This window comes from Anas acuta, chromosome 22, assembly GCF_963932015.1.
Source record: "Anas acuta chromosome 22, bAnaAcu1.1, whole genome shotgun sequence".
In the NCBI taxonomy this organism is placed as follows: domain Eukaryota; kingdom Metazoa; phylum Chordata; class Aves; order Anseriformes; family Anatidae; genus Anas; species Anas acuta.
Window position 1 is genome coordinate 4234721 of NC_089000.1, and position 284949 is coordinate 4519669.

At 45.8% G+C, this 284949-nt stretch overlaps 6 protein-coding genes and 3 long non-coding RNA genes across 23 annotated transcripts; 3 read left to right on the top strand and 6 right to left on the bottom strand.

Annotated features, from left to right (window-relative positions):
• Positions 1-1092: 1092 nt before the first annotated feature.
• Positions 1093-40136, top strand: CLSTN1 (calsyntenin 1). 4 transcript variants are annotated; one of them, XM_068658590.1, is made up of 19 exons: positions 1107-1379; positions 10518-10640; positions 17351-17380; positions 18830-19025; positions 21466-21674; positions 22738-22887; positions 22990-23175; positions 24335-24583; positions 26317-26438; positions 27252-27414; positions 29466-29516; positions 31229-31386; positions 32041-32189; positions 32673-32899; positions 33304-33474; positions 34072-34217; positions 35743-35878; positions 36592-36776; positions 37501-40136. In XM_068658590.1, exons 1-19 carry the CDS (start codon positions 1310-1312, stop codon positions 37693-37695), a joined length of 2916 nt encoding a protein of 971 aa, XP_068514691.1. In that variant the 5' UTR covers positions 1107-1309; the 3' UTR covers positions 37696-40136. The 4 variants fall into 4 exon arrangements, with proteins under 4 accessions (XP_068514688.1, XP_068514687.1, XP_068514690.1 ...); XM_068658587.1 differs by lacking the exon at positions 29466-29516 and having other exon boundaries at positions 1093-1379; XM_068658586.1 differs by lacking the exon at positions 17351-17380 and having other exon boundaries at positions 1094-1379.
• Positions 40137-40276: 140 nt separating this feature from the next.
• Positions 40277-85301, bottom strand: PIK3CD (phosphatidylinositol-4,5-bisphosphate 3-kinase catalytic subunit delta). 6 transcript variants are annotated; one of them, XM_068658583.1, is made up of 26 exons: positions 84978-85301; positions 83343-83547; positions 72960-73075; positions 65184-65257; positions 64693-64856; positions 63101-63329; positions 62431-62660; positions 61420-61599; positions 60622-60771; positions 60216-60305; positions 58750-58971; positions 55513-55609; positions 54967-55097; positions 54007-54066; positions 53681-53848; positions 52833-52954; positions 52530-52673; positions 51774-51873; positions 50724-50902; positions 50402-50511; positions 49718-49796; positions 48704-48871; positions 47804-47927; positions 45972-46117; positions 45227-45359; positions 40277-44640 (listed from the first exon to the last, which is right to left on the bottom strand). In XM_068658583.1, the coding sequence occupies exons 5-26, from the start codon at positions 64831-64833 to the stop codon at positions 44503-44505; spliced, it is 3141 nt and encodes a 1046-aa protein (XP_068514684.1). In that variant the 5' UTR covers positions 64834-64856; positions 65184-65257; positions 72960-73075; positions 83343-83547; positions 84978-85301; the 3' UTR covers positions 40277-44502. The 6 variants fall into 6 exon arrangements, 5 of the variants coding, with proteins under 5 accessions (XP_068514684.1, XP_068514685.1, XP_068514683.1 ...); XM_068658584.1 differs by lacking the exon at positions 65184-65257; XR_011089479.1 differs by lacking the exons at positions 65184-65257; positions 72960-73075; positions 83343-83547; positions 84978-85301 and adding an exon at positions 71958-72106 and having other exon boundaries at positions 40277-43106; positions 44247-44640.
• An 8949-nt stretch (positions 85302-94250) lies between these two features.
• On the bottom strand, positions 94251-122519 carry TMEM201 (transmembrane protein 201). 4 transcript variants are annotated; one of them, XR_011089481.1, is made up of 12 exons: positions 122059-122519; positions 116163-116283; positions 115472-115666; positions 114468-114644; positions 113501-113889; positions 112819-113022; positions 102251-102468; positions 100744-100815; positions 99610-99900; positions 98979-99110; positions 96322-98533; positions 94251-96224 (listed from the first exon to the last, which is right to left on the bottom strand). XR_011089481.1 is itself a non-coding variant. In XM_068658591.1 (11 exons), exons 1-11 carry the CDS (start codon positions 122160-122162, stop codon positions 98436-98438), a joined length of 2001 nt encoding a protein of 666 aa, XP_068514692.1. In that variant the 5' UTR covers positions 122163-122519; the 3' UTR covers positions 94251-98435. The 4 variants fall into 4 exon arrangements, 2 of the variants coding, with proteins under 2 accessions (XP_068514692.1, XP_068514693.1); XR_011089480.1 differs by having other exon boundaries at positions 94251-94613; positions 94647-98533; XM_068658591.1 differs by having other exon boundaries at positions 94251-98533.
• Positions 122520-126649: 4130 nt separating this feature from the next.
• SLC25A33 (solute carrier family 25 member 33) lies at positions 126650-146491 on the bottom strand. The gene is made up of 7 exons (XM_068658597.1): positions 146136-146491; positions 137083-137262; positions 133352-133429; positions 131827-131927; positions 129510-129576; positions 127829-128112; positions 126650-127209 (listed from the first exon to the last, which is right to left on the bottom strand). Exons 1-7 carry the CDS (start codon positions 146183-146185, stop codon positions 127007-127009), a joined length of 963 nt encoding a protein of 320 aa, XP_068514698.1. The 5' UTR covers positions 146186-146491; the 3' UTR covers positions 126650-127006.
• Positions 146492-152701: 6210 nt separating this feature from the next.
• Positions 152702-159176, bottom strand: LOC137843391 (uncharacterized). The gene is made up of 5 exons (XR_011089482.1): positions 158387-159176; positions 157838-158087; positions 157117-157249; positions 155174-155277; positions 152702-154642 (listed from the first exon to the last, which is right to left on the bottom strand). It is a non-coding gene; the product is annotated as an uncharacterized lncRNA (long non-coding RNA).
• A 37817-nt stretch (positions 159177-196993) lies between these two features.
• Positions 196994-235369, bottom strand: SPSB1 (splA/ryanodine receptor domain and SOCS box containing 1). Of its 3 annotated transcripts, none has more exons than XM_068658980.1 (3): positions 235214-235369; positions 203379-204207; positions 196994-199122 (listed from the first exon to the last, which is right to left on the bottom strand). In XM_068658980.1, the coding sequence occupies exons 2-3, from the start codon at positions 204070-204072 to the stop codon at positions 198995-198997; spliced, it is 822 nt and encodes a 273-aa protein (XP_068515081.1). In that variant the 5' UTR covers positions 204073-204207; positions 235214-235369; the 3' UTR covers positions 196994-198994. The 3 variants fall into 3 exon arrangements, with proteins under 3 accessions (XP_068515081.1, XP_068515083.1, XP_068515082.1); XM_068658982.1 differs by lacking the exon at positions 235214-235369 and adding an exon at positions 205357-205757; XM_068658981.1 differs by lacking the exon at positions 235214-235369 and adding an exon at positions 205274-205756.
• An 8843-nt stretch (positions 235370-244212) lies between these two features.
• On the bottom strand, positions 244213-256274 carry H6PD (hexose-6-phosphate dehydrogenase/glucose 1-dehydrogenase). Of its 2 annotated transcripts, none has more exons than XM_068658979.1 (6): positions 256146-256274; positions 254151-254329; positions 252359-253015; positions 251083-251200; positions 249614-249883; positions 244213-248945 (listed from the first exon to the last, which is right to left on the bottom strand). In XM_068658979.1, the coding sequence occupies exons 3-6, from the start codon at positions 252983-252985 to the stop codon at positions 247588-247590; spliced, it is 2373 nt and encodes a 790-aa protein (XP_068515080.1). In that variant the 5' UTR covers positions 252986-253015; positions 254151-254329; positions 256146-256274; the 3' UTR covers positions 244213-247587. The 2 variants fall into 2 exon arrangements, with proteins under 2 accessions (XP_068515080.1, XP_068515079.1); XM_068658978.1 differs by lacking the exon at positions 256146-256274 and adding an exon at positions 254953-255107.
• A 2758-nt stretch (positions 256275-259032) lies between these two features.
• LOC137843513 (uncharacterized) lies at positions 259033-261672 on the top strand. Its single transcript, XR_011089561.1, has 2 exons — positions 259033-261109; positions 261189-261672. It is a non-coding gene; the product is annotated as an uncharacterized lncRNA (long non-coding RNA).
• A 1268-nt stretch (positions 261673-262940) lies between these two features.
• LOC137843512 (uncharacterized) lies at positions 262941-264483 on the top strand. The gene is made up of 4 exons (XR_011089560.1): positions 262941-263574; positions 263660-263849; positions 264044-264199; positions 264288-264483. It is a non-coding gene; the product is annotated as an uncharacterized lncRNA (long non-coding RNA).
• Positions 264484-284949: the final 20466 nt, after the last annotated feature.

Genomic DNA, 284949 nt, shown 5'->3' on the forward strand with positions numbered 1-284949 from the left:
TCTGGATTTTATTTTTACTTCACTGTGGGAGTGGAATGGCTAATAGGTACAAAACATGAGTAGTCATATCTAATTATAAAATAAGTTGGTTGCATTTTAGCTGTCAAAACTCTAATCGTGGTAAGGCATTTCTTCTTCTTTTGAAGCATTTTCAAATTGAAATTTTTGACTAGAGAGCAAATAACTTTTCTGTTACAGGAGAGGTTGTGTAATTTAATTGTTCCTATGAAATGTCTCGATTTAGATAGATCTTGTAAATGTTTCCAGCTAGAATTAACAGACCTCTGCACTGTTAAAACTCAGTAAAACTATGGCAAAAAAAAAAAATGTTTCTCAGTCTGCAGAGGGTTCACCCAAACTGCGAGCGCTGCCCTCGCTCCATTTGCGCAGGGCTCGCGCTACGTCACGGGCCCGTCATTCCCTGCAGCGTGTGTGCAGTGGGGATGAGCACCAAGGAAAACCTCGCAACGTCAGTCCCCAGCTCTAAAAATGAGCACTCGGAGAGGCGTGCAGTGGTGCACTGAGGTGTGTATGTGGTTGAAAGAGACAGATCTCTGCAGGACTGCAGTTTTACGGCCAAGAAACCAGAGCAAGGTGTGTGCGTGTGGCACCAGGTGCTGGCTTGCTCCCTGCCTCCAGGTGTGGAGGGTTTGTGCATCCTGCCTGAGGCAACACTGGTCACTTAGCAGAAGGAAAAATAAACAGCTTTTTCCTGATTTTTTTGGTAAAAAGATCTGTGTAAAAAAGATCTGTAAAAGAATTTAAATGGCTCTGTGAGGGTTTTAACTCTTCCTGGAGTGTTGGGGTTTTTAATCAGCGCTCAACTCCGCTGTGCATCTTCAGCGGGGCACCAGCCCCTTTCCCTTAGGTAAAGTTCAGCTGTACAAACACACCCCCAAACCAAAAATAAACCAATAACCCCCCAAAAAAACGCTCCCCCGGGGCAGGGCCGAGCTCCTTTCTGCCCCCCCGGCCGCCCCTCACATGGGCTCTCCCGTATCCCCTCCCCGGCTCCGTTGGTTCGCTCCCTCCCCCGCTTGGTAACGGGCTCGGGAGGGGGGGGGGGGGGCGGCCGCCATTTTAGGTGCCGCTCGCGGGGCGCCGCGGCAGCGAGGCGGGGGAGGGAGGGAGGGAGGGGAGGAGAGAGCCGGCGAGCGGAGCGGGGCAGCGCAGCGCTTCTCCTCCCTCCCCTTCCTCCTCCTCCTCCTCCTCCTCGGGGCCGAGCCCTCCGCACAGCGGAGCCCGGACCAGCGGGGGCGCCACAGCCGCCCCGCCAGCCGGGGGTGCCCCAGCACCGCTCGGCGCTGCCATGCCGGCCCCCGCCCGCTGCCTGCTGCTGCTGGCCGCGCTGCTCTGCGGAGGAGCCGGGGCCGCTCGAGGTAAAAAAAAAAAAATTAAAAAATTAAAAAAAACAGAGCCTGGGGGGAAGGAAGGAAGGGGCACGGTGTCCTTGATCCCCTCGGTGTTGCGGGAGGGGATGCTTTGGGGGGGGGCTCGTTCTGCACCTGCGGCGGTGTGCATGGGGGTATCGGGGCGAGCATCGCCCTCCGCGCTCACCTTCACGGTTCCCTCAGCGCTTTTTCCCCCCTCGAAGGTCAGCCGGGGGCCGTTATGTAACCGTAACGGCCGCCCCCGGCCCCGTGGGGGTCACTTGTTGCCGTGGGGGGGAGGTTTTGGAGCTGTGAAAATGCGGCGGGGCCGCCGGCCTGCCCTGTCCCGGCGGGGTGTGCCACAGCCCCCGCGGGGTTTGGGCTCCTCGGGGAGAGCCCCGGTGGCCGAGCGAGTGGGAAAAGGGGGAATAAAACACCTCAGGGAGCCCCCCCCGGGGAGCCTCACCTTCAGGGTTACATAAAGAAGGCTTGTTTGGTGGCTGGGGATAACCGTGTCGCTGCGCTGAGCCCTCGGCGGTACGGCGTTGGGAAAACGCTGGCCTTGTGGCTATTGATTGATCTCGGGGAGTAAAAGCATACGCATTGCAGGTCTCCCGAGCAGATTTCAGTGAGAGGCTTGCAAACGCTGCCTACCTGAAGGTTATCCCTGGCATCCAGAGTGCCATTTCTGCAAGATTCAGCTGATCATCTGACGAGGTTTGGGATCCGGCATGTAATTTGAATGCAGATTAGAACTGGGGCTTTAAAATGGCTTGCGGATAGATTGAAGGGAAGTTCCTGATCTTAAAAACAACTCATTAAGGATGCATCTTGCTGCAATTTCCCTACAGAGGATCAAGAAACTGCTCCTGTAATAAAGGGCTCTGCCAGGTGTTTAAACGTGACCATAATTTACCTGTACGAGATCTCTTGAGTGCAATCTATTCACTGCTGTTCTTGGAAACAAATTTTTTTACTGCACCAGCACAGAAACACAACCTCATTGAATTGATGGGCTTTTCTCCATTAGAAAGAATGAATAAAATAAAGAGCAAAAAACATTTTCAAAGAAAGCTAATGCACATACCTGGAAACGGGTGGCAAGTTTAGATGGCATTTTACTGGGCAGCTCTGTAAGTCAGCTCTCGTGCACTTTGTTAGAGGCTGCGCTTGTTTTCAGTCTGACATGCAGAGCTGCTGACTGCAAGTCCTGTTTTGTTAAACTTCATCGCACATAGTTAAACTTCATCACGCATACCTGAGTTAACATACGAGCCTGGGTTTGGCTTGGTTCTCATGATATTTTGGCTGCTCTGGGTTGGCCTCTTAAGAATGTTATGTGAAGCTGTATCTAATGACAAATAAACTGTGGAGAATACAGGAATACCTGGACTAGGGCAGGCTGCAAGGGGTATTCACTTTCATTTCTGTGTTAGGAGAAACTTTTTTGGAAGTGTGTATGGTAAACTTCCAGTTTTGTGCTGTATTGTCAGTTCCATCTCTTTCAAGCACAGCTTCTCTTTTTTATTTAGAAATAAAAAAAATCTGTGACTTTAAATGTCCTTGGTACTAAGGTCATTGAGCTTTATTTTACACTGTGAAAACTGAATTGCACTTGGTTCAGAAATGTGCAGAAATGGAGTAGAAGGACTAGACCAGAGTGGTGAGTTTCACTCTTCAGTCCTGCATATTCCTGGGTTAGAACAACCAGTTTATTTTGTGATGAAGGAAGGAAACAGAAATAGCTTTTGGTGACTGTGTTCTTGCACAAAAGTTAGGTGTGAGCCTACCATCTCCTCTGTAGTTAATTTAAGGGATACAAATGGTGGTATTAGGTTTTGAAGAAGCATATTCCTGTCCAGTTCGTGCAAAATGCTTAATTTAACTGAATTTATCTTATAATTAGTCAGGTTGACCCAAATACTTCAAAACTTGTTTGACTAATATTGCAATGGGAAAGCAGTAGTTAGGAATGCATTGAAATATTTATTTTTATCAAAGTGAATTAATTGGGTATTTATCAACAGAGCTAAGTGGGAGGTGGAACGGAGTGACTTGCCAGAGGAGAAGGCAGTGCCTCTAATGGCTCCTTTTTCCATAGTTACTGACCAGGTCAAGCATTATAGCCCTGTGTTGCCTTGGACCCTATCTGATTTACTGTCATTTAGGTAGAGAGAGCATTGATCAAAAAAAAAAAAAAAAAGTACTCTGATTTGTGATTATTTCAGGAAGTTATCTGGTAATATAAATGTCTTAAATCCAAACCACAAACCACTTTGTCACTACCACTGTTTTACTGCAGATATTTGTTTGACATAGGAACAGCCTTTATAGTATATGGCTGGTGGTTAGGTTTCTTTCTCTTTTTTAGTGGGAGAGAAGTTTTAAGAATACCTTTAAGCATTATGAAGAGACAGTTTGGTGGTGGTTGTTTTATTTCCCCTAAGGATTTATGAAAGTAAGAGACCACTGAGAGGAGGCAAAAGTAACCAATGCTAGAAATTTCTGTGATGCATAATGCTTAGGAAAGCACAATTTAGAGTCATCTGCTCAGATCAAATAACTAGCAGATTTTTTTCATCTGTTTTTTTATTTATATTGTGTATAAACTAACACTGCTGTGGAAATCGAAATGGAGGAGTGGTGGTCTGAGCTAGCATCCTTTGCTGTGTGGTTAGGATGCTGTCATTGCCAGTTGCCATTTCCCAGGTTGTTAGACTGCAGGTTGTGCTGTCTGTGCCAAGTTAGCAGGAAAATTTATCAATAGAAACTTTCTAGACTCTTACTTGTATCTTTGGTTTGAGAAATTAATGTTTTTATAGACTTGAAATCAGAAGTTTCAGATCACTGGAAAGATTTTTTTTGAGGTCAGAAGCTAGGCTCCAGGACTTCCATTTCTGGTGGAAGATGGAAGGCTTGAAGTTAAACCCAGGTCAGGCCTCAGGACAAAATAACATGAACATCTTGTCCCAAACGGATTAAGTTAGTCTGGTATTCTGGGTAAAACAGCATTTTCTGCTGTGGAAATGTAAATACTTGATAACTTGCTGGCTCATAGCTATGAAACTGTTTTAGAGAGTGGAAAAAAAATTACGTAGTCATTGACTTTTTCTGAACAAAAGCCCTTTCATCATTTTTCTGAGCCTTATCTCTCATTCTGTTTCATTGTGTTTAGAGCATTCTCTATGAAATTTTGTTTATGATATTAAGGGGCATCCATCTTGTTGCATTATCGTTATCGTCAGAGACAGAAGTGATGCTTCAAAACATGGGAGAGTTCAGTAAGTCAGAAGCTTTGGTCTTAAATCTTGTTTTGCACTCTAATTTATTTGATTCATGCTGGTTGACTCCCATTGGCTTCACTAGGAACTAAACCTCCTTAGGAGCCTTAAGAAAGGATTATTAGAAAACCTCAGTGCCTTGGAAGAACTGTCTTTCTGGCCTTTGTTTATGGCATTAGGTCTCATCTCACTTGCTTTGTACTCAGATTGAAAACAAGTTGCTGCTACTACTCCCAGTTGGTTTCCCTGTTTTTAAAAGGAGTCAACAAGTACAGCCAGAAGCGCTGGCTATACTGAGATGATATTTGCTCTATTTGTAAATTAGATTCCCTTTCAAGGAGTCAAGTTTATAAATATGACAACAGTTAGAAAGTGATTTCAGCTTCTGCACTATAACTAGCAACATTTAAGAGAATATGTATTAAATTTATGTTTACAGTTAAAGGCTTATGTTTTCTATTTTGGTGTTTGCATTTAGTTTAAAACATTTTGAATTTCATTTAAAAAATGAAGGCTTTTTTTTTGCCTCAATCCTATTTAGGCTATTTTGTGCTGGGATATTTTTTATTTTGCTGTTTTCCTTGCGAGGCTTTTATCCAAATTGGAATTTGGTCACTATATCTTCATTTTAAGATATTTGGTGCTCTGAATATTTCTTCTGCTGTAGCTGTGGGTAATAAAAATAAATAAGCAACTCGTTTCTCATCTGTCATTTACATGTTCTATCGTTTCAGGCTTTTAGCAAAATCTCCATGTGTCTTTGCCCAAATAAAATTGGATTTAAGCAACTGGTTCCATGTAGAACAGGAAACCCACTGCAAGTGGTGATAAACCAGAGAATTTTCTCTAGGCAGAATATATTTTAATAAACCTGTTGAATTCCTACAGCCGTTAGTCTGAATGTAGTGTTTGGAGAATTAGTGCTAATTGTCCAAGCTTAAGCTATAAGCACTGATAGCTTAATTTACAAACATTACCTTGTGCTCCTGATATATGACAGTTGAGCTCCGAGAACATAAATTACAAGGGCTCCTTAACTGTGGTAGAGAATCTGAGATAGCAATCTGGAACTGTGGAATGAATTTCAACCACCTGCATTTCCTGCATCTAAGCACCTTAGAGGTTAATGTTGGTGTATGCCCTTGCCCCTTACCCAGTCCCTCTCCTACTGCAGATTTATCCCTCTATATTTTGTTACAGCCTATAGTTTTTACGTCCCAGTAATAGAAATTGTAGTTCATCTTTAAAACCCATGCTATAGATTATAAAAAAATCCATAATATCAAGAAATTCAGTGTTTTAGCAGAACTTATGTTCAGTTTTATCTCATTGTTTGTAGCCGGTTACAAGATGACGATTTTTGGTAAAATCCTAGGTATGAGACCTACTTAAATAAACAAAGAAAATAGATCTTTTCATTATCACTGATGTATTTCAAGTTGTTTATATGCAAGGTTAATCCTTACCCTTTTCTAACAGAAAATAGAGGCACGGCTCTGAATTGTCGGCTGGTGAGTGTAGGGCAGGAAGAGAACACACATAATCACACCATGCTACACCCTTTCTTATTAAACTTTGCTTTCAGGGTGGAGAAAGTATGTTTTACTGTGTACATCCTTTATTTCTTGGCTGAGCTATATTTTTCTCTGGTTATCTACCACATAAACTTTTTCTCATACTGATGTTGCTTGAAATTTCATCAGATCGGTGCTAACTTACAAATATTCAAGCTTTAGTGTTTTTATTGTCTCACCGAAAGGCATGTGTGTATTCTCTTACACCAAGAGGAAGACAGTCACACAGAAGAGGTACACTAATCAACATTTTGTCAGACCTTTAGGGCAGGAAAGAAGGACAATTTACTTAGGTCGCTGAGTGCAATTTGTTCAAATTGTCAGAGAGTATCTTCGTGCATTTCTGGATTGTTCATGAAGTCTCAAAGGTGAATTTTAAAAGTGAATATTTTATCTACTGTCATTTAAGCATCTAGCTATCAAAGTGCCTAATACCTCTTACTGAGTTCATTCAATCTGTTTTATCTGTTAATTCTTACAAATTTGTTTTGATATACATCATCTTGATCTAAAAACATGTCGCACAGCTGAACAACACCATGTATTTGAAGTTGATATCCAGAAGAAAAAACTGTTGTCAGTGACAGCCCTTTCAGGTTGAGATGTCTCTAAATCTGCAGTTACGTAGGTGCCAGATCCCATTTAAGTCAAATGAACTTCTGACCACTTGTAAGAAGATAACTGAAGTCCTCAGAAGGGACTGCGTTAAGTATATTTAACTTTAATGTGTTCACATCCAAATACCAGCACTGAGTTCAGTTGGATTAAAACTGTAGCTTTTTATTAAAGTCTAGCCCTGAACCCCAGTGTCCTGTCCAACACGTGCATTTACATTTATTAATTCTTTAAAGCAGCAGGAAAGGATTGCTGCTGGTTGATCTGATGGATTGCATTCTGCAGCATCAGCCCTTGCTCTTGGGGAAGCATCCTTTCTTTAGGATATATTCTCTTTTTGCAGAACAGTCGGCAGTTGTTTGAGTTGGTATTAATAAAAGCTGTTCTGTTCAGTTTCATGGGAAACTGAGCATACCCACCTAGAGTGGATGGTATTTTAAAAACCTGTGTTCAAAGCACACATACTTTGTCTTTCCTCCCACAGCTTAGCAGCAATTATCTTTAGATAAACCAGGTTGAGTTGAACAGGTGGCTGTGCTCACCTCGCAGATGCACGTTCGGTCATTGCCCAGTAGCAGTAAAGGCTCTAGCATGAGCTTTACAACTCCTTTTGCTACTAGGAAAAAGAGGTATGCCTAGCTGTTTATAAAAATTCTTGGCTGCTAAAAACTAAATGGAAGGACAGGTTGCTGAAGATTGCTAGGGAAGCTTCCTCCACTTGACTGCATTAAATGCTAGTTGGGATTTACAGCAGATTCCAGTTGAGGCTCTCCCAGATAGTGTGAATATTGTATTTCAAGGAAACCAGTGTAGTTTATCCTAGTTAAATGGCAAGAGATTAACAGCTCAGGACACTTTGTTAGTGTCAAGCTTGGAACAGGCTGACTGTTTCAGTTTGCAGTTAGCAGTGTAGCTTTGGAAAACTTTTTCTGCAGATTCCAGGTATTTTGTATCGTTTACAGGGGAAAAAATGTGAAAGAATAGGTTTCAGTCTAGCATTTAATAGTATTTAAGCCAGCTGATATTATCCACAGTTGGTTCAAGGGAAGCAGAAACGTACTGCTCCTAAGCTTGGCCTTGTATTTCACATAACAGATTGAGAATTTCGTACAGTAGGTGGTTATGCTAGAGTCTGGAGATCACAAGTCCGGATAACGGGCCTTTCCTGGATGCTCAGCAGTAAGTTTGGTTAGTGATTTAAAACCCAGTGATGTTTAGCCTTCATAAACACAAAGGGATTTCAGCTTTATGTTTTAAAATCCGGTGATGTTTTAGCCTTCCTAAACACAAAGGGTTTTAAGCTTTATGATTTTGTCTACGGCACAATAAAATGACATGACTTTGCTTTTAACTGGGCCTGTTGTTTGAAGGTTCACTAGACTTTGCAGACGCTTAGCATGCTCATCATAATTGTGTTCATATGTGGTTATGGTACTTTAAGCTTTTATAGAACTCCCTACCCTACTGTAATGGGATTTACCATAGCTTGCTAAATTAGGAGAGTTTTCTCAAAGCTTTAAAAAAAACAACCAACAACTACATTTAGAAGCATTAGAATGGAGAAGCTTTTTTTTTTTTTTTCTGGCAGAAATCTGTTCTTGTATTTCATACTAGATCTTGTAAAGACTAAGCTGAGCAGATGAAAGGCCTCTGAAATGTTCAGTCAAGGTATAACTGCCACAGGTACACCGACAAAAATACACAACTGCATCCTTCTTGTGCTTCTAACTGCTGTTGCTTTAGTAGTGATGCACTTACGGTTTAAACCAGATCCGAATTAGGAGACCTGTTTCAATTAGAGACACTTCTAACAGTTACTGGCGCCTTCCCTCAGAGGGAGGAATGATGTGTTGGTCCCTTTGAACGCGATGAAGTTTGTTTTAAAACACCAAGTTCCTTGGAGGGTGCTGCAGCTGTGTACTTCTCTGGGTAAATAGAACAATGTGGCTGACATTTAGCTGGCTATTCGGTATGCTGAATATTGAAAGCATGCCCATGTGAGTGTATTGAGGCAATAAAGATAGTGTTGCCATATTGAGTAAAACCACACGGCGGTAATTAAACACTCTGCATTAAAATAGTTCATTGCAAATTCTCTCTTGCTGAATCATGATGTATGAAGAGGTTATATCCTGTCTATCAGTTTGTTGCTGCTAACCAGTAAAAGATGGCAGATGAAGGCATATTGGGAGAATGTTATGGCTTCCCATATGAGTTCTCTCCATCTAGGTTTAATCACTGGTTTGAGTGTCATTTTATCACCTTTTTTTTCTTCTTTAATTTCCCAGGATAAGCATATGACAGACATCTTGAATGCATTTTAGCATGTTGGAGAGGCAGGATTCAAAACTTTAGGTTAGCCTTGCATCCCTGCCTCTTTTGACAGTCTGCTTGTATAATTCTGCAGCAGGGTGAAATAGCAGGACTCGTCTGCACAGGAGTGTGCTAGTTGTCACATAGGCTCTGTGCAACAGTTTTTGAGGCATCCGAGTGAATGTTTTCCAAAGGGTCTAAGCAGCTAGCTACATACAGCCTTCCAGAATTACATCTGAGCAATTAGTATTAATTCAATAAGCAAGAAGAGTACATGGTAGCCTAAGAGGTTTTAGGAAATGATAGATATACCTTGCCCCAAACAGTTTAGGTGGAACTGATGCATGTTAGGATCTCAGCATGAAGAGAGCTTAGACCAAGGGAAAAAATATTCAGCTGTCAAGAGAAAGTAGTTGTTACACCACATTTGCTGGCTCTATGGAATAAGAGCTGTATTTATCTTTAACAAGTATGCCATAAAGATAAATAACAACTAAGTCTTTCTCACATCGAATTGCCAAGTAGTAGATGGTAATCTAGTAGGTAACATATGATTTTGTCTTGCATCTTTCATGATGTTCTTGAAAAAACTATTTTGCAAGCTGACAGTGAAAGATACTGAGATTCTTTGCAGCAGAGGAAGACCAGTCATCTTAAACTTGCTCAGGCCATCAGAGGACTATAAGAGTCCTTTATGCAGAGTTGAAGAATGCTTTCATGGGTGCTGCTTTAGTGGAGCTTCCCCGTCTCCTAAAGCAACTACTGCATGGGTGGTATAAAAAGTAGTCTGTGTTTTACTTAGGTTTCAAGGCATTCTATTAGATATCAGAAAAGGCCTGTGTAAAAACTAGTTAAGTTTGATCTTTCTTCTATTTGTTCTCATAATATTTTTAAACACAAGAAAATCTGAAACTAGAGGAAGTGTTCCCTGGTAATACCTGTACTCTGAAGGATAACCTACCAACTGGAGAGAAGCAGAGCTTAAACAAACCCACGTGGTTCCTGTTGGCCGGTCTATTTTGGTCTGGTGCTGAATGTGTGTTTTCTAGTGTTGTGTTGGCACTGATGACAGCAGCTCCCCATCACTGTTAAAAGGTTTTTGAATTGCACTTCAGGGGCATCTTAAATCCCATCGTAGTTAAAAGAGACTAATTTAGATTTTCGGAGTTAGTTTTGGAAAGCCTACAGGGACACTGATTTTTTTCTTAGCCAGGATTTTGTCCCAGATTTTTGAATTTAGTCAAATGTTGATTCAGATTTAGAGGAAGAAAAAATGAAGTAGGTATTGCAATGCCTTTTTAAGAAGACCTTAGTTTAAAAATTCTTAATCTTGTATTTTTTTTATTATTTTTTTTTCCTTTTAGTTAACAAGCACAAACCATGGATTGAAACAACGTATCATGGTATAGTTACAGAAAATGACAACACAGTACTCTTGGACCCCCCCTTAATAGCTCTGGACAAGGATGCACCGCTGCGTTTTGCAGGTAAAGAATTCATCTGCTTTTTTTCTTTCTTTTTATTTCTTTATTTTTTTTTTTTAATAAGTGGAAATGCTTTCTTGATGGCAAATATTGTGTGTTACTATGTCTTCCCTAACAGCAGCATAATGTTTTTTAGTATTTAGACCCTAGAAATGTTTCTCCGTGGACCAGAGTTTTATTTGATATTTACAGCTATATCCAAATATTCGATCTGGACAGTATATTGCAGGTATTCCATGCTCCTTTCAATTTCATGTTATATGTTAATTTTTCTGGATTTCTTTGCATAATGTCTAGCCTTTTCTTCCATCCTCTGGATTCCACATTTCACAGCATTCAGTCTGGGAGTTCTAAAATAATAATTATTTTTTTTTATTATTATTCTGAATAGAGTTCTTAGTTTTCCTGGTGGTTTTGATTTATGTCTTAAAAGATTGAGAAAACAATGAAAACAGTAATTAATAGAATTAAGATTGCATTTCCTCTCTGCAGTATTTGGGCTGAGAATTTCTGTAGAAATCCAGACTTTCTGTGCTCAGTTTGTGAAGCAGTTTGGGGTGTTTTAAAAAATGGACACTCTTCTACTCAAAGAATCACAAGTAGTTTGTAGCTTAGTCTGTGTCACAGAGCAGAGATGGTATAGGGAATATTATTTTCAACACTTTTTTTCTCTGAGAAATGTGAAGCTTCACTTATTTAATAATGGAATATATTTTATAGTTGAGGTTTCTTTAGCTATGAGATAGCGTTAGAAATCTGATCTCTATTTAATTTCGGGAGGAACTGTGGAGGGAAGCTTGGCTCTTTTGAAGTCGTCCTCAGTATCAGCTAGGAACCGTCTGAAGTTCCTGCATCTGGGAAGAGTTTGAATGCTTCATGACTAGTAAACATGAGATAGTCTTGCTGGTGTACAGAGTATCTTCCCAGATAATGGAGTTTTTCACCAGTGTGCTAGCATAATGCTTACCAATTATGAGATTTAAAAGTAAGCTGACTATTTATAGTAGTCCTGCAATTTTCTGTTAGGTTAGTGGGGTACAGCTGAGGAGGTCTTCTAGGTGCTGTACAGCTTCATGAGCGGAGCATCTCAGAACCATGAGAATTGCAGCCTAAATAGATGAAATTGATAATATGCATTCTTTTGCTCTGTTTTTCTTTGTTTCAGATCAGAGAGCTAAAGCACAGATAACACTGCATTTTTATAAAAGTCAGTGATGAATTCAGGTTTTCTATCTCCCGTGTGCCTTAGTGTTTTGGCACTGGGACTGTCTTAAAGGCAGGTTCTCCTCAAACAAAGAATATAAAGAAGGATGCATAAGCCATTTGCAAAATGCAGACTTACTATTTCACTTCTAACATTGGACTAGCAGCTGACTGTTCTCTTATATTTTCTGCAATAGGTTCTGCAGAATCTGCAGGTATTTAAATTAGGTATAGCAGTTAACACGTGATTATGTTTTATACTTGCAGAAGCTTAGTTGGTTAAATACAATTTTAAAGGATTAGAATCCTAATAAAATGCCTAGAGGATGTGGCCTTAGCCATTTTTGGGAACATAGCTTAGATTAGCTTCAAGGAGGAAGCTACAGGAAAAGAGAGTGATTAAATTAAAAGCCATTTGAAATGTTCAGCATGCAAACTGCATTATGTGCTACAGTGGCATGGTAAGGTGGTCGCAGTTTCTTAAGGTGGCACTTGAAGTAACATTTTTGTTGCTTTATTTTAAGAATGTAATCATCTCCAAGCCCGCATTACAAATTCAGGAAGTTCAGACTTAATGGTAAACTTCTGAAATTTAAACTTTCACATGAGTTAGATAGACGTGGGTGATACTGTTAAATGATCCTAACTGGAAATAAAACTATTGTCTATGAAAAAATATTTCATCCCCAAATGAAGATGCTTGTGTTGGGATATCTCTCTTTTTACTTAAAAGATACTGTATAGAATCATTTGGATTGCATACCTGGTGATTGGGAGAATGTGAAACATTGAAACATCTCTTGCAGTTCAGTACTTTAAATGTAGGCACTAGTAGTTTGAAGTATTCAACAGATTGTGAAAGCAGCAATTTTATACGTCTTAGTGGATAGTGAAGTTTTCTTGAGTGTTGGATGTGATGAAGCTTTAAGAAAGTACTGGCAGAATATTCTCGAGTAGATTGTCAGATTTGCAGAGGAAAGACCCATGTCAAAGCATCACTTTAAATGAGACTGCTTTTCTATTGTGTTGAACTAAATTGTATAAACCTGCTTTCATTTAATGAACATTTTTACCAACTGGAAGCTGGCCTTTAATATGAAAGTTTGCATAAACACTATATATTTTGTCTCAAAAATCAACAATTCTTCAGTGGTAGCAGAACAATGGATTCAAAATAGTCATCTTAAATTCTGAATATTGGACCTAAAAATTGTGCAGCTATTTCCATCTTGGTATGACACTGGATCTGAAGTGTGAATGACAATGTGCTGTGGGAATCTGTAAAAGTAACTGTCTGCCATAAAATGGAACAATACTTGAATCCCTCTTTGAGGAGACCAAATGTGGGAGTGGTGTTGAATCAGCATTGCCAATTCTGGTTGGTGGTGCAGTAGCTGTGTCCTGGAATGGAGAATAGCATCGTTATTGTCCAGCAGCATCTATGTGGGTGTTTACGTGTGAGAAGCCCACTAGATTAGCGACAGAATGTTTTCACAGCAAAACAAAAAAACAAAGCGTTTTCAGGATTAAGTGGCTGTTTCAGCCCCAAGCAGTATATTCCTATTGCAAATCAAATATATTCTTGCTTCAGAAGGTTATCTGTTTTAATTAGCTGTGCCTCCTAGCTGAGCTGGAAACACTTCTGAACTGCCTGCAGTTAAAATATTTTAGATAGTCTTTTGCTTTCCTTCAGTTCTGAACGTGTCAAAACATCTTGAAAATAGTTCATTTAAGTGCTTTCAAGTACGTGAACTGTGGGGCAAGGAGAAGTGATGTTTTACTGCTTTGCTCCCTCTGCTGTGGGTAGGATCCTAAAATTCAAGTACGCAAAAATAAGTAAGGCTATATAGAGGTCTGTTTTTTGTATAACTTGTATGCTTTCACATCCAAAACAATACATTTTTAAAGACAGAATTTGAATGGAGTCATGTGAGGTTGCCTTGTGTATCTGAAACAGAGACCCTCTGGAATCAGTCTTTTGCGTCATGATTGTTATGGATCTGCTTGCAAACACAATGGCCATCCTAGTTCAAATGCAGTCATGCTGGAATTTGATCCAGCACGATCCATTTTTTGCTGAAAAATAAAACCACAACAACATTTTCTGTTGTACCTTAGGGTAATTTATGTCTAAAATCAGTTTAATTTTTAAAACTCTTCTTGTGGATTTTCCATTTACTATGCAAAAATGAATGAATTTTAATTGCTTTTGAAACAAAGTAGTATATCTGCATGTCTTCACATAGTTGAATGTATTGTTAAGAGAGTATAAAAGAGGGTCTTGCTAGCAAAAGGTTTGAAATGTTTCCTTTGTGGAAGGAAACTTTCTTTATTTTTTTGATGCATCTGCAATAGGTTTTTAATTCTCCTGCCCCCTAAGAGAAAAACACCCCTCAGCCACAATATGTTAGTTTCCTCTTACTAATCTGGGATGCAAGAAGTATTTTTGAGGGGGCTAGGAATTTTTGAATTTAGAGCATGAATATGCATAGAGCTTTGAAAATAATCTTGCAGAATCTCAAATTGTTCTTCAAAAAATAAAACAAAATAATCCATCAAGCCTTTTGTCAGCCTCTCCCTGGAGGTGTGTTCACATGTGCCAGTGGGTGAGGGCTGATGCCATGTCTCCATGCTGTACTGCCAACCCTTGTTTGTTTAGGACACGGAGCTGTGCTGACATCCTGTCTGCAGCAGGCTAGTGTGAATGCAGTGCTCAGCTGGATGGTGGCTGTAAGGAAATGATATGTAGAGAAGATGAATGCCACTGTGTAATCACTGGATTTTGATCTTGTCACATCCAAGGAGTGATTCAACAAATCAAGGAGTGTTACCACAAATGTGGTGTACAGCCATATCTGTAAAATGAGATGATTTTACAACAGTAAGTACAGCTGAGTCAGAGCACTTGGAAATAAAGTTCTATCCCAGATATGTGCTTCCAATATATCAAATAAAAAAACAACTTGCAGATCAATCTTCATTCTCTTTTAAGATTAGGAGAGGTAGAAATTTACTTCAGTAGTGAATCTTAACTTCAGGATTAAATGAGAAAAAGTGATGTATACACATATGACATAGCTTGAAACCTTAGGGAGTATATCTGCCACTAAATGCATTGTACGGGACTAAGCTTACTTAGTGGCAATGAAAAAAATTAACTGAAAAAAATATCTATTCTATTTCTCTGTAATATAAATATATGAATTTCTTAACTGAGATGAAAATGAATATCATCCATATATGGCAATATTCCTCTGTAAATTGTCCTATTTATCTTGAAGCAGCTCTATAACAGTCTAATATCTTTTGGAGAAAAGAGGAGGAGCTTTCATTTTTGAAATATTTTGTACTTCAGAGAACAAAACGACTCCTTTTTTGCTTTTTTTCATTGCAGAGATGTTTGAGGAAGGGAGCTTAAAAAGCCTGTTAGGTTTGTGTATTTACAGCACTTTTACCATAAGTAACGCTGTTAATAATAATGTGTGATAATAAAAGGGGCTTTTTGTTAATCTTGTTAGTATGAAGTGCAAAATACAATTGTATTGGGTCAGTTATTGTTCTGAGAAATACCTGGCAGGAATTGAGCTGTTGTACACCTTGAACAGAAGCTTTGCACTGTAAAAAGTGTCTGGAGACACATGGATTGGAGAGTTTATTTGATGTTTTATGCTTGGGAGCCAAAAATACAGTGCCTGGCAGCCAAAATAAAATCGGTGTTGGTGCCAGAGCTAAAGGTCACTTCGGATGGTTATGAAATGTCCAGTTTTCAGACAAGCTCCCCTTCTCCCAAATCGGTAATTGCTGCATTAACACACTCTTCCCTCTTCCTTCCTTTACCAGGCTTTCTGCTTTCATGTTCACTTGCATATATTTTTTTCAGTTGTCTTGGTGTTTCACACACGATGTGTGACTCTCAAGGTTAGAGTTACTGGAAAGGGGCAGGAGGTTCCTTGCAGCTGGATTGTCCTTTCTGACTGACCTGTGGTGTCAGCCATGGATTTAAGCAGTGTAAGATTTTCTTGAGTGATCCTATAGGCAAAACATATTCAAACACAGGGTTCTATTTATACCCTATGTAAAAATATACTGAAATAAATTACGTGGATGCCTCCAGAGGCAGTATATTTGGTGCATTAAAATAAAGAGCTGATTATAAATCCAGGGATTACCTGAAGTGGGTTTCAGGAAGCACTTAATGAGAGCTATTTCAGAAACCAGCTCTTTTTGAAATGAAGGACTGCAAATCATGATACATTAGAAGGTATTTTTCCTTAATGATATTTTTACTTCAATATTAAACTGGAAATTTCCATTTTATGAAAAATACTTGCTTGTAACTTCAGTGCCTCATCTCTTTCTGAGGCCACTCAGGAACAGGGAGTTGAGTAACTGTGCTACTGCAAGTTGTTGGAAAAATGTGAGAATTAACAAGAGATCTGTTTGAAGTGATTAAGCGTACAAGTCTGCTTTGTTATACTGCAATTAAGGTCAAAGATTACAGTAAACAGGAAAAATAAATGATACATCAGATGATACGTAAAAGGGAGTAGAATGGGGGTTTTAACAAAATTATCATTTATAGGGGAGTGAACATGGTCACCTGTATTTTCATTAAAACTGTGAAGCTTTTCCAGGTGCCTAACACAGTCATCTAATACCATTTTAAAACTCAGTTGTATCTGAAATCTTCTTGTAAGGGTGGAAAATCCAGGACACTGTGGAAGCCTTTACTTTTCTGCAGCATTCATTATTTCAGTACTACAGTATTCAGTATTTCAGCAATAGAGTAAAATAGAAGTTGTTGGTTACTTGTTTAACATGGGAAAGAAATCTGCTGCAAAGAAAATACGCAGATTCCTCCTAGCTGCCCAGATTTTCTTACAGCTTTTATCATCATTAGGATCACAGTTTAATGTGTGTATTTTTAATTCTGAATTATGACAATACCGTAAGTTTGATTTTGATGCAGAATTTAAACTTTCCAAATGCAAGGTGTTATACAACATGGACTGATAAAACATTAGTTGAAAGTGCAAAAATCCCACAACTGTTTAAGTTTTTGTTTTGTTTGTTTTCTGGAACTCAAAACAGGAATACAAATTATTTTTAATTTCAGAAACATAGTGATTTCAGTATAATAGTTAAAAGCTTGTTTAAATTATGTAGCTTGACCTCTTTAAATAGAAGAGTACCATTACATTCTGATGAAAATGCTGCTTTAAGGATAAATTTCCATCAACATGAAATTTTGAAAATTTCTTGTACCTACAATTTAACTACCTCACTTCAAATTTCTACAAATGACAACCTGGAGATAAAAGGTTAAATCATGTTTAACATAACTAAAACTCTAAAATTGTAACAGTTACAACAAATCACCATTGAATTTTTAAAATACAGTTTTTTTCCAAAGCTTTTCTGTGTAATGTGTGCATCTTTGCCTTTTCCTTATTTGCTCCCTTTCAGCCTTTCCTTTATTACTGACTTGGGTTTATCTTTTCTCCCTTTAGAGAGTTTTGAGGTGACAGTCACCAAAGAAGGTGATAAAGGGTTCTTTCTATCCCTTTTATTAATATTAACCCACTAACTTTGGTTATGAAATGGGGAATCAGCACTTAAACAGAAGATCCTGTCATGCTCTTTGTCCCATTTATTCTCCCAGTTTTTTTCTATGTTAAAATATTCCAATAAAAAATTGTTATGTAACCAAACCCTTGGTTAGAAATATCTGTAAATCAGACATCCATTTGAACCATTGGGGAATATTGTACGTTGTATGGACAATGAAGAAGTTGTTTGGGGGAAAATTAATATTTTCTGATGTTTTCACTGATAGCTTACTTCTTTGGGACATGTTAAGCTTTTTTCATATGCTTTGTAAAGTAATATATAGCTGCCAAAGCATCATAACACCTTCCCTGCAGTTTACTTCCTTCAGTACATATTTCAGTAGCTTAAAATCAGAATCAAATATATTTTTTAATAGTTTTAGACCTGCTACAAGTAGGAGTGCATTCTTGGTACTATGATACCACTGCAACTCTAATAGCAGCATGGTGTTTTATGTTGGTATAAGAAAATCACCTTCAAAACAAAACAAGTTCTATGACTAAAAACACAACGTAGCTGATCAGAGTCTTCAGTGAGTGGCTTTTGCTAGCACAGCCAGGTCAGCAAAGGCTCCGTTAAAGCTCTGCCTCCTTACATGCTGGCAGATTGACCAACCCGTGCCAGCAAAGATGTCTCGTAGTATACTCTTAGGCTTAGCCGTGTTTTAAAATACTGTACTAGGGGCTTCTTTTTCAAGTTTGTTAGGATGAAGAGTTGGAATAGAAAGGAAAGCCGACCAAATCTTTCTTCCTGAGAGCTTCCTTGACTAACATATTTGGTCTGTTAGTAGATAGCTGTTGAAATGGATGCCTGAGAAGTTGGTATTTCTACCTTTCTCATTCAGTAGTTTATTTTGATTCCCTAATTTTAGCCAGGTACATTGCACAGGAAGACTTTGTTCATTGATCTGTTGACAGAATTTCTGTAATTATGGTGCTGAACCTGTACTTAAAGCTTTTTCATCCCTCGACTTGTAACTGTGCATTTTAACCTTTTGCTCTGGTCAAAATAAACAAGCTGCCCAGCTATTCCCAGTAGCTTGGCATAGAAGATATTACCAGTGGCCTTGGCTGTTTGCTCTCATAATATCTACTCTTACCCTAGAGCTATCTCAAGTACTCCTGTGAAATGCCTGTCTACATTTCTCTTTTTCTCTTTTGTACTCCTGCATGAATGGATGCAAAGTAAACAAGTTGCTTGGAAGGCAGACGTATGCTTCTTTTTACTAAAGTTCCCAGAAATCACGCATCTTAAAGCACAGTGCTCTTGCTTTGTCCACAGACCCTCACAAACCCTTGGCTGCAAACTATTTGGTCGTTCATTTAAAAAATGTGTAATACTTTTGACCGGTTCTAACCTCTGTTACTTTGAATCTGTAGGTGAGATTTGTGGATTTAAAATTCATGGGCAAAATGTCCCCTTTGAAGCAGTGGTAGTGGATAAATCCACTGGCGAGGGAATTATACGCTCCAAAGAAAAACTTGACTGTGAACTACAGAAGGACTACACATTCACCATACAGGCCTATGACTGTGGGAAGGGACCAGATGGAGCAAATGCAAAAAAATCCCACAAGTAAGTAAATCTGCGGTTGGCTGAGGGGAAGTTTGGTTTCAAGTGGTCGCCTGCTCACGGTGATTTATGGTCTGTGTGTTTAGAGTAAATGCAAACCAAGTGTTAATACTGGAAGATTTTCATATAATGGCAATATAAATAGCAGCAAAATGGAAATGAACTGTTTTGACAGCTCTTTATATTCTGGATGGTACTGCTTCACCCTTGATATCTCTAAATTTACATTACAAAATAGTGTGGAGTTAGAAGCAGGAAGACTGAAATAGTTCAAATCTGGCTTGAATTGATAAACAGACTTCATATTTGACACCAAGCATGGACATTGTTTCAGAATTCAGTTTATAAAACAAAGATTCAATAAGTCATATGTATTAACCTTGATGAAATGGAAAAGAATACATGTTATTGTCATTTCTAGACAGCTTCAGCCTAAAAACCAAGATCAATAGCATATGGTTCATCTCTGCCTAGTTTAAAGAATGGAAACAAAGCAATCTTTATCTAAAGAAAAAACCACAATGTAAAATGCTTCCTAGAAAATAATTTGCAAATAACTGTAGCACCCTGGTGTAAACATCTGTAGAGCATGTGGAAGCTTACTGTTTGTGCTAAGCAAAGAAGGCCATGAGTAAGATGAGGACTAGTTTAACAGCAGTCATCTTGATGGCAAATGCAGTATTGTTACTCTATAGCTGTATGCTTCAAATAAGCAGCAGAAGGTTAACTTGTTATAGGTTACGCTCATGGAAAATAGGTATCCCTGTTAAATTTCTATTTGACATTCAATTTGACTTTTGAAGAAAGATCTCAAACAGAAAGATGGCAATAATAATTTTGGTTGGTTGGCTGGAATTATATTCTTTGCTCGGTTTGATACTGTGCAGTTCTTTCTCGTCACTGTAGAAATTAAATATATTGCTGTGCCTGTACAGGCTACTTGAGATACAAACTTTCCTCTGATTGATCCAGTAAAAAGTATATAAAAACGAAATACAAGTTGCGTAAACCAGAGGAAATGGTAACAAATGGAACTGGGAAAGTTCCTAATAAAAAGGCAGCTGTGAAATCTCTTCTGTATGTATTTAGAAACTCCTTATCTCAGACATCTGATGAAAGCGTGTGAATTCTGAAGAAAATTTTAAACAGTCTAGTGCACAGGTGGCTGATCTTTGGCCTTTCTTTCTTAACATTGTAAATACAGCTTCCATGGTAGATTTGTGATATGTATGTTTTCAAGTGGTGTAGTGTTATGGCTCCCGAAATTCCTCAGTATGTAATGAACCAGAACAGCAGAGGTTCATGAAACCATCATTATGATGTTCCTCTGCAATCCTGCACCATGTGCTGCAACTCTTCCCACTGCGGAGTAGGGGGTTTCCAAGACCTGCACCTACAAACCACTGTTGAAATTTCCTTGCCTCGTGGCTGTCTCCATTACATTTTTGTGGCTTTGAACCATTTTTTTTTTTGGAGTAGAGCCTTTAAAGTCAGGAATATAAGCTGTGTTTGGTACAGAAAGCTTTTTTTTTTGGTGAAATTTATTTGATACAAAGGCTAAAATAAAGCCCTAAAGATAGATAAAGATAGATAGATTTAACATAAGCATATTGTAAGTTTTTTTGCTCTTATGCTTGCATGATTGTAGTTATTTAATTCTTTATGAGTGTACGTTTCAAATACTTTTTCGTATTCACCTTTTCTTCTTGGTCACTGACAGCAAATATGTATTTTTCCCTGTTGTCTATATATCAGCCATCAATGTCAAGCATAAAAAGGAAAAATTCAAGACCCAATCTGTTTAGGGTTATATAGCGAGCTATGTGTTGTGTTGCAGTATAACACTGTGATTACTACTGTGATTCTTCCATTTAAATTGTCTGATCTCTCATTCCTACTTCCAGGAAAGAAGCCAGTTTTCACTGACTTACAGCACACAGTACTTTATTATGAAAATAGAGTTAATCAAATGCACTTGACTGAGCTCTTAGTCTAAGACCAGTCATAACTGTCATTCTTACTCACATGAAATAAGAATTGGATGTTTATATCAAATACTCTGACAGCAGAAAAGAACTGGAAGGATCGTACGGTTAACAGAGCTAACTGCCTATTTTGTCACAGTTGTACTTTGTTATATTTCTGTAAAATGGCAGTAACCTTGAAGTTGCAGCACAGGGGGTTGAATTTTAGCAAACAAACAGCAATAATAAAAAATGACTTGGAACTACATAGAAATACACAGCGACCCATAGAAAATATTCACTGCTTTCCCAGTTGGAGTACTTAAGGTTTTTAGTCCTGTTAGTCATTGGTTACCTCCTTCAGAGAGCTTAAATTCTGAAGGATAGCTTCATCTGTAAAAGGAGCTGTTCTGCCAGACTCCTTGTATGAATGGGACATCTGCAATATAAAGAAAACTGATTCTTCTGTTTATTTCCAGAGCAACAGTACATATTCAGGTGAATGATGTTAATGAGTATGCTCCCGTGTTCAAAGAGAAGTCATATAAGGCAACAGTTATCGAAGGGAAGAGGTATGATAACATCCTCAAAGTGGAAGCAGTGGATGCAGATTGTTCACCTCAGTTCAGCCAGATTTGCAGCTATGAAATAGTAACTCCGGATGTTCCTTTTGCTATTGACAAAGATGGTAAGAATATGATGCAAGACGGAGTGGGAATTGCTATCATTTCACTGCCTTAGGAATAGGGCTTCAAAGTAATTGGCATAAAATTAGAGCAACCCTGTTTTAACCCTTCCTAGGATGTAGTTAAATGAACATGTTCACTTAAGTAATTTGAATTTATAATGAAAAATTAGACATCTTTCAGTACCTATACCATGCACTATCTGCCAATGTAAGGAGCAGGTAGTCTGCTGCACGTTTTGTTTCTTGTACAATTTTTTTCAAAATAAAAAAATATACAGATAATAATTATATTACGGTTTAGACCATCTCTTAGTAAGTTTTCTTCCCCCTGTAGTTTTCTTTCCTGTGATAGGATAGCTTTTGCTAAACAGTTTTCAAAAACGTCATTCTGTGTATGTGCTTTTTTTTTTTTTTTTTTTTTTTTTAACATATGAGATGCTTATATGTGGCTATGGAGATTAGAGATTACAGTATTGTGGATACTGGGTTTGAAGTGTGATAATTCATTTAGGTTGTTTCCTTTCAGCTGGCGACCTGTGGACTAATTTTACTTCTAGGGGTCCAAGGAAGCTGACTAAACAAAGCAAGACTGTTTTTAGTGGGCTTTAGTTTGAGTTTTGGGGGGATCCACATTGACGTTGGTTAGTTTTCAGAGATCTGCAAACTAAAATAAAATAAATTGGAGAAACCTGGCATATGCCAACCTATTTACCAGTTACCACTTATGAACAGTTTCATTTGGAGTAATGCTATTAAATGTGATATTATATAACATACAATATATGTATATATAACATAATGTAATATAATGCACCATTAAGAGCATGATACGTATATACCTGTTGCTCTTGGTATTGTGCTTATCTCCTGGATTTATGTAATTTTTGAGTATCTGTGCCTGATGTCTAGCATTGAAAGCACAAGTAGTGACGGGCTAAGTCACTTCTGGTTTGTCTGTTAACATCTCGGTACCAGTATGAAGTACATAGCTAATACCTGTATGTAATTCATGCAGCAGTGACCCCGAAATACTCACTTCTGATTGTCACATTTTTTTTGTCAGGTTATATAAAAAACACAGAAAAGTTAAACTATGGCAAAGAGCATCAGTATAAACTGACAGTAACTGCGTATGACTGTGGGAAGAAGAGAGCTGCTGAAGATGTGTTGGTTAAAATTAGCATTAAGCCTACATGCAAGCCTGGCTGGCAAGGTTAGTTTGATCTCCTCCTTATCTGTTTTTAGCAGTTGCCAGTGCCTTACTTCAGTGAAACGTGAGAGATTTTTAATATTGTTTCTTTGGATGAATATACAGGTTGGAGCAAAAGAATAGAATATGAGCCTGGAACTGGTTCCTTAGCTCTCTTCCCAAGTATGCGTTTGGAGACGTGTGATGAGCCAATAACCTCAATTCAAGCAACGGTTGAACTAGAAACCAGCCATATTGGTAAAGGCTGTGATAGAGACACCTACTCTGAGAAATCCATTCACAGACTCTGTGGTAAGAATAGTTTTGGTATAATAAAGTGCTTACTAGTCTTACTTTGAATATCATGTTAAAATACAAATCAGTGAGTGAATACAGTCTTCATTTGCATGTAGTTTCCCCCAACTTTTTCCCTAGTAGGCAATAAAAATAAATTGCTTGAAGGTGATGTTTTAAAATATTTTTCATATGCAGCGAAGAATCTTTTTCTTCTGCCTCCCTGCTAGCTTATACAGAGTAGTAATTTCTCTCATGAGATTTGTATTCAACAGCTGAAAGGATTTTTTACATAATGTGGAAGGGAGTAGCCATCAAAACCTCTCTGTTTTTCTGTAGGCATTGATAGATGTAAAGGATGCCATGTGACAAATCCATGGTGATAAAGTAGATGAAAAATTCAAGAAAATGTGATTAGGAAAACACAGTTCACTTGAATCAGTCACATTTATGCTCTGTTTGCCCCAGGAATAAAGGGCCTTGGCATCCACGTATATTCTGCAGTTAAAGGTCTTATGAAAAGTTTATTGATGGTGGAAGAATTAAGATTACAGGACAAATTACCACTGGTGCTTAATCTCTTCATTTAAGTTCATTTAAGTTGGTGAAAAGTGTGTGTACCCACAGAGACAGACCTAGGTTATTCCCTGTTAATGTCACTGACATTGATAACGTAAGCTTGAAGAAGGGGAAAATCAGCAAGCTGAGCACCTACTGGGTATCATTGCTTCAGACTAAGGTTGTATTAGTGACCTGGGAGGGGATGCTTGGGTTCTGCATGATATTCTTATGCAGCTCTCTTCAATGGGATGGATACTATTCTTACAGCTAGTATAGGTGCAAGAGAAAGGCATCATGTTCATGGGCATGGGTATTAAGTGGGCATAAGTGATATTACTACATTTCTTGAGACAGCAGCAAAGTAAAATTCTACATCTGCAGGGATAGTAAGCAAAACATTTTTGGTAAGATGGGTGAACAACCCAGATGTTAAAGGTATAAAAGTTACCGTGTCTAATGTTAATGCCACATTATTCAAAGGGTGAACTGTTTGGTATGTGATGGTAGTGCCTAATGCTGACGGTGCTGAAAAATTAGTGCTCAGAAAATTAGATATGAAGCTACCTATGATGTTTCTAGTTTCTACCTGGTTTTCATTTGAGCATGTTTATTGTAGGTGCTGCTTCGGGTACAGCTGAACTACTTCCCCCTCCAAGTAGTGCGGCCAACTGGACGATAGGACTTCCTACTGACAATGGTCATGACAGTGACCAAGTCTTTGAGTTTAATGGCACGCAGGCTGTGAAGATTCCAGATGGTGTTGTCACCGTCAATCTAAAAGAACCCTTCATGATTTCAGTATGGATGAGGCATGGGCCTGGAACCAAAGAGAAGGAGACAATTCTGTGCAATTCAGACAAGACAGGTTCGTTGGTACATCAATTACAACCAGTCTAGTTGGGGGCTTGTTTTTATATACTGTGGCAGTATATGCGAGAACTTTGTCTTTTCTGTAGGTTTCTCTAGTTTTTTCTTGGAAGCAAAAGGAAGTGGACTGCAAAAATTGTTCTTTATTGTATTTACCTATAGAGGCATGCCCTAAGATTATATAGCTTTGAAATTGGGCAGACTTGTTTTTCTAACTCTATTTCAATTTATTTTATGCATTGCTTTTCATCATGGTAGACGAAGTATTCTGGCAAAGAAATCTCATTTTTGCATCTCTACAAACAGTTTTACTCTTTGTACTGCCAAAAATCCTTAAGATACATATATCAGGGTTAGCAATAGCATTTGCTACTATATTGTTTTTTTCTAGGAGGAGATAATTTCTCTCTCTAGTGGTGAAAATTTTTACATGCCGTGCATAGTTTCAGTCTCTGCGAATCCTGCAGACACTATCATTCTGAAGACGATATTAATAAGAAGAAAATCTGATAACCCTGTTTCCGTAATTGATGTCTAATGGGGGTAAAAGAGCTCTTTCCTTTGTAATCTGGAGCAGTGGATTTGTTCAGTGTATTAGGAAGATATTTTAGTTAAAATACTGCTAGGTTTTTCTAAAGAAACCAGGCTGAATGCAGACTGAATGCAGCAGCCTTCATATTTAAGTTATTTAAATCGTATTTGAAGATAAGAAAGCTTTAACAGTATCTGTAATATCCTAAAACTATTCCTTTTAACAGGAGAAAAGTCACTGTCATTCAGAACCAGGTGCAAATAATTCTCCTCTTTTCACTACCTTCACCCATTCTCATTAATCAAAACCCAAAACTTTGGATTAATGAAAAGGAGTGAACTGGAGAAAAAAGGCAAATTTAAATACAGTTTTTCGTGTTCTAACATACATGGGAAGTAGACCTTCAAAACAAGTTTTCTTGTTCCTCGGTGTGACCTAACCATGTAATAATTGCAACAGATAGTTTCTGGCATTAGAAATATGATCTGCCTTGATTTCAATGGTATATTATGCAGTACTGAAAGTCAAGAACTAGGTTTGTTGGAGAGAGATAATTCTGAACAAATTGCACTGGAACAATACAGTTAAGTTTAATGATGTCAGAGTGAAAGATTGGTATGGTTTTGGTACTTTTTCATTCCATTTCTTGACGTATCCATGCCATGGTATGGATGATGTAGCTAAAATGTTTCCTTTCCTTATTCTTACTTGATTTTCTAGCTTCTCACCTTTCTGTTTATTTTAAGTTTTACATTATATGCTTTACACTTAATAAAAAATCTGTTGAGCTGCCATCATGTATATGTGTTCCAAAACTGTAATTAGATGTGGTAGAAGATGCTTATTTGTAACAAAGTTTTTTCTGTTTGTAAATAGAGCTCTCTTTTTTTTTTGTTGTTTTCTTTTTTTTTCAGAGGGTTTATCCCTGTCAGTTTTCAGTCCTAGGCCTTGGTTCAGATTGGATTTCAAGATAGATGTCTGTTGTTTTTTCTGTGTGTTATTCTTGGTCTGTTCAAGAATGTTTCTCTGAACTACTGCTATAGATGTTTCTCATTCTTCTTAACATGTCTGATTTGCTTCTACGTTTGTTTTTCCTATCAACTACCGGGCATTTACGTATGGAATTTCAGAAGGGGTGAATTTTTTGGTGTTCCTGATGCTTACAGAAAAGAGTAATACAAATTGTACCTCTTGTGCAGATATGAACCGACACCACTACGCACTGTATGTACACAACTGCCGACTTGTTTTCCTCTTCCGCCAAGATCCTTCAGAGGGAAAAACGTACAAGCCTGCTGAATTTCATTGGAAACTGAACCAAGTAAGTTTGGAAGGGACAGTTGGTAATGTGTTAGAATGTGGTAAAAAACACTGGAGCCTAAACTCCTTGATAATATAATGATTATTAAATACTTTTTGCAATTCCGGACTCCTGATACCAAGCTTTATAGAACCCAATTTATGATTTTGAAGAATGAAACGGGAGGGACTAAATATTTTGTGTGCTTTTCCAGCATGTAAAAATTTGCATCTGGTCAGTTACCTGACCAGAGTTGCATTCTAACATAGCTCACTGTATCCTAGTATTTTGTATACATGGCAACATATACTGCTTTAGTGGTAAAATGTCCATATATATCTGTGGGGAAGGATTATTGCTTTCCAAAAAGTAACTGACTTTCAGTATAAATAATTATATTGTGGAAAGCTTTATTTTATTCAAAATGGTCACATTTTTCTGTAAACAATCCCCCTCAGCAAAAACAGATCATTTGACAAGTAATGTTGTATTATAACACTATTTATAAATGTGCTAACATGTGGATATGTATTTTATTTAATTTAAATACATGGTTAATATTTAGATCCTATAAAAATTGAAGGAATGGAAATACATGCAGCTTCCTATATTGGCTATAGAAGAGAAGAAACTATTTATAAACCTGTGGTTGCTTTGCTTTTTTCTGTTCCATATGTGTGAAACATGAAGTATGCCTATACAAGTTTATAGTTTGTCAATATGTCTACATATATATATATATATATATATATGCAAAACATGCGTCAGATCAAGTTATTCAAATACAATGTTTTTTTTAAAGATTAAAGCAATTTTTAAAACTTTTTCATTCAGGTGTGTGACAAAGAATGGCATCATTATGTCCTCAACGTTGAATTTCCTGCGGTAACTCTTTATGTAGATGGTGTTTCGTATGATCCTTTCCCAGTGACTGAAGATTATCCACTTCATCCTTCAAAAATAGAAACTCAGCTAGTAGTTGGAGCATGTTGGCAAGGTGACTATTTACAGTTGTTAAGACATTTATTTAACTTTTATTTTTTTAAACAAAATCTTTGTGGTTAGTCTAGTAGTACATAGCTAATCTTTTTAATGCATTAAAGATGACTTGTTATGTCTTATGCAGATTATTTTTGGTCCTAACTAATATCACATATTTCTTCTCTTAGCCATTTTTTCCATGATTTTTTTGCTTATTGGCTGCAGGTGTGTATGAAATACAGGGCCACTCACCAAGCAGTATTCCATCAAAGTGATTTTTGTGGTAACTGAGAATATAGATAGCTTAATTTTAATAACAGTTGTAAGAGTACATCTTATACTTCATATTACTATGTAAAACACTAATTTCAAGTAGGTTGAAAGTCCTATTTTAGAAAAAGAAAGTGTTTTCATAAATCGAAATACGGCCAGCAGACAATTTAGCTAAGCAGCACAGTGATGGTGTCTCAGGTATTTTCTGCTTACAAACGTAAGAAGCATCTGCTTTATTATACGAAGCCTATGGTTAAAACACAATATTCTGCAAGCTGTAAAGTGCTGTGTCATATTCTCTAATAATCATGAAACTATTCTTCAAAGCTTGTGGGGGAAAAAAAAAAGCATCTGAACATGGAACATTGGTGCCTAATCAGAGTACATTGATACCAGAGATTTCTGTAACAGAGCTCGTCCTGAACTCAAATGTTTTGCTCACTGATTTAATTACCTTCTAGGTGATAGAAAGCTGATCTTTTGGGTCACAGAGAGAACAGTGCTAAATCATTCGTGCTTTATTGTAGTTCAGAATGTGGACTGTAGTTGCAGTCTGCAATAATACATAGAATTAGCTTGTGAATGAATGACAAATGGGAAGTTTGGGGACATTTATGTCAACTTAACAGGTTTTTTCTCATGATGTCTCTTTTCTCTTTGAGTTTTAAGGCTTTGAAGTATGAATGAAGGTTAAATTATCAAAATATCCTCTCCATCAAACTTACTATTTTGTGGGAAGTTCACTGTCTTCCAGCATTTCTTAATTTAGTGTTAAAATTCATTCTGTTGTCCCTTTGAGTCAATTAATTATTTTCTCCATTATTCATCTCATATTCTGTTTGTGACTTTCCAGCTGTCTATTTTTGTTCAAATGGAAGATACACTGGCTGGTTTTCAAGAAACTACAGCTTAGAAACTCTGTTCCAGCTGAGCATATAGATGGTGTAATGGCTTCTGTACATGCACTGTATCCAAACAAAAGCATTTAGTCTACAAACTTTTGTGCTTTCATATTAGCAACATTATATGATTCTTTAATTTCTTGTGACATTAATTTACTTTTTAATAACAGCATACTGAAATAGGAGCATTAAAAGTCTGGAATACAAGAACTTGGTGCTACCTTTTTCAAGATTCTGCCAGTCTGATTTTTAGGCAATTAGAGCACAGAAGGAAAAACAGTTATGCCAAAGGAGGGAGAGATTCTGTGATTTTTGAAAAAAAAGATGTAAACTTCTTAAAAAAGATTAAAAGCTTTTTTTTTTTTCTTATTTAACACACTTCCATTTCACAAATTGATCACTTGATACATATGTTACTATTATTATGATAAGAAATTTGTGTCACTAATAGCTTCTTTTGATCAATCAACATTTAATACCATCGGATGGTCTACTTGTACAGGCTGGATCTTACCTTAATTTCTGCTTTAGGGAGAGGGGAAAAAATAAGCCAGCTGATAGACCTGCCTCTTATTACAAATAGTGGTTTGTGTGAGACTGGGTATTTGTAGTTAGTGTTCTCCAGTGTGACCGTTTTTACTGTGTCTTGTGTATGGGGCTCTTCAGATTTGTCATGTCATGAATGTTTGTTCTTGTAATAGCTTAGTAAAGCTTCTTCCCTGAATTGCAGTTTTCAGAGAACTCGTAATCCTTGAGAAGCTGGGTGGAGTATAAGCATGCTTTTGGGGGGAAGTAGTGGTATCTATTTTCTGTGACCTAAGAGAGAATTTGACAAATGGTAACGACCTGGTCCCTTCCCTATTGTCCTATTCTTTGTCTTGCTTTTCTACAGAATATACAGAAAATGAAAATGACAATGAAACTGTGCCCGAGACCTCTGCAGGTTGCTGGAGTTTTTTCCCTACTGTTTTCATTTTTAAGCCAAGACATTGCTTCATCTCACACGCAGCATGAAATGCAGGCATTGCATTCGGGCCATTGACCTTCACATAATCCTCTCCTAGGCTTGTTTCTTCATTGTGCCTTTATTTCCAGAGCTTCACCAACTGATTTATTTTTTTTTTTTTTGCACCCAATTGCACATCCATGTATAAATTTGCAACCATTGTGATTGCAGTGAAGTGGTGTAAAATAAGTTGCTGGTGCAAAATAAACTATGATCTCTTTCATCCAGTTTGGTTAAAACATAAAAATGCTTCATCCTATATGTGTGTATATATGCATATGTACATACATGTATGAAGGTGTGTGTATGCATAGCACAGAATTATTCAGTAGGTAGGAAAGGACCTCTGGATGGATGGTCCTGCTCCCCACTCCAAGGAGAAGTGATTCCATATTTAGAACAGGTTGCTCATATTTAGCTCCAAAACAGGCTGTAACTTACAGTGGGATGGATACTCGTTTGATGAAAAAAATGGTATAAAGTTCAAGTTAGTGAGTAGGCATAAAGGCTTTGGCTCCCAGGTATTCCTGGTTGGCTACAGGGTTTTATTTTCTCAAACATTTGTAGTTGATAGCTCAGTGGATTTTGTTCTTGAGTTGAGACAATGAAATAAGCATATATTTCTAAAAGTATATTCAGGTTACGTACTTGATATGTGTAGTTCAAGAATTTCTGAAATGATCTACATAAGATTGAAAGAGGTTTTGAGCTGTGCATTGTGTTTTAGTTTGTCAAGGATGTAACAGAATCCAGGGGCTAGATTCTGGAACTGTACAAGTCTAAATTGGAAATGATATCATTTATAACAGGACAATTAACTACTGAAAACTTGTATCGAGTTATGTCAGGGATCTTTCATCATGTAGAATCTTTAAAACAAGATTAGATACCTTTATTAGAATCTGTTAGCTTATCATGACCATGAAATACTAATTTCCACGTGGTGTTTTCTGGCCCCCATTAATAAGCTCACTAGGTGATCATTTGGTGTCATCTTCAAAAAATCTCTGGGTTGCAATTCATCAGGCTTAATTCAAGTGTCTAAAACACAAATTACTTGAGTTTAAAACTCCTCATTTCTGTCCATGCAGAGAAGTAGGAACTTTTAGAGGGGACCAGTTAACTTTTGGATGTCTTTTACAGGAAGAGCTGTATCACTTTGTGAAGTTTATTTCTCTCATTTGAGTGTAAAGAGGGCCTGAAACGATTGGCTTAGATTTAGGTAGCTAACGTCTAGATGATTGATGCTGTTGTCTTCTATCCTGATAGACTGCTGGTTTTGTAGAGAAGCTGTTAACTCATTGCGAGGATTCAGGATTCTGTTCATCTCACTGGTTTTGTCTTTCATATCTGAAGAACACCACCTCGCTGTATGGGCATAAGATACTTTTTTTATGGAAAAGTAGCCTTAGTTTCACAGTTCAGGATGGCCACACCTTCCTGTTTTGGAGGCCATGCATGGTGAACTGCTTAATTCTTTCTTTATGCTTGAACATAATCACAAGGTTAACACCCCGAATGGATGAAAACTAACCTGCATGTCTATAATACATTGTGGAGCCACAAAGCATCTTTGTTGTTTTACAAGAGAAAAAGGTAAAATAAATAAAATCAAGATGTTTAAGATTTTCCTTCCTTCCATTATGAAGGTGGTGAACTCCGCATGGCTCAGTTCTTCCGAGGCAATCTGGCAGGTTTGATGATTCGTTCTGGTAAACTGGAAAACAAGAAAGTGATAGATTGCCTATATACCTGCAAAGAAGGACTGGATTTGCAAATAGCTGATGGTATTGGCAAAGGCGTGAAGGTAAAGTTCCCTATGAATATATGCAAGCACGTATATTACTGTACTGATAAATAAATTCAAGTTTTGATTGTAGCTATTAGAGGTGTCCCAAATAAAACAAACTAATCTATTGTGACATTTTGCATTAAAATTACATGAAAAATAGCAAATCTTTCTAGTATGGGCATAGTGGAGTTTAAGAATATAAGTTACTGTGTTCTCTCCTTTGGAGGAAAAATTCCGTATTTGAAAGCCTCTCTGTTTTACCAGCTATACCAGATTGTCTTAATAAAAGATAGAGATTCTCAGTGAGCAGCTTAGTAGAATTAACCTAACTTCTGTGTTTTATTTTTTAGTAGCGTAGTTGTAAGAACAGATAAATTTCTCTTTTATATTAGCTGTTTCTTTTTCATGTTACTTCACATCAGAACTACAATAAGTGTCTAGATTTCTTTTTGAAGAACCAAATACTAAGCATATTTGACTTGAATAAGGAAGTGAATAGGGAAATTAAACTGTGAAGCACAAGGCCAGTAAATAATGGCCTCATTGCTTTGAATACAGATGTTATTATCCTAGCATTTACCTGGCTAAGCAGTGCTGAACTTGTGGTTTTGGTTACCTTATCGTGTTACTATTTATATTCTTTTTTATTATTTTTCCCTGTTATTTCAGATCCACATGAACCCAAGTCAGTCAACACTGACCTTAGAAGGGGATGATATAGACAGGGTTGATAAGGCCATGCAGCACATTTCCTATCTGAATTCTCGCCAATTCCCAACACCTGGAATCCGGAGGCTTAAAATCACCAGTGCTGTCAAGTACGTCCTCATGCTGAAATAATGTGTCTGTGTATTACGGTAGTGAAACCTGGAAAAATGTTCATGTATCTCAAGTTATGATACACAAAAGAGTATTGCTGTATGTAACCCTCACACATTAGAATATGGGCATCTGTTCTGAATTCTGTTTTCTTCCTGAGCCTGCAGTAAGGAACGTGTAAGGAAATTTATTGTTGCAAGGGTACACAGTGAGGAATCTTCGGTATCACAGGCTTCATTAAAGTTGTTATCTGTGGCTGTTAGTCATAGCAGAAAAAATGGGGCAAAATGTTAAATGTAAGTAAGAATTAATTGTAAGGTTGTTCCCTTGCTGGGAAGTTCTTCCAACGCAGTTGATGAATTTATCTAAGACTCTTGGGTCTGAGACAAAGCTTTTTTAATTTGTAAGGCAATTACTCTGCGTAATTGTGGCTCCCTCTCAAATAGCTACCTAGACTGCAAAACTGCTTCTGTGTCTCACAGATGTTTCAATGAAGAGGCCTGCGTCTCCATTCCGTCTGTGGAGGGATATGTGATGGTCTTGCAGCCAGAGGAACCAAAAATCAGCCTTAGTGGCATCAACCATTTTGCCCGGTCTGCTTCAGAGTTTGAAAGTTCTGAGGGTATTTCCCTCTTTCCTGAGCTTCGCATAATAAGCACCATTACACGGGAGGTGGAGCCCGAGGGAGATGGAGATGAAGATCCTACAGGTAACATAATTTCTGTTTAAGACTGTTGCCTACCCTTACTCCATTCAGTGATCACGTTGGAGGATCTTTCTTTTGCAAAGAAACATGGATTTCTCTCATGGTACAGAATCTAGTAGGGGAAACTAAGATGTATATCACTTGTGTAGTTACTTTGCTCTGGGCTAATAGAAATTTGTTTGGAAATGGTAGTAAGCCTAGGCCATTATCTTCATGTAAACAATCCCAAAAGCTTGTTTGTTTTATCGTTACATCTTGAATCCTTGGTCTCTGTACTTCAGACCCAGGTCTTAATATCTGATTTGAAAGAAGAGTTCTGTTTGCATGGGATATTTTATGGTTCTTGGGCTCTTGTCTACTTCACCTTTGTTTCTGCTTATCTCTTTGGACTTTTCTTTACTTCTTAGTTCAAGAGTCTTTGGTATCTGAAGAGATCATGCATAACCTGGATACATGTGAGGTGACAGTGATGGGAGAGGAACTAAATCAGGAACAAGAAAGCCTGGAGATTGACATGACACGATTACAGCAGAAGGGCATTGAGATGAGTAGTTCCAACCTTGGCATGATCATCACAGGTAGGACTTAGTACTTCTGCTCATGCAACTGGGTCTGAAGGGTCTGAAATCAGTGATAAGAGGAGCTATGTGCTTGATAGATGGTTTGTAACACCTTACTCCAAATATTTTGATTTTTGACTAGAATTTCAGGCTCTGAGGTGTTCCCACTATATTCTGTGGAAATCTGTGGTTCTAGGAAATAGGTCATTCTAGAACCTCCTTTCTATTCTCTTGTGTCCTAAATTGCAAGTCACTTTTCAACTGTGGAAATGAAGTACACTCTGCCCCCTAGAAGAGGCTTGCTTCTTGCACAGGTAACATGGTGCCTTGGAGCATGTGTCATTCCTTTCTATTTCATATTTAGAACAAATTACACATGCAGAAGAAAAGACACCTTTAAAGATAATGTGGGTCTAGGATTTTATCTCAAAGTAAACACAAAATTTTAGTAAAGCCACGTGTGCATGTCTGTCATAATGGTGTTATTTTTATTCTGCTGACTGAAAATGTATCAGCTGAGAAAACTTGCTTAAAGAAAAGGAGTGAAGTTTGTGGAGTATATGATGTTGCCCTAGCCTTTTGCAAAGTAATTGTTTTACTTGTTTCTCTCCACAGGGGTGGATACTATGGCTAGTTATGAGGAGGTTTTGCATTTGATACGCTACAGAAACTGGCATACAGTTTCTCTCTTTGACAGAAAGTTCAAATTAGTTTGTTCTGAGCTTAACGGGCGGTATGTCAGCAACGAATTTAAAGTGGAGGTATGTAAGCTATTCTGATCACTCCGGAAGGTTACCAAGTCTGGATATGCAGCTTGGTTAAAGCTGATGGATTACTGATCAATAATTAAATTAGTGTTTTTTTTCTGTAAATATTAGTGAACTTGCACATCTTAGGTGGTATTTTATTTTGTGTGTTCTTAATCCTGCATTTAAATAAGGCTGCTTAAATAAAGGTGAAACATGTGGTGTAGTAGAAATGATATGGTTAATGGAATCGTGAAGGTAAAAACATCGAATTAGAAAGCATATAAATTTAGGAAAAGAAAAAAAAAAATTGATTCAAGTACTAATAATGGTGCTGTACTGACCAGAGACTTGAGTAGCTTTCATGTATAACTTACAGGATTCTGCAAATGAACTTTCTGTGCCCTTTACTGTTTTGCTTGTGTGTTCCCTAAAACACTGACTTATACTAAGCACTGATGTGAAGGCCTAAACACGCTAAAATTGCACTTCTTCTGCAGTAGAATACGGGTTAATTATTACTCAGTATGCTTATATCAAATATATGGAAGTACAGCAGAATGTAACATAGTAGACACTAAAATCTCAGCTGCTGGAACATGGAGTTATTTTAATTGAGTGGAACTGTCATCAACACCTGCATCTTTTATCTATGAGTTTGAATTTCTACATTTTAAAGCTGATGAAAAGGGTGACAGTAAAGGTAACAGTTGTATTTACCACTAGCTGGGTGGATATTAGGGGCTGGGAAGGAAGGCTGCAGAGCCTCTCATGTTACAGAACAGAAATTTTCTTAACTAAGTAATGTGATTTTGTTTCCTGAGGAAATTCTGTGAGCTTGAGTTGGGATCTTACCAAACTATTAAAAGCAAATGCTTTCCTTTTTCTGTACTGAACTCGCTCCCTTCCTGTTGTGCAGCTGCTCAGGTAACCTATATCACAATGTTCTGCCACAGGAGAGGTATATTTAGCTCTGCTTGTTTGGCAAGGAAGCATGAAATACCCTTTGTGAGGGCGAGCTTGCAGTTGTACTTAAATGCCAGCTATGCTAAGCTTGGGTTAAACTGTAAAGAGCAATTTTTTCTTAACCTTTGTTCTGTAATATGGATTTTGTCTTTGCTGGTAGCTGAAGATAAACAGCAGAATAGAAGGGAATGAAGAAATGTAATTAATATGTCATACCTTTTTATATACTGTTTTGTCAGGATTAAAATGGCTAGCTACCAAATTTGATAATGAACTGGCTTTACCTGTTTTATTCTGAAATACTGGTGTCTGTACAAAAGCTCGCAAGGCTAACTTACATAGATTAGAGAGATGAAAAAAACGAAAGGTTATGTGACAAGAAACTATAACATAGGAGGAATTGCTGGCTGGGGTGATTGTCCCCAGAGACAAACCATTGCTATGCTGAATGAGAATGGGATGCTTACAATGGGAAATTGTTCTGTGTGTTTTTTTTTCTCCTTTTTTTCTTTCTGCCTCTTGAGAGGTAAACTCTTGTATTTCTGGGGGATTAACAATTTCCTGTTGTACCTAGGTGAACGTTATCCACACAGCTAACCCCATTGAACATGCCAATCACATAGCTGCGCAACCACAATTTGTTCATCCAGTGCATCACACGTTTGTTGATCTCTCTGGTCACAACCTAGCTAACCCTCATCCATTTTCAGGTAAGGATTCTCAGTCACTGAAGTTCAGATGATTTTTTTCTGTTGTTAAACTGTCACAGAGGCTTCTTGCTGCACCAAGATTTTTTTTTCGCAGTTAACCCAATGTGTTGGACTAACAAATTTAAGCAGCATCTTGATCCCATTCTGCTGTTGCCTGGACAAGGAGGAGCAGATTGCTACAGATCTATGAAATATCTTTTCCTGCCAGCAGGGAAACTTTCTGCTGGTGTGTGTGCATTGGAAAATGGGAGGTGTACTGTTCTTGGCAGGGACTATAAGACCTAGATAAAGGGCTGTGAGGAACTGGGACAATATTTCTTGTGAATGGCATAGGGAAAGAATTGCATTGTTATTCCCTTGATGAGTCGTGGTGTCTGCCCTTTTTATCTTAATTACATAAATTTGACATGGGGGTAGGATGTGAGAGGAAGGAAAGTGTATTAGAGAGGAGTCTGTGTGGTAGGATCTGCTTTCCATGTGTTGTCAGTCCTTCAGATTGATGTAATTATACTTAGGAACTAAGTTTTAGTTTTGGATCTCCCACTGACTTTTATAGTGGCCTTATACAAACTGCCTCTGTGTAGCTACCTACAATATTTGTATAATGCCATTTCCCTCTTGCAGGTGATAGGAACAGAGGATTAGTTACTAGCTTTACATAAAAGTTGTTTATCAGTATCATCTAAGAAACTCCTTTCATTTTCTTGTTGCAGTTGTTCCAAGCACAGCCACTGTTGTGATTGTAGTTTGTGTGAGTTTCCTGGTTTTTATGATTATTCTGGGAGTGTTCCGAATCCGAGCTGCACATCAGAGAACGATGCGTGACCAGGACACTGGAAAGGAAAATGAGATGGACTGGGATGACTCTGCTTTGACCATCACTGTGAACCCTATGGAGGTAAATCAGACTGGTGTCTCAGCATTTCACAAAAAATTCCTCTTTCAGCTGTAACCGGTATGACTGTACACAGACAGAGTAGTAGAGCAAAAACAACCATAGAACACAGAGAGAACAGACACTGAGTTTTTAATAGATGGCCAAAAGTGACAAATCCCAAGAGCGGTTACGTTTGGGATCTTGCGTGGGCTGTAGCTTTGTGATACGTAATTGGGCAAGAATCACTTGAATCAGGCTTTACAGTTCAGTGTTCAATGCTAGTGTTTATCATGCTGCACTCTACCTTAGTGACAATCAGCTTTTTTCCCAAAGTTGCAAAAAGTTATTGTTGAAACATTGTCTGTACTTAGGATGTTTCTGGCTACTGTGTTTAATGTCTGAAATTTTGGAAAATCAGAAACAAGAAAGATGTGCAACCTTAATGTTATTTGTGTTATCTTACTGAAAGGTCTTTCTCCAGTAGAATTTAGTAGAATAAGTACTGGATCATACTTATGAATTAGTTTGTTTGGAGTGACAGGATTGATAGAAATGTTACAAAACAAGAAGAGTTATTTTATTGAGAGTTTAAGCTTTGTTTTCTGGTTGCCTGATTACTGTTGAACTTCTAAAATCAGTAATAAATTAATAGCTCTTTCTCAGTAAGAGTACTCTGTGCCCAATCCAAAAGAATAAAGGGAATTTTGGCTAGTATGATATCAACAGCCAATTTCTATCTTAACAGACTTATGAGGACCAACACAGCAGTGAAGAAGAAGAGGAAGAGGAGGAAGAAGAAAGCGAAGATGGAGAAGAAGATGACATCACTAGTGCAGAGTCTGAAAGTAGTGAGGAAGAGGAAGGAGAGCAGGAGGAGGACCAACAGAATGTTAATAGACAGCAACAGCTGGAATGGGATGACTCTACCCTCAGTTATTGATTCTAGCTGTTCCCTTTGTCTTTGTTTCTGCTCTAGAAGACTCCAGTGTAATACACTCCATTGTTCCCAAGGATTCATGGTGTTAAAAAAAAAAATCATTCTGGCCAGTAGATTCAACCAACACACATCCCAGTGTTTGTGTTATGTCGGCTAGTTCCTGATGCTGTTTCTAGAATTGTAGTTAGCACCTCTTTTCCCTCAGCCATGCCTCAGTGACTGGATTTTTTTACACTATGTGAGGAACCACCTTGCACTTTCTCTTCATGTCATCTCAGCTAAGTGACTCTGCAGATCTGTAGCCATTGCACATGAATTTCTGAACTTTTTTTGCTCTGTGAAACAAATATGGCTTTGTTCCTTTTTGTCTTTCTGAAAGATACAAAGATTGCTTGTTGACAAAGGGTAAAGCTGATCATTTCAGCCTGTTGATTTCTTTTAATTTTTTTCCCAAATTAGTGCATGTGTAAAGTGGCAGAATGAGGTTAATATGTAGAAGATTAACAGACTTTTTAATATTTTGTAAATATATTGGAATTATGTAATTATGTCATTTGTGGTAGTGAAAACAGGGATTGGGGTATAAAACATGCTAAAGTAAAAAAAAATCATGAAGCATGAAGTAATACAAGTCTCATACTACTGCAGCAGGAGCACGGGCACAGTTTTCTAGTGTAGATGTTTCAGTAAAACAGTGTCATTGGCCTTGGCTGCCGTGTTCACTCATGCCCCACTCTGGTTTTTATTTTTCTTTTTTTTCCTCCAATCCTTTGTTTTTGCAGAGGGAACAGACAAGCTTATGAGAAACTGTAAAGGCTCTTTGGAACCTGTGCAGAGGTTCAACTGCCCAACTGCCCTGCCTAATACAGTTTGTTGGGTTTATTTTATTTTATTTTTTCTGGTAAAGTTTTAGCATAAGGGCTGTTTAAGTTATTGGGAGAAAAACACTACTTGGATGGTGGACAAACGAGTGTGCTGGTGCTGTGGTGTGCTGCCACAGCACCTACTAATTACAGTGAGGCTGCCTGTAGTACAATGATGGTCTGTTCATCTTGCTGGCAGGACAGATTGTTTGTTTAGTTGATTGTTACATTGGTAATTGAAGCTGGAAAGCCTGAGACCTGTGTACCTGCGCACCTTGGCTACCAGTCTACATAGATAGGTTTTTAGTTTATTTGACTGTTCATTTTTTTTGCATTTGGGAATGGGAGGGTTTGGGGCATAGCTGATACCATTTCTATTAACCACACTCCTGCTCATTCCCTGTAGCTCCTTGTACAGTAACTTGGACTGTTGGTGTATTAAGCCTTTGTTTACACTTAGTAATTGTGTTTTCCTGCTGGTGAAACTATAGCATAAATTATCCAACCAGAAAACCTTGGGAATCACATTAATATTATTCCAAGTCATGGCTGATTTTGGTTGTTTCCGATCAAAGTTCTAACTTGGAATTGCAAAGGACTTTTTTAAAGAACTGACTGAAAGGTACGAAAAGTAAGTTATGACCCCATGGTGGAGAGTGCTAGTTTTTTCGTAAGGCAGGTCTTATTCATTTAACTTTACTTGTCCTATGCAGAGCCTTGAATAATGAATATCTGCTTACTTGATTTTTTTATGTTTGGAGGTGGATTAAAGAGTAACTTGTTTTGCTTGTAACAGGAAACTAGGACTCCATTCACTCCTCAGCACGGTAAGCAAAGTTTCAGTTTTTGATCTTGTATGTAATCTGCCTGTGTTCTAGATGCACAGACCACACATGTCATAGCAGGCTAGTTAGTGGCCGACAGTACACAGCAGGGAAATGTTGCGCTGGATAAGCCTGCTAGAGGAGCAACAAGCAAGCCAAAAGGTGGGAAAGGAATGGGAGAAAAAGGGTCATCGTTTAAAAAAAGATAAAGATTGATCCAAACGTGTTCTATAGTTTTGATTTTCAGAGCAGACCTATTCTCACCTAGTGCACATCTTGCCTCCTGATGTATGTAATGGGATCTAATGGTGGGTTTTATCTGGTGGTAACACTTGACTCTGTGGAGTGCCTTTTACAATAATAGATGGACCTGGAAGCAGGGGAGAGAACCCACACAACTAGCTTACCGTTTTATTGTTTTTTTTTTTAAATGTAAAATTTTAGATTTCTAAAATGGGGAAATGGTTTTGACTACTTATGTGGTAATATAACTGCTAGTTTTAAGTAAACTGGGAAACTTTTAACTTATGTCTGACAGTTGTCCTGTGTTAATGTGTAGAAGACTTATCCTTCCATATACTGTCACTGTAGCTGCTGTATTTTAGACTAAAACTGATCATGACTTAATGGTAATACTGAAAGGTTGTAAACGTTCTGATGCAGTTTGTAGCCACTGTGGGTATAACTTTCAGATGTGTATATTGGTAACAGGTCAGTTTGGAAAGTCTATAAGCTACAATAAATTTCTGGTTCTAAAGGTTGTTTGCATTTATTTCTTACTGAATGGAATGAAGTTGGGTCAAGTTGTATTTAACTGTGTGTTAGTTTGCCTAGTAGTAGAGTCCAGTTTTATTTTCATTGATCTTTCAAGCACAGAAGGAGTGGGGCATCGTGGTGTACAATTTAATCTTTTTTTTATTACTTTTTGTTGTACAAAACATGTACCTAAAACAACTGAAAAGTTAAACATGTAAACATTCTCTTCTTACGGAACCACGTTTTGACTTAAAAAAATACTTTTTTCAAAGGCAACAGAATAAGCACAATCTGTTTTTACAGTTAAAAAAAATCACAAAAAACATCTCTAAATAAATAGAAGTAGAAAGGGGCATCACCTTGAGCATATTTATAAAATCAGAAGTTACTTATTTACAGTGAAATGTAACATTTTTCAAAGTAATTTAAGTTTTAATCTTCGGTACAATTCAACTTGCTGGGAAGTATCAGGTGAGCTGCTGTTTTGTCAATCAGAGACAGAAGCCTCTTTGCTGACCCAATACAGCCATCGGAATTTCATTAAAGATGCTATTCCAGTGGAGTACAAGGGAGGAAGTCCACTCGCTGACTCATGGACATTCTTACTTGTAGGTAAGTCAACTTTCTAGACTACAAAACCTACCTAAAACTGTGCTGAATTGAGAAACACTTTTGGAATTGCTCAGTTCTAGCAGTTTATGCTGATACAACTTTGTTTTATTGCACTTGTACAATTGAAGGACAGATGACATGAGCCACTGCTGCTTTGTACTTCTATAAAACCGGGTATGAACTGCTGCGAGCCTGCAAACAGATTACCTAAGAGTGACCAAGGAACCTGCTAGGTAAGACTGCCTTTCTACATTATGACAGAGGGGATCCTGGATTTTCAGTTGATGGCAGTGTAAGAGAATTGCATTTACATTTACAGATGTGTAGCATGTTCCCTCCTATTGTGATCACAGTGCATCTCACTGTGGATGTGGCCTAATGAAAAAAGTGCCTGTGAAAGCACAGGCTCGCTGTCAGTTGTGGCGGAGCAGCTGACACATGGTAATCTGCTCCCCTGTGGAAATGCTTGCGTTTGTCCAAGTCCTTACGGTACTGGAACTTTTTAATTGGGTGTAAGAGAGATGAGCATATCCCTACTGCTACTTTGTGACGCCCTTTTAGCCTGTGAAGCAACAGGCTATACAATCTGGCACTGAAAAGGAAAAGTATCCTTATAATACTTAAAATATTAGCTAAAAACATGTCAGATGGATTACTCTCATAATTTGTTAAACAGTTCAGCTTTGTAATACTATATTTACAAATAGAGATCCACTGCTTTAAGATTTAGTTTGAAACCTGAGACCAATAACTGCTGTTCAGTTCAAGAAAACAGTGAGGAGTATACTACACGTGGGAACCACATCAGTGAAAGCAATTTATACCGTATGGCAGTATTCCTTTCACAGAGGACAAGTCAAAGACCATTTGAAGCTTCTTTTAGTCTAATCTCCAGAAGCAGCAGCCATTCTAGAGTCCTGTCTCCAGTCAAGATAGGGTCAGTTTATACACATTTATCCAATGCTGATTTGCTAGTGTTATAAGTCAAATGCATAGCTATGGGCTGACACGAAGCCTGGCTTTAGGTTCTAGCTATCTAGGGTGTGTAACATAGGGAAAGTACAGCACAACAGTTGCTTTTTGTAGCTGCAAACAGGCTTTCAATATTACTTAATATGCTGACAAACTGTTAGAGAGGGTTGTGTAGTAAATAATATGGGTCAATTACAAAGGCACATACCATTCTATCTTGACATGTTCTGCCAAATCTCAGTCACATACAGTCATTTGAAAGGTGTAATGAAAGGGGATCAGTGAGGATTGTGTCAAGTTAAAGCAGTTGTCTGCTGTCTAACTGCTGCTTCTGGAAAGAGGTGCTGTATGAGAAGCAACCTGGTTTATACCACATATAGAGATAACAGTATAGAATAGACTTCATATCATGAAAAGAAACTATAAGTATGTAAAACAATTTAAATGAGCCACAATGTTACATTTAATCCATCATCTGGTATCATCTGTTTGTATATATAGACAATGAAGAAAGTTTTTTTTATTAAAGTTGTTTCATGCATACCAAACATCATTATATCTACTTGTACTTTCTACAGAGGTAGAAGTTACTTTAAGGCAGTATTAACTTAGTTATGCAGCTTATGAAAAATATGTTTGAACTTGTGCTTTTTAAAAACCAGTGGACTTAGCCAGTATTACCTGGAATCATTTTGTTTATTTTGAAGTACCAGGAGTACCTGGTTTTAAAAAGAGCTGAAAGTCAAGAATGAGTTGTACCTAGATGCTGGATGCAAAAACAATATCGAATCAAATTTACCCCATAACAGGGGTAAATCTACTAAGAATAAACAGTTCAGTTCAGCCTCTGTCCGAAACTGGCTGGTTTTGTGTAAGCTTTAGGCAAAAGTAATTCAAACCAGTTTATATGAGAGTAGACCATTGTTTGACAGTATTTGGATTTCTTGTAACTTAGGAAACATCATACAAAATGCCTGTATTTCACAGGATCACAGAATGTTAGGGACTGGAAGGGACCTTGAAAGATATCTAGCACTGTTCAATCTAGTTAAGGGCATACGATCAAAGATCTGATTCAGCTTTAGTGATGTCTTGAAAATTGAATGATTTTGTCATTCCTTAACATGTAGGAATGATAGCACCTTCATAGGAACATGATGTTGTAGAGAACACAGGGAAATGGAAAAAAAGCACCTCAGGGAACTGCTAAAGGAAGCAGATACTAACCAGACTACTTCACTTATCTTCCAGCATGACCCATAGGCTGCAGCCTGCTTGATGCACCTCACTGTGCTCACATGAGGCACAGAGGGACAGCAGTGGCTCTTGTTCATCTGTCCCTTTGCAACACCAGTGCTCAGAACTGCCCACCAGGTGAGGACGCTAGCTGGAAACAAAAATATGACACAGGAGTAGAAATATATGATTAACAACAGCACCTTGTGGGAGAGGAGGTTCCACCTGGGAAAAAGACGTAGGCAGCCGTGAGAGCAGAAGGCTGGAACAGTTTGTCCAGCTGTAGGTACCAGCACAGATGGCTGCACCTTGCTCTTTGGCTCCACCACCCCGTACAGACACAGAGTCTTTGCACCCCAGCTCTAATAACAGACAAAAAGTCATGTACCTTAGTTGAGAGCAGGATGTGTGTTGGAAAAGAACAGAGAACAAATTTGTAAGATGAATTGAGATGCAACTTCTTGCAAGTAATTTTTCAGTGTTAAACCCACTCATCTGGCACTCCTCTATCGTTACACAGGAAGGCAGACTGGCCAAATAACTTAAGCACAGAATGGTGCCATCTGTCCCAGCTGACACTGGATTACAGTGTTGTATCCTAGTGATTACGTAGGTGTAGGCCAGCGCCCTGCATGCGTGCAGTAGAGGGAAGCCAGGTGGCCAACGAGCTCTAATGTACCCCAACAGGAGGTACATGTAGCAACCAATTACTTGCCAATTTTCAAAATGCAATCTTAATGTTTTCAGGCTTATGAACAGAAAAAAAAAAATCCAGGAACGGCTTGAGGTGGAACTAAAGTCCGATTTAGGAAAGCAAACAAATGTACCTAACCCACATTAGGCTGACCCAAGCCTGTTCTTGTAGCATCAGCTTTTAGACAGCAATAGCTGGACTCCAGTTCCCTTTCAGAACATTTTGGCCTCTGAAGCAGAGAGATAGTAATACAATAGTATGGATATTTTTCCCTGTCACACTGCAGAGTAAAACAATTCACCCAAGTAGGTTTCAGAGGTGATTTAGACTGACCTACCTTGCTGCACACTGAAACAGGCTAGAAGGAGTGATCACGTAGTGAGTTAAAGCCTCTGAGCTGTAATGGTAGGGGCCTAGAAGAACAGCTATAGTATAAGAGCTATAGGATAGCTTTTCAGTGTTCAGCTGAATTGTCAAGAAAATAGACACATTAGCCCACTTAATATCTTCAAAGGATGTTACAACAGCCTAAACTCTTCCATTAGAAGATGTATTTGAAGCTTAACAAGTTCTTAAGGATACAGTACATCTACCTACCTTTCACTGTGCAGTAATTTTATTGCCTCATGCCTGCCCCTTGTCCCCCAAAGATCTAGAGCAGGCATGATTAGGCAGCTGACGACAGTCCAACAATCTTCAGTCATGCAGAAAAGTGTGACCTCCGGGAATGCAGGTGAGGGATCTTGAACACAGCAACATTCATCAGTCTTTATAGAACAGTCTACAATGGCTGGATTCAGTGCAAGTGGCATTACATTCTCTCGGAGCGAGTGTGCAGGCTGACTCAGTTGCTCTACTGTCTGTTATCTTTGGATACGTTGTGTGCTAGCCAGTTCACTTTGGTTTTCCAGCTCTCTCGCAGGGCTTCATTAAACTTTAGTCTGAAGTGCTTTAGTGCCTCCTCGTCCGTTTTACCAAGAGCTAGGGAATCCTGAAGGTAAGAGGCAGAAATCAGCGTAGCCTTACTGAAAGGGCAACTGAACAATTAATGGCTAAACTGCTAAAATATTTACTTGCTCAGAAATTACTCTACTGAAAGGAGCGCTGTGTAGGGAACAAGTACCCAAGTAATTGTTTTGAGTGGTTACTATAGCTGCACATTTTTGCATTCCAATAAATAGATGCATCCTACTCTTAGCTTGGAATTAGGGAAGCATTAGATTTTTTAGTAATCTTGTACAAAGCTACTCTCTTTCAAATGGACAAAGCTAGGTTGTTATAATGTAAGAAGCAAGTTGAGAACAGGAAGTGATACTCCACTAAAGAGTTCTCTGTCCTCTTAGCCTGCAAGCTGGTTCTATAAGGTACCTATTGCCTTTGTGCTGAAGAATCTGATGAAATTCTTCCCTGAGCACCAGTACCTTGCATTTCTGACACCTGCATAAGCATTGGATGTTTACTCACAGTTTTTGCAGCTCAGTTGCTTCAAGGAAACTTCCACTGTGACCTACTACTCCTCACAAAACTACATGATCAGGTGTTCAGTTTCAGCTGTATCCAGGCTCTGCTTTTCTTACCTTTAGATACTGAATGTCTTTAGAGCAGCTGAGTTCTGGCAGGCCAGCAGCTTTCATCAGTGCAAACAAGTGCAGGAAGAGAAGACCGTGGCGCCTCAGAATCATATAGGCTTTTTCACAATAACCTCTGAATCTATTCAGAAAGGAAGATGAGGCAAAGCATTGAAGACTTAGTGAATTGAAGAATAATGAATACACTATTTTATAAAGCAAGTCTGAGGCCTGCTGTCTGCATTGATGACTAGCATGTCATTTCACCTCATTTAAACCTAATTATTTATTTGCTTTACCTTGTTTGTATATAATCAAATGGACTAGCTAATGATTGTAAGTTCCTCAGCTCTCCATTTAGCAAGAGCTAGGAACATCTGATTGTATTGGATTATCTAGTCCAGGGATGCATCCCCACAGCCACAAACCTGAGTCCAAGAACATGGACAAGGGACCACAGACTACAGCAGCTATTTTATGCAATGAGATTTATGCAATTTTTTGAAACTATTTTATGCAATGAGATTTGACAGCTGCAAGGTAAGTGGCTGACTCCTCATATATTCCATCACTTTTAAAAGCCAGTTCAGAGCCATCTAATCTAGGCAAAGGTCAAGGGGTCATGCTTGAGCCTGTGTGTGCTCTGCCTGCATTGATGGATTTAACAGCTATAGGCTACATAACTCTGCTAAAAATATATTGTGGAAATTCAGAGCTTAAAAAGCTTAAGTCAAATTTAACTGCTAACACTTACCTTTCAAACTTCTCATTGTTGTTAGTTTTTCCTTGTTGGATGACATGCACAAAGTCATAGGTTAAGATGAAAGGAACTCGTTCTCTATTAATACCAAATTTGGTTTTGAAGTTCCCCAAAAAGTGACCAAAATCAATGTGGAACAGCTGGAAATAAGGAAAAAAATAATTGTTTTCAGAATTGTACTTCTTTTAGCCAACCTCTCTTCATGGTTACTGTATTCAAAAGATACTGACCATAGGATTTTGGAAGGGAAAAAACTGACCTGTCCATTGCACTCCTTTGGGGAAAGCAGCAATATTTACTTGCCAAGATAGCCCCCAGTGTAATTACAGGTGGGAGAGGACAGAAAAGGTACTTAGCTCTTTAGTACTTGGTGTAGCTGGCAATACATTTTAAAAGCCTTAGGGTGTCAATAGGAAAAGCAGAAAGAGAATTAAGATGGGCTGGTGTCTAACTCTACCAGTGCAGTCTGCAGTCCCAGACTGTGGAAGTAAGACGTCCTCTTGCTACAAAACATTTATTTATTCAGGTAAGGCTTTCCACCACAGCCACCTTTTTTTTTTTTTTAAATACAAAGTACAGTGAAGTTGTTTCATTACGGGTGCAATGACGGGAAGGAAGATCATGTGCCAAACCTTGTGCATTATGGCGATTTTACAGAGCTACTGTAAACCCCAGAGCATAAACAAAACCAGCGGCTGCATACCACAGGGCATCAGCTCCCCCAAGTGGACGAACTGCTAAGTGGCCCCTACTCTGCAGAAACAGCTTTGCAGGCTTCCTCTCCAACACTTTGTTTTTTATATGGTGAGAAGAAGCAATCCTAGATAACAGCTGCTGCTAATCACAGCCCAGGGAGAAAGGTTAGTGTCTAGTTAGTGAATGACGTGGTGGCTCTGTCCCTGAAATGATAAGAGAACAACGGCACTACTAGGTTTTTATGACCGTGACTGCTTGGATTTAGGGGAATAAGATGTAGAAGAGGGGGATGTTACACAGAAACAGTACAGGCAGGCAAACTGTTGCCAGGAGTCTCAAAACATCAGCAGCTAATTTCTTACTTTGAACCATTAGCTAGCTGACTTTGCTGGATCTGTAGGAGACGAAGCTTGCAGTGGCTAGCACAAGGTTGTTGAGGCATTGTAGAATTCACAATTAAACAAGAGACATAGTTTATACTTTCTCCTCTACCAGAATATTACTAATGTAATTTAGTCCGTACTCTACTAGAAAAAGTATTTTCTTTTTTTCTAGTTTTGTCCTTTATATTTCAAACAGTGTAAGAGAAGATAATATAAACCCTAATAACTATTCTTGTGTACTAGAGAAGTACAGGAATTGGTACAGGTGAAATTAAAACCACACTGATCATATGCAACCATTTAGAAAAAAAATCTAGGAGAAAGACTATAAAAATACCATCTTGGGCAAGTAACTGAGGATCTTAACTAGCAACTACAAGCGATTTGAAATTCTGCTGAAGCCAAGAAAGTCTTCAGACTGGTAAATACAGTGCTCAGGTTTGGATCTCTAGACAGTTTTATGTCTGAGAGGTATGAATTGTTACACTGTGATTTCAAAGTGGGTATTAACAGCAGCCTGATAAGATATTACACTGGCAGCTCATGACACTTACTTAGATAAGTGGTTTCAAATTATAAGACTGTATTTACCCTCTCAGTAATAGAAGCTATTGAGACCAGTTGACCAGTCTGCCTCTGCTGGAAGGGGAGGTACATTCCTTAGCAGTAGGGCTGCACTGGGATGATTCTGTCCATTGCTAAGTTGCCTTCATGCCCCTCTCCAGCAGCCGCAGCAAAGCCCCTTACCTGGCCGGTTTCCCGGATCATGATGTTATCGCTGTGCCGGTCGCCTATCCCCAGCACGTATGTTGCCACGCAGTACCCAGCACAGGAGAGAGTGAACTCCTCTATAGCTTGTTCTAATGCGTCACTAAAGAGGGTACGAAAAAGGTGGAAATGACATTTTACTTTGAATACCAGTGCTTCACAGCTGGGAAGGCTGTTGTTATAGCTTTCCCTATGCAGAAATGCAGGAGAAGGTAAGGGAATTATGTGCCTGAATTACACCTTCTTAGTGTACTCGAGTCAGTATTCCCATCCACACTTAAAAACCAGCTGCAATAAAAACTGTCCGTAATTGGAGAGGCCTGGGTGAGATTCTCTCCACACTCTCAACTAAAATGACTTGGTATTAACTCATTTCTAGGTCTCCACAGATCCCAAACATCACCTGGGGTTCTTGAATGATTCCTGCTAGCACCTTTGGAGTTTGAGCAGGGTAGGACTGATATTTTCTGCTTTCTATTTCTGTACCTGCTAAACCCCCCAAGCTGCACAGCTGCTTTGCTGTTTTCTTCTTTTACCTTCCAGTTTTGGCATTGCTCTTTCCACCCCTTTTCCAGCTGTTACCACACTGACTACCTACTCAAGAAAGTAACAGGACTGAGGGGAAGGCCAAGCTTTGGATCCAACCTGTGGCAAGTGCTATTGAAGGTTAAAAAAGCTTGCGGACAGTAACTCTGATGCCTCCAGTTCTGTTCCAAGATCCCTATAGCTCCACAAATGCCTTCTAGTGCGCTATGCTGTGGAGCAGGACAGCTTGGAAATAGTAACTGAAGGGAAAAAGCAAAAGAGCAAAGCACAAGACTTGTCTCTGGCTGTAAGAAAGCAGAAAAGCACCACTGAGTAAAGGACAAACCCACTTACCCTGGGTTCTTGGACTTTAGCCAGTTGAGCAGTGCGTCCTTGTTGAAGGCTGCGGTGGCCACCATGTTGCTCTTGTTCAGCTGGATGTTAGCGATGGTATCTGAGTGCATGACTACTTCTATCAGCCCAGTCTTGTCTCCTGTGGAGAGGCAGCCATAAGGGGTCATCCTGCAGAGATGAAAGAAACCCTTCCACTGAAATATTGCCACAATTGGGGTGTCTTGACTTTCAAGCTTTCCCTTGTCTCCTGTATCAAAAGCAAATTGGTAGAGGAAAGCCCAACAGTACTTTTTGCCTACATTTTATGTTTGGAATCAAGGGAAATCCCACAATTCTTCAAGGTGTTGAGCTGGCAGAAATATTCCTAAGGGCCTACCTACCTTCACCTCAGAGTGATTCAGGTGTGCTAAGGGCAGGTTGCAGTTTGGGTGCACAGAAGACACAGCATCTTCCAACAGGAGGGTGTCTAAGCCAACTACCAAGCACTGGTTTGGTACAGATAGCCTCCCAGGGCCACAGATGCAGCATAACTAAGGCTTAATGGAAAATTGGTGAAACAGCCTCATTTGAGCCCAATACCACTTGCATCCTAACTTAACAGCTGTGCAGTTGTTTCTAGCAGCAACCCCGAAATTCAGGTCCAGTAACAACATACATCATCAGCACCTGCTTGCTATCAGTGAATTTCCACAGCCTCTGCTCCTGGACTGTATTACAGTCCCCATGCTTCATCCTTCCCTAAACCTCGCTGTATGGGAACAGCTGCAGAGTGTTACTTAAAATAGAACTGCCTGAATCCCTTCTCCTTCACAGTTCATTTAGTTGGGAGTCTCTGATATCCCAGCTCTTTCTCCCACCTCTCATTGCATTTCTACCCTCAGCACCGTAAAACCTGACTGGCTGCTCACAGAATACTGGACAGACCTGGCAGAGACGAAACAAGATTGTAGGTAAAAACGTCTCACAACACCTCACCTACCACTGCAGCAGGCCAGCGGGGAGCATGTTACTCACCTCAGGTCCAGGCCCTCCTGCTTCCACAGAACATCCATCAGCTGGATCATCTGTAGAGTCAGCATGTCCTGACGAAGATCTACGCAGCATGACAAAGGAAGAAAGGGTTATGAGTACCTCCCATTTTTCCCTCTTGTTCTTTTGCAGTTGAACTTGTTCTGCCCCTGCAGCAGGTTGCTAGAGGGCCCTTGCCAGGTGTGTCACTTGCTAGCAAAGAACACCATCACCAGAGTAACATCTACTAGTGCAGGAACATTGCAAAGCCACCATACCAGTATAATCAGGTCTGAATTAAGGTATCTGATGGAGATAAATTCTACTTCACTTTGCCAAAGACAATGTAGCACTTAACTAGAAAACATCTCCCTGACACAACAGTGAGCAGGAGCAACTCTGACCCTACAAGGCTTGGACTGATGCACCATTTCCAGACCTCACATTTTACTTTGCAAGTGTATCCAGCTATAAATAAGTGGTACTACTTTGTTAAAGTTTTATGAAATACAGAGGAGAGTCTAGTACATCTCCAAATTACATCTCCAAATATTAACAAAATTAATTTTGTTAATAAGGCCTGATGGTCCTTATTAACAAAAAATATTAATGGTCCATTTTTCAGCCCATTTACCACAAAAAATATATAAGACTATAACACCTATGAAAGCACCTCCTTTAAAGACTTACCATCTCCATTTTTAAAAATGATCCCCACTCCACCGCCACTTGTCTCTTCATTATTAAAAACAATCCATAAAGGTTTCATTTTGGAGTCCATAAAGGTGCACTGATCCACACTAAGGGAAATAAAAATACTACCATCAGTCAGTGTTTCTACCTATTAAAAAAAAGCATCCATCTAAGCTGCAAATGCAACAACATCCAGCACTGTTAATGAACATGTGCTGCCCATGAGCAAAGACAGCATTAGAGTAACCAGAAACCTGGCCCTGCTTCTGAACAAAACCTGCAGCACAACAGGAGGAAGAGGTGCAGCTATCTTGCTTACCAAACTTCAGCGAGGATAATGCTGGGGTTTAGGGGAGACTGGAGGTGGGAAAGTGCTTCAAGATAAGTTTCCTGCTTCATGCACACATGCATCATCTCTTTGGTTTGAGGCTTGGTGGCCTTCTGAGAACTCACTTTAACAAAGTCATTCAGAGCTTTCATTTTGTTGAGTGCTTCTCCCTACAAAGAAATGGAGACATGGAATAGGGTTAACAAATAGGAAGTACCCGGAGCAAGGTTAAAAACTATAACAATCCAGTGTGCAATATAAACATTGCTTGTATTACTTACTTTTTCCCTCAACTTGTAGCGATTCACACATTACAACAAAATGAATTTCATACCATCTGCTGAAGGTACAAATCTATAATGCGTTACAGATATTCTGCTGGGCACAAATGTATCGCGAGGTCATGACTGCCATCCTAAATACCAGGGATGATGCATGACATCAAGCACCAGAGGAAGACATGAGGTGCACTGGCTAGAAGAGTCGAGGATGAGTCCTATAACCCCTGCCCTGTAAGGCTGTTTGGGAGTTCTGGTTATGCAAAAGCACCACTTCAGCTTGCAAACAGAAGAAGCACTGGTTTGTGGGCACATAGCTCTGATTGCCTGTATGCAGGAGTCCCTCACTTCTGAAGTGGTTACAGTGAGCCTTGACAAATAAAGTTTCAGAGAGTGGGCAATGACCAGGATTACCTCCACATGGCAGCTGAAGGAAAGACTGCATTGCTCCAAATCAGGCAGAGAATTTTGATCAACTCCTGCTAGATGACAATTCATTCAACTCCTCTACTAACAGCAGGCTGGACATTTCAAACCATTCCAGACACATCTTGTAGTTTGGGACGTGAGGGGGTGAGTAAGAGATGAGCAAAGTTGCATGTGATGGGGGAACTCCAAGCTCATAATAGGATATGCCAAAAACAATATAGCAGTTGCAAGGCTCTTTTTGTATTACTGATAACTTTAAGTTGAAAAAACTAACAGCTGAGAATAAGCTCCAAGCAAAAGGGATGTCAATCTTACGGCTAAAAGCAATTTTTACCTGTTTCATCAAAACTTTTATATGATGGGTGCTGCCTCTGCAATATGCTTCCAGGATCAAGCCAAACCTCAAGGCGACTGCAGGGACATGCATTTCTGACCTAGAGGAAGAAGGGAGGTTAAAGCAAAAATGACTCACCACAATGAGCGAGTAATTCTCCCATTCATGCCAGCAAAATTGTGGAGAGAGAAGAAAAAAAAAAAAAAAACCCTCCCCAGAAGGTGCTGTGGAAAAAGCATTGCTTGAAGTGGTGAGACATCTTTCTCAATGACTAAAAGGTTAACCACTCCTTTGAAAAGATTAACTGAGGAGTAAGGACAGGTCAGAGCCTATGGCTCAGAGCTGGCAGGTAGCCAGGGATGTCCAAAGTAAATTTCAACTCCAGGCATGTAGAAATAAATCGGGAAAACAGAGCCTAACCCAAACAAAACTCCTCCCCTCCCTGCCACCTTGGAAAACAAACAAGCAAAACAATCCCAAACCAACCAAAAAATTTCACATCCTCATTCAATAAACCTCATTCAGTCTCAAGTAAAAAGCAGCAGTTCCTGGGGATTTGTAAGCACAAGAAGAAAATCCCATTCATGCTCTAGTGAAAGACACTTAGGTAAAGGCCAGCCCATAGCCTTTACATAAATACCCTGGCGTCCACACATACAGACATCCTTGCTATTTCATTTCGCAGTGCAACGAGGAATCTGGTAAGTGCCAGTCTCACTTTATTACTGAGCAAAAGCCTAGAACATTTGTCCTTACCTGAGATGCCAGAAGAGGAAGTGGCCTATCTTACGGTTGGATAATGCCCTATCCAGCAGGAACTTGGTTAATTCACAGTCTAAGTAGGATTCATACTTGAGCACCTGGACAAGCTGCAGCAGGTACTGGAACAATTCGTTATCTCTGTGGACAGAAAGGCAAAATAAAAGACAACCTCATCTTTACTGCAATGTAGATACAAAAACAATATTGAAAAGACCATCAGCCATGTTCACAGTCCTTATTAGCAAACCTAAACATGTATAGAAAAGGGATCTACATGCCCTAGTGCTGAACACTTACGTCAGCTTCTTTAATGAGTTGATAGCAAAGGAGCCAACATAACGGTCAGGGAAGCTGAAATCCAGCAGCTCCAAGGCATTCAGGACAGGCAGCTCTGGCCAGGTCTGAAGCAGGGAAATCATCTGTAAGGGCAAAAAAAAGAGCAAAAAGGGAACAAGATTTTTAAGTTTTCCCAGGGGAAGGGAATAAGTTTTTTTATCTACTGATAGGAGAGCAGATCCTTTGTGGGGGCAAGGGTAACCCTATATCTCAGTCACTAAAGATATCTCAGAGTCAGCTTGCAGAAACTATGTCAAATACCATTAATCTTAGGGAAAAGCACTGTTCTGTAGCAGAACAATGTAGACTGAAAGGGGATCTTTAGAAGCTCCTATAAAAGCTCTTGAAGTGAGGAGGGATGAACAGCACAGACACCATCCCTCACTGACATCTGAAGTTCTCAGTGCAAGAGATTCACTGACACCTTGTAGCTTGTGACTGGTCTCTGACTATCAATTAAGAATATCCAATCCAAATCCCATTTCTGGCTGTGAAATAAATTATTTTTTCTTGCCTCCAGTTTCTTCCTTTCTAGAGGGAATAAGCACTACTTTGTTGGTCAGTAATGAGCCCAGGATAGCACACAGAGCCAAAGCTCAACTCATTTGGGTACCACTCAGCATACAGAGGTGCTCGCAGCAACTGGGACAGAACAGAACAGAAAATTTTGCTCAGCTGTAGCCAATCCTGCCTGCACAGGGGCACTGCCAAACATCCCTAGTTAAAGTGGTCTCTCAAACATAACAGAGGGATATGGACACTGAAAGATACATTAAATGTGTCCTTACTGCCAGCCCCAGCATCCTCACCTGGGCAACATCTTCATGCTTGTTCCATTTGGTGATGATAAGGAGCTTTGCCAAAGCTTGTGGGTACTGGTCACGGATATCATATCTCATCTTCCACACCAGGTCTTTCTCATGCTCATAGAGCTCAGTGTGGCTCCTCCGCTCCAGTATCTCCTTCAGTTGCAGCTTCTGCTCATGGGAATCACAGAAAAGCATACAGAGGGCTCAGCCTCAACCCAAACGGCTTGCTCAGCTCAGAGAAACCCCACAGGACCCATGACCCAGGTTGGTGAAAAAAGCTGGTTGTGGGCAAGATGGAAACACATGACTTGATCTAAGAAACTCACCTCCTCTGGATCTTCTGGTGCAGTGCGGGGTGGTTCTCCATTCCTGCCCAACTCCAGCAGCTGGAACACAAATACAGAATTCTCATTTCTTAACTCCACCTTGCCATCACTTCAGGCATTTATGCTGCGTTAGAGACCAGTCACTTGCTACCTTTGGAGAAGGGGATCACCCCTCACAGCCCAGGTGTAGGTAATGTACTCAGTGGAATCTCTGCTCAAAGGTTTAGCCCATGGTGCCCCTTCCCCAGTAGGGATGAGAATCGAGGGATGAATTTTTCCTCCAAGAACAGCACAACTGCACACCCACATGGTCCATGTATGGGGCGCTGGGTCACTGAACTCCAGGCTAACACAAGCCACTCCAGGTTCCTACAACTGGCACGTGCTTGCCAAAGAGACAGCACTGCCCAAAGCGCCTTGCATGCTGGCACAATCTGTTAAAGCTTCTGAGCCAGAACGTGCATCACGGATGAGCATCTGTAAATGTCCTTGGCAGAGCAGATCTCCTTCTTTCCTGCAATAGGCACATTTCTTCTTCCACTTTAAAAGTCTGGCCAGTTGCAGTGACAGATGGAAAATTCTCATACCACACAGTATGTTATCATTCAGTGCTGAAAGGGAGGGAGCCATCTCCTTTCACTCATTTCCCCTGATTTCTCTTCTTTCCTATAGAACCCAGTGCCGCCTGCAGTTTAAAGGCAGCTCAGTTAAACCCATTTGCAAACAAATGCTCACGAATGACAGTGTTGTACCTTAGTACTTCCTTTCAGTTTGGAAAACTATTCAACAGTCCAGTAAAGGTTAAGAGAAAAGGTCATTTTTTCAATTAACAATATCCATTCAATTAGTTTGTACCTGGCCTTTGTCAGCAGCCACCCAAGGGACAGTGATATTGCATGCTCCTGCACTAAAAAGCTAGAGCATTTCTGTGCCTCCCTAAAAAGCATCCATGTCCCCTACCTGCTCAAATGACGGGTAATACACAGGATGCGATGCAACGCTGGGGAAGCAGATGACCAAGGATGCTGCACTTTCCGTGTTGGGGTTGCACTGTACTGTGCCCATGGGGTTCAGAAGTTCGCCTTTCTCATCTGAAAAGCAAAGTACATAACCTATAAATCCTAATCTGCTGTAGCTTTGGTCCAGAAAGCAGAGCACAGAATTGCTTCCAGCTCTGTCAGTGGTCATTGCACGGCCCTGAGCAGGTCACTTCATTTTCCTGACCTCTCACGACCAAAATATACATGGTATCTGTAGGACAGCAGCAACCTTTTATGTCATGTGTGCAATGCCAGGTAAAACAAGGCCTTCATTTCAGCAGGGCTGTAGGTCCCATCACAGTACAGAGAAGTAACAGTACTGGGACTGCTAGCACAGAGCTCCTGCAGCATCAGTACATCCTTCCTACAACCCCTTGGAAAGCAATGGAGAATGCAGGGCAGGCCCCATTTCTGTGGTGGGGGCTAAAGACACAGAAAAACACGGTAGCTCTAGCTCCTGACATACCTGGAAAGGAGGACCACATGTGCAAGCAGCACTCCCCCGTTTTCAGCTGGTCCTTATAGTCGAAGAGCATGACATTCACCCAGGCGATGGGGCAGTCCTGGAAAGCAAAGAAAGAAACTTATCAGGGTGCTCTAATTGCAAAAGCTGAGGGAAGGGAAGAGCAGAACAAGAAAGAGATATCCCTATGCAAAGCAAATCCCTCACAACAGCCAGGGATAAAAAAATTACACCATCTCCTCAATTTCTTCCAAGTCTGCAAATTGCTGCACAGAATGCTGCAGGCAGGTAGTTTTCCATTGCAGAGTACACAGGCATCCCCTCAAAGAGCTGCTGGAAAGAATTCACCACCCCAAGTGGCGATGCCTGCTGCCTACCTTTTAAGTTCTCCTAAAATTAGAGGATAAGAGAGCATCAAATTCAGATATTTACTAAAACCTAGGGGTCTTTTTTGTTGTGCTGAATGGCACCAAAAGAAATGAAATGGCACCACAAATATGTCTAAAGCTTCATCACTCAATATTTTGCAGAGCCAAAGATTCTCTAAGTGTCCAGTAAGGCCTCACAACTCTAAACTCAATGATATTTGAAGGAGCTGACTTATACCCTTCCTATATTTCACAGCTTGAGGGGAGACCAAAGAGCCTCAATTTAGAAACAGGGAAGAGACGGTTAACACAACCTGGGAAAACGATGCAGAATGCTAAGTGTGTCTGATAATGGGAAGAAAAGGCTGAAACCCTTTGTACAGTAATGAATGCTGTCAGTCTATAGATGACAAACTTTACCTTATCAATCCCAACAACAGCAGCATCAAAAAAAATAATAAATCCCAAAAGCCTAAACTCAACCCAGTTACACAAGTCAGTCTCATTTCGAGGGTGAAGGATTCCAGCAAGTAAAGTGTCTGGGACATGGTCAGGAAAGAAAATCCATCTCCATGCTCCAACCCAGTTCCCCGCCACTAGAATGGACAGGCATATCCCATAAGTGACCTAAGATTTCCTGTGCTCGGGTTCCCCGAATGGAACAGTTGACTTCATTTAACAGTTTCAGCAAAACCAGTATTTCACCCAGCTGCTCAGAAAACAACAAGGTTTAAGTGAACACCGGCACAGAGACTGACTTACAAAGAGGCTGCAAGGCAAAATTCTGGTGAGATAACCCGCAAACTGCGTAATACTGAAAGGGATCCCCACCGAGGCATTTTCCTGTTCCACTGACACATTCTAGAGAATATCTCTCTAGATCTCTCCAGAAGAGACACTGAAAGGCTTGGTGGATGTAGCAAAGTCAGCATTTTTCCCTATTGCAGCTAAATGAATCACTTCCAAGTGGCCTCTCACAAACCTTGGTGTTGATTTGATTAGACTCAGCACCTTCAGGAAGATCTTATTTGAGACAGCAGCTTTCAGACCGGAGGGAAAAGCCAAACACAACATCACCACCAGCAATAACCTTTTCTAACAGACTAAATGACATCAAGTGCCTGCCAGAACCCTAGGCAAGACTTTTGGTGGATAAAGTCCAGCAGAGCAACGATTCAGCATCTCGAGGACAGAAATATCTCCTGCATGACTTACAGAAACACCAAAAGCCAACCAGTGACATTAACACTCTGAGTCATCCCAGCCAGGCTGCAGGCTCGCCTGTTTTTGTGGTCATAAATGATTTCGATCTGCTCTGGACAGTCCACACAGACAAACAACAAGCATGTAGCTAACCTCTGAGTACTGTGAGCAAAAAGGCAATTAATCTAATAAAAAATCAGGGTGCACTCTGAGTGGCACCTCCAGTTGCCAATCATTTCAAATGATTTTCAATCAGAGCTGCAGCCTGAACACGAGAACAACTCCCTTCCTACAAAGCTCAGCTCCAGCAAATACACATTAAAAGCTCACCTGAATGCAACCACTTTTCCTCATGACCAGAGCACACACGAACAACTCAGCTAACTGCACCGGTTTTGTTTTATCAGTCAGAACAGCAAAATTTCCTTCTGACTGCTTCAAAACTGAAAATTGTTCCTGTGTGACCACAAAAACACAGACTGTGGATGAATCAGATATTCTGTTCAAGAAAAGCCTCCAGCAAGAGTTGGAGTTCTGCAATTCTTAAGTAAAAAAAAAAACCAACAACAAACAATACAAAGGTTGGTCCCAGTCTTGGCCTCAAAATGTTTCCAGCCTAAAGTCTCCAACCTGAAAGCTGGTCCATTAGGACTCCTGGGTTGTCTGTTGCTCCCCAGATATTAATGCACTGTAACCCCAAGAGCCCTATTGATGTCAACTCGACAAAGCTCAGCAAACCTCCCAGCAGTGAAGAGGAGCTGGCAGAACTGAGACTTAATAAAATCTTCTGTGATCACATTTGTCAGTCCCTCATTTCTCTGTACTCTAGTCAAGGTGACATGACTAATTCTCCGTTTAAAGCATGGTGACAGTGCTTTTATGGCTGCAAAAAATCATTTACAGAGGAACAGATGCATTTTCTGCTCACAAAGAAAAGCCCTTGCATGCGAAGAGCTAGAGGCATCATGCTTACTTAAGTTAAAACACCGGGAAACCAATAATTCAATTACAGACTGCACTTAGATCTACTCCTAGTTACTGAATTATTGTTATTAATGGGTTAGAAGTTTTGAAATGGAGGCGAGGAAAATGACAAATATCACTACCTTTCTGATTCAGAAGCTCAAACCAAGAGCTTCCAAAGTGATTTGACACTTTCCATCCTCAATTTGCAGCATTTGAACAATAACCCCAAAGGACCTGCACTTTCATCTTATCTCACGTAGAGCTTTGCTACAACCAGTGTTTACATTCCTCATTTTCTTCCCTGTTCTTGGCTGTTACTTTGCTCCTTGGGCTTGCACAAAAGAGCTTACTAGAAAGAAGATGCAGCACAGAAGATGGTTTTAACCTCAACTATGAAACAAGGAAGTTGCGGAACAGCAAAACGGAGAAACTAACACAAATTATTCCTTTTGGTATGTGTTCAGATGCTGGGCATGTTTCTTAATAGTCTTTCTGGAGAAGAAATTACAGTTAAAACATCCTTTCCTTCCTACAGGCAGCCACTCCTCAGTTTCCTGTTCCTGTTGAGGAAGTTACTGGCGGTCATTCTCTAAGCTCATTTATTAACAAAGCCATCAGAAAGCAAAGGGCATTCGGCTCAGACTGGTGTCCCGTGCCCTCCAGCCCGGCAAGCCTGGCTCAGTCCTGTGCTGGCTTTACTTACAGCTTTCTTGGACTTCTTCTTGGTGGAGCGTGCCTTCTTCGCCTTCTCAATGACAGCATAGAGGGCAAAACAGAGCCGTGCCATGCGGGGAAGATCACAGATGTTGATATCAAAATCCAGCCTTTGCTTCCACACTGGCTCTGAGCACACGTTCACTTCAGAGCTTGACACCATTTTGCACAGCATCTCATTGCCGTGAAAGAGACCTGCCTGCACCACCAGCTGAGGGGAGAAGAAGTAAGAGAATACCGTGAGTCCACGGGGATTTGACCCGTTCACAAAAGACCCATGACTAGAAGAGGAACGGGACAGGGAGTCCAATCCTGTGAATAGGATGCCCTACTCCTTTCCTCTTGCATCCCCTAACCTCCAGCTTTACGCAGCTGCAGGAAGGGCACTGTTACCCTTTTACTTCATGCAGACTTGCAAGAGCTGCTTAATCATTGCAAAATGCTTGGGTAACCCATTGGCAAGGGTATTGCAGGTTCCATCCTGTGAAGCCACGCAATATAAATACTCACCAAACCTTGCCCACTGAGGTGCTACAAAACCTCAGCAACCTGTCACACTGAAAAAGCAGGGCAGACCCCGAGAGCTGAGCCAGTGCTTAGGCCAAAGAGGGAGCACATCAACATTGCAGGAGAGGGCACATGCAAACACTGGGTGCCAGAGCAGGCCTGCAGTGCAGTGCCAGCTGTGAGCTGTCTCTGGGTGCACATCTGTCTGCAAAACTGCTCTGCTCCTGCAGCCTGCCAGGTCACTGTACAGCTGGCAGGCCAAGCTCATGCCCAGCTTTACCTCGTTACAGCATTGCTGGCTAGTCTGAATCACAGGAGACTCCCCAGGAGAAGCTCCTTGCAAACGATGGGGCACTGGACAGAAGACATAACTATTTCATTGCCTGTTTCTTTATAAAGCTTTGCCCTGCAGAACATGTATACATGATATATTATTGCCCTGGTTCCTTCCTCTCCGAAAGGGTAGCCATTCCCCTTCACATTCACTTGCTCCCTCTTCACAGCAAGCACCTTGCAAATCCCAGGGCTTGGCTGCATCATGCTTTCTGTCTCAACTTTACCAGTCACCACATCTCCCATTGTTCTCTCTTCTCAGAGCTGAATTTCCCCTCCTCTGCCTTCTGCAGACTTCCCTGCCCCTCCACACCTCTGTCAAGCAGCATCACTGCAGGGGAGCAGCACTGCCTGCTACTCAGAAGCTCTTGTAGAGGAGTGTTTCTAAGAACGCCTTGCTCCGCTGCTGTGCTGCTGGTTAGCAAGTTGCCTTCCCCTTCCTGTTGTGCTGCAGCTCAGAAGCTGCCCCAGGGCTGAATGAAGCATGATGAGGATCACATGAGATCGAGCGATCAGCCCCTGCTTTCCTCACCACACACAAACAAGACCGATGCAACCAGGAAAGCAAGAAAGCCAAAACACAAAACCAAAACCCCAGACTGAGCCGGTACCTACCTTCATTCTCTCATCTGCATTGACCTTGCTGCCTTGCACCAGCTCAATGTAGAAAGGCTGCTCTAAGGACCAGAGAGAACCGTAGTTTGGCTAGAAAGAAGAAAGGGTTCAGATCAGAAATAGATGCAACAAAGACTTCTCAAGCTATGGCAAGATATCATCACTCATCACACACTTTTTGCCCCAAGAGAAAAGAGCGTGACGCTGCAGGTGGGCAGCATGAAGACTGTGACAACTCGGGCAGCTGTGGAGGGAGCTGGAAGGTTGATTGGAAACCCCCAGCTCATGGACCCTGGGGAATAACCTGCCCCAGGAGTGGCAGGAAAAACCAGCTGCTGTTCCAAGACCGTATCAGTATCTCCATGTGAGTTCAGGGTGAGCTGGTGGGGTCACTGTGCCCTTTTACCTTTTTCTTGGGGAGCGGGGGAGGCTTTGGAGACATCTTTGGGGTGTTGGCAATGCAGTTGATTTGCTCATCTCTCATAGCAATGATAGTGGACGAGTGTACCATGGTCAGGTGGGGTGTTAGGCCTCGGTGCAGGCAGCTGCGAATATACTGCAAAGATGGAAGAGTCAGCACAGATGAAACAGAGCCAGGCAGGCACGAGCAGTCAAGCAAATCAGAACTGCCCAAAGCAGAAACAGGTGGAAAGAAAATATGGAAAGGACACAGCAACAATCAAAAATTCAGTTTTATTTTATCTCCTGTTGCTTTTTAATCCAGCATCTCCCTGGACTCACACTGCCAGAGCCAAAAATGTGACATGCCTTATAACCAGCATTACAGCAACAGACTCATATGGCTGCATTAAGGGAAACTGCTGAGGAGGATTCAGCACTCCCAGCTCCAGTTTGCCCTGTCAGGATATGCAGGATAGGGGATTATACTTGCCCTAATTCCAGGAAGAAAACCTGCAGCCCACCGTGCAAGCAAGCAGACATTTCCAGAACTATAATCTATAAATGCATTTACACTGCACTTGCTACCCAGGGACAAGCTAGATCACCAGCCCCCAAAACCATAAGGACCTGTCAGGTTGCTAGAAGTACCCCGGGCCCCAAGCAGCACCTGGGTCCTGCCATCAACATGCTGCATTCCTGCAAGCAGCAACATCTCCTTGATGGAGGACATGTCTCAACCCTCTCTCCCAGCTAGAGGGCAAAGGGGAACAGACTCACTGATAAAGGAAGACAAAAGGCTCACCTGGAACTGGTACAGGGGGTAGTTTCCATACAGATATTCATACTTCCCGTTCACCTGCAGGGTATAGTCCTCCGGGCTCTCCATTGTCTCATGGCGGAAGACAGTAGCCTGCTTCTTGATAGCATAGCTCATTAACGTGATGGGGAACTCATCTGGGGCGATCTGGAAAGTGAAGCTCTCCTGCAATCCCAACAACATAGCACAGACTGTCAAATACCAGCGAGGGGCTGAAATCAGCACAAGAAGCAGCAAGAGCTCAGCAGGGAGGTAACAGCATTCCTGTTGCTGACAATGAAGGGAAGGATAGGGAGGCACCCTATCCCCCCCCACAAACACATTAGCAAATAAGTAGGGATGTTTGCCAAACTGGGCAGAAACGTGTTTCAGCAATGCAAGCACAGGGCTCGAAATGGAGAACTTCAAGTCCAGTGTAAGCACTATCACCAGCACATGTGGGTGCTGTGCTAGCCATTAAAAATCTCGGTACTGTCATCAAGGCAGATGGTGCCTGGGGTCGTCATGCTCAAACACACTGCTCCCAAAGGCCATTCTCCCCTGGGGGTGGCACAACATGCAAAACTCACGTTAATTAAGGGTAGCAGGCAAGAACAGGGGCCATGGGCAGCACAGATCAATGTCTGCGAGCAGCATATGCCGAGCATGAGCTGACCAGACTCTTGGGCTTCAAAAGGAAAGGCATACACTGGGGTCTGTGCTTCTCTCCCACCCATAAACAAAAAGCTTTCCACCACGTGTGCATGCAGCAACCTCAGCTACCAGCTAACCAGTACACCCAACGCATGGTCAGGAAGGGGAACAGCTCCTTGGTTGGAGGTGCAAGAATCCCTCCCAACCATCTCCACAGGCAATGGAATCTGGAGGATGAAGATGAACACTGAGCACATGGGAACACTGTGCACGTACACATTATTCCGTCTCCAAACACCCAAAGGTACCCAAAGGGAAAGCACAAACAAGCTAAACATCGTCACAGAAAAAATTGTGCTTTACCCCACCAGACTGAAACTTGACGTTGACAAAAATGTTCTTGGTGGGGGTGTGCAGGAGTCCAGTCCCAAAGCCTTTGGCCATGGGCTCCAGCTGCAAGGGAAAGTTGTACTCCATCCAAGCTGCCCAGCTGAGCTGCTGCCGCTTTGCTGCTCTCTCCTCACAGAACTGGCACATTTTGGTGCGGAAATCATTCACCTCTGGATCCTGCATGGAATCAAACTCATGCAAACCTACATGCAGAGGAAGAGAGAAAGATAAAATAAGCACCTGCACCCAACAGGGGCAATCACCCTTTGGTAATCAAGTGTCTGAGAAACAATCTTCCTAAACACATGTTCAATATTTGGCCAAAAGCAGAAGAGTTAGCCAAGCTACTAATAATTGCTTATTTCCTCTGCAGAATTGCATAGAGTAAATAAGTAATTACTATGGCAGAGTAACGATGCAATTACTATGCCCCTCTGCCAGCAGGGAAGATCACCCTTCTTCTTGGGTTCCCACATAGACTGTTCCCTTTCTGGATCCACTACAGACCAATGCTGCTTATTTCATCTACCATCTCAGCAGGTTCCACTGTTATTCCATGCTTAGGAACGCTGTCTGGGACGGAGGCACATATCACCAACAGCCCTACCACGCTCCTGGTGAGACCCATGGTGGGGGAACTGACCTTTCCCAATGAGCAGGCTGATTTGGGAGTTAATAAGCTTCTTGACTCTGTCGCCTTCTCGAGCCACGAGCCGCAGTACTGGTAGGAAGGGCTGGATGTCACAAAGCCGCCGCTGCTCATCCTCCAGCTCTTGCTGCTCGGCTGTCTGGTTGATGCACGTGAAGACGTAGGCCTCGGGGTCACTGAGCATGTGGTAGAGCGGCTCATACTGAGCGTGCTTCCACACCACCTGGGACAGAACGACAGCGGGGTGAAACTACTGCTGCTCCGCCAGAACCTCATCTTCCTCCTTCTGCCACCCCACAACCTCCCTCTCCCAAACCTCTCATAGCATTCCTGCACTCACAGGCTGCTTGTCAGCCAAGTGGGAGGGCTCCAAATCTTGCTGAACCGTGGGCAGATTTATTTGTAAGTGCCTTGAACTGGCCTCCTTTTTTTTGTGCTTGCTATGTGCTCCAGGCACAGTCAATCTCCTGACCTTGGTATTCAAATAACCCTCACCTGGATAACTCACAGCAAGTATCTGCTGACTGCTAGCCTGGTGAAATGAGAAATGACTCCCACTGGAAGGAAAAGTGGATTAAGTAAATTGCCCCCAGTAACATCAAATCTGTGACAGAGCCAAGCATTTCCCAAAGTCTTCTGAACTCTATCCAGTTCTCCAAGCCTCTTTGCTCCCAGCAGACAACACTTCCACGTGTCTGTTCATATTCCACTCCTTTACTCTCTTCCTAAGCACCTGCTAGTAGGACAAACAGCTCTGCAGTCAATGGGCCTCCAGTCTGACCCAGCATGCCTACTGGTTGTAAAACACAGACCTGGAACGTAGCAGCTGGAACCAATCGGCTCCACTCGCCCTTTTTTTAATTTGACCTGAAAACTGCAGTATGAGAAAGCTTGGAATAATCTGGCACTGTGCTTCTGTCCCTTGTGATCTGTGACTCATCTAGGCCAGGTTGCTGCTGCAGAGAAAACCTTTTCCATTCTGTTTTCCTTCACTCTCCCCTACCCCTCCTCCTGCCCAGGGAAACAAGAAAGTACCGTGCCTTTTACACACGGTTTCACTGCAGCATTTTATTTCTCAAGTGGAATTCTCTCTATCACTTCTCAACTTTCACTGTTCAGTTTCTGTCAGGCAAGAGATGGCTGTGCTGACATCCTGAACACTTGGAGTCAGTCCAGCATTTGTATTTGACTATTTGGGGTGACTTCTCCTTGCATCTGCATACATGAGAGCATTCATAATGAAAAAGCCAGTGTGGGGACTGGACGGCTCAGGGAAGCACTGATCGAACATGCAGACCACGAGCCCTGTGTCACCGCTGTGAATCTGCCCTCATTCCACAGTTACTCAAAAACTGATTCTTGTCTCAGGGTTGGAGAATTGCCCGGTGAATTAAGCCCAGCACCGCTGGCACCAGCACCAGCAGCCTCAGCAGCTAGACAAACATTTAGGATTGTGGAGACTGTCACAAGGAACAACAAGGAAGAAACCCAAGTCAGGCTGAGACCAAAAACATTTCCCCAGGTGTTCCCAAGAACAGACTCCTTGTTCCAGGAGACTGCAGACAGGACTGGAACAAGGCTGTTACCTGCTTGATGGTGCCCAAGCTGGCATTGCAGGACACAGAGAGGTTCAAGTATATGCCTGTGGGCAGCAGAAAGTCCACCTGGATGTTCTGGTTTTCCCCCTTGGACCAGAATTCCATAGGGCAGTAAATGCCCGGGGGCATCCTGCTCACTTCTTAGCTACAACCTGCAAGAAAAGAGAAAAATGTTGCTGTTCAGTACATAATATCTTCTAAGGGCACAACTCCAGTCTGTGCTGGGCTCTGTACAAATTTAGTGTGCAAAAGGACCTAAAGAAAGGAATATCTGCATAGCTCAGGAAAATTAGCACCTTAGTCAAATTTCCAGTCCAGTGCCTTTAAACCACAGGGATATTCTTGCTATATTATTGCTTCTATTTCAACACAACCCTTTCTTAATCTCTTTTAAACACCTCTGACAAAGAAACTGAAGAACTATCTTCCCAATAGCTCATTTTCCAACCAAACCATCAACAGAAACAATGAGTCCCTACCCCTGGCTTTGAAAGGTAATCCTCAGGCCACATGCTCCAAGCTCCATTTTGTTTTTCCAGAGCTCAGTTCCAGTCTGCAGAGGGAGAAAGAGGTGTTGCTCGTTCTGAGTACACACACATTTTTTAAACAAAAAATAACAATACTTCACTGCATAGTCCCCACCCTGGTAAAAGGAAAGGGAAAATGAAAGCTAAGGCTGAAGCACTCAGAATTAGTTAACTCCATTTGCATCCCTTCGCCTTGCATTTTCAGGTGTAAACACAGGATAAATGTGCACAAAACACCAAAAACAAGAGGCATTTAGCAGAGGGCCATCATATGGTTTCCTTCATAAAGACACAGTCTCAAAGTCAGAGAAACCCTCAAGCTTCATTCATTTGCCTATGAACAAAACACTGCAGCAGAATAAAATCCTAGCTTCCTCCAGAGGTGACAGGCAGCCAGTCTGACTCTGCTGGTTCTAAATTTGTCCCTGAACATGCCCTGAGCAATTCTGCCAGTGTCACTTATCCTCGGTCCATGATGCCAATACAAAATTTGCTTCACAACTTAAAACACAGCTCTGTAGCTGTCAGATGTGTACAAACTTAGAGAGAAATGGAGCAGCACGCTGCTGAAGATTTGGGTCTCCCGAATTACTGCTGGCAGCCCTGTGCTTCGCTACGACAAGAAGCCCAGCATCTTATCTGCAGTGCCTGGGAGCACAACACTTCCCCATCAGTAGTGAGGCAAGGATTCCCAGAAATATGAGCTATGTTTTATCTGTCCTGCTTCCTCAGTGCACATGCTGTATCACACACGGACCGGATACAGAGACCACAAAACCACCCATGTGCCTTAAGAGGGAGGGAAGTACAAGGGGGAGGAGGCAAGGTTTACAAGTTTGAATAAAGCAAAACAAGCTTGCCTGGTCCTCTGATCATTGACAATAATACCAGCAGGTTTCTAGAATACCTGCTCCTTCAGCCCTTCCCAAGGGGAACAAAAGCAGCAAACTGCCACGACCCTGCTGACGAGCTGAGATGGAAGACCCAATATTGGCCAAGCTGCTTCCTTCTGCTGAGGATTTCTACCTGACAGAAAGCTCCCATCAGCCACGAAGTACCATACCTAAGATATTAACACAACAATGCCAAGATCCAATTGCTCAAGACATTTCCAAAGACATCACACCCATTATCTCATGATGTACAGGGATGTTTTCCAACAGAAGGCAAGGTGGATAAGCCAAAGGAAGGATAACCTCTGGACTCGTGCTGCCTCTAATGCTTCTGTTACTAAATCTCTCCTCTTTTCACAGCTAAATTCAGAGCACTTTGCTAGCTGGACATTAGATCTGACCCAGTGTGACAACTGCTACATTGAGCAAACCCTGAACAGACTGGTATCTTGAACCACGCCAAGATAGACAAGGTGACTCCCCCACTTTCATCTCCCATTTCACCCTGGGAAATCAGAACAGAGTTGTCCAGGCTGTAACCTTGTTTGCACTATCCTGACCTCATGAGAAAGAGTAATCACAATTCCCTTTCCTCCAGGTCACTTTGCCATTTACAAGTAGCCAAATGCTGTGTGACTCCTTTTTATCAGGGTTTACACTACTGGTATCATTTGAAATACACTCTTCGACTTTCAGTGCTTCAGTCTTTTTTTTTTTTTTTTTTAATAAAAAAGCTGAAGATAGATTCTCCCTTGCAGCTACCAATTTCTAAAAGTCCCAGTTTCATCTCAATCTTTCATCCTGTTGAATATACAGATTACTGGATTATGGTAAGGTTACGACCTGTAGGCCTGGCAGCCTGAGGTTCAAGTTATTCAACCCACACTTGACAGGAATTACTTTACTGCACAGCCTGCACATCCCACAAAGCCAGGGCAAGCATGGGTGAGACAGAGGGCTGTATTTTTGTGGGACACAAACCCCACAGACCCCACCCCATGCGAGTACACATGCTACCCAAGGCTCCTGCTTATCTACACTGGCTGTAAACACCCATTTTCTACAGAAGAACCCCCCAAGCCTTGGCTTCCTACTGCGTACACCCCAGAACATCATCTTCTGGCTAGAATACTTCCACATTCCCCCACCTCCACCTCCCTACGACACTCAATCCTCCCCCAGCAGCCACATCTCCCACAGCTGTCCAGGATTTGTTTTAGGCCCAAAGCCTCAGCGGTTCAGGTCAGGGTGTGCGCAGCACCCCAGGGGTCAAGGAGCAGGGCAGACAAGCAGAATACCCAAATCTGGCCAATACACGACATCCGAGAGGGATATTTCAGGACTGGCCAGCCAGCCGATCTGTTTGGGTGGCCAGACGTGTACATCTGAAGTAAAGGCCTGGCCCTCACGCAGGACCAACATAACGGAGTCACACACAGAGCATGCGAGGAAAACACAGGACCTCAGACACCTCCTCATCCACCTCAGGGCCTGCTTATATACAAAACGGACTTAAAAACTGCCCCATGGCATGTATTTGCTTGGGCTGGATGCCTAAGATCATGCAAGGCCTGCGAGTGATGGGCTGCCCAGGAGCCCCTCAGGCAGACTGACCCCAGACAACATGAAAGCAAGATGCAGGTTGCTCAAAACATTATTCTGCTGTTTCCTGAGAGGGGCTGGACCCCTGCTGCCCTACAAAGCCACTCTTTGCGGCCTGCACGGAGGCAGTAATTGAAGTTTTTCTCTCACAGTAAGCAAGCGCGTGTGGTAGGAGCCCCGGGTGCTGCGAACGAGGTGCGGTGAGCGGCCAGCCACGACGCAGCTGGCAGGGCTCAGTGTTGCTTCGGACTTCTCAGAGCGTGTAAGAGGAAGAGAGACAAAAACTGTTGCACAACGCAGGCCCCAGAGCATCGAGCTGGCACCAACAGCTTTCCATGGGTCTAAGCAAGAAGCTGTTCCCCACCATTCTCACAGCAGCCGAGTGTAATCCCCTTTTCACACGTATTTTTGCACTGTGAAATATTTTCATAATTGAAAGTAAAAAGCTCGGTAGTTTCTCATGAAACTAGAAATAAAATACACATGGACACGCTCCGCACTGTCTCCTGCTCTGGTTCAGCCCGGTCCAACCAGCAGCAAAAATTAGTAGTAGTGGACACCTGCTCCTCAATCCCTCAGTAATTTTGGGATGTGGAGTCGGCCCATTTCCTAGGGGAGCAATCAGGAAAGGCTGCTGGTGCTAATCACCGCCTTGCTGAGAGCTGTATGGGCAACGAACCCATCTTACAATGCCCAGACCTCTCCATCCCTGGGCAGAAAAAGAGGCAGAGGAAAATAATTATGAGATGAAGTTCCAGGTGAGGATGAATGCTTCCCTCTCCCCCTTTGCCTCGACTGATTATTCTACAGGAAAGCTACAGATTGCTTTGCCCTCCTTAAGGTCTCACCTTGCAGTAATGTGAAGTTATTAAATGTGTATTTTTCCCAAAGAGGAAAGATGGCCAAGACAGAGCTGAGACGCAGATGGGATGAGTCCATCATAAAACCCTTCCTTTACTGGATGCCATGTAACACATGTAGGCATGATATCAGCAGTAGGAGGCAACACATGTTTTGAATTCGTAGCACACTGAGAAACGTGCAATGCACAGAAAGGCAAATCTATGCAGAATGTAGCAGGCACATTTGAAATTACCTGGGCGGTATTTAGTGAGCCAGCAGTCAACACAAGACACACTAACACACATCTCCTCCTATAAACTCATCAACCACAGCTCTGGTGTTTACAACACACAACTGCTATTGAGTGAAAAAAAAAAAAAAAAGCAGCGAGCTATCAAGATCACACGCGGAGTAGTGTTCCACAAACCTCTGCGAGGCTGCTGCGTTAGACAGACACGGAAGCTCTAACGCCTACAAACCGATTACAGAATTACTAAACCCCAAGACTACAAAAAACCTTTCAACTTTATAAGAAATGAGTGGCACGGAGCTCACAGGTGATGCATGCAGCGTGGGAGACTGCAGGAAGCCACTTTCATTGCAGGTATCAGCTCAGCTGGGGGAGGAGACCACGGGAATTTTTATGTACACATGTGCTTGGCACGTCTTTACCACACAAGCAACATGCTTAGCAGGTCTGAACCTAGTCTGTGCTCTCCCTGACACAGCACACCCATGTCAGGGAGTCTTCTGAAGCTGTGTTGAGCTCCAGCTTGCTGTTTTGGTGGTGGTCACGGGCTGAAAGAGGTCTGCTGTACACTACAGGCAAAAGCAAGTCATTTGAGCATCAGACTTTTGTAAAAGTAACCTGCAAATTCCCCTCAAAGAACAGACAGGGAAAACTCCCCGAGCACACAAGTGTGCCCCCAGAGACACGCAAGCAATTCCAACTGACTGCAGGTGGGAGCTTTGGGGAAGGCCCCTCAGCAGGGCTAGCTGGTTACGTGCACCAGGTGCCACTCATCAACTTAATTGCACATTAAAAACAGCTGAACCTGCCCGGCCTTGTGGCCTAACATAAGAACTCATGACCCAGGCCTCAGTACCAGGATGTGGATGCAACCAACAGAAGCTCGTAGCAGTGACCTTAGCAGCTCTGACAACGTATTTATTTGTTCCTCTAAAAATGAACACACGGTGGGGAAAGGTGCTAGAAGCACAGCCTGGGGGGCTGCTGGGTGCAGAGGTGCAAGTGTCTGCTGTGCCCTGGCCCCAGTGGATTAGGTGGGATGCTCCAGCCTGCTTACAGGACCCGGAGCTGCCTCTGAACACCATTCATTTTGGAAAAGGTGTTAATAGGATAGATTTGGCACACGAGAGCTCCTGTGCTCTCGCATGTCAAAAGTGTTTCCTGTACAGTTTCCATAAGTTCTCTGCAAAGTACAGGTCAGTGTCCCAGCTGTGCTACACCATCTGTGTTCCCTCTCCGTTCGTGGGACAGCACTGCACTTTCAGCACAGCCCTGAGTTGCACCACAGCTCTGCCTCTGGATCCTCCTCCAACACACCCCTAAGTGTAAGGCTTGGACCGTGAACCAGGCAGGAAAAACCCCTGAAAAGGTGGGGAGGAGCATTCAAACCCTTAACACCACCTGAAGTCAACGCTTTTGTATGCTCGGGGTTCATTTCCTCAAACCTGGGCTTTGAATGTGGTGATCTTTATTTGGTTTGCCATAGCCAGACTTCTACCTCTGCCAAATATAAAACTCAAATAAAGATTTTTGCATATTATCAGCTTCTGTTTTATAGATTGATCTTTTATATCCCGCCACACAACCCTGTGCACTGATTCGTTTGTTCTCACAATACTTTGTTGTTCCTTTGGCTCTACAGAGGGCACGTAGCTGCATTGTTTCCATGATGCCTTTCATGAGAGATCTCTAAGCCCATGACTAATCACCTTTCCTCATTACTTCGCTTACACAAACCATTAACTGAAGGAGATGTACAACGGGATCTGTTCAAGACAAGTGGACAAGGGATGAAAATGCACGCGCCCAACATTTCAGGCCTCTGCAACTCTGCAGAGCATCCCCTACCCTACCAGAGGGGCTGACACAAGGCAGTATTTACACAGAAATTGGCACCTTCAGCATCCTGAGACACTGACAGGGAGCAACGGGCCTTCCTTGCCCCAGGAGGTGTTCTAGCTGCAGGAAGACCACAGGGATCAGGCCTTGAACAACTGCTGGACCCAAAGAATCCCTTGGCTGGTGCTCCTCCCCTTCTGAAATAAGCACACCTTTCTTCTGAGCGTTCACACTGCTCCATGACCGCCTTACACATGCACACCCCCGTAAAATCCCAGTGAGGAGCAGTGGGAAGCAGAACTGCACTAATGCAATCTGAACCGGAGCTAACCTCGTTTGCGCGCCGGGCCGATGATGAACGGGGTTGTCAGCAGGGAAAGAGAGAGGAAAGCAGAATGCATGCAGGGCGATACCAGCAGGGCCACAGAGCTCCTCGGGCATGAGCACGGCACTGCTGCACCTCGTTTGGGTTCAGCAGGGCCTTGGGTATGGCCACAAGGGTCAGCCAGAGGGAAGGGAAGGGATGGGCAGCTCAGGTGAGGCACCTAAGAGCAGCAGAAGCAGGCAGCCGTACCTCCTTCTGGAAGCAAAACAGCATCACCAGAGAGAGGCAGAGGAACGTCAGGGGGTAGGAAAAGCATCAGGAGGACTCGAGAAACTTTCAAGCGGCCTTTTAGGCAAGTTCACAGCCACTCAGCCACGCTGCCAGCGCTGCGTGAGGAAGCATCAAGCGACAAATTGTGCACTGAGTGGTTAGAGCAGGAGCTCGCAAACCAGCAGCTCGCAAAGCTCCCTCCGCAGCCCCAACATGCATGTGATGTGGGACTTCAACCACCCGACCCCGCTGTGGTTTGGTCCCCTCGTGTGCCCGAGCCTCGCTCACGAAGGCGGCCGCTTTGGGAACTTTGCATGCCTGCTGCCAGGGTGGGCACGGCCCGGGAGCCTGACAAAACGGCATTAACAAAAGCACCTCGCCGAGGAGGTGGCTGAAATTGGTCTTTTTCCAACTGCTCCCATGGGCAGACGTCACCAGAAACCCAGATGCCAAGGTGAAAAAAAAAAAAAAAAAAAACCAAAAAGCCCTATATTGCCAAGGGCAGCCCAGAGCGCTCCACCTCGCCCAGCTTCCCTGCACCCGTTGAGGCATCGCGGGGCTCTGGGGGAGCCCCCACTCGCCCTGCCGGGGCAGCACCAAGCCTGGGCCCCCCCAGGGGCTCCCCACGAGCCCCAGCCGAGGCCGGGAGCCGCTGCAAGCCCCCCACGCCCCCCTCCCGTGCCCCCCGCCCGGTGCCCCCTCACCTGCTCCGCTCGCCCGTGCCCGCCGGGCTCCCGGCCCCGCTGCCGGAGGGGGGCGGCCCCGATCCGGCCCCGTTCCGCCCCGATCCGCCCCGCTCCGCCCCCGGTCCCAGCCCCCGGCCCAGCCCCGGACCCGCTACGGCCCCCCCCAGGGCTGCCCGGTGCCAGTGGGCACGGGTTTGGGGGGCCGGGGGGGTTGCGGTGCGGCCGGTGGTGCGACACTGCTGCGGGAAGGGTGCGGCTGCTGGGGGGGGTGGGGGGGCGTAAATCGTGCGTTTTTGTGTGCAAATTGTGTGTGTGTGCAGCATTGTGTGTGAGAATTGTGTGTGTGCAACGTCGTGCATGTGCAAATTGTGTGTGCAACACCTGTGCAGCACGCACGCAGCTGTGTGTGTGCAACTTCGTGTGCAACTTGTGCGTGTGCAACTCGTGTGCGCAGCTCGTGCATGCACATGTGCACCTCTGCACAAGTCGTGCACGCACAACTCATGCATCTGTGTGCACAATTCACACGTGCACAATTTATGCATCTGTGCACGACACATGCAGCTGCTTGTGCACATAACTTGTGTGCGCAACTTGAGTGTGTGCAATTTGTGCATCTGCCTGCATAACTCCCACGTGCACAACACGTGCATCTCTGTGCACAGCTTGTGTGTGCACAACTCGTGCATCTGTATGCACAAATCGTGAGTGCAACTCCTGTAAACAACTCATGCATCTGTGTGCACAAGGCATGCAGCTGCTTGTGTGCACGCACCTCTCTTGTGTCTGCGTGTGTGCACGACTTGTGCGTGCACAACGGGAGCTGCCACACGCCCAGCAGAAGTCAATGCTGGTGGCCAACGCGTGGTGTGGTGGCTACCAGCCCGACGCAGCTGCCATCATGCACGCAGTGCTGGTAACTGCGGGCAGTGGCTCATTGCTGCAGTGGTTCAAGGCCTAAATGCAGGACATGATGCCAAAGGTAGGCCGTGAATACACACGCACAGTAAAACTACTCACGGGGGAGACTGAAAATGCTTTGGGATTCACTCCTTCCTCGGGAGGTGCTCCTCAGCAGCCTCAGCCATGCCCCTGCTCTTTCTTCATCTGGAAATGTGTACAATAAGGCTGGAATCCTGCAGGAGAGGGAACAGAGCATACCTGTGTGCCGGGTACCAAGCACAGCCATGCAGGCTTTCCCCCGTCCTTTCCCTCCCCAGGCTGTCGCACAGGTCCCAGGGCAGCAGGGAACCCCCCCAGGCAGCACTGGGGCACCCACAAAATCCCCCCCTGCACCAGCACCCCCTGACCTGTAGGAAATCAGCTGCTCCCCAGGCAGCAGCAGCTGGGGATACAAAACGTTGCCCGTGCTCGCAGACAAATCCCTCTCCTCTGTCTCATTAAATTTTCAGCAGCAATTCGATACCCAAAGGCCACTCGCTCATCTGAAAAAACGCCTTCCTCTTTGCACTCCTGCTGCACTTGAACGGCGCCCGCCGTGCTTTGGAGCACGGATAATGAGAGATTCGGAACGTGGATCTGTGCTTTGGCCATTTTGCTCCCACCCCTGGAAACAAACAGCCTTTGGCCGTGACACGATCAGGGTTACACATTGCCCCGACCGGTCCTGCAATTTTACGAGTCCCAAACTCACCATTTTTCCTAAAGCTTCCACTGCCGGTGGCATGTGATTAAGGTATAAATTCAGTTATTTTTCCATGTTATAATCCAAGAAAAGCTCATTATTCTTGCAATCTGACTCATTTTTTTTCCCTGAACATTACTAGTTGGCAGCCCAGGCTATCTGAGCATCAGTACAAAATGTGACTGCTGAAACATTCGTTCTTCAGCTCCGCTCGGATCTACCAGCACGTCTCAACGTGACCTTCTAAAGCTCAGAAACTGCCTATTTCAAATCGGAGCCCCCGACATGTGTTGAAGATATTTTTAACAGACTGTTTACTGGAATTCTGGTTTCTGTTCCGCTTTTTTTTTTTCCTTCCCCAACAGCTTTTCTCTTCATGCTCTCCAAGTTTCACATATAGGGCTGCACTGAACGCTCACGGGACGTTTGCCTGCATGGGCTGTGAGAAATGGGACAACAACCTGTAGGGAAGGGAGAAGGGAACTGAAAGTCCAAAAATAGTTGCAGCCTGCTAGTGTAAGGATATGAGACCTCCAGGAAGAGCAGATGGGAAGTGTAAGCTGGTTGGGTTTCCTCTGGGTTATTGAGAAGCAGTGAAAGCGCTGGCCAGGAGGGCTGGTGGTAACCACATGGCACCTACAGCTCAGCCCCAAGCTAAGCAGCTCACAAAGAACAACAATTGGTGACTAAAAGTAGGGCAGACGTAGCTGCTGGAGAACACAAACTTTCATTTTAAAAATTAGTATTTACCATGCATAAATAAACACTAAAACCCAGCAGGGATATTGTCTTGGGCTGCATCATGAAGGACACGCACTGCGAGCTGTGGACAGTAGAAAGGCAAACAGACAAGAGGGAAGGATTTTCAGGCACACTGCATCACACCTGCAGGTTCTAGGTACAAGTTTCTATGGGATAAGGAGTGTCCAGAGCTCCCAGGAGAGAGGGCAGACTGCCGACAGAGGGGGATGAAAATATTAGGTTTGGCTGGGGCCGGGGCTGCTGCCCATTATAGGTTTACCAAAGCCAAACCCGAAGCACAATTTTCTGTTCATGTTTCGATGGTATCACAGTTACAACTGCTTCTCCTTACATCCTTTCTCCTCAACAAAGACTTTTTCAAGCCCTTAGTCTCAATTATCAGCCTTTCGTAGCTCTCCTCTTAGCGTTTGTCCTCGCATCTCTTTCTGGGTTGTTTCTTGTCTTTCCTGCTTCAGGTACCCCATTCCTGCACCTTTGCTCTTCTCAGCATCACTTTACAAACAAACATGGTTGGAAATATGAAATAGACAGCTCCTAAACAGCTCCCTGCCAAATCCCTTCTCTACACCAACGTGGTGCATGAGAATTCAGCCACCGTTTGCAGCCCAGATGAATTGGCTGGTCAGCTTTTAGAGGAAAAGGGGATGGAGAGAGAAAGAGGAGGAGGACAAAAACAAGCAGATAACGTGGCTGTGGCACCTTGTTTTTTACAGGATTGCCTGGCAAGACTGCTTTCAACTGCCAAGTGTGCACCTGGAGAGGAAAACACCACGCCTGCCCTCCTGAGTCATAAGCCACATAAATATAGGCAATTTTAGTAAATAATAACATTTCACTAAATAAATACATTCAAAATAAACAAATAAATATCACTAAATAAATAAAAGTAAATAATAACAGTTCACTGCCTCTGCAGGCAGAGTAATGATAAGCCTAGAAGTACCGTCTCTTATCCTCCACTTACTCAAAAAAAGAAAGAAAAAAAAAAAGAAAAAGCCACATTTAATTGCACCACAAAGCAAACAGGAAGCCAGAGCAGTTTTAGGAGAGTTGAAACTATTTGCTCCATGTGGTTAACACTACCAAACAGGCGGGCAACCGCGTTTTTGCATCAGCTATGCAGTTGGTCTGCAAATATGGCTGGTAACTTGCTCTTATTTAAAAGTCAAAAGAGCTTTTCTTGGCCACAAGGTCTGAAATAGGATCACAGCCACACGAAGTGTATGACAGTGATCCTCACGGGCTAGCAGAGGCGAGCAGCAGAGCTCGTCTGTACGAGCCACCAGATACATCCCTTGCTGAGAACCACCTGTGGCCAAACCAAGCAGGGCTCAAGGGTTGAGGATCACCGTTCCTTTTTGCATCTCACATGATGGGGCTCTGGGCTCTAGCACAGTGCTACAGGCTTTTTGTTTTGGGGGGATTTCTTTAAATACACATATATTTGGGGCACCTAGGCTCTCTTGCAAGCTAGCAGTGTGCATGTCGAAGCCGCAGGCTTCCACATGGCAACATATTGTGAGCCTTCCAGTCCTCCATCTTCATCACCCAGAGCCTCCACAGCCTCACTAATTATGATGAACTCCATACACAGCTTAACGCTGCTGCATTTTCCAGATATTTATTCAAGCAGGCCACAAACTAAGACAGGAGAGGAAGAAGAGACCTTCCTCACTTTGCAAATCTGTGCTAGCACTCTAGGGAAAGCACGGACTGATCTAAACCAACCGCAGATCCAAAACCTCCTAAACTTTGTTGGGAAAATTCTGATGTGAATTCATAACTTTAATCAAGCCCTATAGGATTATTCATATGGCAATGAGCTGCACTGCGCTAACGACAACACGCACAACCTGCTCAATTAGCCAGCAGCATTATCAGAGCAAACACTCATCCCAGGGAAACCAAGCTCTGACCTAGCACTGGGAGCGTGGCAGTGCCAACCTATTTTGACAAATCCCTGTTTGGTAGGAACACAGCACTACTAAAGACATCTACCTGTTATTATTAACACATTCAGAATACATACGCTCTTGCAGTTGTGCTGCTTAAAGAGCTCTTAAATGGTATTGCACTGTCAGCTCCGCACACCCAGGCTTTTCTTCTTCTGTCCTTAATGGAAGAAAAGCAAGACACAAAAATGAATTGCCCAAAAGTTACCTAAGGAAATGGGGGAAAAATCAGATTACGTCTGGTATCCTCACAAAAGGACATGTTTTATTAAGATAGCATAAATTTACTTGTAAAACATATATACATATAGATATATGTACATATTCAGAGAGTAGAAGAAAAAGAAAAGTGGAGAAAATGGTGACTATGAGAAACATGACTATGAGAAAATGGTAAATAATCAGGTACAGAATAATTCAAGCATGCTGGGAGGTGACTGGGTGAAGGGCAGTGCATGCATTGCTGGTGGAAATGTGGAGGGACAGACAGTGATTGCCCAGGAAAGGGAGCACCCGGAGAATTTCCCTGAGGAAGAAGAGCACCGTTAGGAGACACAGACTCACTGCAGCCAGAGGTGCAAGGACTGCAGGATGGTAGCCCCGCGTGTGGGTCTCTGGACAGAACAGAAACTAGCAAAAGGCTGTGTTGAATAAAACTGAGAGGAGAAATTCACCAGCACACCTTCTTAAAATGAGGACTAAAACCACCACCTCTCTCTTGAGGTCACTACCACATCTCAGGTTCTCCTTTCCCGCAGCTCAAGTCCCACCAAAACACCTTGTCCCCTGCTAGGGACAAAGCAGAGGACGAATACCAGGTGAGGACCCAGCTCCTTGCTGCCGTAGGCTGAACACCTCTGAAGGAAAAAGTGGCAGTAATTTCACAGCTTGGACTTTGGGTCAGCTGACTGCACAGTGGTTTTAATAGGAAATGATTGTGTGTTTTTTTTCAAGAACAAGGCCACAGCTTGCTTGTTGTTATTGTCACAAAAGAGCTATTTTGGAGCAGAAAGCCATGGCAGAGCCTTGGCACATTTTTTCTCTTTGTTTGATGGACATGCTCGCAAATGAAAAATCCATAAAGTGAAATCTTCCCATGAGCTGTACTAGGAGCTGATGGTGAATTGTTAGGGGTGGGATTCAAGGACCCAAGCAGCCTGTTTGTTCAAAGAGATTTTGAAAGAGTGTCAAAGCCTGGGACTGTCTGAATGACAGAGAGGGGGGAGAATGACGACAAAGATGCTCAGCTCACTTGCTGAAGGCCGGAATGGCATATTTAGGTGTCCTTGCCCAAATAAAAATACTGTTTGATTTGTGTGACTACGCATTTCAATGAAGGACATCGCGGACTTGAGAACAACGCATTCTTCCATGATTTCCCCATAAATATTTATGGAGGAAAATCAAGCAACAAGAACTGACCTGAGTAAGTTAAAGCAAGGAGCTGAGATTCTATCTTGATCATCAGCTAAAGCCCAGGACTTGTAAAGGAGAACAGCCCCCAGAGGCAGTTCTCCTTAGGAGGTTAGTGAAATGAACCGGGAGGCTTCGTCTGATACCTCCTTAGCTGTAACTTCAAAATTCTGATGAAGAAACAACATCTGAGCATGCCAAAGTATTGTGTTAAGGAAAAAGCAAATTTACTTAGTTTTTGGTGGTGCAAACAGTGCAAGATCCCAGGGAACAGAGGGGAAGGTATTAGTTAAATGCTAGACGGGAGGAGATGCTACTGACCCGGTTCTGTGAGATACAGGAGGCTCAGGCTACATTGAGGATACAGTTTGGGTTACTGACTGCAAAAATAAAGCACAACAGAACACAAAAGCAAACAAACTCCACTAAAACAACAACAAACAAAACGACACTCTACAAAATCCCAAGCCTTAACGTTTTCAAGGACAAGACCTGGCACTAAGCACTCACGTTCTACTCCTCACACTGGCACAGGTGCCGTGGCCTTTAATAAGTTTTCACCTGCTTCTCTGCCTGCAGAATACAGATAACTTTACTTCCGCGTTTCACAGGGCATTTGGTGAAGCTTTGTTGTTTGTACAAGTCATTTGAGGTCTTTAGCTGGTGGTGCTACAGAAGTTCAAAGCATCGGTGTCAACACAGAGTATTGTTTATTTCTTTATCGCTTCAAAACCTAATTGCATACATACACACAGCATTCCCTCCCCCCAAGGAGTACCTCTCAAAAACTCACTTCTATTGAAGATGTTTTTTGATACAAGACCAAAATAAGTCCAACAGAAATCTACAGAGGCCATGTCCCTTGTCTCACAATTCAGGAGTGACAAACAACTTTCCTCTTCTTGTTCTGCAACACAATTTCTTGGGAGTATTTCTTTTTTGCAGAAAGTAAGTGATCTATAAAACCACAAATTTCCATTATGAGTTATAACTGCCTGCTTAACTAAACCACGCTATTTAATCTTGAAATTACTGTTGGGGGATTCTAGATCCTTTTCTTTGCTATCAGAAGAAAAGCAGCACCCGGTCTTCCTACAAGCAGAAGTCCAATTTAAGTTCACAAGTGCTGGGTACTCAGAAATATAAATATAATACTGGACTTTGGTGATAAAGTCATAACATTAAAAACCTTCACCTTCCTAGTTTTGGAATTTTAGGGGTCTTTAATAACTGTTTCCCAGCAAGACCGGATCTTGCAGACCTCTGCGTGGGTGGCTGGCTGCACGCTGAAGGCAGATGCAGGTGCCTGCCTGCACTAAATATTTTGCACAAACTCATGACTTTGTTATGTTTGGGTGGTTTTTATTTGCTTGGTTTTATTTGATGTTTAAAGCGTGTATTCCAAATTAAGCAGCGTTCAGAAAGCAAATAAATTTGCTCCGTAATAAACAGAATATACGTATCGTGTTACAAAACGAGACGGATGCCAGTGAGAAATGCTTTAAGAATTTTAACAGCCACCTGAAAAATCACTTAAGCATCGGGACTAAGCAGCAAAGGGCACTGCATGAGTCATCAACGGCAACAAGGAGAAAAGGAATGTGAAGAGAGAGTTTTTTTCTTTTTCCTCCAAAAATGAGAGTTGGCTTTCGCTTAAAAAAAAAAAAAAAAGTCTTATTTTTACTGTTAGCAGATTAAAATTTCCATTTATGAATGGGGGAATTTCCACCTGAGGCAAATCGATGAAGAGTCATTTACATAGCCAGAGGTAAAACCACAGCTTTTACCCTGGGAACAGTGTCGAAGGAAAAACAGCCTCTTTCTGGTATGAGGAAAGTGCAAAATTTTTGTCCTCTAATTTTGATCCAAAAATAGATAATGTTTGTTTTTATTAAGTCTTTAAAAATACTTACAAAGAAGAGAAGATGTATTTCACAGAAGCAAACATTCCAGCCAGCCTAAACCAACTGGGACTGGGAAACTGTACCGGGTAAGCACTGCCTACATTAAGCTCTTACATTGTAACTACAAGGGCGAGCGTGCCTCTCAAAATAAAAAGCTTCACTGTTTATTATTACTGCTTCATCATTTAAAACGTGGCAGCAGCCAGTGTTTGAGTCAGGCTGGGAGCACCAGCAGGATGCATTTCTGCAGCTAAGTATGCTGCCTCGGAGGATCCTTGCAGGTCTCCCCCTGCCCTTTTCCACGCCACCGGCCGCGCTGCGAACTCGCTGCCTTTGTTTCCTTGTCGGGCTGGTAGGAAGAGCAGTGCTGAGCACTGGATCAGTTAAGAGATGAGTGTTTGAGATGTGCAAATTACAACATCTGATACCATACCGGACTGTTTTGTGTGATACTCTCACATCTTCTACCAGCGATGCACAGACTGATACTATGAACTTGGGCTGCTGAAAAACAACCATGGTAATATTTTCTAAGCAACCTGGGCAGCTTGTTACAATGGAATTTTATATTCTGCCTTTTTGCCCTCCTTGTTCAGTGCTGGTTTTCCCCTCCTCATTCACAAAATTCAGGCTCTAAAAGACCAAGCAACTCCCCAGCACAGGGCTGGACCATCCAATGCCAGCACATGATGGACACTGGGGTTCTCTAGAGCTTATGGGGTTTAAAAGAGCAACATTTGGGGATGCCTAACAGAAAATAAATAAATAAATAAATAAAACAGAAGAGTATATTTCCTGGTATTTTCTTAGTATAAACATTTTTTTGATGTCTTTGTTGCTGTTTTTCTGCCACCTCCATAGAAAAAGCAAAGAGTACTGCCAACTAGCAACATCCTCAAAATCAGTCACCTAAAACTGGAGTCTAGAGAACCTACTGGTGGGGAACGGCCATCACGAAAGGTCTTCACCAGCCCCAAACCAAAGCCATATGCCCCAGCATGGAGATAGCAATGCATCGCAGCCTGAAGGATGGTTTCTGCCAGCCCTTGTGAAGGGTCCCCTGGGACGTAGTTGGCTTTTGCTCCCCGTTCACCTTCTTGCTGAGCTCCACGAGACAACAGTTAGCATCACACTGCTGTGCTGGGTGGAAGAGCATGCACATGACGCCTGGCAAGCACAAACAAAGAGATGAACAGCATGCAAAACTGCAAAGCACGACACGCAGAAAGTGAATTTTACATAAGCATTGTGTCTAAGCTATTGACAAAAAACCCAACTCACTCCCACTCTCAGACCACATCCTTTCGGGTCATCGGGAATTTTTATCAGTAGTTGCAGAGTTTGCTGTTCTCTGGGACTTAATTGAGAAAAATAAGAGAAAAAGGGAGATTCTTCAGCAAAAATCGTGCGTCATTGTGTTTTGCAGGCTGTGTGCTGCACATACAAGACACATGGTCCTCGTCCCCACTGCGGCTTTTCAGAGCCCAAGCACTGCCCTTCTGGTTGTTTGCCTTCCCTCAGCACCCATGAAAAAGTTCAACAGATATTTTTTAAAAATCTATTTCCTTCAAGTTTCCTGGAAGGTCGTGCTGCACAATTATCAAGGCCTAAGACAAGGAAAATACTTGATAATTAAGAAAAAAAAGTTCCACCCATTTCACTGGTGTTTTAGCTGAATCTAGCACATTAAGTAAATAACCTGCTCCTAAACAGACAATACAATTGTCCATATTGGTCAGCAACACTGAATATGAATTCAATTATTAAATCAATTGAGTGATGGCAGTTTCCACATGCAGAAATTAATTCCTTGCGAAGAAAGGCTTGCAATCTATCCTCATATTTGTACTCTGTATAGATGTGAGTAGTGGGGCTTCCACTCTGCAATTTCTCCACTTTAACAGAAGAACAGCAACGTATCACAAATTACCCCTATTATATTATTACCTTAATATTAAATGATATGAAATGTCATTATTACTCCAATTATATTAAAGTACCCCAATGTTATTATTACTTATAAACCTTTTTATAGCCAACTACTCAGTTATTCGGCTGTAAAATTAAAAAGATCTTAGCCTGAATTTGATGCAATTTTATTCCAACCTGCTGCCTGATAGCCAGCTTCCGCTGACAAGCACAGAGCAGCTCACACCGCTGCCACCTATCCCTTTTGAACATGAACATTTCAAGATAAAATGTTCGTCTTATCGAGGTTGCCTGGAAATTCCCTTTCTAACTCATCTCTGCTGTAAGCCTGTTCTGCGCCACCTCAAAGACCTTAAATCCAGCTTTCCCCCAGCTCCAGGAGCAGCAAATCATCAGAGAGAAGCAACAAAACAGCACCCGCAGCCTGTGGTGCTGACAGGAGCTCAGCAAGATAATATTGCTTTGAGTTTCCTACTTTATTTCCTCGTTACCTGCAACAGGAAAAAACTCAACCTTTCATTTCCTTCCTCCTGCCCACTTGCTGTGTAATGTTTTGAGCGACTGAGATAAACTAGCTAGAGTCAGGAGCCAGATTTTCAATTTACTCTTTTTTTCCGAAAGCTCTGGGTAGAAAGACACAGGACAATGTCTCCTGGGTGAAACAAGAGGGTAGCAGGGATAAGAAGAGGACAGTAACAGGCACACACGGTTAGCAGAGCTCCCAAGCAGCAAGAGATGTGATGCTTGGCTGCCTACAGGAAAAAAACAGAGGCACAGCGTTGCCAAAATGGAGACAGGTTGTGCCACTAAGATCATCCACAACTGGGGCAAGGTGAGCCTTTCAGAATCAAGCTTGGAAATTGAATGGAAAAAATCGATTTCATTCATGCAGCCTCTTTCCCTGAGCACCAGCTCTGTGGGTACAAACATTCCATGTGCAGCACGGTAATATCACCAGAGCACGCTGCCACACCACACTGCTTTGCGTGACTTTGAGAATGAAATGATCCCACTGAATCAATGTTGCCACTGCAGACACTAGGCAATGTGGAAACCACATGAAAACACAGACCAAACACCATTTCCAGTGCCAAATTAAGGGATGTAGCTTCTTTCCCATGCCCTGAGCCTAAAACTCTACTTCTAGAAAGAAAAATTTTGAAAGAATTAGCAGTGAGGAACAAGGCACCACAAAAGGGAACTATTACATCTCCTTCAGTGTCAGCAAAGCAGAGTTTCTCCTTGTAGGAGCGCCCGTGCCTCTGGTTGTGGCTCTCTACTTGCCAGATGTGAGGCCCAGCAGGTCAGCAAACCTCAGCACGATGCCCCGAGGAACCCCTGGTGGTGGCATTTCCTGGCAGCTGCTGCTGTGAGTGCCCACCACCCACCTATTTGTCTGGCAGGTTCCTTTGGGACACCCTGGGGAGCCAAGATGCTCGCTCAACCCCCTAAAGTAAGGCTTGCAAAGAAAAGGGGCCTCGAGAGACGTTTCCTCCCCAGCCCCAAAAGCCCCCAACAAAAATACACCTAGCTACTGCACACGTGATCCCTTTTGTGGCAAAAGCAAAAGAAATTCACAAGCCCTTCGACACTAAAAATACATCCTTCCTCCTCCTCAGACTTCTCCTTTTGCAGAAACATTTCTCTTTCTGTGCCATTTCCCAGCCTGCTGCCCTCGTCTCGCGCCAGCTCCCAGCCCAGAGCCAGACGAACGCCCTTCCACAACACACAGCTCCCGATGAAGCCATATGGGCTTTTAATAAAGCACCATTACAGCCCCAGCACAGCACCCACTTACAGGCCATGCAGTGCTAGCAGGTCATGCCCCGACTGCTCCTCCACGTGCATTATTCATTCACCATCTCTCTCTTCCTCCGGTCTGTTATTGATCGCTGCCGCTTCTTCCCGTGCATGCTGCCTGTGATTTCTCCTTGTTGGGAGGCATGAGGAATGGAGGCTGCTTTCTGCTCCCAAAACATCAATCTTCTTCTCCCTGCATCTACCTAAAGAGCCGAGTGAAAAACTTAGATCAGCAAATGGAAAAATATATATGTAAAAATAAATAAAAAAAAGCAAACAACCCCTCAAAATCCACTCCTGATCTTGTTTTCCCACTGCTGAATCAGAGCCACAGAGACTTGCAATACACATTGCAAGAGGGGAGATGCACCAGTACCTGCATCTGGCTGCATTTCCCCGAGTGGCTGAGTTCTTACCCCCCCAGGCTCCTGTCTTCACCCAACCTTTGTCTTCCTTCCTCTCTCATAACAGACAGGAGTATGTTCAGTGGATGAGGGAGTACTCAGAGCTGGGAACTGCTCAGTCCAGAGCATTTCTCCCTGCTCCTCTTGCCTGAACCTCTTTCATGAGGTCCTGCTAGCCAAAGGAGGGAAGGCAGCTCCAAATCTACTTGGTTCACAGCTGACGACAAATAATGGCATCTGAAATCCTGCTATGCTGCAAGGAAGTAAAGATGAGAACACCTGAAAAGTTTGCACAGAAAAGAGCTCACAGGGCAAAGTCTTCCCCTTCAGGCACCTTAGAGAGAGCAAATGGCCACACATGGGACAGACAAACCTTGATTAATATTTTCATCACCTTCTTGATGGTCAGCATCTCCAGGTTGTCAACAGATGGTTGTACCTGCTGCCTTGGTCTGCTTTGGAGCCCTTGTAGCTACAAGCTCACATAGGCAAGCGTGTCCTGGCAGTTCTGCCCACACATGAATTAGCAAAGAGTGAGCAGAGCTCCCTGAACAATGCTTAAACCATCTGGTTTCAGGAGAAAATGGTCTTCCTGCATGCTGACAGCATCAGGAGAGACACTGAGTAGGAATTGTCTAGTGGTACTCCCTATTTACTCCCTTGGGATCTGTCTTATATCGGATAATTAAAGCTGTTCACACTGATTCTCTTATGTCACAGAAAAAAAATAATAGAGGAAGAGGACATGAAGAAAAAAAAAAAAAGCAAAAAAAATAAGCACAGCAGAACTGATTCTGAACATGATGTTTTTCTCTGCTGTGAATGAGGAGTCAGCAGCCCTGATTGCATGTGTGCAAATTCCCCCAAAGTTTCCCTGAAACTTTCCATTACAGAGAGGCAGCAGAGCTCTAGTAAAGATGGCCATCGATTTTATGCTGATACTTGTTTATTTACTTCAGTGAAGATACATCTGTTAGATCTTATCACCAGTGACTGAGTCACCCTCTGCTACATACGTGCAGTCGATTCTCCCTAAGGAAGGGAGCACATCAGCAGTTCTCCACGTTAGAAGTGCTCAGAAGTCATCTGGCTGCAACGGATCCTCAACCTACAGTGCTTTTCCACCCTTTCTAGCTGTTTCCCTACAATGTTCTCGTGGGAGAAGTGGGAATCGCCTGCTGATGGGCTGTTTCCTTTAAAGTACAAAACAGCTGCAGCTTTTACGTTACCTGCAAGCGTTGCACAGGCTTACAAAAAATCTGCTCAGGTTCTGTAGGAACAGATCTCTGCAGGAGGTTGTATAGAGCCAGGTGAGAGAGCAGACAGATGCAGCTCTTCAGGAGGAGGAGAGAGCTTCTGCTAAATCCTAGGCAGAGGTGCCTGGAAGATGTGGTGAGACACAAATGCAGGAAGATAACGGCTCCAGGAATTTATCTGAAAGACATGAATGGGCATCACCACGAAAGCTCCAGTGACAAAGTCACATTCAGCACAGTCTGCACTCAGCCTCTAGACTCCCTGCTAAATCTGATTAACTGCAGCCTTGTATCGCAGTAGACACCTCGGCCCACAAAGCACAGACCACAGCATTACAGTGCAAGAATCATTCATACGGCTGCTGGCGCCTCTGGAGGGAACTGTAAAAGAAGAGAAGAAAATTAAATCTTAATGGAAGCCTGTTCCTGTCAGTTGGGAACCAGCACAACCAGCAGGCTGGCCAGCTCCTTTACAGTCCAGATCAGATGCAGAAAAGCAGGCAACCCTTCTCTTGCTTAGCATTTGCACAAGCTGCTTCTGCTTCTTCTGCCTCTCCTTGGTTGGAGCAGGTACCAGCAGTAACAGCAGCTGAGAACAAGCCATGGAAATGGCATTTATCTGCAGGAGTCTGATGGGAGCCAAGAGTGGGCAACTTAAAGGTGATGTCCCTTTCAACCTTGCCCTGCTCTGATCTGCATGCAAAGCCCATATATTAATTTTTCACCTCTCTCCCTGATTAAAGGGGCATCTTATCCAATTCCCCTTCCTTTTCTAGCTCCAACTGAGTCCTATCTGTCCACGCTTTGGCAGCTGTTTTTCTCCTCCTCCCCGCCCATTTGCCTGCTGTTGTCTTGCTAATTATTTTTACAAGGCTCAGTAATTGATGCAATTTTCCTCATTTTTCATCTCCTTCCTCTAGTACTGTCTGGCAAAGGAGGAACTCCACAAGCAGCTGTGCTCAGTTGGCCGCCCATCTGCCTCCTGCGGAGGGTAACCATCGCCAGAACAAGCCTTTGAGACTCAGTCCTCTATTTACCTTCCTCTGGACTCTGCAGCCATCACCCACAGGAGCTGCTTTTAAAGTCACTTGTGAGCAAACCGAGGGGCTGATGTCACAAGTAAAAGCAGTGGCCCAGAAAAAACCGTAGGTATGTGCTGTGTGCCTTGAGCCAGTTATCTGCAGCCATCTAGCCCCGTACTTCACCATTTTTTAGCTTCTAAAGAATTTATCTTTTGACTCACTGCCAGACAAAGCAGCAACACTGATTTCACAAGAAAAATAGCCTCTCGTTCTACACCAATCACACTGACTTAAGTGCAGGACTGCTTGCGCCTTTCTCTAGGGCACGTGGCATTGAGTGAGAACGCAGATCTGATACCAAATGAACATGGTATTACTGGTACCACGCGGTACAGCAGCTTCCTCAGCCCTACAGGTTATTCATCTACTGAAGATGAATTATGGATTTCACCAGAGTAGGGACTTTAAATGTTAAATCTGTGGGAAACCAAAAAAAAAATATGTTTTCAAACAATGTTGGTAAGGAGCTCTGTTCAGGAAAGGACTCTGCTAAGGGCTGACTCAAGCAGGACACCTCATGGTGCAGTTCCTTCATCCAAGAGATGTCCTAGAAATACCTTTTTTTTTCACATTTTGCCTTCTTTGATGGTCCAACATACCATTTCCCCTTCAACAGTAGATAGAGGAATTACACCGATAGCAGAGTTCCTAATGCAACTTGTTGGTATTCTGTGAATACCAATCTGAAAACCACAAGTCGGGACTCACAATTTTCAGGTTTTTGTGAACTGTTAGGAATTGCTGCCTGGCTCACAGTTTGGGAATCCCTTCTCTAAGCAGTTTGCCATTGTCCAGCTTTTGTACATGTTGCTAACTGCCTGAGGTCACGGAAAGGTAAGGCAACCCGAAAATGTTCAAACAAGACACTTGTTCATTTTGCACACTGGGCTGCATTTTTTTTCTACCATAAGCACCCAAATGCTGCAGGATTCAGCACTGGTGGTTCATCTTTCAGTATTATTCTGACACTGACTACTTCTGACTATCCTAGGATGCCGAAGTATAGGGAAATTCTAGTTCCGTCCACCCAAGAGCAACTCAGGAAGACAACTGCCAAAGAGGAAAGTGCCCGGACGGTTCTGCTGCAGTCGCACCGAGCTGAGCAGTGAATTTCTGCAGAGCACGTGCGTACCACAGCATCACCTCCCTCAGAGCGCTGCTTCTCTGGTACACAGCAGCAGGATCTCACCCAGAGAAACACATAAGCACATGGTGCCTATTCCAGAGCCAGCTCCAGATCTCCTGCAAGCATCACCGGAGGCTTCTTCCAGCCTTCTAACCTCCACCCCGTCCTGCCTTGCAGCTTGTTGTTTCAAAGAGCAGTGGTGTGAAAAAACAGGAAGCCATGCAGAGAGAGAGAATACAGATTGAGGCATGAAACTGCAGCAGCAACAGCTCCCCCCCCTACACACACACACACACCCCACCCCCTCTTCCCTTCCCACCCCCTTACCACAGGCCACGCTTTGGGTGAGAAACGCCGTGCTTGCTCTTGACGGGAAACCGGTCACGGAGCCGCATGGCCGGAGAGCCACTGCGGGAGGGGAAATCCAGCAGCGTGGAGGGAAGTGCTTCTCTGCTCGGCAGGTCTCGAGGGAAGGAGGTGGGAGTGTAGCCGGTGTCAAGAGAGCCAGACAAAGCCATAGGTTGTGGGGTATCGGGGGCTCCTCATACGTCTGCTGCGCTGTGGGCACGAGTCCTAGCACCTGCTGTCCGCTCCTATGTGGCAGGATGGAGCATGAAGTGCTCCCACTTCTGCACTTTTCTCTTTGTGAGGTTTTGCTGTGGGGAGGCTGGAGCAGAAAACAGATTGCAGGGGGTGCAGGACACCCAGAGCATTGGGGCTGTGGGAGCTGTACCTTACCTCCCTCCAGACAAGGCACGACCCCACACATTTCCCTCCCAGAGCTCCCTTGCTGCCCTCATTCCCCTGGGAGCAGGGATTTTTGCCACAATTATGGAATCCAAAGAGGGCTTTTTGAAGGAATGGAGGTCTGAGACTCAACTGCTGCCCATCTGTCCCTTTTAGAGCTTCTGCAGTTGGCTACTCACAGCTTTTGAAAACCATCAATCTCTTCATAGTTTGGCTGGGGCTTTCTTGGTCCCCGGCTGGCTTTGGGAGGTAATGCAAACTCGTTCTTGCTCTGAAAGTCTCAGGGCCACAGAGTAAAAGGAACAGGTCAAAACTGACACAACCCCGCAGGCAGCTCTGCATGCATTTTAAGCTGTAAACTTCAAGGAAAAATACGTAATCCTCTAATTCCCAAGGTTTCAGTCTGGCAGCTTCACATATCTCCTGTGGACCACTCTACAATCTATTGACTTCAGCTATGACCTGCTGTACCCAAACAGCTCCCAGCGTCATTTTTATGCCCATAAAGCCTGATTGTTTAAGGAACAGCCTGCCCAAGTCACAGCTCCCTATTGAAGAGGTCACCTTGCCCGTGGCTCTCAGCACTCACAGCTCTCCCAACCCACCCTCTGTTGGCAGCTTCTGACAGAAGGTTCCTATTCTGCAGGAGCCTCCTGCTCACACCCTTATCTTTTCAGTCTTTTACACAAGGCTGAAAGATTAGAAGGGTGGGGATGAGGAAGCAACAGTTAGGGGCAAAAACATTGTAGCAAGGGACAAAAAAGCCAAGCAAACCCCTGATAAATGAGGGGACACTGCGACTTCAATTTCGTACGGGGTATTTCCAATGTTATCTACACACAACCACTTCTATTTTTACGTCAACCAATTATTGGGATAAAACAAAAGGAAAAGAATCAACGTCACAAGAATCCTGGTGATGCAACAAAGAAAAGAAAAAAAACACATGGTCAAAAGCCAGCTTTGGCCAGTGTTTCTGGAATTAGTTTGGATTTTGACAATTAAAAGACTTACATCTGTACTAATTCAGCACTGTCCATGAGTGAATTCTCCTTCTTTTCCACTGTTAATGACACACAAAGCCGCTGCTTCAGTTGCTAAACCCAATGAGGGAAATAAGCCAAGACAGATGTGAGACAACACAATGGAAAAGAATTTAGCAGCCTGATGTCTACTGGTGGGAAAGGGGAGCATATTATTTTCTTAGCCATTTTCAAAGACTCTGTATTGCTTGCAAAGGGATATGCTGTGCTGGGGTTTATTTATAAAACCTATAAGAATGTTGACCAAAGAAGAAAGTTGAAGAAAAATAAGCAGAGGTCAAATTTTCTAAATGCAGTCACAAAACCAAGAAAAAGAGGATCACCAGGAAAAGCCTCTGCTGCTGGAGGGATGCAAAACACAGGAGAGGCCCCGGTACTTCTGAGCTGCTAGAAAAGCCATGCAAACCCTGAACAATCTCCCTGGTCAAATGCAGCCAGCACTGCAGTTTTCTATTCCAGCCACAGCATGAGTGTGTGAGTGTCTGAGCAAGACTGAGGGGGATTCCCAGCACCTTTCTTTGCCGGCTGCAAGTCTTCCCAGGCTCTAAAGCTTCTTGGTTTGAATTTGTAAATAACCGATGAGAAGTGCTCCTATATAAAGTGATTCAGAGAAAGGACTTCATCTAAAAGCCCCAAAACATTCATTGGAAGAGACCACCTCTGCTGACAACTGAAGGAACCTCTGGAGGAACCAAGACATCCCTGCAAGAGACCTGAGTCTGTGCCAGTGGGACTGCGGCTGCTTCATCTGTGCTCACCTGTGTCCTACTGCTGGGACAGTGCAAACAGGAGAAAGCACTACAGTTGCAAAGGGCAGTTAACTCTCATTCCCATCTTCCTTTGACATTGCTCCTACACGTCCCCATTGCTTCATTGTCTAGAAGGGATGGAGATGCAATCCTTCACCAAAGACCAATTTCAGCCTTGCTAAAACGATCCCTCTAGATTTGCAATGCTGGTGCAAAGGCACCATCTAGTGGCGCACATGAATGGAAATGCCGTGGAACCAATAAAGTGCTGGCAAATACAACACTTACCGACTGAAACAGGGAACAAAGGACCAACACGACACATGCACCCACTGGGAAGAGAACACAAAGCTCTTATACTCTTCTGTACGTCCTCAGAAGCTTGAGATACCTGTTATTTGTAAGTGAGATGAAAATCAGGAGCTGAACCAATGTAAAATTCCTGCAACTGCCACATATAACTTGATAACATTCTGTGTTTCTTGATGCACAGAACTCCTGTGGCCTTTTACTCAAGATGCTAATCTTAAAATAGGGTTTAACTGGAAACTTCAAGCCGCTTTCTTATGCTCTACCTGATATATTGTATTTTGTTTCACAGCTTCTCCTGCCTGCAGTGACACTCAGCATTTCATGCTTCACACACAGCTTTTTACCCATTGCTCAAAGGCACTGGCACTCTGTGAATTTAGTTGTGAAGAAGCCTTAAGAAATGAAAGACTGAAGTGTGCTCATAGCAGCCCCTGTGGAACCAGAGCCTCAGCAAGACAATACTTACAGTATCTCCACCCTCATGAAATGGAAAGGATAATTTAATCAACATTATTTCTCTGTAGAAGTCTCAGGTGAAACTAGAACATACAGGTAGCAACACATACACATAATGTGTACGATTCATATGTCCACTGACCACAGGGGACGTAAAACTTCTCTAAACATATATATTTAAAATGAAAACCCTAGAAGTCTTTGTTTTGCATACATACAGACTTACCACCAGCTTCGAGATGCAACAACTCTTACATAGCTGCATTGCACTTCGGGCACTATATTTAGTTTATAGCCAAATAGAGCCTGCAAGTGGTTAAGTGTGGAAGGTTATTAGGAGCTACAAGAAAAATGAGACTAAAAGAAAACAAAAAATTACCTGCAAAATAATGAAACTGCAATATCTTTAATATGTTGGATTTCTGTAACAACAACCTTAATGCTGTTGCCCCAGATGACTTTAACAGTATTTCCAGCATTTTATTGACATTGTATCGTTAGAATTTAAAGACAATGTTCAGAGACTCTTCTTAAGTACAGGAAAATATAAAATACAAACTACAAAACTGGGTCTAAGTTGCACTCTTTTTTAAGGATGAGCAAAAACCTGTCAAATTACTTCAAGTACTTTCTGAAGCCATGAGCTCTTACAAAATAGTGCTTATTGAACAAGTCATAAAATACAACATATAACCAAGTGCTGCTCTGCAGCACTCATAACAGTATTTGAACTCTTTGTTAACAAACTTAAATACACAAATCTTATTAGAAGCATGCTTTGTCCCTGACGGTTATTTTGAGGGGAAAATACAGGAAGTACTCCTCTGAAATTAAGAGGAAAATACCTTTATAATTAGTGCATTATTTATAAGAAATGTGTCAAGAATAAATGTAAACATCTGTAACAAGAAACAGTATAAAATAACTCTTGACTGTATGTAAAACCTCATATAGCTCTGCTTTAAATACAAAATCATAAGATTCCCAGTGTTAAAGTTTCACAAAAATGAAAAATACACATCATTCCCAGTATTAAAGTCATTTTTTTCCCACAAAGAAGAAAAATACATTTTACGTATACATACATAAGAAAGAAAAGCTCAAAAATGAGTTTAAGGACACTTCAAAAAATGCTTTTTCTGCACATAACCAAATATAACAGTCCTACAAGGACTGGTGCTTCACGGCTCTTCGTGTATTTCCAGACTGAGGAAGATACCGCAACACCCCTTCAGGCTTGCAGGTTTGAACAACAAAATCATAAATTTTTTAAAAATAATAAGCCAAACTGAAAAATCACAACAAAACCATAAATAAATAAATAAAAATAATAATAATCCAGGCTGAAATCGCTTCAGGTAACGCAATTCCCTTCTCCCAACAGAGCACTGACACGAGGCACCCACACACACCTCAACAACCCCCCTCAGCACGAAGCCCCTTCCACCCTCATTCCCCCCTCACGCAGCCGAGGCACTTTTTTTATTCAAATCCCCTTTTATCTCCAACTTTCGGGGCTCGGAGGGGCGCTCAGGGCGGTCACAAAGCAGCAAGGGCCCAGCTCCGGCGGCGGCTGAGGCGGCGGCGGCCCCGGGCACCAAGCGGGGCTCCAGGCGGGCACAGGCGGCGGCGGCGGCGGCCCCGAGCCCCACAGCGGGGCCCAGGCGGGCAGAGCCGGGCAAGGGCAGGCGGGGAGCGGCGGAGGCCTGGGGGAGGCGGCGCTGCTCTGAGGCGGCTGGGGCCGGCGACGGCGGCGGCGGTAGTCGCCCCCCGGGAACATGTCGTGGAAAGAAGCCGGGTCCAGGGCCCATTCGCCGCCCCGGCGAGGAGCTGAGGGACCGTGGCGGGGAGGCAGGCGGAGGAAGCAGGGGTTGAGGCTGAGGTTGTGGCGGACGCTGTTCTGCCAGCCCTTGGGGCAGCAGCGGTAGTAAGGGAAGCGGCTGGAGATGTAGGCGTAGATGCCCCTCAGGGGTAGGCGCTGCTCAGGGCTGGCCCGGATGGCCATGGCGATGAGGGCCACGTAGGAATAAGGGGGTTTCTGCAGCTCCTCTGCCGGCCCCGGGCTGCCCGGGGATGGACGCGACTCCCCCGGCTGCGCTTCGCCCATGGTGCCCGCTGTGGTGGTGGTGGTGGCGGCCCCGCGGTGCCCCCTCTAAAAAAGCCGGTGTTTCTCCTTTCCCCGCCCCAAAAACGGCTGGTTTGGGGTCGTAGGAGGGTCAGGACGGCGGTTGGGTTCGAAAACCCAAACACTGGGGAGTGGGGGATAGGGGGCAGGGAGAGGGCGGCCCTGCCACCGTGACCCCGGGCACCTGGGGAGGGGAAGGAGCTGCAGGAAAATGAAGGGAATCACAGAATCCTAGGATCACTAGTTTGGAAAGACCTTCAAGTCCATCTGGTGCAACCATCCCCTACCAATATAGCCCACTAAGCCATGTCCCTAAGCACCACATCCAACCTTTCCTTGAACACCCCCAGGTTCGGTGACCGCACTACTTCCCTGGGCAACCCGTCCCAACGCCTGACTGCTCTTTCTGACAGAAATGTCTCCTCATTTCCAGCCTGAACCTCCCCTGGCATAACTTGAGGCCATTCCCTCTAGTCCTATTGCTAGTTATCTGTGAGAAGAGGCTGACCCCCAGCTCCCCACAGCTTCCTTTCAGGCAGTTGCAGAGCAATGAGGTCTCCCCTGAGTCTCCTCCAGACCAAACCCCAGTTCCCTCTCCTGCTCCTCACAATACATTGCCAGGTCTTAAAACAAATTAGCAGCACATTTTAATGAAATACAACACAAATCATTGAAGTGTAAATGGAGGAAAACTCCAACCTTCAAGCCTATGCTTAGAAAGTCTGTCTAAAAGCTTTTCACTCATCTCTTCCGCACCATCAATTTACATTGCAAAGTGAAAACAAATTTAAAATTAGAAAACAAACCCAAAAGCAAAACCTTGGAAAGACTCTCAGCCCCCATCTCACAGAGGAATAAATAAATAAATAAATAAATAAATAAATGACAAATGAACACAAATCATAAAGTGTGCGTTTAACTGGACTGTCCTGATGCTCTGTGCATGTGAACATCTTGGGATGAGTTCTGGGGTTTCCCTGAACATCCCTTACACGTGCCCAGTCCTTATCCATATAAATAATCCCCTCAGGTTTCTTACTGACATACGCATGTTTGGAGGATAGATCAGGAACAAAGCACCTGCATTCTCTATCTCCCTTACTCCACACCCTGCCCTCCAAAATACTGAGAATCCACGTGATACTGTGCTGGTGTTACCACGTCAGCTCTACCAGAGTTATCCAGGATCAGGGCTCTGAGGAAACAGGAACGTGCACAATGGTCCCTATCCTGCAGAAGCTCAAGACAGCAATGTCTTACAGGGCTACTGCCACATCTGGGGAGAAGTTAATGGCAGGAGATGACTTTCCTTTTAGCGGAAGGAAAGCCTTCATAGAATATCATGAGTAGGACACACAAGAATCTTTGAGTCCAACTTTGAGGCTTCAAAAGTGTAACAGTGTACTTCCCCTTCTACTCCAAATCACAGCCATGAGTTTCTCCTTGCTTTGGGGGAAACTCACACAGATGCGTTCTTCCTCTTAGTTCTCACTACCTTTACAAGAGTGAAGAAATCAGAGTTAATTTGACCAGACACACACACAAGCCCAAATACCATCTCCCTTTCCCCCCAACACATAGAGTTCCCCAAGAAAAAAAAACATAGTATGGTGAAAACTTTTCCATTTTATTTTTTAAAGAAAAATATTCCTCTTTAAACACAAAGCATGAACTAAAAACCTCCAAGGAACAGTTTCTCCCTCGGAGCACAATTTAACTAAACTGTACAGTGTTAGAGCTCCCCGAACAAGTACACACACATGACATACAGTATTTCTGTCACAGGAAATAAAGTTTAGGACTCAAAATTGTCCTCCACACCCTCTCTCCATACCCATTCCATTCATAACAGTGATGATCACTTCTGGTTGTGGCATATATATATATATATATAAAATAATAATATATATATATATATATATATGAACATTAAAATATAAATGTATTGGCCAAATTGGCCCTTTCTAGCCTTCTAACAAACGTCTGGGATAGAGGTTAAGACAATAGTTATTTCCAGGAATGGTACTTGGAAGAAAAAAAATATAGCAGCATCCACAGGCCACACAAGCCCTTAATTTCAGCTGCCCTGTTTTAAGGAACCCAGTCAGTTCAGCAGTGTTTTGTAGAAATTCCCATTGCTCAAGAAGAAGGAGTGGGAATAAAACATTCACAGGTCAAATTTGTTGCTTGAGCAGACAGGCAAAATTCCAGTGAATCTGGCCTATGGACCCCAGCAATAATTTTTTTCCCACGTTGCCACAGTGACCAATTTCATGTCTAAGCTTTTACGTAAAGTAATGACAACTTTCTGAAATCAGCAACTTGTTCTATCTTTCCCACCAAATAGATATGTGTATAATATTCATGGCATCTGCCATACTACCCAGACTACAGAACTGGAACCAGACTCTAAAATCCAAATTCTTTCTAATTCAGAACAGTAAAATCACCAAAAGTCTCCGCATGGTCTCATAACGTGCCTAACAAGTCCATAGCCCCCAAAAAAGTACCTGGGCATTTTCAGAGGAAGGCAGGGAATGGAAAAGGTCTGGAAATGGAGCTCATTTATGTCCCACACGATGATTAACCGTGGCTTTTATTAAGTAACACTCAAATCTTTATCAGACAGACCATTTCATAAAAATCTTTTCCATTCCATACACTCCAACAATTTTTACAGTAGGAAAAATATTAGAAAAATAAATTTCACCCCCGAACAACACTGTATGAAGATCAGCATCACCAGTCAAGAAGATCTTTACAGGGGGACCAGCTAATCTTTCATTTCCTCCAAACCAGCTTCATACAGAAAACAGCAGCGAGATAGACATGGTATCTAGGAGCTAGATTAAGGCCAACAATATAAAGACAAACGCGGGCTCAGATCTTTTGAAATGAAGAAACCCTCCAAATGTTTTTATACATATGCACGCACGCATACACATACACACACGTAACTCTTGGGTACTACTCAAGCAAAGGCTTCACATCTGTGAAAGCACCACTGGAGTGTATTCTAGCACCAGGATGAAAAGTTGGTTGTCTTCCCTCTTCAGCAATAAAATCCAAAGTCTTTATATTGCTTTGGACAAGGTCACCAAATGCTCATCCAAGAACAGTTTCAGCGAGCGGATTCAAACAGCTTAAAGAATTCCTGCTGCGGATTATGGGCAAGAAGAGGTGTGTTGAGAGGCTGCAGCTCCTTGGTTGCTGGAGAGGAGGGGAATTTCCATATTGCAATCTGGTAGAGACAGAGACCAAATTGGGCCCCGGGTGTGTGCGACAGTAAGTGAACTCGGTGCAGACGGGGTGAAAGTGGAAAACTTGCATACATGAAATCACAGTGCACATCTGTTGGCATAATAAAGACAAGCAAAACCACTATATTCTCTGGCAGGCTTGTCTCTGCATAGGCGGCCCCTGGCTATGCTGGAAGTCAGGACAAGGATCCGTGAATGGGATGTCACACACAGGACACCAGGACAACGTCAAACTCATACAGCACAGGTCTAAGGTAAAGCTTGTAAGTAGGTCTGCTAGCATCTTGCCTACACACATGCTCCAGTGAGTCTGCACAAGTCTAGAAAGGGGACAAAAGTCTTGTAACAGCAATGTTGTGGGGCAGGTTCAGCTACGAGTAACAATGCATGCAAGATACAAAAGAATTAACCATCAACCTGAGCACATCCAGCTCTTTCTGCTGTGGGTCTCTATCCTGGATCTAGGCCTTGCACAGGAGGTGCTGGCTGTGCAGCCCTTTGCCAACATTTTGAGCAACTTGAGAGAAAGATGCAGAGCCAGGAACAACATCTCCATGCTCTCTCAGTTAGCACGTGTGGCCAGAGGTCTGTCCTGTGCATGCACAGTAAGCAGGCAACAACCAGCCTCGCTACCAAGGGAGGATGGGGTGCCGTGGCTGGAAGTGAGCTGCTAAAACAGTGCTGGAAGAAATGGAAGAGACAGAGAGATTTAATTTTTCAGAGATTGAATCACCAGCAGTAAGTCCCACTTACTCTTATATTGCGTGCTGACTGCTGATTGCTCATGTGATCTGTTAAGTGAGGCTGTGGTAAGAACTCCATAAAAACATGCAAGAAAAGAAATGAAGTGAAAGGAAGGGTGATCATCACTCTTGTGAATTGTGAGGTGTGAACTTCAGGATAGAGAGTCATCAGCACAGATATGCTGTATCTCTGTGCACATGCAAGAGTGCAACAAAGGGAGCAGCAGCAGGACTGAGAGGAAGAGACACAGGAAGCGTAACACTGTAATTCAAGGTACAAACACTGGACAATAGGATGAGGGGAAAGGAAAGAGAAAAGATGTTTGAGGTAAAGGAGCTCGAAGGAAGAGACGATAGAAAAACTCTTTTAACAGTCAGTCCTGCTTCAGGAAATACGTAGCTAATGTCAGTTCTCTTTTCACCAGTGTCCTTGGCATGTTGGTAATTCTCCTCTCTGCATTCGGAACTTAAGAATAAAGACAAAGATCGTTATTTTTGTTTCCTAAGATACGCTAAATCACTTAGACCATTCAGCATGATACTCCAAATGGCCCCTGAATACTAAGCCATGCTGATGACTCACCTGAAAGTGGAAGCACTCAAATTATAAGCTGCTTTTTGAAAACCTAGGGCTGTTTTCTTTGGGTTAGAAAAGCTAACAGTGTGAAACCATTCAGAAGCAGGTCTGGCATCTCTCACTGAGAGCACATTGGCATCTAAGAAATACCTTCAACGGTTACTTGGCAAAGCCCAACATCAGACTGAGGAGCTACGTTTATGTAGAAATGTATACAATCAGACAGCTCCTCATACACCTCCTAACAGAATAGATTTGTGCGATTTACAGCAAGAACTATGGATGTGCCACTCCATGCTTCAGTGAAAACACCAGCAGTTGGAGTTGTGAGCTGAAGCCCTTTGACTATGGTGCAAATCATGTGGGGATCCTTTTACAACAGGATTAATGCCTCCTGGGCAAAGCAAAACATAGCTTTCCTTTTTCTACTGCAAACCACAAAAGATGTCTGTTTTAGGTTTGTGCATCCCTAGAGCAACAGTGCTGGCTGGAAGTATGCACAGAGAGCAGCTTCTGTCAACCAGTAAGACCAGAAAAGCAACTGGTGAGAGTGGCCTCAGGGCAGAGCCCAGGTGGAAGCACGTGGTCAGATAAGACAGATATGACAGAGCAGTCAGGTCACACGTGATCAGGCAAGATTAAGGCAACTAAAGAAAAGTTCATCAACTGTTGAGAGGAGAGTGCCAAAGGGAAGAGAAAAGGAACCACTGAGCAAAGAGGCTGGGAATGGTGTAGCCAAAGCCCAGCACCAACTACTAAGCCAAGCCTCTTCTCCAGCTCATTGTTCTAATGCTCATTTTACCAGCACCATCAGCATGAGGTTCATATGTCAGGAAGAAGAGCTGGGGGAAGTTCCTAAAAGTGTAGCTTGCACCTTTTCAGGCTCATGTCTCAGGTCAGTTCCTTTGAAAGAAAGCGCACGGGCCATTTGACCAGCATCTGGCTTTGAACTAGGGCCTTCTGGGAGTCCTGCTTCCCACCTCCAGGGACAGTCCTGTGATATGTTCTACCTGGAAGTGATGGCAGCAGCTACTTAGGTTCCTTGTCATGACAGCTGAGCATACAGTGGTTATATAAAAAAAAAAAAAGAAAAAAAGTAACAGCATGCACCAGTGGCACAGCCATTAGACATGAAGCCGTGGTTGAATTCTTCTTGTCAGAGTCTTCTCAGAAGCAGGTGGGGCCAGCAAGAAAGGAAGTGTTGGCATAAATCAGCGGAGGCTCCGGTAGACATAGGCTGATGTGAAGATAGCATTGAGAGTCAGACTCACGGCTAGCAGACCTCGGAGAGCGGAGTTACCAAAATGACCTTGGTGGAAGAGGAGAATACAAAGAGAGAAAGGGACAGTAGGAAGAGATGTTAAAGAACTGATGAGATAAATAACAGTGAACATATGTTGCGCTCTCTCTTTGCTTTCACTGTAAGCAGAAATTGCTGAAGCAGTTTCCCTGTCAGGAAAGATTCCACTACACTCCTTAGCTCTATTTTCATCTTTTCCCCCTTTGCAACATCCACGTCCCCACCCCTTTTCTTCTGTCTCAGTTTAGCACTCTAGCTGTCAGTACTCTTCAAAGAGAGCAAAAATCAGGAATAGCCTTATTAAGGGCTTCAAGTAGCAGAAAGAAGACCCATTTTGCTACTAGCAATTTGTTTGATCTTAAGATCAGATCACTACCACAGCACAGGAAAGATCTCAAGTGTCCTCACAGAAATGTTTGCACGCATATGAAGCGCCCACAGGACTTGCACTTACCTCTCCAGCCTGCCAAATCTTCCCCTTTGGTAGTTGTGTCTACCACACAGGTAGATGAGTGTGATGAATGATCCTCCTTTTTGATGGAATTATCGCTGCAAATACTCCCTCCTTCCACAGCAGATCTCATATCTGCAAAAAGAAAGAGACACAAAAATTCAGAAGGCATCTGTGGAAGTCAAAAGCAGCAGAATTTACCAATCAAAAGGTAGACATCAGTAATGAATGACTGCCTGGTAAAATCATGAAAGGATTGAGGATGCGAGCTGAAATAAAGGCCAAGTTTCACTGCTGTGCAGCAGAAGTTGCCTGTTTGCTTGTCTCAAGCATTATCCATATCAGCATCACCACAGCAGTAGTTAGAGGAGCTATCCAAGCAGGGGGAAGGGCAGTGACAGTAGTATCCCCTTGGCACCACTCAGTGAGAAAAGGACATCGGCTTTGGCTGAACAGAGCTTCTCCACGCCAGTGAATTCATGAGGCAGCTTTGGTAGCCTAACAGTCATTACCATCTGGGTCTTTCCTAAAGGATTCTCATCTGCTATATGGCCTTGATGATGCACGGATTTGCTTGCAAGTCAACTTCTTCCTACAAATGCATTTCCAAGAGTGCAGCAGGCTGCCTGCATACCATGCATTCCCCGCTCGCTGAGGTTCTTCTTCGGAAAAGAGGACAGCTCCGTGGCAAAGATGTTGCTGTCTGAGTGGCTGTGCTCGTCAGAGCTCGTTGGGGTGAGCAGGGCCTCATTCTGAGATGGGAAAAGCAGCAGCTTCTGTCCTTTCAGGTTCAGGCGGGCAGGGCTGATGAGCGGCCGGCGATATCGCAAGGAACCTGAGCTGGAAGTCACAGAGCCAGCCACTGATGGTGCTGGAGAGGGGATGCGGGAGGGAGCACAGCTGCCTGACAGCATGGAGAAGTGATCTGAAATAGAAACATACACAAAGAGAAAAGAGATTGTAACCCCAATATACAAGAGGCACAGTTTTCTTTATCAGTTCTACAAGAAGAGGGAACAGAAATTGCAAAACTCCATCAAATCTTGCACTAAAATTCTTTTTTCGTTCCCATTCCCACACTGCAAAACACGGAGAAATTCCACACGCACTTACTTTGGTGCACTCAAGGATGACTTATACTAGAGATGTTTTTTTCAGGAGCTGTGGGAGCTCTCTCTCCTTAGCGTGTCCTTTCAGGAGAACCTCCATTACACGTACTGTTTGCACATGAATGAACAATTCTGGCATGTACTCTAAAGGCTGCTGTGAAGCTGTATCAGGAAGCAAGGATGTTTCCATGATGGCATTAGCCCAGACTGCATTTCCAGCAGCAAACACTTAGGCAGCACAAACAGCCAAACGATCCAGTTGGGGTCAGGAGTGCAACAGACAGGTCACTAGAGGACATGGGATTAAAAGGACAGAGCAGACAGGGTAGCTAAATTAGGAGTTCCTTGGGCTGGGGAAAGCAAAACAGAAGAGCTGCCTTAGGAAAATTTTCAAGTCTTCCTTCAAAGCAATCTCAATTCAGATATAGAGTAGGGAAGGGATCCTTGCTTTGTCTCACTGATTTCAGTGTGAGCTCTCCCGGAGAGAATAATATCCCACACTTTATTTTGAGGCAATCCCACCTTTAGTTGGAACCATCTCTGCAATATTTTCACTGAGATCTCAGCAGAGAGAAAAGAATTAAACTGGGGTCATGTGTCTCAACCCCCCCCCCATGCAAATCCTGCAGAGATGCTTGCTCTGGAAGCCCTGGTGTTACCTGATGTAGGAGATTCCTTGGACTGAGATGACTGTGAGGCCGGTCGACTTCCGCTGAACAAATAGCCAGAATCTAGAAAAGCAAAAATGAAAGAGCTTGAACCCAGAGCGCTCAGCTACCAGAGATCTATCCTTCTAAAAGATAACTGTGTCATCTTCTTATGTCTCAGAAGGGGAGGGGTTGTAAATGTAGGCAGGAAAAACATCCTTATATTCCTAGGTAAGCTAAATGCCGGAGTCAGAATAATGCCCTTTTCCCAGCTGCAGTAGAACAGATCTGTCCATCTAAATCTATTTAGAATAGACTAAATAGAATAGAATAAAAAATATTCTCTCTCCAGCCTGTCTTGTCTTCGGACCTTCACAAAGGAAATCACAGCCTCACATGGGTGGATTAGCATGCAGGGGGAATCCCAGCCATCTTGTGCGTTTGCATCTATCCTTCCATGGCAGTTAGGTAACTGGAAAGGTGAAGGCTGTGCCAAAAGCTGTTGTGCCATGGAAAGGTTTGCATGGCTGGTCTTTCACCTGCTCTTAGTGGCAAAACTCAGTGGCTGCTTGAATGAACTAAAAAATCCCAGTAAGACTGCTCTCTTTGCTGCAGCGTTAGCCTAGATACTGCCACAATTCAGCCTCTGACCTGCTGGTAATCAGTCAGTGACACAGGAAGGCTTAGCTTTCCTTAGACAGAGAACAATATTTGAATGCTGTTCCCCATCTGTTAATCTCGAGCACAGCAAAACTGGGGGCTGCAAGGGAGTCGTTCATGAGGCCTATAAATCTTCCCTAGATAACAGGGCCTCTAAAGCAACCTCTGTAGCTGTTCTAGCACGTATCGTTTAGGGATCAGCCTACCTTCAGCTCTGCTCCTTTCAGGTGTTGTAAGAAAACCAGACTACATAAAGCAGCCAGAAGGAAGGGAGAGATCTCTCTCAAAATGTTTAGAGAGGCCTCTGGATTTCTGTAAGCCCACTGGTCACTGTAGATTTCAGTAAACCCCCAGACAGTAAGCACTCAGTGAGACTTCTTGCTTCACCTGGATGGCAACGCCAAGCTAATTTCTTAATGCTAAAAACCAAATAACCAACGCTGGACACTCCTCTGCACCATGGAAGATGCACACACTGCTCATTTTAGACAATGTAGACACAGTCCTTAACTAACTGCTGCAAAAGGTATTAGTTTAGAAGTGATTAAGAACAACTGAGATTTACAGTTAGCAGTAACACAGCATCAGGCTTAGTGGCTCCCTCAGGAGCCAGCTTAACCTAGTTTTTAGGAGGTAACCTGTATTAGCGACAGCCCATGACATGGAGGAATAGGTGTGCCCCGTCAGCCTCCCACAGGCTGTTAGCAGACTGCTGGCTCTCACTCCAGCCCCAAGAACATGTCAGTGGTCTCTAAACAGGACTAGCACTGGTGGATACACCACAGCCCACCTTCTTCTGAAGCACTGCACCACTCTGCTGTCATTACCACCTGGCTGGGAATTTTCACACACACCTTACCTGCTCTGGCCAAGGAGGGGATGGTACCCAGGGAGAGCGCCCTGTTGAGACGTCCAGGAAGAGAGGAAGAAGAAGTCCTGCGTGGGGACCTGAAGAGCTGCTGGTTTGTCAGCTGGAGAATACTGGGAGGTGTTGGGACAAAGAGAGACGTAGCGGAGGAAGGGAAGCCAGTCCCAGTGCCGTTGGAAAACAGAGTAATCGAATCCCCGGAGAGGTACCTGCAAATGACAGGCATGACAAGCATTTAGCAACGAGTATGTTCCAGGAACTCCCTCTCTCAGTTCTAACTAGGGGAACCAGGATGCAACAACCTCAACAGAATGGAAAACAATTTGTGTTTCTTTTGGACCAGAACTATGGTGTTGATTGTAGCTCTTGAATACAAACATTTGCTTTGTTACCAGGTTTGTACTAATTTTTCAGTGCAAGAATGCAAGATATAAAATGCTCAGGGTTATGGGAAGGTTTTTCCCCTTTGAAACTGGGCAAGAAAGAAGTGCTCAACCTTACTTAAATTACTGTGCACCAACCTGTCCTGCAACATGGGGTGGGAAAAAATGGTGGGACAGTTTAGAATCTCAGGTGCAAGCAGTTACAGCTTATTGGTTTTCTCCCTGAGAAAATTATCCTGATGTAAAGCATCAGGGTGCTTTACCAATTCCAAACAGAGAGGGCCAACAACAGAGTACTTCTGATGTTTGTCATGTGCACATGCAAAGAACATGCTGACAATGCCACGACTCTGGGTAGCAAGTAGTTATCTGCTTATTTTTTTGTCTTTACAAACCAGAATCAGCATCTCTGATGTCAGTATAGAGAGAAGTGTTTTTATGAATACCTAGATGAAGACTTAAGCACAAATGTTCTGCTTTAAAACTAACATTCAAGCCCCTTTGATGCATTTGCCTTTATTATGTTTCTGTGAGACTCACTGCCCTCATTTTACAGATGGGAAAGAGAAGCAAAAAGGAGTGAAGAGACTTGTCCAGGGTCACATTAAAACTCTGTGACAGAACTGAGACACAAACTTGGGTTTCCTGATCCTAAACTGAGGCCTAAACCATTATCATTTTTTTCTCTCTGGATATGGTAATTAGCCACAAATATGTACTAGAGCAGTCATTCAGAGGGTATTGTGCTCCCATAGCATACGCTCCAGGCATCATCTTGCTTCTAGTGTGGAAAAAATTTCAATTATAGCCCCTAGGAAAATTTTAAATTGGCAGTAATAATTGCAAGTGTTTAGGTAGGTCTCCAAGTTGTTTCCAAGGGGTTCTTTGCAAGTGAAAGCAGGGAGCCATAGAAGTGTTTCCAATTTGAGAACCCAACAGGAGAGAGAACAGACAACATGCACTTAAGGATATCTTCACCAGTTAGCTTGATTTTTAAGTAACACGGATTCAAACTGACTTCTATTCTACTGATAATATAACTATAGGAAAGGACTTTGCATTTTACATGGCTGTTGCAGCTAGCACTGTCACGTTACGTGGTTTATAGGCAAATAGACTACACAATTAATTTGTGATACTCACATTTCCCTGTCTACCTTTGCAGTGGTTTACAATTTAAGAATCAACCTAAACTGAATGATCTGGCACAAAACTACTCCTATTTCTATTTTCTTTGCATTCCTCCTTGAAATCATGTGCTGATCTTAACCTGTGTGTGCAGGTTAGTTATCCCAGTACATCAGAGGAATCTGCTTTGGAGTCTCACCTGTGTTCTCCTACCCTCAAAATGAGTGTTTTGAGAAGGCCACAGTGTTCAAAGTATGGGAACTTGGTATTATTTTTTAACAACTGAATGAAATGCATGAAAATGTCTAGAATTTGAACAAGATATTTTAAGGATCTCCTGTAAGATTCTTTAGTTAAACGCAGGTATTAAATACTCTTGTCAAATAAGTAGTGACAAAGTACTGAACAAAGTATGAAGTGGACACATACATTTTCAAACAGAGATACCAGACTTTGCATCATGTCATCAGGCTGCAACATTTAGAGGTTTAACATCATTTCTGATGGAAACACTGAGACAGATGAGAGCAGAAACACAGCTTTTCATCTGTCAGAGGAAAGCCAAGAGTAAGAGAGAGAATGGAGGAATATGTGCATCTCAGTCTTGTGCTGTGGGGTGATTTACTCATGTGCCACTCGCTTGGAGATGACAAATACGATGCAGCAAAATTATGCAGTGCTAGCACACGCAGAAGAAGCAGTCTAGGTTTAAGATCATGATTTAAAATATCTTATAAAACTACTTATCTGCTAGTATGAGGCAGACATCAACAATCCCGACCAGCTTAACCAGGCTGAACAACATCTGAGCCAACCAGCCTCCTGGTGCTTGCAAGCAGGACATGCCTTTAACAGCAGCAAGGAACTCGTCAATCTTGCAGCAGAAAGTGCCCAACCTCTTCAGGTTCCAGAGGACCTGGGAAGGGTGTCATGCTTCGCAAACGTGCAGAGTCCTTTAGTTCATATACACATGAATATTTGCCCCACCACACATACAGACATCAACAGCAGATGTACACGTCCATCTCAGCTCCGTAAGAGGGAATGAATTGGAAAGGAAATGAGAGGTGCAGCTCAGGACCATGATATGAATCATCTCAGAGACAGCAATACCTACCACTCAGTGTCTGTAAAGACCCAAATCAGAGCACCACCCGGGAACAACATTGCTCTTGTTTCCTAGCTTTGAACTTTTTCTATGCTTGGGCAAAAGGATCCAGCTTTACACAGCTCCTTGCTGCAGAGGAAGACAGTGTATCTGCCTTACTGGCTTTTGGCAGTTTTTAGGAGGGCGGAAAACATTGCAGTTATGAGTGATAACATAATTGTAATCTCTTTCCTAGGATTTTAACTTTTTGGAATTGGAGGTCCGTGGGCTCTGCTGAACATTCTTCTGAACCTCAACATGTTAGTGCAGTCTGAACCTCCAGGCAGCTGATGAAACGTTTGTCTTGCACCATCCAGAAAACCATTTTTTCTGGTTAGCAAAGAAGAGCTGGAGAATTTTGAGGATAGCACGTTAATGCCTGAGGACTAAAGGCTGACCAAAGAACAGCTTAAATGTTGATCTGCTCTGAATAAATCCCTACAACGTGCAAAATTATTCTCCTTTTCTACAAGTGGCTAAAAAGCAGGGGTGCTGTCATGGGAATGCATTTCATGGCTGAGAGTGGTCAGCTGAACTAAAACTTTCAGAAGCAGATGGAAAAAGGTGACAAGATCAAGAGGGTCACAAGGCAGGAAGCAGCCAGAACACATCCCTGGAACGGAGCAGTGCAGCTACATCTCTGCTCTCAGCTTAGTGCATTGCTCCAAGATGTTTGTGCACATGATAAAAGCGGCTCTGGCAACAGTGGAAAAAGTACCCAAAAAGGAAGAGGGGGGAAAAAAAAAAAAAAGGCTCTGGAGTCAGGTGTTTGTGGAAATAGGGCCCGGAAGCCGTTTATTTCAGAACTTGTCATTCAGAACATCAAAAATCCCGTATCTTAATTAGTGTATACAACGATCACAGCGTTACTAGACAGTTGGGCACAACTCTGCTACACAGATCCTTTAAAAATAAATAAATAGAAGATTAAAGAAGAGTAGTACATGGTATGGGACAGTACACTGTCCTGAAGAAACACCTCCTGCCCGTAGAGCCTCCTCTCCCAATACCTCCCTCTTATCCAACGCCAGCACCTTTTTAATTGAGATTTTAACCACAGAGATGCTGCGTCACCCCTGGGATAGAGAGAGTCATGGGAGAGCATGGGTCAGGTCAGACTACAGGGCTGTAGGTGGGCCCCCTCCTGCTATCAGCTAACTTAGGGCATGGAGTAAGAAGGTAAGGTGCAGAGTCAGGCAGCTGACTGTACGTACCCAGGTTTGTCTGCCTGGAAGCAGCCAGAACCTCTGGTCAGTTGCGGGATAAAATGTTGCCTCATAATTTACGTATGAATTGTCCACGTGTAACTGCACCGTCTTCTGCCCAGACTGCAGAAGCAGCTCGCTACTGCCTTACTTATTGCTGGCTGCAAAATAAACAAGGTTCTGCCAGCTGACATGAAGCCACTCGTATGGTCTGCTGCAGCACATCAGGCCACCAGTCAAGTTCCACAGCGTGTGCCTCTGGTCAAGGTGACAGAATCAGGAGTAAAGAGCCATATAGCAAATAAAACACGGGACAATAATGCTGAAAAAGAGCACAGGTCTCAAACACGTTAAGATTTTGATATGTGACTTACAGAACTAGGAACTTTAGCTCCCCAGGCTAAGGATTGTTTTCTCCTACACGTCACCCTGCTTTGGGTGCAAGAGGAGGGATGAATTATAGCAGAAAAGGCTCCAGCTGCCAGGTCCTGCACTGATACCTTCTGGAATACAGATGGATGTTTGGCATCAATTTTGGCTTCCCCCTGGCTGGTGGCACAGAGGTGTGTGTGCACACCTTCCACCTCTACAAAATCCAGACTCACATGCTGAAAAGGTTCAGAGGAGCTCTCCCCTGCCTGTGTATTTGACAGCTTTGGTCCCAAATGAGGCTTTACAGGGGTTGACTCACTGTACACTTCAGGACTGAGTACTGCCCCTTTCTCGGGAGAGCATCTGCTACGGCTCAGAGAAGCCTCAGGTGGTGGTGCACCTGGAACGAACAGGCAGGTTACATGCAAGAGCACACAAGTTCAACGGCAGCTCTTTACAAGCTGAAAGCCATGTACTGCAGCTCCCCACTTTCATGAGCAGAGTCAGTATGGAGCAATGAAACCGGCTATTAATTAGATTAATTTATATAAAAGTATAAATAATTTGTCCACAATACAACCGTACACAGTTTCTACAGTATCTAAGCATGATTATTAGCTTCACATAATTTCAGCTTACTTGAAAAATATTAATAAAGCTAAAATAAAACACCACTACACCCTTTTTATATTCCCCTCTTGTCCTCATCTTTTAAACACACCCAAGTTCAGTTCACTAGGGCATGCAAAACACAGATGTAGGAAAGAAGGATTTAATAGAAAGGAAAGAATGGGATATAAATATCATGTTTTTAAAATTGTAAAGGGCCACAAAGGGGTCAGTCTGCATGCAGAAGTGTCAGTGAAGGCTTCAGGAACACCAGAAGCAGCAGCAGCAGAGATACTCACTCAGTTGCTAGCCCTGGCTTCTCCTCTAAACCCCCATAGGGTCTGCAGAGTCACTGAAAATCTAAGAGTGCAGCCCAAGTACCCTCTTATTCTCAGCCACACTCACTGGTGGCAAAATGCAGGCCAAAAGCACTAGCCTGCCACACGTACAGGTACTGTTGTCCCAAGCTGCAGCTGCAACAGTTCCACTGAAGCAGAGCAACGTGGTGTTGTCAGAAAGTTTCTCCAGGGAAAGGCACTTAATGAACCCACCTCACCCCCTTCACGCAGGGCACAAGGTGGGGTTGAGCTGGCAGCGCAGCCACGGCCACCGTGAGGACAAAGCTCAGAGTCAGCCACGTTGGGCTGGAGCAGATTTCATTTCAAATGACACACAAACCCACTCAGAGTTCCTCACCACCCCAGCTCCGCTCTTTGTAGTCCCATCATCTGGTCCAGACACCAGCACAAGGTCGGCGTCAAAAAGCAGCACCTAAAAATGGGAGGTTTTGGGGCTAAAAACCTCTAATACTGCTGAGCTCAGGTGTTTGCATGCTCTGCATGGCTGGAAGCATCCCTAGGCAACAGAGCTGCACCTGGTGACCGCAGTTTATCACCTCTTTCTTGCTTGAAATAAGAGTAGAGCTAAATGAAACCAAGAAGCTCAAAGCACCAACCAAGTGGTTCAGGACGATGTTGTCAGTGTTTTTTGTAAGTTACCAGCCCTTTGTCAGCTATTATCCCCCTCAGCAGGAGGAAATGTGGCATACCAAACAGCATCTCAGCTTCAGGATGGCGACACAGTGCTCAGATACGGGTTTGCACCAAAAGAATTGAGCTGCAGGCATGCGTTTCCTTCTGCTGGAGCTGCTGGGGGGAAATCAACCAGGCACAGAGTTAGATGGCATTATCTAACTGCTGAGCTGCTTCCTAACTGAATCCCACGTCAGAAGTGTGAAACTGGCAATGCACCTTCCTTACAGAAGCACAGCATAGCTACAGCTTCCTCACAGAAGCCTAGCATGTTGTTTAGAAGAGATATTTGGCGCTGAAATCAGGTACTAGAGGAATAGTCTCAGTAAAGGCAGCAGTGGTTTGCTTAACTATTTTTCTTCCAGAAAGAGTCAAATACTGGTAATTCGTCTTCTTCAGGCCTTATCACCTAAGGAGGAGCTCCATATACAGAACCGGTACGGATCTAATGTTACCACTTTATAAATCCCAACATCTATGGGAAAAGACATCCATTTCCTCCTTGCCTTCCTCTCCTCCAGAAGATCGATCGTGCTATTCCATCAAGCCTGACAAAGCACTTAAGAAAGGCAGAAACGGAGGAGACTGTCAGCAGAAGAGCCTCTGAGAGAAAAATTCACTTGCTGCAGGCTTGCTCCTAAAGCTCTGAGGTTTTTTGTTGTTTTTAGAAGCAGCAGCACAGGCTTGCTGAGGCACCAAGAAGTGGGAAAATAAGCTGATGCCTGAGCAAAGACAACAGCTTCTTTGGCATGAGAAGTGAGTCACGCACCATTATCTGTGTTATTTGGTTTTGTCTTTAAAAATTTCCCAATTAGGAGTCTGAAAGTTCTTCAGTTATAAAGTGTGGAGAAAGCACCACAGAGAACAAGGCTTCAGTTGCACAAGTTGGACATAAAATGAAGCAGTTTCTGATATGTAACATTAGTGCAACCTGTAAATATATTTCACTTGTATTAATTTGTGTAACATGAAGACAAATGGATTTGCTCGCTATGTAGACAGCAGGTAATGCACCTCCCAGATGAAGAGATTTTAGACTTTCAGTCTAGATTTGCACTTGCTGCGTCAAACTTAAAGGATTTTTTAAGTATTATTATTTAGGTTTTACAGCGTAAACCCCACTCCTTCCCACAGTTCTACTGCCTGCCTGTTCCTGCTATCTAGTGTGCAACCCGTCCCATCGCAGCACTGCACAGGAAAAAAGGCAAGAGAGTAAGAGAAAACCAGGCACAGAAGAATGATATAACAACAGAAAAACAGCGTAAGAAATGCCAGACCCCAGAGCACAAATACAGAGTGTGTTTAAATTGAAAGAAAAAGTTAAAATGCTGCCAAAGAGAAGGGAAGAAAACACCTTTTCAGAAGACGTATGGAGCTATAGTGACACTCGACACAGCCTTGGCTTCCAGCTCCTGAAAGCAGAACGTCTGAAGAGGCTGACAAGCATCTTTGTGTGCTGTACCAAATTTCCTTACTACTGGGCAAGAAGATTTAGACGGATGAATGTTATTCTTGTTTAAAAAAATACAAAAAGATACTGTTATTAGAAATCGGGCATGATGTTACCACGACCATCCCTACATATTTTAAGGGCTTGTCAGCTGCTCACACTTCTCTTCTTTGTAGCAGCCTCGATATCCTTCTAAACACGTGATTCCTTCCAACATTTGGGTGTACCTGACCGCAGAGCAGCAAGAAGAAATTGCTTACCTCTGCGAGATCAGCAAGTTCACAGACTAGAAGGAACTTACCCTCCAAATCCTATATGTAAATGCAGAAGACAATTACAGCTAAATATAAACATGAGTCTTTTCCTACATTTAATTTATGGAGAGAACTGGAAAGTATCAAAGATGAAGGGAAGGGAAAAAAAGGCTAGAGGTCTTTTATTTCACTTAATGGACATAATAGCTCAAGGTCACCTGGGTCTTTTGTGCAGCTCGTTTAGAGAACAGCAGAGCCAGCACTGGATTTGTTCCCATTGTCCATTTCATTATGTGATTTTGTCCGTGCTGCTTTTAAGAGGGGAACACTGCATGAAAAATGGTCTTGGAAGGACAGTTGCAGCAGGGAGCTTCCCAGGCCTGAAAACCTTGTATTGATCACTGCACTGGAGGGAAGGCAGAGCAGACAGACAGTGCTAAGCCATCTTATCAGTGTTTTTTTTTTTTTTACCAGTTCCTATCCTTTCACCAGCCAACTACTGTCTTTCTTAACACTGTTCCCAGTTTCAAACCCACTGCTCCCCTTCAAAACTCCCTCCCTTCTCTATCTGACAGGACAGAGGAGCCTGCTGTCCGGTACAGAAAAATGACACCAGACTTTTAAGGCACATTTCCTATTAAGTTTGCTAACGGAGAACAAGAGAGTTGAGCCAGAGTGACTGTGAAAGTCTAGCCCAGCCTTCAGAGCCATGCATATTTCAGGCTTTTTTCTGCTCTGATGAACTCAAGTGGCTCTTTTTAAGTATTTACTTTGAAACAATTTTCTAGGTTCAATAAATATCCATTGTCCTAGTGGAAAATGGGACACAGTGGTTGTTATTGAGCATTTCAGAAGTCTGAGAATAGAATGAGAAACAAACTGGAACATCAAGCTGGAAGACAAACCTTTTGGGTCAGGATTGGTAAGCACCAGGAACACAGAAGGGCAGAGCCAGACTTTGCAGATGTTGGATCCCTTTTGTGGACAAGTAAACAGCCATCAGAGCAGCAGCGCTTGTAAGCACCAGAATGGAGAAAGGTGTTCTCTTTGCATGGAGGTCGATATTGCAATTATCTGAAGGCACCGTTAAAAATATTTCCAAAGGAGAGCACGCATGGGAAATAGGTTTGCATGTCCCCTTCCCATGCCAGCTGCTAAGTTACAGGCACAAAGTCTTTCAGCCAGGAGCTGTACCTGCCCACCACACACTCAGCTTTGTGGCTTATTGTTAATGGATCTCTACAGAGCTTTTGTTAGTGCTACATTTTTGCTTTCACAGTGAATCCTAGTTTGAAGAACAATAACCATGAAAGCTCTGAAATACCTTTTGTTTCCTTAAGCAATGTTCCCAGCATTTCACCAGCACCTGCAGTCTCCAGTAGCGTCTGGATCTTTCAGTGGGAAATGTGGATACTTCGTCACAGCGAGAGCTCCGTTCTGATTATTTTAGGGTTTATGCATAGCAAGATCAAGGCGTTCAACCAAGATGTCATACTACTGCTGTGGCATGTTCTGTGGGCTGTTCTGAATAGAGGAAAATAGCAGATTTTCTGTAACGATGCTATTTCCTCTCGAAAGCCCACCTCTAGCTGAAAGACCCAAATCCAGATAAGCTCAGTGGAGTGCCTTACAAAAAAAACAGTGCAGGATAAATCAGACAGCTTATCTTAAGAGGGCCAAACACATCAGTCCAGCAAAAACCCAAGCACCTGAACACTCCTTCCTTTGCACACAGCGACACCCAGTCAGCCAAGCTTTCAGCAGAGGACTGCCCGGCTCAGAGTCACAATTTCCAGGCCCCTTTCTTCAGCAGCATTGGCACCAATGCTGACTCCTAATAAGGCACCCCCATGGCAAACACAATCCATCTCTAACTCCCTGTAGTCCCACAGCAGAAGCTCCCACCCCTTCCTATAGGCACGTCTTCCTGATTTGTGTTCTCAGTGCTAAGGAAAACATGGACTGAGCTGTGATGTACACTGAGAGCTGATCGTACAGGTTGCTAGTCCCATACCTCTTCTCTTTCTAAGGCTACAGCAGTGGAGGAACACACACGCTTTTGCCCAGTTGTGCGTTTACACAGATGCTCCTCTTAAATTGTAAACAAAACAGCACAGAAAGCAACAGCCACTGGTGGATTTGAGAATTTAGCCTAAAACAGCTGAATATTTTCAGATATATGACCAAGACACCCTGAGCTATGTAACCTTTTAAAGCACCCTTTTCAATAAATTATTGAAGTTCCAGTCAGAAGTACTTAAGGACTCCTCTCGGTTTAAGACAGGAGTTACAGGAGAACGGCAGAGCATGCAGTTAAGTGATGCTGCACAGTGGAAGGCAAGAAGAGCCAGGTTACGGACTGCACGCGTCCCCTCCTCGCATGCCCACACACCATGCAGTGTTACTACAGCACACATCAGGAGGACTCAGCATCCAGAGGTAAGTTCCCGTCAGGTTGAAATTAAAACGACCAGCACCATTAGAAAAATCTGAATGTGGCCCGGGCCCCATGAAGGATCAAGGAAGAGGATTCCTCTGTGACTGGCTAAGGATGGACAGGCAGTGAGGAGAACTGAAGGACAGGAGAAGCCAGAATCTCTTTGGCTGGAGGAGCAGAAGGGGGAGGAGGCTGCATTTATGGAGCAGTTTGTGAAGCAGTTGCTGGAAGAACTGGCTTTGGGGAGGTTGGATATTTGCACTGCTGACGGAGGATTCAGGAGGAAGGGAGAATGGATGCAGCAGGAGAAGCTTCCTTGGCTAGCACCAGCAGTGGGAATGCTCCAAGAAGCTAGTACAGTGGGAAGCAAAGATGGGAGTAAAAAAATTATATAGAGAGGAAGAAGAGATCTTCACTGCTTTTATCTATTTTAAAAAAAAAAAAAAAGGAAGGAAAATAAAAGGAGGAGACAGAAGCACCAGTCGCAAAGAGTTCACAAGGCTTTTTTCCTCCTTCCCCCAGCGTCACTGCTCTGGCTCTGACCTTCGGGGCCGGTATCTCCGATGGCCCGTTGATTTCCGCGTTGCCACTGCTGCAGTGAAGCCCACCAAGCAGCACAGGGAGGTGGTGCCAAATTTGGCTGTGTCTAGCCAGCTGGGCGTTTCTGTCTTCAGGTACCTCTCAACTAAGTGCAGACCCATCACTACGAACCACAAGACCGAAGCAAACGCATCAATTCTTCGGAGCCTGCAATGCCAAAAAGAAACCCACGAAGATGCAAGGTCAGAGTTTAAACTTCACAAACCCATTGGTTCTGAGGAAGGGGAGGGAAGGGAGGAGGTGGGGGAACAGTGGCAGAAATTCACGAACTGAGCAGGTTAAGTACCACCTCTTACTATGGTTATACCATCCCCAGCCTTTCCCACTGCTGGGTTAAGTACCCAAGTGGATTAGTTCAACTCTCCACCAGCTTACAGAGCTGCACAGGGAGCTTTTCATTCGCTCTAATTCCAGCTTAAATTGAATGAATCAAGGCACAGAGCCAGAGCGAGCTCTGCTACCTCAATCCAGTTGGCTAGCAATCCAAAAAACAACAAGAACAGTGCCACCCAGTACTACATTTGCCATGCTGGGGCTGCCCCGTGGCTCACTGAGTCAGGACAGGGCAGGAGACTGCCAACACAAAGCAGTTTTTAAGTGGAGCAGAGGAGAAAAGCACACTCACCTGATCCGCCCAGCCAAGAACATTGCCAAGAGGCAGGTGAACAACCCAAGGACAGCGACTGCCATCTGATGATTCTTCCCGTAAGCCCACGCGGCACTCAGGTTCTCCACCAGCTGTTCTGGGAGCAGTTGGAGCAGCTCCCGCCAGCCTGCCACTGTCAGGGAAGTGTCATTTTCCAAGTCTGCACGTGAGCTCGTGCCAGTCCTATTTTGAACAGCTGCTGGACTATAGGAGACAGGAGCAGGGACTGCAGCACTGAGTGAGAAGGGGTCACCCGACCCATACAAGGCCATCAGGACAAGGAACGCACAGCTGAGGAAGGCCAAGAACCGCAGAAATATCACCTGAGCTGGTATAGTTATGGAAGTAGAGGAGGATGAACACAAATTCTGCAGAGGAAGAGAGAAACCTCTTGTCAGAAGCTGAAAAAAATTATAGTAAGGTTTTGAAAGGGTATTTTGTGAAACACTCATGGGCTGTGTGCTTTACTGGACAGTTTTGCCACAGGGATGTGGTAGGGTAGCGAAAAACAGAGACATGAGCAGAATCCAGGGCGAGGCAGGGCATTGAGGCAAAGAGGTCACAAACCATCTCCCACCTCACTTATTCCTTTTTTTCCCTGTACTTTGTAGCTTCCTTCATTGTGCTTGTGAACCAGCTTCCCCACCTTCCCCTTTCTGCCTGTCCCACCGTTCTCCCTCCACTCTTTCACAATTACATTACAGTTACCATCTGGCCATCTCCTAAATGACACCAGCAAGACAAAAACACCAAACTAACACCAGGAGCATCTGTGCTAACTATTCTACTGTTTTCTAATCTTCTGCTACACCCCCGTGACCCCAGAATTAGAAAGCCCCGTGACAGCTGCCAGCACTACCTTCCTTTTCCAGCTGTAAACCCAGGCGCAGAGGCAGCGAGTTCTCTGCACTCCCCCCTAAATTCCACCATCTCTCCCACACCGTACCTGAGCGTAGGTCTTGTCTGTCTCACGGCGTTTGAAATGGTGGCTGAGTAGCAGCGCCCGCAGCTGCCGATTCTGGTGCTTTATGTAATACTCCACGGCAGCCTGGCATGGACGGCACAGCTTGTAGGTCTGCTCCAGGTGGTGCTTATACACCTCAATCTCCTCATCATATTTGCCCTGGTGTGAGAAGAGGAAAAAAAACAAAAACAGATGAGAACAGCAGGTCCCTCACCAGTTACCATGCTTACTGCTGACATGCAAACAAGGCATGCCTCCAGTCTCCAGAAAAACAGTCCTGAAAGACCTTAACAGTGACTAAGCTGGAGGCAAGCCATACAACCAGCTTCCCATACAGCTGAGCCAGCCTCCATGCACCAGAAGAGACAAATGCAGCCCTGGGGGTCTTATGAGGATGCTCCGTTTGTGGTCAATTTTTTTGTGGCCAAAGACAACTTTGCTGTCTTTGTCCAGTTTTTTTTCCCTGGGAAATGAGCTTCATAGGTTTTCCAAGACACCTCTCAGCATTGAGTTTTCTCAGGGCCCTAAACAACAAATCTTCACGCATAGGAGATTGTGAAATTGCCAGTCTGCATCATTTCCCAGATGCCACAGCACCCCAAGGAGCAGGCACACGCCAGGCACAGACCGCTGGGATAGAATGATCAGGCAGTAAGTTAGCTACAGGGTACCTGCATGATGTAGTCCTGAGTCAGGGGAGCAAGAAAGCAATTTAGTAATACTCCAGTTGCTCTTCTGAGTGCTGCATTTGAGAATCACATCTACAGAGTCTGAGCCCCCTGCCTTTCTTGTACAAATTCCCTTTGGAGATGCAGGAAGGATGCTTTAGTACTACAATGGCTTGCAGCTCTCCAACTTTGATTAAAAATGCATTAGATTCCAAGTCCATTCACCATCCATGGAACAGAGAGGGAACAGAAGATACATGCATGGAGATGCACTGGACAAACATCCTCCTGTGGTGCCAGTGCCTATCCAACACTCACCTCCTCCCTTGGTGAGAATGAAGCGAGCTGTTTGATCTTGGTGGTTTGATGGTTGTTGCATTTCTTGCACAGCAAAATTTGGCTGCTCACCCACTGCTGCGGCTTGGTAGGATCGCAGAATGTTGTAGCACCTGACACAACATGGTTGAGGTGTTCCATGTACTGGGCAGGGATGGGCTTGTTGTAGTCTCCATTCTGAGAAGAACCAAAAAGAGAGCAGGAAGGAAAACAAACATGAGATCATATAATCAGAGCTGGGTATTCCCTGGCTGATAACAAGATTTCCCAGGTTCTGCATGTCATACCTATGCACAAAAGGAATAAGCAAAAGAGACAAAAAACACTTCATATCTTATCCCCATCCACTGTTTTATATATTAATTGCAAGCAGTTCTTGTTGGGGTTTTATGTAAGATAGCCTTTGTCATTCAACCCCCTATGTAACACAATTCACCTGTTCCAAAACACAAAAGGAGAGAAGAATTGTTCCGAAACAAGGGAAGAAAATTTGTCTTCATCATTCCACATCCACACATCCCTGTACATGTGGATTCTTTCCCAAATTTGAGGAAGCCATCAGCTACTGAGTACACAGGTGCCCAGCACAGAGCTACCAGCTGTCAAACCTCTGGATATTTATCCAGAGCACACACCTCCCCAGCCACCCTTCAGCCAGCTCTCGCCACAGTACCTCCTGGAAGCCGTTGTATTGCTCGCAGTTGGGGCAGTCCCAGCAGTTGCGATTCCCATACGGCACCACCGTGTCCTGGTTGCAGAACCAGCAGTTCACTGTCACGTGCGTGGGCTTCTTCCTGGTAGGAAGAGAAATGTGGCATCAGCACCAAATCTAGCTGATGGAGAGGAAAGCAACGGCTTTCAAACCGGGAAACACAAGAGAGCTCAGAATAAAGAAGTCAATTTTCTCATTCAGTACGTTTTAGCGGTCTGACTCACGGTAGTTGTTTTCGCAGTGAAAAGAAGGACAATTAGAGTAGAAATAAATCCCTGCCTGATGCTAATACGTCTTTGTGCTAGTACCAGGGATGTGCCAGAATTTTAATAACAACCTTGTGAATAACCCACTTCACTCTTTATTTCAGAGGTATATTTGGGAGTGCAAGTCATGCCCATAATCACCAGCAGTAATTAACAGACGAAGAGTGCAGCGGGGTATCTGTTTAATGTACAGGATCCTGAGAAATAAGTATGATCCTTCAGAACTGCACATGATGGCATTCAGAAACCTAGGAAACGAGCTCCGGTGGCAGTGCTACCTGCCCTGTTTGTCACAGAATTTTTCCAAGGACAAGCGTGTATCAAATTAGCCCAAGGTCCAGGCACTATAAATAGCTGCTGCTTCTCACAGCTCTGGTTAAGTAAGGAGGAACTGAGCAATCAGCAGGGCTTCCCCAATTTTTACAGACTTGAATTGAAGAGATAAAAATCAATTACCCGGATCCGTAAAGGCCCTTTTAAATAATAGTAATAACAACCACTGCAAGAGAAACGGCTGTGACGTGGGCTGTTAGAACAACTCCAGTAACTCGGCCCTTGAGCCTGCCTGCTGAAGAAGCTCTGCACTTCTCTTTAAACCCAGAGCAAGACCCAAGAGGAAGCTCCAGGGCAGCCCATTCCAGCTGCCTGGGTTTAATCAGAGTCGGCCCTAAGCACAGCCCAGGGAGGGCGGCTGCTCAGGCCGGGTCTGGTGGTGGTGGCCATGCAGACAGACAGCTCCAGCTGCTACCTGCCCTGCCGTGCTTCCTGCCAGACTTCTCCAGGAAAGTGAACGGCCAGGGCATGTGCATAAACACACGGCTGTGAGAGGTGAATAGCTGCTAAGAGTTGGTCCGTCCAGAAAAAACAGGACCCCGGCAAACGTCAAACATCTACAGCAGCATGAAAGCAACTAAGCAAGCTCACGGAGGGCCTAGAAAGCAAACAGCACCTGAAGTGCTTACAAACTGGGAGCAGCTTCCTGTCTCTTTGCCCTAGGAAATGTTCCCTGCTGCAATATGCTGTGCAGAAGCACCTGAATGCTACACAAAGTCCTCTGGCACCCTGCAGCCAAACAGGCAGGGGGCTCTCCCCAGAGTAAAGTGGGCTTCTCTCAGCCATCACCTCAGCAGCCTGAAATTAATTAAAATTCTTCCCCACTCCTATTTCCATAGAGCACGCCTTGAAGATTATAAAACATCAAACCTCCCGAGGGATGCTTGGGCCTCCTGTTGTTGTAATGGCAAGGGTAAGCTTGAAAGGAAGCACCGAAAAGAAGCCCAAAAAACCCGAGTGCACTGAGGGTTCCCTGCCAGATGCTGGAAGGAAATGGCTGGAGCTACTAGGGTGACAGATTCTCTTCTCAAAATAGATTCACACACCCACACCTCCTAAGATGAATGTTCTCTGCTTGATGCTTTGGTTCAGTGCCAGTGGGGCTCAAAACAGTAAGTGATCCGAGATAAAAATACCCTCATTGAAGTTGATGGGTGAAAAAAGGTTAAACAAGACAGAAAATTCAGCAGCCAGCCTGAGTTACTCCTGAGCTACCACTGCCTAAGAGCCAAGCAAACTACATGTCAAAAGAGCCCTACAAAGGCTGGACTGCAACACATACTGGTGCTAGCTTCATCTCACTATTTTAAGCATAAAAGCTATGAAAATAGGTTTTACCATGCTTGCCTAATACAAATCCTACTGCTCCTTGGGCACAGGCTTTGACAGCAAGCATAACCTAAATTCCACCCTCAGATGTAGGTCACTGTACAGCTCCCTGAGCTAACGCAGGCGCTGCAAAGTGCCACAGGCCCACCTCCACACTGCTGCGGAGCCATCCTTCAGCATCCCTGAGGCACTACGAGATGCTGCACTTCAGCCTCTATCTCCCTCATTCTTTCACGATACGAGAGCAGGCAGCAGCACTGCTTTCATGGGTAACGCAGAGCATCACAGGCCAAAAATGCAGTAAAGCATGCATGCTGTAAAGGGAAAATTAAAACAAAATGCATAAAAAAATAATGCCAAGCCATATTTCAAAAAATATCAGCAATTAAATTGTTTGGTAAAGATGGGAGAGTACACTAACAAGATTCTGCTTCTCACCCTTGAGGTTAACGAAGTGCCACCGAGGGTTAAATAGCTGCCCCTCACTCTAACAATGTATGTGGAAGAAATCACTACGTCCTAGATTATTTAGGATAAAAAGCAGTAATCCTCCCTTTCATGAGCATATAATCTGTTGACACAGAAATAGGTTAAAAAATTATTAAAAAAAAAAAAAAAAAAAAGCAGAAATTCCAAACCTGCTAGTTGCAGAAAGGAGGAAAAAAGGACATCAGAGGCAAGAACACATAGGTGGGGCACTCATTTTCTAGTAATTGTGCAAGACTTTAAAAAACAAAAAGATAAGAGACTCAAACACAGACCGAAAGACTTTGAACCATCCATACCTTGCCTAAATTCAGGCAGTGGATGAACAATAACAAATTAGACCATGTATTCTTTCTGCAGTCAGATATTGTCATGAAAAGACAGACAATGCAAAACCCATTTGAGCACCTACCACGTGCTCCAGTCCTTACAAAGCACCGGGCAAGCCATCTGTAAGGAGTTCCTCATCTAACACCACATTAACTTGAATCAGCTTCGCTGGACAAAGAGCCCCGCTGCAAAATAAAACCTGAGCAGCAAGCGGCGATTGAATTACTGCACTGAGATTTCATTCCCAGCTGACTCACTGTACAAACCCTAAATGTAGCCTGAATGCAAACTCCGAATGTTTGCACACCCAAACAAGCTGGAAAAGCCGCCAGGTTTGGACTAATGGTTTTTGCAGGCAGAAGGTCTTTGCTTCAGACAACACTGCGGGGACATCCGTGACGTAAAGTCAGCTACGAGGCCAGCACCTAGATATCTGATCATGCTCATGACAAAACATAGCTTTGGGGGAGGCTACAGACTCCTTTATTTGTACTAATAATCCTTCTGTCCTGTGCACAGTACCTGCAAAATCATATGGTAGGCATACCCACTGGCAGTCAGAGCTTAGCAGTTTGCCTCTCTCACGTAATGGAAGGAGAAAGTTGCCTTCGGGACTCCCAACGTGCTCCAACATTCCTCACTTACACATACACTGAAGGTCACGCCTAAATCCTTTAACAGATTGCCAGAACGACAGCCTCCCTACTGCTCCTATTTCCACCCTGTCTCCCCAGCCCCTGCTGGCTCAGAAGATGAGGATATTTGGCTTTCTGTGGTCTTAAAAAAGGCCACAGAGGAATGTGCATCCTTAGGTGGGTTCCCCTCAGCTTCTGGCAGGGATTAAAAGAAACAATTCCCCATTACAAGTATTTAAAGTAACACTTCATTCTGGCACAACCAGATCACAAAGCAATGACGCAGATGGCCGTGCCAGCAAATCTGAAGAAAAGACGTGCTGGGAAGAGAAGCATAGATCAGTTTTAATCAGAACAACAATGATGATCACAAAAAGGTGATGGCAGTTTGACATAACCAGGCAGCAAAGCTCCCAAGGATAGAGCAAACCCACGGCACTCGATGAACCTGATGCTGTTCAGCTCATAGCCCGGGAAATCCAGCTCCTGGGTGGCATCTCAGTGAGCTGCTGTAACTCCATGTTGTGCCTGTGTCTGTCACCTGCCAGAACAGACCCAGAGCTAAAACCCATTTTCCAGTGTGACATAAAAGCATCCCAGCTGTCTAGACGCCAGCAGGCATCCAGCTGGTGGCTCCTATGAGTGGCCTCTGCCACCACTGACATGAAGAGTCCCAGAAGAGAGACCTCACAGGGCACTCTCCATTTGTCCTGGCAACAAGTCAGTAGCCAACAATCAGGAGGAGCTCAAAAAATGAAGGAAAAATGGCTACAGCTGCAGGTCTGCACTCAGCAACCCGACTTCCAACATGTACCAAATCTTTAGCAATGCGGTGGTCTCAGAGGAAGACCACAAACATTTTCCTATCTGACCCGAACTCATAAAGATTAAGGAATTCCTCTACATTATCTGGATGTAGATCACATCTTTTTTCACCCCGGTACAAGGTCTTGGATGCTGGCACAGTTACAGCAGTGCAACTCTATATGCTGACAGCGATTCCAGCGCTACTTTCCACTAGGTTGTTCAGATCTATTTTATTTCCTTTTCTATAGGGGTGGGAGCTGCTGTGGGAAAGGCACCTTGCTAGATAGGTAAATGGAAAATCATGGAAAGACAGAGCAGAGCTGTATGGTAACGTTAACAGCAAGGGCAGCATCACATCTACGCTTGGATCAGTCTGTTATAAAGCTGTCCTCTGAGCTGACTTTGGATGATTCATTTAACTAAGGCAAAGAAATAAATTAGGTTATATTGGAACTGCATCAAAAAACACGAATACACAGCCCCAAAGAATTATCAAGGTCACGTGCTGACACTACAGCTCTCCAGCAGATTTCAAGGACTTTGAGAGAAATGCTTACCATTCCACAGACCTTTTGTGGAACTTAACCAAAACGAACCCAATTTCTTGCCTCAAAAGACACATTAGTGTCAGCAGGGTCAGGGATGCTGCCTGATTCACTGAGGATTCCTTTAGGGCACTAGCATTTCTCTACTGCCCTGAATATGCCATAGAAATGCCAATACTCGTACACAGGCTAATATAACACTATATATTATATGATACAACAGGAGATGCAGTGGAGCACCCCTTAAGTATTTGGTTGTGGCAATACGCTTGAAATTCAAAGCGTAAACTTGAAGTGAACCTTCACACAAGCAGCCCTGGGGGTCTCCTTTGCTCCAAAGGCACCCAACCGGTGAGCAGAGAACTCAAGGCAGTTCTGCCACACAGCCTGAAGTGCCTCTGATTTCATATATCCCTGCGTTCAAACTATGCTGGAACAAAGTCTGCCAAATTAAGCTTCACGTTTCTCACGAAACACGCGTCCTGAACTCTCTCCACATGGTTTTGAGACCTTGCTTTTAACGGATCTGCCTGAATTTGTAGCAAAATCAGACACGCTCGTGCAACGAAGAGCCAAATGGCTGCAGGATTTTGGTCAGGAAACAATAATTTCAGCTTGAATTTGCTATTCCCGAGTTTTAGCGCTGCACCAGCACTCCCCTACTTGCAGCACTCCCACACCGCTCCCCCTGCGATCGCGTTTTCCTGTTTTTTTGCCTCAAAAAAAAAAGGGCCGAGGAGAAGCCAAGCTCCCGTACCCTCTCTTCCCTCACGCCTCCAGCTCCCGTGCCCGCCACACGCTGGCCCAGCCCCGCGGCTCCAGGCCGGAGGAAGGCGGCAAGATGGGTTTGAGCACAGCCGGGACACAAAGCCTCGGGGAAGACACCGAGGGAACATCCCCAACCCTTCGGCTACCAGCGGGCAACTCCGTGGGGCCGGGGATGGTTTTGGGGAAATCTTTTTCCTCACAGACGCCGCCCCATGCGCGGAGCCTCCCTCAGAAGCCAGCGGCGGGGCGGCCCCGCTGCTTCCGCGCCCCGGGCGGAGTCTCCATGCCTCCGAGGCCTTCACCCAACCATCCGCAGCACCCCACAGCACCCCACAAAATCCCCCTCTCGCCCCATTACCTCCTGGCGATGCGGTACAGCAGCAGCCCGGCGGCGGCGGCGCACACCGTGACGCCCAGCCCGGCGGTGGGGCAGCGGGCCAGCAGCTCCCCGGCTTCCTCCATGGGGCTGAGGACGCCCCCCACCTCTACACACACACACACAGCCTTTCCCCTCAAGCCCACCGGCACCGCTTCCACCTCGGCGGCGGGGCTTTGTACGCGGCTCGGCCGCCCCCCGCCGCCGCCGCTCCTCCCCTCACGGCCGAGCGGGGGCGGGCGCCGTGAGTCACGGAGCGGGAGCGCGGCGTGAAAGGCCGGAGTCGTGAGGCGGCGCCGCCATGACTCAGCGCCGGGCTCCCTGCCTTGCCCTGCCCGGCCCGGGGGCGGGTGTTCGTCGTGCTTGGCCCGGAGCCTAAAAAGCTGCCCAAATTGAAGCGAAGGTGGCAGGCTTGCACGGAGAGGGGTGGGGGAGGCTGAGGGAAGGAGGCTCCGATGCAAAGCTGCAGGCCCCGGCGCGCCCCCGGCGCTGAGGGAGGAAGGGAAGGGGGCTGCGGGAAGGAGCCCACAGGAAGAAGGCAGCGAAATGCGATACGCTTTTGAGGCAGGGTAGGGAAATAAAAGGCACCTATGATACCAAAACCTAGCGAAAAATAAAGATCTTAGTCTTCTGTAACTGTCCGTTACCAAGATATACTTTCCTACCGTCAAACCACCTTCTCCAGAGGTAACGCAGTGCCCTCCTAATTACCCTGCCCTTCTTGCTGACCTTATTGTTAGCACCCTTCTGCAGTCCCCGATAAATGCTGTCCTGTCAAGCATGTGCTGCAGTAACAGCTCCCTTTAGCCAAGGCATGGCCGGCCAAGTGGAACAGGACTTAGAGGGCTTTGCAGGCAGTGCGTTACCTGTGAGCCAGAGAGGTTGAAAACTGATGCTACATTCACTTCTCCTTTATGCTATATTCACTTTTCCTTTGTCTGTTTTGCAGAAAGATCTCAAGTCTTTCATGCAAGCAGTTCTCAAGTCAGGCCTGCTCCTGACTTGAGCTCTCCCCTACAGAGCAAAGTTAACACTTACCTGGTCAGCCTCTGCCACTCTCAGCACATCCACGTTGGATTTGCTGTCCTTACAGAACTGGAAGCCGCTGGTGGTTTGACAGTCATGCCCTGCTTTTACATGAAGGTAATAGGCAAGCCCTCTTCAAACTATGAGACTGATCCTGCCTCAAATTGCACAGCTGTTTTCCTGGTTAAAGAAAACAAAAAACCCTCCATCACAATAGACAGAATGGCTTAAAATGCAGGAGAACCAAGATGTGTTAAGGTGTTTTTTTTAAAACCTAAAACTAGCAGCTGTGTTTAAACAAATGGAAGAAGGAAAAGGTACCACCATAGACAAATACTCGCACTGGAAGTAGGCTATTACTTTAAAGCTTAAGCGTGGTTAGGATCTTAACTGTCCCATTTCCATCTCCACAGATTTAAGCATGGGAATGAGCTGTACGGAATTAACAGTGATCATTTCCTCTTGATAAATGGGAGGGGGATGTAATTTTTCCAGCTTTCTTCCGTTGTTTAGCTTAATTACTTTGGGATTGTTGGGATTGTTGGGATTGAAGACCGAATGACAGGAGAACGAGGAAGTACAGCCCGATCATTTGGTACATCAAGACTTTCTGCAAGCCCTCCAAGACCTCTATACTCGAAAGCTGATCTATTCTTTCTCCAGAAGGCCCTCCCTTCCTATCAACTATATCTGTAATATCAGTTCTACCATAGATGCTTTGTTTACCAGAAGTTTCCTCCTTTAGATGAGCTATTGAAGACCTTGTGCAAAACAACTATGAAACCTGGCAAGGGGTGCATTCACAGTACAAGCAAGCATCACAACAATGAATGCAGATAATTCTGAAGGATATCAAGGCAATCATGACTACCCAAACAGAGGCACTAAGTCTTTAAGGATTTGGGAAGAATGCCTACATCTTCAACTGCCAAAGAAATGCTTCCAAAGCTAAAATAACCATCCTGAGGTGCAGTTGTAACACAATTGCAATTTCAACGTAATGGTTCATTTATGAACAGGAACAGACTCAGTCCTGGTAAAGTTTATGGAAACCTTGTGATTGCTTCAGACCACAGTTTCATCACCTATCTGATAATTAAGCTACAAAGGGTGCAGTTATGAAGCCGAAACTTGGAGGGAAATTGTCCAAGAAAATCTAACCAGTGACGTATTTATCTACTTTCCATGAAACCAACCTTCTGTGGGAGCTGAAGGGGCAGCACAAACAGTAAAAAATGCATAAAGCTTTTCTTTCACAACCAGGGTAAGGTTGATTGGTTTAAGATGCAGATAACCCTTTGGAAAAATTACACCCAATTCTTCTCTCTGCTAACAGGCTTATCCCATACTTCGTGGCATCAATGGGACTGTTCATAGAGCATCACATGAAACTGTTAACTCTTTACAGGGTTAAAGAAGTTTTAGAATTCTGGCAGAGAGCAAGGAAAAAGGAATAAAGTTACACTAATTCAGAAATTCTATTAGCTGCCAATATACATGTAGCTTTATAGCTTCCCCCACGAGCCAATTAGGAATAATTTTGTCAGGGTTGTCAGCACAGCTTAAAGAACAACAAAAATCCAGAATTCTTGTTTTCTTCCACCATATTTAGCTGGAGCAACAATTTGTTCACTTTCTCTAAGCACCAAACTCTTCAAAAGGGTCATTTAGCTCCCTCCCCTCATTCTCAAAAGGTACCAGCAGGCTACACATTTGACTAACACTTTGTAAGTGAGCCAGTGTACTGTGACTACAGAGGAACGCTAATTTAAGAAAGCAAGTCTCAGAAAAAGTTTCAAAGCAGCAGCACAAGTGTCCTGGTTCTCAAAAATAGAAACAGCACCGCATGACTCCCATAGAGACTAAAGCTTTGCTGCTCATCATCTCCATTAAAAAAAAAAAAAAGCCAGTTTTTAGTTACTCAGCTGTTTCTTATTTTAGCTTAAGGGTAACATGATATGTTCTTTTCAGTGAAACACAATAGAAATCAGTTATTTTTGCACTGTTTTGCCTCATAATGAGGTATGCATACATTCTACCCCTCTCTGCTCAGTGTTCCTCCATCACACTGATGTCAAATATGACATCAAGTACCAGTCACCAGCTAGTTTCTAATGAGAATAAACATGAAGGTTTGAATCCAGTTATCAACCCATTGTATTTCTACAACAAAATAATAGCCCAAAAACTTTCTCTTCTAAAAGCCAGCCCTACTCACTAACAGGCTGTTTCTTAATGCTTCGCATGATCTTTCCAAGTCCAAACACCACCTCCACTGTATGTGCTCCTTGAAGTCAAAAGTTGTCCATAAACACTTGGGTTATGCTCAAGAACTCAACACCTGCTCAAATCATGAGAAGCTCATTGTTCGGTTCGCCAGCAGGGAAGACTGAAGCTGGGCTCAAATGCTGGAGTGTTTGCCTCAGCTGTCAAAGCAAATGACACCAGTGAATAGAAGAGCATAAGATAGCCAAAGCAAAGCACAGATCTACCCATTTAAGTTCTAAAAATATATTATATTTAAGTTCTAAAATATGTTATCCTGCTCTGCCTGGAATTACATGAAAACAGTATTTTATGTAATACATGTTTACGTATATGTAAACAGTATTTCTGCAGTGCAAGTGGTAAAGAAATTACTGAAATTAAAAGTACATTTTAATGCTTATGAAAGGACTAATTATATAAATTATGCAGGATACTTGATTTATAACTGAAATGTAAGAACTCTATCGTGACTACTGCTGAAGAATACCCCTTTGATAATGTGTCTTTGATGGGGAAGGCAGAACTTTTATATGAAACGTGAGCACTGTTCCAACAGCTGCGCTAGACTAGCAGATCCTTCTTATTTCCTTCAGTAAGAAATCAAGTAATCACAAAGAAAATATTTATACAGGCTCTATTTTTTAGTGTTAAATCCACTGACACGTCTGTGAGATAACCACCAGAAGCACTGCTCTACAAAGACATCAAACAAAGAGGGACTTGTTCCTGAGCATCGTGTTATAAAGCAGAATCCAGAGCTGCATTCATAGTCTATAGTGTCTGGGACCTATCTCCTCTTCCACTCTCCAGACCCCTTGCATTGAATTATAAGGAAAATTCAACACAAAAAAGCCTCGCAGTAGCGAAAGGCTTATGTCAGGACACACGACCAAGTTAGCACATCTCATGGAATCTCTGCAGGTCAGCAGCCCACAAACACCGACTGCCCTTACGCTCTTCTATCCTTCACAAAAGCAAGGTCTAAAAGCTGTCAGTCGGGACAGAGTTTACACACACTAGCACTCAGGTGCACCCAGTACTGTCAATAATTACATTTTACTAAAGAGCCTCCCACAATCTTATTCCAGCAACACTGCCACTGTAAGTGGCTTTTCTGAGATGCTGGTGTGACACCTGAACACTCCAGAATGCTCACACAGCAACAAATAATGCACCATGAATAAAACAGAAGACATCTCCAAGCTACTTGGGCATTAGGTTATTTTAGTGCTAAAAAGTGACATGGCATTAGTGGTAGGAAGACCAACTTTCAAACCAGTTCTTCAGTTTTAATACAGTTTTAATGAACATCAGTCCAAGAGATCACTTGATGGTACGAGGTACATTCCTTGACCACAATGGCTGTGCTTAAGGAAAAGGACAAACATAAATTAAATAGTGTAATTTAATTTAGTAGCTGTTTAATTATCATTAAGTTAAAAAAAAAAGTTATAATTAACTATTAACGTTAATGACTCAAGACCTTTCAGAAAGCATGAATCCAAAAGGAAAATATCCAGCAGGTGATCACAGACTCGTAGCTCTTCCACCAGCACTGCCACCTGCAGCAGTCATAAAGGACTATTTGTTCAATGAAGAAATTGGTCTACAGTCTGTAACAGTAGTCTTGGCTCTGCTACTTTGCGCGGTCTTCTAACAGGTACACAATTAACTCATAGGTCGACAACACAATGGCTGTGTTTGGTATCTGTCGGATGAGCTGGGCAAAGAGTCCTCTATAGAAGGCAAGATAGCCTTCCTCACGTGCTACTAGACGTGCTGTCTGAATGAAAGTCTTGTATTTAGTGCCTTCTTCTCGCAGCCGTGTCCGTATGACCTCTGTAGAAAAGAGAAAGAGAGCCCAAAGTTAACAAGACTTAAACCATTCCATTAAGAAACATGCTAAGACCAAGAAAGAATATGCAATGCCCATGGACATTAAATCCTTCCTGCATCCATTGCCTGCTAGCCATTACTTCCAGACTGCCCTTCAGGCAAGGAGGAAAGTTAAAGATGACTTCCCCTCCATGTGGAATATATGGATTAGGTGCTTATTCAAGCTGCATTTAGATTATTCAACCTAAAGGCTTTATTGATGCCCACCCACATAGCCAATACTGCTCTTTGTATATAACCATGACAACATTCACATTTATCCAAAAATACCTCTGTTCACCCCACAAGCATTTCGCACACTTGGTTTGCATGCATGCATCCTTTTTCTGAGTTCTTATTGCCTCATGTGTGAATTAAAATAACCAGACGACCAGAAAACCACGTAGCTAACTAGCAATAGTGGGGCCAGAACTGGAAATGCCAATGCATACACACATGCTGCAGTAACATGCATTTGGCCATTCAAACAGCCAAGAATTTTACAACCCTAAAACCCAACATTTGCCTTGGATTAGAAGCAACAGCTGTTCCTCTGCAGTCATAAATGGAAAAGTTAACATACCATGTGGATAAGCAATACAAGAAGCACAGCCCTTGGAAACAGCAGCAGCAAACATCAGTCCAAAGAAGTTTGTGGAGTTCCTTTCGGTCCCATTAGTAGAAGAAGAGGGCAGCTGGACTTCCTTTAAGTGCTTTTTTAAACTTTCATAAATAGCAAAGCAGATAATGGTCTCAGAAATCCCAGCATAGGAGGCAGTCAGGCCTCTGTAAAAGCCACGGATACCTTCTGTCTGGTAAACGTATCTAGCACACTGCAGTGCATTCATTGGTTTTGAACCCCTCACTCTAAAAAACAAACAAAACAGAGAATATAATGAGCCTAGAATGAGAAATAAGATTAAACAAAAACAAAAACCCCACAGCCTCATGGTTTCCAGTAGTTCCCCTAACTATAGAAATGGTTCTCTACTAAGTTTTACCACAAAAATTCTTCTAGGAAAGCTGCACAGAGCAGGATTATCATGCTAGGAGTGCACACTTGGCTTTGCTAATTGACTAATACAGACTTGTAATCATTCCTACAGCTCCAGTCCTATCCAGTCTGCGACAGTTCAAGCCAATGCTTTAAGACACAACAAACATTGAGAACACACTGCTTTGTATTAAGGTAGTAATTCCATTTAAAGCCATCTTCAGCAGACCAAAAGACAGAGGTCTCCCACATGAGAAGAGATCTTTCATTTTCAAGAGGCAGCATGCAGTTCAAAGGTGCCACCCTGTGAAGCGCCAGAATTAAGGCTTATAAATTATTTATAAGTTGTGCTGTGCTTAAGGATCTTTCTTATCTCACCTAACCCATCCTTGCAGGAAAGAATTTCCATTCTAAGGAGTCATAAGTAGAGTCCCTCATTGCTTCAATATCCACCAGTGACTGTGAATTGCTCAGCTAAAAGATATCACTGTCAAATTCCCTCTCTGCCCTCAGGAGGTACACTTAACAGTAATACAATGCTGAAAGAAGCAAGGGAACATTAAACCACTGCAACAGATTCTTACCGCCTCTAGAATGTTTTATGAAACTAAACTAATCCTGCTTCATTAAACTTTAAAAACCTTCACCCTTTCTGCTCACAGCTACCTAGCTGTGTACCAGTAACCTTGGTTTGTTGCAGTAACACACACATCTGTATGATCTGGGGCTGGCACAGGTGATGCTGCCAAGTGGGACACAGACTGCAACCTCGTGTTTGGCTTCCCATACAGGCTCCTCTGACCTTTCCATGGCCTCTATTATTTCCATATCAAAGCACTTCAGTCCTTGACGTATTTAGGCTCAACATCAACCCCTGAAGTACAGAAGACTGTGTAAGCAGGGATCTGAGGGCAAATTAATGCTATGCCCAAATTTGCTCAACGTTTACAGCGGACCCAAAACCTGAATCTAACTCAGCACTGGAAGCAACTTCCACGAGTTGGACTTGATGATTCTTAAGGGTCCCTTCCAACTCAGGATATTCTATGATTCCTCTCAGTAGTAACTGTATATCAAAATTAAATAACACCAAAACCTTAACCTTCAGCCTGACCAGGCAAAAGGATGGCAGCTTGAAAGGTGGGAGTCAGGGGAAAGAAAGATCAAGTTCTATCAAAGTTTAAAAGACCATCAATAAAAACATTTTATATTTTTAAGTTTTCCAGAGGCTCCCTTAGCCACCTAGCAGTATCCCATCTCTGTCACTTACTTCCGTTCCAGTTGCATTCTGGTTTTCACCATCCATATAGGATTCATCAGGGAATTTGTAACAAAGGCTGAAAAAGGGAGAGGAAAAAGTACAGCTGAATCCAGGCCAGTGTACTGCCATTGTTCATGCAAATAGGAACCATATACATAGCACAGTGACACAGTTCTAGTGTCACAGCTCCAGAGGTTTCAAAAGACATGTAAGTGTGTAGCTTACAACGTGGCTCTTGCCAGAGAACTATCTGTATTCAACTTCAGAAGGTATCATCCAATGGCCTTGGAATTTCATATGGGTTCCTTCCTTTTTATACCTGTCCTAATGTGAACTTCACATTCCTAAAGACCACTGTAGGCAAGATAGCTTACCAGCTTACCAACTGGGTTTTGAATAATACATAAAAGGAAAACCTGTGGGGAACACACACGCGTATTAGTCTTTTGCTTTTCCCAAGGCTCTAGGTGGTGCCATTGAGCCATCTCATTAATGAAATCCACCCATAACTATGGGGTTAGTTTGGGAAAGATGTTTAATGATCCCTCTGGTGACCGATGCTTGAACTAGCGGGGCTCTTCCGCTCAACTATGCCTCTGTTTGTCATGTTTTTCTGACAACAAAATATTTTCCCATCCTACGAGGAAAAATACAACAAACCAAAACAATTTGGCTAAAACAGTATCAAAGGTTTGTTGATGTCTGTTAACTTGTTTTGTTGTGTTTGTTTTTGTTTTTTTAAACTGTTTAGAGAAATTACTACAACATTTCAGTTAGAAAAACATTTACCTCCACTTACTAAAGAAAAATCTAGAAACATTTTAAAGTGTTGAACAGTAACATGGTTTCTCTGCAAATACCGTAAGTTAGGAGGTGGCAAACTCCTGGGATCAAACTCCATGAGGACTGCCTTTGGCTTCCTCCAAAAGCTGATTGTAGAATATTTCCAGTAACACTGAAAGAGTCACTGTCCTTCAAAGACAAGGATCAGATCATGCTGCTATTCACTGTTCTGTAGCTGTAATACTTGTTTCATGGTTTCAAGAAGCCCTTTTCGAAAAAATCTTTAATTAAGAAGACAGCCAAGCATGTGGCTACATCAGTTTCCATCCGCTTCAGCGATTTCTTAAAACCTCCCTCAACACTGAATGTGGACAAAGCATAGAAGTTCACAGACAGGAGAAATAAATAACGCCGCTCTGACTCATTCACAGGGGTACTATGAAACCTATGGAAAGCGCTGTGCCAGCCGAGCATCACTGTATTGTCTCTTGGCACAAAAATCTGTGAAGGCCAAAGCAAAAGGATTTCCAGCTGCACCAATACGCTTTTAAAGTGCCTTATTACTTCAGGCAGTGTTCAGTTTCTGAGCCTTGCTGGATGTAAGCGTCACAGGCAGCACAAGTTACAAAGCAGATGACTGCCAGTTGACTGATACACACAAACCATACATATAGATCCGTCTACCTATTTATTAGGCTCTTCTGTGAAGTCCTACATGCCTTTTCTCTGCCTCCTCGCATATGAGAGGATGACTTTTTGAAAAGGTGCTAAGGCTTCCTACAACAACATTACATAACAAGCACATGCAATACCTTTGCTATAAACTCTTTAGTTTGCACCAACATGTGGCTGTTAGAACCAGATGCTAGAGAAGAGCGTATTTACCTTTTCAGTAACATTGTGAAACACCAATTTAAGCTCTTCAGAGAGTGTGTTCCTTAACAGTCTCCGTAGCAAGCTTGCCAAGTACTCGTCTGTTTGTTTTCCAGAGAACGGGATGTTTCCAGCCTCACAGATTTTATTTTTAAATAGTCTCTGAACTTTGGCTCATTAGGAGTGCCTTTTACATACCTCTGTTTCATGAACTTGGTCACGTCTCCTGATCTCGCCCTTTTATGGAGATCAGTGCTGGATGTATTTCCTAGAAAGTATATCCTTCTACACCTAGTAATAGATTCTAATGTTTTCTGGCATATACAAGCACAAACCACATGTATGTTTCAGAATGATCCACATATTGCCTCTGAATTCGTTCACATATCAATCACAATTATCCACAGCCCTCAGTCAAGACTGGTTTATTTGCCCAGGTCCTGTACAGACTGAAAGTCCAGTCCCTGCCTTACGATTCTTTCTACTCACTTTCTAGCTACTGAGAGGGGCAGAACACATCTTGAAGCAATAACAACCTGCAATAAACGCTTTAAAGAATTAAGTCGCATCTCAGAGCCACGCAGATGCCAATGCAGACATTCCTGCTACTGCTGAGAGGCTGGACATTGGTGTATTGTGGCAGACCATACGGAAGATGAATTACACTTACCTGCAGAACCTGCAGAACAGATGTGCACAATATTGCTGTTGGGTACAAAAATGCCATTAAATTGCTCTTTGGCTTTGGAGTAGCATGCAAAATAGACAGCTCTGTGGAAAATAACAGAAGAAAATCAATGTGATACTCATGACATCAAGTCAGACTTGTTACTATTTTACCCCCTTCGGAAAAACAAGACTCCTTCTCCAAAGGGGCCTCCATACGACTGCTTCCATCTGCAAGTCTGCAGATGTTTTTTCTCCTTACAATACAATGCCACTACCTGACTTGACGGCCACAAAGCAGAAATATTTTACTTTCATACCAAGTCTGAGATGGGAGGCAACGTGGTCGTGCAGATAAAGCAAGTTGGATTGGATCCTAACATCGGCACTGGCATTAAATACACTTTGTAACCTCGGGAAAGTCACATCCCCACTCTGAGCCTATGCTAAATGGGGTCAGAGCTACAGCTGCCTTAGCAGCAGTTCATTCTTGAAACACTTAACCCTGGGCTGAAATGAAAAACAGTTTTACCCACCTCAAATCCCTACATAATGCACGCAAAAAATAAAAACTCACAGCAAGATCTGCAACAGCCGATGCTTTAATATTAGCTAGGCACAAAATCTTCAGCCCTGCCAAGAGGTTGTCATTGGTATGTGTGGAAAGCAAACATTAGGTGCCTGCAAGGCTTCCAAATACAACCATTATAGGTAGTTTTGTTGTTACTGTTTAGAAAAGAGTGGGGAGACCTTTGGGGTTATGTGGCAGCTTTGCAAGTCCATTCCCCTGACCCTCAGCTGCAGTTTTTCATTTGAGAAGAATTTAGGCAGTCAAGGACCAGACAGGTATTCCTGTTTCACCTTGCATCTAGCTCCTAGTCTGTTTCTGGGAAACACTTATATGTTCCCAGGGAAGTGGTAGGCCTTACTAGAGAGATTAACATTAACCCTGAAGATATTTCTACAGTACATTCCCCTGTTTTCTAAAGCATAAAGTCATTGCAAAAGCCACTTAAGTGACTTATTTAAACTACACCTTAAATTTAAATTCTCCTTTAGTACTAGGCTAAAATATCCCCTGCTCCCCACTTTTTGTTTTTGAGGGTAGCATCATAAATTAAGTTCTACTGATAACAGAAAGCACAGATCAAAAGAAGCAGCTAAGATACACACATAAAAGTTTACAGAAGCCAGTAAAATATGACAAATCTGTCAGATCCAGGTTTCATTTATAAAAGGACAGGTACTGACTTTCATAATTTCATTACTTTTGAGAAGAGGATATGAATATTGATGAGAAGCAAGTTCTGAATATATTTAGTGATTGAAACATGTAACTGAAAGACAGTGTCATACAAGTATAAAGCAAATTTTAAAATTATTTGTTGGCATATGCACATCTGATACTCTTCAAAATCTAAGTTTACAGATGGGATAATTTTCTGACCTATTCTTCTCAATCATAAACAAACTACAACATTCGGGTCGGTGCCTTCAACGTGTCTTTTAGCAATAGTTTAACTATTTACCTTGATGGTGCAACTCCAACCAAGTTTGGACCCAGACCTCGGAAGAGCGACCTTGGTCCTTCTTTTTCCAGAATTGACCTTAAAATAAAAACAAACAAGGGAAAAAATGGGTAGTATTTGGGTTAAAAGTTAAATTTCTTGTTCTGGCAGGTGGTCAAAAGAACTGTGCTAAAGAAATAAGTATTAGCTGTGAACCTGTTAGCTCTCAAGCTACACAACAGACTTGAAAATTAGAATTATAGACTACTGGATAAAAGCCACTGTGCTGTAAAACTTCAGCGTGCTACAGGCCAATGTGTGTTGTATGACAGTAGCTTACAATTTCCATTCTTTGAAAAGTTGTCAGGAACTGAATTAAATAGTTTCACGGAGAATCCAATGCTAGTTGACTCTGATGAACATGGAATACTTTTGGCGTTTTCTGTATCCAAGCAATTTAAGCAGTTCAGGAGTTTGTTGCCTGTATAGAGACATGGGGAAAAAAGAAAAAGGAGCCCTCTTCCCTTTCACAATTAGTTAGCCATGATTTTTTTCCCCAGAGTGAAAGCTGAATGCAGCACCGTATCACAAGCTATGTCTCAGGGTAACTGTTCTGGTTTTGAGGGCATTCGGCATCCTTCCAAAGGAAACACCAAGCACAGAGGTACTCCTGTGCACCACTGCCACTGGATTTCATGGCCAGGTCTAAAGCAGGAAAACAACCAAATGATGTTTTCCTGCAATTCTGGAATTGCTCCAGTCTGGGTTTCCAAAGCCATTTTCAGCCATTTCCCCAGCAGCTGTCAAGTTCTGTACAATACCTTGCTCAGGTGCCTCATTGAAAAAAGAGCTAACCTTACAGAAATCTTTGCACTATTACCAGGAGACATATTCACAAGGAATAACCTGACAGCCAAGCACTAGGAAACACCGCCAAGTGTTCACCAGTGACAGCCAGGTACGGTCTAGTCACCATCGGGATGTCAGTGCACAACCTGCTAGATGGCAGCTCTCCACTTTAAAGTCTTATGGGAAAACCGTGCAATAAAATCCAGATAACACCAGGTCCCAGGTGTAGTTCACGTGCACCTGTTTGAAATGCCCATTTTTCAGAGTTTGCTTTCTAGGTCATTAGCACTGTTGGGAACGTTCGCCACAGGGTCCAAAAACAAGCTCATTAGACAGAAGAAGATATAGGAGCTTCTGAAATGCTTTTTCTGCAGTGAAGTTGAACTTTCTGTGTAAACTCCAGGGCTGAGTGTCTCCAAGGATACAGATCCACCAACTACTTGTTCTTTGTCACTTAACAGTCACGACTGCAGCTTCCAGCTGGGGTGACTCATCAGAATCTTAAACGGATTAGACAAAAACAGCCTGTCCTTCTGGAGTGCTTTCTATTCAGCAGCAGGCTTAACTTGCCCTCCTGAGTACCTACTTTCGTTCTATTTACAGCAGTTAAGGGGCCTTCATACTCAACACCTTTAACTCACAGACAGATTTTATATGTATGGCTCTAAAGGGCTGCTTCTTTAGCCATATGGCTTTCCTAAAACAGAAAATTCAATTCACATCCAATTTGCTCATGCACGCATGACCAGGATTGAGAAAGGGGTGGAAGAGTAAGAGAGACCTAACTTCCTCCTCTTCTTTCATGCACTTGTGTTTTATCACAAAGATCACAATCAATTGCATTACCTGTACTTCATGGATACTGCCACCAAGGGAATGACAGGGAGCACGATTATTTTGCTCTCACTTCTTAATCCTCTGGGGTAAATAGGTGAAAAGCTTGGTGATACATGCAGCTGAGCAATTCCTAAGTAAAATGAACTCAGGATCATAGTCACCAAATTTAATGAGCTTAATAAATATATTAAACGGTTGACTCAATTTTAACCCCTTTTTTAACTCCCTAAAAGGAGGATCTCAGAGAAAGATGGGAAGAGGAAATAAACTGAGAACCTCGTGCCTTTAAGTTACCACTTCATTGAGTCAGAGCTCTCTCAAGTGCAATGCTGCAAGGAGAAAAAAAAGTACAAAGGGAAAAAAATAGATGAAAATCGAAGGCAATTGGCACTGCTTCACATTTTCAGTCACGGATTGCTCTAGATTCACCTCTGAATATACAAAGTGTTTGGCATGGGACAGAAGCAGTGTTTACAACACAGAAACTCAAGTCCCAGAATGACTCCAGCCATCTCGTTCTGCAGAGAATTTGAGTTAGCACTGTACTGTTATATAACCGTGCAGCTTCTCCACAGGCAACCTGCCAAGTGTGTTGGCCTTACATAAATCATTCAACTTGTTTTGCTAGTCAAGTTAGCTATTTTCTTTGGCATTTCTACTACCTGATCTAAGCAGGACCTCCTCTGCATTACCCCGTTGTGTGCCCAGTGATCCAAATGTGGCGTGCCTCAATGCATTTGCGTGAGGTCTGAACCAGAACTTTACTGTGCTTTGATAGGAAATATAATAGTAGAGATTTGTCCTTCAGAATTGCTGGTAAAATTAGTCAGCAGTTATAAGAGACACGATTTCACGTTTCATCTTCTTTATGAATATACATCTGAAAAGGGAACAGCTAGAGCATCAGCTGCTGCAATCTGAACCAAGAAAAGTGACTAAATAATACAGGTGTCGACAGGATTGATGCACAATAATAATTAGCTGAAGCAACATACTAATAATAAACAGAAGAGATCTCATTAAGACAGATACAGTTGAGGAAAAGATAAGAGCTTGCAAAGCTCTAAGTGTATTTTGGCAAGACTTCTGCAAAAAGTGCCCTTCCCTCACTCCTGTAAGTTTCAGTTACAGATCACCCACACGACAGAGCAGACAAGCACAGCTTAAAATATATGGGATCACAGAATTCTGGAGGTCACCTGGTTCAAATGGATGCTAAAAGCAGGGCAGGCTTCAAAGATGGATCAGGGGCTGGCATGAATCACTAAGTGCAGAGAATCAGAAACATCATTACAGCTCTGCTCCATTAAGGAGCAGAAAAGGCCACAGGCTCTCACTTCTAAATGAAGCTTCCAAGAGAGTTCGTGACAGGAAAAGGCTGAATTAAAACTTCCCTCCATCAAACAGGTAAATAGCTTGGGTAGTAATAGAAACAAGGATCTCTCACCAGCCACACAAAGCAAACTGGGAATGGCTCCAGGAAAGAAAGACAAGGAGTACACGACTCAAATTCAGTCCTTCATTGTACCAAGAACTGGCCCCAGCTAGTAAGGATTACCTGTTCCACTGCTCCAAGGAGATAATAAACATGACAATTCCCCATAAAACACAAAGACTATACTCTCTGTTGTTCAAAATAATAATAAATAAGTAAACCTTTCATCCAGAATATTTTCTATGATAGTTCTTGCAAGCTAAACAGTACCAAAAGTTTGTGGCATGTCCTATGTATTGATCCTTACAACTTAATAACTACCAAAAAGCTCCAATCTGAAGAGACAACTTAAAAATAATGCTTCCAGACACTTACTCAAATCAATTTGCTTTGGAAAGCTTTTGAGTGCTAGCAGCAAATTTCCGTGGAAGCTTAATGGAATACTCAGGAAACTTATCTGTGTTTTTAAAAGAATAATTTATCTTTCGACTGCTGAATGCAGAAGCCCAACTGATCTGCATCCTTCCAGTGCAAATCTGAAGCAAAATCTGCGTTGCCTTTTTGCACTGAGGAATCGAAACTCAGATCTCTGGTGTTAATTAACATCAAAGGACCACAGGTGAGTACTCACTTGAGAACACTGAAGAGCCCAGGTGATACAGACGTTGGCCTAACCATTCCTTCACCACTGATGGTCCCCAGCTGGACTTGCGGGTAGTAGACAGCCCGGAAGGCTAGCTTTGAAGATTGGAGCCGTGTCTTTATTACTTCTAAGGGACAAGTAAAGATGGCACCAACTGTTCCTCCACATCTGTAAAACACAAATTTAAACAGAAGACAGAGTCAGTAAAACATGGCTGCACAGATAGACTGAGCCACAAGAGCACTGAGTATAAATATAAAAAAATATAAAAACTCGACTTCACTTGCTCCATGCTGTGGACAAGTTATCAAGAAGTAGGGCAGTTCTTCCACCAGGGAAAGGGAGACAGCTCCCAAGCCCTGGAGGAGGGGAGAGAAGGTTGAGAAACACTTCTGATGACTAATGATGATCCCATGTAGCGATGAGGTTGGAGGGGTGAAACACGAAGACAATACCCAACCCCAACAACAATCCATGACCATCTGCTGGTCCCGGAGTCTGTCAGGACTTGGAATTCTGCCTGTAAAAACTTCAGAGGCACCCATGTTTCAGAGGCTGTGCTCCTTACACAGACATAGCCTTGGATGGATTTTTCCTATGGAAAGCAGGAATCTTGCAGATAAAAACAAGCAACTGGGGATTAGGACACTGTAGGCTGAAAACACAGCAATATAACCCTTCACCATTTAGTATTTATGATCAAAACGGCTGCCTACAGAACTAGCAAAGAGAAAAATGACTGTAAATTAGGTCTTTTTAAAACAATGGATATCAACTTTTTTTGGGGGGGATAGAGGAAGCTGCAAGGATGAGAGAGAGGGTGGAAAAACATAATAATGGGGTTGCTGCTCTTTAGGCTACTAAAGATGAACAGAAATCCCAAAGTCTGATGACACAAACACTGAAATAATACATATACACACGTATGTACATGCAGACATTATTGGATATAACATAATAAACATACAATTATATATATATTTACTTATATATATAAAAAAAAGATCCTATCCTCTAACGACCCCTTACATTAGATGTATCTAACAACCAACCTCATTTGAAAACACTCAGCAGGGGGCAGAAAGAATGGAAATTATGGTTTTAATAAGGACATTTAACTTGGCTTGTCCGCTAGTGACACTTGCAACTTGTCACCTAGCCCTTATCACTGTCTCACTCCGTTTGTTTTTCCTGTTCTAGGGCTTTTTCTCCCTCATTCTTTAAGGCATGTCTTCTCCCTATAATTGGGTAATACCAGAACTGAAAACCAAGCTTCCAGCCAGCAGCAACCTGCTGTTACAAACTCTCCTAATTCACACTCCAGACATAGAGACCTACTGTAAAAAATCAGTTTTGAGACATAATAGAAAATAATCAAATTTGAAACAGTCCTGAGAATTTCCAGCACAGAGCTTTTACTTACCCAGGGCTAACTGCTCTTTACCTTAGAGTTTCAACAAACCATGTGTTCTACATGACATTATGCAAGTTCCAAAACCTCTCCTGTTACACCTTGCCCAAAAAGGGAGGCTAAGGTTGCCGGCACTGATCACACACCAGTTTGTTATTATTGAGATCTGGTGATAGCTGAATGTTCCAGCACAATGATGGAAAAGCAGCCATGACTTTTATCACTGGTGCAACAAAAGAGCTACAAAGATCTTCTTGAAATCAAACCAGTCCTGGGTATCATTGCTGTTTGCTGCCATTGCCATACAGGGGAGCAAAAAAGTTCCCAGTGTTAGCAAACTGGATGAATCAAAGTGTTGGTGGTTCACTGCATGAAAACAACACGTTGTGCTTCATGTTCTGCCACAAAAGCCCGAGGAGCAATGCTGGAGCCACCTGTTCCCTTGCTCCAAAAGCCCCCGCTCTCATCTTCGTGTAGTCAGCGTGGCTCAGAAAATGCCTACTGGGCCAACCACACAGAGTGCACAAGACCCTGTTTCCATCCATCATCTTGAAAATGACTTGTCAAACCATTTCTCTCTCCACCTCTGTTCCTCTTTTGTTTTTGAACGTCCCTTCTGTCAAACTTCACAACTAAAAACAATTCTGAGGATGGCTAAAAAGCGCTCTAAGTTTTATTAATCTAACAAGCTGGCATTTAGGAAGACAACTCAGGAGTTCAGGTTTTTCCAAGGGCATTTACTACAACCGATCATATTGACAAAGAAATATTTTCTTTATTTACCCAAGTTTCAAAGTATGTTATTCCTTCAAAAACCTGTGTTTAGACTTTCCTTAGAAAACAGCATGAGTCAATAACTTAACTTTCTTTGATGTTAATGTCAAACTGCAATTTAAGGAGCTTTCCCATGAGAAGAAGAAGAAGAGAAAAATCCCATCCTTTAACTTGCACATAAAAAAGCATTACTTGCTAGAGTCATAAGAACTTTACATGAAAATGTTTAGGAACAGAGAACTACAAAATGACAAGAATGTAGGTACTGGCGTGTATTTTCTCTGCATGAACTATTTCATCAGAAGAATCATTTTTAAACACAAGGAAAACGGCATTGAAAGACTGGCAGAGAAATTCCAGCTGCAGATACATCTAGTTTAGAAATGCTTTATCTGCTGCCACTTATTTTGCTTGCTGAAATAGTGTCTTACAGCAAAATGTAACAGCTCTTTGCCAAACCCTGAAGGCTCTGGATTCTAAATGCTGTGCTTCTCAGACACAAACATACAACAGAAGAAACTGTTGTCACGAAGCCTGACAATCTCATTTAACAGCAACACTTCAGTGAGTTTTTCCTTTAAGTTCTTGCTTCTTCCTCTTCTCTGATGAAAGGGGAAAACTTGGCTGGAACTAGGGACAATCCATACATTCAGAGCGAAAGACAGTGTAAGGAAGAGATTTGCCTTCATCCTGTTAAATCACTTAAGCTTTGATTGATGAATACAGACACAAAGTTGTTTATGGGATGAGCTACAGAGCAGCTGAGGTGGTGTCACTTGGATCAAGAATGGCAGTGTTCACAGAGACCTTATCAGGTCGCTGATTATTTTGTGTACTGAACCAGGGCTTGGACACGAGCCTTTTGGCCTGTCAATACCACTCTGGAGGACATGGCTTCAGCTTGTCCTTCCCTGTTTTGTTAGATGCATCTCATGTTGCTCACGTGCTATAACCTAGATCTTGGGGGAAACAGAAGGGCCACGAGCAGTTTCTCCTGCAAAACTTTTCCTGTTCCCATAGTTTGAACTTGGAGCGGGAAGTGCTTTGAGAACACCTCTTGCAGATCCACACTGCCACCATCCCTACGGCATACATCCCACACAGATGCAAACATTATAATTATCACCCCAGTAATCAACGTCCTCAAAAAAAGGCAAATCTGAGGGAGCTCGATGAAAACAATTTGATTTCTTTCATTCTCAGTTCATCTACCAATGATGCCCTACTGTTTTCCATCCTCAATTATTTCACATTTATGAACACTAAAACAATACCTTCACAGTGACACCTGATAAATTCAGAACAAAAATTCCACGTCCTGTTTCTGAACTACCAGTTTCCCAGTCTAGGGTGACATCTTGCCATACAATTCTTCAGCCTCTCTGACTGTTCCCTCCTTCATCAGCTGTCTCGCCTTCCTGGCCTGCTCCTTGCCTTCCATCCTTTAAGTTTGATGATCCAGTTAATTTATACAGCCTTTAATATTTAAGTACTTCTGGGAATGTATATGTAATCCTCCGATACTCAACACAATGAATTAGTATCTGCATCATGAGCTTTAACAGCTCAGAGTTAATGTTGTCAGCGACATTTAAGAAAAAAGCATTACCCAATAGAGCAATTCTCAGAATGTCAATAGCGTGCACACATTATATCCCAAATATAAATACAGCATATAGTTCAAGTCAGGACTTTGATGCATTAGACATCTTGTACAGATGAGCTGATTTTCCTCCACATGGAATTTTTTTTGCATCACATCCTGGTGTTGCTCTATTCCCTGGAAAGATGGCTGAAAATAACATGCTGTGCCTAAAAGAAACACTTTGTACTCCTAGGGTGTTCCAAATGCCTTCATCTGGGAAGAAAGGAAAAACACCAACCAGCCTTCCCCAGCTACATAAACAGCCCTCGACCCTGGCAGATTCAACTATAAATATGCAGCGAGGTAAATGTGATTTGGGAGGATCTAAAGGTGCAATTGAGGCAATACCTCCAAGTCTTCATCCCGTTTAGGCTGAGGTTTTTAACGATACACCAGTGCGTAACTACAGATCTGGAGATGATATGCAGTGCTCACTGCACCAGCGTTTAGCAAAAAGCTAAGCAATGCCTAAAAATGTCGTTAGTGGAAGGGAGAAACCTCCTCGGGAAGAAAACACCATGGTACACTCTTCTCAGTCACATGGCAAGCACTGAACAAGAGGTTCCCAGCTCTGCTCTGCATGCAGCACAGGCACACAGCCCTCTCCAGTGCGCGACACCCAGCAATTCATCAGCCCTGGCCTGTCGCATGCTGCCAGAAAAATAGTGTTTGTCCTTCAGGCTACAAATACCTCCTCTGGCTACGGGATTGCCAGGCATATATTGCCACTGGAGCAGGAGAATGCGATTCTCTGCTTTGTCATGTCCAAACAAAGAAATTAAGGAAAGTGCGGTACATATCCTCAGGCCAAGAGTTGAGTGTTTACGGAGATATATCCTGTGCTATACATTAAGACCTGCAGAAAAAAAATTATTTGCTTCCATAAACAGAAAACATTCTGTTTAAAAACCATGCCAAGGACGTTAATCTCAAAATCCAATTACGACTTCTCTCGCTGCCAGCTTTCTATTTTTACAAGGCCCACCCCCAATATATCACTGACTTGCATATGAAATCAACTCCCGGCGCCCACTAGCACAATCGATACAGATGATGCCAAGGATCTTAATTAAGAGCAGGGCTTATTTCATCTGTCCTAAATTTAATCACTGAGCAATACTCCTAATATGAATAACCGGACATAATGCTCAGTGTTAAAGATTTGAAAATTAAAAAGCATCCAAACCTGCAGTGATCCTTCAGCAGGGAAGCACAGACTTCACCAAGGTTGCAAGGAAAGCTGATTGCCTGGTTAGGGGAGTCGTAACTCCCAACTCAGGCTGACAGCATCGGGGAGCACCTCCTCCTCTGGCCACTGCTCTCAACATACGGAGCAGCTAATTTTTGGTGGCCAGGAGTCAACTGAAACACAAGAGGAGAATTAGCGCAAACTGTGTGGCAGCTATATTTAACGGGCTACCTTAAGAACCAGGTTGACAGCCACAATTCAGCTCACGCTTTGTGGATTGCACCACATACGGCTTCAAACCTCAAAACACAGCTTGAAAATCATCTGGTGCTACTGTCTGGACCCCTCTGGTGGACGCAGGACACTGTCCCAGTGAATTCAGTGGCACGACCGGTGCTTAACACTTCACTGCACTAACACTGCATCTGCTTTCCTGGTTGTTGACAGAGGATCGTGTCTGTGAAGGCAGATCAAGGAGATCTCAAGGTGAGCAGCATATTCACAGCAAGTGTTACACAAGTTTTCCCCGAGATTGCACTTGTGATAGGAATTTCATTTTGTTTTTCTCCAACGTGCCACATGGTCTAGCATGAAATGCACAGCACAAACAGCAGAGCAGGTTGCATCTTTGATATTTCAGTATTGCATCATCAAGACTGGAAGCAAAACAAGCTCCTGCATTCTCAGAAGCCATAGGAAAGTCAGCTTCAAAGCAATACAGACTGTTCTTCATGCCCCAGTTTTGAGATATTAAGCATTCAGTGTATTTCCAGCTAACAAGGCTGTCATCAGGTGTGAATATTCTTGCAAGCACTTCCTGCGTTCCTCAGGCTGATGCACTGTTAGCCAATTATATAAAGCACATGAAAACCTAAACTAGATAGAGGACTGGAAAAGAATGAATCTCTTCATAAAGTCTCTGCCCTGGACCACACGCAGCACAACAGATGTCCTTTGGGTGAAGACTGCTTCTGTACATTTTACATATGGAAACAATATCTCCCAAATGGTTCGTTAGCATTAGCACATTGCATAACAATCAACATCTGTGGGAGCTGTATGTGGCCCCGTACCCACAACTCATGTGATTACTACTCTGGGGAGCAGCTTTATGTTAGTTCTGTTATTTGTGCTTTACCCTCTGGCAAACTGAGGTCAACCCCAACGCTTTAAACAAGAATCTCGGTGACCTCATGCATTAAACACCCCTTGGTGCAGCTGAGACAATCCGTGTATGCATATGAAGACAGGTGTCAATGTCTTTAAGGCAGCTTCCTATTACCGGTCTTGCCAAAGTGTCTTCCAGCTCCTTTCCAGGAGCTTACGAAAGCTTTGGCATCTCAGGTTGCTTTCAGAGCAGCAAGGGAGTTACAGATGCAGGCCTCAACACCAAGACAGAGAAAGTCACAAACATGGTTATATTCACAGAGCACAGCTTCCCCAGCTTGAATAAAACTGCTCAAGGACAGACATCACACAGTGCTTCTATGAAATCAAGGTAAGTTTGTTCTTAGCTTTTTCAGGTATTCTGCCAGTTCTGTGAAAAGCTCTGCAGCCTCTAAATATCACCTGCTAGAATCCCTGTAGTAAACAGAATTATTGCAGCTGGAGAGACAACATGGAGTCACCTCTGCTGCAGCCTGAGCCAAGCTTTGTCCCCGAACAAAAACAAGCAAGAACTCCACTGACTTCACCAGGGAAGGAAGAACCCGGACTTGTAAACATGCTTACATCTGTTGTGCAATTTAAGCATCATTCTGCTCGTTGCTGCTGAAATCTTTCCTGCCCTCAGAGACATTTTCCCATCAACATCCCAAGACCTTTTGGTTTGCTGTTATTACTGTAAGCCCTAAAAGGAAGGAACAGAAATAAGAGGAAGCCAAGGACTGTGTCTGCCTGTAAGTAAGCCGGCCTGCTTTTCCGTGCAGACATTAGGGTGTTGTATTACATCTCCTCAGCACCTGACGCACCGCCCCGTACTCACCTTCACAGAAGGCTAATGTAATACCAATAATAAAGCTCTAACAAAATTATTTTAAGTGAATGAGCTTCATCTGCAGAAAATATTTTACAATGGAACAAAGCTTAGCACCTTACACAACTTATAAAGCATTCAGAGCTTCCAACACGTTCTGCTGGAGAAGGTAATTTTATCCACGGTCCTTGTTGTGCAGGAATTCTGCATCACAATACAATCCATTTATTAAGGTTTAATAGGATTCTAACAAAAACTGCAAATGCAAAGGTATTGGAAAGACCAATTACTCAGAGACTATTGCCTGAAGGTAAACACAGTAATAATTCTAAACTTCCAAAACTGGATACCTTGCGTGGCAGTTTGAGACTGACATTCAGTTTCTTGTTCCACCCAGTGAGCCCCAGAAGTCTGCATTTCTTACTTGAAAAGCAGAGGTAATGGCATTAGCAGACACATACAGAATACACCAGTTCAGGGCCTTGAACAGGGAACCACCCTGAAATAAATCTCTTTTGGGATGGCAGGTGGGAAGGTAACACATTATACACACATACCCTTGGTTGTATAGGGCAAACACTTCAGCATAAGCTGGTGCACAAGCTAAATTTGCTGTCTCATTTTCCTTTCTGTAACATCACAGCCAGATAAGTGATAGTGCACTTTTTGGTGCCACTTTAAATAAGAAGCTATTTTTCAAAGGCCCACATACCCTACAAGGCCATCCCTCTCCTCCACGCTATATTTTCATCACTGCTTTAAAAATGGATCAGTCTTATTATAACAGACAGGTCAGGAGGACGTGCTCTGTTGTGTTTCCATTCTTTCCTTCCATGCTCCATCAAAACCAGCTTGGACCTAATGCCTTTCTAGGTATACTGCATAAACTGTTTATTAGGATCCTTGGAGAAGGTGGAGGGTACACTAAATGACTAAGGAAGATGCTGAACATCCATTGCTGGATTAAAACACCAGTGAGTCTAAAATTCCTATTTATTTATTGTGCAAGGAGTTCTGTGAGGACACCTAGAGCCCTGGAGAGGCATTGTTACTACCCAAACTAGTTGCATGTGTAAATCCAGCTCCCATTGCTGCCACAGCCTCCAGGCGCTGGTCTAATACAAAGAGGGGGGAAAAAGAAACAGGGGGAGAGAATATTTACAACCATACATAACAGCTGAGCCAGCAGAAGGGCCACATCTCCTTAAAACTTAAAAAGAAATGGTTTTAGTATTTGTATTTAATGAATTTACTGCCCCATGCACATCAGAGGAGACTGAACTTTAGCAACAGAAGGAACTGTGGTGTACTATTAAACAGATTAAACCCAACAATTGCTTTCATGGGGGCTTCCTAACTGTTGTCAGCTGGCAGGCACCACAGAGTACCCCACCACTGAGCTAGTCTAAATAACTGGGGAAAAAAAAGGAATTTGCATAAGGACAGAAGTACATGGAACAGCAATTACGAGCTGTGTATTAAATGACTGTTTATTTATTTACTTTACGCCATAAAATGATCGTACTGCTCTGCAATGAAGACACACGTGGTACCTTATTTTACACGGGTTGGTTTTCATTTTCGCTTGTTTGTTTTAAGCCTCACACGACAAAACCAAGCAGCTGACAACTCCTTGAGAGAGCCTGAAGGGCCCAGCAGGCCACTACCAGTACCAGGACCTTCTCTCCTTTTTTTTTTTAATACTTCCTCGTCGGTACAACCCCACGGACCCACAACCACCGAGCCATGAGCTCTGTGGCCACCCCCGGAGCTCATTAACAGAGCTCATTAACGCCCTGCAGCCACCCCCACACCGCACACAACCACCCTTCGGCTCCCAGCCCCCACCCACCACAGCAGAGCGGGCCATGAGGGCAGCCCCGGCCCAAATTACGCCTTTTTATTAATTAATTAACCGCCGGCCGGGCGACCCCGCTCCAGCCCCCCCCACGGCTGCCGCCTCCCTCGGGGGGCCGTCAGCGCCCGGGGGCCCTTCCCAGCCCGGCATGGCCCTGAAGGCAGCAGCCTCCCGGTGCCCTGCACTCACCCCCCGGCGAAGAGGTGCAGCAGGGTGTTCTCCTGAGGGGTGCCCGCCATGCCGCTGCCGGTCCCGGTGCCGGTGTCGCCGCCTCAGGATCCGGCTGGGCGGGCGCTGAGCAGCGGAGGCCGGGCGGCGGCGCGCATGAGATGGCGGCGGGCGGCGCCTCACGACGGCACTCCCGGCCCGCCCAGTGGCTGAGGCCGCCCTCTCAGCAAGTGCCTGAGGAGCTCCCAGTGCCTAAATGAGTCCCGAAATGTCACAGATCCGCAGAATCACGGAACGGTTGGGGTTGGAAGGGAGCTCTGGAGATCATCCGGTCCAACCTCCGCACCGAGCAGGGTCACCCAGAGCACGCGGGATGGCAGCCAGGCGGGTTCTGGGTATCTGCAGGGAAGGAGACTCCACAACCTCTCTAGGCAACTCTGGCACCCTCACAGTAAAGAAGTGCCCGCTCACAATCAGCTGGAACACCCACTGTTTCAGTTTGTGTCCATTGCCTCTTGTCCTGTTGCCAGGCACCACGGAGAAGAGTCTGGCCCCATCCTCTTGACACCCTTCCTTTAATTATTTATACACATTGCTAAGATCCCCTCTCAGCCTGCTCTTTTCCAAGCTAAACAGGCCCAGCTCTGTCAGGCTGTCCTCGTGCAACAGGTGCTCCAGCCCTCTAATCCTCTTATTAGCCCTCTGCTGGACTTGCTCCAGGAGCAACCTCTTGGACTGGGGAGCCCAGAACTGGCCTCAGCAGGTCTGAGTAGAGGAGGAAGCTCCTTTGGTTTTGTGTTAATATCAGGAACTGAGGAAACACGCCAATTATTTCACTAGACACACACACACACAAAAATAAAAGCTCAGTTTGCGTATTCAAAACCTGCAGCTTTCCTCCAGTTCTTTGAATGACCTGGGGGAAAGCTCAGATGCTCGCAGTGCTGGGCAAGAAAGCTGCTGGGTGTTTCTGAGAGATGGCTTGACACTGAGCTTTAGCAGGCTTTATGTTTAAGGGGCACATGACATCAAGCTTTTAAAATTTGCACTCCCCTAAAGTCAGTGGAAGACCTTTGGCCCAGTGCAATGATTTACACTCATCTGTAGGATAGATGCCATCAATTTATATGCTGTGGATTAATTTCACAGCCAGGACTTTTAGGAATGTCTGGATTTTTACATTAAAGAAGACTGAGCCATTTCTAACAAAGCTAAAATCCTGGGGAAAAGATTAACGTGTACAAAAAGACCCTTGGTCTGCACATTTTCCATATACACAAGCTTTCTATTATCATGACAACAGGCTTGAACGAACAGCCTCCTAGTTTGAATTCAGATCCAGACACGAACCTCATGCCTCCTGTATGACACAGGCCAAAATTCCCAGTCCTCAGACTTTTGGAAGCTGGGGTTTGAAGGCTGGTTGTGCACACTCTGAGTTTAGGCTTCAGCCTACTTGGAGGAAAGCAGGGCTTAAGGGTTAAAACCAAGAGGTGAAGCAGTACCTGGGTCCATGCTGGGGGCAGTGCTGTTGGTGTGGGCCTTCTTGGATCCTCAGAACTGTCCTAGACCTTTCTGGTTTTGAGGTGCTGATGATGAACCCCAATTTGCTACAAAGAACATTTACCTTTAAGAGATCTTGTGTGCTGGCTGGAGGGTAATGATTTACCAAAGCAGAATCAGTCTAGCAGACAGGGGTGATGGGATCCCTAGTCTACAGCATTTGTTGAGATTAAGGAATGAATACAGCATTAAGTGCAAATGGGATCTGAGGCAAAGTTACAGCTCTGGCCACCTGGTTCCCATGCAAGCCAGAATCCGAAGGACCCCAAGCTGTCATCAAGATTCTGTAAAGCTACTCTTTGTAATGATGTAGAACTTACACCAGAGATCCATACGGTGACATGGATTTGGTAGTTGTTAATATAGAGAGGAAGCTGGTCCTGTGAAATGGTGAGGTAACTGAAGAGCTTTCTTTCAAGTGTAATCCCAACAGATCATGAAAATTAATCAAAGAATAGAAAGTTCTGGAGAATAGATGACTCAGAAGAGAGTTGGTACCCTTTGCAGGGTTATTGCAAGTCAGATGACTCTTTTAACACCTCTCTTTTGTTTGCTGGTGGTAGTGATTCAGCCAGCATGTGGTATTTGGAGGCCCACCTTGTTTGTAGTGTCTATTCCCAGCCAATAAAACCACTGACCTTATCACATTGACAAAAGCATCCGGGTAGGTATATGGATTGAGAAAGCACACCTAGGCAACTGATAACATCAACATGACTAGAACTGGCTGAAAGGACTCCTTTGCTAAGACTTCCTGCGAAATGCAAGTGGTGCACATTCACATGCAAATAGATAAAGCACATGCATAAGCACACATATATACCAGTGAAAGCTGGGCCAAGTGTTCTTTACATCTACAAACTTCAAATGCACAAAGGCAGGAGCACCAGCCTTTCCTATTCATGCACACAAAGCACTTATGCTTACATACACATACAGGGATAGAGTTCGGCCAAGCATTTTCCTACATGCCCAACCACAAGAGCTCTCGCCACAACGAAACTGGTTTTGAGGCCCAGTTTCATGCTCTCAGTCCCACAGAAACAAAGCAGCCCTTCTCACAGTACATGTACAAACACTTGTCTGTGGGGAGCTGTGAGGTGGTAGGAGGTTATTTCTAACCCACCAGCAAATTCAGGAAAACATTTCCTAGGTCAAATGGGCTGGTTAAGCCTGGGGAGGTGCCAGGCAGTCTCTTACAGCATGGAACCAGGATGCTGGACATGAGTGACAGAAAAAAATCTACTTCAGGCAGAGGGGAAAAGAGAGAAATGGGTCTTCATGAACAACAGTGAATGGGGTGTAGGAAAGGTCTTGGTCAGCTGCTTTAGGGTCACAGAGAAGGGGGGGAAGCTGATCCCACAGAATGCGCACGTGGGACGGGTGCCCTTTCCCTCGGCTTGTTTTGTTCTATTGCTGTTCCCTTGCTCTTTCCCTGCCCTTATGCTGTGCACACTGTGAATCTCTTGCAGCTGTCACTTGGTGACTGGGCAGTGGGCTCGTCTGCAAGGCAAAAGGCCAGACAAGAGCAGGAGCAGCTGCCAGACCGGAGGGAAGCGTCAGGGCTCTCGTCTTGGGCCGCAGCCCACGCAGGGGGTGTGCGGGAGGCGTAGGCTCTAGACAGCCACTCATCGACCAGCTTCCCAGAAAACCCTCTGGACAAGGGTTTCTAGCAGGGCTGCCTGTGCCCTGAGACCTGGGTAAGGATGTGGCCAGAGCTGAGCTGTTTTTAAATGCAGCCATTTCGAGTCAGTTCACTGGCTGGCATGGCAGGGTCACGTATGCAGGAGGGCGGTCAGGTCGCTCCTCTCAGCATTAAAGCTGTAGGGCCTGATTTCCATTTCCTCTGTTTCTGTGCGAGCAAGGCTGAGGTGGGATACACGAAGGTCAGCAAACATTATACTGTTCAGAACATTTGGTCCATTGTATGCTCTGCATCCTATGGACCCTTATAAATGCAAAGACAAGCAGCTATAGAAAATACCCATAAAGGCAGCCAGCAGCAAGTGCTTCCCTGTCTGCCTGCAATGTGAGATTTATCAGGTCTAGAAAGCCTTCTTTAATTACTCAGCTCTTATGGAGCCATCTTTCCTCATTTTATGCCCTTTCGTACTGCCAGAGACATGCAGCAGCCTTTGAGGCTTGGTACTTGAGCTCTCATAATTAATGTAGAAGCAATTTAAGGGACATCTGCCTCCTGCTGCCCACAGGAGCAGCAGAACTGGCTATGAGTTGGCTCCTCAGCCATTGCCCAGCACAGCAACATAGGTGTCTAGATTTCAGCTTACTTTAACACATTCCATCAGCTAACAAAGAGTATCTTAGGCAATTACCAAGACCATCTACCAGTGACCACTTCCCTAGGTTAACACTTTCTGCTTATTTCTCTATTTGCTATCAGGTATGAGACCACATATCCCAAATTTATCCCCACTAAGAATCATTAGGAGCAAGTCACAAGGTACTGGAAGTTTTTACAAAGACAGTAAAGCAATTTCAGGCAAGGCTATTTATGGACAGCACTGCCTCTAATGAATAGTAATTAAATAGGAGGACTCTACAGTAACACAGAATCATAATAGAATATCCCAAGTTGGAAGGGACCCACAAGGATCATCGAGTCCAACTCCTGGCTCTCCACAGGACCACCCAAATAGCAAACCATGCTTCTCAGAGCATTGCCCAAATGTTTCTTGATCTCCAACAGGCTCAGTGCTGTGATCGTGTCCCTGGGGAGTCTGTTCCCATTCCTGACCGCCTACTTGGTAAAGAATCTTTTCCTACCATCCAACCCTGACCTCCCCTGATGCAGCTTCATGCCATTCCCTCAGGCTCTATTGCTGGTCACCAGAGAGATGAGACCTGCACCTCCCCTGTAATGCCATACTGGTTGGATCCAGTATTTTGATTAAAACTTTGTTTTTTTCACCTGACAGTTGGTCTACTGTAGAGGCATTTTTTAAAGTACAGATGTGTTCACAGAGCCCCCTGGTGGAAGTACCATTTAGGAGCACAGATTTTTTATTTATTTATTTATTCTACCGGGCCATCATTATCAGCTTCTGAAAATGATATAAATTATGGTGGTAAAGGTATTCTTCCATCACCAAATCTGAGTTTAGTGGAGCCTTTGCTAGTCTATCTAGGTGGGCATCAGCCTATGATTTTCCATTTTACTAGGTGGCAAAGTATCTTTGTGAAATTCCCTCTTACCCTATTTACCATTGCCAGCAGCAGCAGTAAAAGACACTGATCTAATTGTCTAGCCAAGCTCATTAAGGAGTCTGTTAATGCAGTTCCAGCTAGGTGCCTTGACTGAGTGGCTTGGAAGTGTGCAAAGCTGCAAGTGAAGCCTGTTTGCCTGGGGACCACTGCCACTCAACTTAACAGCTACATGTTACTGGCAGCTGTATTGAGCACATGAGGTTCCAGACATTTTTGTCATGTGTTTCTGCATTGGCCAGAAACCTATTTCTGGAGCACAGTTCAGACAAATTTATGCTAGTAGGCCAGAGGAGGTTGTATAAATTTCCTGGAGCAACGTATAAGCTAAATTAGCACATCATTCCTTAGCCTGGAATGCTTGTCTGCCTTCTGGACTAAAGAATAATTGCAGCTGTGCTTTCCTCTAGTTCTCATTCCCCAGCAGAGAGCACTGTAAGACCAATGTTAGAAGCAGAGCCACTTTAGGGCAGTGGGAAGTTAGGCACATGAGGTTGATCTTTAACAGATCCCGTGTGCTTTCTCTGCCTGCACCTCCAGTTTTGCCCGTATATGCCTATCATCCTCTCTGGACACTTTGAAGACACCCTGCCTTGTGGCTCCTGTTGCTGTCCATGAAACACATCTCAAAGGGGAAATCAGTCCTAAAAAGCTCAGGTAGCAATAATTTTTTTCTGAAGCCCTAGAAAAGAAAGCCATAAATACTGTCTGAGGATCTTGCTGTTTTGACCTGGACAGCAAAAATATTACCTGCTTTCTGGCTGCCATCACATTTACTTTCATTTTCCTTCGCCAGGTGGAATGAGAGGTATGTTGGCCTGCATCTGCTTGCCTCAACAGCTGTACCAATGGTGTGCACAGGATCTGGCTCTCCTTCTCCATCCTTGTTTTCCTGTATAGCTCTGAAAATGACAAAAATATTGCTTGGTTTGTGCATGTTGTCCAATATCTCACACTGTTTTGCACCTTCTAGGATATTATTTGAAGGAGATTCTCTTTCTTGGTTTAGTCACCCGTTGAATTTGAGCTCTTGGGGTACCCCACACTAAGAGGTGTCTGCTCTTCCATCACACAGAGCACTTCACCTATGGGACCCGAAACACAGAGCACTGCAGAGTGCAGGTATTCACTCCAGGAGCTGTGGCTACAGGCAGAGAAATCAAAGAGGAAGACAGGTCTTGTGGTTATGCTGTGACTGCATCAAAGCGGCAGGAGAGTGGGCCAGATCTGGGAAAAGCACTATGTTCCAGACACTGTTTTTATAGCATGTAGAGTATTTCTAGGGAATTTCATGAGGATCAATGTGCATAGAAGCGCTGTGGCCTCTGCAGATCAGACACCACAGGAGCCACATCAGGGGAAGTTCCTGAAGTACTCCCTTGCCAGTACAGCACGAACCCAACCAGGAAAGGGTCGAGCTGGCTGTTCATGGGACTTGTTTTGTCTGGTGGCTTCCTACAAACTGGAGCAAGGACTCACCAACTTGTTCCACATCATTAGCAGCTGGCAGCTTCCCAACCATTACCAGCCTCGTCTGGATTTCCCCCAGCAGTTCTGAGATGAAAGACACCGCAGCACCACTGTGCTCACTGTTTTAGGTCCTAATCCAGCTCCCACTGAAGTCAGTTACTCTTTTTCCACTGACTGCAGCTGGAGCCGGGTCAGACATTTCTGTAACAGTTTTGTCTCAAGTCCTCAGCTAGCTGAAACATTGCTAAAATAGTCCAAGGCAACAGATACATGCCTGCAACTCAGCTATTTTCTGGCATTCAGATTAAAACCAGCAACACAGTCGAGCAAGATCACGAGGAATTATATTTCTTCCCTGAAGATCCCGAATGTCTGAACTGAAAGCAGCCAAAGCACCTGGTGAAAGGAATCTGGAATTGTGCAGTAAGTGGGTGTCTATCAGGAGGTGGATACATATCTGAAGCTCTGTTCTCTTTTCCAAAGTGCATCCCTGCCAGAAGCACCATCAAAGGCATAACTCGGGTGGTAATGAAGATACTCATATTGCTCAGCTGCCCTGGGAATGGTTGAGGTCATTGCTCGGAGTTTGAGCGGGACCTTGGGAGAAGCATATGCCTAAGAGAGCATCCAAAGTCCAAGGGGTTAGGAGCACACAGGACGTGTATTTTTATAAATATAGCGAGGAGACACTTCACCTGGCTATTCCATCAGCAAAACCTTGCTGAGAGTACTTTGAGTGATTAACCAACCAGCCTAAAGGCCCTGAGTGTACACGCACAGCTTGAATTCCTTCTACCTGTTGCATCGTGCAGTGCGTGATCATTGACTCTGCTTTACACGTGGAAAGCTAAAACCCCAAGGCAGCCAGCACAAAATGAGCAAGCAGAGATGAGGCCGGGCAGAGACCAGCTTGCCCAAGGGTCAGCAGTTGTCTGCCACAACACGTGTGCCTCCCAGTCGGCTCTGCTCAGACGCTACGAACGGAGAGCCTGGGTTGCTGCAAGACTTGGCTGCTGTTACTAAACATCTTGTCATTGCTGAAATGGGCTCCGTTCCACTTTCAGGACCTCGAGGACAGACAGACTTCAGGCATCTGCTACCATTTTAAATGCCGTGTCGTGCAACCACTGCAGGGCTGACCCAACACCAGGAGCGGCAGGCTGTCAGCACAGGAGCAAGAAGGGCGCTCAAGAGGATGAGAAACTGGGTAAAATTAAAACTGACAAAAGAAAACATTTTTTTTCCACACTGACATGGAACTGGATTTAGGAGCCTGTGGTAAGAGGATGCCACTGAAGCCAAGAATTTACAGTCTTTTGTTTTTCTCTTGGGCAGAATAGGAGATGCAATCGGTCGGAAGGAGTGACTGAGGACCCTGAGAGTCCTGGGTTATTGCAGACTGAAAACACTGCCCGTGTACAGCCTGGCTCAGCACTGAACAAGAGCTGCCAGCCATTGACTGCGGGAAGAACATCTCCACGTCTGCTGTCAGCATACGGAAATCCTGCTGTCTTGTAGCTATGTTTATGCTGTGGGCGAGGATGGCCTGTAGCATAACACTGAGACACCTCTGTAGTTTTCCATTTGAAGGATGAATGAAACTCCTGGAGGCCTGTGAGGAATACCAGGAGCCCACAAGTGCCTTTTCCCAAGAGCCAGCATTACAGAAGTGCAGTGGGTGAGCAGCGTTCCTCCACCCATGGTGGTTCAGTGCAATCATAGCCAACACAGCCAAATTAAGGTAGTAAACCCAAGTTCCAGGAAATGACAAGGGGAGGGACGGAAAAGAGGAGCACCATCCCTCTTCAGGAACCCGCTTCCCTTCATCCCCATAGCCAGCTTCTCTGCAGGCAACATGAGGGCTAATAGGAACCATATGGGAGGAGAGCCTGGGATCCAGGGCTCCATGACAAGCAGCCGAAGCACTGAGGAGCTACCTGGACCCCATTCAGGAGTGAGCTCAGCGATCAAACATCTCATGAATGGGGAGTGGGCTGGGTGGGGGACTTAAAAGGTACAGGGCTCCAGTTCAGTGCTTCCCACCCTCCCAGGGCAACACGCCAGTCTGAGAGGAACTTTCCAGCTCCAGCACAGCAAAGCATGAGAGTCACTAACCATACCCAGCATCTTCCACACAACGTCTTTCTCTTTACCTTCCCATCCCAATTAAATTGTTAGAGCTGGACTCACATTAAGCCATTAGGGTTCCAGTATGCTAGTCCATTCCCTGAGCTCAAGCTCTGAAGCCTTAAGGTGCATCCATGATGTTACACCTGCAAGCAATGGAGCAGCAGAGAAATGAAATGCCCTTGAACTTTCGTGGAGTTGAGGACTGAGTTCAGAGGCCACAGATCAACCTCTCTGTGGAATTTGCTGGAGGCAGATTCTTCTGCCTCCCTGAGGACAGCACGTATGTTCAAACAAACCCCACATCCTCCTTTCTGCTCCATCTTTTTTTCGCCTCTTTCCTTCTCTTTGGATTCTCACCTTTTTGTCCATCCCAAGTACAAAGCAACCATACCAAAGTCCAGAACTCTACAATTAAATAAGATCCAACCAAATATGTGACTTAGCAGGCACGGGACATCTGTACAAGAGCAACTAGGCAGCCAATATACCCAACATACCCAGTGAACCCATTTTTAGCTGTAAACTCATCTGAGTACCTCAATTCACCACATTTTGGGTTAGAAAAACACTGGCATTAGACAATGTGATTAGACATGGCCTGCATAATGACCTGGGATCTCATAAATGCTTGTGCCATTCTCAATGTCCCACTTTCTGGAAACCTGGAATATTACCTGCATGATGTCTACTCAGGGTGTAATCTCTTTGGAGTGGGTGTTGAGTCTCTCCAGAGCTTAGCAAGAGGGGACAATGTCCTTGCTGGGGCCTTTAGATGATGCTGTAATGCAAGGGAACAACATGAGCATCACACAGAGCAATTGGAGTTGCTTCCAATTTAAAGCATAGTATGATGTTTATGGACTGCATCACCTACACACTCTCTTCATTCTCCAAGTGGAATTACAGCACAAAAAAGGTGGAGGAAATTTTCCAATGTGACAGCAATCTGAATATCTCTCTTTTATTATTTTTTTTTCTCCTGTGTCTGTGCTTCTCTGCAATTTAACTAACAAAATACTTACAAGAATGCAATGAAAGATGCTTCTTCTCAACAATACCTCCCACCTCCCTGGATTTGCACATCATTACTCGATTGAATCTTTCCCTTAAAAGTAAAAAGGTTTCTTATAAGAGGAAAAATTAATTTAAGTAAGGGTTGAATGCACAGAGGAGATGACCTCAGTGACCAAACACTCTGCTGTTCTATTAGCTAACTGCAGCAGAAAGTGCTTAGTAAAATGGCTGCCCATCCCATCAGATTTATTACATTGCACATACGCTATTTTATTATCATTAGCTTAACTTTAAATTATCATTTCCAACCTTTCCTGTCTCCTGATTTTGCTGTTCTCACTCCAGAATTAAGCAACATGGTTGCAAACAAACATTTTCCATGCCTTACTATACAAGGTTCCTTATGTTATTCCAGGACTGCTTTCTATAACTCCTCCCTGACATCCTGATTCTGCCATCAAGTCTGTGCACAGATCCCCTGAAATTAATGAGGCTCCAGCTACAACATCAAAGATCTGCTGACCTCTAAATTTAGCTCAGTAAACCTTTTTGTCCAACGTGGCTCAAAAAATGCTTGGTCTAATAGCCCAAGATTAGGATTAAGTTTTATAGAAACAAGAGCAATAATTGCTATGATTCAAACATATGGTTTCCTGCATTTGTATTTTTATTCAGTGGATGAGGATTTTCATTTAAATAAGCTCTGCAATGTTTCAATCTGGATACAAGAGCAACGAGCCAACATGAATCTTAAGATACAGCAATAAACGCCACAAGGACTGGGTGTCCTATTGTTACAGCTTTATTAGCCCTGCCTCTTTTCCCATAAATTTGACACTGTTGCTCAGCAGATCATTCCAGAAATCCCCCTTAGAATAAAGGGGTGGGGGATGAGGGGGGATTTCTACGCTGCAATGCCCTGAAATATCTCAGAATTTCTCCTGAGACCAAACACAGGAAGAACATACAGGTCAAGGAGATCTCAGGGCTCAGTCCTTTGCTTTTTCCCTGATGATGAAGGGCTACACCAGTGTCATTGCTGTAATAAGCTTCCTCAGCCTCGTTAGTCCCCATTTACACAACCAACCTGTTAATCTTCACGAACAACCAGGACCCTGTGAGACAGGGCTCTGCTCTCTGTCAGAGGTTGCACTGTTGTATGTGATGCTGCAAGACTTCAGAGCTTTTGCTCTGCTGGGCCCACTAGCCTGGAATGTAAATCCTTCTCCAACGTGGCCCACTGCCTCTCTTCCTACTCCAAAAGATCTCTTTAATGTTCCTGGAGTGTGTAAAGGTGTTGTGTGTTTAATTGCAACTGTGGCTGTTTTATTGTTATTTAATGTGCTTTTTTTTTTTTTTTTTTTTCCATTTTCTCTCTTTGCAATCTTGTTGTGTGGCTAGGCTGGTTTTACTTAATGAGAGATGGTTTCATTAACACTCTGCAGCTTCCCACTCTCCTCCCAACCTGTGTGCTTTTCCAGAAGGACAGCTATTTACAAAGAAAGTGGTGCACACCATTAATATAACTCCACACTTCTGCGCTGATGTTGGAAGAGCTGGTGAGCCAGCACAGACTGACATGTCCGCAGCATAGAGTCCTCACCTGGTTCCTTATCTCTTTGCTGATAAGACAAGATAAATGCATGGCAGTGGAAGGGGTGGGCTGCCGTGGACCACAGGGGTTCCGTAGGTAGATTTATGCTGGGGCTGCAGAGAGCCTGGATCAAGCCTCTCTCCTGCATGTGGTTAAGAAAAAAGCAAGGGAAGGAGAGAGGAAATGAATACAATAGAGAACTTGAAATAAAAGCATTTTATATCATCTCCTATAAAACAACCCATAAATCCCTGCCCTCCTGCTCCACCCCTCACATGTTTTTCATTTTACTGGCTGGCTGAAAAGCAGAGAAGTGTAGGGTACAAAGCACATATTCTTGGTGGGAGAGGCTCCCCCCTTCCCTACACACTTCCCACTGACACCTTGTGCCTATGCCTACAGCACGGCATTCTCTTCTGGTGAGTAATCAAAACATAGAGGAATCCAACATCTCTCTGCCATCTGCATTTCTCTAATTCCTCCCGCTCAGGGACCTCTGTCCCTGCACCAGCATCCTCAGCAGCCTTTGCGCAGTGCAGGGGAAAGGCACTCGCTTGGCAGAGCTGCTGGGACTTCTCAGCCACCAGGAAAAACCCCATGGGGCCAGCAGGATCTGTCCAGGATCAGCACACAGATCTGTCACTGCAGGGATGTTGTGGAAGGTTCCTACAGAACAGAGGGGGTTAGCCAGGGTCTTCCAACAAGGCATCCCTAGGCTCAGGGTACTCACAGCTCTTTGCAGGCATTCATCTCCCCAGGTGATGCAGCAGCCACTCAGGTTTTCGGCAGAGAGCAGCAGAGAATTTACTTCTTTCCTGGGATCCGCTGGCTTATTTAAGTAGATTTTCTGGGTAGGTCTCTAATGCCTGAACAAAACCTGAGCATCCAAAGTGCTGTATAAATGCTATTACTTTCAGCCGAGGTGGATAAACAAAGATGCTGATGGTTCACTTCCAGAATTTCCAGCTATGAGAATTTTGCTGTTAAAGAGAAATTAGAGAGGAACCCATGAGAGAAATGTGCAGCTCAAGATCCCCATGCTCCATAGGGTCTCTGAAGCTCTCAAGGGGCTGCAATGCTGTCACTGCTAGCACGGAGGCTTGCAGGGAGGCTTTCCTTGCTAACAAGAGAAGTCACAGGCAGCAACCAACTTCCAAGATCAGCCAGGTTTCATTCTACTCTTCCCACTTCCACCCCAAGCACTCCTCACCAGAAACAATGATCCAGTGTAATTGCAGGAGCCATCCAAACACGGAATGAAAACACCTGCCTGACTTACATAGAAATGTAGTTGCTGGTTTTTTAACATCTGGTAGGACAAGCTCCAGTCAGAACATCTTGTTCGGAGTCAGAGGTCTGAATCAGGTTTATCCCAGTGTCCTCCATCTCACTGGGTGGGGACCCACACCAGCTGATACCCATCTTCTCCAACCTGCTGGTGAGCTACACCATGAGCCCTGGACTGTGTCAGACCTCAGCTCCAGCCCTCTTGGGATGAGAGCTGAGTTTTGTTACCGTGGCTGTTTGGCATGCAACAAACCTGGGGATGACTCTGTGTGTCTGTAAGAGCCACGAAGACAATTGCAGTTCACATCAAGGCTGGGTGAGGGTGGAGGGAACATGCTTTAGCAGCTCCCTGTACAATGGCTGTTGCATTTTCTACTTCCCCCAGCACTGATGGGTGTCATTCTGGCTTTGGCACAGACCAAACCCTCTGTCCACTACACTGTGCAAGCTGCCATCCTAACACCCAGCTTTTCCTGGCCTAGCAGGTAGCAATCTGCTGGTGTTTCTCCTCTTACACTTTTTTTTTTTTTTTTTTTTTAACTTTAGACCTTGCCGTAAATGGATTCTGCACCTGGACCTGCTGGCAAACTGGGAAGCTGTCTAGGTTTTTCCTGCACTTCCAGATGTGGTCCTTCAGCCCACACTGTTTTCTAACACGTTGGTCAAGCCAATCCATAAGGGAAATGCTGGAGAGGCTCTAGATGCCACCACAGCTGTCATAACGTTTTATCTGCTCCTCAGGATGCCACTGCAATATTAATCCCATGGTGTGGGGTACCCTTCTGGCACCCAGCCTGTGACCTACACGGTTCACAGTCTACAGGGATGAGGCAAGGAAAAGAAGGATAATTATTCCAGTTTTATAGATGGGAAGAAGTGCCTGGAGGAGCTGGCAAGCGGCTGACTGCAGGGTGAGGCACTGCCTGATCTCATGGTGTGCTGGCTGCTGCGAGGAACATGCCCACTGGCAAACTGTGCCCCCGTGCCAAACCTTATCATTTGATGTCATCCGTGCTTCTTTCTTGTCTCTGACTGAAACAATGAGGAAAGGCAAAGGATGAGAATGAGTTAACAGGGAAGGGGCAGCAGCATAAGCAGATTTAAAAGAGAAATTAGTCACTGCGTTCAAGGCAAATGGCAGCCTGTTGATATATCCCACCCAAAGGGGACTGACAGAAAGTGACCTCATGCTGCTTGTCAAACACAATCCCATCCCTCCCATGACTACCTAACACTACAGCTCCATCTGTCTGGAAGCAAGTCCCCGCTGTACCAGGGCCAGCTTCACTGTAGAGCAAGAACAGTGCTGGTAATTTTTAATGACTATATATTATACAATCTACCCTGGTCTAGGCATTTTCCAGTAAATCTAGGAGCTGCAAACAAACACAAAAGTCCTGTGCTGTAACGTGTCTGTGGTGCAGAATGGCTGGGTGCTTAGGAACAAGTTTGTGATGTAATTTCTGTAAACCCTGTGCAGAACAATTTATTTCATCGTGACATGGCTATAGTGCCCACAGACCTAGTCAGGGACCTGGATCCTCAGTGCGTTATGTGCCACACAACCACACAACCGGGATGATCTCTGCCTCGGATTTGCTGTTTGGCTTGTGTGTAATGCCTTCAGCTACACAGTCCAGACAGGCAGGGCAAATTGCAGCCATGATCCCAGCAGTGCCCGTTGCATCCTGTGCATCTGAAGAACTCCACACGAGCGCACCACAGATCATCACCTGAGCAAGGAAAGCTGAGCTGCAGAGAGCCTCGACCCCTCTTATCCAGGAACACAGACACAGAAGATAAGGCAGAAAGGCTGCCACTTCTCCACAGCCTCCTGCTCTTCCCTTCTCCCTCCAATTTCTCCAGCATCTAAAAATCCAGGGGCTGCCTTCTGCTTCTCCTTTGAGCCAAACTTGTCGCAGCAAAGCAAGACACAAGCCACGGCTGAGCCATGCTTGTCGTACCCAGGCTACTTCCACGCAGAAGGCCATGCCTTGTCCGTAGTTACCAGCATTCATACCCACCTCCCTGACCACAATACTGGACCAATGTGGCAGAGTTGCAGCTTGCCCTAGAGCTTTCCATTTCTTTTGCTGTTCGTTTCAAGGCTGAACTCAAAAAGCAACCTGTCACTGACTAAAGTCTCGCAAAGCTCTTGGGTGCAAGGCACCCAGATTACTGCTCAGAGACTGTAAGCAGCGTGCCAGGAGACTGTACCACCACCAGGACACTTGGGAAGCAGTCTGTGTGCAAAGCTTTCCCCTCGTATATGTTTAACAGAGCCATCCAGAGCCTGGTTAAAAGCACAGATAACTCAGGGAGGTGGCAGGCAGTAGCAGGTGGCTGGGTGTGATGAAGCAGGAGGCCACCTGAAGGGCCCGGGGCACCACGGTGCCTCTGCCTGGGTGTAGTTTGTCAAGAGCTCTGAGCACAGGTTGAGCTCCAGCCAATTTGGCTTGTACAAGTAGCTTTTCATTGAGGATTTTATGGGGCTCTCTGGGACAATGGGCAGTGGCAGCCCCCTTTCCCCCGCCTCATCGCCCTGACGCTAAGTTATTTTGCAATTATTATTTGAAGTCAATGTTTAGCTGTTGCCCAGGTAACAGCTCAAACATGCCTCACCTCATGGCCTCCCTGCAGCTTCGCGTGGCTGCTGGAGAGCTGGGAAGCAGACTTGGTGCCAGGCGCAGAGGAAATGAGCTCTGCAGCCTCCCCAGGACATCCCAAAACATTGGAGAGCTTGGAGGAGAAACATCCCCAGCCAGATTCCTGGGCAGGCACCTCATTCAGCGCACAGCGCCTGACACAAAACCCGCAGCACCCCCCACACCCTTCAGGATCTCCAAGCACATGCAAGGCCACGAGGCAAACCCAGCCCAGCTCTCATTGCTACCTCTCCCCTACCTGCAAAGGCAGCCCCCACGACATATCCTCTAGAAAGTACACGTCCTTTGACGTACACTAGGAGTACTCACAGCCAAATGTATAATCCTGCAGTACGTACTCTGTCCTCCTGAGCCACAGCCTGAATCGAGGTGGGGGAGCTCAAACACACCGCCTTTCAGACCATGCAAGGGGTTAAGGAGCTGGAATGAAGACCGTGGCAGGCACTCAGCAATCCCGTACTGCTAACGCAGGCAGCTCACTCGCTGAAGCCACAAGGAACATCCTCTGCGTAAAGTAGGTAATGCCAAGGCTGGTGTCCCTTCTACAGCCTTCATAGCAAATGTGCTCAGCTTCCGAGTCAAAACACAGCTCTTGCAGCGTCGCAAGCTCAACCTGCTATCAGGAAATGAAATAAACACATCCACATGTTGCTTTGACCATCGTGAACAAATGAGGGTGAACAGGACTTGATGTGCTGGGGCCTTGTGTGTATTTCTAGCTGAGTGCACAAGGAAGCAAGGAGCAATCAGGTTACAAGCAACAGCATGCAGGAGGCTCTTAAGGTCTGTGCCCCTGGTGTTGCCAGTCTTTGCTGGAACGGGGGGCAGGGAACAGGCCAAACAGGGAAACCAAAGCCTTTTTAGCAGTTTCTATTCCTCAATGCCCATAAATCTGCAGAGGTATGTTTTTGTGTGTGTGTTATCTCCGTGGCAGCAGTTGCACTGTAGCTCACACTTCAGCTTGTGTCTGCAAACAGAGATGCTTCCTGCCCCAGCGTGTTGTTGCAGTTTAGCTAAGTGTTGGCTGTGCACTTCCAGCACCCCAAAGAACTTCTTTTCTTTTCCTACTCCTCCTTCCCTGCACCCCAAATCATTATAAGTGAGGGATCAGTCTCTGAGAAACTCAGAACATTCCTTCTTGGCACCCTACAGACTCCAGTCTCATCGTACAAGATGAGGATTTACCACCCAGCCACACCGAGACCTGAAACTTTAAGTGTGGTAACACTTCTGCACCAGATCACGTCTGATATGTGCCAGATCTCACACCTTCTGGGCATCAAAAGCTCCCATCAGCTATTTTGAAGAAAACTACACAGGAATCCAAGGTGAGGCCTTTTGTAGTGAATGGATGGAAACCTTTTCCCACCAGAAATAATCACTGCTTGGATGCTTGTTCATAGTCAGGCACTGGCAAAGCAATCCCTGGGAATTCTTCAATAGTTTTAAATACCGTGAGATGATGGTGGGGTTCCAAAATATATCGTTTTTGAACTGTTATTCAGTTCCTTTTACTGTCCCCCTGCTGGGAGCTTTGCTATGAGGGAATGTTTAACTCCATGAATGGGAGCGGATTGCAGATTACTGAAGAACTGAGTGATTTTTGCCAGCACAACTGCGTCTAAGTTTGCTTCAGATTTTTCCTTGCTTTTTAAGACTAACCTCAGAGTGGTCACACAAGTTGTCTGGGCACCGTCACAGTGGGGGGAGCAAAGTACCAGCATCTGCTGTGATTTTCTATGAAAGAGGAGATTTCTCATGCATGTCTTTGCCTTTTTCTTCCCCTGTGAAAGCAAGAGAAGCATTGAGTCAAGACCTCTGGAGTCTTTGCAGCTCAGTAACACAAAAGGAGCCAGAGTTGTCAGAAAACCCATCTGCTGGGGCAAAAAAGTAAATTAATTCTCCCACAATCTTCTCTGTGCAGCATGGCAGGGAAGAATCTGCTCCTATTTCCTTCTGATGATGGCCAAAAGACCATCTCTCATGGCTACAACAACTCCATCACCATGGACAGGCAGCAACACGGAGAGCCCTCTGGTGTGGCAGGGCACAAGCTGATTTTGTTTGGCTCCATGTAAGAGGCAGCTAGATGTGATATGGCATAAAACAAAGGAGCTGCAGTGCTCTCCGAAATGGGAACATGCTTACTCTACCTTTTCTTTTCACTGCTTCCTATGCATTACCAGGGATTATTCAGGGACTAATTGGCTCTCCATGCTGTTGGGAGCGCTGTTTGCCCACACGGCGCACAGATGAGGTGCAGCACGGGGCATTCAGGTGATGCTCAGAAGTAACCCAAGAAGGGGGCGAGCAACACAAAGGAGTCTTTGGTTCTTTGCAGCTTGGGAGGGTGCAGCACACAAGCTGCCAGGAAGGGTGCTGATGTAGTTGTTCCCCTCTTCGTGCCGGAGAATAAACTAGGTGACCTCTCAAAGGCTTATTCTGGGATGCGATGATTCAGCACCCCCACGCTGACACTTCCCCCTCACAGCTGCATTTATGGCTCTCAGACGAGGGATTTGGCCCACTGAGATAATGCTGTGGCTCACTGCACTACCCACTTCTTTCTCTGTCTAAATGCGGTTCAGTTGCCTGGGCTGACGTTTCCCACAGGTCAGATGGACAGGAGATAGGAACCAGTCCCGGCTGAGTCCCCCCTCTTCACGTTGCAGAGAAAGCAGCAGACACTGAAAAGCAGAGGGCCCTGGGGTGTGGACCAGTGTGAAATGGGACTCGGCACAGGGAGGTGGCATGTTCTTGCAACACGGGAGAATTTTCTCCTGATGAACCTCCTTCCACTGCACATAATGGAAGATGATCTCTTGCTCTGGACCCTTGCAAAATCACCAGACAAAACTAGAGCTTTAAGTAGGAGGTGTTTGCCCCCCAATTTGCTTAAGAGTTGGACTGCAGAGAGTCAGAGGTCCAAGTTTACAGCTAGAGAGAAACTGAGTAAGGCTAATCTCGTGGGTTAGGAAAACAGCCTCCTTAAAAGCCTGCTGAGGAGAAGGGACATTCTCCTAGCAAAAGCACTATGGATTCAGTTCTTTGACCTTTCTCTGACTTCTAGGTTGAGCTAACATTTGGGCAGTATGCTTTCTGCTTGGATAATCCATCTCCACCTATGAGTGACAGCGACACCTCTGTGTCGAGGGCAGAGGTTTGTAGGACTCGCCAGATGTTTGCCCAGTGCGTGGGATTCTCAGGGGAAAGTACTGTTTGTGCAAGCTATTATTAAGGCCAATTATGTCTGTAAAAGTTTCTTTCCGGGATGGAAGGTTGAGGTGTCTCATGACATGCAAGTCACACAAAGGACACGGATGGATATTTATTGCCACACGAGTCCAACCTCACTCTTCCCCTTCTGCTCCCCTACCATCCCCTGCAGAACCGGTTCCCCAAACCTCGAGGCAATAACCCAAAACCCTCTGTAGCAAGATGAAGAAAGGAGAGGGAAGAACAGTCATGTCCAGCTCTTGATCCGACACTCCTTTCCCTGAAGGGCAGAACCTGAAGAAGACTTGACATGGAGACTTCCTTCACCCTGTTGTCATTGATCCTGTCACTTTACCTGGCTCTCTCAGCCTGCCTGTCGCATGGGGTCTCCTTGTTCTAAGGTTTGGGATGTGAAGAGCCACCAGACATGACTGGGCCACAGTACAATGACAGAGCAGAGAGCTGCTGTCTGGTGAAGTGTATAAGGGTTAAACTTCTGTCTGATTCCGGTATCAAGGCCAAGCTGGAATCAAAATCATATTATGAATTTGCTGTAAGGGTGCAGTTTTCACAGGAAGCCTGAAAGCTCAGAATCCCAGGCAAATAATACCACAATGTTCTTCCATCCCATTTCAGACCAAGAGCTCAAAGAGGTCTGTAGATATTAACCCCCCGTTCAATCAATTTTATACATAAATAGGCCAGAATTCTGGAACACATCATTCTGTCAGTCTTCTGTCTCCTCAATTAGATCTTTAGGTGACATTGTCAGCTCAGGGCAACGTCACTCAAACCTCGCTTAACAGTGGACTGGATCTATGAGGCATGAAATTGAAGTAATTGCAAGGGGCTGCTAAGGTTTTATGTTCATAATGACTTCCTTAAAGCCTGAGCAGCCTACTGGCTTTATGTTCTGTATTCCAGATGCAATACAGATTCCCAGTTCTGATACTGTCATGAATTTGTCAGTTCTTAGGCCTGAGAGAGAGTTGCTGTCACTCAATCCGCTGGACAGGGTCAAGCTATCAGTAGAGTATCCTTGTGAGTATTACCTGCTGAATATGGACATTCTTGCTGTTGTGACTGAATGGATATTTCCCCAAATCTCAGGCGCTGGCTGAGCCATTCAGCTGCTCCTCACTCTTTTAATCTCTTACAGCAATAGGATTTATCGTTTAAGAAAAACCTACTGCAGCTCAAAGTTATCAGGGAGTCGTAGTCAGTCTGTGTCTTGTTGGGGTTAGACAGCAATCTCAGCTCCTGTTATGTACCATTCCCAAAAGCACTACTCCCACCGTTTGGACAACTTCTTCCTATCTCCAGTCAGTTGTGACCTCTGCCCTTGGGTCTGTGGTACCCTACATTCAGCACCCTGATGTATAAATAACTTCGCTTCTCATCGTGTCTGAATGCTGTTTATACCCCACTGCCTGCCACGTCATGTGCCAAGGTTATAAATACACCACTGCGTCTAGACTGTATCTAAACTTGGCATTGAGTACCCAAGTTCATGAGAGGAGCAGTTTCATCTGTTAGCACAAAGGGGTGCCCCAATGTGTTTGATCAGGGGTCCAGAGGGGACTTGGCAGGGGAACTCTCTCCTCCTGCCATGCCAGAGCAGCACTGGCCCTGCTTTCTGAAGGGGCCTTGGAAACTCTCTTCCTCTCCTGCTCCAAAGCTACTGGGCACCCAGCCCAAAGGAAATACCTGACCTTATCCTTTCCTGATGTGCTTCAATGCACCATTGAGTGCAAGAGGCCCGAAACATCACAGACTCACCTTCACTAGCACGGACAGATCCAAGCTGAGGCTGGACTTGTGCTGGCAAGGCAGACTGAGGCACGGGTGCAGGGAATGTTGTAAGACCACGCTGGAAAGGAAGAATAAACAGGCATTAGCTGCCTGTTAGAGCCAAGCTGATACAGCTGCAGCAGCAGCCTCTGTTTTTTCTTGTGACACTGTTTTGTGACAATGTCTTTCACCACGCAACGTGTGAGTAGCAACATGTATTTTTGGCTAAAGGACAATGAACCCTCACAGCCAGATTACCTGTACCTGTGCAAGGGACGCTGCATGAAATCCTTCCCACTTCTGTGTTTTATTTGGAGGGTAAGAGTGCTCTTGGCATCTTACAGGGCTGTTATGTGACGGTTGAATGACAGATGAAAGGATCACATATCACATCAGGGCACTGGCTGTAAATATATTTTATGCCAACATTGGCCAGACCCATGTGAAAACTCACTGGACCATGACCTTAGGAAGTAGCAAGCTGAAGTCTGGTTGACTCCACAGGCTGGCTCTGTGCTGTACAGCCCAGCTCCTATCTAACTCATAGAGGCTACAGCAATCCCTGAAGGAAAAGGGAATCAGGACAGACTTTTGTTGCTGACTGTGAACATGAAACAACTCAATGTGGTTAAATCTTTTATGATGGGATGGGTAGAGTAACAAGAAGAGACATTTCTCCTAGTTATATTCAATCACTGGTGAAAGAAAGAAAAGGAAAGACAATCAGAAAGGAAGGATGGAAGGAAGATTTTTTTTTTTAAACTTATTACAGAGCAGATGATTAAAATGAATACATCAATAAATAAACAGAAGATCAGTCATTTCAACTTTTTTTTTTTTTGATTTAAGGATGCCCTAAAAATTTCCCAGTGGAAATGCTGTCTCCTGACAAGTGAAAAGTAATCCGTTAACTTTTCTTCTTAGCTAATTTGGCAGATGCCTCAGAAGTAGATAGCAGATTTATGGGTTTCAGGCAAAAAAATACTGGCATATGACTTAAATTCATCAGCTTGGATGACATTGTACGTACTATCTAAAACTAAAACCCCGTTTTACAGCTCCAGATCTTATTTCGTCTGCATCTATGAGGCCAGATGTATTTGTGAATATTTGCCCCACTCTAAATCAGCATTTTGTTGTGTGTTTGTACAATACTATCATCAGGTAGGGGAGAGAATGAGTCCACTGTGTTCAATGCATCCAGTTTCCAGCACTGCAGAGCTCTAAGCAGATGCAAACATCTGAGAGTCTCAGAGAAGCTACAACCCATCTGCACTTTTACACATGAAAGCCAGAAAGTGCTGTTGCCTTTATCTGGGCCGACCATCTGTGTGGCACAGATCATTGCTTTTCTGACTTCTAGCATAACATCAACCACAGTGCTGAGACTCTGCAGGCATGAAAAATAGGAAAGAAAAAAAATGTGTGAGAAAGACAGAGTCTGGGAGAAATAATAAAGGAGATCAATCTTCCTCATGCCCCCTCTTCTTCCTCCCCTTCTCCTTTTCTATCCTTCTCAAGCAGCTGCAGGGCATTACTCAGTTTGTGCTGGACTGAGAGGATGCTGCCAGGTCAGCAGGATATATTGTCCATTGAGACACAAGGAGTATTATTTAGTCTAGAGACTCTCAAAGGAAATATCCATTTGCACGTGAAAAATCTCTGGAATTCCGTTTGCTCTCTCCAGTGTCCCTGTATCTCTGCAACCTCCAAAATGCAATTGCTGCTTTCTCCATCCTCTGCTGGTTCTGGGCTTCAGAAGCTCTTTGTTCAGCTGAACTAACAATGGGTTTTTGCCTGCACCAGGCATGTTAAATAGCAGGTTGAAATAGATTTTTCTATTTCCGTAATTCCTAAAACCTCTTTTTCCTGTTTCTTTTTGGATTCACTTCTGGGTTCAGCTAGAGCTGTACTCTAGTCCTGCTCTATTTTCATTTCCTTCATTGCAAAAATAGCTTAAAACTGTCTAAGAAACTGAAGTGCCCTGCAATACCATAGCAGCTGAGTGTCCAAGTACTATGAGAGTATTATATTTGTAGTGTCTCCGTGAGGTGGGACACTGCAACGTCCCTTGGCATGTGTAGAGAGAAAGGGCATTTGTCTAAGGTCAGACATAACATCTGTGAAGGCAAAAGAGGCTGAATCTGGATCTCTCAAGTTGCAGAGAGGAAACAACCAAGGAGGGGGCAGACGGGGAAATATTCCAACAAACAAGGCACATTGCTCATTGAAATATCTCTAGATGTCAGCTAGCTAAAAAAGCTAACCCACACTTCTGCTTTTATTTTTAAGAGGACTAAACAGACTAAATTAGGACTAAAAGGACTAAAACCAAGCTATTTCTCAGAGTGCCTGATTTTCAGTCACCCTCAAAAATTCCGCGTTCCAATCTCACCCTCTCACCACTGCACCCACAGTAACCTGCTGGATTATCAAGTGTAATGCCAAGGAAGTGCACATGTCATCCTGCAAGTAAACTTTGTCCACTCAGTTTTTCAGGGGCAGGGTGGATCTCAGTGGCACCCAGAAATACAAGGGTGTAGGACTACGTGGATAGCCAGTGAAAGGTCCCGTTAAGGTTCTCTCCTTTGTGGTTTCCTTCCCTCACTGCTGTGAGGAAGCTATGTGAATGTTGTACTTTACCTCCAGAGGCTGCATATCTGGGAGAAGCAGGCAGCCTTTCTAGAAAGATTTCCCTCTGGACCAGCCTGTAGCTTTGATTTCTCTCACAGGTCAGGGATGGAGGGTTCTCTGAAAGCCAGGAGGCAGTTAAAGAACAGTGGCATAAAGGATATGATGGCAAAGCTGCAGCAGCCTTCCTCCAGGTGTTCATTACACAAACTTTCCAGCCAGACAGCTGGCTCTGGTCTCTCCTTTTCTCTATAACTTGGGCATCCTTCGGCCCAAGTTTTCCCTGGAAACCCCGAGTAATGGACACCTGCTTGTATGCTGCTTCCACTCTGCCATCAATACCAAGTGAACAGCTCAGTTTAAAAGGGTCTGGGAAGTCTGACAGCATGCTAAACACATTTTCTCTGTCCAGCAAACTGGGCAAGTTGATAAACAGGTAGAGCTGAGAGCACCTAAGCCCCTTGATGAATGCAGACCACAGCTATACGAACACAATTCAGGCCTCCATGGACTTGGATAAAGTGAGAAATATATTATAGAAAATCAGGGAAAGAGAGAGGCTCTTGGACTCTAAAGCAACCTTCAAAGGCTTCTTCTTCCAACAAGGAAGTGATGAAGAAAGGGCATCTTAAAATAGCCAGTAACCTAGCAGTGATTGTGCAGAAAAAGAACAGGCAAAAGGCAGACTCCTGCTTTGATGTGCAGTTAGGGTGCAGCAGCAGTGTTCCTGTGCTGCCCTGTGCAACCAGCTGCAGTGCATCTGACATGTCTGGGCCTTGTTTCTATCTCTGTACGTCTCCTTCATTTCTGCAGAGAGGACCGGATGGGGTGCCCTAAACCACCAATGTCTGGCTTCCTCCCCACAGCCCTTTCCTGCAGGCCTAAGAGACCTGCAAAACCCAAGCATGAGTATGTGGAAATGAGAAGGAGAAATGACAGACACCCAGGACAAGCTGAGGAATCCTGTATATGCAATGCCCAAGGCTTGTGTTCAGTTCTCCCAATCCCTGAGACTCCTTCCTGGTGAGCAGAAGAGGCGCTAATCAAAACCTGAAAGTGGAAGGCTGGGAAGGATTTTTTCCCCCCACTGTTCCTTCCCGCTCCTCTAGCAGCAGGACAGCAGCTGGCTTCAAGGCTTTAAAGACGACAGGACTGAGAAAAGCACAGGGGGGTGACAGGTGACAGTCCTAGCAGCTGCAGCAAGCCCACGATGCCACGTTCAGCTAGATTTCAGACAGCTCTGTGCTAAACTCTCCAGGCTCCACGCAGCTGTCCCTGCAGCTGTGCTCAGGTTTCCCTTATTCCCCTTCCAGGAATATCAGCGACACAGCCGGCTCTCTCAGGGCTATATAATGCCCTTTCACCATCTCCTCTAGTGGCCTGCCCTTACCTGGAGAGGAATGAGATCTCCCTGCAGGCCATCCCTCGCTGGCACCAGTCCCTCAGCTCAGGTGAGGGAAATGCCTAAAGGTGTGGCCCACGCTTGCCCAAGGGCTCCAGAGCCAGCACCTCGCTGTACCCACGCACGCTTTCCCTTCATCCCTTCCCAAAGCCCTGGCGCTTCCTCAGGCTCCCTGCTGGAGATCTGTATCATTGTATTCCCTGTCTTATTATTAAGATTTATCTTTTAACGAGCCCACTGAGATCACTGCAGTGACGCACTTGCCCAGTGATGTCATCACCCTCACCACAGCTTCCAAGGCATTTTTGAGTCATTCTCTTGCCATACAAGCAGAGCCGTGTGGCTTAATAATAAAAACACCTTCCCCTCCCACAGCAGCAGCCACTCAAGGACTGGGAGTGAGCAAACTCACAGGCACGGAGCTGGTGCTGGGAATGAGAGAGCCTGGAGAGGAGATTTGCAGCCATCTCTTACCCTTTCTGGGCTGTCAAGGCTTGGCTGAGGCCTTTCCTTCAATTCCTTGCTGTAGGACTTCTTTCTTTTAACCTTTTCTTTTCTTTCCTCCATGAAAAATAATTCTTCCTTGAGAACAAACCCTGGTGAATCCAAATCCATCTTTTTCAAACTGTGACAGAAGGAGACAGAAGTTAATCAAGAGTATGTGAACCTATCCCTACCTCCAACAGCCCCCCTTAGCCATGAGCAAGAGGAGCATTCTGGATCCTGTGACAATTTAGATAAATAACACCTTCTAAGTTGTCATTTACAGCAGAGCAGCTCTCCAAAGCAAGCTACAACTGGTTAAAGCAGCAGTGGGGCACTGCAGGGCTGGGTGGCACCGTGGCCTGCGCAGGATCTCAGCTCCTCTGCTACGGCTCCAGCCGAGCTGATGGAATCACATCACCCATGAGGTAAGTAGTGACCGACCAAACCCAGCCTTTGTTCCTCTCGGGGTGGAAACAGCCCCGGCATTTCCAGTGCTGTGAAGCTGCCAACAGGATTTTGGCTGACCCAGAACCTTTGCCTCTTCTCAGAACCAACCAAGCAGAGGACATGAAGTTTTTTCCACTCAACCTCACCGGTCATTTAATGTAAAGACATCAGTTTCTTAGCGTGCCCATTCCATTAATAGTGGGGCAGAGAAACACAAATGACAAAAGCAAAGAAAATCTGCAATTCAAGCTTCGGATTTTTTTTCTGACTCAAAATACAGCAAATTCAGAGCGATGCTGGGTGTTGTGATTCTCACTGCATTTCTCCCTTGCCTGCCAGAGAGCAGATTCCTCCCCTCTGCATGCTGCTGTCCTGAGAGCTGGGATAGGGAAGACTCTTGCATAACTGTTGCCATCAGTAGATTTATTACACAGCAGATCAACAGCGCCAAATATATATGAGTTAGGAAGCAGCTAATGCTTTGCAGGAAACAATTAGCATGTTACATTGCGTGCCTTGCCCTGGTCTTTCTTTAGAAGATTGCTGTTGGTCACTACCTCTCTGAAGTCAGACTTTAATATCCGCTGGATCTCAACACCTGCTACCACTACCCTTTCTTATGACCTTTCACACAACCTCACCACCACAGGTGGGTCCTGATCTCTATATCGATGTAAATAGCTAACAGCAAAAGTAGAACTACATGGATAACTGCACAGCAGTTTTTAGATCTCTAAGTACATTCCAATTGTTTCACAACCAGGAACTTCCAGGGCATTGTACTAACGTACATCGACCTCACAGCACCTCGGTGGAGTAACTCAGGTGTAAGGTGTACCTCAGGAACAAGGAGGAAACATCACGTTTACATAAGACTGTCGTGCAATGCAGCACCACTTCAGCAGCATGCACAGATTGCTAGGAAATTCTTAGGATTGGGTAGAAATGCTACAAAGCATCTAGAACCAACACACTGTTTCTAAAGATTCCTGACAAATTAATACATGCACACAAGGAAGATAGAGTTAATTCTGCTTTACACAACCCCTTTTGTCCCCTGTGATCTTCCTAGGAATTTTACGTCAATGCTTTGTACATTGCTCATTTTCAGTGATAAAGGTTATCTGATTCCATAGATAGACAGTAAATGGCACTGTAAAGCAAGGACATCTTCCAGCACTATGGATCATCCATCTATTTAGCCAGCCCTTGTGAATGTCAAACCATATGCAACAGAACAGCAATGTTCTACTGAGATATTTGCTGGCTACCTTATCTCATGCTCTGTTCCCATAATTATGGACTGCTTCGCAGAAGGTGCAGTGGTGGATCCATGTGCTTTGGTGAAGAGCCACGACAGCTTGCATTTCATTCCTTTGATCTGCACGCTGTGTGGGTACCACGAGGGTCCTCTCTGTGATTCTGAGTGCATTTATTCGGCTGGACCACGGCCTCACTCGCAAAGAAGAGAGTTCTTGGCAATTGGCTAATTCTTGTTGCAAAAACACCACTTCTGACCTGGTTTCTCCCCCCGCTTGGTGTGCAGACACTGACCGTGGCCTCGTGATAAGGAAATCATTGTTGAGAAGTTATAAATAGCCATCAGACAGGGGTCACTGAGTCTGTTACTCACAGCAGATGTGTCAGCCAACATTCTTCCATCAGGAAACTGCATTTCCCACTCTTGGTCTGCCTCACTCTCTCCTCCCTTCCTAGAGGTGTCTGCACCGCAGGGTGTTAACACCTCTCTTTCCAAGTTCTCTTCCTTTCCTGTTCCCATTCTCTTTCTTTACCTCAGCATGGCAGAGTGCGAGATGTGCAGACACTACAGGGATGACACCGCCCATCAGGATCCTCTCCTGTCCGGACACGACGGTTTGGAAAGCGCATTCTGCCATAAAACAGGGAGATGTCTAACCAGTGCTGCTCTTGTGACAGTAATTAAGGTAATTAAAGCACCGTATTCTGTAAAGAATCTACAGTCAGCTCATAGTAGTGAGTCAGAGTAGAGAGAAATGAATAAGGGATGGCAAGTCACAAGGCTGAACTGCCCCAGACAGCCTCCCCAGGGCTGGGTAACAGATATATCAGAAGCATCGGTGAATCCATCGAGGACACGGCAGTGCTGCATGAGTGTCAGGTAGTCCCTTTGTCACAGCCCACAGGGCTGGGAAGCTGAAATTGAGATTAGGTCATTTGAAGGAAGAAAAGAAAAAGTTGGGAGGGTAACGGTGCTGGTTCCAAGGACTCCGCTGATGTTACAGAGAAATTAGCATTACATAATTGCATTTTATGGAGACCGAGGGGCAGACGGAAGGGAGGACAATGTGCTGTTTTCCCCTGAAGTATTTGTACCAGCTATTCTCAGAAGTCACTGAGCAGAAGACTCAATTGCAAGAGTTCCTAATATAGCAAGTTATACGATCATGGGGCTATTTTATTTTTATTTTTTTTAAATTTTGACTCACCCACTCGTACACTTCTAATGGTAAAGGTCCTTTCTCTGTGGAAACTCTTCCTACCAGAACTTGAACTGACTCAAGGGAACATTTATTTTGGGAGACTGTCGTTTAAAAGGAAAACAGAAAAATCAAACTCTGAGCACTTTTCACGTTTATTCATGACTTGAGTAAACTGCTTCCTGTACAGACAGGGTAACATAAAATCTAGGCAACACCCAAACCCAGAAGCACCGTGTCCCTGTGAAGAGAGCTCTGGGCTGGAATTCAAGAGTCTGTGGCTCTGTTCCTAACTCCACACTGTCTTTTTGGCTGCTGTTCAATGAGTCAATTCACTGATGTGTGCCTCAGTTTCCCTACTTCTGTAGCAGGCAGTGATACCGACATCCTTGTGTGTCTGCTCCTGAACTGTTCAGTAAGCATTAAAAGCTGCAGGTAGTGAGCCAGCCCACTTGAGCCTTGGTGTGAGCTCTGTTCCTAACGTGCTTACTGGACTTCATTCTTTCTAAAGGATCCTGTACTTCAAACACTTCTTCATAGAATAAAAAGACAAAAAAAATTATATACAAATAAGTAAACAAACCACAGCTCCGCCAGCCAGGAAGCCAAAACAAAACAAAACAGAACGCATTTCAGACAGAGACTCATTTGGCTAGGTGACATCCTGCCCAGGCAAATTCCTAATTGCCCAAAAATCATGTTGTGAACGGTGCTGTTATTGTGTCAGTGAGAGCATGGTCAATCTGGGGAGCAGAGGCTAATGGAAACGGCACAGAACTGAGCTCCTTTAGCTGGGGAGAAGGAGAAGTGGCATGAGAGGATGGCCCTCACAAGGTCACGCCAGGAGTCAGCCCTCCCTGTCTCAACGATGGCTTCATGAAGGCGCAGCAGAAGCTGTGTTAACCCCAGTGTCTGTCTCCTCCAGCACCTCGAGGTATGTGGTTTCAAATCCTGTCTGCCTCCGGGTCCTACTGAACAGCAACGAAAGCCAACAGAGAGGGAGAAAAAAGAAGAAAACAACCTAAACCCAAATCTCTTTAAAGGAAGTCAAAGGCCAGATGTTCCTTGCTTCCTGTCCGCCGCTGCCACAGTTGCCACTGCCTGTGGTTGTGGTTAGTCTAGAGCTCTTATGTGAGAGACTGAAACTGTGTTTACTGGAAACTGCCCCAGCTCTGTGGCTGATCATCCACAGCATCACCTGACAGCAGACGGCCCGGCCAAACCCAAGGTTTATCGCAAAATGAGAGGTTTTGTTTCTGCTGGGCTCAGGCTTTTGAGGATGCTAGCACTGAGAAAGCTGCTTCTCCTTCAAAATCTAAGATACCTAAGCATGGTATTAGAAAAAAAATAAATAAAGGGGTACTTTGGACTAGTTTTAAAAGACCTATGGCAGAAAGTAGCTTATATCTTTCTGCAGGAGCAAAGCAAAGCAAGTGCTGTATTGCATTTGAGGTTTTGATGTTGCAATTCCTTCTGTATGCACGGTGTGAGGAGCTGTGCACAGCAGCTTTCTGTGAGGTAAGCGGGCAAGTATGGACATCACTGGGAACAAATGAGATCAGATAAACACTCTCTTGCAAGTGTATACCAGAGTAGTTCTGTAATGGACAGTGATAAGGTCATTACACACTTTTTGCAAAAGCAAAGGTTAACCGTGTAATCAAAATTAACCATTTTCAGCAGGAAAATATGAAGCAAAGTGTCTGCTGTAGCTACAGCTAATTCCATAGGCCACTTTCTCCTTCTGAAATTACAGAAACTCTTCCTTGACATCAGTGGGAGTTTGAACTGGAAACTGTCTTTTGGATGGATTCCTTTAAAAACTACTATTTAAGTACAGCAAAGAGAAGAATAAAATACAGTCTATTTCCAACAAGCAAAGAGGACGGAACAAAGGGAGCTGTAGAAAAATTCCGCTTGTTAAGCACCACCTACCTCTCTTCCTAATCCTCCTAAGGAAGCATGGGCTAAGTGAGGCCAACAGAGAACATTTACATAGGATCTGCCCAACCTTTTTATTCTTGTTCTTGTTATACACTTTGTATGACCAGTCTGGATAGTGACAAATGGTGTGCCTATACCAGGTGATGATACGGTGGAATCGGGAGGAAACATTTCTAATTTGTAAGCAAAGAGAGATCACTGATCATGGGATTTTTACAATAGCTATGTGGAGGCTCACTGGGCTCAAAGAATCTCTCCGGGTGTTGTGGCAGGGCTCAAATCAGAGCTTGACGGTCTGGAGAGCCACACTTCTAGTCTGAGCCCTCCCTGCCTAGTTAGAGCAGAGTGCAGAGAAGATTCAGATGCCAGACGTGCAGGATGCTATGAAATCAGAAAAGGCAGCGCAGGGCTCTATCTGCATTTGTAGCAATTAACGAGCACAGTCTTCCCTGACAGTCAGTTACGGAAAACTCTCCCACACAATCCAGGAAGTGCCAGGAATGGACACCAGCCCTGTTTGCTAGTATCCGCTGTGGGTGCCAACACTGCGTAATAGCTGCGGATATAATGTGTCTGGCAGCTCTACCAGCTGGCCAGCCCCACGCTCACTGCTAGAGAACGCTAGCACAGAAGATGGTGATGGCAAGCCTCACATTGGCTCTTTCCTCGGAGGAACTGGGAGGATTTAAAGACATTATGTAACAGAAAGGTGCCTCTTGGGCTTTGCCTTTGTGGGTGGCCAATGGATTTCACACAGAAGTGATACCCCCCCAAACACACAAATGAAATATTCCTGGCAGTACAGAAACTGAGATCACTCCTACTCCCTCCCCAGCAAGCTCCTTTCTGCCTTGTTTTACTACACACAAACGTTTTTGCTCCCTTGTGTGATGCAGGTGAATGCAGGCACTGTTTTTCAGTGACAGAAAATAGAAGTGCATCTGCTTTGGTGCAGTGTAGAGCACTAAGGATGCGTTTCTTTACACAGCCGGGAGGCTTTCTCCTGGCACTGCGTCCTGTGCTAGGGAGTGCTCCAGAAACTAGCAGGGTATACAGTGTCAGGCATTGCATGTTGGTGTGTGCTCAACAAACAGCCTTATATTGGGTTACGTTTCTTCCCATTGCTTCTCCGTAACTGGCTGCACATGAACCAAACACAAAAAATAAATACAACTGTCTCTAATACCGAAAAGAAATTGTAAGCAGGCAGAGCACGGAAAGCAATGCAGACAAGCTACTTTGAGTATTTTGGCCACTACTGAGTAGGAAGAATGCATAAGATGGGCTTGAATGTATACAAACTGCTAAAAGAAAGCAGCAATAATGATCTTATTGAAAATACATGCAATACCTGGGGGTAAGAGGCGCTGTAGAATATTATAGCAGCATTTATCCGTGCAGATTAGGGCCTCAGGGACCTCGCAGCCATTTTTTCCCTTCCTTACCCAGGACACTGTCTCCATCTCCTTGCCTTTTATTTAATTGTGGTGTAATGCTGATTAGTTACAATCCATTTCTGGTGTCTCCACAAAGCCATGTGGGCTGCACCACTCATGCAATGCTGTCTGCTCAGCGCCAGGGCAGGACTGAAGCAGCAACCTGTCTGGCTCCTGCTGCTCCCAGCACAGACTGAGCCCTTCAAAGTGGCTGCAGGAGGATTTCATCCTCCCTGTGTGCAATGGAAAAAGAAGAGGAGGCAGAGAGGAGGGCAGAGGGGAGACCTCCACTGGGAGGAAGAGGATGAAGTGGGAAATAGAGGCAAGGAAGAACAAAACCAAAGGTGCAGGGCAGGAAGAAAAGTGAATCCAGCTGTTAGTATAAATCACTGCAGAACTGAGCGTAAATCACTTCAGTGATGCTGAGATGAAGCTGTCCAAGGAGCTGGATCAGCTCCGTCTGTGGTATCTATCCACCGATATCGGCAGACAGACGTACCCTGCAGCTGGATTTGATCACACCTTTTGCCCTCTCTTACACCAGGAGCCACGGCTGCTTATCCCTCTGGAAACATATTCTGTTCCAGAGCAATGTGTACGCCTAAGGGCAGAGACAACCTCATCTAAAAAAGAACAAGGGATCTCTGTACCCCAGCCTGTCTACCACTTAATTCGAGCATAGGAAGCCTGTCTACAAGAACAAATTCACAGTTCTAAGAATAATTTCTAGTACAAACCCTAGATTATCTCCAGTGGGGGACTGTCCCCAGAAGGGAGGATGTGGTCAGAGAAGGGTGGTGGATGTCTGTTCACCATAAATTTAGCCTGCTGGGTTTCCATAAGGACCCAGAGCAAGATAAGTTCCTATAGACAAACCAGTTATGCTCCCCTGATGTTTCCAGTATCACCTCTGCTCTTGCAAGCCCCTTTTCTGCCCAAATCTAGAGCACCAGCTGCTACAGGGCCCCTAAGACAACATATCTTTACTGAGGCTCCTGCACATCCAGCTTGGTTCCAGGAACCTTGACTTACACCTCTTGCTGTGGCCGTATGTTGTGTTTTATACCACTCTGTCTGTATGACTCTGAGAAAGTGATTTGCTAATTAAACGTGACATTTTCAACCTACGAAGTCTGCCTAACCAGTATGAACTGTTCTGCTTTCAAGTGGTTTTGGCTGCAATTTGCAATAATTAGGGGGATTTTCCATGCTCGTCCTTCAATCTTTAAGCAGAGCTGATTTTTCTGCCTCTGATCTTTAGCTTGGGTGGCATTTGGCCACCAGCTTTGTACAGGTATCATATGTACATCCAGCGGTCTTACCCTGGCAGAAAACAAGGAGCAGATGTAGGGGTTTGAACTCTGCTGATTCTCTCCATCACTCAGCTCACTTCCCTGGTGATTTATTCATACCCAAAAAAAGCCAGTTGTACTTCTGTAATTACTAGTAAGGAACCAGCAGCTTTATACAAGCACACACAAGAGCAGCATTGCATTCAAAATATCTCTAGATAATGCTTTGGGTCACAGTCCCCTAACACGTTGAATCACGTATCCTCATGGTCACAAGGAAAAGAGGCACATTTCTGAGGTCTGTGTCTTTTGGAAACCTCCCACCACTCTGGCTGACTTGTCACCTGACTTGTCTCACACATAGTAAACTGGCTGTGCAGGGAAAAAAGCCCATAATAGACATTTCCTCCAGCAGCAGCAAATAAATCCTGGTCAGATTCCACGCCACTAGCAAGCAGGGGGTGATCCAATGAGACAAGGAGCCCCTCTATGCAAGTGGTATTGTCACTGTTCAGAAATTAGCCTGGGGCAGAGCTGAAAACCCTACCATTCAGGACATTTACAGATGAAAGTGTTTTCTCTGGTCCAAAGCCTTCTAAGAAGCTAAAGAAAGAGCTCATTCTACAGACAGCCCTCCACACCTTCATATCCTTTGTATCTAGGACTGAACAGGGCATCTTCAGGCCACATGTATTTATGTTGAGAAAGAGATTGTTATGTTGTAGCTTGGCCTTGAGTTTATTGATAATGGGACCTAGCTGTTGTTATAATCAGCTATCACCACTATCAATCAAGCCCTCTCCATCCCTGCCTGGATGTGTACGTTGTGAATAAAGTCCTCGTTACAAATAAAAGCTTGGTGGTACCCTTGGCAGCATAGACACAAGCACTCAAGAGAGTTCTGATAACAACTTGTGTAAATCCCAGCCTGAGCTGGATAGGACTGAGCTGAGCCAGATGGTTTCATCTCAGAACAGATTTTCTTTCCATGAGCAGCCTGTTTCCACTTACAGCAAGGCATGGGCAATGCAGAGTTTCCCCTCCTGAAGGGCAGGAAGAACAGAAGCTGATTTCTGTTTTTTTTTTTTTTTTTTTTTTTCCTGCTCCAGGATTCATACAGACACAAAGAATGCCACACTGAGACCTAACAGCCACCTGATATGTGTGTTAGCCTAAAAGTCAAATCTATTTCTCTATATAATACAGGGAATTACTTGCTGCTTATTTACAGAAACCAGGTGCGAAAGATCCAGTACTACAGCTAGACATATCTGTACTGACAGAGGAACTAACTGAAGCCTAGTTTCTTGTGGATGTATGTCTCATGATTGGATTCTTTCATGTCTACTGAAGTGCAGCTCTTCCTGTGTTGAGGTAAAATCTGAATCCTTGGGTTTCTGGTGAGAATTGAATTCACTTCTTCCCAGTAGAGACTTTCACAAAAGGGATCTCTGTCCTTGACCAGGACATTTCAATGAAACTTGCAAGAATTGGATGACTTAGGAACCTCTTGCTCTCTGTTAGACTCATTTGCAATGGGCTAGTAGTTGCTTGGGCAGACGGATGGTCAAAGGTCCTAAATCCTGGCCTAAAATAAACAAGGTGGTAAAAGTTATGAAAGTGACTCTCTCTGCAATCGACACAGTTCATCATTGCACTTCTGGGTCACACATAGTCTTTAGAGGGACATCCATGTTTCACATCTGATGTTATCAGCTCTTCATTCATAACCATGATTTGTGTTCTGCATCTGCATTTCTAATTGTCTGGAGCCAGTGCCCTATCTCAGTGTCTCATCTGTAATCAGGAATCCAGCCCCTGGTCCGTGCCTCTGGCTTTCTGCTCCCTTCTGCCATGAGTCATTATTTCAGTCTTCTGCAGCACCGTGGGTGGCAGCTGATCCAACAGGTCAAGAGCATTCCATGGAGAGGAAGTTGCACTGCTATTGCATTTCCTGTGCTGGGAATTTTCCCCTCCATATTTTGCAAAAGAGTGAAGAATCTGGGAACTATCTGTGTTGTAAAGGCCCATGAGTTGAGGGGAAGGACAGGGAAGGTTCTTACTCAAAAGTCTCTGCAATGCGGTTTGGATTATGACCCAAAGCCCTCTAAAGCCCATGGAAACACTTGCAGTTCTTTCAGTTTTCTTTGGACTGAACTTCAGGTGAGCTGAAATGATTGAGCAGGTGATATTTCCAAAGCCAGGGGGAACAATTCAGTACTGCCCTTAACACTGTACGGCTCTACCAGAACTGGTGCTAAACACGAGATCATCTGTCAATAAATAGCTCTTCTGCATGGGCCTAGCAAGCAGAAGATAGGAGAGCAAAGGCACTGTATGGAGAATGGTGTGAAACAAACACAGAGGGCTCTTGTGATGCTCTAATGAAGATCTGAACTAAGTCTCTCTGGAAGTGGCAGTTACACAACTCCTTTACATCAAAAAGAAATAGTGAGCTAGTCCAATGGGTAGGTCTCCCCAGCACTGGCTAAGAGAGGGATAGCAGAGAGGGGATGGGAAGATGTCATTTCTGTAATCACAACTTGCAAAGCCACCAGACTGAGTGACAGGAAGAATTACAGTCTGAGTGTAAGAGGGAGGGGTGGGGGTAAAACCAGAATGAACATGAGCAGGTTAAAGCACCAGGAAGGGAGTCAGCCCAGATCAGGGTAGAATTGAGATGCTGTGTGCCCAGGCAAATGTTGTTGCTTCTCTGCACCTCAGTTTCCCCAGCTGTGAAATAGAGATGACAGCCCTTCCCTCCTACACAGGGACACTGCGAGGCTGAACTCATTAATGTTTGCCAAGCTGCTTAGAAATCCTCTGACGGAAGTTGCTGCACAGCATGAGCACACAGTTGTTTTGGTTTGTGTGTTTAGTTTTTTTTTTGAAACACTGAAGAGATGAGCAAATGAAAGAGTAACCAACATAGTTCACTGCCTCTTTAGAAATTCCTGGTGAAATCCTAGCCAGCAAGGGAAAAGGGTTTGCAAGGGAGATGAGAAGAAGGCAGATGCCAAGTGAGAGAGTTCTGGCACAAGGAGGGCAAAAGCATCCATCCTCTCTCACACTTGCCTGGTGACAAAAAAAAAATAAAAAAGGAAAAAAGGAAAAAAAAGAAAATGAAGGTGAAGGGGGGAAGAGGGAGAAGGAGGGAGGGAGGGAAGGAGCAGTAATTCCAATGCGGTTGGAATAACTCTGCTCACTGTAGCCTGTCCAACAACAGCCCTGGCGGATCATAAAACAGCCTCTCACATCCATGTGGTTTTTGCTGCTAGGAGACAAGGTACAAAACACACAACCTCACGCCGGGCTCTGTAAAACCTTATATCCCCGTCAGACCCAGAGTTCATCTGAAGAATTTGCATCACCTAATTAGAACCAAGCCAAGTCTTACAGAAAAAAAAAAATAAAGTAAAATGTAGAAAATGAAAAGCCCCTTTCCCTTCTTTGTGATTTCAGTTACCATAAAATTTGAAAACTACCTTTCAGGCCTCTTCCCAGGAGAATTTCCATGCAGAGGCCATGCTGGCAGGTCTCAGCCATGAAGAACAGTTGAAAGCTCAAGTCACTTCCTTGCAGCAGTGCCCAGAGGCAGGTGTACCCCATTCTCCTACCTCTGTGGTGGGAACTGCTGACAGACAACACCAGGAAGCACAACAGGACCGTGACACAGCTCTCATTTTGGCTGCTGTTGGCATTCTCAGGGTTGTTTTTCTGCACAGAGAACAAGAAGCAAATCTTTACTTTCACAGACAGCATGATGAGTTTTATTTTTTTTTTCCTGTTATTTTCATTCTTTTTGTATCTTTACTGTAAAGCAGAATAAAGCATACTGTGGCACAGGTGCTTAGGGTGATGTTGCCCCTCCCTGTAACAAAGACCCTCACAACCTACCTGAAAAACTTCACTGCAGCCTGTGAAAGCACAATCTCCACCACCCAAGCTTTACAAGGCAGCTTTATCTACATATCCTCCCACTCACCCCACCTGGGGCCTCTCACGGCTGCAGGCCACCAGGTGTAAGAAATTTCATGGCAACTGTGTGACTGGCCAAGAAAATGAAGGTTTGGGAAGTGCCAGTCCCACTGGTGGCCAGCCCAGGGCTGGGAAGCTATGGCAGATACACCACAAAAAGCGGCCTGTCAGCCACACTGTGAAAGCAAGGAGTTTTGGGGAAGAAGAAGATGATTTGTGAGGCCATGTCCAGGCAGTATGACCAGCAGGGACCATGGGGATGTCTCACCTGCCCTCACACAACGCAGGCTGAGCCTGCACCTCTCCCTCAGGCCTCTCTTTGAGGGGGCCACTGGGAAGCTACTTCAGGCAGTGATTTAGCCTCACAGCTAAATCCACACACCTTATTTTTGAACATACCCATCTCCCATGCCATGGGAAAGGCAAGCACAGGGGTTTGCCCACTTTACCTACAGCCCCTCACACATCTGTGCTGGGCATGGCTCCCCCAGCCCTCAGCGGCCAGGGTGGGACCTTGAGGGGACCCAGCATGGCGGCAGCACCAGGCTGCAGCTGTGGGCAGGCAGGGAAATGCCCTTCTCCCTCAGGCAGCCAGCAGAGGTGAGCAGGGCCTGCCAAGAAGGCTGTGAGGGCAGGAGGGAGCTGCTCAGGTAATGAAGGATGTGAGCCCTTCCCTTGAGGGCATCCTGCCCACACAGCTGTACTGTGATGGCCGATGTCGCCGAGCTGTGGAGAGCAGCACTGAGACTCTGGACTTGGTCCCTTTGGCACATCTATGGGGTGTAACAACTTCATGTTGATGTGGTAGTGGCTACTATGTTGGTAGGACTCAACTCATGAAATGGAATGCTACTGCAGCCTTAATCCAACAGCCCAGGCTAGCAGCCAGCAGACTGGCCTTGTAGGATCCCAACCTGCCAGACTGAAATCCCACAGCAGTGATAGACTGCTGTTGCGTGCTCTGTGGGACCCAGCAGGCACATCCACACTGTGAGGCTGGAGGCAGACATGCGGTGGATGCCACAATGGTAGACACAGCAATGGGACCTTTCTCAGAACCATATGTGTGAACAGCAGGGCCTGAGGCCTGTCCTTGTCATGCTCCCTTCCATCTACCCACGCTTTATTGCTTTGTCTGGGATTTCAGCAGGGGCTGTGGGTAGGGGACATGCTGTAACTGTGGGTTCAGATCATATTTTGATTACAGAGGCTGTGAGGAACATTCATTCCTAGTGGGTGTATCACAGCTACGGCTTCCGGAGAAAGCAGCCAGTGGAACAGCAACAGGTCCCTGACAGGGAGGGCCGTATCCGCTACAGCCTGTACACTCAAGAGGATGCAGCTGTATCCTCCCCGCCAGGCTTGCACTTGCATTTTCCTTCTCCAGAACCCAAGCAAGTGTTGCACCTCCTCTCCTTGCAGCAGCAGCAGCGACAACTGACCTCCCAAGTGCGCATGCCCTGTAGAAAGTGCTCAGGAGGAATTTGTCTGCCCTCACATAGCCACCGTATCTGCCAAAAACCTTGGGTTGTCTGCAAGAGGAGGCAGCTGGAGCACTGGTTTTAAGAGAGAAGTTACTCTAACCTGGCCTCCGCAACCAGAATCCACCCTCAGGGGCTTTCAACACCCAAAGAGACACCAGCAAGGACCTAACCTAGAGGTGTTGACGTCAGGGAGACCTGATGGACACCGCGTGCGTCACTGCTTCGAGTGAGAGGAAAGAGTCATCTCAGGGAGGGAGGGCAGACAGAAAACAAGGACCCCGAGGTTCACTTGCTCAGAGGATGAGAGGGGAAAGAGGTCAGTTCCTGACAAGCAGCTCAAAACAAACTCATTGTTCTGACTGAGACTCTGTCGTCCCTCTTTCACCAGGTGTTACCTGGAAAATCCATCTGCCCATTCCCCCTCCCTTCCCCATTCCTCTGCCCTGGCTGCTCAGGGAATGGGGAAATTCCTGAGACAGCTGTAATGGCACCAGCTTCCTGGCCAGTCTCGCCTCACCTTCCTAGAGGAAAATCAGCAGATCTCATCCAATGCCTGGAGGAGGAAGCACCCGGCAGCCCTGAGACAGGCTATCTTTTTGGCAGAAGCTTCACATCCCATAGTAGGACACGTATTTCATTACTTATGTGTTCTTTCCTGGCCTACAGAAATCTGCTTTGTGGGTTTACCAGCCAGATGTTGCCCTGTATATGTTCCAGGGTTTATCCATAGGACAGTCCAGTTCAGACCAAAGCTCTAATTTTGGATTTTGCATCCTAATAAAGACCATCAGCAAAATGGTGCTAAAAAGTAGTTCCCTGTCACGTTCATCACTTCTCTCACTTCACAGCACCACTGTGAAGAGGCAGAGCAGGCTCCATGGGTACACATGGAGTATGTAAGCCTTTTCCATAGAACGGTTATTTAAAAAAAACTCCTTGGGATCATAGCCCCGAAGAAAGGACCCTGCAGAGACCAGCGGTGTACATACAATGACAACATTATGCTCCCCAAAATGCTGTCATGGGCAAGTAACACAGAGGAGAAGGGAACTTCTTGTCATGGTTGATTGATGGTTGCTTTGGCCCACAGCCAGCTTGGAATACCCCAAGCCTGTGGAGAACCTTTGGAAATGAAATGCTGAGGAAGTTGTAGATCCTCTTGAAGAGTCAACTAAAAACAGAGTGCAGGTTTTGTAAACATGGTGTGCATACACTATTAAAAGACACTCTTTCTGCTGGGTTTTGGCATTGTGTCTAATACTGCTGGCCAGAAAGGCTGGTCGGGAGCAGGAATTTGGGGATTTCTTAAAAACGGCAGTATTGGAAAAAATGTTGAAATGTTGACATTTCCCACAAAATGCAAGTTTTGAATTTGTTTTTGGCCAGGAACCATCAAACAGTATCACTTTGCTTCTTTTGAAATAATATCCATGTTCAATACAATTGTATGGGCATGATTCTTCAGATATAAACAGAAGAGAACATGCACATTTTAACTTTTTTTTTTTTCTTTTTTTTTTTTTTTTTCCCTGTACTATATAGCTGCCCATGTATTTGCCAAGAGAAAAGCAAACCACTAGTTTTTTAAGCTTTGTGATTCTCCTCCTTTTTTTCTGCCCATACTCTCCCTTCAGGGACACTGCCTTGAAACTGGTGATAACAACAGACAAAGCTAACACAGGTGTTCTTTAAAGAGGTCACCTATGTGAGTGTTTAAATCAGAGAATATAATAAATCCAAATGTAACGTGCTCCTGAGCTCAGGCCAAACAGGCCAAGACCGCGATCGCTAAATCAAGCTTTGCCACTGACATCAAAAGGATTTAGCATAAATCCATTCCAAATTAAAACGGTCCTTGCAGTTGAAAGGCAAGTCCTTGTTTTCCTGATACTTAGGCCCTATTGTACATCATTCATCTCCTGTTTATGTGAGTGCACAGGCCCTTTACCATAGCTTTGTTCATCTGTGTTTGTTTTTTTTTTTTTTATAAAGGACAACTACTATTTCAGATCGGAGGAGAATGTGTGCTACGCACAAGTATCTTGTCTACTTCAGAGCACGGCAGTTTCCAAGCGGATGCCACTCTGGCTCCTAGCCTGGTCTCCCTTCAGTCATCCGGTCTTCCAGAGTCAAGCAATAAATTCCATCCCTTCTACACAGTTTAGCAAAGGCCATATGAGTCATTCCTGGGTGTGAGGACAATGATGGATGTTCCTTTAAAACGGTTTCTGTTCTATTCCTGCTGCAAGAGGCCTTTTAGGAAGCTCTGGTCAGGTCCCTGGAAAAAAAAAAAGTGCTGCTTGGGGTCCTGACAAGCCGTGTAATGCCTTCTGCTGTGAAAATCTGCAAAGATCCTTCTTCAGATAAAGATATTGTCCTGCTCCCCAGAGGTATCTGCTCTTCACAGCCATTTTCTATAGTACAAAGATTAGGCTGCAGCTAGGCTGTTTGTTTCACAGGTTGCTTACGGCTCAGCTGTGGCTGTAATGGTGTGAATCCAGTTGGACATCTGGCTGTTTCTGCCCCCGTCAGTAAGACTGGGGTGCAAACAGCAAGATAACTCTCAGTGGATACAGCCATCGCTGCCCCAAAAAGGTTTGTTCTTCCAATTAACACTACAGATTTCCATGAAGCTTTTGGGTAGAAGGAGATGCTACTGAGGGGTTGGGTGTGATTGCTTTCTTTGTATTGTAATAGCAGAGGTTTGGGGGAGCAAGTGAGCAGTTATTTTTGATGCCTATGTAACACCTACTTGCACAGTGTGTTTATCTGGAAGATGAGGGATTATTTTAGATATGACTGATAAGTCTGCTGACAACAATGAGAAAGGTGTAGAAATATGTAGAATTCACAGCTAATTATACTTCTTTTGTGGCAATTACATTTTCCTCCCCTACCATCTATATCCCCTCACATGAAGTAAAGGTAATTGCTTAGGGCACAGAGCCCGGCACAGGGAGGTGCTGCAGGTGGTACTGAAACGTGACTAAGAAACACGCAATGTTGTGTTTTTCATTCCCTTACTCATACAGACAGAAGTGAAGCTCTCCTGTTTGGGCAGAGGGAAAGGGAATCTGTTCTGTGAACCTCTCGTAGTGCGATTTCAGGATTTGGGCTGGGATTTCAGGATTTTAGACTGGTCTCTGCTGCAAAGCTGGTAGGTGTGTGTCACAGCTGCTGCAGAGACCTGCATGAGGCATATGCAGTGTCCAGGATTGTTGAGGAGAAATACAAGCAGGTGGGCAGGATCCTTCCAACTCCGAGAGAGCTGTTCTGAGTGGCATTAGAGCCGATACCTTCTGCAAGGAAGCTTGGGTGGTCACTACTGAGCCTTGTGTATAACTTCTAGAAAGTAGAGCCCAGTAAAAAAAACGATAAGGACCTTAATGGAGTGACCACTTCTCACCCATAGCCTTATGCATATCTCCACAGTTTGAAACAAAGACCATAACTCAGCTCTGTTGCCAAGCAGCTAGAGAATATAATTTCTTAATGTTGAACAGCTGAGTGAACACGTACGTGTGTTTGTAAAAGATATGTCACATACATCGATGTTTTCTTGCCAGGAATCTGGGTTTGCTACTTGAAACTTAGTTTTCACCTTGAATTTCCCATAATCAGGACATGTGTACTCCTAGTTTCTTTTTCCTTGTTCTTTTTAAGTGCTGTCATTCTTAAATGTGCAGGCAGCGCTTCAGGGAGCTGTTACTGTAGATGACTGTTCTGTGATAATATTTATGTAGCATGTTCTTCTGCGGGCTTAGCTCTTGCCAGCTCTGCATCTTTGTTCCAGGCAGCCCTCCTGTTGACTGTTAACACTGAACTCTCACATCAGATGTCCCGAGAACATGTTTTTTTTAGGAAGCTGGCTGTGATCTGTTCCTAGCAGCACAAGAGTCATTGCTGTACCAAAGCCCTGCCTAATCCCTCCGGGAGGCATTTACCAAGGCTTTCTAGCAGGTAACACACAAAAAGTGGGACGCATGGGGACAGCTCCAAGTGTTTGCCTCTTCCTAAAAATAGCAGACCTACAATTAAGAGGGAAAAAAAAAAAAAAACAAAAAAAAAAACCCAAGATAGATAGAATTTTCTTCTGCAACAAGATACTGGCAACACTGGCATGTGGCAGCAAGCACAGTACAGGCCAATAGGGCATCAGGCAGATCTCCCAGTGCATCTCCATTCTTAAAGTCCCCTCCTTTCCCTCTGTCTTCCTTTCTTATGCATTTTGGTCATAAAAAAGGTAGGCCAAGCACCTAAAAGCTGACTGGGAATGTGCATGTCCCCATCCATCCGTGACAGGCTGTGTGTGGCCCGCAGAGAAGCCGTAGGCAGGCATCGTAGGAGCATGTGAAAGAATGTTATTAACAGCTGCGGCAGCGCTGCGGGGATAAATGATCTGTTTCTTCAGCCCAGGGTGCACTTTGGCATCAGCTCAGCCACTAGAAAAGAGATCAGTGCATGCTTAGGTAAGTGGGTGTCAACTCCTCCTTAAATAGTGTCAGAAGAGGAAATTTAACAAGACAACTATTGATGTCAGAGAGATCATCTCTGCAAAGGCAGAGCGGTCCAGGATTCTTTGGACATACTCATCTCTCCGTCACAGACTCTGAGATTTTGTTTAGATTAGTCATTGAATTTGTTCTCTTCCACAGTTTTCCTGCTCCATGAAAGACAGATCTTAGTAACAATCTTGTGAGGCTGGACAGTAAATCTGGAGAATAATTATTTACTGACCGCAACCTGCTTTGAAAAACTCCATGAAAGAAGCTGCTGGCAGTTAACACTGCTCAGTAGGATGAATAAAGGTCTGCGGGCACACGGACAAGGCTGACAAAAAGGGAGAAATGCATCATTTCCCTTGATGATCTGAGCTACATGTCCACATGTTATAAAGGCTGCTGATTTTCACCATTAATAATGTAGGTCCTAGCACACTGTTTTCTCTTGCATCCTCCCAAAGCTTGGGGCTGGTGGGCTCTGGGCTGTGCACAGCTGTAATGAACAGAAGCTGGATGAAATCTTCCTCTTCCTGCAGGACAAACCAACTGAAGACCTGTACAGGCATGAAAACACCTCCAGTGCTCCCCTGTGAAACCTGGGAGCTGCGCTGTGTGACTGTGAGCTCCATCCCCTGCTTCCCTAAGAGGAAACTATTCACGTCTAGAGATACAGAACACTTCTGAGACGCCAGGCACCCCTTGGCATGGCCCCAGCCAACACCAACCCCCTCCAAGAGATGGCCAGGGAGGTGAGAACAGTGCTGTGTCTGCCTTCACACAGCCAGCCTCTCCTTCCACGCCGTGTCTGCAAGCTAGTTTGTCAAGAGGAGGAAGAAAAAAACCCAAAGCCCCAAGACTATTTTTATTTATGATCATGTCCGTGGGCTGCTCTTTGTCTAGACAGCTGGTATTAGTATCTGAAGCTGTCCTGGAATTTGAAATACCATTTATTTACAGGGGAAATAAAAGCCATGAGATTAAACAGTTCGTAAAAATAATCTGGGAACTGACACGAGGCCCAAAGAGACCAAAGGTAACAAGATCTAGAGCAGGCATCTTCATTTGTCTTGGCTGTGGCGATGTTTTCTCAGAAAACAACACAAAACAACTTCCCTCTCCCAGATGCACCCCCCTCCAAAAAAACAAAACAAAACAGTTTGGTTTTCGGAAAGCATTTCCTTTTGTTTTTTTCTCCTCCCACCTTTGTTTGGTTGCTTTAAACAAGCCCCCAGCCAGGAATCTTCCAAGCAAACCGGTCACCCAGCTGAAAAGGGGGTTTGGACGGGCAGCTCTTACCCCTCCAAGATAACCCTGGGACCTGGGAGCTGCTATAGTTTCATGCAGAGAGGCTGGGTGTCATAACTGCAGCAAAATGCCATGTTGTCATCTCTGATTTATTTATTTTTTTGTTTGTTTCTGCTTGCAGCACAAAAATAAAAGCAGGAGGGTGGAGAGCTGTCCTCCTGCTGCTGGGGAGGCTCTGCCAGGTAGCGCTCAGTGCCCACTGCGCTCGCCATGGCTGCGTTGCAGACCACCTCATCTGTTTGGCCTTCACACCACACTCATTTTTCACTGCCAGTTGACAGACTTTAGGAGGTTTCCAGACATGGAGCTGAGCAGGAAAAGAGCAAAACAAACTTCTGGGCTCCATCTGCTCCCTTCCCCTTCAATGAGCAGCGCGCCATCACCCAGGGGAGCGTGTAAAGGAGTTTGAACGAGCCACCCCGTAATTCTACACAGCAGCTGCTGAACTTTAAAGACCAACTGCACCAAGGTGTGAGACCTCCCCCCTTTACAAAGAGCCACCGGCTCCTTGTTGAGGCATAAAGTTCATATTAATTTAAGTGAGCCCATAACTGCTTGGCTAGAGAAGTGCGATATTGCTTACACCACGTGGGGACAGCTCAGTCAATAAGGCAGCAGCTGCAGGAGAGCACAGCGGTCCCAGGCTGGCCATGGGCTGTCTTTGTGCAGCGTTGGCAGGGGAAGGAGTTGGGCCAAGGAGGACTGGCAGAGGTTCTGAGCAGTTTGAAGGTATTTTGGCTCAGAGGCCTACGAGGGGAGAAGCAACTCTGGGTTCTGTGACCCTGAAGTTGAAAACAAGAGCTAAGACCTTTTATTTTGCTTCAGTAGTGTCTACTGTGGGTTTTTCTCATGCAGCCATTCTGGCATGAATGCAGAGCAGGGGGCATTTTTAGCAAAACTACCAAACAGAGTTGGTAGCCTCATTTTTAAATGCAATCCAAGGAAATCCTTGGATGTCCAGTCAAAATTTTAATCCACTGCATGCAGTAAAGAGGTTAACAAAAAGCTTTAGGCTCAGGGCTTGAATCAAGACACAGCAAAAACATCCCTCTATTCGGGTGCCAGCTTCTTGAAAAATCAGCCCCTTCAGCTATATGGCACAGCCTGCAAGGGAAGATGGTTGCAGAGCGTACCTGGGGCATGTGCTTGGTTTCCAGCTGTGACACAGAGCTCACATACTCAGAGTTATAAAATCCGCCGATTAAACCAATTAGTCATGAAACTAAACTACCCTCTAATATTGTTTACTCTGCGCAGAGGCAGAGAGTGTGTTTTATAGTGCAAAGAAACAACTAGCACAAGAGCCCACGCATATTTCAACATCCTCATCTGCCCCCTCTCTTTTTGCATGCCCTCTGCAATCTTGAAGCATCTGCCACATTACCGAGAGGGCCACATTTCGAGGAGGACAGCTGAGTTTTGGCTACTGTTGCAGGACTCAAGTTGCTGGACCATGGTCCTGGCCCACGATGACCAAAGTTGTCATAGTATGGAAATGCTGCTAATGAGATCAGAGTCTGAAGAGGCAAATTCCAAAGCGCAGAGAGAAAAGGATGTTTTCTTTTCCGCTGGACAAAACACAACTTTTCTGGCAGGCACAAGTAGGACAGTCTGTCCACTTTGGCAATACCCTGCATGCCTGGACGTACACAAATGTGTTTTTACATGCAACCCGCTTTGATTACACAATCTCCCTCCAAGAGAACTTGGCAAGGAAGATATCTGAGAGGCTTTAGAGCCTCCGAGCAGCCTGCAGCATGCTGCATCTCTCACTCTATTTCTAGCACCGTGTGGAGCAGCTGACCGCTGGGAAAACAACCAAAAAAAAAAACCACCATAACCCTTGATCAGGTACACAGGCTGCCACTTCACAGATCCTACAAGGTCACAGGTTTAGTTCCAGTTGCCAGCTTACACCTACCAGCCCTCATCAAGTAGCTGGGCCCATGAGCACTGAACGAGCCATTAGCCCAAATATTATCCCCTTCTTCATTTCCTCAAGGGTGATCCTGAGCCTTTGCCAAATGCATCTGGTAACAGGTTAACGTGTCATAGGCTTTTCCTGACCAAGACTCTTCTTGCCTTGTTTTTTTTTTTTTCTTTTTTTTTTCTTTTTTTTTTTTTTTTTTCTGAAGTTGGACCTGCTCTTTCAGCATTCACCCCTTCCAGAAAGGACAATTTAACACCCATTTGGGGAGAGAGTATTTAATTCTGGAGCCCAATTTTCCTACGTTCAAGTTAAACTTTCTGGGAAATGTCCCACAGCTTGCCCAGGGATTCTCATGCTCGTTTAGGTTGCAGGCATCCTATCCGTATGACCATAATATTACTTAATTTGCATTTATTCTGGGTAGAGAAGCATCCATGTCTTGTGATTATTGAAATACAATTGAGATCAGTGCTAGTGCCAGGCAACCCTAAAGAGCAAAACGAGTTTATTCCAGTTAAGGCCAGGGCCACAGTCTTGATTACAGAGTTTGAAACACGGTTAGCAAACACAGGCATAAAAACAAGAAAAGGCAGACCTAGAGTGTGTGTTTCACGGGTCTCTTGCTCTGAATGTTAGGCATTTTCTAGGGCATCGCTTGCCTGTGGATCTGCACGCCCATCTCATCGAGTGTCCTAACTCCAGGATGCATCTTCTGAGAGTGGGTATCCAGAAATGCCTATATCCCATTTATTCTCTAGGCTTATTTGCATTTTCCTGACTATTTTTAACGCAAACAGAAGTGTCGGATTGTGTATGAAGAGTCACCTTCTTTTCTTTCTGGTAATGAAGATCTTATCTCACAGCACTTCACTTTGGAATAGACACTTGGCATTTGTGAGAACAGCGAAGAACAATTGAAAACCTATATTTATCTAAGAAGGATGCTTCATAAAGACTCAGAGTGCTCAATCTTCTAGCTTTTCTTTACGAAATCAATTAAAAACTTCATTTTTAGCATTCTCTAAATCTCATTTTCATTGCTGTAATTTCCTATTGTGCTGCACCATTTCATTCGTCTTCTCATTTAACAGCATTTCACAGAGCCCACGTTGTGCATGAATACATCTTCCTGTTTTAAGGGTTTACTGTGTCAGAGTATCGCTATCAAACACGACAGCTAATAATTCCTGAAATCCTGAAATTTGGGCACTGTCTGCACCAGGTGAGAATGAAGAATGTCAAAATCTCAACCGTAGCGATCAGATTTCCCCACTTGTCTGCGGGAGTCACCGTCTTCCCCTGGGTTTCTCTATAGCTCATTAAACAAAACAAAACAAAAAAGGGCCTCTATAGAAAGAAAACAGTTGACATGATTAACTAGCTCTGCTGCTAACGTGTGCAACCCACCCAGGTGTCTAGACAGTTTGAAAAATACAGATCGTATTCAGGAGGAACAGCTGCTACTCCTCAAGTCCCCTTGCTCTGGACCTCAAATTAAGCAGGTACAGACCCGATCGATATTAGGTGGTCCTCTTCCAAAGGAAACATCCAGCATGTGGCAGGAAATTAAGTTATTGATTCAGTAGGTGGCACTTTACCTTGCAGGTCAATGAATCGCTTGCTCAGCCTGCAAGGAAGTCCTGAGCTCCCAAAGGCGCCTGCTCAGGGAAAAGTACATGAGCAAGGTTTTTCAGAGCTTGATGTGGGAAACCCGCAGTATTTTGTCATGAAAGAGGGAGAAAAAAAAAAAAAGCAACACCTGTGTCCTGGCCAGATGCCAGTTTAGGCAGGTGTTTCTTGACTGCCTGTGTGCCCTGCGAAGTAATAAGCTGGGGAGCATGTTTTCTTGTGCAGGGTTCGGACAGTAAAATTCGGCGAGGCCCTTCTAAATAATGGTGAATGGCTTTGGAAGAGGTTGTGAGAGGGGAAACAGACAGATGCCTGTAAGGATAGGTGTGCTGGAACCCCCCAGGACAACCTAGGAGGTTATCCAGAAGTAACATCTATTTCTTGGCCCATGGCCCTGAAGTAGCATTGCACCACAAGGCTTCCCTGGGCTGCAAGGGAAGACGGCAGAGCAACCATACAAGACGTTAGAGGAAAGCACACTGCTAGGGGCCTGAGAAACCCCTGACTCCTAAATGTCCTGTGCTGCTGGAGCAGGTTGAACACCAGGGAGATGTGAGGCATCCCTCCTGGGCTGGTGCTGCCTTCACTTGACTCACATTTGTCACAGCCCTGAAAAAACACGGAGGGCTTTGCCCTGCTTCGCCGCGTTCGGGAAGTTGTTGTCCATTTTACTCATAGTGGAAAAAAAGGGTTTATAGCTCAGCTAAGTTACAGGCAGTGAACAAGGCCTCCCAAGCCGTGCAGCGTGGCTGGTTAATAACCCAAATTTAGCGATGCTGAAATTCAGAGGGCTGTTTGTGTGGCCATCGCTGCTTTTTCAGGAGCCTGCAAACCACCTCCACTTCTGTGAGCTGCGGCAACATGCGAGCAGAGGAATGCGGCTGCTCTGTGCTAGTCCCCGAAAAGGTCCCAGATAAGGCCGGCAGATTGGGCAGCAGCTGTGCGACACCGAGCCTTTGAATAAAACCCACAGGGTTGCATCTCCCCTGTGCTACGTGTGTACGTGAGCGGGGCGAAGGGCAGGAAAGCGGCACGGAGATGCCACAGGAACAGAACGCACAAGGGCAGCTTGGACGCCCGGTGGGAAGAGCATTGCTAAGCAGTAAGCAAGTTGTAAAACACAAGGCAGACAAAACATCTGGCAGCTGCTTCAAATAGTTCTCTGTCTGAAGGGCAGACAAGCCTGCAACAGTCTCAAATCAAAACATGTGCAAGGACAGGATCAATGCTCCAATGTGCTTTGTGCAAGCGCTGAATGAGTTTTGCTCCCTTCAGCACTGCTTTGTACGCCAAGAAAGGCTGTGCTTTGGGTTAGGTTTTTAATTTTAATAAACTTTGCTAAAAAAAATCACTACGTATTTCCCTCTCCAGTCAAACGCAACTTCGTCTTTGGCACGGGATCAACAGTGTTAGCTCTGCATAGGAAGCATATGGGCGAGGAGGGGGGAGCACGCTAGCGAATGTTTTTCATGATTGTCTTAACTTAATCAGGCAAGAAAGTGCAACTGCCGAAGGAGGTTCTTGAAAGTAAAACGCAAATCCTTCCAATTTGCACATCTCAGGCCCAGGGAACGGGATGACTGCCTCAGAAGGATTGGGGTAAGAACGGACAGGTACAGACCGATGGCTGCACCCAGCTGGGGAAGTTGCTTGCACTCAGAGAAATCATTTCATGAGCAATGTGTCAGTGCTGCAGACAAAGGAGAGAATCAACAACTGTCCTCCCCCTCCCCAGGTTTTTCTGTCTTGATGTTGTCATAGTGTTGGTCAAGACCCACAGAAGGGATGCTGACACCGATGTGCTGCACAGGAACATAACCTGCACCCAAGACGGGCTTTCCTTTTGGAAGGAATTTTGACAAACCTGCTAAAGGAATGACGGACTTCCTAAAGGCATCCAGTGAAAGCTTCCTCTCTTCACACTTTCCTTTCGACTCAGAGCACTTTTACCAAAGCCTCGCCTCTCAGGAAAACCCCAAAGCTATGCCCCCGGAGCATCAGGACACCAGGTTCTCCGCAGGTTTGTCACAGCATTTCTGTCTCACCAGCAAGGCAACAGCAAACTACCAAAGCCAGGAGCCTCCTGTGAAGTGGGGCAGAGCAGTCCCACGTGCATGAACAGCAGGAAGATGAGCGATGCCGGCCGGCATAAGAGCGCTGGCTTTCAAGGCGGCCGTGGTACGAGTGGGGCTTGTGATTTTCAACGCTGCTCAGAAAAAGGAGCCGGTCTGCCTGCCACATGCCCGTGCCTGAAGGCAGGCAAAAGCAGGGGAAGCAGCCACTGATTCATTAGGCCTTGCTAATCTGTGATATCATTTGTTGATTCCACCAGCTCCGATCCCCATCCCATGACTTCCTCCGCCGTCGCCATGGCACTGTACATAAACACGGCGAACTCCCAGCCCCGAGCAGGTCATTTATTTCAAATATTCCATGCAGCTGGAACACAAGCCTGTTTGGGTGTCTGGAGCGGAGCATGAACTAATTTCTCAGTCTTCTGCACCCGCCCCACCTTGTGGGCCCTCCCCAGCCCGCTGTGCTCCCAGCACCCCTCCAGCCCCACTCCCAGCTCGGCAGGGGCAGCCTTCCCCCGAAGCTGGCAAGAAAGAAGTTTCACTCCCGGCCCCAAAACCTGCTGCAGCAGAACACAACCGGGCTGATAACTACACACACTGACTGCTCAGCCTCAGATGTGAAGCTGATTTTGTACATGTGGGAAAACAAGCAGGACGAAGGCTTCCAAAATTCAAAAAAATCTTTGCTGTGATTGGAGAGGGAAAGAAAGCACTTGCCTCTTTTTTCTTTCTTTTTTTTTTTTTTTTTTTTAAAGAAAAAAGTTCTCCTCACCCAGTACCCTTATAAGGCAGTTCATAGGCATACCTCTGAGCTTCGGTTGAGCCTCACATTTTGTAGTGTTTATGTGAACTGATGAAGCGATTTGCTTTCCACGCACGAGGCAGTAGCTGCAGGAAAGACAGAAGTACGTGGACAGGAGGCAGAAGTAAAGCCTCTGTCTTAACCGGCAAGAGTACCTGGGCATTTTGGGGAGTCTTAACCTACCTGCTGATAGCATTTGAGAGCACCGCTGTATTGCAGAGGTGGGAGGCAGAATAGACTGAAGGCATTACACCTGCAAGCAAGGATGTCTCTACTCCACAAAAGACAATCCACATCTCCTCACAGCCCAGGAACGAAGCCTCTTGTGGAAATACAGCTTTCAAAACCACAGCAGGAGGTAGGGAGTGACTGAAAAGCCCCATTCAGTGACTTGAGCTGAATCAAGCTGGTGATTGAGTTGTCCAGAACACATCAAAATCAGACATTTCTCCAAGCACCTGTGATGTAGAAACAACTCCCACCACTCAGCCCCTCCTGTGGTTAGTGCACTGTGCTATGGCCAGGGGTTCCTTTAGCCCCCAACATTTTATTTTGCTTTCTTCTGTCTGTCACCTCTCTGCCTAAGAAGGAAAAGTCAGGTGCATCAGATGACAACACGAAGTGGCAGTTTTCACAAGACACTTTTCTGGAAGAAAAAAAAAAAAAAAGAAGTTTGCCTGCTGTAATCTAGGAGATGCTTGCAAGCCTCCCCGGCATCAAGTTTGGAAAGATAGGTAGAGTCCTGGTCTATTGACTCTACTTGAACAAACAGTAGTATAGTGTAATGAGTTGTATATAACAAGTTGTAAGTCAAGGCAGCTTTAGCTTCCTCATTTGAGACTTCACAGCTTTCATTCAGCTCTACCAGGAATAGCTATCTTTAGGCATGAATAGCAGATGTATAAAAATCACAGGTTCCAACAACCTACCAATAGCTGCAGCTTGCCCTCCACCTACACACAGCTCTTAGATGCCAGCTTTGAATTCTTATTCTTCAAAGCAAGGTCCCACCAGCCCTCGCTTTACCTACTTGGGTTGAGTTCTTGGAAGGACACTCAGCCTCCAGGCAGAAGCTCGATACGGAAAATTCTGATCATCTCACGCAAATAAAACCCAGCATCAAGCAATATTTAATAAAGTTTATTAGGTTACCAAGTATTATCTACAGCCATAAAATAGGAAGTGAGAGTTTAAAACTGTACAAAATGTACTGGGGAAGTGAGAAGAGATGGAGACAAGGGAGCATGAAGAGCGTTAGAAGTGAGGAGAACACAGGCTTCCCTGGAGTTATGGAAGACACTGGTTCAAGTCGAAGGCAACCAAGTAGGGCTCCATACACACTATTTTTTGTGCAATTTGTGTCCCACCCTGTAACAGAAACTAGTACAAACCTCTATGTTAAAAAAATCATACAATATTAGATTAAAAAAGAAAGGGGCGCATCATACCCCACCCAGTCTTGGCACCAATTCTGTGCTTCAAAAAATATACTATGTAAGTAGTTTATTTTTAAAAAGGTACCCTACAGCAGCTGTTTAAAACATGTTCTTATACATACACCACAAATATATATATTAACATTTTCAACAACTAAACTCATTTGTACCTACACAGAACTGAAGGAATAACTCAAGAGCAAAAAAAAAAAACAAAAAACAAAACCAACCACACAAACATTTTTTCAAGACAAAGAAATGTGCAAAATAACCCCAGAAAGGCAGCATAGTAACCTGTGGAGAGGTCAAGAGAGCAGCTCCTGCTAGTAAAGGAGTGTCATCCTCTTTACTTGGCTACTGAGGCAAGAATCTATTTGGGATGTGCTGATTTTGCCTGAATTGCTTGTCCTGTTTATTGCAGTTCTCCCCTGCCAACCCCCCAGCTCCGGAGAGGTTTATTTTCTTGCTGTGCTTGAAGATCACCCCGTTGGGCTCTAGTAAGTCTCTCAAGTTACATCCTGCAGCAACCACCTTCTGGATTTCTGGTCTGCTTATGGCACTTCTGCAGCTACACTGCCACCACCTTCCCTGGGACAGCTTTCCACCCCCCCAAGCAACAGACAACTATTCAGCTGCATAGCTAAATAGAGATTATGCTGATGGTCTATGGCAGAACAAAGCCTGGTTTGGGTGACTAAGCAGCTTCAAGAAGAGAATTCCCTGGAAGAGCCCTTAGAGAATTAAGTGTTTCTCTAAAACCTTAACATGGAACAGACTATGCAGAAAGCAGACCTAAGATGGCAGGACCTACAGCTGGGTGACAAGTCTGAGGACATCCAGCCTGTCTCACCAGGGACTTTATTGCAGAAGTTTGTCCCTTCTCTGTCCCTACATCAGCAAGAAACCCTTCAGTCCCAGACTAAAACCTACAGTTTTAAGTCAAGAGGAAGAGGGCAGATGAAGACATGGGGTGACTGCTCAGTCAACTGAGTCACACCCACTAAGAGGAGGCAGGACAGGAGAACTGAGAGTGATGGTGATAAACAAGAAAGCAAGGTTTACTGTCTATGAAACATGGTAAGAAGTCCTAGCAGAAAGACAGATATCAGCAACGTAACCACCTCCTCCAATTTAAGTGTCCTGGTGGAAGGGTTCTTGGTTTTGGTGTTTCAAGGGTTTGGGTGTTTTTGGTTTTAAAAACTCAGCAATGAATTCCTCTTGGTATTCCAGACTCTCCCCAACTCTGCTGGCCACCCCATGCCTTTCCATTCTTAGCACCTGGTCTTAAGATGTCCACTCCTAGTGCCTCCCCTTCCCCTAAACTATGTTCTTCCCTTCAGCTGGTACAGGAGGGCTCACTCCCAGGCTCTACAACCCAAGGGATTGCAGGACAGCCTTTTATCAGGAGAAGCAGGGAGGAACAGAGCTTCTAAAAGTGTTCCTTTATTATTTTTGTTTTTAAAGTGTGCAGGGGAAGTGACTTCCAAAGAACAAGAGCACTCGGTTCTGAAACAAGGACTACTCGAGAGCTTGCCAGTAAGGGCACACGGAGGCTGTATCAGTGACTGAAGTACTTTGGCCAAGGAGTTCCAACAGTAGCGATGACACAAGGGTGGCAAACCCATCTCCCGGTGGGTCAGCTCCAGATATTTTGCCTTGGTTCCAACTCTCAGTCCCGGAACATGAAGGTCATTGGTAGAGCAGATAACTCTTGAGGGAGGCTGGCAGTGGCAGCGCGGGGATCTCATTCAGTCTTTCCTTGCCCAGAGCAAGCCTCACAGCTCGCCGACACAAGTCCATCAGAGGCAGTGGTTCAGCTGGAAAGAGAGAGACCCAAGACGTTAACATCCCAAGCCACAAGCTACACATTCATCTTGTTTGTTCTAGAAATCCCCCAGAAAAGATTGAGCAAGAAAAGTGGATGCCTGGCTTGGTCACAAAACCCAAGCCATTCAGCATCCACAAGTCAGCAGCTTCAGCTCAAATACACGGGCAGGACTCAACATTTCTGTGGAAGTTACTTAAGAAGTTGTGTGTGAAGTAAGAGAGACTAAAATCCCTAAAAGATGTTTCTTCCCTGCAACAACATTGAAGTCAGAACACGTCTCCTAGCTTATGCCTCTCGCTGCACTATCCAAAAACCTTTGGAAGAGGTTTATTGAAGTAAAAGACAGCAGCAGACAGTTTGATAGCATCATACAGTATGGACACCCAGAAAGTACTGATTTGTTTTTATCCACTAGAAGCAGAACTGTCACCCCTTTCATTTCTGCCTCTATTTCTCATGAAAAAAAGCAAAGCCACCTGTCAAAGCTTCATGTCACTGCTTGTATTGTGACATTTCCCATCAGAGGATTTCTCCCTACATCATAAACCTGGGAAAAATACACATCTTCTGCTACTACTTCTGCACCTTGTACTTACAAACCCCAAACAAGATAATGCTATTTTTTTTCAGACAAGGCATACAGGGACCTTGGATGCTGAACAGTCAATCACAGGGGACTGAGGTCAAAGCCAGAGCAAACCCATCCCAGCTGCACAGGGGGAACACAGATTAGTTTCTCAGCTCCTGTTGCTGAGTCTGTCCCAGCTCACCTGCACAAGCCCGAGGGGTTCCTCTGCCCCGAAGAGATGCTAAAACAAAGGCATCCCAAATTCAGTAGGTAAGCAAACATCCTTCTAATAACCTGGATGCTCAGCACACACCATTGGAAAGCTTTCTTTAGAGACATCTCAGGCTGGACACAGACACCTAAAAACATCCCCAAAAATAGAAAAGCTTGGCTGAGAAGCTGCAGTTTTCAGGAACTCTGATAGATGCCAACAGCTCTAGCTTCCACTGCTACAAGCCAAATTAATCTGATTGTTCATACAGCTGTTTTAAACAGCTGAGAGACTGGGAAAGCTTAATTTCTAAGCACGATTGTGTTACTGTATTTCTTACCAGAAGCCTCCCCATCAATAGGTGGACACAAATCCCTTCCTTCCCAGTTCAGAGATAACAGCTAACATTGAAAAGCTCAGACCGAACAGATCAGTCATCTCTGCTCGGGCCACTCCTGATTCTACTTTGGAAAAAGTAACTGTCCACGTAAAAAAACATCCCTAATGAGAAGCAGAGAAAGCAGTTTATCTAGTTTTTTGGCAAAAGGGCTGGGACAGAGAGGTTGTTAGCTGAAGAGACTTGGTAACAGTCAGGAATTGCAGGCTAATTGGTCTGTCTCCTCCTCAAGTTAGGAGCCAGAGCTGAACTAATGCCTCATTTCCCCCCCCCATCAGTCCCTGCTAAGCATCCCGAGCTATTACCTGCTGCATGGGAAGCCGCAGGGGAATGTTTTTCTAGCACTAGAACTTCGGAGAACTGCTTTGAGCATCGTTACCGAGGCATCACACCCCTACGTACACCTCTTCCAGCCCCAGCGCTGCCCTTCTTGCTGCTCGTGACCCACTTCAGGATCCACGCTGCCTCTCCTGCAGGGTCCGGTCTCTGTACAGCAGGACTGCACGTCCCAGCTCTGGCTGCGATACGACTGGAGAAACCTATTACTGGCAGCACTCCTCTGGCACTTCCCAACGTAGCTTAAACAAAAATCTGTACCCTCTCTGGGGTACAAGCGTGCTGTATTCCAAGTCTGTCCCAACTCCTCTTGCTCCATATGGAGACAGCTTGGGCAGAGCTATCGTCTAGCCAGAGGACGAGGGGCCTGGGCTTCCAAAGCCTCCAGCATTAACATAATGTATTCTGATTTAATGGCCTTAAAAGCAGAGAGGATCTTCTTCCCACAGAGCAGAACTTTGTCCTCAGCTGTTCTGCCCTGATAACCCGCTCTCACCAAAGCCGGAGCAGAAGAGAAAGCACACACACATCTGACCTCCTTCCATTCACAAGCACTACAATCACTGGACACAGTGCTGCTATTGAATGCTCAGAAGGGGTTAGAGCCAGACACCTTCTTTCTGTCCGTGCCAAAATAGCGTCCTGTCATTCCTGGCCTCGTGCCCGTGATTCACTCCTATGCTGAGAGCACACTACAACCCAATCCAATACAGGAGGTGGCTGTTTCCCTGCTAAGAGCAGTTCTGTGCAGACAGCTCCACAGACTCGCTGGCTCTGAAGGGAGCTGCAAGCCTTGGCTTTGACCCTTCCAAAAACCTGGTTGCTGGAGCTGCTGCCATCCTATAAGCTGTTGGGGCAGGATAAGCTCGGTTCCTCTCTGTTGGTGAGAAAACACTTTGCCAAAAAGCTCACACTTCAAAAGATTTTGATTCTCTGGGGGTTATTCAGCCTTTCCTGCTGAGCTCATCTGCTAAAAAGCTGATGGGAAGAAGGCTGACGATAGGAAAAACCAGAAGAGTAGTTTATGAAAGGCATACACCTATGCTGAGCGCTAAGATCGTGCCTCAACAGACACTAAAGGGCTTGCCAGCTGCAAAGAAAATGGTGACACTACTGACTGAGTAACACCACTTTAGGGACAGTCCCCAACTTAATTTTTTCTGAGCTAAGCCTTCCCTTGAAAAGGATCAATTATGTTGTGGCTCATGATAGAAATAGGTTATGAGGCAACAGTCTCAGTGGATGGGTCAGCTGCTTTGCGAAGAATTTAGTCACTCCATGACAGAATAAGCTGAACACCCAGACCATCCAATCTGCCTTGTTTTTCAGCAAGTTTGGAGACTCAAGAGCTGAAGAATTCACTAACTCCATTTTTGAATGGGAGGCAGCACAGCAGTTTTCTGCAGGCTTTCACCTGGGTCCAGCATGTCCCAAGCTTTATGAGTACACTGGGAAGTCCCTGTTGTATGCAGGTGTTTGCTTCCACAAAGTCAAGGAGGACTTCTCTAGCCTAAAGAAGTTTCCCCAGAAGTGTCGCTGGTTGCCTATGAACCAAGTAAAGAAGAGAGGAGTTTCCCAGAGGTGCTTCAGCAGCCGGAGATGCTCCCTGGCCCTTTCTCTCTGGTCTGAGCAGCACACCTTGCTTTGTGCCCACACAGCAGGTCGGCAGGCATTGGTATAGGTACCTCTGTGTTGCCAAATTGAGGCATATTTCTCAAGTCACTTGTGGATCATACCCCTATCCCCTCACAATGCTCTCCTGGTTGTTTGACAGCTTGGTTTTCAGGTGCCAGTGCTGCTTTCCATACCTCATGTCACCAGTGCCAGGGGTTGACACCTGGTCCAGCCTCATAACAAACACGTTCTAAGCACAAATCAAAGCCCAGTATGCTACAGCCTTTGGGCAGACACTGTTCTGGAATGCAGGGGAAACACTACCCTTTTCATATCAATATTGCCAAATTTATTTCAGTAACAACATAAATCCAGATATTAATCCACTTCCTTCACCTCTCTCCTCCACCCTACCCAGAGGACTGAGTCACAGTCTGGCCCAGTGGGAACCTCTGACTAGGAGAGATAAGACTTTAGCACATTTGGACAGCCAAACTTATTACTAAGCTTAGCTAGGGATTGAGGGCCCTATTAGTAAAAGGCCTGGCATGCAAGTTGGGCTGGCTGCAATGTCCAGCTGAAAATCAGCACAGCCTGCCCTGGAAGAAACAAAGCAAGCTACTTTCCTCAGAGATGGGACATTCCTGCAGTGCCTGATGAAGGGACTTGTTAAAATCCCCTGCAGGAAGGAGTGGGAAGAGCTGTCCCTGTCTGAGGAAAGAGGAAAGTGATTGCCCCTCAGGGACTGTTCCTTGTAGAAAGGCACCAGGATTGCACTGCAAAGAACAGCTGTCCAGAAAGGCCGTTCCTGCTGAGACCTTGGTAGACCTTGGTAGCACTGCAGGAAGGTTTGTCATCACTCCAGACAAACCAGCACCTCCTCCTCCCACTGTATCACCTCCCCAAACCTCACTAGCTTTGTACAGCACCTTATTAAGGACACATTACCACCCAGACAAGCTGTTTCGATTGCCACTAAGGATTCGGAGATTTCTCTAAACCCCACTGCTGCCATGAAGTCCTCACCTCTTCAGGAAAGTGAAAACCCTTCAGGATGGTGAAGGCACATAAGTGGCACACAGATTAGTGCTGCTAGAACAAACACAGAGCTATACTCACGGTCGAGTCCGTTCAAGTAGCGCATCCGAATTTCACAGTGTCCCCACACTGCGCTCACCACGGGGTACAGCTTTTTCCCCTTGAGTCCCCGAAAGGCAACACCCATGTACTGCCCGTCCACAATGAAGCTCAGCGTCCCATCGTCCATGTCCAGAACCACCAGGAAGGAATCCGGCACGATGAAAGTTTCATCTGGCTCTAGGAAGGCAGGGTAGGTTTTACTGGGCTGGTTCTTGCCGTCGTGGTACAGTCTGTTGCGCCCAAGGTCCCATCCCCACGACTCGTGGTTGTTTCCTACGAGCGTGGTGTACCCTACAGAGTGCAGAGGGGCGTCTGCTGTTGCCACCCCTACCACGGCGTGTGTGCCCCGCTGCCGCATCGCCCAGGTGATCTGCCACACGTGCAGTCCTCGCGTGTAGCCGACTTTGCCTCTGATAGCGTCTGTGCTCTGAGCCACCGGATGCCGGTGAAATATCAGCTTGTCATCCTCCTTCACGAATACATTCAGCGAGCGGTCGTCGTTGTTCCACGAATGCAGTAGCTGGACTTCGTACGACACCGGAGGCATGTCCAGCAGCAAGTCCAGACGCGTGGGTTTGCTGTAGTCGAGTCCCTGCAGCTCCTGTTTCAAAGGCCTGTACACCGGGTCCCTCATATCCACAGTCTTTATCCCACCTGTGACCTTCTGACCCATCGTGCCTTCTGGTTTTGCCTACTCGTAGGCTCCCAAAGCAAGCTCATCAATTTGCCCGGCTGCTTCTGCTGTCATTCAGCCCTACAGGAAATGTTGCTTGGAGACCTTGTCGAGATGTACGCTAGTCAGTATTGCCTAATGGATGGAAAGAAAAACAAGAGACAAGTTAAACATTACCACATACAGCCTTGTATGCAACATTTACAGAGCAGTTTCAATCCATTTATCTTGACAATTCATCCTTCCTTTCCACCAGCACGGGGAATGCATGCCACCTATGCAGCGTGCCCTGCATAGCAGAGAGCATATAGATCAAACAGACAGGTACTGAGCCTGTCCCCTTCAGAGAGGCACTCAAATTCCTCCTCTTGTCTAAAGAAGGTGTGGATCCGGCCATAGCTCGCCTCTTTACAAGGCACTGTTCCACCTTGAGAGCTGGTCCGTGGTCAGACCGACTCCAGCTGTCCTTTGCCTTGAATGATGGACAACATGCAAGTCAGGCTGGATAAACTGAGAACAGTTTCTTCTGCACAGAAGACCCAGCAGAGTAATAATGCCAGCGATTTCAATGCTCCAGCACTACCTTTGCCCAGCCTACGAGCTCTACTTGATGCCACAAGACCAGGCTGAGCAGGACGTCCACCCAGAGAAGGCCCAGGCTGATCACTGCTGTTCATTACTCCAGCTCCTTCCACCCACCTTGGGGTTCTCCAGCCAAGGCCATCTGCACAGCTATCCACCGAGGAGCCAAAACACACAAAGCATTTTTAATACCCAGAAAGAGTCCAAACACCTCCAGGGTTCAAAACAGCTTACTCACAAACATGCTAGGTGAACACTCGGTGTTCTCCTCGCTGGTACTCGAGTGCTTCCTCCACAGGGCTCCCCGATCAGGCATGAGATGAGGAAGCCTGAACTGCAGCCTTTTTTTGGCAGACAGCTGTAGGAGTTCTTGGAGAACCCCCTTCAATGCGAGCATCCCCTGCAGTAAAGGCCGCATACCACAGAGACACGCACACACGGGGATTGCCTGGTGGCATTATCCAGCCATAAATAGTTTGCTTCCCTCAACACTTAAACAGCTCCAAGAGAGAAATATAAAAAACAGCCCTGAACACGAGCCATCTGCCCCCAGCAGCGATCAAGCAAGGTAGGAAGCAGGCAGTAAGATGAAAGCTGCTCCATCTGGAGCCTTACAAACCTTCCCCGATCAGCTGGCAGCCAGCAGCCATCCACACAGGCTTCAGGACATAGCTCAGCCCTGGCTCCAGCTCTGGAAAGTACCTTGAAGGCCCGATTGTGCAAGTCCAGGACAGCAGATAAAGCTGCTGGGTTCAGCCTCAGGCGACACCCGTTGGCACCACGGGGCTGCAGGGGATCGCCGGCGTCAGGAGAGCAGCTACACCTCCCAGATGGCTCGGCTCAAGTGAGCAGCTGGGGCAGCTCCTCTTCTCCAAGAGGGAAAAAAAAAAAATCCCCAGCTTCAGATGCAGAGTCCAGGGGGAGGAGCGAGATTCTTCTCCATTTAGCAGTTTTCCTTCCAGATTTTAGAGAAGCCTCTGAAAAGTTGAAGCCAGCTTGCCTGAGGAGACGAGCTTGCTGCGCGCGCCTCTCCTCCAGCCCTGCATCCACCGAAGTGGCTCTGCTCTCGCTCAGCAACACAAACAACCCTCTGTGAGGCAGCTGCCAAACTGGGGGCAGCTATTAGGAGAATTAAAAGTGGGAGGGGAGTGAACTGGCTTTCTAAGAAAAAAAGTGTTATTTTAACATTTCCTGAAGTGAGGCAATCAGTCGGGGCTCCTGCCAGCTACAGTCACAACACTTACTCACAACCAGGACCTCATCTGGCGTAGAAAAGGAGCATGAATCAGGTCTGGTTTAAAAATCAGGTTACTGGACATTAGCAGCAAGGCTTCAGCTAGAAGGTGACAGGGAAGGTTCGTGTATGTCCTGGGTTACGGATCAATTCACCAGCTTCCCTACAACTTACTCCTACCCCAGGATATGCCATGGAAAGCTCAGCTGAAATCTGGTAGTTCTTAAAGATGACTCCTTCTCTTGCCCCTTTTTTTTGTTTGTTAAGTGCAGAAGGGAAAAATCCTTGACATTCTTTAAGAGTCACATCCCAACGCACATTAGTAAGCAGCAGGATGGCCATTTCCTAACCATTTAGGGACCTCGGACGTATGGCACTGAAGGACAGAAGGCTCATTAAGCAAATACCATTTAAATGAGATTCAATCACGTTACGAGCTGACAAGATGACTGAAAAGCATGAATGTTAAGCACATACCATCCTCAGCATCAAAACAAATCCCCTGTTATTTAAGCCAGAGAGTCAACAGCTGAGAAGCAAGAAGCCACACAACAAATTGAGCAATGGCACAGTGACCGGGTGCCAGCACACCCTGGCACAACACCTCCAAGGGCACAGCCTCCCTCCTCTGTGAGCCTGTAACATCAAACCAAGGGATCCCAAGCTGTTACAGGCACAAGCTGAGCTGCTGGTGTAAAAGCACCGGCATTGTTACAACATCACAAGTCATGCAAACTCACCCAGGGAGCTGTGTGGTAGTACTCAGCACATGTATCACAAGGAATTATTTGGGAGAAACTGCTGTTAAATCCTCAAGTCCCCACTCTCCCATCTTCAAAGCCTCATGCCTGAGATATAAAACTGAGGGCTTCAGCACTCCCGGAGCCGACACCAGCTCTGTTAGGATGAGATTTCCCAAGCTGCTCCAGCAGGAGCCTTCCTCTTCCTGGGAGATGCCCATTAATGCTGGCTGGAAGGTCGGATTTTAAGACGTCTCAGTGCAAGTCACTCGCTCAGGCTGGGAGTAGGACCATGGGGCTGCTGAGCCTGAGCTGCGTTGCTCTGCAGAAAGCCCCAGATGAGCTACCTGGCATTCCCCAGCCTTATGGCACACAGACAAGGGCTGTCAACGAGGCACTGGCTGCAGTGCATTTGGAAGCCTGGAGGCCAGTTCAGCTGTTGGAACATTGATTAGGATAAAGGAACAAAACATTGGCAGGAGGGAGAGCGGCAGATTTCCTGAGAGCTGTGCAGGACATGTGAGAACACTGCAGAGGAAGCAACAACCAAAACAAAGCAGCCTGCCAGACTGCAGGAGCACCGCTGCAGACTGTTCTCAAGTGCAATGCTTGGGAGAAGCAGGAACACAGCTCTGCACTCCCATTAGCAAAACAACGCCTCCTTCATGATAAGTTTTCCCTCCTGCCAACGTTAGCCTTCATCATGTTTTTCTCGAGGCTTTTTCTTCTCCTTTTCTTCCCCAGAAAGGGAATCACCACAGTCCAGAACAGGGACTTCTGAAGCACTTTTGGTAGGACACTGTCTCCACAAGGAGAGCAGCCTTTCCTCTACACAAGCACCAGTTGCCACTTGCCTTAGTTTTGCCTCTTTCCCCAGGCAGACTAATACCATAAGATGAAGCCAGAATAAACAGAAATAAAGGGGAAAAAAGATTGCAACAAAAGGGTCAATTAGACCGAGAGCAGGTCAGATACCAGGCACCGTATGCCAAGATTCATGCGCAACGTGGCTGGTTATTAGGGCAAGGCAGTGATTTCAGCTCACAGCTGGCTCCACCGTCCCTTGCCTGGTCTAAAACTGCAGAGTAGCACCTCGCCCTACAGTCAGGGGGTACAACTATGCCCCTTTTAAGAAAGCTTTGCCATGCACAAGACAATACAGGCACTTTCCCTTCAGCAGGACAGAGTGAGAAGTTTATCCTACTGAACTAACAAATTAATGCTCTGGAAAGCTTTATGAGATGCAGCCAGCCATAAATGAAGGGATATGCTACAGAGCCAGCTCCTCCAAAACCCTTGAGCAGTTAGAGGCTTGAGTACAAGTGGTAGAAGTGCTTTCACCTATTGCATCAACAGCTCAGGCTTGCTGGAATACTGCTCTGCTTTATAAACAAAATGCTCCATTTTGCTCCCATGCTATTTTCAGTTTTTATTGGTAATCTTCAAGACTTAAAAGCTTCAGAACAAAGTCTTAGAGCAAAACGCTCCCTGCCATTTTCAGGGAGTTGGATCTCCCCTCCGTTTAACTGTTCAGAGCAAGGAGATTTGCCACGCTGGAAAGAAATGCCAGCCTTCAAAACCACTGCCTGCTGGAAATAGATCAAGGTAGGAGATAACAAAGGCATTTCAATGGATGGTGTCAAAGTTCCAGCTGCTAAATGGAAGACGACAACTTTTTTTCTTTTTACAAGGCTTTGCAAAGAAAAGAACGTGCACAGCAGTCAGAGCAGAGCTGGTTTCCAACTTCTATTTAGGAAAAACATCTGCCTGTTACAGACCTCTCCTGCAGCAGTCGCTATGATTTAGTTCAGCACCACACTGTGTACAACAGAGCAGGACCATCCTGTGCCCATGGCCCCTTCAGCTCATAATTAACCCAAGCAGGTCGATGCCATGCAGACAGCAGCCTCCGCTACCCCCAGCAGGGTATTTTGTTTCCTGGTGTGAATCAAGTAGCTAGCATTTGGTTTCAGTCACTTCCCTCCTGTCACCCAGAACCCAGGGAACACCTCGCACACATCAGGCTAAGCAGTGCCTTGGTTCACAGAGAGGTCTGAAAAGTCACCCAAATCTAAACCTCTGTCTATCATTCCAAAACAATTCGCCTCACACTTATCTATGCCAGACCCATTCACCTGATCTGAGCACACGAATGCAGTCCCAGCTATCAATGCAGCCTATGCAAGCCAGAGAACTCACCCAAGAAGCCCTCATTGTTTCATCTGAAGCCAAAGAGCTGTTCCCATGCAAGTTTTTTCGCACAGCAGGAGGTTGTGTCAGGTAGCTCCATCTCAAAGCAACAGAGGAATTTTAACAGGCTGCTGTATGGATTTTCAACACCATTTGGAAGCAGCTTGCACAGCAGTGAGAGCCCTCAAAGTCCCAGTCATGTCTCCACACAAGGCAAAGAATATGCAGTAGCCATGGAGAAAGTCACTGCTGGTCCCATTAGCATCCCCCCAGCCAGCTCCTGAGCTGCCAGAGCCTCTGCACAGCGCGGATGGCTCAACCCAAACTGCAAAGGGCAGCGAGTTCTAGGAGCAGCCTATCCAGAACAATGAAAAGCACAGAACGCTTACTGGAAAATGCATGCAGTTGTTTAAGCACCTGCGGGGCACTCAGCCACTGAAAACAGATGTTTTCATTAGGTCAAGTACTGGCAAGTCACCCTCGCTCAGTTACAAGCTTTACCAGAAGGAAGGACCAGAAGCACTTCAGTCAGTTACAAAAAGTTTTGTTAATGTGACTGCAAAAAACGCAGCTCCTCACGGCTCTTCCCTTGCTCCGCAGCTCAACACCCCCAGCACACCTGTCTGGAGCAGCGGTTACACCACTACATGAAAGCCCTGAAACCCCTTGATCTCCCATCCAGTTTTACTTCAAGCCTATTTCTTCCAGTTTACTGTGGCTTATGTTCTCCCCCATAGTTATACGACTACTTCTATAGATGAGAGTCCAAGCCTTTAAACACAGACAGCGCACTCTGCAGACAGTGAATTAAAGCCCTGTCCTACAGATTTCCAGTCTGGGAAACCTCAGGGTAACAACAGAAAATGTTCTACTCAATCATTTACTTGCTTACTCCTTTGGAAAGCTGAGCTAAAGGACACAGCTCTAGTAAATGAGACCACAGAAAAAGCACGTGTACTTTTGCTTAGGTTTCCATGCTTTTAATAGAAGCCCATTAAGTAAACCTGGTGCATTTTCTTGGGCTGAACGTTCATCCCACAAGCTAGTGGATAAAGAAGCTAAACTGATAGGGGCTACACTACTGCTACTTTTATTTGTTGGCTGGCAGCAGCTTACCTGGAGAATTCGCAAGGTGATCCCAGGTACCTGACACGCTGGCTTTGTACACAACCCCCAGAGGCCCTTCACACAGAGCTTTCCCCTTTCTTTGATAGGAACTTTAGAATTTGCTTCCTAGGATCTGCCTCAGCATGAGTTTCTCCTCACTTTTAAGAGCTGACCCGTTGTTCACGCAAGCCTTCTGCTTTTTTGCTCAGTTTTGCAAAGAATGAACATTGATGCTGCTACAAAACCATCCTAAAAGCACGGGGAAGAAAGGAGCTTGCAAGCCTCAAATGCAAACAGCATTCAAGCCTTAGCACCCAAGAATCAGGACTGTTTTATTTAGCCTTAATTCTTAGCATCAAAGCTGTAGTGCCTTGCTTGCAGCGTGCACTTCTGCCTCCTACAGAAGGGAATCACAGCAAAGCTGTGACACCTCCACATCCCAGCCCTGATGCAACCATTTTGCCAGCACTCCAGCTTTAACACCCTTCCCACCCCATTAAACATTGAGCAAAGCCTTGCAGAGGCAGTAAGCTTACCTACCCGCAGCTCCCAAGCGCTGCATTAGCAGAGAACGAGCAGCCACGAAGCAGATGACAGCAACGATCGCACCAGACGTGGCTAGAGCTGGTTTCGGAGTGTTGCAATTGTGCAATCGTTCTTAGACCTGGGCTGGGCAGGCAGCATTTATTACATAGCATTGGTTTTGGCAGCAGCGGGGAGCCTCCTTGCTATCTCACTCTCCATGCAGAAGGCTGCAGCGGTGCCAAGGGGCAGCTTCCCCAGCCCCACCCAGCGAGGAGCAGCAGCAGCAGCTGGGCTCAGCAGGGTGAGCTGCTGCACAAAGTGAAACCGCAGCCACTGAGATCACCAGAGGTAGGGCAAGAAGATTGCAGATGGCACGTGTCCCAGCACAGAGCAGAGAGGAACATCCTTGAGCAGAATCAGGTCCCTGGCGTGAACTGCACAGGCATGTTGGGGATGGGGGGAATGGGATGTGGTGTTTGGCAGTGACCTCCCCGGGCTGCTGAGCTAACAAACCACCTCGCTAAGCCAACAGCCTCGTTCTCCTAAGCAGCACATATCATGGTTCTAGATATCAAGAGCTTTGCTCTCCTCCACATCTGGCAGGTGGCATAAGCACGTCCACCCTGAGACACCCCAGGAGAGCCTTTGACGAAGCCAAGAGCCTGCGACTGCACGACATTGCTGGGATTTGTAGCCACTGAACCAGCTCATCTGTATGAATGTAATACTCTAATGAATCTCTCCTTGGGATAAGAAAGGTTCTGCAGAATTTCCTAGCTGTTTTTGCAGTGTTGAAAGGCAGTGTGATGAGGACAGCATGCCCTCCTACATCCTGAGTGGAGGGGCTGGCTCTCCAGCACAACACTGAAGTCACTCAGAAGGCAGCACATCCAAGGAAGCTAAATCTGGAACAACCCTAAAACCCAGAATAACCCATCCTCAACTGAAACCAACAAGAAACCAACATGAACAAGTCTCCTCTGTCCCCCTACATAGCCAGCTCCCGCTAAGGGCAGCGCTGTGTAACCCAGCAGAAAGGACTTCACAGGAGGTAGCTCTGAGAAGTATCTGTAATAACAGAGGGAACTCAGGCAGGAGTCCTGCAGCTCTTGCCAGAAACTCTCTGCTATTGAATATTGGTTACTTGGTTACAAACGGCAGTTTTGGTTACACAAAAACTAAGATTTTTCTTGAAATGAAAGAGTGAACTCAAGCAGATTTCCCTTACAGAGGAAGTTGAGGGGATGTGTCAGAAAGGTCATTAGATTCTTTGCAGCTCCGTTTAAGGTAGCACCCAAATAATGCACAAATGCCAAAGTTAAAGAGCCTCAAAGAGATACCATGCTTGGTGTCTCTTATCTTGTTCCTTTATAGCTTTTATCTTGTTCCTTTATAGCTTCTCAGAGGTAAGACTGCAGCTACGTGCTCTGGCAATGCCATGTTTTGTGGGCATCAAGCCTTAAAACAGACAAGATTTGCAGTGCTAAGCCCTCTCTTGCACTCCAGCCCTGTATTTTAGGGCCAGACTTGTCCTTAACAAGCCTTCAGAACCCCAGCAGCACGTGTGTTCTTCCCCAGCCTCTCCCACTTCTGACTAACGTGTCCTCACAGGCACAGCACTGGGATCAGCGTGCCACACTGACATAAGGGCTCATCCACCAGCACAATCCATGACCTTTCGTCCAGCCCACGTGCCGGAACACACCCCACGGACTGCAGACAGCTTTGTTTCATAACACATCGGGCTGGAGACTTCCCTTCCTGAAAGGACGAGTGGTAGCAAGGCTCATCAGGACTTCTGTTCCCCTGCCTCCCTCTCAAGTAGAGGAAGTCAGTCTGAGCACTGGCATCTGTATCCATAGAGGCTGGGACCAGCTCTAAGAGGCTCTCAGTCCCTATAAGATGTTAGGTTTTTGGCAGGAGAGCTGTTAGCCCATCTTCCCGTGGCCAGTCTACTTACTCCAATACTCTCAAGCAATTCTTTTGTAGTTCTTGCTGAAGCTGCTTCAAGGATGCATTGCCCTCGGTATCCCAGCAGGACCAGAAGGATGTGGAGCTTAAACCAGTTGCACAGCTGGCTTCAGACCTCTGCCTTGCAGACAGCACTGCTTCTCATCTCCTCGCCCTGCCTTGTGCCCATTTCCTTCCCACTCTTACTCACGGAGCAGGGCTGTGACAGAGCAAACCCTGCTGAACTCAGGACAGCGAGACTCTGGCTAGAAGTGGTTCGTTTGTTGGTGTTGTAACAGATGTGAAGGAGTTGAGCAATTCGCTGTGGTTTCCTTGCATGCTCATTGTACAACAAAGCCTGACTCCAAACAGATCCTCACCACCAGGCAGCACTGCCACAGAGGCACATCAGTACCTGCTCGGCAGGGCAGGCAGCATCGCGTGGCACAAGGAGCGTGGTTAAACTCACCCTGGGGCCTGAGAGAAGCCTCAGTGAACGGGGGCTGAACGAACAGGCCAGAGAGCTAGCGACTGACTGAAGCTTTCCCCAAAGGCAGGAGAGTCCCAAGTTCACCATCCCACACAACTGACAGCTCCGCATCCTAGCCAAGGGCTGAGAAACGTGGCCAGCGTCCCTTCCCATGTCCCACATCTGCAGCTGCAGCAGTGACCTTCCTTACACCTCTCCCCTTTGCTCTTCTCCAACATCCTGCTGGTCTAGGATAGCTCTTCGTAGCCAACTGGCAAAACGCTATTTTCCAGAAGCAACTGAACTATAGTTTCTAGCAAGTTATTTCCTGGCAACTGGTACAAACCTGGGGAACTGATCTGATCAGCTCCAGGGCCAGGTGGAGCTCAGCATCTGCTCGGTGCCCCAGGACAGACGGTCGCATGCTCAGACACCAGCCCTGCTATGTTCTCCCCGTGGCCCACGTTAGCAATGCGAACGAATGGATTGCAGACATTCCTTGTTTTTCCAACACAGAGCTTGTGGACAGGCTGGAGTGGGGACATGCTGTAGCTGATGAAGATCAGATGCGGGGAGCTGAGCTTTGAGCCGCAGCTCTGCGCTCCAGAGAGATTCTTTGGGAGGAAATAGAAAAAAGCTGTGCCTTGGCAGCTGTGCCTGAGCCAAGACAGGACCTGTGCATGGTTTTATAGCAGCAGGAAGACCCAGACAACTCCTTTCTTCCCCTGAGGGAGGCAGAAGGAAACATTGCAGCAAGGTTACAAAGCCATGCAGCTACTGCAGATAGAAACCAAGGCAGTGCAGTCGCTGTACTTTTACCTACAGCCCTAGTTCTGCTCGGAGGGCTCTGCAGATGTTATTCAGACACGGCCATCCTGCAGAGCAAGCTGTTTCCAGCCCCTGCACCGAGACACTTGTTTGAGCAACTCCTGGGAGGCTGCAGTGCTCCAGCTCCAACATGCTCCGCCAGCACGACAAGCCCTCCACGTGCCCCAGCATGCAGATTCCCATTTAGAGGACACACAAGCACTGGCCCAAATGCTTTCCAGACCAAGCGAGACATACTTGCTGCATACCAGGCTGTAGTCTCACTGGTCACATTTGGTCAAGTCCCTTTTTTAAGCTCCTGGTACCATTTCCAGGCTGGAACCATCAGACAGATGATTCTTTTCCTCGTTGCTTGTGTCATCAACACATTTTGGGGGGATAGAGTTTGCTTATATCGATATTAAGGCCATTTGGAAGCTGTTTCCAGGTTGATACAGCAAAGTCTCTGCCTTAAGAAAAAGACAGTAATGTCCTGGAGTCTCAGGAGAGCTTATTTCAAGGAGAAAAACTAGGCTAGCATAGATCCCAACAGGAGAAGTCACCTGCAGCAGGCACAGGCTTTTTCCTGTTCTGATTTCTTTGCATGCTCTCAAGGGACAGCTCTGCTCTGCCTGCAGCCTACAGAAATAAGTCACGCAGGTAGCAGGCAGGCAGACCACACGCAACTTTTTCACCTTGCCCCATGCATCACCTTTTGTACGCTTTTGAACCTGTCTGACCACCCCGATGGCCTTTTCCTTATGTTACGGAGATTTGGCATGGCGATTTGTGGTGTTGCCAGAGGATGCCTCCCACCCCAGCAAGGCTGAAGTCTCTGCTTGGCATGCTGCAAACACAGAAGCCCCAGTTTAATGACCAAGCTGCACCTGAAAGACTCGTTTGTGGGACTAACCACCAAGCACACGAACAGCGCTTGTCTTAAAACATTCCCCATCCTTTAGCAGCCACCTCCATGCTGCTGTGCTGCTGCCACGCAAATTAATCAGCCCAGTTTCTAAAAAAAAAAACAAAAAACACTCTATAACCAAGGATTATACTGAGGCTTCTGCTCAGGTACTATATAGCACCGCCCTCAGACAAGGGCTCCTTCAGGGCAAGGGGCTGACTTGAGCTCTATGAAGACCTTGAAGCTTTCCCTTGTGTCTTCAAGTTTCTAAGTGCTAACGCAACGAGCAGGGAAGCATCTCTGATGAGCTCTGCAGGACCTGTAGATTAAACAGTGACACAGGAAGAAGTGCCAGTGCCTTCCAGAGCTCCTTCCAGTCCTTCTTCACAGAAAGTCACGAGAAGCGTAAGCCATTTAGAAAGTCTACATTTGGACCACACCTTAAAATGTAAGTTGGAGTTACAGAGAACTGACAGCCTGAGCAGAGCCAGGGAAATGAATGTGAAGGAAAAAGGACTCGGAGGTACCTGCCCTGACAAGGCTGAGTTACGGCACTGCAATGCTTTAGTTTCCCTTTCAGAAGGGTTTCAAACTGACTAGGTCTGTCAGCTACTCCAGAGCCTTTGTGGAAAGCCAGTCTGAACTGGGATTAAAAAAAAAAAGGGAAGCAGGAATACACACATACCTTCAGTGCAGTTAGTAATGGGCCAGAGGATTGTCGCCCAGTCACAGTTCATTCCAGTGCACTGAAAGCCACAAGGAGCAGCGCTGCATTAGTCAGTTCCTCTCCTCCAGCCCTTCCCGTCCCATTCCTCACCCTGCTTGCACAAGCAGCAATGCAAGCACGCTAAGACTGAACTGGGAACCAGTCCAGGAAGGTGCTGCTCCCCAGGCTGGTTCACTGCCTGGCACTGCAAGCCTTTGTCCCAGCTCAAAAGAGGGGACAAAGCGAGCAACAATTAATTTTGGCTGGCACTCTCTCCAGAAACCACTCCATAGATGGAGTGAAACTGTATGGTTTAATACCAGTGCTAAAAAAAAGTCAGCACCTGGCCAAGTTGCCACATCAGCCTCATGTTTCTCCCTCCAGCACTGAAGCTGGAACATCCCAAGACAAGCTGCATTTAGAAAGGCATTCCCTCCACAATTAGGCCACCAGAAGTTTTCAATGTCAGTGTTTATGTCCAAAGCTATTTGCATTAAATGCTACATAATCCACACCAAGCCACCCTCTTGTACAAGAGCTCTATTCTTTCAGTTATTTCCTCATTTACTAATTGGCACTTCACCCAGCACACCACCCAGCCCTCACATCCCAGTATCTTCATTCATTAGTGTTGCCTTGTGATCAGTAGATGTGGAGGATAGCAGCAAGAACGAAGCTTGTTTCTACCTCTGGACAGAGTTTCTGTTCCTTTATTGGAAGCTCTTTTTGGCTAAGACTGCAAGAGTGGACAAAACAAGCCATCAGGAAAAAGGTTTTGGTAACAAAGCACTCCTTCCCCTCTGAAGTGAGTTAACAATGAATCACTGTGGTTAAATGCTAGCAGCAGCAGCTGTGTTAGAAGAAACCCATGTCAAAGTTCTCCACCATCACCTACCAGAGCTCCCCATCTGTCTCCTTCCTAGCTGACAGCTGGGAAGAACAAAGATGCTTCTTACAGCTGCATCTTGTGCTATCTGCTCCCAGGCCAGAGCCAGAGCCTCCCGTTTTAGCTATCCTCAGCCTGGGCAGATTTTTAGGAAGCCTCTCTCAGTACGTTGTGTTTGTAGGAACGAAGGGAGCAGTGTGATTGCTATCTTGCTTGGGCTTGTCAGTCAGGCTGAAGAGTAAAACCATGGTCTGGAGCAGCACTGATGGAAGTTGCCTGGTACTCACCAAGTGTAATACCTGCACGAGAACAGGAGCTGAGCCCTTGCTGTATTGGCATCACAGCCCTAGGCATCCCAGTCTCCAAAAGCAGCGTTTTCTAAGTAGGTAACTTCAAAACATCAGATTCACAGCAGTTGTTAGCATATCAGTCCCTGCTCCTACAAGGAACACCCCTTCTTCTGTCTGCAGCCACACAGAATCCAGCAGGATCTCTTTTTCCTCAGGAAAACCATTTGCAGTTTAAGCTATTTTAATGAGGGCTGCCCAGCTACAGCCTCCTCCTTCCTCTTTTCATTTAGAGATGTCACAAGCACTGCTAACAGTAAAGCAAAAATCCCCGCAGCACAGCAGCTGCCAAGCACTAGATTACTCAGCCTGCTGCCCTCAAATAGGTTTATTTTGTCTGAAGCTTCAGTACACATATCTACATCAAATACATCGATGCCAAAGGGGAAGTTGTGCAAGTGTCTGGTGCTGATGAGCAGCACTACCAAACGAGCTGAAATCTGGGCCACGCGCTAGGAACAAAACCCTAAGTCCATTACAAGAGTGGATCCCTGCTCCCTCTGAGCAAGGCATTAAATTCCCATGGCAGCACAAACAGAACGTTGTCCTCTGTGAAATTACGGGGACAGAGCAGAACATCCAGGAGCAGCAAAGCCTCGCCAGGAGGTGCTGGAGCTGCAGTCACATTCCATCCCTGCATCACTGCAGCACAGCACCTCCTCACTTGCTTCTCTTCCCCTTGGATGGGCAGCGATGCTCCTACCAGCCTACCAGGGAACCAGCAGGAGAAAGTGCTCTATGTGAGAGCAGGGCACACCTACCGCATCACTGGGATGGAATTAGGGCAAGAGGTGAAGGTACGCAAGAGCACAGAGGATGCCCCAAGCTGCCCACGCTACAGACAAACCTCCAAGGCTCAGCACACAACACCCAGCAGGACAGCACTCTGCTCCTCCTCGCCAAAGCCTGCTTTCTCCCTGACTTTGAAGGCAGTTAGCTTTTCTTTCCCTTCCAGTTTCAGTTTCTTTGCATTACCATCCTCGCCAACACAGCTGGCATCCTCTTCTTCACATTCAGCAGCCTACTTCCAAGTTCATCCCTGTTGTCCTCCCTTGTACAGTCTGCATTCAGCCTGTAGTGGGCTTTCTGAGTGAGGATTTCACAAGTTTTCAGAAGTTTACTGAAATTTTCTAACCCTATCAGACACTATAACAATGAAAACGCAAGAATTAAGTTCTGGAACTCTGTGACTAACTCACACAGCGAAGGATCTCTGCACAGCACTGCCTGCATCCTTCTACGAGTGACCAACGCTACAGCACAGCCCCATCCACAGAGCTTCAAGTAGAAAGAAGGCAGAGGATGCAGTACAACAACCAGCAGCCTGCCTCAGCACATGGAGCAGCTCCTCTCCCATCCTTTCTCTCACCAGCAGGTCCCAGGCTGAAGCGATCCATGCTCCTCTGACCTGTAATATTCACAAGGTCACAGTCAAACCAAGCAGCCAGCCAAGAAGCCCTGCAGTTTAGCAGCAGTCATTTCTCATCTTGGCTTGTTGAACATCACATAACAAAGCTGTTAAGCCCTTAAGCAGGATTGCCTGGGAGAAGAAACGCCTTCCAAAGGTACACCTGACATTAACCTCTGCTGTATCCTGCAATTCAGATCTGTCATCCTCTGGATTCAAGGGATGTGAGCGTTTTCTACAATACTGAGCAGAAAGCATCTCCCTAAGGATCTGTTTTGTCTCTCCTACCGTATTTTTCCAGCATCCCAGAGGTGACAGAACAGCTGGCAAGAGCTGGCTGCATTGTTTGGCCCACAGCACTGCAGTGAGCTTCTAAAGGAGTCTAAGACACAGCACTGGACCAAGAACCAACACTCACAGTGACAATGCAAGCCCTGTATGACAACTATAGAAATCCTCCTGATACTGTGGATGGACTCAGAAGAAAAAGCAAGCTTATTTAGCTGTTTAGAGAGCCTAGAACAACTGGTATCCTTCCAAGGACAGCCTGCTCCAAAGGGAACAACACTACTGTCAAGCAAAAATGGCTCACCACTGCTATCTGTGCAGCAACACCAGTACCTAGGAATTGAAATCAGCAAGTTTCAATTTGTAGCTTACTTGTGACATTAAGAGCAGGCTGGAAGAAAGTTTCTTACATTTTAAATCAGAGTTTAGAAGTGGTAGCGGTGACGCTGAGATTTGAGAAAAAAAAGTAACTCATTTGCATCTCGGTGTGATTTATAGGACAGAAATGTATGGTAAGAGGTTGTCAGAGCAGCTTCCCCAGGAAATAAACAATCAAAACCCCCAGGTTACAGCCTGACTGTACGTATAAGCCTCGCCTATCAACTAAATAAACAGCTTACCCACCTCCCAAAATTCACTTTCTTCCAATGGTATCACCCAACGAGAGGCCTCCACAAGCTGATTTCAGGACCTGAGGAAGTCTCCAGTCCCATCTCCTCCTCAGAGCAGGACCAGAGCCTGATCCAGCTTACTGTGGTCAGCCTTCAAAACCAGAGACTGCCCAGCCTCTGGGCAATCTGCTCCAATGCCTGACTCTCTTCATGAGGAGAAAACTCTTCCTTACACTTCGAGCTATCCATCCTCTTCCCTCTTCAAGTCTTTCCAGTTCAATCAGCCGGTTTCAGGCTGAACTTTGCGTTAATCCCCTGGTCAAATAAATCCTGAACAAGTACACGTAGTACAGCCTTTAATTGACAGTGAATCACTAAGCAATTGAAGCACAGGTTTAAAGAGTTCAGAGGTCTTTGTCTTACCTTGCCACATGGAGGAAAAAACCTCAGCCTTCTACAATATTTACCCAGATTCCTTCACCCTGGGCATGTTGAGCATTGAAAAAGAAGAATGAAGGTACATCCTGATGTATAAAGACCCTGGAGATCTTTCAGAGCTTACTCAAGCTATAAATTCAGGTCTTTCCTGTCCTGAGGTGTGTGGAGACTGAGGGTGTCACTGCTGGAGATGAAAACCTCACGAGGAGACAGTTGAGTCACTGAGGAAGTGATTTTTTTTCATAGACTGTTTAGAAAACAGTTCTGTTCGCTTAACAAAAGGATGTTTTCAAGAGTCAACACCCCTGCATGTGCATCCAAAGCGAGAGTTCACACAGTTATCACAGGTTCTTTACATCAAGTTGAGGCTTCCTAACCCAAAAGCCCAAATTCTTTAACACCATCAGCATTTGCTTATCTGCAAAAAAAGCTTTTTTGGTCCAGGCAGACAAAAAGCATAATCACTTCCAAAAAATAAGTTTTGCAATTCATCTCCAAAAACACCTGGCTTCTACCCTTTTCTAGCAGGTATTTTCCCCTGCCTCTACTCTAAAATTTGCTCTTGAAACCATAACCTGTACATTAGATGTGCCTCTGCTGCATCAGATAGCTTTTAGAACATGGTAAATGACATCAGAAACATCTTTTCTTGTGTCCTGACTGCTAGCCAAGCCATCCAGGCTTAAATTTAGGAGTCCTCCACTTCCCAGAGTCACCAGCTCCATGAACAACGCTGTGGCTCAGCCTCACTCACCAGCAGCCCTCCCTGCACGGGGCCAACGTGCCCCTTGGAAACAATGCTCCCCATGCACAGGGCTCAGCCACACCACCCTGTAGGAAGTACTCCACCTTACAGGAACAGAGCTCATCTTTTTAAGTGGAAAAGATGAAAGCCCGAAGCTGGATGTTCACACAAACCTCACGCTCAATGCAAGGCTTTGAAGGCAGGAAGGCTGGGGAGGGCAGGGTGGACTAGGAAGAAGGCTGTCTGGCTACAGGCTACGGATTGCTTCCCTGCCACAAGAAGGGTCTACAGACGTGTTCTCCTCTGCTCCTTTCCCCTGCTGTGCTCTACCTTCACCTCCTTAGCTGGCACTCTTGTGATAGCATCAGCCACACACTGCAGCTTGTTGTAAAGAGCTGGAAGGAAAACCATCTGCAGGAACACTGCATCCCATCAGCATCTGCCTCTTCTCCAGGCACAGCCTCTTCCCAAGGAGCTCAGCTTCACCTGCACCCCCCTCCCAAACAGAATAATCCCAGGCAAGGAGGGATCCGCACGCTGAGCAAACAGGGTTCAAACATCTCCCAGATCCGTTTCAAAGGAACGCAGAATTACCTTCAAAATACAAACAGTTTTATTAAAGTTCACTAGGTACTCTGCTTTGAAATACATTTTTCTCGCCCTGCATCAAAGGGCTGTTAATTTCAGTCTTGTAGCAAGAAAGTCAAAAGAAATGAAAGCAGCATCTGCTTGGAAGAGATGAATGCAAGATAAAAGGTGTCTGTGACAGAAAGCTGGCAGCAGGCTTATGTTTTCTGTTCAAGTTTGATCTGGGAATAACAACAAGCCTTAAAACATAATAAAAGCTATGGAAAAACCCTTCCCAAATCCAACAGCATAGCCGGAAGATGCAATTTTTCTTCTCCAACTGCTGCAACAGCCAGCTGATGCAAAGAGCCCAGACAAACCCAAACTTGCTGCCCCGTGTAATCAGGCACCTTGGCTTGCTCAAGTCCACAACATCCCCGTCACAGCCTTCAATTCCCTCTTCCCCTCCAAGCCTCCAGAGGGAAAGCAGTTTCCTAGGGATCTCCCTCAGCAGAAAGGAAGCAGAGTCACACCATGGCAGAACGCCTCCCGAATGTTTTGGCATAAATGGCTTGCGAGCCAGCCAGTAAAGAAAGGAAAAAAGCCTTGGCATTTCTTGTCTGCCTAGAACGGTCTGTTCCTTGCAGAGAGTCAAGTCAGGATCGTCATGAGTTGGTTATATAATACAAATTTTTAGACATTGTGCTCAAGTCCAGTCCTGTACAGCACCACAGAGGCACTGAGGTTTGTCACAGAAGTGCACCGAAGGCACGTCAACTGTGCTCTGCATCTCCACAAGCTTAATTGGATTTATTGGCACTTGATGCAGCAGGGCAGGGGATGGCAACCTTTTTTCCCTTGTGTTTTTCCATGCTGTAAAGCTATGCTGTGGTGTATGGGCTTCCACTGAAAAGAAACCAGGCAGAGAGCACTTGTGTTCTGCTCACACCATCTGAACAGGGAGAGGAACATTTGAGCATCTCTGCTCTTCTGTCTTCTCCTCGGCACCTCTGGGACAAGTCCCTCCAGATGTCTTACGCAGACTCAGCCTTTCTGAGAGCCACTTTGATCTGCCATCCTGAGATTTTGGGTGGGAAAGGACTGTTTGCTGCCTTCTCCCTCTGCTGTTTAGTAGCAAAAAGCTTCACACATTTAAAGCTTGGTGCAAGCATCACTAGGGGACCAGACAGCTGGGCCAGGAGAACAAGGTAAAGCAGCTCACATGAAAGCTATCTGTGAAATGCAGAGCCAACACACGAGCAGCAGAATCTAAGGGCTGTGTGTATGCTTTGGCTACCTACACTGCCTACCACGTGCACACATTTGTTTTACTTCATCTCAGGATATCTGCAAGGCAAGGATGGATCTTTACCCATTCCCTGATCAGCTTACAGCTAACCTGGAAACCTTTTACCTAACCTTTAAATTGCTTGAAACTCTCAGGCCAAGAGAAGCCAACACGGTGCACTCCGCCTGACCCAGCTCACTGCCAGTCTCTAGAAAGATGCGTTCACCTCATTCCCGAAGCAGCTGCCAGGAGCTCTGCAGCTCAAACAGTGGTTATGTGAGCAGAAACTCAAAGAGATAGCCAGATAGATATGCAACAAGCTAGCGCTGAGACATTTGTCAACATTTAGCAAACCACTCCAGCGGCACGCTCAGGAAGACAACCGTACGCACAAGCAAAAACCATCCCACAGCAGCTCTCAAAGTGCTGAACTAGGAGGATATTCCTGGCAGACGGATTACACAAGAGACAGCTCACACTGCCAGCTTTACTGGAACAGACACAGCAACTCCCCACAGCAGAGCACTCTGGGATGATGCCTCGCTAGATTTCTGCCTTGTCATTAGCCAAAAAAAATTTAATGACACGGTTGGACTCTGTGTTTAAATATAATTGACCTGGGACATACCATAATTAGGAAGAGAGACACCGCACATCTGAATGAAGGCTGCAGCTGGGCACAGTCTCAACATGATGCAATGTTTTGCTTTCACCATTACCTGAAAGGGTCCTTGGAAATTGCTATGGGTGTTGGAGATAAGCAGGGTTACCAAAAGCTTCATCTGGCGTTTTACATCACTCTGCATTGCGAAAGGCCTCACGTAACACAGCAACTTTCGAAAGCTCCCCTAGCCTGGCTGCCTGAAGCTGTGTCCCTGTGTGACTGGAACTAGACAGATCTGAAAGCAGAGAACCAAAATGAAACAGAATAAAGCACATCGTGAAAGCAGAGAACTAAAGCAAAATGGAATAAAGCACATGGTGCAACCGGTGGCTGCAGATACACACGTGCTGCCTTCAGAGGACATCTGCACCGTAGGGAGGCCAGATATCCAAGAACAACTTTTTCCTGGAAGTAACAGAGCAATTTGTTCTTTATTACCATGACTTTTTTTTTTGGGGGGGGGGGGGGGGGGGGAAAAGCACAACTAGCAACATGCAGCTACACCACCACACAGTTGCCTCTCTTCTGGTTAGTGCCCACAGTATCTGGCAGTGGAATTTGTCCCTTAATTTGTCTGACTGGGCCACCCTCCGAAATGCATTCCTAAACAGTTCAACTGTCTCATGCTTTGTAAATCAAGTCATATCTTCAATAGCTTCCTCGTCACCCCCATGCCAACACCAGGCTGCACATTGATCATTTACTTCAGAGCAGTGAAGCAAATCTGTGTGAGTAGATCCAACGCTGCTGCCTTACGCCATGGTAGTACCTCTGTGTGGTAAGAGCAGGCATGAACTAACAGTCCACACCAGTTGCTTCACCACAAGCAACTGGAACAACTGGTTGAGCACTCACGCTCTGAACCATGCAGAGGATATATTACTAGAGACAGATGCATTGTCTGAAGAGAGATTTGGACAGGCTTTTTGATTATGAACAGCTTTAAACGTCATCCTTTCAGATAATACCTGAAAGCAGATGGAGTTTTTACTCTGGGCCATTTTAGTTTCATCATCCACTCACAAGATAAAGCCCTGTACGGAGCAGTCCAACTTCAGCCCCACCACAAGAACAGATGTCCTAAGTCATCCTCCTCCAAAAAAGCCTCCTAACTCAGCATCATCAACAGTTACATCAAACATGACGCTGGCACACGTAAAGGCTGCAATTAGCAGCCATGACAACCCTTACAATATTAGTTTCACAAAAGATACAGTAAATTTTCTTTATGTAAAGGGAATGTAATCTCCTCCTTCAGGTAGGAAGCAGCTACCCTGTTTTCATGGCCAAGCAACAGCCCTGAGAAGATTCTGCCCACCACTGAGCTTAATTCCAGATATTAAAGCCTCACTCTTCCTGTAATTTTGGTTCAAACAGGAAGGTTTTTAAAGGTATTCTGCCCTCTGCAAAGGGAAGGGCAGAATTTGGGGAAGAAGGGGAAGTTTTCCATAAAGTCCATCTCAGAAGCACAGACTGGACTCGCTCATTCCACAGGGAGTACCCATGGCAATGAAATCCAGCAAGTCTTGCAAAGCTGACTGATGGGCATGGTAGAGGTTTTGTTCAGCTACCTGCTAAGACAATCTACTGCTGAGAAGGTTCCTTAAACATCATGTGCTAGTAGGTCAGTTCTGTAACCTTCGTGCTTCATCCTAACCTAAAGGGAAGACCTTCACAATCCCCAGGGAAGAATAGAGGTGGCCACTCTTCAGCATCTGAGGTCTGGTCGGGATTGATGCTAAGACAGTATTTATCCCTTCAGTTTCCAGCTTCTGAGCACCCTGACCCCACCACAGAAGCCTGAGTAAGCAGAGTCTGAAGATCACACGTGTTCACCATCTCTTCCTTCCCTCCCTAGGGCTTCTCAGCAGACTAAACTGTGGATTTCCTCTCAAAAACAGAAATTCCAGTACCTGTAATTAAGCTAGCTTTCTGCTCGGACTATTCCAGACGTGGCTGTCTGAGTCCTTCCCATTAAGGTTAACCATTCAAAAAAAGCCTCTGCAGTGCCAGAGATAGCAAAGAGCACAAGAGCCGGTGATGGGGCAGGTTGATTAGATGTAAGCATGCCTGAGTTGTCTTATCTGGGCATTAAACAGCTGCCAGAACTTTTGGAGTTCAAAGGCAACACAAAAGCCCGTACAACCGACCTATCCTCCCAACATACCGAAGTCATCATAGGTCCTCATAAATCAGCCTGCCTTCTAAATAAGTGTTTAATATAAACATTTGTACAGTCACTTAATTCCTGGTGAACCAAACTATTTGATGTGGGCCACAGAAAGCTCCCATGACATCAATGGAAAGTTTCCAATTAGGAAACCGAGTTTGAAGCACATTAAAAGAGCTTAAGAAGTATAGAGAGAGAGGAAGAAACCTTACAGGAACAATCAAGAGATCTGTTCTCAAGACGCAGCATACCTAGGAACAAGCAGGAAGAGAGGCTGCCTTGCATTTTTGGAGTTTAGCAACTAAGAGTTCTAGAAACAAATGGTTGTGTTAGCTGCTAGATCTCTTCAACATCTGAGCTTGTCTTTTGGCAGAGGCAGACCAGCCTTAGCAAGTGTGTTCACCTGTTTTTCAGCTGCCACCGAGGTCCTGGCTCCTTTTAAGCAGCCTGGATGGCTCCTACAGCTTTGCCTAGATTTGCTATGCACAAGCACCAATTTAAGAGTAATAAGGTGGCCACTGCCACCCACTGTTCAGCGCACCACAGCCACCCAAACATGGAATAAATGCATGCTCTCTAGGACATCCAATGCTTAGAAATTCAACTACAGCCACCACACCCAGTGTTTTGCCTTTAAAAGCCTCCCACCAGACCAAGCTCACCTTGCAGCCTCATTCCTACAGTCATTTGTTACCCTCACCACCACTTCCTATGCTCAGCGAGAAGATGAGCTGAATTCACCTTCCAGCCATCCCCTGCAGAGAGTCCCACTGCTTTGGTGACACCGTCCTACAGCTCAAAATAGCTGGCTACAGAAGCCCCAGCTAAATGCATGCAGGCATGTACTAATTAGCCTGCCCAGCTGCTCTGTCAGATTCGCAGACAAAAAGGGAAACATCCAGCCACCTGCAAAGCCACCTCCTTCACCACTGCCACCTGCTGGGCCACTTGCTTTGTCCCCTCGGTGACAATGACGACTTCCACTCCATGCCCATTCAGCAGCACAGCCATGGGTCAGACAGGATTTCCATTTTGCTTTGTGGGTGGCTGAGATATGCTAAAATGAGAGGAAAAGGGTATGGAAAGCTTCGTTAGCATAAAAGCTGTCTCAGTAAAGCCACTGGTGGGCCTCCTGCTGTGCTGTTTGACACCTTGGAATGAGGATCCCCATGAGGCCAAGAGCTCTTTCAAGAGCAATCCAGACCAGAGACTGGCTTTTTTTTTTGTTGTTGTGAAGGTCTGAAGAGAGCCTAATGCTGGTAACATGTAAGTGCATTGCTCCAGACATGTACTAAGGTACTGAACTACCCTTCCTGCTCAACTTAATGACTGTTAGATTGACAGCAACTCTCCTACCTCAGCCACAGCGGGGGGATTTGCCATCTGTCTTAATAGATGGTCTACAGCACTTCCAGTGCCCCCTGAGGTCTTACCTGCATCAGGAAGGCTCTTCCCACTCCCACTTAAAACTAAGAGCCTTTCAACTCCGTTTCTTCCCAGCAATAGCGAAACCATTGCCAGTCATCCTGCTCCCATTTCGCAGAAGTGCTGTAGCACTTATCCCACAAAAACACAGTTCAGCTGAGCTGGAGCCACACGCTCTGCTCTTGCATGTTCCTAAATGCATGCCAGAAGCCACGCCACCCCCAGCACAAAGCCCAAACGTGTTTCTACCTACTAAGTTTAGTCGAGGGGCATTGCACAAGTCCCACCAGTCAACAAACTCTGTTTACCCCCACTGGTAGCACACTGCCATATGATAGTGCCCACAGCAGCAAGCTGAGCTGTTCTACCCAGAGCCACCTGGCTGGGAAGAAAACACTGGATGCTGACAACTGCATCCCTACAGCAAAGGGCAAAGGCTGAAGGTACACCATGAGTCACCAGTAAATCAATTCCTAAAGAGCAGAAAGCCCTTCTAGAAAGCACCACCAAGTGAGTACACAAGTACACCTAGCAACAAAATTCTCTTTGGAGACCAACAAGCTCCCGAACCCTGCAGATTCACTGGAATTCCTCGCAGGTAAACATCTGGGCCTCTCTGCCACCCAGGAGAGGCAGCACCCTTGGCAAACCTCCCCCCATGAAGCAGCGCTGCCCTGGCTGTGAAGCAAGCACGAGGGGAGTTGCACAACCCCAGCCTGCCTGGGGATGTGGGTTACAGCCCCTTCCAGGCTCACCCCAGTCAGGTGTCCCCTCCCATTTAACATGTTGACACAGAGCTGTGCCTCTTGCAGATCCAGTTCAGGGTCCACAAGCTGGGCAGCAGCCTGATCACTCAGCTATCGAGCCTGGAGTTTTGATGTGATTCATGCCAGAAGTGCAGATCCAGGCCTGTGTGGGCACATGCGACCTGCCCCTCCACAAGTCTCAGTGCAAGGCAACATCTTCCATCTCCTGATCCCCAGGGGACCAGAAAGAAGCACGAGGAACCCCAGTACCTCAATAAGACAGAAGAGATTCAGCTGTGGAAATATGCAGAATCAACCTTTCAGGGGAGCTCCGTTCCTCCGATGTCTGCTTCTTGCAAACAGGTCAGAAAGTTTAACTACTCAGCAGCACACTGCTCCTTGAGTGCATCTTGAAGCTGGTAAACCGAGGCCAGTGTCTCCAAATTCCAGGATGATCCTGAGCCACTGAAGCAAGCTCACATTAATAACCATAAGATACAAACTTTGCCCCTTTTCTCCTCCCAAACTGCCAACATACAGCAAGTCAGGCCCACAGCCCGGACAACTGGTAGCACACCACTTTGCTCTGCCTCCGCTCCCCGGCTTTTCACCACTACCCACGCTCACAGCCACTACCCATCAGATTAGCAGCCCCCTTTTTAACTTGTACAAATGCAAGCAGCAGCTGAACGCTGGCAAGACAGCGTGCCACATACCTAACCTTACAGCAATATCCTGCTGGAATCAGTGCCATGTGTGCAGCCCTTCTGCCCTTTTCCTCCTCGGCTGCAAGCTAAGCTGTGCTAGCAAGATCTAAGAGATGCATGTGCCTGAATCAATCCCAGAGCCAAGTCTGAGGCTGAAACCACTTAGAAATGTCTGTCTGAGCCTTGTTGCAAGAGGGACACGGCACTCCAAGAAAGCTGCTATGTAGTAGGGAGGAAAGCAAGGCGCTGGCTCACAGAAAAGAAACATTCATTAGGTTGATTCACTCCCACCCCCCAGCTCCATCTTGTTCCAGCTGGAAGTGCACAACACGCCGCATGGAAAACCCCAGCCCGTTAGCAGTGAGGCTGTGTGGGACATGAGGAGAGGAAGCCAAGCCCTCAAGTCATGACCACGAAGCTGTGACAGCAAGGGTAGGAGCAGCACACATCAACCTGCAGCAGCTCCTGCCATCACGTAACCCCAGAACACACAGCTCTACTCCCTGCCCATACAAGCAAGCCTTACATTGACGAGCCAGGTGCTTTCTGGATTCATACGGACCCCAAATCTCTTTTCAGCTGAAATGGCAACAGGTTTCTTCTAGGAACTGTCGAGCAGCTACAGAATTAGTGTATCAGTGCTGACTGTCAAAGTTCAGCTGATGTTGTAGGGAATTATTGACGTGGACCCCATCTGAAACTTCAGGTCCCAAACACAGCAGTGCCCCAGGATTGGAACAGGACAAAGCAATCCCTCCCTTGCCACTCAGGTTCGATAAGATGAGCTGTTTAGTCTTTAAATAGCCATGGAAAATTGGCCAAAGACAGCCCCAGGCAGAACTGCTGACAGCACAGCACCAGCCCCTCCGTACCACATACCCGGTGTCCAGATTCCTCCATAGCATGGACCAAGACTGGAAGCATTTTAAGGGTTATTATTACCTTCACTAAGAAGTTTTGCTTGTTTCCCTGCAGCACAGCTCCCCAGGCTACATCCCTACGGACCTGGGGCTCCTGAAGCGCAACATGACAATGAATTAGGGTGTCTAGGAAAGAACTGCACTTGGGCAAACTCCAGAACATCCTTCAAGCCTCAGGACACCATAGCTGGAATCCAGGCATTTTTCACATCTCTGCTTAATGTAGAGTTTAACTTCCAACAGGCCATTCAAACCAGAAGTTCTCCACAGCGAAGTTGCCAAAAGCTTAAACTAAGGATTTCTAAACATCTGAGACCGATGCAGCCTTCTCATGTAGAGAACAGCTTGGCCTTAGCCCTTGCTTGCTTTTCTTGGCTGTTTACCATCAGTGGCTCACGTTCTTTAGAACTAGAGTTGTTTCTGTAGTTTTTGTGCAACCGAGTGCCTTTGTACATTTATGGTGTCAAGGCCCCATCCGGGATCTCCTCGGGACAGATTCCTGACATGATAACATACCAGCTATCCAAAGAAAGCAGTTTGAAACGAACATCTACACAGCTGCTCCAACTTACAAGCTTCATCAAATTCCCCTCCCAGGCTAAAAGAAAAAGCCCATGTTTGGTAACCCCACATTCAGACATTACCACCTTCTGCCCCAAAGCTCTCATGTCAGTTGTTGCTCTCACTTTGAAATCAGGCAGATGTTTGTGTGTTTTCCTTTCTGTAAGGGTAAAAAGCTTCTAGCTCCCAGGGGAAGTTTTGCAGGTTAAAAGCTTTACTGCTATCCAGTAGCAGCGCTGCTCCGGTTTGAAGTCTGTCTTCACATTTCCTAGCAGTGAAAAACCAGCAGAGCCAGAAGTAGACAAGCATTAGTGAAAGAGACTCCAGGGTTAAGAAGAGGTAAGGCAAGGGCAGGTGACTGTTCTAGTAAGGTCAGATGTTCATCCAAAAATCTTCCTTAAAGCTGAAGTTCAGCCCTGCTTAAACACAGCACAGAAAATCAGAAGAGAAATAAGGCCCCATCATCAGGGGATGAACAGGAAGCCTGCAGCATGTTGAGCACCCTGCTCCCAGCTGGGGCACTTCTACCTGTGGGTAGGGAGGACATTTCCCATCCCAGCATCGTAATTCCACCCCATACCGACTGCTTGTGTAAGCCAGGGGATAGAGACCATGAAACAAAACCTGGGATTAGCATCCATCCCTGCCAAAGGTAAGCATATAAGACAAATGTTACTTTTTCTGCCTTTCTAGAAGAACCCTCGAGCAAAACATTCGGTGACTGAAGCGAGGCCACACATCAAGCCAGATGTATAGAAGGGATTAGCCCACAGCTGTCCCTGGCTCGCAGCCCTGTGCTCATCCCTCTAAACCACACTCCCCGGGGCACACGTAACCCTGACAGAGCGCTACGAGCACCAGCTGGGAAGCTCTGGATCCCAGGCATGGCAGCACACAACCGAGGGCTGTCCCCAGCAGTCATGGAGCAGCACCCAGAGCCAGCTCACCAGCCTGCAGCTGCATCTACTGGTGCCAGTGGTCTGTGCCCAGAGCACAAAGAATTAAAAGAAACTGCTCTTCTCGCCATACTCTGCCCAAAGAAGGGGTATCTGCAAAGGTTGCCTGCACTAGGACAGTTTTACTCAGCAGGACGTTATCCAGCTCAGCTGATGTCCTGCAGGATCCTTGTTCACTCCCCAAGTGGGGTGACCACAGCAGCATCCAGCTCACACCACATTTATCTTATCAGGGAGAGTCTGCCAGCATTTCCACCCCTGAAATGCTACACAAAGAGTTGAGGCAGCTTGTGGCACCCACAGCTGCCAGAGAAAGTAGCTCCCATACTCGATTAACACCCAGAATTAAAATTTAAACCACGGTCCCAGTACAAAAACATGTCTCAGCCACATGCTGTTTCCAGATGGGCAGCTCCAGAGCACCAGTCACTCCTGAGCCTCTCCGGGATCAAAGCTCTGCCTGCTCCCAGAGCTCAGGGCAGGTTTGTTTCAGGCTCCTGCTGCAGCCTCATTGCAGGGGGATGGGGACAGATTGGTGAGTGCCTAGTTAAGAAGCCAGTACTCAGTCACTGGCTTTTAAATCCCTAATAATGGGATACATCTGCAACAGATGCTTTGGTTGACATGAAGAAGCCTTCATATCTTAAGGAGAAGCAGCATCCAGCTGGACTGACTGCAAGGGAGGGAAGTCAGGCCTTGCCTGTAAGGCACACAGGGACTCGGTACATCAGCACTCAGTCAGTTATTCCAGTCACTGACCAGCAGCAAGGTGTCACTGCCACCAAGAACATCAATGCCTTTAACTAAGCCAGGAAAGAATTGCTAAGCAAACACCTAACCAACACATGCATCAGTGTTTACTACAGCACTGCAAGTTTGTCCCGAAGGACAGCTTGGACAGAACAAGGTCAGTGAAACAGCAAGGCTGACAGACACCCACCTGCTTGCTCTCAAGCATCTTCCCTGTGACACTTAGGTGAAGCTGTTTCTGCAGGGACACAGCAGAAGCTCAGTGCTGCAGCCTGTCCTTTGGTGGGAGGGTAGGACCAGAGCAGGGAGCAGTGTTTTTGACCTCCCAGCTATGAGAAGAAGAAAAGCAGCAGCAGACATACAACACGTAGCCTTCAGACAGCTTGGTTTACACTCCTCCCAGGTGCAAAGCCATGTGTATATAACAGGGCTACATCTCCATCACACAGCACCATGAGCATCCCTGAGCTTCCCCTCACTCTGCTGGACTGGAAGGGTTTTTGCGGGGTGGCTGACCCCGTTTCCAGAACCCACACTCCTTACAGGCACAGGCCTGCAGGCAAGAGCAGAGAATGGAGGGGATTTTTCCTAGCAGTAACACAGGTGGCTGCAGGAAGGAAACATTAGACTTTAAGATGTTAGATCAACTCTGAACTAGCTCAAAAGCCGTATCACTGTCTTTTCACAGCTGAGGTACTTTATCCATTTCAAATATTGTTTTGTGTAGCTCAGAAACTGTGGATGTGGATGGCTCATACCACTATCCCCAGACCAGCAAGAAGGGAAGAGTTATACTTACAGGGAAGTAAGCAAGAACCCTTAGCTGGCTTTATCTCAGCTTTTTTAAAAGCTATTCCCATTCCTCAATCTCACCCAAAACACAGCACTTGTGTATCAAGAGGTCAAATAAATCAACAGCATGCTGAGCAGACAGCACAAACCCATCCGAGCCAGGCACTTCTCACACTTCCCTACGCAAAGTCTGGCAGTTGCCAAAGTGGAAGTCAGAAGAGCTCTGAAACTATCAGCTGCAGCCTGGGCAAAGCAGCCAGCATCTCCCCTGCCTCTGGACACGATGTGTGCAAGTTTTAGTTCTGCAAGAAGATCTGCAAGCCATTAGGATCTCATGTTTGGGCATCCACGTGAACGAGGACTATGTTCAGTGGGCGACTGAACAGGAGCAGACTCCGCTTGGTTTAGAGTTGATCCACACCCCCTTTGATCCCCTAATCTAAGAAAAAGGCGTGCCTAGGCAGACACGCACAGCTGTCAATACCCTGAACAGCTTGAGTCAGAGGTAATTTCAGATGTCTCAATCTTTATGCTTGTTTTTAAAGCTTTTTCTTGGATGCTGCAGCAATACCAGGCAGTTCTGTTGCCTCCCAAATGTTACAACACTTTTTCCCCTGAGCCACAATAAACAGTCCGCAGCACTAGACAGGTATGTGCATTTACTAAACAGAAAGTCAATAGCTCCCAGCCTGGGAGTGCCGGGAACAAATCAACAAGCTCAACTGCTAAAAGCCACCCTTTACCCATAAGCCAGAAACAGGTGTTCTTTTTTGGCCCAACACAGCGCTACAACAGACTGAAGCTCTAAAGATCACTGCTGCACCTCTCATCTGGGCCTGACAGGGGTTCACTTTGTTTTTAAAAAAAGCAAGCCCCCAAGCTTTTTTTTTTTCCCCTGTTCTGTTTTGAGCTTTAATGCAGTATTCTTAATTTTTACAGCTCACTAATTCCCCTCACAAGAGCATCCCTTGGGAGGGAAATTCACAAGAGCGAATTTCCTTCGGTCTCCGATCATACTCAGCTGCCCAACAAGACTGCTGGATGACCCTGCTTCACCCAGAAGCATGATCAGGGGAAGAAAGTTCCCCAATCAACCCAGCAGGCCGACTTACTGTAGCTCAGGAGCTCCCAAACCTAAAAGGGTCAAGTGGTGCAGAGCTGCTAGTGAATCCATGAACAACCACTTTCCCTTTTTCCTTTAAAAAAAGTGACACTGCTTTAGTAGTCCATGAAGAAAGCCTGTTAGCTGTGGTCTCCCCAGCCTGCACCCGTCAGCTTGGAAACCAGAACTTTGAAGCTAGGCTTTCCTCAGACTTGCAGCTCACCAAGTATTTGGCCATCTCCTGTAACACATACCCCATCTCTGCCAAGGACAACTGCGCTCCCCTCCCCTCCACCCCAGCAGTTATTTATTGAAACAGAGGCAGCTGCAGCAATTACTCACATGGAAGAGTAACTCAAGGGAAGGTCTTTGTTGCTCAGAACTGTGTAGTAACTGGAAGTGAGTCAACACCTTGACATCAACCCAATCGATGGTGACCACCAGCAAAGCGGTCCAGCGACCACAGGTTGGTAACCCTGGTTCTCAGACACTTACTCACTTTTATTCTGCAGGCATTACGCAGCTTTGCCTGGAAGCAGCTGATGTCTACCTCCTATCTTGTGCTAGCAGATCAGTTTGCTAGCTCGTGTCACATGCCTGCAAACGCAGAGGAGCAGGGCAGCAGGTTTCACAGCCAGCCACATATGCCAGCCTTCAGCACGGTCAAGGTTCAGGCAACTCATACTAAAACAGACCTCATCGGTATCATCCACACAGCTCTATAAGCTGTTTTTCTACTGCTATAATGCTACCATCACTCTACTAATTAACAGAAGCCTGCCTGCATAGGGCAGGGAGATAAGCTGTGCTAGGGGAGGATCACTGAACGTCCCAGCTGAGGTCATCTCATTGATGCTCCCTGCCAACACAGTCAATCCTCACTCCCCTTGTCAGCACAAGCCCTGACTCCAGACTGAGTCAGTACATGTACACTTCAGCCCAAAACTGTAAATACAACCTCACACTGGTTTATCAGAGCCACCCAGCCTGTTCTGGCTACCAGGGACCAGCTCCAGTGTGTTCAGTGGCACTGGGCACAAAAACTGACTGAGACAAACCTCAGCCACAGGGCATGCTCTCTGCCACATCTTACGATCCTCAGAAACACTGAAATGTGAAGACCAAACGTCAGCAGTCTGCACTCAAATCACAAAGATTGGCACAGTATGCAGACTGGCTCACTATCTACAGATTCGTAGTTCAGGTGACTTCATGAATTTAATTACCCCTCACAAGAGGGATTTGAGGAGACGAGCAGCCCTTGCAGGCTGCTTTCACTTTGAGGAAAGGAAATGCAGGAGGCCAGGGCGAGACAAGAGAGCAGCAAGCAGAGCACATTTTCCACATCCCGGACCCAGCTGCAGCGATCCGGCTCCACACAGACACAGCACATCTCAGCTAGCCAGTTCCTGGAACACAAAACCACATCTCTAACGTAAGTTTACAAACAAACTTCAGTCCCATTACAGCACGATCCAGTAACCTCCGTGAGTGGCTGCAAAAGCCTGCTGCTGCTGTACGGCAACAACACAATGCCCCCCAGAGGAATACACTGCTCAAGTTCATCCCTTGTCTTCAGCACAACTAGGAGGGGGGGGTGAATAAATTACGGCTTTACGAAACCATCATCACAACGCCCCAGAGCCATGACAGGGCTGGAGGCCAGGCACACTGACGGAGCAGGGAGGAGACGGGCGCACCAGCAGCGGGTTGGCCGGGGAGGGCTCCTCCAGAAGCCAGTGAAGTGCCTCCCAGGGCTGCCACTTGCTTGGTAAACAGTAGCACAGCCCCACCACGCTCCCAGCAGCTTCCCTATCAACTCACCGCAGAAATTGCCTTCCTCCTGGGCTGAGATCGGTACTTTGACCCCATCCAGCTCTCCTACTGGGGAAAGGTTGCTCCTGGGACAAAAGGGTCATAAACTCTTCCTGCATCGCTATCAGGAAAAGAAAGGCCAATCTATCTCCAAGGCAGCAAACTTCCATCTTTATAATCATTTTGTAAACTCCCTTATCTCGAGCAATGGCTCGCTTCACAGGTTTCTGCTCTGCCACAGCCGCTCACCAGCCTGGCTGCCTGCATCCATCCTGTAGCAGCAGCAGCAGGCAGCACGCTCCTGTTGTTCTTCCAGCAACACCAGGCACTTCAAATAGAGGATTACCCGAGCTCCCATCACATCACCAAAGGGTTTGTGTAGGAAAAAAGCCCGATATCCATCAGGCCCCTGCTCCGGAGACCACCAAGGCAGCCCCACAAGCACCGAGCAAACAACCCAACCTCCTCACCCAGCTGAGCCTGGCTCAGCACCTCCACCCCCGGCTCACCAAGCCGGGTTTGAGCCCAGCGTTTGCTTTTAAAATATATATATATATATTAATTTATCTTTCGGGAAGCTGGCACCGGCTCCACGCAGCCCGCGCTGACCGGGGAGCAGCGCCCCGCTGCGAGGGATGGGGAAGGGAAGGAAGCAAGGGAGAGGCCTCAGCAGCTCGGTAGCCGCCACCCCAAAGAAAAAAAAAACACCACAGCCACCGTCCCCCCTCCGGTTCCTACCGTCCTGGGGCCGCCCCATGGCAGCGGCCGCGCCGGGTCCCGCCGGAGCCTGCTCCCGGGGCCGCGCCGCGCAGCGCCCGTGGCTGGGCGGGCTGCGGGCAGGCTGCAGCCGCGGCTCCTCCCGCCGTCACATGGCACAAATAACGCCCGGAGACCGCCCCGATCCGCCCCGACACCGCCCCGGCCCCCGGGACCGGCCCCCGGGCTCCGTTTGGGGCCCGGCTCCGGTCGGCTGCGAGCCCGTGAGGCGCCCCCCCCCCTCCTCCTTCCCCGGGCCTGGGTGAGGCGAGGCGGCGGCCCCTCGGCGGGCAGCGAGGGGAGCGGCGGCGGCTCCCTGAGGGGGGCTCGGCCCTCGGTTGAGGCCGAGCTGGGATATTTGCATTGCAAAGGCTCGGGGCAACGCGTGTCTGCGGTGTTTTTTTAACAAGGATCGATTTGTGTACCGGAGTAAAGCGAGGAAGTACAGCCCCGCTGACTCTGTGCCTTGGAGGCTTGGTGCACAAAGCGGGTTTTGGGGACAAATCTTGAGTCAGCGATGTCCCTTTGAGATGATTCATTTTTGGTATTCCCAGACAAAACGAGGGTGAGGCAACACAGCTTGCAGCACGCACTGGTGCAGATTAGGCGAGGGCTCTGAGGACCACCCCAGAGCTGAAGGAAATGGCATGAATGATTTTAGGGGTGGCACTGTGGCATCCGAGCCAGGGCACACCGAGTGCCCCTGCCAGACAGCAAGGTTATCGTCTGGGGGATTGGACATGAACAACGGGCCTTGACCACTTCTCATCATTACTGGTCTTGGGACACACCTGAAAAGGGGAGTGGGATTCATTTGTGTGTCCTCCTTTGTATGTCCCTGCTTCCAGAGGGCTTTGCTTTCGTCGCTGCTGTAGCCCCTCTGCAGCACCCGGCCTTAATTCAAGGTTTAACCATAAATGTGTCCTCCTTACCTACCTTCTAATTAGGATACTGAGCCGCTCTTCCCCTTGCTGTGCTCCTTCTTAGGGGCTGCGGGAGGTGAGCGGTGAGGAAGGCGATTCCCAGGTGTGCAGAGGTGCTGGATCTCCGGGGAGGCTGCAGGCTTTTTGCCACATCTCGGGGGCCATGCATCGACGCACAACTTGCAACATAAGAGCAGTGCTTACAAGGAAGAGATCGAGTAGCTGCAGATGGGTGGAGATGAAATTGCATGGCCCCAGGGACTGTACGCTACCCACTGCTGGCTTCCTTATTCAGCGAGGTGCTCACAGCAGGGGATTCAGTGACCTGTAATGGGGTCGGAAGGGTGCTGAACTGACCGAGCTGTCAGGAGAAAGAAGCCTGCATCTTCCCTAGGTCCTTGCAATGCCAAGGCTGAGGTGTGGTAGCTTGCTAACAACCCCTTCCTCACCCCTTTCTGGCCATGCAGTCAAAAGCACCCCTGCCAATGCAAGGAAATAATCCCGCTGTGCTCCGTGGGGCGATGCATGCAGGGGCAGGAGTTCATGTGTGCATTCGTGTCGTTGCAGGACGGAGGCACTAATTTGTTAAGCATATTTTGAACTCCTTGGGGGATTGTCGCTCTGTGCCAGCTATTGTGGTTCATTAAATAACACATTCACATTGCATTAAATTTATTACTCCAGCTGACCAGAAACACCAGGGAGCTGGTAGATACAGCACAAATAGGTCCTTTCACACTCGGCAAGATAGAAATGGGAGAGGTTTCCTGGTAAATAGATAGGTGTTTGAGTAGCTTTTTCAAAACTGTTTTGCTTTGACCTAGACCTGCTGCCATCTGAGTCAATTTTCCCCAGTAACTTCAGAAGAATTTACCGAGCAATGATCCTGCAAGTGTATTGTGCAAATCTCCCCCTTTTCCTGCAGGTTACTGTCCTGATCTCTGGCAGTTGTACTCACCGCAGACCCTGTAAATATTTCTTGGAGTGAGCAGAGGAAGGATTTTGGTGCTGAAAACTGGCTCTGGTGCTTTCTGTGGGCTCACCTGCAGCTTTCTGTGTGCATCCATCCCTGCCTGTGGAGAGTTTTCCCGGTTATTTCCACTATTTAGAAGCCTCTCCTATCTCCTCTGGCTGTGCCAAAGATGTTAGAGGAACATATCAGCTAGGCATAAAATGGAGAGCACGACAACCTGGAGTGTTGTCTAGGGAAACTCCAAAGCTCCTCAGAATCAGAGCTCTGTGGGCCAGATTCTCCCCTACGGTAAATCAATCTACTACACCTACTAAAGTACACCTACTTTGAAGGCTTTGTTTCCTTACTGCCAAGGTGGGAGGCTGCTGTAACGTGAGAACCTGACTGGTGGAAGTGGGGCAAAGGCTAAGGTGGATTCGTCATCTAGGAAGGCAGTTGCTAATTAGCCGGCTGACAGTAACTCTTGATGCCAAGACATGTGGATGGAGAAATTTCCTCCTGCCCCAGGACCTTTCCTGCCCATCTGCTGTGCTGCAGGGGATAACAGAGCAAAGGCTGAGGCCAGGGTCTTGAGGGGAGCCCAAGATTTTGCTCGTGGTGACTCCAAAAGCAGGTTCTCCTTGGCCCGCCTCGCCGCAGCTCCCCAGGGCGTATTAAATGGTCAGCACAGCATGAGCACCTTCTGCAGCAGCACAGACATGTCATCGCTGGGTCCAAGAAAGATGTTAATGAGGTCTGAGAACCGTACAGGAAACTCAGCAGGCTGTAGTCTGCCTGTGAATTCAGCTGCTGCGCTGACTCCGCCGCAGCACCGAGCATATCGCTTGCTCGAGGCCCGAATGGTGAAAGCGAGGTACGAAAGGTTAGGCCCCTGCCAAGGCAGCAGGAAAAGCAGAGAGCGAGGAGAAAAGCATGAGGTGTGATGTGATTCCTTCAGCCTCCTGTTGGCTCCCCTAACCTTTCCCTGTTCAGGGTGGAGAGAAAGAGGCCTGCAGGAGCAAAAATTTGGGCCAGCTTCTCGTAGCAGCTGAGGTGGGAACAACTGTGTTCGGCTAAATCCACACAGGGCTGCTCAGGACAAAAAGGAAGGATCTATGAGTCGTCATACATTTCTTCTGCAGGAAAAGATTGGGATCAGATGAGCTGGAAAAGGCACAATGTGATTTCACTCCACCTCTTCCTCACAGACAGTGGGTCTTGTGTTTGAAATGTCAAAAAAAAAAAAAAAAAAAAAAAAAAGCAGCTAATTATTTTGGGTGTCCAAGCACCTTTCAAGGGCCAAAATATCTGTGTTTCGCGAAAAGCAAGGTTTTCTAAAGCATCTAAGGCTTAGATTATTAAAGCTGCCCATAAAACATAGGCCAATATCAAACAAAAAGGGACAGGCATGGCAGGGACAGGCCTGTTCTGCTTCGTCCACAGCCTTTCAGTGCCCTCAGACAATTGCTTTTTCCAACTCTGAGATTACAGTATGGCTCTGCACTCCATGTGAAACTTCTTTAAATATCTTCAGAAACAAAATGTGGCGCATTATGCACTCGCTTATCTTGCCAAGAGCACATTACATCCCTCGCTAGTAGAGGAGTATTATTGTTTTCGAACGGAGAGGCGACTTGCCCAAGGTCACAGGCAGGGGACCTGTGACAGCCTAAGGAATGGGAGACAGATCTCCTGGGACACGGGCTGGTTTTGTAATACCCATTAACCCATCCGGGCCTCGGCAGGCAGCCTCTTCCAGACACCAGAGCGAGCCTGAAAAGGAAATATTGCAGCAATTTAGGCCCTTTTCCCGAGAGGAATGTTAAACCAAGGAGAGAAAAGCTAAGCTGCCCTTCCAGGTGAGCCTGCAGCTCCTCTCCCACGAGAAGCAATCATCTTGTCACTTCCAAGGCGGTGAGTGCTGCTTTGCTCAGGATTATCTTATCCTCTTTTCTTTATGTGACTTCCAATTATGGACACAAGCGCATGAGAACAAACCCATGGCAACAGAGTATTTTGTTCCACAGCTAACGCTGCTTAAGTTCATCTCCCGTTCATACCGAGGCAACCACATCGAAGCTTGGCAAAACAGCAGGTTTACAAGTGCCATATGGCTGTGCGAATCCTTTATTGACCCATCCTGTAAATAGAAGCCAGTTTTAGTTTACCCAAAGCTGCTGCGTCCACTTCGCTGAATCACTGTGGAAGTACAGCCTGTTAGCACCAGCATCACGTAAAGCCTGTGGACAAACCAAAAGAGAAGGTGGCTTTCCAAGAAATCTTGTTTGAAACATATCTCGGCACTGAAAGGAGTCAGATTTGACAGCCCATGCTGCAGCTTTATCCTCAGCAAGAGAGGATGTCCCCTGGCTGCTAGCAAGATCTGACATGGTATTTTGAGATGCAGGGCAGATGACCCCAAAGGGGCATTTTCTCTCATTGTCAGCTTGATCTTCTCTGTCTGAAGGCTATCTCACAGTCTTACACTTGCTTGTGCAAAGGTTTCCTGCCCTAACAGAGATCCCCGTCCTTTAAAGAAGGAAGGTAGGTGGGGTGGTGAAGGGGGATAACAGCACCAGGGAGGTCGGAGGAAACCAGATGTGACAAGTGCTGAAGCAGAACTTTTCAGCGTTGTGGTGGCTCCTGGCCAGATGAGATCACAGCTCCTACAGAATCTTGTCTCCCTTTATTTCCTTAATATTTGACTCTCCTGCTTCCTTCAGGAGCAGGAATCACTAATCTTCGTGTGCTTGCTTTGAATACACTCTACGTTTCAAACAGCAGTGCAAACAGTGGCGGAGGGGGGTAGCTGACAAATGCTGGTGTTTATGGCCTGCAAATGGAATCCCTCTAAGCCTGTTTGGAAAACTAACTGGGGATGAAGTCTGGATTAGAAAAGACTTTTCCAGCTCTCATCCCTGTGAATTTATGCTAAGATTATTTAAAGGAGGGTGGGGGGAAGGCAAGACGTGGCTTGTCTCCTTTTTGGTGCTCAGCGTTCAGTGTCGTACGTTAGCCATGGGGTCTGGGAGTGGGCGAGCACCCGCCTCCTGATACAGGGAATCCTTTGAAGGTCTGAAGTTAAGCATCAAAATCCTTCTTAAGAGCACAGACCCGGGCTGGTGCGGGCTTTGTAGGCGTGCTTAATGCCTGGCTGACGTTAACCTTGCAGCAGCAGGCTGGCAGGCTGCATCAAAAAAAGGGGATCCAATTGCTTTGCGTTTTGGGGTGAGTATAAAGACAGGCAGGCAGCAAACATGCAGCTTTCTGTGCCCTGGAGAGACAGAGAGAGACTAAACACTGCCCGGAAACATGTACGTGCTGCATGCAGGCTCTGCCTGTGGGAATTAAGGGAGACAATGCGACAGATAGGGAACAATGAGTGTCTGTAATGTACAGCAACAAAGCCAAAGTAACCCAGTGTGCTGCAGAACAGACAAGGAGACTGTGAAAACAGCAACCCCATGAGGTAGAAATCCTGCCAAGCCTGCTGAGAGGACAATCAGCGGGCCCTCCTCAGCTGGAAGATGGCTCAGTGGAAAAAGGAGTAAAAGAGTGGGATGGAGGAGGAAAAAAGAGGCATCCCCAAGGGGCCCTTTTGCAGAAGAAAAAAAGAAAAAAGTCATCTTCTGTTTCATTTATCTCTTCTTGTGAGTGCATATCTCAGTCAACACAGCACTTTGCCCACTATAACACAAATAAATGAGGCTGTGGAAAGAAAGGAAAACCTTTCTCAAAAACAAACTAGAATCCAGGTATTTTGCAGAAAGCCTACAGCGTGTTTCGTGTTCACTGAGTGAGCAGGGGCCTGCTGTGATGTCTCCTGCCACTGCCTCTCTGCCTTTCTGCTTCAGCTCAGGGTGCCGAGTGCCTTAAAGAACAGGATATGTACAACTCTGGAGCACTTGGCTGCAGAAGATGCTCTGCAAAAATCCCAGTTCTCCAAATCTCCAGTTTTACTTGTATCAGCCCTTCCAACAGCAAAACGGGCACAGCACAGTGCTGCTTCTGCTTATTGCACTGCAGCCTCCTGCGTGTGGGAGGCCGAGTGCACGGCCAGAGCCTGTGCACAAGAAGCCAGTGGGAGTGGAAAAGCCACAAAATTAGCTCCTGGCCAATTTGATGAGGAAAAGAAAGGAAGCCATGAACACAAACTGGAAACATCCAGGATAAGAGAGGAGCAGGAGCTGGGGAGCGGCTCAGGGAGCGAGCAGGCTGCCAGAGCTGGCTGTGCCCCAGCTCAGAGGTCTCCTCTGGGTGCCTGCACCCTGCAGCAGTTCCCGTCCTCTGGGTACTTGTGCCCTGCAGCAGCTCTGTCACAGGGCTGGAGCCCTGCTGCCTGCAGCTCCGCAGCCTGAGCGAGCAGCACCCTCTGCTGCTGGCCCGCTCGCCTCCGAAGCACCCTGCTTTTTTTCCAGACTCCTACACGCTCCAGAGGGGAAGCTCAAGAAAAGCATCCACAGAAATATCCTCCTGCAAGTCAAAACACTGCAGCATGTGGGTGGTTTGTTTGTCAGGCGCTTCGGTCCTGCTGCTGTTGGGAAAGGCGATGCCAGGCAGCATCTGCTTGCAGCAGATCATAGCGATGAGGACAGGCCCTGGCTTCGTGCTGAAAAGATTTTGACTGCTGCTGCTCCCTGGCAAGTACTCTGCCTGATATTACTTGATGAACGTGACTCGACGCGCACAACAGGGACCCTGTCAGCTCTCCGTTCCTCCAGCAGCCTTCCTCAAGCCTCTTCCAAACATCTCGTATCCCCATGGGGCTGCTGATTTACTACTGCTGCACAGCGAGAGGGAAGGGGAACTCGGGCAAGCGAGGTGACTCAGCCCGCAGTGAGTCAGGGCAGAGCGCTGCCCGTGCTCCCCACTGCCAACCGTGGCCCAGCAGCACCACACAGTCACGAGAATCCCAGTCACCTACGGTTTTTCCTTCCTTTTTGCTTTTTGTTTTTCCCAGCTCAAGCTGCTTAACATCAGCTCCATTCCACAGGCACAATCCCAGGGGGGATGCGCATGCTCCAGGCAGGCTGAGGGCACTGGGGCTCATCCTCGTATTTTCTCCCTCTCCCTGCATGCCTGCTGCTTTTTTAAGATGCTTTTCCTTAGCACCTGACCCCACATTTCTCTCCTTCATCTAAAGTAAGCTGTGTGGTGCCAGCTGCAGCTCCAGTCCCCCATGTCCATGTCCCCTGGCTCAGCCAGGGACACAAATCTGAGCTCCCACATCCCCTCCATCTCCCAATCCTTTTCCTTTCTGCAGGCAGCAGGGGGGAGCTCCCCTGAATCTTCAAGCACACGGTACTGCGTCAGCTCATAAAATACGCCTGATGTAAGAAAAGCAACGTACAAAAAATCATCCAAACCCTGTTAAAAATAGGCTGGGATCCACCGAAGAGAACCTGCTCGACAGTTTGCCTCTGTGTGCGCAGGTCTCGTTTCAGCAGCACCACTCAGAGCCAAACACCCTTCACACAAGCCCCAGATTGTTTTGTGGATAAGGAGATGCCTATACAAAAAGGGAGCCCTGTTTAAGGAAAAAATGAGGCGATGTCTGCTCGGAGCGCCACCAGGACATAGTTTCTGCGGGAAATTCCTCTCGGTAGAGCAATTTGTCAAACAGAGCCAGCGTGTCCCGCCGCAGGGAGCAGCGCGAGGGCACGGCCGGGCGCAGTCTGCAGCGATGCTGGCGGGGAGAGCCCAGTGCTGCATTGCTACAGGACGGCGTGCCAGCCCTCTGCAGGGGAGCGGCTGGAGAGAGCTGCATCGATTCACATTACCCACAGACATCTCACGAGGCAGCTTGCCTCGGGATCGCTCTTCCCCCTGAAATGTCGTGTTTTTCACCCCCTCCACCGTCTCCCTCAGTGCCCCTTTTAAGGTCACCTGGTTGTTGGAAGGATGGCAGTAAAACAAATCCCTGATAAGGCAGGCACAAATCCTTCCAAGGGTTGCCCTTAACTACGGCCAAAGGAAATGTCAAGCACAGCACCAAAAATTTTGTTTTGAAAAGCATCAAGACCCCTGCCCCTGCTCGCTGTGTCTGGGGAGGATTCAGCGATGCTGTAACTGCTCAGAGTCTCTCTCTTCAGTGACACGCATTGATCTCTGAACAAAACTCCCTCTAAACTAGAATTAAAATATTTCTGACCTGGGTAGGACAACATTGTCACAGCTCTGTGACATGACTGGCAAGCCTCCTCACCTGCACATCATCTCCAAGTGCATGGGCTGTTCAGCATCACTCCCGAACAGCATCTGGGAGTGCCATACACATGCCATAGCAATGCACCCAGACATCCCTGAGAGCACTGGAGAGGATTTGGATACTGAAAACACCCCCATGGCTTGGTGCTTCAGAAATCCTGCTACGTTAGCAGCCCAGAGTCTCCACTGAAAACCCACAGGAGTCTGCAGACAGCCTCTGTTTCAACTGCAGCCGGAGGAAGGAGCCTTTGTGCATCAGCAGGAAAACATCTGATTTAAATCTTCTTGTCAGGGAAGGGGAATGAGGCCTCACCTACTGCCCCAGGGCAGTGGGACAGAATTGCTAGCTTCCCTTGCCCAGGGCACACATTGTGCCTGCGTGTTTTGTGTCGGGGTGGCGCCAGGTGAGGTTTCCTTTCCCTGGGGAGTGGGATGGATCTGGCCAAACAGGAGACGTGGCCCCGCATGTGACGCCAGCATCGTGCTGGAGTTCAGCAGCATCGTTGCAGCTGGCAGATCTTGAGTCAATTAGATAAAACTATGGCTTTACAAAGTTTATGTTATTAAGCAGCTCTGTACTATGATGATAGTATCTATGGAAATGCAACCGAGACTTACCCAAGATGCCATCAGGGCGGCTATTCCAGCACCCGGCGCTGTGCTGGGCGATTCCACCTGGAAAGGGCTTTGGCTGCTCTGAAAAGCCCTGGTGTTCAGGTGATGCACACACCAAAAAGACTCAGGGATCAGTATGAAATAATATTTTTGGCTCCTGGTTCTAAAAATTCAAAATTCAGCATTGTCATCTTTGTACCACTAGAGCTTCATTCTCCAAAAGGAAGAGGGGAGGAACAAACCCACAGAAAATCCACCAATCTTTGAAAGAAATTAAAACACACTATTGTTAAAAAATATTTTTATAAATATAATCCTCTATTCATTGCACAAAAGGAATCACAAAATTTACTCATGGAAAAATACGATTTTACAGCTCGATTTATAAAAATGAGAAAAAGTGAATTCCAGTGTTAAGTTTTCTGTAAAACAGTAAATATCACACCATTGAATTACAGGAATGTAATGAAGAAATTATATGCCATTAAAAAAAAAATAAACTTGTTATCAATAATCACTTATGGGGAACAGACAATAAGTAGTTACTCCATGGACTTGCTTCTGCAAAGAAAGGTTAATACTCAAGCTCTCAAGAAGGTGCACACCTCCTATTAATAGCTTTTACAAAATAAAAATAGCACTGCTTCCCTGGCCTACAGCCCAGTGGATTTCTACCATTCTTCTCCAACAGATTTGTTAATAATTTCACCCTTCTTCCCATCCGCAGTCTCTCCCTGTACCAGTCACAATTTTTATACATTACAAAATATTTATTTCTCATTTGGCAAATGCTAAGTATTAAAGGGTTTAAAAGGAATGTCTGAGGAAAAAAAAATAAATATACAGTGCTAGAAAAACACAAACAACCCAGTCAGCTATGTTCACTGAGGAAAACACTGACGTTTTAACTGGGTTTTCATAAAATCCAGGATGAATTTGGGGGTGATCTATTAGAGACTTCCCAAAGGAACCCTATTTTTTGCTGTAAAGAACAGCTGCTCTCTGAGGAAAAAAAAAAAAAAAAAAGCTTGTTTAAGAGTGCAAATAACCCCCCCCTTTTTTTTTTTTTGTTTTAAAAAGTGTTTATTTCAAAAGGTGCTGGACCATTATTAAAAATAGTGTGCAGAAACACGAAAATACCAATGCCACAGTTATCTGTAAGGTAGGAACAAACTGTCACGTGTAAGAATAAGCTTATTCTCACATAGGTCAGTTTTTCCTTAAAACTTGTTCCCTCACCCCAAACACCCAAGACCCAGATTGAGGTTTACACGGCTACTTTTGTTTAAAGAAGAAAAATGCTGTTTAAATTTATGGACATACCAGACCTAAAACATCTTCCTCTGCACAGCTGTTTCAGCCACTGTGGTATATTTCGGAGCCAGTGTCTGCTAGCACTCGTCTACAAGAAGAGTTATTCCAGAAGAGTTATTGCAGTTAACTCCTCAGGCGCGTGCTCTTATTCCAGACCCCACTTACCCAGCAAGTCCTGCTCCAAGGAGCCTGCAGTGCTCGCCTTCCTCCTGCTCTCCCATGCCACCTTCTTCCCCTGCGATTTATTTTCACCCTTGGGTGTTTGTGCTGGTAGTTAAGCCTGCCTGCAACTGAGAAACAGGCAGCAGTGAACTTATTCATGAGCACACACGTAAAAATGGATAACCAGCCGTCCCCTCTGCCAGACGAGACCAGTTCAGGCACTCATTTCTCTTCTCCATGTGAGCTTTTGTGGCAGCCACACCACCACAAGCCCCATCCTTTCCCACGCAGTGACCCTGGGAGTACAGGCTGGATGGACCTGTCCACCTTGCTTCCCGTGCTGCCAGGCCACAGCAGCTACTTGCACCTTCATTTGCATCCTCATCACTAGGATTCAGATCCCCTGAGCAGGGGATTTGAGGCCAATGCCCAGCTGTCTAAAACAAAGTCCCCTTCCTTCCCCATCCTGCAGACTTGCAGGTCCGTGAAGGGTCACCAAGCCCAGCTCCTGAGGACCCTACTTAACCACAGGGGCCTGGAAGGGCGGCCAGGCCTGGCACCACCCCAGCCCACACAGCTCACTGCTGCTCCTTGGGGTCGGGGCGCCATCTCGTGTCAGCACTTCAGTCCCTGAGTCACCCCCAAGCCATCCAGCAGCTCCTTCTCTGTGGAAGCAGGTCCAGCATTCCCTGGAAGAAGGCAAAGATCCCTTTGGAAATAGCCTCTGCTCCTATGCAGCATCCTCGCTGCTGGGAGTCAGGACCACAGCCACGCTCCAGTTTCCTTCTGGGGCCACTCCATGTGAGCAGGTTTGTCGCCAAGCCTCCATGTGGATCATCAGCCCATGTTCTCCCATCTTGATTTCCTTTCTACAAGCTGCACTCTGGCATGCTGCGGCAACTTACCCATTAGAGAAGGTCACGGAGTACTTGGGGATATCATGAAAGCAGAGACAGCCTTTGTTTGTGGTAGGGAAAGTAAAAATTAGGATGGAAAGAGCAGGGTCTCTAGGTAGAACTGGATGTCTCCAACCCTGTGAGCAGCTGCACTATACATTTCTATAATCACTTAACCTTGTCCTGTCTACACAGAGATGCAGCATGTTAGTTCTGTGTGCCCAAAATAGATGTTCGGAGAAAATTCCCTCTCCTTGTAAGTCAGCGTCCTTGAGCTGAAACCCCAACACCACCATCCCTAAACACCGTAACTACCTTAATGTGTGCTGTCATGAGGGACACATGGGTAGTTTTTAAAGCTGCCTCCCACAGAAATTGTATAAGCCTCTGAATGGCACTGTGAGCTTCAGTTCTGTGGACAGAGAAAAATTGTTTCAGAGAATGAAACAAAAACAGAGGACAGTTAAGGAAAAGACCATTCCTGTGCTGGCTAAACACAAACAACTACCCTGAACAACAAGCTTTTCCCTCAGTAATTATTGCACTGCAGGCAAATAACAGCTTTGGGAACTGCCATATTCCTCAGCCTGCCCCCATTATTCTAACAGCCTAAGAAGCAGTGTGGTTTCCTTCTCCATCCCCCACGATACCAGCTATCCACTTAAGGAAAGCAGCAAATTACTGTGTGTAGGCTCAAACCCTGCTGCTTGGCAATTGGTGAAGACCCACGACTACAGCGAGCTCACAAATCGGTGTCAGCATTTAGGGGCCACAAGCCACAGAAGCTCCAAGAGAGCCCAGCCAAGGCCAGTGGCTGGTGGACACCACAACGGGCTGCACGGACAAGACTGCAGACCCACGTGCACATGAGACTCATTTTGCTGAGGCCAGGACTGTCCCAGGCAGAGCTGGGCAGAGGACGGAGATGTCATTACTGTCTTCGAACCTGAGAATCAAAAACCAACAACAAAAAAAGAATTGGCAGGTACTTAATATAACGAGTCTCCCGTTGTGCCTGCGAGGTAGTTCAACGTTAATTAAGTCCTGAGAGGGGAAACTGAGGCACTTCAAGGTGAGGTAATGTGTCCAAAGTCACAGTCTGAGTCTGGCAGAGCCAGCAATGCTGCCTGGACTCCTGCTTAGCTCTGCACACTGAGCCGAGCTCAAATGTCACCACAGGCCACCGATTTCCCAGAAGGTTAGAGGAGCCCGTCAGAGATAAAGCTGCTGCTGGCAACAGGAAAACATGGACGCTGTGTAGGAAAATCCAGGCAGACACGGAGGGCATCACCCAAGCAGAGCTTCATAATCCACATACCACACCAGCTGGCCAGAGCTGGGGCTGACACCCGAGATAGGCCACTTCCTTGGCTGCCGGCCCACCCTGCTGATCTGCGTGGTGATATCGTGCTTGCCCCTCCCCACAACCAGCACGAACACCTGCCTGGCTTTGTTGATGAGGGACAGGCTGAAGCTCATCCTTTGGTGAGGTTTGATGGGGCTTTCGGTCAGCACCACAGCCTGAGTCCCTTCCAGGCCGTCTTCAGAGTCGGGGAAGAGCGAGGCGGTGTGCCCGTCAGTGCCCAGCCCCAGCAGCACCAGGTCAAAGCTGGAATTGGCCACCAGGGCCGCGATCTCCTTGGCATAAAGCTCCGTGCCTCCATCCTCTTCCACGCAGAGCCGCTGGTTCAGGTGCACGGGCATGGGATGGACGTTGAAGTAAGGCACCCTGATGCTCTGCAGGAGGTGGCTGTGCAGGCTGAAGAAGTTGGACTCCGGGTCAGTGAGCGGGACGCAGCGCTCATCCACCAGCCAGATGTGGGTGTGCCTCCACGGGAAGGCATAATGGTGCCTTGCCAGCCGCTGGAATAGGGCCACGGGGCTTGAGCCACCAGACAAAGCCAGGTGGAACTGCCCAGAGCCTGCCACAGCCCTGTTTGCTGCCTTCTCAACATCAGAAGCCAGCTGGGAAATCAGGTCCTCGGACCACATTGAGACCAAGGGCCTTTGCCGAAATTTGGACTGGATTGTCTTGAAATCACTTGGCATCGACCTGTCGGGGTGCAGCAGTTCCACCGGCTCTGCCGCCGTGAACGCCAGCTCCCCGCTCACCATTTCAAAGTCCAAGAGGTTCTGGTTCTCCACCCCACCAGGGTAGAGGCGTGGGGGCTGGCGAGAAATGCTGTTCAGCAGCGGTGTCCAGAAGGCCCAGGAGGCCAGCAAGTTCTCGGTGGTGATGAAGAAGTCCTTCCTGCCATGGTATATGTTGGAAATAAGGACAGAATACGCATCTCTCTCCTTCACAGGGCTGTACACGTAGTAATCAGACAGCGGTTGTCCAAAAACATGCAGCTCTGGCTGACCTACAACTTCTCTCCAACTGCTTTTTGGCATGACAGGCCTGAAAAGGTTCCTGCTCACAAGCACTGCAGGGGTGTTGAGTGCGCCATGTCCGATGTAGAAGATGATCTGCTTGGCTTTACACTGGCTGTGCCCTGCATCCCGCAGCGTCTCGCTCTGCGTGCAGTAGGCCCGGTTCTTGAAGAGAACACGGACGTAACCTACCCGTTCATCCAGGGCTTTCCCAGAAGTGAGGAGGAAAGGGACCCCTTCCCAACGCAGGCTGTCACTCTGAACGAGCACACCTGAAACGACAAAGTGATCTTGGCCACCAAATTCAGCCTGGAGCCTGAACAGCAAGCAGATTTGAGGGGAGTTGTCACCTAGCCATCACTCTCCTTCTTTAGAAATCTTGGCATTCGCTGTGTCTCTTGCTCCACATTTTGCTCTTTCATGGCAGCACAGGACTAACTGCTCTTTAGCCACCCCGCTGTGCTTCCTCCCAGGTATCCTACTTGCTTAACCGCCTTTCATCTTGCAAGAAACCAGTTTCCAAGCATGAATATCATTCAGACAAAACCTTTGATGTTCAGAAAACACAGCAGGGCCAGAGATTGCCTTGTCATCTATCAACCACAGAGAACTCCCCATGCTTTATCCTCCAGATACAGAGAGCAACTCAACTTTATGAAAAGGTGAAGGAGTTTACAGGCCACTCCTGAAAATAGTGCACCGGCCTTAGCAAGAATAATGGGGCTTAACTCTTATGCAATGCTTTCCATCTGTAGGATCATTAATTACCAGACATGACACCAGCATTTTGTAACAGCTCCCAGCCACCGTGCTGATGGATGCCTGGAGACATCCCTGTGCCAGCAGTGAGGTCCAGCATCACGGAGTGAGGACTCCCATCTCCAGCTCTCCTTGGCTGTAGACTACTCCCCCTCACCAGGGCCCAGACCCAAAATCTCACCTGCGAAGGTTGGTGTCGTGCTGACGTAGTCCTGTCCCTTCTTCAGTTCCTCCTGCACGTGGCTGGCGTACGCCTGATACTGACCCAACACGGCACTGTGCTTCTCCAGGCCCCGCAAGGACCGGAGGGCCTGCAGCTTGCACTGCAAGACTTCTTCAGTCCTACTCAGGTTGGCCGGGAGCTCCATGGTCAGGAACATCAGGGCCTCGGTGAGGTGGTTCTGCAGCACATCCCGGATGACTCCGTACTGCTCGTAGAAGCTGGTGCGGCCTGCGGACCAAGAGGAGGTAAGAGACTGATAAAAGTGATGTGGTGTCCTTGCAGCCCTGCCCTCTGCTTGTGTCATGTGTGTGCTGAGGAGAAGACCAAATTGGTTTGCACTGCTCTTCTCTTCTCTTGGCCCAGCAGTTACTGTGAACCTATCAAGCCTCTCCCCTCCCTCCAGAAGGAGGGGAGAGAAAACTTTCCCCCCAGTTTTCTGTCATTGGGAGGCTCTGGCTGGGCCATGCCCTTGAAAGACAAAATTTTGTGCACAAAACCCTGCTGCTCTGCCTGCCTGACTTCTCACGCAGGGGTGTGTGTGTGTGGGGGAGGTGGACAATCCACTTATTAAGAAAGTGACTCAGAGATGCCTTTCTGTAGTCCAGCAGCAGCAGGCTGCACACTGCAGACTGCATCACGGCCGTAGGCTTCCCCGATTGATTGATACATTTATCTCCTTTGCTCTAATCCAAAGGCACATTCATTAGTGTAATCAATGCTGCAGACTTGCTGGGAGCCAGGCTGCAGCTGAAGCCACACAGGGGAAGGAAGACGTCAAATAAAAAATGACAAAGTTGTTCGGAGAGGGGAGGGCACAGGGAGCAGCTGGGACCATGCACAAACGGCACCGTTCCCCCCAGACCTCTCTGCAGTGTCTCCCTCTCCCAAAATCAGGTCCAGGCTGCCAAACCAAGGGTTACACAAAGCTTGGTAAAACTGCATTGATTGAGTTTGTGGTGGCTGGGGGCGGGAGTGGGAGGGAGGCAGGGAGAAGAGGAGGGTAAGGGAGTGGAGAAGCAGCCCTGATGTTGCAGAACTGAGGGCGCCTGACATCCCAAGAACTGCTGCGGGTGGCAGTCCAGCCCAAGTGCTTTATGCTGAGCACTGCAGAGCGCATGCTGCAGCATTGCAGGGAGAGATTGCAGCCGTGTCCTTCAGCAGGAGACCCATGCTAGCAATTCTGGGCTTGGATTTTTCTCTCTGCAAGGCTCTTAGTGCTTAGTGCTGAGAGGAAGGGAATGAAACTGGCCAACACACACACAAGGGAAGTGTAAGACAGTCCCTCTCCATTTCCAGGGAGCAGCATACCATCCACCTGCACTTTTTTGTTTCCACACCAGCTCAAGGACCACTTTCTTGTAATTTGTAAGCCTGCCAGTTCTCCCTCTCACCTATTCACCCCAGTTCTGTACGCTTGCTTCACCAACCTTTGGCATCCACAACCTCCTTCAGGACAATCTCCACTCTTTCCACATGATGTCGGTTCCAGATGGGATCCAGAAACTCCTGGTTCTGGTCTCGAAAAGGCAGGATATGGGCTACAGCCTGTGAAGGGAAAGTTCAAAAGATCCAACAAAAACTCATCATATTTCTACAGTACCTTCTCCTCACTTCCCCATCCAGCACTGGGATGTGGCCAGTGAGTGGCCACACTGGAGTGCTAGCAGGCATGCCACATAGCAGAGAGCAGAGTGGGTGAAAGAAGAAAAAAAATCTGCAGGAGCCCGTTATGATACACAGTGGAGTCTCCACTGACTGTACGTTAAAGGCCTTGCTGAAGTGCTTTGAGGTTTCACGTGAAAAAGGCTGAAATGCAAACTACAAGGCTCTCAGTTTATAACCCTCAAAAGACACGGGTCTGAGTCAGATTGTCCTGGGATTAACATGCAGCTCTGAAGTACTTAAACAGATCAGATCAGATGCTTACACTTCTAAAGCCATCTGTTTTCGGGGAGGGGAAAAAGGCAAGGAAGAAATCCCCCCCTCTTGGCAGAGATGCTCTCCTTGCAGCTGGACATGCACCTTTCTGAGTAAAACCTGGCCACGGTGCCACGGCTGGAACAGGCTGCTCTCAAAATGTGGTATTACGTTCCCCTAAGGCAAGGATGGCACGTCCTTGAATGCACTCCCTCTGGGACAATGCAGCTGCTGCATGTCCCGAGCTGCCCCTGCAGCAGCCAGGCCCCACACCCTGCCTGCAGTGCAGGACAGGAGGAAACCTTCTCCCCAGCATCCCACAAATCTCACTTCTCATCAGCTCTGTATCATATCACATTGAAAACCGCTTCCAGAAGCCACTGCTAGCAGAAAGGTCTGCGTGTGATGAGAGGGGAGAACGGTGAGAGGGAAAGGGCATTGCTTACTCAGCGAAATCAGAGCCCTGACCTTGGCAAGAAGACCAGATCAATCTGCACCTCTCCCTCGTGCACGCACACCACTCGTCCCTACACTCTGGCTTCCCTCGAGAGAGGAGAACCTTGTCACCAGCTGCACATCTCCCCTGCTCTGCAAGAGCACAGACAGCAGCACAGCACAGGGCATGAACAGCATGAGGCCCTGTAAGCTAACGGAGGCTTGGGACACAACCAGGAGCACTGCCTGAATTTGGGAACACCTCCATCAGATGCAGGGCTGACACCCAGCGCTCTCCCAGCCACCGAGTCCCTCAGCCTGGCAGGAGGCTGAGCACTGCGAGCTGCTTACCTGCTTGCCCAGGTAGTGGTCCACCCTGTACATCTCCTCTTCCCTGAAGAAGCTCGTCAGCTCTGCAGCCAGCTGCTGGGCCGACTCCAGGTCGTGGCCAAAAGGTTTCTCCAGCACCACACGCAGCCAGGCGCCCGGAGGGGGTCTGCAGCTGCTGTTGATGTGCCGGGCGATCTCCGTGTAGGCAAATGGAGGTACCGAGAAGTAGAATATTCTTCCAGCTTCCTTCAGGCCCTCCTGGCGAAGCAGCACCTCGATCTCCCTGTTGAGCACAGTGTAGTTCTCGGCGGTCTTCAGCTGGTGGTACTGGCTCAGCTTCAAGAATTGGTCCTTCAGCACAGCACATCTGTCCGGAGCCTCATCCGGGGGACAGGCGAGCTTCTTCAGCACGTCAAACATCAGCTTCTGTCCCGGTTCCAGAGCTGTCAGCGCAGCCCCATGGAAAGTGAAGCTGTGGCCACTGCTCACTTGGTCCATGTAGAGCTGGAAGAGGCCCTGCCACAAATACTTCTTGGCCAAATCACCTGTGGCTCCCAGCAAGACCACGGAGATGTGGCCCTGGGACATCTCGGCTGGCGATGGCAAGGCTCCCATGAAAAATATGGTACACAGCACTCTTCTCAGCATCTTGGGAGAGATGAGGCTCACCCAGTAACGCTACAGAGGGCAGGATTAAGAAAGAAAATCTGTCAATCCATGTTATAACGCTGCAAAACACAGCACAAGGTGCCTGCTCTCCCATGGCTCAAAACTGAGATTTCTGCCTGGATCCTCCACCCAACCACAATCCCTCTCCCCTCCATGATTTGAATCATGGTAGGCACGAGAGCTCTGGAGAAGACTGCAGCTGCCTTGTGCGAACCAGGAACTGGAAGACAGCTCGTGCTAAGGTCTTTCAGTAGCACAGGAATTGCTCCCAGGGCTGAGTTAATGAGGGGATGTCAATGTCTTTAGATTGTGAAACTGAAATCCATTTTAATGCAAATTTCAGAGCTGGCTACAATCAAACACGTGCTGGCAAATTCAGGCTGCTGCTTTCAGCAACCTCCCGTTTGGGACTTTGCTCAAGTGGTATTATGCTGTCTTGGCACTGCTTCATGTCAATATTGTCACAGCAGCTCAGAGACAAGCACGACCACTGGCAGTTTCAGCTCGCAGGCTCTTCTTCAATGCACTGCGCTCTAATGACTGGTGCGCACCACCCCTCCCATGAACACAGCTGAATTAGGTTCTAACAAGCTACCGGGAGACAAATGGCCTGATAAAACAACACAGGGGAAGGAGAAGTTTAGTCCTTAAAATCAAGTCTAGATGTGAGCCAGTCGAGATGCTGTCTCATGATGGTTTTGTATGCAGCCAGGAGACAATGCGGAGCTTGTGCTCTGCTGAGGAGAGCATGTGGGCACCCGCTCCCTGCTGCAGCCAGCACCAGCTGGTCTCCCTAGCCAAAAAGACCCTCTCCTTGTTCTTATTTAGCCTTGTTTCTCTAATCTGAAAGAAGGCTGTTTTTAAGAGTAATAACACACCTGGTTCTTATATCTAGAAACAGGGCAAAGATCACAGATCGCGAAAAATGATCCAGAATCTCCTGAACGGAGAAATGGTGCTGTCCGAGCTCTGACTGCTTCTCCCACTGGAAAGCTCCCAAAAAGTCACTAGTCCATCATCAACACTGAATCTAAACCAGTTAAAGGATGAAGATAATTTAAACCAAAGAAATCCTGAACATTTATCCCTACCTGCAGCTTGAACCAGTCATAACAACTCTTACGTTGCTCTCCCCAGCACTCACCTGAGTCACACAGGAGCTTTACAAAGGCTGCAGAGGCAAAAGTAGCTGCAAACTTGTCTTCTTCACAGCCCCGTGGGTTCAGATCTCTCTTCTCCTGTGACTGAGTGCACTGCAGAGTCACTGATCAATGGTCAGGTGAGCCAGATTTTGCAACCAAGATAAGGCAGGTTGTTCCCTTTCTGTAAATGAGAGTAAAGACCAAATTACAGCAGAGAAAATATTACTGCCTGTGCCAGCCACATCCGGCTCTTGGCCTATCCATGCTGCCTGTGCTGAAAGTTCTGGTTACTGTTTGTGAGCAGGCAAAATGTGGGAGCTTTGTGGCAACTCCTGACTCCTCTGCCATGCACCCCAGCACGGCTCCGTGCTGGAGTTTGGCCACCAAGACCCTGATGCATGTACCTGGCAGCAGCCCCGACCCCAGTCCCCAGCTTCCCAAGCCCACAGCCTCGACCCAGTGAGCAGGGGGTTGTTTTAATGAGCCCCCCTTGGGCAGCTGGATGGCACTCACATGCTGCTGCTCTCAAAGGTCAGTTTGCACTGGTGATTCCTGCTTTTTCCTTCCCCTTTTCCCACACGGGGATAGGGATGATGCCACAACAGCTGAGCACACCTGCAGCTCACCCTGTGCTGCTGATGGGTGAGAGGGCCTGGGTGATCCCACAGGGCACATCACCCTCTCGTGAGACTCCAGGATCCACTCCTTCCTCTGCAAAGCTCCACATCGTAGCTTGTCAATCTAATGCTCATCTCTGCCCAGCCCTGCCTCCTCGCTTTATTTAACCTCCGTGCACCCACTTACCAAACAGTGCTGGCGATTGCACGGGAGCAGAAGCAGGGCTCCCAAGCTTTCACCCGCATTAAAAATAATTATCATCTCAAGCACAGGTTTGGTTTTCTTTCCCCCACTATGGCACTACAGCACAGATGACCAGGTTTTCAGTGCAATAAGGTAATATTTACACTTGCTTAAGCAACCTTTGCTCCAGGAACCCGGGACATTGGGCACGCTGCCTGCTGGGCACAGGGGGCTGCAGGTGCCGAGATGCTGCAGAGACCCCAGCCGAGAGCAGGAGCCTCCCAGGGCAGGGCAGGATTTGGGCAGGCCGTTCTTTTCCACCTAGCCAAGGAAACGAGTGAATTAGCCAAGCGGCTCGCTGGCAAATCCAGCTACAGTCACATGCATTTCCAAGCCAACTCGAAACTGGTTTCACAACGCTCCCAGTTGCAAAACAGAGCGCCCAGGAGAAGCGCAGCAAACCCAGGGCTGTTTGTTTGCTGCCCTTGTAGCCCCTAATCGCCAGGATTCCTATTAAAAAGGATTATCCTTTACAGGTTTCCCAACCACAGAGAACTCCATCAGCTTCCAGGGGGGAGACCCCTGGGCCCTGTCCCTATAAAACACAGGGGGAGCATCACCCAGGGCATCCCCTGCAGCTGGCCAGGAGCAACTTTCAGCCCCCAATGCACAAGAAAGAGGAAAATCTCTCTTTTTTTGGTACCGCTGCGTCCCCCCTTATAAAAAAATAACCCAATTAAGAGATGCACGGCCAGACCTGGGGACCTCCTCGGCACCTTACTGGTGACCCCAGCAGTGGCAGCGGTGCTGGGGGCTTTACTGGGGTGCTCCCCCCTTTGGGGTACAGACACCCTGAGCCCCCCAGCGACCCTACAACCCCACTGCCAGCCCCAGGCTCGCCCCCCGCTGCCACCCCCGTGCTTTTTGGGGCACCCCACATCCACAACCCTGGCTCCGGGGGGGTGACACGGGGGGGGGAGGGGGACAAAGGGGGTGTAAAGGGACACGGGGGGGGGGGGGGCTGAGCCAGGCTCGCAGCCCCCCCTAACCAATAGAGGGCTCCCTCCGGTCCCGGAGGGTGGATCCAACCCGGTCCCAACACCGAGCCCCCCCTGGTGCCCGGGGAAGCCCAGCAAAAGCCGCCTGTTGCTGCCGCCCCCCCCCCCCCCCCCCCTCCGGGGCCGCCCCCCACTCACCTCCCGCCCCCCCCCGGGCAGCGAACGGGGCGCGGCGGCGGCGGCAAAACGGCTGCGGGCGGGCCCGGCACAGCCCCCAGCGCCCCGCCTCGGAGCCGCCCCCCGGAGCTTGTGGTTGGCGGCCGCTCCCTCCGCGTTGTATCGCGAGGGAGGGAGGGAAATGGTGGCGCCGAGAAGGGTTGGGGTGCTGGGAGGGTTTGGGGGCCTGGTGAGGATTTGGGGGTGCAGGAGGTCCCTGGAGAGGTTCCTGATGCACTCTGAGACCAGGAGTGTTAGGAACCAAAGGAAAACTTCTCTGTTTTCTCCAGTTGTGCTGGCTGGTCTAGTTATACATATACATACCTACATGTATCCAGATTTCACAGAATAGAATCACAGAATCATTAGGGTTGGAAAAGACCTCCAAGATCATCTGGTCCAACCATACCCCTGCTACCACTATCACCAAGTCCCCAAGCACCACGTCCAACCTTTCCTTGAACACCCCCAGGTTCGGTGACTCCACCACCTGCCCGGGCAACCCATCCCAATGCCTGACTGCTCTTTCTGACAGAAATGTCTCCTGTTTTCCAACTTGAACCTCCCCTGGCACAACTTGAGGACCTTCTAGTCTTATCATGGGTTATCTGTGAGAAGAGGCTGAGCCCGAGCTCCCCACAGCTTCCTTTCAGGTAGTTGCAGAGAGCAATGTGGTCTCTCCTGAGCCCCCTCCATACCAAACCCCCCAGTTCCGTCAGCCACCCCTCACAGGACTTGTGTCCCTGGCCCTTCTCCAGCTTCGTGGCCCTTCTCTGGACACACTCCAGGTCCTCGATGTCCTTCTGGTAGTGAGGGGCCCAAAGCTGAACCCACCACTGAGGTGCGGCCCCACCAGATCAGAGTACAGGGGGGCGATCACCTCCCTGGCCCTGCTGGCTGCACTATTCCTGACACAACCAGGATGCCGTCGGCCTTCTTGGCCACCTGGACACATTGCCAGGCACATGTTTACCTACAGACTACATTGCTTTGTGTCCTGAAATGCTCGTGACTGCAGTGTCCCACCTTCTGACCACAAGTGCACCCACACCTCCGTGTTTTCTGAACAAACAAAGGCTGTCATGGACCTCCTGGGGCATATTGCAGCTCAGCGTGGCAGTACTATTGGAAACATCAATTCTTGGAAAGGAGGAGAGGCAGGCAAAGAGGAGCCAAACTCTGCAAACTCAATGATCTTGGTGGTATTTTCCAACCCTAATGATTCGATGGTTAATGATTCTGTGTATATGCCCCAACCGAAGGGGCACACAGCAGAGAGCTCTTATAAACTGTCCTGGTGCAATGCAAGGCTTTCACGGGAGCTCAGCTCTTGTCTTCAGATTCACACAGGTGAACAACATCGTAGGGATCATTTCCCTACCTGGATCCACTTAAGCACATAAATTTTCCTGTTGCCTTTTTCACTCAAAAGTCTCAAATTATTTTATGAAAGTAGACACTCTGTACCGCAACTAATTTACAGGTGGGGAAACAGAGTCACATTGGCAGGACTGAGAACAGATCTTGACTATGTTGCTGCTCAGGCCAACAATCTGGCAGTTGTGTTACGTATAAGACAAACCTTGCTTTCTATTTGTGATACAACTGTGAATTATGTTTACATTATAACTTCTTGGTGCTATAGCCTTCTTTATCATCCTGTTCTGGAGGTTTGTCCATCCTTCTGCATGCGTGCCCAGTCCCATGAAGACCCTTTATAGTATTGCAAAGGTGTCGGAGTGGCAGAGTTAGCACCTAGGTTTGTCTGCAAGATGCAGGTCCAATTTGTGGATGAGGGAGACAGCAGCCTGCCCTGCTTCACGTTGTGTATTTATGATTCCCACCACGTCACTGATGCAGCTTTGCACTGGGTAGAGCCTGAAGGCGTCTAGCAGTGGCCCTGTTTCTGAAACCCAGCAGAAGGTGGATCACAGGCATAACTCAAGCGATGAAATTTCACAAATTAAACTTGGTGAGGGGGTAAATAACTCATCTGAAAGAGCCAGCTAGACAAAATAATCCAGCTCCAGAGATCTCCCCTTACCACTCTGTGCAATGCTACTACATGAAGCATTTAGCAAGAAGCTTAGGGGAATCAGTGCTACATCCCATAGCTGTGTGTTTAACCCAGTGAGGGCCTGATGACAAAGCTTGCTTAGCTTGCAGAAGCTAATCTGAGCCTGGGTATAGCAGACGGTGGGAAGAGGCAAATGGGAGTCCCCTTTCCAGTCTGCTTTCTGCCCTGGAAGAATAAAGAGGGGTGGCTACGTACTCTGGCAGAAATGATTGAAGTGCAAATCTCCCTGCTGCATATTTCTGGCACACTGAATGAGACGAACAGCTGAGGCCTTGGTCACTTGAGCCTGTTATTATTACAGATAGAGCTGGAAGCTGGGAGTAGTGACAGTTGTTTAACATCCTCTGTTGAGAGACCCTGTCTCTAACTAGTTACACGATGCCAAAGTTTAAGTATTGAAGCTGAAATTTTATGCGGGGGGTCTGCTTTATACAGTCCTTTTTTTTTTTTTTTTTTAGTCTGAAAAAAAAGCGGTGCAGCTATTTCTGAGCTGGAGGGCAAGATAAAATAGGTTTTTTGACCACGTTAAAAATACCTCAGCTGTTTCATTAAGGAACTCTAACATCTCATAATTTGGGGCAAGGAAGATTTTATCAGGATGATGGCTTGGTTCAGAATGTACTTTTGTCAGAAAAAGTGTGCTTTTGTCAGTGCCTTTTCAGATGTGCTCAGCTGCATGCTCCTTGAAGGGAAGTAGGTCCTGTGTGACAGCTGAGACATGTGATGCCAATAAAGAAATAAAAGGTTGTTAGCAAGGGATGGAGTATTAAGGAGCCGGATGTTGTACAAGCAAATAAAAGTTCTGTAGGGAAGGAGGTGTTGTGGAGGAGGAAGCATTAAGCTGAAAGGAGTGTTTTATTCAGTTGAGAAGGTCATACCTATGCACTGTAGGTAAAGGCTGTGTTTTAGTACAGCATTTGAAAGTGGCTTTTTATTTAGGAGTGGGGAAAATAATTTAAAATGAGACTTCAATATACTGGGGCTTTGTTTTTTGGCCAGTTTCAAGATGCAGAGAAGAAAACCTGTTTTAGCATGGTGTGGGTGCTGCTGTGTAGAGCTAAGGCATCCTTCAGTACAACAAGCTCGTGGTGCTGTCATCTGGAAATAGACTTGAAATCTGCCCCATTGATTAACTTCTGCAAAAATGCCTACTGCTGGTGACCTACTGACATGGCTATAAATGATTGAGTAATTTCTGGAGATGCTTTATCCTCCCTCAGTTCCTCTTCCCACAGCAGGAGCCCTGCTTGGTCATGCTGCTGCAGAGCCTGGTGCAGCCTCGTCCCCCTTAGGGCTGGGGGTGCTGAGCTTCAGGAAAGCTCAGAAGTTCTGGACCATCGAGCTCCTATGATTTTGAGAAAGGCAGTTAATGGCTGCTGTGAAGCAATAAAGAGCAGCTGTGTAGCAGCTGGGGTTCTTATTAGAAAATAAAATCAAACTGGCTTCTGGAAAACCAGATTTAAGGTAAAAATCATAACAGCAGCTCCCTAACTGGTGTGGGAAAGAGTAAGAGAAAAGAGGTTTGTTACGGCTACAGGGGCAGGTCAGCGACTTCCCTGCTTCGTGAGTCCTGGAGCTGCACTTGCTCTTGGAGTTGGCATGGGATTAAACGTGCTGACTGAAAGCCTTGGATGTCCCTGAGAAAGAGAAATCCCCAAATTCTGCTTTAAGAAGAAGTTTGGATGGAAATGTTTGATATTAATCAAAGCTATGCTCAGAGGCTGGAGGGCTGCTCTAGTGCTGCTCCCAGGAGCCCTGTTGCAGCGAGGGCAGGTGATGTTCCCAAAGACCTCGCTGCTCTGTGTCCTGCCTGGAGAGCTTGGCTCCTAAAGAGCTTATAATCAAATAAAGCTGAGACACTCCAAGGTGAAAGAGCATTAGAGTAATACTGCCTCCTAACAGCTCCTGTTTCTATTGCTTGTCTGCTTTCCTTTTTTAACTGTGGCTTTTAAGCCGTAGAAATCATGCCCAGTGCATGGCTCACAGGTGTGCTGCTTGAGTGGGGCAGGGAAGCGCCTTAACACTGCTGGCTTGCTGCGAGGCTTGAGTAAATGGCATTACTAGCTAATGCAATTACCTCGCTGCCGCTGTCCCCGAGCAGTCGTGGGGATAAAATACGATTTAATGCCCCTCTGTAAGCCTCTGTCACGGAGACTGGGCGAGTCCCCCAGCAGCGATGCTGCACTGCTGCAGCGAAGATGCGGTCTGCATCCCTCAGCAGCCAGGGTGCAACTGCAACGGGAGTGCTCCGCAGCAGCCGTGGCAAGGGGAAAGGAGTCAGGGGTGGGGATGGGGAGAGCTCATCCCCACCAAATGCTCTAAGTGAGTTGGAAGCGAGCTGATCGATCAATCAAGCTGTGCCTACTTGCTGCCTTTTGTTCTGACAAAGCGATGCTCTCATCACCTTGGCCATCAGATGAAAAAGTGCTGGCAGCTTCCCCAGGGATCCCTGCGCTGGGACGAGCTGCCTTCAGTCCCACGCTTGGTCTTGAGCTAATGAGGAGGGAAATTGGGATCTGAATTTGTAGCCTAAACATGTTTGTTGTTGGTTTTTTTTTTTTTTTTTTTTTTCATTGTAACATAGGCGAGTATTAACTTCCTCTTGTGCATGAGGGCAGAGGAAGTGAGGCAGTTTCACTTAGAGCTCTCAGTAGTAGACAACTTCCTCTGTGGCTCCCGAGGATGTGTTTGTGCTTCAACTAAAGGACTGCCTTTTAATCTGCTGTCCGAGCCAAAAAAAAATATCTTACAGTAACTACGGATTCCCATTCTTGCAGGCATCAAAGGTGAAAATGGACTAAAGTCTGTCTGCTAAAATGAACAAAGGAAGTTTAGTGATGAAATGTTTCCCTCCTGTCTGTGCTAGGTGGTAAGAGTAAACATCTTTCCTTGTGATTCAGAGCCCCAGTGGTTTGGGGTCTGTATCCTAATGGGTGAATATACTTCAGAAAGAAGCACTGAGTCTGCTGTCCCTGAGAGCTTCTGGGGTGCTTCCTGAAACTCCGAACCTCTGAAGACCTGGCTGTGCCGTGGCAATGCTTTGTCTGCTGTCTGCTGGTGTTCTCCAGCCTTGTCAGGGCTGAGTGGCAGAGAAATGAGACGTCGTGGCTTGTGATGTAAAACACAGACAGATAACTGGCACATAGAGCATTGTAATCATCGGGCTGCCAAATATCCCCCAGATGTACTTGGTTAGGGTTTAATAGTTAAGGTAACTGAAGCAAATATTGAATGGTTGATAAAGACTTACACATTGACCTTCTGAAATCAGTATTGGATACAATTGTGCTGGTTAACAGTTTCCTGACTAATTAGTATTCAGCATTGTTTCAGATTTAAGAAAAATAAATCACAAAAGGAGTAGACTGTAAGTAGCACGTCTCTTATGAGAAGAAACCTCTGACTGCATGGAGGCTTCCTAGTCTGGGGAGAGCTTAGCACAGCCCAACACTTACAGCAGTGTCCCCTCTTGTGTTGATTTCTTACTGAGTGACACAGGCCAAGGCAAGAAAACCCTGCTATCTATGAACTACTTTTATGGTCTAATACAAGTAGTGGCCCAGGCAGCATCTGATAGCACAGTACAGCAGGGGAGCTGTGCTGCACTGCATGTCAAAATGCTGATCAGCCCAGCACTGCTGCACTCAGAAGAGCTGAGCTGCAGGAATACGGCTGAGGAAAGCCAAAGGTTGTCTCTGAGTATCTGAAAGCTGCATGGGAAAGCAAAGTCTAAAAGATACCCCTATGCTCTTATCTGAATGCAACATTAAGAGTAGATGGAGATTGATAAAGTTGAACAGCAAAATCCTTCTTGATTATGACATCTTTGTCCTCCTGTAATGAAGTGAAATGCACCAAAACGCACTGCCATGGTTCTATTAATGGGCTGTGTTGCAGCAGAAAATTGGTGCAGGGTTTGGGATGATGTATGCTGTTTGGTGCACTCCTTGGCATCTTGCAATTGGAGCTTTATTTCATTAGAGCTGTGCTTTCTCCCATCTTATCCACTACAGATTAACTATGTGTTTCTGGCTTGCAGAGTGAGTGGCCTTGAAGTATTGTGAAATGCTTCAGTAAATCAATACTTTCAAAGCCTTGGCAGTGCCATGTAAAATTTCAGTAAAAGAGTCAGAGAGTCAGGGGAGGCTCTTGCTGCTGGTTTGAGCTTTCTCTTGGGTGTTTCTGAAGGCCTTCCCTGGGCTTCTTTACACTCAGGATCTCCTCCCTGTTAATGCCAACTCTGCCATGCGGTAGTAAATACTGACAGCAAGGCATAGGTAACTACAAACACCAGGCTGAGTACTCAGCATTTTCTCTTTGCCCTTCTGCTGGAAACCCAGGAGAACTGAGCACGTTGCTTTATGCTGCAGGTATAAGAAGTGGAGTAGGACCCAGTCCCTGAATCCTAAGGCTCAATGACTCCCAGTGTGCTGGATGTGAATCTCCATCTGCATGCAGGACATCTCACAGGTACCCTTTGCTTCTGGGTTATGCAACTGATAGGCAGGTGTAAGTGGCCCAGTCCAAAACTAATCTCCAAATGGAAGAGCAGTGGTGGTGAAAAGGAAGGGAAAGGCTTTTCAGTCAGTGCCAGGACTCTTTTGGATGCAGATAATCAGCGTATCTGAAAACTTGATCCAAAAGCTTTCAAGGGTGGTATCAAAAGGCAACAATATATTTAGTTTGACCCTGATGTACACTTGGCATTCTGCTATGGTACATTGGAGTATGTGGATGAAAAATTAACATGTTTCAAAACTATCGGTCTGCAACCGTTGGTTCCAGGGCCAGCTTGCTGTAGGGCTCGTGCCCACGTATTACAAATACCGCCTGGTTTGGTTGTGTCCCCCAGAAATATCCCGCAATAACCTTGAGCTTGCATTTTCTCCGTCTCGCTTAAGAGAGTCTGGGACAGCAGAACCAGAAATCACTACAACTGGTACCTCCAGGATGCAAAGTGAAGTCTCTTCTCTGGACACTGTTTCTTTTGAGCTACGGGGTTGACTTTCCCATCCAAGCAACAGAGGAGAATGGAGCAATGCAATGAAAACAGGGGGCTGGATCTGCTGTGAAGCAGGGCTCTGCACAGCTGCATTGGATGTACCCCTCTCCTGGCTTCATCAGCGGAGTAGTTGAGGGAGGAACTGCAATCTGTCAAAGCAATAAGAGGCAGGGATTTAAATGCCTCCTGTACACAGGGCAAAAACCTTTCCTGGGCCTGAGCTGGCTGAAGGCAGCGTGGCATTGCTGAAGTTAGTGGTGGGTCTTTGGATCAGGCTTTGCACTGTCCTGTGTCTCAGGAAGGAGATTAGACTAGTTTAACATTTGTGTAAGGTGTGTGCTTTTTTTCCCAGTGCAATACCACGGAGAATGAGATTTCTCCCTGTGTTTTGACATCTCCTGTCCTTACTGATCCCAGTTCAGGTGTGTTCTCCCTGCATCTCCCCAGCATGTGTTTGCCTGAGCAGGCGTGCTGACTCCTGAGCAAGTTCCAGCCTGCCCCCCCCAAATTTAGGCTGGCTTAGGTGGGAGCAGAGCCTGTTAGAGAGGCTTCTGCAGATGTCTGACTTGCTTTTCATTCCTTCCCTTGCTAAGAGCAACATCACCAGGTGAGAAAACCCAGCAGGCAATCAAACGGCTCAGCCTCCACCTTGTCGGGAAACAAGGCTGCGCCGAGAGCGAGCGCTTGCTTTTTAGCCACAATCCTATAGGATCAGGGTTCTTGCAGTGTCAGGGATTTAAGATTTTTGAACTCCCCATCCCCCCCCCCCCCTTTTTTTTTTTCCCCTGCCTGTCTGAGCAGCTCTGGGCTCCCCCGGCATCACTTCAGCGCAAGGACCCGTCTGACACTACTTATGCCAGGTCCTGCCTCCCGCGCAGGAGAAGCAGTCTGCAACTTTTGCTGCTCCAGGCAGCACTTCATCTCTGAGCAAGCAGAGCTCTGCAGAGTGGATTTGGGGTAAGAGAGGCAACTTCTGAGGGAGGGAGGGTTTCCTAGCCGGCTTTAATGGAAGCTTGTTCTCTGCATGCTTTTTTTTTTTTTTTAGGAAGGAGGCATTTTAAGGGGAGGCTGTGGTCCTTCCCCCCACCTCCCCCCTCCACCCGCAGGGTTGTCTTTTATAATTGATAAAAGATGAAAAGGAGTCCAACTTATGGTGGGGGATTTGCTAATTAAACTTCATCCAGTTTGTGTCCTTCCTGCCTTTTTCATTCTCCCTGGGACCTGCATGAGGGAGGCTGAACCAGAACCAAGTCTTTTTTTTTTTTTCTGAGCTGTTTTTTTAAAACGATACCGAGAAGGGGGAGGAGGGGGGCAAAAAAAGGCAAACCCACCCCCCTGAAACGACTCGTCGGGAGCTGCGTTTTTGCATCCTCCCTCCCGAAAGCTGTTCCAGGCAGGTGCTGGGCTCTGGTGCCGCCGGGCTGGTGCAGTTGTGCTGCAGTCCGAGCCCTGTGCTGAGCTGCAGAGCCTTTGCAGGAGCGCATCAGGACGCGCCGACCTGCTGCTGCTGCTGCTGCTGGTGCAGTGCCTCGGCAAGGGAAACTTCTGCAGCCCCCCCTCCGGCACCTCCACCCCTCTCAGCTCTCCCCAACCCCCCCCCGACACCCCACCATCACCTCCCCCAGCCCTTTGGGGGAGCATCCCGGGGAGGCCGGCTGGAGAAACGCGACCCTGCGGCTTTAACGGCGCTGCGCTCTCCGCTTTTAGCCTCCTGCGGAGCCCGGCCTCGACCGCGGCCTCCCCGGCCTCAACGGGGGCTTCCCCCGGCCTCTTTGGGGGGGTTTTGGGGGTGTCCGAGCTCGGGCCTCCCCTCCCCGCAGGCTCCCCCTCGGTTCCCCCTGCGCGCCCCCGGGGTGCGCGCTCCCGAGCCCGCGGGCGCTATCGCCTTCCCACGGCCTCCCGGAGTCCAACGGGGGATGCTCAGCGCAGCCTTTGCTCTCCCTACCCGAGCACAAGTTGTGTTTTTATCTTTTTTTATTTTTATTTTTATTTTTTTTGGAGGCCCCAACACCGCTTGTTAGCGGTGCGGGGCGTGATTGCGCAGCCGCGAAGCACAAAAATTCACCTGGATGCGAATGCTTGGTGGCAACTTGGGGTTTCCGTACATAAAAACACAGGTTTTTAACCGAAATGTGCCTTCCTGCCCACTCCGCGGGCTTGGTAACCGAATGAATGAATGGGGCAAGGGGGAAAAACTGCAGTTTGTGCAATTGCTGAATCTGTTGAAATAGTGGTGAAGTCAGCGGGGCTGAAGTCCCTGTAGGTCTGGATTTCAGCTCATACCCCACACTGGGGGAAGCTGCTCAGCCCGAGTCAGATCCTTGCTGCTGCTGGATGACATTAGCTGGGTCTGGAATGACCAAATATTTGACTTCCCCCTTTTTTTTGCGATGTCTCCTGACGACAGGAGGGGTGTTCTTGTCCCCGCTGGGGCAGAGGCAATTACTGGTGTCTGCGGTTGTGTTTGAGTAGTAGTGCATGTTTATGTTGATTAGATCTATAACTGGGGTGGGATTTTTATCTTGTGCTTGCACAAGGACTGGGAAAAGTCAGCCAGATCAGTAGGAAAGGTGAGCGTTGCCCTCGTCGCAGAGGAGGGAAGCTGGGACCAGAGCTCGAACTCTCAAGGTCACGCAACGCAAGCCGGTGGTAGAGGCGAGCCCCTCAGCACCCTCAGCTGCAGAGGCTTTTTTATCTTCAATGAAACCGGCAGATCTTCCATCAGAGCTCTCTGGCCTCGGTCCTGAAGACCCAAGAAGAGTCAGAGATGACGTAAGGACCAAGCCTTTAACTTTGCATGATGTAAATCAAGCGCTAAAGTAACTGAAAGCCTCAAATGGCTGCGATGCAGGCACTTTTTGCACCCTGCTAAGACTGTTACTCCTGTTTTCCTTATGTCATCACATTAATGAGCAAAGATACTTCAATTCATTTGCAAAGTACTTAGGCATAAGTTTGGCATTTATAAAGGACCACTTGAATTGGTAGAATGAGACCAAAATCAAAATAACCGAGCTAACATCAGGCTTGGTGTAAATTGCCAAGGGATAAGGAGTGATGGGGTGTTCCAAAATATGGGCACTGAGAGGGCATCTGTCATAAAATCAGATCATTCTCTGCCTTTAAAACTGCTACTTAAAAAACAGTGAAGTGCTCTGGAATTGAACAGGAGAACAGGCTTCACTGGAGTTGGTACAAGTGACAAAAGCATGAGAACTGTAGACACGCAGCTAAATTTTCTGGAATTTGGCTTTTTGGAAGTCAGTATGAGAGCCTATTGGAAGGGCTTGCATTGATTCCTTGCAAACTTAGCATGATGACTGTACCAGATATAGAGAATAATGATCATAGGGGACAAAAATGAGCCAAATTGAGGCTTGTGCCTTTCAAGTAGGAGTCCCTGTTCTGAAGTGCCATCCTACTGGGGCTTCTATTCAGGTGAAGTGTAACTGATTGCGTACTGCCAAAAGCAAGGTAAGAGCAAAAACCCTTCAGTGCTGAGCAGTGGGAGGAGAAGTTGCAAAAGGTGAACCAAGAGGAGGGGAAAGGAAGGGGGGTGTGCTTGATGCTCTGCCCTACTACATCCTATGCTGCTCCAGCAGCTTTTGCTTTACCTGCCTGGGGAGGGATCCTCAGCACACAGTAAGTCTTAGCTGGAGCTCGCAGCACCTCGATCACCACCCTAGACTTATGCTGGGTTGCTGTAGGCATAGCACAGGATAGATACCTAAAAAGAATGACTATAACAAGTCAGTGTAGTGAAAACCTGACTCGGTACCTACATTGTGCTTCTGGAAATCTGAACTCAGCTGCAGCTAGTGAAAGACTGCTGTGGTTGATTTCCTCCTTCAATGCTGTCTCTCTTCTGGAAAGCAACTCTGTGTTTTTGACTGCCATATTGTTGCCAGAGTGGGTTTTAGCATTTTGGGCTGCCTGGGGTATTTGCCACTGCTAGAGGTGTCTTTATAGGAGCATAAAGTGTTTTGAGAAAGTACTGGCATTATAAAATGGAAGGAAGATTATTCCCAGTGCCTGCTCTTAGGGCTCATGAGCTTGCATAAAGATCTGTCGTACCAAATTCTTTGTGGTTAAGGCCAGCATTGCTACCAGAGCATCAGATTGCTCTGCTCTACTACATGCTTAATGAGTGGGACTGAAACGGTGGTTTGCTTGTGGATACCAATCCCCCATTATCTGTTTGCAGTGGCTGGTATCACAATAGTTAAAGACTGAGTCAAATGACAGCAGGTATTTTTGGAGGAGAAGGTCATGGGTTCTGAGTGGTGCCCCACTGCAGAAAGCACACATCCTTTAAATAATTGGAAATGTCTACAGTTTAACTCTTGCTCTTGATGGTGCTGTGAAGTCAAATCAAATGTAGCATAGTGCAAATGTTGCTTATTTCCTAGCTGTGTGTGCTTCTTCCCCCAGGCCCCCTAATTAATGATATACTTCCCGGGTATTGTGTGGCACTGCAGCAAACTTGCCGTAAATTATTGCCTTCCAAGAGGTCTGGGTTGGAGCAAAGAAATAGAAGTGTTGTGCGGAAGGGCCCGCTCTGTTTTACAAAGGGGGATTTAAAAATCGCTGCTGGACCCCAACTGGAGAGCCACTGGGAATGCTGGTTTCAGTGGGGAATATGGGAGATGCACTTGCCCTTCCCGAATAACTGTGTCAAGCACTTAGCACTTCTGCCCATTTTCCCACTGACCTGAAAGGCTTGGAGTGGGGCAAGGGAGAGAGGCTGCTGCTTGCAAAACCTCTGCAGATTCATCCAGTTGGCTCTTGCACTGCAGAACCCGGAGCGATGGGGAATGCAGGGGGCGGAGGGAAGTGTTGGCTGTCTCCGTTGTGCAATGTGATGCACCAGTGTATTAAAAAGCCTTACCAGCTGCTGTAAATTGCTTTCTGCCCATCCCCATCTGACATGTGAACACAAGAATTCCCATGTGCCAGGAATCTTAATGGTTTTTCCTCTACTTCTGTGCCTGGGCATAAATGTCCTTAAGATGCAATTTTTCCAGCTAAACCCTTAGAATTTCTAATTATGCTACGAGATCAGAGCTGCAGCAGGCTTGCCATTCGGCTGCCCTCCTTGTGCCTTTCCCCTGCTTTTCAGACAACTGATCTTTTGAGAAGGAAGAGTCCCTGCTGCTGAGTGAGCAAGAACTGAAATTTGGCAAATCTAAATGGGTTTGAATTTGCATCAATATTCTGCTGCAAGTAACTGTTTATAAACTGAGGGCAAAGCTTACCTCATCTTAAAAGCTTACGTGTGATGAACAGAAAGTACTCTGTTCTCGTCTTAGAGATCAAAATTGAGAAAGGTTGTGCTTATTGAAGATGCCCTTCATTTGGCTCAGCAGTGTTTGTGTTGAATCCTGGGGGGGGGGGGGGGGAAAGGTCCTGCCCCATAAAACTCGGTTGAGAGCAGAATATATTCAAGAGGAGCATGGATTTGGCCTTGAATGAGCTGTTGACCTTGAATTGTTGGTGAAAAATTTGAGGCCTAAAATACACGGAATGTAATTTAGCACCAGTCAGAACTTGTCGATATCTTTTTTAAAAGATGGGGAGTCAGCTGATTAAATGCACTTTGATTAAACGGGGGGGATTAACTGGAGAGACATCTTCAGCTGTGAAGGTCACTGTCAGAACAGGGGGAAAGTTGCTGGTTGGGGTCATCCCCAAAGTGCTGCTTTGGCTCGTGTGGAGCTGCCAGGCTCAGAAATGCTTCCTCACACATCCCTGCTCCCAGGGGATGCCCGACTGCAACTTTACACATAGTGCTGAACACACTTCTTTGGGTAGAAGTCACTGCTGTGCTACTGCAGCAGTGCTGTCAGCAGCGGGGCATGCAGCAAGAGCCTGTGTCTCCTTCGTGCAGCGTCTGGAGGTGCTCGCTGTGCTTCAGAGCAACCTTTGGGTGGCTCCAGGCAAAGAGGGGCTTGGGGCAAATGTCCTTGAGCTGGAGGGCAGGAGGAGGCTGGGCACTGAGACCTCTCCCTGGATTAACCTGGGTTGTGCACAAGCTTGTAAGTTAGAGCAGCGGGTTGCAGCCTTGAGGGGATGGACCTGGGGCTGAATTTCAGGACGTGATCCTAGCTTGAGGCCTTCTTACAGAGCCAGTAAAATCAGCATCCCTCAGGGCAAAAGTGCTCTGCAGAGAAGCTGCGTAAATGAGGTTACGGCATGCTGAGGGTAAAACCGAGCAGGATCCTTGTGTACACCTGGTTTAAAGGAGTTTAAAGGAGGGGTGGTGCAAATGAGACCAGCTCCTCCTCAGAGGCTCGGTCCTATGGACAGGCGAGGCAGTCTGTCAGTCTCCAGTTACCCAATATCAGCTCCAGGGCCCTGGGTAGCTGGGGGAGAAGCGGAGAGGAGGGAGCACTTGGTGGTTTGCTGGCAAGTCACCCGCTCTTTGATGCACTGCAGCAAAAGCCCTATCTGAAAACTCTTCAGCGAAGGACATTGCAGGGAAGGGAGGGGGGGGGGACGGGACTGAAAGATGCTGCTGCCAGCACTGTGACAGCCAACCCCTGTCCTCTGCTCCCCTCGCAGTCATTTAGCAATTGAGTTGGCCAAGCCCGTTGCCCTGTGTCTGAGCAGGATGCAGTGTCCTTTCCCTGGATGTCCTTCAACTGCAACGAGGGATGGTCCTGCCTGTAGGCATGTCCCGGGGGCTTTATTTTCACCCTTCGGGTAACAGCCGGGATGAGGAAGCAGCAAGGCTCCAGGAGGTGAGCTGAACTTGGGGGACGAGCCGCCACCACTGCAGCATCTGCTCCGCAACTGCCTGAGCCAGGATGCTACGAGGTTCTGGGGACTGAAGTGACGGATGTGGCGCGTTACGTAGCAGCAGGGCTGGTGGAGAATGAGCGTGGAGCAGGGGAACGGAGAACTGCTGATGCAGTGCAGGTGATGCTTGGACTCGTGGTGCTGCAGCATGCGCAGGGTGTCTGGGCTGCACCGAGACAAACAGCGAGATAAATGGCAATTCATGCGTCGTATCTGCTGGGGATTGAATCTCTTCAAGTGGTAGTAGCCTTTTTCGGAGCCCCCCCTACCCCAATGAATATATGGCTGCTGCAGGGGAGGTGGGAGCCTGCAGGCCGTGCTACCAGCTGATTTGTTCTCCCCTTCTTAGAACTGCACCCGGAGCAGCAACCCAAGGGTGGAAGAAGACCCCAACGCTCTGTCGGCCGGCTGCAGTCTGCAGAGGGCTCTGGAGTGCTCCCGAAGGAGATGTGAGCTGTCCTACAGTGCTGCTTCCACGCTGGACCTCTCGGCAGCACAACCTGCTAGCGGAGCAGCGTTTGGCCACATTGCTCTGGAAGGAGTTGCAAGAGAGTGTGGTAAGGGCTTAACTCCTTATACTATGCTCATAATATTATAGAGGCGGGGGGACGTTTGCTTAGATGACCTTGTATGGAGTTTCTGGCAACACAAGCAAACTTTTTATCAATGGAAAAGCAAAGTTCGGAGGAGACTTTAGCTATGAGAAAACTTGCAGTGGTAAATTTGGCTAATTCTGACTGTTGCTGTACAACACCCGAGCTGAACACATCACAGGACGAATGTATTTCTGCTGGTAGGTAGCAATCACGATATTAATGCTTAGCTGGTGTTTATTTTCAGGCTCTTTATTTTAAGACACTTACTCAGCTTTACATGTGATGAGTGCTTCTGGTAACAAAGCTATTAATGCAGAGCCCGGTTACTGGCAGTGTTGGTGTGTTTGTTGTCTAAACAACTTGCATGGCACAATGTCTAAAAACAGCCCCTTGAACTGTGAACATGGCATTGGTATTCCTGTGCCTGTGCAGCTTGATTTAAAGCAGGGCTCTTTATGTCCCGAGGGGCTGCAGTAGCAGCCAGGAGGGATGGGGACACCTCTGCTTGCGTGCTTTCCAAAGCTTTGCTGCAGTTCTGGTCCTGATGACTGCTGTGTGCAGTGCTGTCTTGAAGGGTTCAGAGCTGCTTTTCCCTCGGTAGGATTGGGAGGGGAATTTGGAGCAGGACCGATTAGGAAAAGCACTTCTTCCGTGGCAATTGTGTCAAGAGGAATCACAGGGCTGCAGCAGTGATAGAGGAAGCGTGGTGAGGCTGAAGAGCTGTCTGTTTTCACTGCTGACCCTGTGCTGCTTGTTCCCTGTGTGCGAAGGGAGATGCTTGCTGCTGCTGCATGGGCTTCCCTCGTTAAGCAGCTGTGTGCCAGGCACCTGAACTGGACCCTTCCTGGCTGGCAGCTTCGTTGGCTCTACAGTTCTGAGGCATGCAAGAAAATAATTAATACCTGTGCTCTGGTTATCTTAAAAATGCAGAGAACAGAAAATTTGATGGCAAAAAGCTCTCTGCTCTCAAACTGCTTGAGGAAAGTGACCCTTTCCCTCTACCTGTGAACTGGTAGGAAAGAAGTGGTGAGATTCTCCCTGCTGCCCCCGAAGGACTCCTGGATCTGCACCCATCCTGCTGCAACCCCTGGTGCCTGCAGGGGCCCTGCTGGAGGACATTGCTGGAGGAGAGCAGGGCGATGTGACACCAGGACGCGGTGACACCTTGGGGGCTGCTGGCTGCCTGTCCCCCGGCAGAGGGAGGCAGCAGCACGCCGAGTCACAGGCACGCAGCCTACAGCTGCTCTGTGCTCTGTCAGCTTTCGTCTAATTAAAAAAAAAAAAAAATCACTCACCGAGAAAGGCATTTCTCTTGCTGCTTAACGATAAAGCCTTTGAATAGCAGGGATTTGCTACCTGTAATTGCTCCGGCTAATCCTACCAGCAAGCTCCGTCCTTCACCTCGGCTACTGCTCTTAATTCAGTCCCTGTAGGATGTTTGACAGAGCAAAAGCTCAGGCTTGGTCTGTGCCTTTGGAAAGATTAATTGAATGAGTGAATTTGGAAGGATCTTCCATCTCTTTAAGAGGCAAAGGCATGCAGGAAATTGATGGAGACCCTACTCTCCTCCTTTTCTGAGGGAGGTAAGTCAAATATTCATGTGCACACTGAGAAAGTGGTGGAAATACTAATGAACTCAGTGACCTGCAGTTAGCTCTAACCCTGTCCAAGGGAGCTGACCGAGTAACTTAAGTTTCCTCCAACTCTGCTCTCATGATCTTAGGACAGAAGTCTGCCTTCTGGCATCCTGCATTTTATTTTTATTTTTATTTTTATTTTATCTGTTGCTGGGAACCTGTCTTGCTGCTCTTCGTTTGCTCCATCAGCTATTGTGCAGGATCCCTGAGCCATCCAGGCCCTGCCCTCGTGCGTGGGTGCAACACCGGGGAGGAGAGATGGTCCTGGAGGAGATTAGAGGCTGGTCGAAGAGGCGTCTGCTTCTTGGAGAAGTAATGTGGCTGCATCCTCTGTAGCTTTCTCTTTTGAATCTGCAGGGACAGGATTTTACATTGCAGAAAAGCAGAATATGTCAAAGTGCTTCAGCACTGGTCTTTTGCCTGGCTGGGAGCTTCAGTGTCTCAGTCCATCTGGCACAAGCCCTTTCTAAGAGGGAAGATGCAAACTCTGTCAGTGTGTTGAGGTGTACCTGCACCTGGCACTTATCTCTGCGTGCCTTGCCATGCGCAGCATATGGCGAGCTGCTGTGTGTGTGTGTCCTTGCTTTAGTTTAGGAGGGAGAGAAAGAATCTTGGAGGAAAATGCTGATCTTGCAACTGGTGCATGTCTGAGCAAGGCCAGGGTGGATGGGGAGCTTGAGAGGTCAGATGCTTCAGTCGTCACTGCTCGGTGGCCCGGAACTTCATCCCTTGCTCTGTGCTTGAATTAGTACAGTTCCTTCTGCTAATCGCTCTGCCTCCGTTTCCTGTTTCTAAAATAAAAAAAAAAAAAAAAAGGGAAATGTTCACAGGCTGTCACAAGGACTAATTACCCACAAAATGTGCTGGGGGAGAGTTTACCGGCAGCCTTGGAGACCAGGATCTTCTGGGAGATGATGCTCCTGGTGATATCTAAAGAGGTTTTTAGCTGTATAATGAGGCAGTGCATGGCTGGAATGAACCCGAGCTGCTGCACACTGATGGGAGAGGCAAATTGGCACATGGTGTGCAGTGCTGGCTGGTATTAGACCATCTGCAAGGTGGTCTTTCAAAAAGAAATCTCAAATATTCTATTTCTCCCCTCTTAGGCAAAATATACCTGCACAAATGAATGCTGAGATATCTATAGATGTATTTCCTTCCACCACCTTCACTGACTGCTCAGCTCTTCAATCCCAGCGCCTCTGGCAGTTGTGGAACCGTGAGTACAGCCAGAGTGCTGCCAGCCAGGACACCCTGCCAGCAACACAGGGGTTGGGAAGGCTCGCTGAGCTCTGCAGGCTCCTGCCTCCTCGTGGCTTTTCTGCTCTTCTTGCCAGAGCTCCAGCAGCTTGTTTTGTTACTTTCTCCTTAAATGTGAGGCAAAAGAAAACCCAGAGCTGGCAGGTGTATTTGTTCTGTGTGACTTTTTTCCTCTGTTCTGAAGACCTAAGTTGTTTCAGGATGGCTTTGTTCCAGGGCAGTAGCTGAAAGTTGTGTTCATTTTCTACATAACTTAGTTTTTTTAAGAAAATACTTACTAGCCCTGAAAGTACCGAGAACTCGATGGTTGCTGGCATGTTTTTGTCTGTTGGTGTAGAGCTAAAACTTGCAGAGACCTGGAACATGAACTTAAAACTTAAAGAAAAACTGTGGCTGGACATGATGCTCGCAGGGTGACAGAAAAGCAAGCATGGTCTGAGTGCTCGAAGGGGGAGAAGCAGAGCACTGACTTCTTGAGGGGCTGCCCTTCTCCACTCAGTAACCAGCTAATTGAGGTATTTGCTTTTATATCAGACTTTCACTGTTAGCTCGCCAAGCTTTTCATCTGGTTTGTTTTCCACTCCATTCTTCAATGAATGGCAAATAAGAATGTGTTTTTATGCACAGGACATCAGAAAGTATCCAGGTTGCAGGCACATGTGTGATTCCCTCTGGATACTCCTAAGTGTTCCTTAAATTGCACCAAGTTCTCCCAGCCTTGCTTTATCTCCAAACCCTTGTAAAAATTCAGTCTCTGGTCACCTACTTTATCCTCTTCTCTGTCTCTGCACCTGTAAACAGTGATTGGGTTGCCAAACTATTGCTTTTTCCATGCACTTATTCATACTGTAAATCTGAATTAGCAATTTTGCAGCCACAGGAAGGACCCAGGTCTTTCTAATCCTGTATGTAGTTTCCGTATTTTTTTTATATTTTTTATTTTTTAGCTGTCATTCTGCAAAAAGGTATGGGGATGAGGAGTGCTTGTGGGAAAGGTTTCTTTAAGCTTGCGGGAAATGTGATGGTCTAAGTTGAACCGCCCATTGTGCTCCCCCATGCTTTTTCTGCCATGCTAGCTTAGCTTTGTGCTGCGGCGTAGCAGACAGCTTCACTTTGAACAGACCTCTAACATCCCCAACAGATGCGTTTTGTAGATTGAAAGGGTTACTAAATGTTTCCTCAGTTTAAAGCGGACTTCACATTTGCAGTGTTTCAAGGGTAGCGGTGGGGGCTGTGCCTGCAGCACGCTTGCTGAGTGGCAGCATGCTCGCTGCTGCCAGTCACTTCGCTCTGGCTTTATGCCTGTGCAACTGAAGGGACTTTGTCCCCATCTCATTAGCTATAATTAGCCTCTACAAAGTATGCATATACAGGCGTGTGCATCTGTGGCAGCCTTACTAGAAGACAGCTTACGGAGAAGCTATCTGCAAAGGAGCTGAGGAGAGCTGGACTTCTATCTGAGTTTTCAAGTCAGTGAGTCCATGACAGCTTGTATTCATCTGGCAGCCTGAGAGCTGCTTTGGCTGATGTTCAAGTTCCAGGTGGTTAATGTGTCTTAGTCTCCAGCCCTTATCCATCTAGCTGCTACAGGTAATAACTCTAGTAGTGAGATCACTGCAAGAGTGAAGTAATGACATGCTTAGACTCTAGTTGTCTCATTTCAGGTTCAGATGGTAGATGGAATGTGCTTTTGTGCTTGCACACTATGGCAAATAAGGGGCACCTGAGTCAGGCTAGCACTCCCTCTCTGAGCTGACACTCATTGCTAACTGTGAACGCAGGCTTGGAGTTTGTGCACACAGGCAGCAAGTGCAGCTCTGAAGCGTGGCGAGCTAAGCTGAGGGAACTTGTTCAAACATATGACTGTAGTTAGATGCCTTCCACACTTACCTGCAGCTGAAGGTTCCTGACTTAGGCTCCAACCAAGCTTCTTCCCCAAAGGAAGATGTAAAACAGGTTATTGAGGTTTGTCAGGTTTGTATGAAGACCTCTGGCTATGCTTAGCCATGTTTCACTTAGCCTGTGGGAAATGCTCATGAGATAAGGCCAAAGGGCTTGTTGAGTAGGCACAAACTCTTTATGTAACAAATACAGCTGTGAATACAATAAGTGCTGCTGTATAGAGAGTATTTATGTCCATTCCCAGGCCTCTGCTGCAATTAAGGAAGCTGGTTTCTCTGCTTGGCACAAGTGGACAGCTGCACTCACCCGCTCTGCTCAGCTGCTCTTGCAAAGAAGACCTTGAAACACATAATCTGAGGAAAGTCTGGATTCTTTTACTTCTTTCTCAATGAATTTGCCACCTATATGTCAGTGATATTTATTTAAGGGGAGAAAAATCACATATTAGTGGCTTTGTGACAGACAAAGCCACTTTTTGCATCAGTTTCTGTGAACTTGTCTCCATAGTGATACTGTTGATGGGAGTGGTTGGGACCTTAAAGGATACACTGAAATTGCTGTGATCCTCCACACTATCTGATGATATTGTTGTACCCTTGGTAGGTGAAGTGGTAATACGGTGCACTATGATGTCTTGGATGTAGGATGGAGATCAACGAGTTGGCACTCAGCAAAGACGGTAAGTAACTTCCCTGTGTATGTATATTTTTCTCTTCTGGTATTAAAACCTACTGCCAATACCTGTATATAACGCAAGTTTTTAATTAATACATGATACTGTGATCAAGGATAACTGAAGACATGAGTTTAAACAAATCCACATTCGGATCATAGTTCCCTGAAGTCTGAGGATGGAAAGGATCCACTGAAGTAATCTGACCACTAAGCAGCAATAATTCATTCAGTTACTCTATTAGCTCGCTGGGCTGAACCAGAATGCCAGAAAGGTGAATCACCTTGATTTGAAGATGAAATAAGCCACTGTTAGCTAGGGACTGAATTTCAGTCCCTAATGTCCTGTTAAATCTTCTGTTTAGTTTGAGCTGGGTCTCTGGAGTTGGCCTTCAGCCAGTAGCTGCAGCAGCATCCAGTGCTTCTCACTGGGAAGAGGGTCCTGCGCTGTAATCAAGTTATGTCTGAAGGCAGCTTGGTTTGGCAGTAAGGGCACCGTCAGTGGGATGTGCTCAAGTGCTCCCCAAGTGTCAGTAGAGCCCTGAACTCTCAACAAGAGTAAGCAGGGCTGAAACTGCAGCAAGAATAGCTCAGCTGTTAGTTTCTGTTCTCGTGCTCTGGAGAGCTTTCATCAGCGAGACCCATCCTTAACGAACTTTAGGTGTAATCATGGTTCTGAAGTGGTGGCGGCTCATGTGGTGTAGAGGCAGCAGTTGCCCCTTGTGTGGCAGGGTGCCAGTCTGTCTTCAAAAACTGTTCAGTCATGGTGCCAGCATGCCTGTGGGAAGCCTTGGATTGTTGGCTTCCAGATATGTGCCCTTTAATGAGCTTGTTCAGTTTAATTTTTCCATTCAACTATCAAGTCTCAACTGTCTGGGCAGTGCCCAGAATTCCCTTGTCCCTGTAGTAATTGGGAATAGGTGTGTATTTACAGCCGTTAATCTCCTTGGGGTATGTCAGAGGAATACCCACCTGTGCTTGCCAAATCCCAGGCATTTGGCTCAAACCTCGTGTTTAGAGAGAATTTCCAGGCCTGCCCTAACCTGTGGTGTTACCACAAGGCCAGCACAAAAGAATTGATGTGCAGTGTGGAGCTGGCACAGCCACATACGTGCACCTGGGGATGCTCCTCTCGAGCTGCAGCCTGGCACTTCATGCACACAAAGATAGAAATTTGTCCAGGCCGTCTCTGTGCAGCACGGTTCCCTCAGGCCACTTTTCATCTACCTACTTACTGCTCCCTTCTTTAAACCTTTGGTTGGTTGGGTTACCAAAATCTGTAATGACAGATTTTTCATGCTTTGGCAAACCATAGCCTTGGTAAAAGTTAGATACTGGTTATCTCTGCCTGGTAATCCAAGCAGAAGCCTCCTTTTCCTTCTGCATTCATCCTTTTTCCTGTGCCCAGAAGTGTTTTCCCATCCTTGTCACTCCAGCCAAGAGGACTCTGATGAATCTAAGGGACAGTAGTAATCGCCCAGGCTGGAGCCTGTTTTCTAAACTTTATTCCTGCTTCTGTTCCCAGAGTAGGTAACATCCCATCTTTCTTCCTAACTTTCAGATACAAACAAGGAGGCTGGGCAGCATTGTATTTTCTAGTCTTGGGGAAGTAGTAGCTCAGTTAAGCTTGATGAAGTTTTTGTTTAGCTTGCGAAGGACACTGCACACTGTTTCTCTGAATGCTTCTGAGATCTCAAAGCCTTTGCATTTTTTTGAGCAACTACAATCATGACTACACATTCTTCAAAACTACAGCAAATTTTGAATTTCCTGACAAAAACTCAGACTTCAAATGGCTGTATGACACATCTCAGAGATAATTGCTCTATTCGTCGTTAGATCTAATTACAATCAAATCTGCATCATGAGTGATCTCTGTAGGCATCATTTGGATATCAAAGTTGTACCCCAGCTGGGTCAGGCACTGAAATTCCCCTAGATCATCTTAAATCTGAAATAGTTTTATGTTTTTAGTGTTCAAAACACTTCTCCAAACCGAGAAGCTCCACTAATGTTATAGTGAGCACAGTAATTGTGTGGCCTTTTAAGACTTCTTTCTTTTTTGTGGTCATGAAATGTTTTTTTCCCCCTGCTCATCTCCCTTTGCAAGTCTGTCTTGTCACCCTAGTGCTTTGACTTATTAGATCTGTTCTTTGTGGCCTGACTTTTCTCTTTGAAAGCTGAACAATTTCCTCCTTCATCTTGATAGTGTTTATAGACTCATAAAACATCCTTCTTGCTCCTGTCATTTTCTTTGACCTAGAATGTATGTTGAAGGTAAATTTCTCCAGACCCTCTAATTACAATTTCCACTTATACCTATTTTTTATACTATATATCATATTATAAACTGTATTTCTAGTGACTGAGATCTTTCTAATTTGATTTTTGTTTCCAGTAGCTCTGTCTCAGTGAGTTACAGATGAGGGAGTTGAACTATTTTTATAGGATGTGGCTGGGGGGGAATCTTTGACTGGAGACTTGAAATACTGCTAAATTGTACTAAATGAGTCCACCTCTGTATCGCTCTGAATATCAGGAAGTGGGAGACTCTGAGTGCCTCTGAGCAGTGTTTAGTAGGATAAAATCAACAAGGTAGAGTTCTTTTCAATATATAGTTATATACATCTTGGTAAAGCTATTACGTGCTGCATGGAGATTTATTAGCCTCTGGAAAATCACGCTGAAGATCTCCCTCTGCAGAAGGATAAGGCTGTGGTTGTGAGGGGTGGTGGGTGGAAAAGCAATGTTATTTCCTGGGCTGCAAAGAGCTCTCCTCTCTCACCTTCTAAGGAAAAGAGGCTGTTCAGTTGTTTCTTATTTGAGACTGCTCACCTTGGTAGCTTGAGTAAGGTGGAAATAAGTGATGGAGTCGCTCGCAGCAGCCCTGCTGCCTTCCTGGGCTTGTGCTGCCCCGAAATCAGAATCTGGCCCTGCAGCTTTCTTAATACAGAAAAGTAAATGTGATCACACACTGATATGAAGGTGAGCTTTTAAAAAAAGTCTGCATTATGTGAGAGGGGTGGAGGCTGCTGCGGTTGTCTCTGAAGGGCTCGTTATTAATTAGGTGTGTGCACAGCACGGTCTTCTTGGGAGAGGGAGCGAGGTGCCTGGGCCTCCTTCCACAGCTGGTGCCCAAATCGGTGCTGGGGGTGAGGGGACACATTTGGGGTGGGTGGGATGGCACAAGGAAAGCCTCCGGACCCCGAGGGCTGGGTTTGCATGCTTCAAGACCTGACTTTCTGGTGTCACTGCCGCAGCATGCATCTCAATATTTTTTTCTCTGATTAACAGAGCCTCCGATGTGACTGAAGTTGTGGGTTATGTTCCTTTGCCAGGGAGAATCCCGGAGAAATCCTGCGTTCTTCCTTGTGTGGGATGCCGCCAGAGAGAGATGAAATGCAGCCCTCACAGCGCTGCCCACGGGTGTCATCCGTGTCGGCGGCGATGGATGATGCCGCCATGGGGCATCCAGGCCCTACCAGGCCCCATGGAGCCCGGCCGCAGCGTGTGGGGCTGCTGAGGCAGGGCAGGCTCGGGGAGAGGCTTCCTTGGGGCTTGTCTGGGCTTGTCCAGGCCTGAGCCTGCCTCTAGCTGTGTGATCACAGGATCCCAGATCACGGATCTGCCCCCAAAGCTCGCAGCAGGCCTGGAGAGCAGCGCCCTGAGACATCTTGGTGCTCCTGATTGTCTCCTTTCCTCAGGTGAGCACAGCCCGGTGTGTGTTTGTGCACACTGTGTCTGTCTGTCTGTCCTCCGGTGCTGGCTGCCTGCTGTTGTGTGCAGCCTGCCTGTGGCTGTGTGGGGTGGCGGGGAGGTGGTGGTGGTGGTCTGGGCAAAAATAATCCAAATTTAGTGTCTGGAGGTCCTCGGGCTACACGGGAGCACTTTCAGGAAATGCCCTCACTGCCCTGTTATCGGGGTGTGAGGGGGGGGTTTCCTTTAACTTCTCCCGTTTCCCCTTCTGTAGCCCCTTTCCTTCCTGCAGGCATTTAGCTTGGTACCGGGGATGCTGATGAGTGCCTGGGGTCTCAGGGATCCCACAGGAAGATCCAGCACCCCAAAAAGCAGCCGTGTGCTTGTGCTGCCATTGTGCTGCAGCCGTACAGGGGAAGCTGAGGATGCTCCATAACAAGCAGGGGACGGGTCATGAGCAAGCAGGGGGGCTGGGGAGTTGCCTGGCCTCTGCATTCAGGTGGCAAGGTAGCTGAGTTTGTGTGGGACCAGCTGCCTGAGCTGCCTGTGTTTTGTCCAGCACTTACACAGGGGAACAAGGAAGCTGAGAGCTTTATGCAAGTGCTTTATGCTGCCTGCAGGCTGCTGACAGCTGTGCCCCTTCTACTTAGCACAAACTATCCCCTCCGTCCTATTTCCAGTGCTCAAAAAGTTGTTTCCATTCATTTTGTAACAGAAAGGATAAATACATGGGGGAAGAAAGCTCCATTTTGCTGTCTAATTTTGTTCCTCCCTGTTCACGCCTCCTGAACACTGGCAAAGTGAAGCTGGGCTGTACCTGTCCCTGGGTGCCTTGTGCATCCCTCACCTGCTTGCCGTGAGGTTTCAGGTGTCTGTGCGAACTGCCGGGGTGTTGTCCAGTATCCAGGTAGCGATTATGTTACACGGGAGGTGAGTGCATGTCTGAAAGTGCTAGCTCAGGTAAGAGTTGAAGAAGACACAGAGTCATTTCAGATCAGAGGTAAGCCACTACCAGTCCACTAGAGCTAATTCCAGGTACCCTGTCTGCACCAGCCCAGGCCTGGGCTCCAGGGTTTGGTGTTTTCCCCTTCTGCCTATCAGGGGCCTTTTAGGTGGGGTGGATGGATATGAAGTTTTCCTCTGTATTTTGAAGACAGGATCATGCTTACCTTTTCCATCTATGATATAAAATTTATGAATTTGTAAATAGCTTAGCCCCTCATACGTACTTACAGTCTGTTTTAATATTTTATGCTGTAAATGCCAGTGTTTTGGAGTTTCCACTCACGGAGGGAGATGTTACTGAGGGTGATTATTGACCTCAAAACTTTTATGTTAGGTGCTTTTTAATTTTTTTCCTAAGTAGACTAGAGGTAAGGATTATTTTGCAGGACCTGAAAGTAAACACGTAATATTTGGTTATGATTGCCATTCTTTTCTAGTGACTGCTTTGCTTCTTACATTGGCAACCAGTAACGTTAAAGATGAATCATCCCAACAAAGTTAGATTGCGTGCAGACTGACATACACAGGCAGGCAATTGCAGGGAGCTTCAGGTTGGTCCTGTTAACCCTCTGACACTGGCAGTACTGGTGAGGATGCTGATGAGACATAATCCACGCAGCTCTCCTGTTTCTTGAGGAGCTTTTAGTTGAGCAGTATAATGTATCTTGGGAGGGGGGAATCTAGGGCTCTGCTTCAAGCCGAGCAAAGCCACGTTCACTGTTGGCTTTGTGAATTGACCTACTCAGCCTAAATCCCAAATGGGGAGAGGCAAAGGACTCTTAAATAGTAGGAGGCTCCTTTTCTCTTTGCCACTTGCAGCCTCTACACCTGACCCAAGGATGCTGAGTGCAGACAGCTCTAGTGGCCACACTTCACTCCAGGCATTGCAGTGACTTGTCAGCAAGAGAAAGCTGGTTCACTTATTTCAAGTAGCTTCAGAAAGCTGAAGCACCAAGGAAAAAAACAATTGAGGGACGAATGATGTTGGAGCAGTAATGTGAGGTTAAAAGCACTGCCTGGGAAACTGCACTGACTTTGGTGGTGAAATGCTAGGGATGCTTTTGCTTGGTCCTTTTGACTCCATGTGGAGATTCTCTAGAACTAGTTTTGTGCATTTGTGGGACTTTTTACCATTCTTCACTTAGTCTGACAAAAATATCTATATAAACACAGAACTACAGATAGGTTTTTGGTAGGGAGATTGAAACTATGAAAATCTCTCCTTAGCTATTCTGATAAAACTCATGTGGAAACAGTAGCTTATGAATTGTCTATTGCTGCTAACTGACCAGTTGTTCTCTAGTACTCTGCTCTGTTTTGAACTCTTGTATCATGGAGGATGGATGGACAAGCTTGTAATGTAAGTGACAGGATCATACTGTCAATGAGAAGGGAATGAGATGTCAACAGGGCAGGCCAGGAAAACAGCACATACTTTTCTTGTTTTGAAGCATGGGGGTACTAGAGGATTTGCTTTTAGTACAGATTTTAAAAAATCTTTTCCTTGCGCTCACACTCTGATTAAATGAGAAATAAAACTGCTTTCTTGGTGAGATTTCAACCCTCCTTTATATTAAAACAAAGTTACTTCTATCTGCTCTCTACAGCTGGGTGGAGAAGACTTCTCAGCAGGATTCCTTGTGTGACTGGGGATCTTTTTGAGCATATGAAGAAACTTGCCAGTCCATTATGTAGGCACGTCAGTGTTTTCTTGTATTTGGAAGGTAAAATACAAGTAGTCTTCCAGTGACTGGTACAGACCATCTCTTACTGGAAACAAATTAATAACACACGAGCCATTGTTTGTTTCCAGAGAGACTCAGCTGAAGGGGCTTACACAACTGTGGGGCTCTCCCCCCAGCCTTTAGTTCATGTGCTTTTTTTCTATTTGCATTTGAATGTATTGTAGGAGCAGTGACCAGACATCAAAACTGAGCCCAGTCCATCTGAAGCAATTTTCTGCCTGAAACAAGAATCCTTTACCCAGATAACAAGAGAAGGCTTTGGTAAGAATTATTGTACACAATTTTGCTGCTGAACAGCAAATAACAATATACTGCTGAAAAGTGAGGCTGAATCTTTCACTGGAGCCTTTTTGTAGGTGTTAGCGATATGTGTCTGGTTTTATTTCCCTTACAAGGGAAGCAGCTGAGATGCAAGACTCATACCTTGCACAGAACATCGCAGCGCATTCGTGACTGACATGCGTCTTACAAGGGCTGATGGTCTTTAGTGCAACTGTGTTAATTCCTGATAGTCCATGCCAAGTGTTGCTAAATGCAGGCCGTATTTATCTCAGAAGCCACCTGAGGACAAAGCTCGATGCAGGAGCAGTGTCTGGCACTGCTTCGGTGCCTTTAAGCCCTGGATGGAGGAAATGTGGGGTGGGAGGATGTGCTGCTGGGGAGCATGCTGAGGATAACTGCCCTTTCACCAGCCTTGGTGTCAGCAGACCCTGTTCTGACACTCAGCCTCTTGCCCTGAGGCAAAGATACACAAATCTCTGCCTAGACCTGAAGAAAGTAAAAAGGCAAGTCCAGAAGGAGTTTCTTTAAAGATCCCTCAAAATCCTGATAGAGGAGGAGCTTAACAAGCAGGAAAGGCAGAAGTGCTGTGACAGTAAAATCTGCTGTGAATCATGCTGGCAGTGTCCCCTCTGCCCCAGCAGATTGAATTGCAGAGGAGGGGCAGGTCAGGAAGTTCTTGGGTTCAATAACCTCATCTTTCCCAGGCCCATCTGGGCTGTAAAGCAACAGGCTTTTTTGAGTGGCAACGCTGGGGTAAGACACGGGGCTGCAGATGGCTGTTGACTCCAGGTTTATGATCTGTGGCTAATGTTTGTGCAGTGCTTGGTTAATGACTCATGCATACACGCTTAGGTGTGGTGTGCAGTCCTGAGAGCTGTGGTGCACTGGACTCTGCCCAGGCTTCTCCTGCGGTACTGAATCAGCAAGACCCCTGAACAGCCTGCTGTGCTTAGCTGCTGCAGAGTGGAGCCCATTAGGGAAAGGAATAACCTCGCTGCCAGGAGCTACAGCAGCGTTGGACAGAGCTATTTTGTCCAAGTCACCGTCAAACACCTTCTGTGGCATGTCTCCACAGAGATGAATGCGGCTCATGTAGCTGTGGGAGCTGACACAGCTGCTAGCAGGGCTGTGAACTGTTTGGGTAAGCTCCAGAGTGACAACTCCTTAAAGCCCTTGTCGAAGATGCTAGACAGGGAGAACCGATGTTAATTGCATTTGACAAATGACTGCAGAGCAGGTTTAACAGAACACTTCTGCTGTTAACAGTGCTTCTGCTTCAGCCTTTGGGTGATGAGGTTCAATTTGTAAGGGTTTTGTTTAAGTTAGATAAGCTTTGGGGGGAGCATTGTTTAAAGGAAAGCAGACAGATAATATGCAGAAAGTTTAATGAGTGAAACATGAAGGTGGATCTGCTCTTCTGGCAACAATTGCTAGCTGCTCCTCTGACCAGTGAGGCTGGACTGTTTTGAAGAGCTTGCAGTCAAAGCTAAGATGTGGCTGTTGCTCATCTCTGAGAGCTTGTTTGCGAAAGAGGAGGTTGGGGAAAAAGGTAATGAAAGCTTCATTAAATGTTATTTGCGGGGGGAAGAACAGGATATACTAGAAGGCAGGAATCAGTGAGCTTTTTTGCTTCATGTAAAAAGTGAAATCAAAGGGAAGCTGCAATGAATCACAGAGGGGTTTGGCTTGGAAGGGACCTTAAACCCATCCAAACCCCTGCCATGGGCAGGGACACCTCCCACTAAATGAGGTTCTTCAAAGCCCCGTCCAGCCTGGCCTTGGGCACTGCCAGGGATGGGGCACCCCGAGCTCCTCTGGGTAACCTGTTCCAGTGCCTCACCACCCTCTGAGTAAAGAATTTCTTCCTAATATTTAATCTAAATGTACCTGTTTCGAGACTAAAACTCTTACCCCTTGTCCCATCACTTCACTCCCTGATAAAGGTCCCTCTCCAGTTTTCCTGTAGGCCCCCTTTAGGTACCAGGAGGCTGCTGTAGGGTCTGTCTTTAAGCAAAGAATGAATTCTTTGCCTCTTTTGTGAAGGAAGGCACAAGTCCAGGGTATTGTGTGTGGATAGGGTGAGAGGGGTTCCACTGCACAGTATGTAGAGAAAT

What these genes read in the sequence shown, in the direction of transcription:
- SPSB1 (XM_068658980.1), bottom strand. Translation starts at nt 204,072, where the DNA reads ATGGGTCAGAAGGTCACAGGTGGGATAAAGACTGTGGATATGAGGGAC. An exon ending in CTACTTGAACGGACTCGACC is followed by an intron (nt 199,123 to 203,378) that starts GTGAGTATAGCT and finishes CTCTCTTTCCAG; the next exon opens with CTGAACCACTGCCTCTGATG.
- SLC25A33 (XM_068658597.1), bottom strand. Translation starts at nt 146,185, where the DNA reads ATGGCGGGCACCCCTCAGGAGAACACCCTGCTGCACCTCTTCGCCGGG. An exon ending in CTGCACCTCTTCGCCGGGGG is followed by an intron (nt 137,263 to 146,135) that starts GTGAGTGCAGGG and finishes TGTGTTTTACAG; the next exon opens with ATGTGGAGGAACAGTTGGTG. An exon ending in AGAATGCAACTGGAACGGAA is followed by an intron (nt 128,113 to 129,509) that starts GTAAGTGACAGA and finishes TTTGTTTTTTAG; the next exon opens with AGTGAGGGGTTCAAAACCAA.
- H6PD (XM_068658979.1), bottom strand. Translation starts at nt 252,985, where the DNA reads ATGCTGAGAAGAGTGCTGTGTACCATATTTTTCATGGGAGCCTTGCCA. An exon ending in GGAGGTTGTGGATGCCAAAG is followed by an intron (nt 249,884 to 251,082) that starts GTTGGTGAAGCA and finishes CTTGGTCCGCAG; the next exon opens with GCCGCACCAGCTTCTACGAG. An exon ending in CACGACACCAACCTTCGCAG is followed by an intron (nt 248,946 to 249,613) that starts GTGAGATTTTGG and finishes TTGTCGTTTCAG; the next exon opens with GTGTGCTCGTTCAGAGTGAC.
- CLSTN1 (XM_068658590.1), top strand. Translation starts at nt 1,310, where the DNA reads ATGCCGGCCCCCGCCCGCTGCCTGCTGCTGCTGGCCGCGCTGCTCTGC. An exon ending in AGGAGCCGGGGCCGCTCGAG is followed by an intron (nt 1,380 to 10,517) that starts GTAAAAAAAAAA and finishes TTTTCCTTTTAG; the next exon opens with TTAACAAGCACAAACCATGG. An exon ending in TCACTGTGAACCCTATGGAG is followed by an intron (nt 36,777 to 37,500) that starts GTAAATCAGACT and finishes CTATCTTAACAG; the next exon opens with ACTTATGAGGACCAACACAG.
- PIK3CD (XM_068658584.1), bottom strand. Translation starts at nt 64,833, where the DNA reads ATGCCCCCGGGCATTTACTGCCCTATGGAATTCTGGTCCAAGGGGGAA. An exon ending in CAGCCTGCTCATTGGGAAAG is followed by an intron (nt 62,661 to 63,100) that starts GTCAGTTCCCCC and finishes CTCTGCATGTAG; the next exon opens with GTTTGCATGAGTTTGATTCC. An exon ending in AACTCATTAAAGAAGCTGAC is followed by an intron (nt 52,674 to 52,832) that starts GTAAGTGTTCAG and finishes TTCTGTCCACAG; the next exon opens with AGATAACGAATTGTTCCAGT.
- TMEM201 (XM_068658591.1), bottom strand. Translation starts at nt 122,162, where the DNA reads ATGGAGGAAGCCGGGGAGCTGCTGGCCCGCTGCCCCACCGCCGGGCTG. An exon ending in CTGTACCGCATCGCCAGGAG is followed by an intron (nt 116,284 to 122,058) that starts GTAATGGGGCGA and finishes TCTTCCTACCAG; the next exon opens with GAAGAAGCCCACGCACGTGA. An exon ending in CAGACAAGACCTACGCTCAG is followed by an intron (nt 113,890 to 114,467) that starts GTACGGTGTGGG and finishes CTTCCTCTGCAG; the next exon opens with AATTTGTGTTCATCCTCCTC.